The sequence below is a fragment of the Carassius carassius genome, chromosome 31, assembly GCF_963082965.1.
Source record: "Carassius carassius chromosome 31, fCarCar2.1, whole genome shotgun sequence".
NCBI lineage: Eukaryota > Metazoa > Chordata > Actinopteri > Cypriniformes > Cyprinidae > Carassius > Carassius carassius.
The window spans coordinates 2,586,105-2,864,611 of NC_081785.1; the positions used below are offsets into that span (position 1 = coordinate 2,586,105).

The 278,507-nt window shown below is 37.1% G+C and overlaps 5 protein-coding genes and 1 pseudogene across 13 annotated transcripts in view; 2 read left to right on the forward strand and 4 right to left on the reverse strand.

Moving 5' to 3' along the window:
* Window positions 1-24,672: 24,672 nt before the first annotated feature.
* LOC132111329 (antimicrobial peptide NK-lysin-like) lies at window positions 24,673-57,698 on the reverse strand. Of its 3 annotated transcripts, none has more exons than XM_059518534.1 (4): window positions 57,551-57,698; window positions 32,269-32,333; window positions 24,991-25,086; window positions 24,673-24,920 (listed from the first exon to the last, which is right to left on the reverse strand). In XM_059518534.1, exons 1-4 carry the CDS (start codon window positions 57,591-57,593, stop codon window positions 24,744-24,746), a joined length of 381 nt encoding a protein of 126 aa, XP_059374517.1. In that variant the 5' UTR covers window positions 57,594-57,698; the 3' UTR covers window positions 24,673-24,743. The 3 variants fall into 3 exon arrangements, with proteins under 3 accessions (XP_059374517.1, XP_059374515.1, XP_059374518.1); XM_059518532.1 differs by lacking the exon at window positions 57,551-57,698 and adding an exon at window positions 32,588-32,730; XM_059518535.1 differs by lacking the exons at window positions 24,673-24,920; window positions 24,991-25,086; window positions 32,269-32,333 and adding exons at window positions 56,289-56,706; window positions 56,775-56,870; window positions 57,224-57,288 and having other exon boundaries at window positions 57,551-57,687.
* Window positions 57,699-69,617: 11,919 nt separating this feature from the next.
* LOC132111997 (antimicrobial peptide NK-lysin-like) lies at window positions 69,618-70,729 on the reverse strand. 2 transcript variants are annotated; one of them, XM_059519597.1, is made up of 5 exons: window positions 70,599-70,729; window positions 70,432-70,496; window positions 70,071-70,181; window positions 69,831-69,988; window positions 69,618-69,707 (listed from the first exon to the last, which is right to left on the reverse strand). In XM_059519597.1, the coding sequence occupies exons 1-5, from the start codon at window positions 70,639-70,641 to the stop codon at window positions 69,647-69,649; spliced, it is 438 nt and encodes a 145-aa protein (XP_059375580.1). In that variant the 5' UTR covers window positions 70,642-70,729; the 3' UTR covers window positions 69,618-69,646. The 2 variants fall into 2 exon arrangements, with proteins under 2 accessions (XP_059375580.1, XP_059375581.1); XM_059519598.1 differs by having other exon boundaries at window positions 69,827-69,988.
* Window positions 70,730-76,511: 5,782 nt separating this feature from the next.
* LOC132111890 (serine/threonine-protein kinase pim-1-like) lies at window positions 76,512-81,516 on the reverse strand (annotated as a pseudogene).
* Window positions 81,517-86,152: 4,636 nt separating this feature from the next.
* On the reverse strand, window positions 86,153-101,055 carry LOC132111332 (ubiquitin thioesterase zranb1-B). 2 transcript variants are annotated; one of them, XM_059518539.1, is made up of 10 exons: window positions 100,557-101,055; window positions 96,934-97,857; window positions 95,267-95,454; window positions 95,027-95,180; window positions 92,065-92,136; window positions 91,375-91,573; window positions 90,341-90,461; window positions 89,631-89,760; window positions 88,605-88,834; window positions 86,153-86,986 (listed from the first exon to the last, which is right to left on the reverse strand). In XM_059518539.1, the coding sequence occupies exons 2-10, from the start codon at window positions 97,754-97,756 to the stop codon at window positions 86,768-86,770; spliced, it is 2,136 nt and encodes a 711-aa protein (XP_059374522.1). In that variant the 5' UTR covers window positions 97,757-97,857; window positions 100,557-101,055; the 3' UTR covers window positions 86,153-86,767. The 2 variants fall into 2 exon arrangements, with proteins under 2 accessions (XP_059374522.1, XP_059374521.1); XM_059518538.1 differs by having other exon boundaries at window positions 96,934-97,869; window positions 100,557-101,054.
* A 1,709-nt stretch (window positions 101,056-102,764) lies between these two features.
* LOC132111333 (A-kinase anchor protein 6-like) lies at window positions 102,765-219,982 on the forward strand. Of its 2 annotated transcripts, none has more exons than XM_059518540.1 (15): window positions 102,765-103,004; window positions 114,078-114,450; window positions 123,645-123,896; window positions 124,225-125,631; window positions 130,434-130,556; window positions 138,858-138,954; window positions 143,283-143,455; window positions 168,859-168,992; window positions 171,978-172,098; window positions 196,017-196,163; window positions 201,396-201,650; window positions 210,349-210,564; window positions 212,902-215,934; window positions 217,010-217,129; window positions 219,034-219,982. In XM_059518540.1, exons 2-15 carry the CDS (start codon window positions 114,121-114,123, stop codon window positions 219,073-219,075), a joined length of 6,450 nt encoding a protein of 2,149 aa, XP_059374523.1. In that variant the 5' UTR covers window positions 102,765-103,004; window positions 114,078-114,120; the 3' UTR covers window positions 219,076-219,982. The 2 variants fall into 2 exon arrangements, with proteins under 2 accessions (XP_059374523.1, XP_059374525.1); XM_059518542.1 differs by having other exon boundaries at window positions 168,862-168,992.
* A 13,871-nt stretch (window positions 219,983-233,853) lies between these two features.
* LOC132111334 (neuronal PAS domain-containing protein 3-like) overlaps window positions 233,854-278,507 on the forward strand; it is a 285,327-nt gene continuing 240,673 nt past the window's right edge. For 2 of the 4 annotated variants that reach the window (XM_059518543.1, XM_059518544.1), the window contains exon 1: window positions 233,854-234,874. In XM_059518543.1, the coding sequence (XP_059374526.1) occupies window positions 234,720-234,874 (155 nt within the window). In that variant the 5' untranslated portion in view covers window positions 233,854-234,719. Of the gene's footprint in view, window positions 234,875-236,560; window positions 236,721-278,507 lie in introns of those variants that run through there. The other 2 variants (XM_059518545.1, XM_059518546.1) reach the window with 2 other exon arrangements.

Here is a 278,507-nt window from a genome sequence, read left to right on the forward strand (position 1 = left end):
ACCCCCCTGTCCATGCAGCCATGCTTAGAGCGGGGAGAGCAGCAAAACAAACCCCCCTGGTGTACAGAACAGAACCATTATAAGCATATATAATTACAATTCACAATTGCGTGAGTTGTAAACAAAATGTGAGAGACTGCTTCCAATGAAGAGACTGTACAGAAAAAACAAAGTTAGATCAGATTACTGGTTCAGTTGGTGGAGTTGGGGTTGGAGGAGGGAGTTAATTGCAAGCAGCAAAGCGATGGAAGAGACACTGAAGAATGGGAATTTAAATAGACCGCAGGTGATAGGTGTCAAAACTGGATTGGTACACGTCAGGAACAGCTGACTGTCAGCTGATGCAAGTGTGACTAACGGGGCCTGACTGAACTAACGCGATGCTTGATATCTTCTAGAAGTATCTTCTCATTTCTGAAAAGAGAGGCAGTTTGCACCCCACCTAAAGCTGTGTAACTCTTACAACTAAACTATCCAATAATTGGCGTTAACTATACATTATACATCAATACTAAACAGTTTCATTTCATTTTTATTTTAAAAATACTTAAGAAAAATTGTCTAGTTTGTTAGTTGTGTGTTGGTTTACCATAAGATACCCCACACATTACAGTCATTACATTTCTTAAAAAGTTTCCCATCTATCATCACCTTCAGTGTCTTTCATTCTGTTATAAGAAAACACTTTACGTGCTTTATTTATGTCACAGAATGTTGCTTATCGGAGCTCATGAAGACAAAATTAGGAAAACAGTCTTTAATCCAACTACACAAGGAATACAGAGAAACAGGTTTGCAACTCATCCAAAACACAATGTTAGACAGGACCCTGAACTCAAGAAACATGGGAATATAAATCCTAACCCAAATGAAGACTATTAGGCTGATTAATAGAAAAGAGGGGAATTCCCAAGATTGGGAAACTAGGTCAAGCAAGGCAATGAAGACAAAAATCATACAATCCATAGAACATACAGTACATGTGAGAGTTTATTTATTTATTTTTGACAGACTAAAAAGAACTGACTCATTAGAATCATTTATAATTGAACTACATTGGATGTGCTATTGAAGAAGTATTTTGCAGGAAACCTGGGTATTTTTGTACAGAATTTGGAAAAATTCACACTTAAGGAACCATACGTCATTAGGTTTTCTTATTTTACTGTATAGTCATTTATCTTGAATAAAACCAAATCTGAATAAGAAACATTCTAGGTACCAACCACTGATATGTATATAAATTCTACTATTATACTATACTATTATAATACCACTTTAGATCAGTGATCCCAACCCTAGACACAATGTACTGGTATTGTACTGAATTCACCCAACCAGATATTCATTAAACAATCTTGTTTTGTGTTCTGTTGAAGAAAGTCTCGAATAAATGACATGATAGTGAGTGAATGATGATTTTCATCTGCTGGCTGTTTTCACACCTCTGCCACAACAACAGACATCTAAACAGCACTGTTTGACAAACAACCCACACACATACGCTGATACTACCCAGACCCCTTCACACGTCTCTTCTTGTAGATTTTTAGTTACTTTAAAGGCTTTAGCAATCAGTCATCATTTCCTTTGAACTAGTTTCTCAATAAATGTTTTTTTTCTCACACTTGGCCTGCAATGAGAAGAATCAATAAATATAACTTCTGCTTACTAATGGTCATGTTTTAAAACTGTTGTGTTTGAAAGGATGCAAAGTTACTCTGATGTTATTATATATCTGAACATATCAGTCACTGTGAGAAAGCCAAGGGAGGAGAATGGCTTGTGTGGTTGTGTTGATCTCAAGACTTCATTTTGTCTCATATCGTCAGCCTTTTTGCATCTTAAAAATAGTTAATTATACTTACCATAACTTATATTTTCTACATATATACTTTATAACAACTTCACATTAAGTGAAACTCTTCCCCATACACTCTGTTACAGATCAATGACATGGTGTCAAGAAACCAGTCACTGCAAGAAACAGAAAATTGACAAATAACAATTGTTAAAGGGGACCTATTATGCTCTTTTACAAAGACTTGATTTTGTTTTGGGGTGTACTAGATCAGGATGTTAGAAAAACACATTATTTTCACATATTTTACATTATTACAACACCTCTCTCTGCCCAGTCTGACATGAACAGCTTGAATAGTTCCTGCATCAAATGAAGGCCCGCCTTCTGAAATACAGAGTGTGCTGTGACACTGGGCCAGTGTTTGTTGTGATCGGCAGCACTTTGTGCCTGGTTGGGAAATTGCATTCCAATTAACATAGACCCCTGCTGCAGCTTTAATGTAAATATTTCAAAATCAAATCAATTTGAGCATGATTTAAACCGGGATGACTGTCATCACTCTGAGTTTGTCTGCCTTGGGAAAGCTAGCGTATCTCTGACATAGTGATAACACTAGTTGCCTTCTGCCTACTATCAAGCCTCTGCAATTGGTCCAGAAAGCAGCAGCAAGGGTTGTCTTCAATGAGCCAAAAAAAGTGCACGTTACTCCTCTCGTCATCAGGTTAAACTGGCTACCAGTAGCCGCTCGCATCAAATTCAAGGTACTGATGCTTGCCTGCAAGACGACCACTGGCATGGCACAACATACCTAAACTCACTGGTTAAATCTTATGTGCCCGATGACTTCCGGTTTAAGCATGGCGTGAGTAGACGCATGTGAGTGTAGCTCCCGACCTCTTTCGTTTATTTAGTCATTATTTCTTCGATATTTATTCACTACAATTGATTATCTGGCAGCTGATATTACTTGAAATAACGGTGGAGTAAAAATGACAAGTAGAAAGCAACCTCGCAATAAAACTGGCGACAAAGACGGTGAAGCTTCGAGCAAGTCCGAAGATATGGCGCCATCCCCTGAGGGCGTAACGGCTTTACCTGAAGATCTCGAAAGGCTCCGGTCAATGCTTCTTGCCGATATGACGCAAGTAGTTCACTGTCTTTTAAATACAGAACTGGCTGGTGCACGGTCACCTGTGAACGCGACATTGGAACAAGTTAAATCATATTACGAAGCTCATGACGAACGTCTTCGCGAGGTTGAAGATGGGCTAAATGACTACAGTGATAGGCTGGTCAATGTCGAGGCTTCAATGGATGCACTACTGAAAGAGAACGTATCACTGAAGGAAAAGCTGGACGACCTCGAAAATCGCTCACGGAGATCTAATATGAGAGTTGTGGGCATTCCCGAAAAGTTGGAAGGACAAGACCCGATTAAATTTATGACAGTTTTTTTTTGAGGAAGTACTGGGGAAAGAATTTTTCACAAGTCCTCTTGTTCTTTCTCGTGCCCATCGAGTCGGACCCAACCCAACCAACGATGCAAGGACCAATCAGACCAAACCAAGAGGGTTTCTGGTTCTTTTTCACTACTTCCAGGACAAGCATCGCATTCCTCAGATTCAGTAAGCAACAGTGAGAGTTGCGATTTCGCGGACGCCAGGTGTTTTTCCACGAGGATTTCAGCGCTGAGCTGGGGAAAAAGCGAGCGGCGTTCAAAGATGTGAAGTCTCGGCTCCACGAAAAGGGAGTCAGATTTGGTCTTTTGTACCCTGCAAGGCTCCGGGTTACTCACGAAGGGAAAACACACTTGTTCAGCACGCCAGAAGAAGCCAACGAGTTCTACCGTTCTAATTGGGGTGAAGAATAATGTACAAAGACATTCCTTTTTCCCCTTGGGTAAGGAGAAGAGGAGGGGAGGGAGAAAAAGAAAAAAGATTTTTTTTTCTCTCCATACGGTTTCATAGACTCTAATTAAAAAGATTCATACCGTAACTATGTACCAACCCGAGGTTGCGCTTGACTTATGGTTATAAATATCATAATTTCCTTTTTTTTTCTCTCTCTCTCTCTTTTTCCGGCCGGATAGCATAGAATTTGACACCCTTTTGAACCTAGTTTTATAATAAGGGGGCTGCACCTACATTGTATATGACTTCATTTGTTGGTTCGCATTCTTTGGAAGTTTTTCGTTATGTTTTATCTGCGATCATCCTCAGTTGGGGATTTAGATCTAGGAATAGTAATGTTTTTTTCTTTTCTTTTCTTTTCTTTTCCCCCCTTTTAGTTGGGGGTTGGGAGGGAGGGAGGGGCGGTTGGCAGGATTGTTTACCTCTGGTTTCTGTTATCTTATTTTTGTCATTTACAATTCATGGCTACAATTTGCTTTAGATCAAGAGCATGCATGCTTTTAATTTATGTATCATACAGTTAATATAGGTGATGAAAATGGAGGTCATCCTGTGAGACTTGTGACATGGAATGTCAGAGGTTTAAATGGTCCTGTTAAAAGAGCTAAGGTTTTCTCCCATCTTAAATCTTTCAAACCATATATATTGTTTTTACAAGAAAACACATTTAAGATTGGCTGATCACAATAGAATTCGTAAGATATGGGTTAGTCAAATTTTTCATTCCAAATATAATAGCAGATCTAGAGGTGTGGCAATTTTAATTAATAAAAGAATACAGTTTATACCTTCTGGCACAATCTGTGACCCTAATGGCCGTTACATTATTGTCTCTGGGTCTCTTTTTCAAGTCCCAGTGGTTTTAGTTAATATTTACGCTCCCAATTGGGACCATGTTCAGTTTGCAAATAGTCTCCTATCGATAATTCCCAAGCTTGATACACATCATTTGTTATTCGCTGGGGATTTAAATTGTGTTTTCGATCCTGAGCTGGATAGATCCAGCACTTGTAGTAATGTTTCTGATATGGCAATGGCCTTTTCTCTATTTATGAAGCAGAACGGTTGTGTAGATCCTTGGAGATTCTTAAACCCGTTGACTAGACAATTCTCCTTTTATTCCCATGTCCATCATTCATTTTCCAGACTAGATTATTTTTTTGTAGACAACTTGTTTATATCAATGGTTAAAAAAGTTGATTACTCATCTATAGTTGTATTCGATCATGCACCTGTGGTGCTGGACCTGCACTTCCCTTTGAACATCAGAGAACGACCAATCTGGGCATTTAATCCACTATTACTATCCAATGATAAGTTCTGTCACTTTGTCTCATCTAGTATAGATAATTTTCTGGAATACAATAAAACAGACACAGTGTCTTACTCATTGCTTTGGGAGACTTTAAAGGCTTACTTGAGGGGTCAAATAATTTCTTATACATCATATGCTAACAAAGAACGTAAGAAGGAACTGCAAACACTCTCACAATCCATATTAGAGTTAGACAGACAGTATTCTGTATCTCCCACGGCTGAATTACGTAAAAAAAAGAGTTGACTTGCAGACAAAGTTTAATTTTTTATCCACTTCTCACGCAGAACAATTAATAATGAGGACGCGTGGCCTTTACTATGAATATGGAGACAAATCAAGTCGGCTCTTGGCTCATCAGCTGAAACGTCAAACTGCCTCCCATCTTATTTCTCAGATTAAAGACTCAAATCAAACTTTAGTTAGCAACCCAAAAGAAATTAATACAATTTTCAAAAACGTTTGTTCCTCATTATATACTTCTGAATTCCCTTCAAATACAACGGAAATGGAAAATTTCTTAAACAATTTGGATATTCCTACTGTGCAATCAGATAGGGCAGTAGATTTAGATCGTGACCTCGAGATTGAAGAAATCAGTAGGGTCGTTATGGCAATGAAGAGTAGTAAGTCCCCAGACCTTGATGGGTATCCCATTGATTTTTATAAAAAATTTAATGAAAAACTTGCACCAATTCTTTTTGAGGTTCTTAAAGAATCCTTGGAGGCAGGCTCCTTGCCTCCAACTTTTTTGCAAGCATCTATTACACTCCTCCTTAAAAAGGATAAAGACTCTACCCAGTGTGAGTCGTATTGTCCTATATCTCTTTTAAACACCGACATTAAAATTTTAGCTAAAGTGTTGGCATTTCATTTAGAACATGTCCTTCCCTCGATAATCTCAGACGATCAAACAGGATTTATTAAAGGTCGCCAATCTTTCTCTAATATTCGTAGACTCGCTAACATAATGTATCTTTCTGATACTTCTCTGCACCCGGAGGTAGTTATCTCCTTGGATGCGGAGAAGGCGTTTAATCGAATTGAATGGCCATATTTGTTTGCAGTCTTAAAGTTTGGTTTTGGTAATATTTTTATGTCTTGGATCAAATTAATATATAATTCCCCTTCGGCATCAATTCGGACTAATTATTCTCGATCAGAATTTTTCCCATTAACGCGAGGGACCCGTCAGGAATGCCCATTGTCCCCACTTCTTTTTGACATTGTGATTGAACCTCTTTCAATAGCTTTGAAAACAGCCACAGCATTCCAGGGGGTTAGGAGGGGGGGGGTATTGAGCATCGTGTGTCTTTTATGCGCCGATGACCTTTTGCTTTACATTAAGTGACCCCGTATCTAGTTGTCCTTTAATTATATCATTATTAGGTCGGTTTGGTACCTTTTCGGGATACAAATTAAATTTCCAAAAAAGTGAATGTTTCCCCATTAATGATTTGGCATTACAAATTCAACAAGAATCATTACCCTTTCGTTTTTCTCCAAATGGCTTTAAATATCTTGGAATTCATATAACGTGCTCCTTTTCTTCTTTGTTTGAAGCCAATTATAAAACTCAGTTCAAAGAAGTAAAGGCTGAGTTAGAATGGTGGCGTAGTCTTCCTCTTACTTTAGCTGGAAGAATAAATTCAGTGAAAATGACAATTCTTCCCAAGTTCCTTTATTTGTTTCAGTCCCTACCAGTTTTCTTGCCCAAATCCTTTGTCCGTTCAATTAATCAAACTATTTCCTCTTTCATTTGGGAAAATAAGATCCCCAGAGTTAACAAACATATTCTTCAGAGGACCCGTGATACAGGTGGTTTAGGCCTCCCAAATTTCACTTATTATTACTGGGCATCAAATATTCAGAAAATATTATTTTGGCTTCATTGCCCAGAAACAAATTGGTGTTTAATTGAAGCACAAACATGTCACTCTTCCTCTCTCCCTGCTTTAGTGTACTTTTCCCTACCTTTGAAAGCTTCTCGATTCACATCAAATCCTGTAATACTTTCCACTCTTAAGATCTTTAATCAGTTTCGCTGCCACTATAAATTTACATCAGCATCAGTTTTGGGTCCTATTTACAAAAATCATTTATTCCCTCCCTCTAACAACAGACTCATCATTTAGACAGTGGGCAACTTCCGGGTTAATGTATATTAAAGATTTATATACTGAAGGTTTATTTAACAGTTTTGAGAACCTCTGCAGACAGTTTGACCTCCCAAAAAGCCATTTTTTTAGATTCCTTCAGATTCGCAATTTTGTAAAGAACAAATTTCCACCCTTCCCTGATTTCCCTCCTACCTCGCCCTTAGATAGTCTTAATCTCAATTTTACTAATAAAGAATTGATTTCCATATTATATTCCCAGCTCATGTCTTTGAAAGGGTACAATCTGGATAAAATTAAATCCAAATGGGAAGATGAACTGGGCATTATGTTACCTGAGGCTTTTTGGAGGGAGGCGCTTAAAAGGGTCCACTCATCATCATCCTCTTTTAGGTTAGGGCTCATACAATTTAAAGTGCTTCACAGGGTTCACTTGAGCAAGGAATGGTTAGCAAGAATATATCCCGGGTTAGATGCAGCCTGTGACAGATGCTCTTTCTCCCCAGCCAGTCTGACACATACATTTTGGTCTTGCTCCTCTCTAAACAATTACTGGGAATTGGTTTTTAAAACTATCAGTGAGGCCCTTGGGGTGATATTGCGACCTTGTTCCTCAATAGCTATTTTTGGATCAACTGAGTAGAAGGCCTTTCCAGACATTGAAACTATTATAGAAAAGGCCCTATCAGAGATGTCTGCATATTATCAGGAAAACCACCTCAAGGCAAATTCGAGTAAAACCCAACTTGGCAGCTTCCATCTCAATAACAAACAGGTAAAGAGAGAGCTGGAAATAATATGGGTTGAACTACAACTGGAAAACCATCCTTACCCAGTCTGCCTTGAGGTCACTTTAGATCGTACGCTGTCCTATAGAGAGCATATCATCAGACTGAAATCAAAGATCAGCACAAGATATAATAATCTTCTCAGTAAATTATCCAACAGTAAACGGGGAGCTGACCCAAACACAATTGGAGTATCAGCTCTGGGACTATGCTACTCCGTAGCAGAATACGCGTGCTCTACCTGGAGTACCGTATTTTCCGGACTATAAGTTGCACTTTTTTTTCATAGTTTGGCTGGTCCTGCGACTTATAGTCAGGTGCGACTTATTTATCAAAATTAATTTGACATGAACCGAGAGAAATGAACCAAGAGAAAACATTACCGTCTACAGCCGCCAGGGGGCGCTCTATGATGCTCAATGCTCCTGTAGGCTACCCCTGAGAACATAGAGCGCCCTCTCACGGCTGTAGAAGGTAATGTTTTCTCTTGGTTCTTGGTTCTAAATAAATGCAACTTATAGTCCAATGCGACTTATATATGTTTTTTTCCTCATCATGACGTATTTTTGGACTGATGCGACTTATACTCAGGTGTGACTTATAGTCCGAAAAATACGGTAGATCATGCTATGCACAAAAGATTGACACATCTCTCAATGAAACATGCCAGATGATCACTGGCTGTAAAAAACTACTCCCACACCCTGCCTACGTGCCTTGGCCAGAATAGCACCTCCATATATAAGAAGAACTGCTATCAGCAATGAGGAACGGACCACTGCAGAAACAGATGAAAGTCATCTGCTCTTCTCCCACCAAAATCGTCCAGAAAAAGCTTTATGAATACCACACAAGCCATAAGCGAATCCAAGAAAGCTTTTATTGAAACTCTTTGGCTTGATAGATAGAATGCTTTTTGTATGGGAGCAAGATCTTGGGAAGACAGAGGAATCATCCCTGTTGAGTGTCTAGCCAGCGGTAACAATCAACCATGGCCTATCTGGAAGACCCTCGATAGGCTATGAGTAAGAAGATGACTACAAACGCTACGTGCTTGGGGTCTCTCACCAACCAGAAAGTGCGAATGCGGTAGCGAGAAGAGCAGGGCATGCAACACCTCATGCAGTGCAGCCTAGTACTGCAATGCTTAGATCATGACCTACAGTAGCCTGAGCCCAGCTACCACACCATCACTGGAAAGATGTAATATAAGATCGTAGGACACAAAGAAGAAGATATGGTCATTATTTTAAAGTACTTATTTAACAAACTATTGTCATTATAGAGATCTTTACATCTTGAATGTTGAAAATGAACTGAACAGACTACAAATAAATGGACAATAATTAATGTTAAAACAAATGATTCAAGCATAAAACAAATGACTATATCCTAACACAGAATACAACAGTGTTTGGGGTAAAACAACATAAGTAATGCAAGTTACGTAATCAGATCACTTTAACTAGTAAAGGAAGGTTTGTGTGGACTGTGTAATGATGTTACTGCAGTTCTAGACTAAATGTGAAAATGTATTGATTCATATTAATCACAAAAACAAACAAAAAACTAAACAGATTCAGTATTCATCGATATTAATTGAATAATCAAAACTCAGAATATGACGCAAAATTGCAATTACACGTTAACAAAAATATCCTTTATGTATTTAATCCCATTTTATTAACCAATGTCTTTGCTGCTGATTTTTGAGGTTCCAGTTCAATACTAAGCAAATATGTCTTTAGATAAACTAACATTTGTGCTTCATTGTTTGTTTTATTGCTAAAGAGTGTTGAACCTTCTTCTCCTGCTTTCTACTGTACAGATGTGAATTTACTTTTCCTTCAGCCTGAGGCTTATTTATTTCACTTTTTGGTGTGGAAGGGTTTTTACATTTGCTAAAAATATAACTTTTTATTTTGAAAACAAAGAAGCAAGCCCCGGCCAGTAACGCAAAAGTTACATAACACATTACTTTCCATAAAACGTAACCAAGTAATGTAATTAGTTATGAGCATGCTGACAAGAAAGTTAACAAACATATTCTTCAGAGGACCCGTGATACAGGTGGTTTAGGCCTCCCAAATTTCACTTATTATTACTGGGCATCAAATATTCAGAAAATATTATTTTGGCTTCATTGCCCAGAAACAAATTGGTGTTTAATTGAAGCACAAACATGTCACTCTTCCTCTCTCCCTGCTTTAGTGTACTTTTCCCTACCTTTGAAAGCTTCTCGATTCACATCAAACCCTGTAGTACTTTCCACTCTTAAGATCTTTAATCAGTTTCGCTGCCACTATAAATTTACATCAGCATCAGTTTTGGGTCCTATTTACAAAAATCATTTATTCCCTCCCTCTAACAACAGACTCATCATTTAGACAGTGGGCAACTTCCGAGTTAATATATATTAAAGATTTATATACTGAAGGTTTATTTAACAGTTTTGAGAACCTCTGCAGACAGTTTGACCTCCCAAAAAGCCATTTTTTTAGATTCCTTCAGATTCGCAATTTTGTAAAGAACAAATTTCCACCCTTCTCTGATTTCCCTCCTACCTCGCCCTTAGATAGTCTTAATCTCAATTTTACTAATAAAGGATTGATTTCCATATTATATTCCCAGCTCATGTCTTTGAAAGGGTACAATCTGGATAAAATTAAATCCAAATGGGAAGATGAACTGGGCATTATGTTACCTGAGGCTTTTTGGAGGGAGGCGCTTAAAAGGGTCCACTCATCATCATCCTCTTTTAGGTTAGGGCTCATACAATTTAAAGTGCTTCACAGGGTTCACTTGAGCAAGGAATGGTTAGCAAGAATATATCCCGGGTTAGATGCAGCCTGTGACAGATGCTCTTTCTCCCCAGCCAGTCTGACACATACATTTTGGTCTTGCTCCTCTCTAAACAATTACTGGGAATTGGTTTTTAAAACTATCAGTGAGGCCCTTGGGGTGATATTGCGACCTTGTTCCTCAATAGCTATTTTTGGATCAACTGAGTAGAAGGCCTTTCCAGACATTGAAACTATTATAGAAAAGGCCCTATCAGAGATGTCTGCATATTATCAGGAAAACCACCTCAAGGCAAATTCGAGTAAAACCCAACTTGGCAGCTTCCATCTCAATAACAAACAGGTAAAGAGAGAGCTGGAAATAATATGGGTTGAACTACAACTGGAAAACCATCCTTACCCAGTCTACCTTGAGGTCACTTTAGATCGTACGCTGTCCTATAGAGAGCATATCATCAGACTGAAATCAAAGATCAGCACAAGATATAATAATCTTCTCAGTAAATTATCCAACAGTAAACGGGGAGCTGACCCAAACACAATTGGAGTATCAGCTCTGGGACTATGCTACTCCGTAGCAGAATACGCGTGCTCTACCTGGAGTACCGTATTTTCCAGACTATAAGTTGCACTTTTTTTTCATAGTTTGGCTGGTCCTGCGACTTATAGTCAGGTGCGACTTATTTATCAAAATTAATTTGACATGAACCGAGAGAAATGAACCAAGAGAAAACATTACCGTCTACAGCCGCCAGGGGGCGCTCTATGATGCTCAATGCTCCTGTAGGCTACCCCTGAGAACATAGAGCGCCCTCTCACGGCTGTAGAAGGTAATGTTTTCTCTTCGTTCTTGGTTCTAAATAAATGCAACTTATAGTCCAGTGCGACTTATATATGTTTTTTTCCTCATCATGATGTATTTTTGGACTGATGCGACTTATACTCAGGTGCGACTTATAGTCCGAAAAATACGGTAGATCATGCTATGCACAAAAGATTGACACATCTCTCAATGAAACATGCCAGATGATCACTGGCTGTAAAAAACTACTCCCACACCCTGCCTACGTGCCTTGGCCAGAATAGCACCTCCATATATAAGAAGAACTGCTATAATGTAATTAGTAATGTAATTAGTTATGAGCATGCTGACAAGAAAGATGTTGCGGAGCATCTTAGCAGATGATCTCTAACCAGCTTGAAGATGAAGCTTTCAGAAACTGAATGTCAGTGATCCTCAGAAGCCCATGGAGCTCTTTTTTATAGACCTCTGCATTAACCACAAGTGAGCATTTCTTTCCACCCACAATATATATCACATATTCTGATAAAACTCTCATATGCACTCTTCTAACTTTGTAGTTTATAACTTTAATGCTGCAGTGTTACCAATTAGAATTTTTACAAACCAAATTTGTCTGTACTAGTATGGAATTACATTTGTCATGCCTTGTGTTACTAAATATATAAATAATATTTGACCTTCGATCGTCTCAGTAAAGATGAGCTTTCAGTAGACAGAGACATGGAGCAGCATCATCTTCCTCCTCTGCTTGTCCTTCAAGGCAGCTTGAAGTAAGCTTGTGTTACTGAAGTAACCAATAACATCGATTCAAGTTTTTCATGTTACAGTGTGCTACAGTTTTTGTGGGTTATTATTGTCATTCAGTAACACAAGCTTACTTCAAGCTGCCTTGAAGGACAAGAGCTCATATTTACAGACTGAGACGATCGAAGGGCAAATATTATTTACATATTTAGTAATACAAATCACAATCACGAGAGCTTTCCAACATGCGCGCCACTTAGTGGCGTCTGTACTTCCCGGTCAGAGAGCACCTGTCCATCAAAAGTTCACTATCCAATCAGAGTAGATCACTGTTAACCCCGCCCCCATGAGAGGTTTGTGTCAAAACACCAAACGAAAAACTGCGAAACGTAAGTGAAATCTGTGGCAATGAATTCAGAATCCACGATTAGCAAAAACGAATCTTTGAAAAACATTAACAAAGAATGAAGAATATTTGAAGAGCCTGTTAAATTTGTGCGAATGAGTTAATTTTTTTCATTTTCATTGTGTTTTTCTTCTTTTGTAATGGCATATTTTTGATAGTTTCTGAAAAAGTTACCTTCAGTTTTATAAAGTTTTGTTCACTATTATTGAAACAAATGTAATTCCATATACTTGTAATATGAAATAAAACATATAAATCAAATATAAGTACAAACAATGTATTAAAGTTAACTCCTAGTTATGAAAGTCTCTGTACTGAAGAACTGCAACTACAATACTGTTCACTACACTACAGTTTTTTTGTTTTGTTAAGAAATTAATACTTTCATTTGTACACTTTTTGTACTGTAACTTCCTCTACAGTCAAAAATCTGGGTGTTATAATAGACAGCAACTTGTCTTTTGAAAACCATATTTCTCATGTTACAAAAACAGCATTCTTCCATCTTAGAAATATTGCCAAGCTACGAAACGTTACCTGTTTCTGATGCAGAAAAGCTAGTTCATGCATTCATGACCTTTAGACTGGACTATTGTAATTTTTTTTTTTACATCCTGTATGTGATCCTGAGGGTGCCATGTGTGAAAAAAGGGTGGATGTTTATATATATATATATATATATATATATATATATATATATATATATATATATATATATATATATATATATATATATATATATATAAAACATCCACCCTTATTTCACACATATATAAATCACAAAACACATTTCTTAATTTCTAGGAATGCAAATTTTTTTATAGTTATTGATATTTTTTAAATAGAATAATGAGACACATTAGGGTTAGAGTTATGTTTAGGGTCACATTTATTTTTGATCACAAGGCTTTGTTGTTGTTTATGTGACAATATCATGTTTAATGTTCTGTCATAAGGTTCTTCCAAAATGCAGTGGTACTACCATGGATGTGTATAATGCACTATAATAACTGCCATTAACTGTGCATTAAACAACAACGCTAAAAAAGTTATTTATTATAAGAACATATTTCTAAAATACTTCTGACTATTTATCAAGGTTATCCCATTAACAACCAGTCAGTAACTTATTAGTTGTGCATTTGTTGAAGTTATAATAAACTACACACAACAGTGATTTTAAATATACAGTATAGGATTCACACTTCACTGTTTTACTAGAGGTGTCAAACTCAGTTTCTGTTGTGCCACAGCCCTACAGAGTTTAGATTTGACCTTCATTAAAGGGATAGTTCACTCAAATATAAAAAATTATGTCATTAATAACTCTCCCTCATAACAGTGATCTACTCTTTGAAAACTACAGGTTTTTCACTAATGCATATGAATGAATTTCACTAATGTTGATATAAGTGTTAATTTCACTAGTGTTTCATAAAAGCTTTTCAATAATTATGGATCCTCATACTGTTCTATGTTTTTGATAGATTGAAAAGAACCAACTCATTAGAATTCTTCGTTCTGTAATCAGACTACACTGTTGGTGCTTTTGTGAGAGTGATTTTTTTATTTACCTTTAAATATTGTATTTTATTATGAAAATAAGCATATTTGTTGAGTCTGTTTCACAATAACAAAAAAGACATTGTAAAATATATCATGCATTGGGTCTGATGCCTCCTTGTGGAAAATAAATGACATTAAATTGCATTTTATGGTTATTGCCACTAGAGGGGCTTAAAGGATCTCTACGGAGATTTTATACAGAGCAAATCAACTGGAATATAGAAACACTCCAACTTGAAACTTTGATTTATAGACATTGATATATATTAAAACTATTATTTTTTACATTTTGTACATATACATACAAAAATGATAGTTCTTTCTGGTCCTCCAATCTGATTGGCTGAGAGCTTTTTTTCTTTTGATGGGAGGGGAGGGCCAGATAGCCCTTCAAATTAAAAATTTTCGGGACCCCACTTATCTCAGCATACACTTATCTACAGCAGCAACAGGGTTCAAGTATAGATCTCTGCAGGAAAGTAATGGGAGTTACCAGATCGGGGTGTTTTTAGACCATAATACCTGATTGGCAGACGTCATAGTGATGTTAGGTTTAGGGGTGGGGTTGGGTAAGGGGGATCATTTTGATTGCATGATGTAGAAACACACAGCAGTTTGAAAACACCCACAAGTTGATAAATGCCCACTTTTGCTCTGCAGAGACCTAAGTCTCACAGGAGCTGTGTCCCAAAGTTGAGTGTACGCACTTCGAAGGCCACGGACTTCGAAGACCGGTCTCCGAAGTGCACGAAGGGCCCTCCGAAGTGCGTGAGATGCTCCGCCTTCGCAGGATTTCCTAATTTTCCCACCTGGTGTTTCCGATTAGCGCTCACTGACGAGAGGACGATCCTGCCAGGCGAGGTGGAGCCAGAGCGGTTTTTGTTTTTATGTTACGTCAAAGTGGAGAAGACTCCGGCATAACCAAGACCGAGGCCAAGTTACACTGGTTTGCTGCGTCCTTTGTCGGATTACAACTTTAAATGCAGGTACTGGTTTGGAGCTTACTTGAATAATGTAACGTTAATGATACATATGAAAAACTACAAAATACACGAACACACATATCAGTTAAAATGCTTACTGATATCTTACAAAGGTGCGATTTTATGTAATTTATTGTCTTGACCATGGTGATCATATGTAGACCGGTTTGCAACCACTGATCTATAATATAGAATATATAGATATTATATATAGATAGTTATATAGATCAGTGTTTGCAACCCGTTTTTATTAAGCAGGTAAGCATGAAAATAAAACTGAAAAAAGTACATAGTATGAACATTGCTGTTTGATTTTAATATTCTGACAATAAATGTTGTTAGTTTAATCAGAGGTGGACTGTAAGGAAGTACATTAGTTAAGTTTACTCAAATATACAAATAAAAAGTACTATGTTTTGTTTAGATTTTCTCAGACAGCAGCACTACAAAAATATGGTATTTTACAACATGATGCATTGTTGTAGATTAAACTACCCAACAGTGTATTAGTAGGCAACTTTAAATTGAATAACATTGAACATATTTAGAAATTAAACAAATTATTTTTCAGAACAATACTGTACATACCTTTACTTTTACTCTCAATACCTAAGTATATTAGAGTATGCAAGATAATACTTCTACTTGAAGGATAGTTCAGCGAAAAATGACAATTCTGTGATCCTTTGCTCACCCATTTGTTCCAGATTTGTAATTTTCCTTTTTGGGTTAACTATCCCTTTAGCTAAGGTTTTAAACATAACTAGTAGATTTTAGCCCATATGGTTTTGGTAGTTACTAAAAGTAGTTTACTTAAGTATCTCAATATTTCTTCTACTAATTACATTGTCATGGAGCTAAACAATTTCTCTTTTCCTTCTTTCCCTAAATCAGACTAGACCCCTGTGCAGGATAGAGCTGAATGTGGCAGTGCTGGACAGGTGTTTAATGGTTTTGGCCCTGACAGTACTGCTGGATCTTCTGAGAAGTGAACGCCAACAGTGACGCATTCGCACTTCAAATGCGCCCTTCCAAGGTCCGAATTCTGACTTTGGGACAGCTTACGTTGTGACGCTGTGACGCAATTGCACTTCACATCCGCACTTTGGAGTCCACACACTCCAGTTTGGGACACCCTTCGTCGCGCTGCTGTGACGCATTCGCACTTCAAATGCGCACTTCCGAGTCCATGCACTTAAGTTTGGGACACAGCACTCGTTTCCCAAGCAAACAAGAACACCCCTTAAATCAGGGATGCCAAACTCAATTCATGGAGGGTCAGAGCCCTGCAGAGTCAAGATTCAACCCCAATCAAGCACACCTGATCCAACTAATCAAGTCCTTCAGGCTTATTTGAAAATTAGTATATGTTTTGGAGCAGGATTGGAAAAAAACTCAGCCCTCCATGAAAGTGGCGTGACATTCAGCCAAGTATGGTGACCCATACTCCGAATTCGTGCTCTGAATTTAACCCATCCAAAGTGCACACACACAGAGCAATGAACACACACCCAGAGCAGTGGGCAGCCATTTTATGGAATAAAATCACTGTCAAAAGTAATCATACGTAATTCAAAACATTTGTGTGTAATTTTAATATACTCGTGAGTAATTTAAAACTATTGTACGTAATTCAGTTTTTTGTCAGAGTTGGATTCCAAAATCTACGGCCACGACAGTTTACAGATACGGGATTTTGTGTGTTTTTTAGAGTACAACTCTAAAATGTACGACTGTGACAGTTTACAGACACGGCGCTTGTTTTCACAATAGCTCTGTTACACACGACATGCGAATTACGACTACGAAGTGCGGTGTGCGAAACGACTGTCAAAAATACGTCATCAAAGTCACAGGCATTACTATCCGAGGGAAGATGAATCGATTCAACGAAGTGCGCATGCGCCCCACCAAAGTTTTAAACCACTGGCGCCGAAATTGCGGATCAGCAGCCAATCGCTCACACACCTCGTCTCAGGTAAGTTAATTGTTATTATTTTTTTTTAATCTGACATGTTTAAGCAGGGGTCATCAAACTTGTTCCAGGCGGTCATGAGGTCGAAGCTAAACTCTGAAGGACACGGGCCCTCCAGGACCGAACTTGACGCCCCCTGTTTTTAAGGGTTAACGTTAGTTATAACTAATAACCGAGAGTAGCAATATTACAGCGATAGTATAGTAGGTAAGATAAGCTCTCAGAGTACATGTAACGTTAGGTGCTTAAAGAAGACAGTTGTTTAGGAGGTCATCGCTGCAGCCTGTAGCGCGATGATATAGGGTTACATAAAAGAATGAACAATTTTAAGTGTTGACTTCCTAACAGCCGTGTTACGTGCACTTTACGTTAATACACAGGTCATGCTATATAAGTGTTCACTGTTTAAGTATTGAAGTCATATTTCATTTATCACTAATAGTCTAGTCAATTTAGGAAAAAAAGGTTGAACAAATTGCAACAGAAGCAGACAGATTTTGTATCAATATGTACAAAACATTGGGTCTAGCCAGGTGAAAATGTCAAATTATGTTGACAAATAACAGTAAAATACTTAAAAAGTAAAGTAAAGTAAAAATCTGAGTGGAACCCATTTAGGCTACCCATGAGCATTAATACAGAGAGGCAGGAAGAAGTACTTTGGTTCCTACTTAGGCTGGTTCCTTTATTAATTTTTAAGAGATTATACTTGGGGCTGTTTCTGGGGGACGAGTCTGAGGCAAGAACATGAGACAATAGTAAGGAGAATGCAGAAGACAAAAGGTAGGCAAAATAAAAAGTAAATCCCCAGAAACACTCCCACGGACCCAACCCCAAACCCCTTCTCTGCATTAGTAATTAATTAAGGCTGGTTTCTAAAGTACTTCTTCCTGCCTCTCTGTATTAATGCTCATGGGTAGCCTAAATGGGTTCCATTCAGACCTTAATATTAAGTATTTTACTGTTATCAACAAGATTGAACAAGACATTTTCACCTGGCTATACCCAATGTTTAGATCTGTTGTGGTATTTATGCAAATTAGCACATACATTTATTTAAACCATTGATTTATCTCTATCAACATAATCACACACAATATTGTAGTAACAAGATGTTGTAATCTTTATTTGCTGGAAAATGACAATCAGTCAAGTTTGTGTTTTAAGCACATCTGACACATTCCTAAACCTGAAATGTAAAGCAGAACGTGCTCCACTGGCAGGTTATTGTAGAATATGTAAGCACACTGCCATATGCATAACTTATTTTTGCACTGTTAATCAATTTTACATTTTCACTTAGTGCAGGTTAATGTAAGGAAGATACTGTACTACAGATATTTAAGTCCTTTTAGTATGTACTCCACTTCTTCACTGCCTGACCATCATCTTGTTTATGCAGTTCAATGTTTTTATTATTTTTTATATCTAAAGCACCTTGTTCAGTAAGTATTTAGATGTTTTTCATATCTGTCACGGTCTAAGCATGATCTGTTTCTGTTGTTCTGATGAAGGAAGCTTGTGTTGGGGAAGATTCAGTGTCTGTTCAGGCACATGTGAATGTGCTACAAAGTGAGTTTCAGAAACACATTGACTGTCAGAGACCACACGACAGGAACATGCTCCTGGAGACGTTGAGAAAGCACGGAATGAATGTCAGTGGAGGATGTACTCAAAAAATACACATACTTCAGGACACCTGCTGGAGTGAGTATATTAAAAAAAAAACTTATCAACTGTAAAATATCTTGTTTCAAATCTTTTCAGGTAATATTTTATTCTTCTGTACCCTTTTAGCCCATCTGTTAAAAATTTAAAGCAATAGTTTTAGAAAACAATGTAAGATTTATCAGTGTATAAAAGAACATGAAATGCATGGTATATTGTGAAACTTATACATTAGCTTCTGATTGTATCTGCATTTCTGCAGTGTATGTAGCTACACCGTCTGAGCCAAAGAGAATGCAACAGAATCTGATGAATCTGAAAAGTGTTTTCTTTTTTTCTCTTTATTTTTATTATTATTATTATTATTGTTGTCATTATTCTTTTTATTTATTTTATGAAAGGGTACCCGGCTACACCTTTCCTACCATACACCTGATGGATACTGACTGTAAAATGTCAATCATAGGAGGAGAGCTCAGTGTGGTGACAGAAGATGGAATAGATGTGTGTCAGTGCACCAGCCTTGATGAAGCCTTCATAACAGCCTTGTGGATGTGTTTTGTGTTCAACATTGCATATCCACCACACCTGAGAAAGACACTGACTTTCCTTCAAAGGCACATTGTCAACATTAGAAGATGGAGACAAGCACTGTCAGTAACGTTACTCTGAATGATTTGCCTCTTGTATTAGATCCTCATGCCTTGACTGTACCATTGCCCAAAGTGCACTCGAATGACATTCACTCTTTTGAAGTTAATCCAACATGCTGGAGTGGTACATGCACATGAACCAAATAGCTTGCTCTTATTCTTTTTCTATTCTATCTGTTTTCTTTTTATTTATATTATTTAAAAGCCCTTGCTACGTGTACTGTGTTAAGCTAACTGAGACTTGTTATAGCTCTTATATATCATTGCTCTTTTTGTTGTTTTTGATTGCTTCCACTTTGTCCTCATTTGTAAATCGATTTGAATAAAAGCGTCTGATAAATGAATAAATGTAAATATTATTATAACCTGTGGTAGAGATGAGTGCCAGTCAACTTATTCCTGATTCCATTCTTTTAGAAACCATGCACAGGAAGCATATGTACTTCTGGTACTCAGTGAAGAGTCAGTAGTACAGTTGTATTATAATATAATGGAGAAGGGTCTGGCTGCAGACTTGCACTCTCAAACACTTGCGCTTCTTTTTTATTGGATATTTTATTCTACTTATTGGTTACTTCTTGTTTGAATCTCTCAACATTTGTTTTTCTCTTGTGTAGGGATGGTTGACTGGAAGTCTGTCAGTCCAGATGTGAGGAAGACATGCAGAGTGGAGCTGGAGCTCAGCAGATGTGTGATGGCTGTAGATACTGTGGTCTTGGAAAGAAGGGCATCTTCACAGCTGGATTCTGTTCTATGGACTGCTACTGCAGAATGAATGAATGAATGAGTGGTTTATCTATCCATCTATCTATCTATCTATCTATCTATCTATCTATCTATCTATCTATCTATCTATCTATCTATCTATCTATCTATCTATCTATTTACTTGAATTGGTGACTGAAACTGAAAGCTAAATAAATGTTTTAGTGGATAAAGCTGTGTCTGTTTGCTTAATTGGTTAATGTCACTTAAAACAAGGTTACTAAACTCTTCTGAGTAATTTTTAAATTTATTAGTTTTTATAAATTTTTACAAATTTTTCTTTATCAGGTAAAACCTAGTTTTCTAGTGTAACACTTTACAATAAAGTTTCATTTGTTGACTGATGTATTAACTATAATTAACTATGAGTAATGCATTTGATACAGTATTTATTAAACTTTGTTAGTTTATAAAAATACAGCTGTACGTTGTTTGTTCTTGTTAGTTCACTAATGTTAACAAATACAGCTGAATTTAAATGACTTTAACTTAAGAACAGCAAGAGCGACTAACCGTGTTAAGAGACGTTTGTATTCTCAAAAATAATTGTAATGTGTTTTTGATTATTGATAAACTAAGACCTAAACGTGCGGTGGTGATTAGGTCAGTAAGCCGTTTTGAAGGTACTTTCGAAAGTAATTTAAAATAATATTATTTACATCATTAACGCTGTTTTTACATTGGATATATTTCTATTGGTTTTATAGGATTATGTGTTTAATTTATCGCTTTCTATTAATCTATAGGCCAATAGCGATAAAGAGTATGACTCTTCGTTGAATCGATTCATCTTCCCTCGGATAGTAATGCCTGTGACCTTGATGACGTATTTTTGACAGTCGTTTTGCACACCGCACTTCGTAGTCGTAATTCGCATGTCGTGTGTGTAACAGAGCTATTGTGAAAACAAGCGCCGTGTCTGTAAACTGTCACAGTCGTACATTTTAGAGTTGTACTCTAAAAAAACACACAAAATCGCGTATCTGTAAACTGTCGTGGCCGTAGATTTTGGAATCCAACTCTGACAAAAAACTGAATTACGTACAATAGTTTTAAATTACGCACGAGTATATTAAAATTACACACAAATGTTTTGATTTACGTACGATTACTTTTGACAGTGATTTTATTCCATACCATTTATGCTGCGGCGCCCAGGGAGCAGTTGGGGGTTCGGTGCCTTGCTCAAGGGCACCTCAGTCATGGTATTGCCAGCCCGAAACTCAAACCCACAACCCTAGGGTTAGGAGTCAAACACTCCAACCACTAGGCCACAACTTCCCCACAATCTTTTTTTTTCTACACACCCCCCCCCCACCCCATTTAAATTGTGAGTTTACAAGATATTTGACCACTTTATTTTAATTTAAATTTTGTGTGAAATGACTCCGGGGAGCTGGATTTGAATAAGAAATATTTCTCTGTTCCAACTCTAGTTGTTTTGTGTCAGCTTTCTGGTGTATTTGGACTTGTCTGGAAACTCTTCTGTGACCTTAGTCGGCCTTCAAAGTCTCTTTAACGCCCTCATGGAGGCCCAGTGACCTTTGACCCATCTCAATCTTCAAGGTATTTTCTTTTCCTCCATTCAGGTTTAACTGCCAGTGTCTTGTCAGCTTGGATAGATAAATTATTTTATTGTGTATTTTGCTTTTGTATCCAGCCAGTGGTTTTATTGGTAAAAAAACCTGCACTGATAAAAGAATCATGGTCATGTCAAGTGTTGGTTTTTGTTTGTTCCCGTCTGTCTAATTTTCAGTTCTCATCAGCAGTTAATCTTCGTTCATTTAGATCACCTGTTCCTGGTTTTTAGTTCCTGCCCCTTGTTATCTGCCCTATTTGAGTTTGAGCCCATTATGTTCTCCTTGATTAATGTTATATTTGAATATGTGGTTTATGTTCATTTAGCTAATGTGAACGCAGTCATCGGACCCTGGTGCGCACAAGTGCGCACTTGTTCAGGAAGTAAAGTATCCCGTGCATTCGATATCATTGTTACCTCAACACACGAGAGAGCTGAGGTTGATTCCACACACTCCTAAAAGGTAAAAAAATAATTAAATAATTACAATGAATTATTATGCTGTGCATAATAGCACTAAAATAACAACAAAACAAAAAAATTACAACTATGCTCAGTCGCGTTGTGTTCTCCGTGCGTTTTCTGTGTGCGTTTGCAGTGACGTAAGGTGACGGGAACAACAGCAAACGAGTCCAGTGTAAAAGCCCTCTAAAACAGGGGTTCCCAACCTTTTTTTTGTGCCAGGGACCAGCATATTCATTAAAAAAATTCCAGGGACCAGTTGTCAATTTTAATGCCTCAATTTTAAGATGCATCGTTTGGAACATATCATCTGTAAAACAGTAACAGCCTATCATTTATTTGCATATAATGACTAATAACTAGGTGGCAACAAAGGCAACTTGTATGATTATACCAATCTTTTTCAACTTTAAGACCGGTTCACCAAATGTTTCCCTTTTCTCCCATACAATTAGGGCTACTTCAAAAGCAACTCACAGCACTCACTCACCAACAGGTGACAACGAAGGCTAATTGTATGAAAATAAGAGCCAGTTTCATCAGTCAGACAGTTTCAGAATACAATAGCAAACACAGTGATTTCAGACAGTAATTTTTAGAAGTATAAAATTAGATTAAGCTTTAACCTTTAACAAAAAATACCAGACCAGACCAATGAAAAGAAAACCATTTTAATGTGAGCATGAACTGCTAACTAATGTTACAATATTTGTAGCTGTGCACAAGACAAGCTGTTCTTCCTGGGCGTCCATAAAAAACATATAGGCATCCAAAACAATGCACACAAATTCCAGGATACAATAAACGAAATTTGAAATGGTCTGCTTCACAAATATGAACGAAAACCATCTCACAGTCTGATATCCATATCAGTGAGACCCCTGGGATTGCTTGGCAGCCACATAAACAAACATGATCACCTCATTTTCCCAGTGTTCCCAATTTAGCAATTTTGTTTCTAGATTTAGCAACTTTTCAGACTACACTAGCAACTTTTTTTCCAAAAAGCACCTAGCAACAAATTTAGCAATTTTTTACATTTATTTGGCAACTTTTAGCAACTTTTGGAAAGTGATTCTAATCAAAACAGCACACGTACAAGCTAGCTAAATAGACTGAGCGATTGATTCATAATTCCTTAAGATCCCTGTGGAAATAGCTGTAAAAACCGGAAGACAAAAGACAACGAGTGGGGGCGGGGCTAGCAAAAATTATTTGTTGAGTGCACCAGCAGTAACCTATGGCAGTAGCACGCACGCATTTCACATTTTTGGCAAAATAATTTAAACGCATTAAGTTCAGAGTACAATTGTTTGGTTAGCAAGTCACATTTTTTTTTTTTTTTAAAAGGACAAATTTATAATTTCCTACAGAAGTACCATTAGCACTTTAAAAAGGGCTAATGCATGCTAGTTCACTCACTGCTCACAAAACAGAAACAGACCGGTTAATATAGGCAGGGTAATGACTATCAAGTGAAGACTTTCCCTCTACGTTTACTGACAATTCAGACATGCTATTGTTTTCAGAGCATCTGATCAAAAATGGGAGAAATTACTAGTATGAATATGATGTCATTCAGTTTTTGACAAGTAACCAATTATATTGTTGTGAAAAGGGAAAATGTTTGTACAGTATATATTGCCAAATTATATTATGGTGTAGATTTCAGATTCACTCAGAACAATGAAAAAAGTTTTTTTTTTTAGTTTTCCCTGTCTAATTGTTTTTATTATTGTATAGCTACATGTTGTCACATCATAATCTCACAATAGCAGCATCTTGCAGTATCTCACATGAAGAGCTGATAGAGAAGCTCATTAGTGCAAAATGTACATTTCTGGATGTGTCACCACCAGCCATCTAAAAAAACTGATAATGATCGGTGTGACTCACTGGTCCTGTCATATTTTAAATCCCTCTTGTTATTCAAGACATTCTAAAAAAATTGTCAGGCAAATGGACAAATGCTTTAAAACATTTGTCTGTAAATACTGTTTGCTGTTTTTTTTTCATACTTGACTATAACCCATTATATTCTATTTATTCTTACTGTAAATTTGTTTTTTTTTAAATTTCAGAGATGAGTTATCTGTGGGCACAAGATATTAATGTGTGGTTCTGATGGACCAAGAAACGGACCAATAAAACACTAACTGAATCATCCTCTATTTGTAAAAGTATCATGTCACACAACATTAAAGTTTCTTTAACACATTTATTTTCAAATTGAATGCAGAATGCAGAAAAAAGTTGCAAAGTTGAGTGTACCATGCTTCTAATTTAGAACTGTGAAACGTTCCTTTACCCGGGCTTTTCAGAAACAAACAAACAAACAAACCAAAAAGCCTTATGCATTTTTTAAATTGATCAAATATGATTTTTAATCTTTTATAAGCTCATTAATTCCATGCCTGTTTTTTGCAAACACCAATGTTAACACAGATGGTTCCAGCGTCATCAGTAGTTGAAAGTTCTTCAACCAGAATGTCCGTGAACTGGTTCACTAACTTCCTACACATTGACTTTAGGAAGCCAATCTCATCACAGACCACCCCCAGCTTATTTTTTATGTCGTCCTGTTGGAATTTGAGTCATTATAGTCTCACATTAATTTCTTAAAGCTTATAAGAAAGTACTGATACTGACCGGAGTTGCTCCATTGGAGATCTGTTTTTTCAGTTTCTTCATCACCCACTTGCAAGCCCAGCACTTTCCAGGGAGTTGTTCTGTTTCTATCTCACCCTAATATATCAAGATATGGCAGTATTTTAGTATCACTAGTTTATATGACATTTAGAATCAAATTAGCAGTTCAAAATGGGCATGACTAGCTGGTTAAAAAACATTGTCTAGCTTATGCATCCTGCAAACACTCTTGAAGTTTCATTTTAGTATATGACAAAGATCTGGGCCCGTATTCATAAAGAATCTTAATGCAAAAAGTAGCTCCTAGTGACAAAATTCTAAGAAAATTCTTAGAAATGTGGGCGTTTACTCTTAAAATTAAAGAAAAAATCCTAGTAAAGAAAAAAGTAATTCAGAAAGCATCTTAACCCTTAAAAGAGGTCTTAAGGTCAAACTTGTTAGGAGCCCAGACGAGGACTTTTAAGAGGCTTAAGAGTTTCTTTAGCAGAGTAGAAAATGGCAGAAAGACGAAGAGGCAGAAGAAATGTTGCAGACAATGGATGACAGTGAGTTAATAAGATGCTATAGATTAGATCGTGCGGGGATCATGTTTGTGACTGATCTTATTAGAGACGTGCTAACATTCACACCTTGCAGGCTCAAAAACTGCATTTATGAATATAGCAGGCTTATAGGTGCGCACAAGCAGGGGGAATGAACCGTTAATAGTTTGTGCTATACGCTCCCATGTCTGCTTCTTGTCCCTTGCTGTGACACCCGGCCCAAATTTTCCTTTAAGAATGGCCTTGTGTTTATCCACTAACTGGGCTAACAGTAAACACTGTTCCTCTGTCCAGTTTGGCTTTCTCGCCCTTCTTGGTTTTGATTCCATGTTTGATACATTAAAACCAACATTCAAACCGCCACTTAAATAGGACAGCAATCACTGTAATTGGAAAGAGTGGAGCAATTTTTATCATTCTAAGCCAATCAAATACCTTATAGGAAATTAAAAGCATGGTAAATAAAAAAAGGATTTATATACACATTATACATTATAGATGTGTGTGTGTGTGAGAGTGTGTGTGTGTGTGTGTGAGAGACAGAGAACGGTCAAATAGGAAAAATTACGCATGTAAATTCAAAGTGAGAATTAGAATGGACCCTATACTTAAAATTAGTGTTGTCAAAAGACCCGGTACTTCGGTACCAAGTCGGTACTAAAAAAATTTAAATGTGACGGTACCAGGTTTCTTTAAGTACCGGTAGTACCGAGGTCCCGTTGAAACCCGGTTCAGCGCTATGATTTCCGCGAAGCAGAAAACGAGGACGGAATCTCAAAATCCAGTCATGAAAATAAAACTTACATTTTAATATGTAAGAATTTGTCAAAATTTGCATTAATTAATCAGATCAAATCTCCATATGGACCAGTATCTGTAAATGTTAAGCCACAAAAGTTGTTTGAAATATGAATCAGTGTTCTGCTGTTCTCTGTGTGAATTAATGAATGGCAGAGACGTGCTGGTTTGTTTACTACATAGACTGAAGCGCATGACGCTTGCATTAATTTCAGCATCTGAGCTTCAGAGTTCTCTCTCCATCAAGCGATCTGAACTTTTCAGTTCATCTCAATGTACGCACAGCGCACCTATTTTTGATGCTCGGAAAACTCTTTGTGAAGGCGCACGACTCACCGTCGCTTTACTGATAGTGCTGTTTCTCACACATGCAAAGAGAAAGAGAGCGAGAGTCTTACCACGCTGAATCGACACTCTATATGTAAACTATTCTTTGTTGTCTTCTCCTGTCAAAATAATGGGGTTCATTTAGAATTATTCATATTCATTTTCAAACAAGCAGACACACCGGTTTCGGCGGTAGTGGGCGGAGCTAATGCGCAAATGGCAATTTCATTGGCTGGCGCTGATCTCTTACAGTCCCTGTTTTGATTTCAGCAAATCAGTTTGACCGAACGCAGACAACGTGATGAATATTCATGAACCCAGCAGCTCATCAATTCATAGTTCATTGTATATACATTAGTATGATAGTAGAATTAGTAGTAGTCATAGGCGGAAATCGCGGGGGGGTCGGGGGGGGGTCCGGACCCCCCCTATCTGAGGGTTGTCTCCCTCTAAAATATAATTGAAATATGTGTATTGTAAATAATATAATGATATATAGTTAAACTAATTGTGTAAGTAGTAAAACAATACAAATGCAAACGGAGCAACAACAACAAAAAAAGTTTTAAACATCTCGAGTTCTCCCTGCTTTGCCTCACATTGCTTTGGTCCACTGCCTGCTCCCATTTTCATCTCACCTCACCACCGACATACACACAGTCTTGTACGTTAGATTAGATTAGCGTGGGTGCGCATTTAGATTTTCCCGTGTTCACTATGATTTAGTCGGTTTACTTCATTTAATATAGTCAATCTAATATAACATCACAATAAGAGTGCAGTTGTTCTCCCGATATTAGCATAACAAATGTGATTTAGATTTTTATAAAAATTGAATAAACAATAAGTTAATATTAAGTGCATTTTAGGCACCATATTGCCTGTTTTAGCTCTATTTCACCAACGAAAAAATGTGAAAACTAATCTACAGCAGTAACAGCACTAATTTTGAGAAACACACTGAGGAGGTGTTTCCTAACTGAATGAATCCACTTTTTGAACAAATCAGTCATTGACGTAATAAATAATTATTTTTTGTTTTTTCCCCTCTTTCACGTCTATACCGATCTCACTATACAGTTGTGTGAGGATGTATGTCTAAGAGTGTGTATGCCTTCATTTTGCTAGGCATGGCAAATGTTTTTATATACGCATGTTTTAATTATAACTGTGAAGCAACAACATTGCTATTAAATGTGCTATACAAATAAATAAAAGTTGAAGTTAAGTTCAAATTCCATTGTATTTTGGTGGCTTGATTTTGTAAACAACTTCAAAAACATTGCAAAAAAAAAATGTTTTGCAGAATGTTTTGGTCAATTTAGTCAGCTTTTTCATTGAACCAGAAAGAAACTTTGAGAAGAAGGATAATGGAACGTTCTCCATGCAATAGTAAGGCTTTCCTGTCTGTACACAAGTACAATCTTGCCTGTTTTATTGGTGTCCCCTTCAAAACTTGCTCGTGAGAAATGTTATGTTTATTGTCCCCCCCAACATTTAGATGAGATTTTCGCCCCTGGTAGTAGTATTATCTTTTAATAATAATTAATATGATCTATTACTATTTTTTTTTACAGAAACCCTCAATGACCAAAAATATCTTAAGCATCACCACCTTAAGTTCAGTTAAAATGACAAATATGCATTCATCCATCCATCCATCCATCTTCTACCGCTTATCCGGGGCCGGGTCGCGGGGGCAGCAGTCTAAGCAGAGAACCCCAGACTTCCCTCTCCCTAGACACTTCCTCCAGCTCTTCTGGGGGGACACCGAGGCGTTCCCAGGCCAGCCGGGAGACATAGTCTCTCCAGCGTGTCCTAGGTCTCCCCCGGGGTCTCCTCCCAGTGGGATGTGCCCGGAACACCTTCCCGGGAAGGCGTCCAGGAGGCATCCGGAACAGATGCCCGAGCCACCTCAGCTGACCCCTCTCGATGTGGAGGAGCAGCGGCTCTACTCTGAGCTCCTCCCGGGTGACTGAGCTTCTCACCCTATCTCTAAGGGATCGCCCAGCCACCCTGCGGAGAAAGCACATTTCGGCCGCCTGTATCCGGGATCTTGTCCTTTCGGTCATGACCCAAAGCTCATGACCATAGGTGAGAGTAGGAACGTAGATTGACCGGTAAATCGAGAGCTTCGCCTTGCGGCTCAGCTCTTTCTTCACCACGACAGACCGGTACATCGACCGCATTACTGCAGAAGCTGCACCGATCCGTCTGTCAATCTCCCGTTCCATCCTTCCCTCACTCGTGAACAAGACCCCAAGATACTTAAACTCCTCCACTTGAGGCAGGAACTCTCCACCAACCTGAAGTGGGCAAGCCACCCTTTTCCGACTGAGGACCATGGCCTCGGATTTGGAGGTGCTGATTCTCATCCCAGCCGCTTCACACTCGGCTGCAAACCGTCCCAGTGCATGCTGAAGGTCCTGGCCTGATGAGGCCAACACGACAACATCATCCGCAAAGAGCAGAGACGAAATCGTGTTGTCACCAAACCTGACCCCCTCCGGCCCCTGGCTGCGCCTAGAAATTCTGTTTTAGGCATTCATTACGCCTAAAAATAAATTTTTACATAAAGGCATTGTGCTAGAAATATTACTATTATTTAATAAAATGTATGTGATACTGCTACTACTGTTGAAAAAATGTATAAAACTTTATTTTTTAAAGCAATAAATCACAATATTTCTTCCATGTTTTAATTTTAATAGCAAATCCCCTTTATTTACCAAAAATAAAATGTTTAAATTTTATAAATTAAAAGACAAATTAAATTTGGGTGAAACTTGTTTACTGTTTTTCATAATTATATAACTTGTAGAAAAACTTTAAACACAATTGTAAATAAGTATAAAGAATGGCATTGGTTTTATTTTTAGTGCTAAAAAGTTATATATTTTTTAATTAGCATATTTTTGTGTTTTGCTTTGGTACCGAAATTGGTACTACTGAGAACCGTGGATTTTCACTGGTATCGGTACCGAATACTGAAATTTTTCAACACTACTTAAAATCACTCTTTTTGTCCTTCTTGGACAACCAACCAATCACAGTCTTCAAAAGATTGTGTCATACATAGCAACGGGGTAAACCCCGCCTCCTCACCTTACTCAGAGTTGCTCTTGTTGGTCAGAGGACCTTAGTGCTCTAGTCGGAGAGTAAGGATATAAAAGATCACTGATGTACTTGGGAATGAGGCTAGATAATGCTTTGTAAACAAACATCAACATTTTGAAATCCACCCTAAATTTGACCGAGAGCCAGTGTAAATTTCTCAGCGCTGGAGTAATGTGATCCCTTTTCCTTTTAATCGAAGTAACAGTCTGGCTGCAGCATTCTGAACAAGTTGTAATCGAGATAATGCATTTTGGGGCAAGCCACTGTACAGTTAATTACAATAATCTAACCTAGATGTAATAAATGAATTGATTACAATTTCCAAGTTAGAAGGGGAAAGCAAAGATTTAATTTTCGCAATTTGTCTCAGTTGGTAAAAACTGCTTTTTACAACGGCACTAATCTGCTTGTTGAAAAGAAGGGAGGAGTCAAAAATTACTCCAAGGTTCCTCACGGGGTCTTGTATGTTCGATGCTAACGGGCCTAGTTCGACAACTAGTCCAGGTTGACTGGACAAGGAGGATGGCACAATAAGATCACAAATATACCTTGGTGCACAGCCAGACAATGCCTTATAAACAAACAAAAGGATCTTAAAATCAACTCGAACCTTAATGGGAAGCCAGTGAAGGGATGCCAAAACAGGAGAAAAATGTTCCCTCTTTCTAGACCCAATCAAAAGTCTTGCAGCTGCATTTTGAACGATTTGTAATCGAGATTGAGGAAGACCACAATGAAAAGAGTTGCAATAATCTAATTGTGATGTTACAAAAGCATGAATTGCAAATTCTAAGTCTTTGCTTGAAAGAATATTCTTCAATTTTGCAATAGATCTTAAATGGAAATAGCTTCCTCTAATAACTGCACTAATTTGTTTATCAAAGAATAGTGAAGAGTCAAAGATCACTCCATGGTTTTTGATTTGTTTGCATACATTTGTTGAGAGCGGACCTAACTGTGCTTTCAGAGCAGGAGAGGAATCTGCCGGACAACCGAGAATTAAAACTTCTGTTTTATCCTCATTTAGCTGCAAAAAATTATTCATCATCCACCTCTTGATATCATCTACACATTCCAATAACACATTAAATGAAGCAGTGGTGTCAAGCCTTACTGGAAGGTAAAGCTGAGAATCATCTGCATAATAGTGAGATGAATGTTGTACTTCTGAAAAATGAGGGCCAGGGGCAGCATATAAAGGGAAAACAATAAAGGTCCCAAAATAGATCCCTGGGGCACACCAAATAAAACAGGCACAGATGACGAGGAACAATTTCCTAAATTTACAGAAAAAGTCCTCTTTTCTTGGTAGAAAGCAAACCACTTTAGAACAGTGCCCTTGACACTTACCATATATTCTAGTCATTCAAGAAGAATGTTGTGGTCAATGGTATCAAATGCAGCGCTCAGGTCTAACAAAACCAGCACAACACAAGAGCCTGAATCTAGAGCAAGCAATATACATTTGTAACCCTCAACAGAGCTGACTCAGTGCTATGTAATGATCTAAAGCCAGATTGGAACATGTCCAAAATATTAAAAGAATTCAAATAAAACTGGAGCTGTGAAAATAGTTACTGCACATTTCTGGATCAAGTTGAGGTTTTTTCAACATAGGTTGTACAATTGCGTGTTTAAAACTAGCTGGAACGACACCTTTGGCTAAAGAACTGTATATGATAGCAGTTACCATATGACTAATGGTAGAAAAAACATCCTTAAAAAGATGAGCTGGGATAATATCTAGCTTAGAACCAGAACACAGAGATTATATAAGCTAGCTGAGTAGGAGAGACAGGTTTAAAGTTAGACAGACAACTCAATAGGACAAGGCAATTGCAAGTGACATGGTTCAGATGGAACAATAGAGCTTCTAATATCATACATTTTTTTGAGTGAAATGTTTTAAAAAATCTTCACAAAGCTCAATAGAGTCAATCGTATCAAACAGTATCAAATGTATCTATAGACCGGGATCGATGCACAAGACAATAGTAATCACAAGTGATTAATCATCTGACAGTCATATTATTGTTTGGCCAAGGTAGTTGTAAATTCTACTATCACCTAAACAGATCATGTAGTTTTCATGTTTTCGATTAACAGTTACTGAATATTGATGTGTAAAATAATCGCATACAAAATAATCACAATTAATCGCATACAAAATAAGTTTTTGTTTGCATAAAAGATGTTTTGCATATATTTATTATGCATATATAAATACACATACAGTATATATTTGAAAATATTTACTTATATTGATATTTATAATATAAATGATATGAATAAATATTTCAAAAAAAAATTATATAAACAGTACACATGCAAATATTATGTACACAAAAACTTTTGGACGCGATTAATCATGAATAATTGTTTGACAGCACTAAAGTCCATGCAGTCAAATTAAAAAATAACTGAAAAATAACAGAATGCCATCTTAAAAATTCAAACAAATTGACCATGGTAAACAATGTTAAGGATGACTCACAGAGTTTTCTTCAAATTCATTTCCAATGGACGCTTCTTTGTGCATTTCCCAGTGAAGGGCACAAACTGTAAGAAAAAATGCATGATAAATGTAGCACATAATGTGGTCATTTAATATAATACATGAGTTTAGTTAAAGAGCGAGAATATGATATGTATACTTTAGGTACATTCAAGCTGGTTTTAGCATGACCAGCATTGCACATCAATGAACTTGAGCCGGTCCAAATATGTCTATGCAGTCTTTTCAAGCTAGTCATACAAAATTAAGATAAATAGGTGGATAAAGATAACCAACAACTGATCTGTGCTAGTCATACCTGAGGATATCAGCAGGGTGATCAGGATTCTCCGCAGCATCTTGTTTGGCAAAAGAGTCTGAACACAATGAGACCGAAAACTCTCCACTTGTTGGCTGAAGGTCTTTGATGACACTCTTACTAAAACCCCTCTATTTTTACAAGAAACCACAGACATTGTGAAACCACAGACATTGCACACAGGGGCATCATGCACTCATTATTTCTAAGGGGGCATGAGTTGGGGGGGGGGGGGGTTGTCATGTGACACACAGCAGCCACAACAGCACTTATATTGTATTTATTTTTTACTTTTTATTCGAAACATTCCCAAACGCATTAACTGAATTATAAATGCCTTGATTCCCACCTTTATAGATTATGTTGATCTAAAGTGGGCAATGGTAACCTAATAATGTAATCTATTATATATTCATAAACATGTGTGTTTACTTTTAATTAACATGGGTGTTACGCCATAACATATTTCTATGACATAATTCATATTTCTATTACTGAGTTCATATTTCATGTGAATTTAATGTTGAAAGTTAATGTAAATAAAAACATTGCATGTTAGGCTACTAAGTTAATCATAAACACTTTCGTTGGACAGAGCGCAAGAACATTTACATTATCAAATAGCATTTTCACTGACATTCTAGTTCAAGCACTCTCAAAAATTCCCATTAAAATTACTGAAGCTGTTCACACTATGAAATTAACATCTTACAGATTTGTACACACATTCGCACTTTGTTGCTTCTGGCGAGAGAATTCGCCAGAAAGAGGCATTCAGTCAAGTGAGCGAGTGAAGAAAATACCGGCATTTTAGCGATGACTCATATGAACACCTCTGATTGGCCATTGCATTCATAAGCTCAACAGCATTGTTTGTGATTGGTTATAATGCAGAGCTGTAAAAACGCTTCTGTCTCTGGCTCAGCGCCAGCCTGCGAACCCAGATTTGAATTAAGCAGTTGACGTGCTGAACGTTAATCACACCAGTGTGATTGTATATATATATATATATATATATATATATATATATATATATATATATATATATATATATATATATATATATATATTGGCTATTTATCATTTTGTCTTTAGGAGGCAACATTCAAAATCCACTTGGCTCAAAAATCTGACGGGGCACATGCACCCTCACTCTGAATGGGCATGACGCCTCTGATTGCACAGACCAGTTGCGTTTGAAATATTGCATTAGAAAAGGGTTGCCCTAATGCCACCCCATTGGGATTTATTTATGCCAGTGCAACTAGAAGCAACCTCAAAGAATAGATGAATGATCAATTGTTATTACCCACTCTTTTCTAATTGCCTCGACCTTCATGAAGAAAGAGTTTCTTTAACTTGTATATTGCAGGGTGTCTGATGGTTTTCACACTAAACCACACGTTGAGGTTTTCAGTATAGAATCAAGAACTGCTTCCTCATTTCTAATTCTCAAACTGTCATAATTTTAAAAGTACCTCATGAATTGATGTGACATTGTGAATCAGCAACAAACCCTGAGAGTACAGAGAGAAAATTCTACACCATATCTTCTCATTTCTGAAAAGAGAGGCAGTTTGCACCCCACCAAAAGCTTTGTAACTCTTACAACAAAGACAGATAGTCTAGTTTGTTAGTGTTGGTTTAACATAAAATACCCCACACATTACAGTCATTACATTGCTTAAAAAGTTGCCCCGTATCATCACATTTAGTATCTTTCATTCTGTAATCAGAAAACACTGCACATGCTTCATTTATGTCACAGAATGTTGCTTATCGGAGCTCATGAAGACAAAATTAGGGAAAAAGTATTTAATCCAACTACACAAGGAATACAGAGAAACAGGTTTGCAACTCATCCAAAACACAATGTTAGACAGGACCCTGAACTCAAGAAACATGGGAATATAAATCCTAACCCAAATGAAGACTATTAGGCTGATTAATAGAAAAGAGGGGAATTCCCAAGATTGGGAAACTAGGTCAAGCAAGGCAATGAAGACAAAAATCATACAATCCATAGAACATACAGTACATGTGAGAGTTTATTTATTTATTTTTGACAGACTAAAAAGAACTGACTCATTAGAATCATTTATAATTGAACTACATTGGATGTGCTATTGAAGAAGTATTTTGCAGGAAACCTGGGTATTTTTGAACAAAATTTGGAAAAATTCACACGTAAGGAACCATACGTTTTCTAGGTTTTCTTATTTTACTGTATAGTCATTTATCTTGAATAAAACCAAATCTGAATAAGATACATTCTAGGTTCCGACCACTGATATGTATATAAATTCTACTATTATTGAAGAAGTATTTTGCAGGAAACCTGGGTATTTTTGAACAAAATTTGGAAAAATTCACACGTAAGGAACCATACGTTTTCTAGGTTTTCTTATTTTACTGTATAGTCATTTATCTTGAATAAAACCAAATCTGAATAAGATACATTCTAGGTTCCGACCACTGATATGTATATAAATTCTACTATTATACTATACTATTATAATACCACTATAGATCAGTGATCCCAAACCTTGACACAATGTACTGCTATTGTACTGAATTCACCCAACCAGATATTCATTAAATAATCTTGTTTTGTGTTCTGTTGAAGAAAGTCTTGAATAAATGTCTTGAATGACATGATAGTGAGTGAATGATGATTTTCATCTGCTGGCTGTTTTCACACCTCTGCCACAACAACAGACATCTAAACAGCACTGTTTGACAAACAACCCACACACATACGCTGATACTACCCAGACCCCTTCACACGTCTCTTCTTGTAGATTTTTAGTTACTTTAAAGGCTTTAGCAATCAGTCATCATTTCCTTTGAACTAGTTTCTCAATAAATGTTTTTCCTCACACTTGGCCTGCAATAAGAATCAATAAATATGTATAGCTTCATCTTACTAATGGCCATGTTTTAAAACTGTTGTGTTTGAAAGGATGGAAAGATGCTCTGATGCTATTATATATCTGAACATATCAGTCACTGTGAGAAAGCCATGACAAGGGAGGAAATGGCTTGTGTGGTTGTGTTGATCTCAAGCCTTAATATTGTCTCAGATCATCAGCCCTTTTGCATCTTAAAAATAGTGAATTATACTTACCATAAATTATATTTTCTACATATCTGCTTAATAAAAACTTCTCATTAAGTGAAATTATTCCCTTATAAACTTTGTTACAGATCAATGATACATTGTCCAGAAACCAGTAACTGCAAGAAACACAGAAAATTGACAAATAAATTTTTGTTAAATTTTGTTAAAAGCAGTTTCCAAATACTGTCCTGCGTTTAGGGATCCTGCATTCACCACACACTGTAGATCTTGTGGCTCAAACTGTTGTTTCAGAGCCCAAAGATATGAATTCTTTTAGTGGAGGAGCAGCGTTGTCATAAATGATCTTATACATCAAACACAGATTGGTGTGAATTATCAGATTTTCAAAGCTGAGAAACTGGTATTTTACAAGAATATGACCGTGATGGAATCGTCTGCTTTTCTTATCATGAATCTTTAGAGAGCTTTTATATAATGACTCAAGTGGCTTGAGGGCAGTTTTAGTAGCCTGTGACCAACTTGTCATACAATATTGAAAATGAGGAACAATCATTGCATTTAGATAGGCCCCTGAGGCCTCGATTGTAAAGGAATTTCGAATGTATCTGAACTGTGCCATATTCAATTTTATTGTATTTGTTAACTTTTTTATATGCTTTTTAAAGCTTAAATTTGGTTAGGCTTATGACACCTAAATATTTGACCTGTTCTTGATTTGAAATGATTTGTCCATTGTATTTTAAAACGATTTGTGAAAAACAGAAACAGTCTTATCTAAATTTAGAGTGAGGCATGAGTTTTTCAGCCACAAAGAAACTTTCTTCATCTCTTTGGTCAGTTTGAGAGCGACTTCTTCCGCAGTTTTACCATGTGCATATAGCACCGTATCATCAGCATACATAATAATTTTACTCTTACACACAGTTGGTAGGTCATTTAGGTAAAGGGTAAAAAGCAACAGAATGGAACCTTGTGGCAATCCCATGCTACAAGGTCTTGATGGTGATTTTTTTTTATTGTCAACCGCAACCAGTGTTGGGGAGTAACTAGTTACATGTAACTTAATTACGTAATTTAATTACAAAATAAATGTAACTGTAATCAGTTACAGTTACTAAGAAAAAATGAGTAATTAAATTACAGTTACTTCTGAAAATTTTAAAGATTACAGTGGGGATTACATTTGAATATTTACACACATCCACATACAGATGTAATTGATTTCTTTCCCAAATTGAACTGACTATTCTGAGATGTACGGCCCTATAATTTCCGCGATGCAGAAACATAGTCTGGTTAGTAGATTCCAGTCATAAAAACGGGATTGCTATTGCCTAACACGGACGGAATATGCCACATTTTGGACAAATATATCAAAAGTACACTTGAATCAAAGCATATGCAAAGTTTTAATATTTGCTATAAATTCAGAGACAAAGGTTACTGTTGTTAAACCATGCCACAAATTTACATATTTATTTATTTAAAAATAAATACAAATGGTAATCAATTTGCAATAATAATAATTAAAAAAAAACATGGTTACTGTACTTTTACGTAATAAAAGCAGTTAATTTTTGTGAGGGAAAAACATGACTCATGTTCAGTATTAGGATTTTATATTGTAGTGATGCACTCAATTTGACATGTAGGCAATTTAGAAAGTATAGTTTTGTTAAATCTTGAGTGTTAAAGTCATGAGGTAGATGGATAGCAGGGCAAAATAAAGAGACTGAAAAGAAAAAAGAAATGAAGTGAAGGTGAAGTTCAGGAGAGAACTTTTAATTATTTTGCATGTCCCCAAACTAAAGATTTAAATCTTTTTTTATATCAGGTCCATACAAAAAATAGTGTTGTCCATGAATTTGTTTGTATGAGTTTGAGATTTCCCGGTCTGAAATTTTATCCCAGTCCGCCCCATGTGGAAATAAATGAAGCAGACATGCAGACATGTGTTCAAATTTGATCATCTTAATTCAAGTGATAAAGGATTGTAAAAGTCTGACAGTATTGAGCACTGCTGTAAGGTTAAACCTGAATGGTGTAAATGTTTGAAGATGATTAACAGTTGCAAATAAACATTTATTGGAGATTTTGAAAAGTAATCAAAAAGTAATCAAAAGTAATTAGTTACATTACTTTAATAAAGTAATTGAAAAAGTTACACTACTATTACATTTTAAATAGGGTAACTTGTAATCTGTAACCTATTACATTTCCAAAGTAACCTTCCCAACACTGACCGCAACACATTGTTGTCTGTCATTAAGGTAAGATTGAATCCATGTTATTGTATTTGTCAAGAGAAAAATCACCTACCACACCTCCACCATCAAGACTGGATTTGATGTCTTCTAGTAGGTAGCAGCACGCAGACTCTGTGGAGTATCTTTTCCTGAACCCAAACTGGCAAGGATGTAATGCATCAATGTGGTTGAGATGCTCTACTAGCTGTTCTGCCACCACCTTCTCAAAGATCTTGGAGATGGCTGGTAGAATCCTAATATTTCGATAGTTTGAGACACAGAGCTTGTCTCCTGAATTGAAAATCGGCTTGACTACTGCTTTTTTTAACGCCAAAGGAAAATTGTTTTCATTTATAGATTGATTCACAGATATTGTTAGTGGAGAAGTTAGAATAGTTTTGTGTTCTTTTAAAAGTGATGTATCAAGTCCGAATATATCCTTTGCTTTACTATTTTTAAAATTTGACATTATTTGGAAAATTTTGTCTTCATCACTATTTTCTGCAACCTAAAGTAAGACGCATTACCATCCCCATGATCATCTCTGCAGCAGTTCACTTCAGGGAAAGTCTCCGCCAGGTCTAATGCAGAATCCAAGAAATAATCATTATAGTGTTTAGCAAAAATAGAGCTCTCATTTTGAACAATTCCATTGATTTTGAGCTGTAGAAGCTCCTGATTTATTTTTTTCCTTCCCAATAGTTTGTCCATGCTTCTCCACAGATTTTTACAATTACCTTTTGCCTCTTTGATTAAGTTTAGGAAAAAATTTGCTTTTGCTTTGAAGCAGCATGGTAACTTTATTTCTAAGAGATTTATAAATGTAATAATCAGTGGTTCATTTAGTTTTAAGAGAAACCTTGAGAGCTTTATCTCTCAGTTTCATTGTATCCCAAAGGGATTCATTAAACCACGGGAGACTCTTTTTATTTGATTTTCTATGTTTGAGCTTTGTATGTTTATCAATTTTATTCTTTATAGCAGTTATAATATTTTTGCATTTATGTACACAGCTTTCTTTATCAATTTTGGAGGCCCAGTCAACTTCATTTATATCATTTTTAAGGTGTTCTTGATTTCTTTTAGGAATATGAGGAATTTTGCATTGTTCATTTGATTGTTCTTTGTTTATGTATCTTGATTTATTTAATTTCGTGGCTATTAGAACAAAATTATGATCGCATAGTCCAGTTATTAGGTTGTATGTTTTAACTATCCTGTCTGGTTTATTGTTGAATATTAAATCTATCAAAGTTTGAGACGTTTTTGTTATTCTAGTAGGCTTTTTAATAAATTGTGTCATTTGTATTGAGTTTGCAATTTCTTTTAGGTGTTTCCTCTTGCCTTTATCAAGCCAATTTAAGTTGAGGTCACCCATGAGCAATATTTCCTTTCATTCATATGTTTTTAGAATTTTTGTTAAACCAGTATAAAAATCACTTGTTGCATTTGGTGGTCTATATACACAAAGTACAATAAATGACATTTGAGGCAATTAGTTTGATTGTATCTGGATCTGGATCTTGATCTGGAATGTCTATTTGGTGACTGTCAATACCGTCTTTTACGTAAATCAAGACCCCGCCCCCTTTCCCCTGTCCCATCTGTATACTTTATATCCCGGAATCATAAATGCTGATACAGGAGTTGTAGCTGTAATCCAAGTCTCAGAAAAGACAAAGGTAATGTAGGTTTGATCCTAGCAGTAGATGTTCCAACTGTTCCGTTTTAGACATTACGCTACGTATGTTGATATGTCCTCCGAATATTCCTTTCGTCTTTGTCAATGGGTTCCCATAGGACCAACGCATGGTTTACGGTCTGAAATAGTTTCATCTGGCTTTGTTTTGAGACAACTATAGTCTGCATAGCGTTTAATTTACCACTTTCATTTGCTGGCTTAAACGCGTGTAGTGACAGACGGTTACCTTGTTGCAATGTGTTGATAAATGTAGATGCACGTGGGTGCGCATTGTTAGCAATGTTACCTGATATCATCTGCGCTGTATTGAAAGCATGCGGAGAGTGAGTCAGAGCGGTCTCCGCCACCTGCAGTGGTTGTTGTAGATCCATCGGCCCTGAATTCACTTGAATATCCCCGCATAAAAGTAGAATAATGCAGAGAAAAGTTGTACGACCCCGGTAGACTGTTGTTGGAGCCATACTCCGTGCCCTCGACTTGACGCCCATCATCAAGAACTTTGGAGAAGATGACATACTGGCTCCATGAGTCGAGGGGTGGCCTAGCTGTACTACTTACTTGTGAGATTGAACGTTCAATGGCAGCAGTCCAACTCCCACACATTTGCATAGTGATGATCGTCGTCAAGTAGAGCGATGCAATAAGCACATTTAACGCCTTGGCTTTGATTGGCTTTAATGGCCAAGATATCCAGGTTTTAGGGACAGATCTTAGATCGGCTGGTTTTTCAGATGTCTTTAGAAAAAGAAGAGCATCAGGACCTGCCAAGCTGCTACCTGCTGCCGCCATCTTTCTAATGGGGTTTACTGGGCTCTGACTAGGCCAGGCAAAGACTATTTTTTTTCTCCTTTATACACAGTGTGCTCAGTTTTGCTGTGTGTTTTAGTCATTGTCATGTTGGAAGTTAAACCTTCTTCCCGTTGACTACTTTCTGGCAATTTCATGATATTTTGCCCCATCCATTTTTCCTTCTATCTTGACAAGTGATCCAGTCCCTGCTGCACTAAATTTCTGCAGCTGCTTCAGAGTAGCTGTGGGGCCCTCTGGGTCCCCTCTCTGACTGGTTTCCTCCTGGCTCTTTCATCCAGTTAGGAGTGATGTCCTGATCCAGGGAGGGTCTGTGTTGCACCAAACACCTTCCACTTCTTGATAGACTTTACTGTGCTTTTAGTCACTGATAAAGCCTTTTAATCTTTTTGTATCCATCTCCTGATATAAAAGACAGACTGAAGGCAGGGGGTTAGTGGTTTGCAGGATCTTATTGAAACCGGTATGAATAAACAGTGGGAGAGTAGCAGGTGGATGGGGGATGAGAACTTGCGATCGGACTGTATTCTTGCCGGATGGGGTCACCAGAGTTGCCGGTTTGGGAGCACGCACCTCGGTGATGGTGAGTAATGGAGGTATTGGAGGGCCACGAGGACAGATCTGCAAACTGGGAAGGCCATGGTGGATCTGGAGACTTGGGGGGCCGTGGCAGAACTGGAGACTCGGGGGGCCGTGGCAGGTCTGGCTCGGAGGCCGCGGCTCCAACCACTGCCTGGAGCTCTACACCCCCCCCCCCCCCCCCAAAAAAAATACTTGGCAACATTTACAGGACTGGACTTGGGGCCTGTAGCTGATACTGGGCTTAACTGGGGTTCAAGAGTCCTCCCTGGGCTCAACTGGGAATCGGGAGCCCTCCCTGGGCATAACTGGGGTTCGGGAGCCTCTTCTGGGCATGACGGGAGATCGGGGTGCTCAGATGAGGAAGGGATGGACAGGGTGGAACCAGCGGAGGCACAGGGGATACAGGCCTTAGGGTTAGGGATGAGATCTGGAGGTTTCAGGGAAGGGCTGAGGTAAAAGATGGAGTGGGCTCTTTGTAGTATGTGGATGGAGCACCTACATGCTTCTGGATGGGAGGAGGATTAGGATCCTCCAAATCAATGAAAAACTTGGAACCAGTTAGATCGGAGGACATAAAATCTGCTACGGGTCTGCAACAGTCGTCAGCAGTCAAAAAGAGAAAAAGATCATAATTTAGTCCCATCCAGAAGTATGTATTAATCATGGAATCGCTCCAACTCAGAGGTATCAGGCTCAGGAACTCCTCCACATACTCTTCTGAAGACCTTTCCTCCTGCAGGATCTCACATGTAGTCTTCAGCCCAGCTCATCCTGTCTTTGGTCATTCGTTCTGTTTTAGGACAGATCTTCTGTAACAGACAGACTGAAGGCAGGGGGTTAGTGGTATGCAGGATTTTATTGAAACCGGTATGAATAAACAGTGGGAGAGTAGCAGGTGGATGGGGGATGAGAACTTGCGATCGGACTGTAATTTTGCCGGATTTATGATGAACATAGATTTATGTTTAATGAGTCTCCAGGTGCTCTCATGAGAACCAGACTGAACAACTTATTTGCACCCCTGTGTGTGTGTGTGTGTGTGTGTGTGTGTGTGTAGACCAGCACCATCATGAAATCATTAAGATGATTTTTATTTTGTCAGACTAATTTTCTGTGAACAAAAAGTATGCATCACAATAGTAATATAAAACTGTGATATTATGTTAACTTCTATGTTTATATTATGTTAACTATTATGTTAGCTAAATATCACAACTAAAGTGAAAACAATGTATATGACTCAATAATAGTTATTTTAATGTCATCAATACAATGATATGGTATTAGCAGTTGATTTGGCTAAATAATTGTTCATTTAATGCATCTGTTCAGCACTTTTAATTTTCTCAGATTATTAAGGGAGGATGTATTGGGGGGATTTTTAGTGCTAAATGACTGATGATGAGTGTGTGAATGTGTGAACAGTTGGTCTAGACACCTACATTCATGTTAGTGCATCTGTTCATCACTTGATTATTTTCTCAGATTATTAAGGGAGGATGTATTGAGGAATTTAGTGCTAAATGACTGATGATGAGTGTGTGAATGTGTGAACCGTTAGTTTAGACCCCTACATTCATGTTAGATGGCCTCTTGGCCTCATTAGATGGTGCCTTGCAGATAATCAGTCATGCTTAAGTTTGAGATTCATTATGCAAATGCTTGGCTGAAGAGATGTCTTTAATCTAGATTTAAACAGTGTTAGGTTAGGAAATTATCAGGAAGATGATTCCAGATGAGAAAATAATATCCCTCCTTTAGTGGACTTCGATATCCTAGGTTCTACTAAAAGAGTTTTGTGACCTTAAAGAACATGATGGATTAAAGGGCATAAGAAGATCAGTTAAATATACAGGAGCTAAACCATTTAGCGCCTTATAGGTAAGTAGCAATATTTTGAAATCAATGTGGAACTTGATGGGTAATCAGTGTAGAGATGATAAAATTGGGGTAATATTGTTTTTCCGACCTGGTAAGAACTCTAGCAGCTTCATTTTGGACTAACTGTAGCTTGTTTTTTGAAGATCCAATCATAATGCATATTCAACATGTCCATTTAAGGTGTCCAACTATGTCCTCCAGATGAGTTTCTAAGAATTTAATGAAAATCATTTTCTAGTAGTTTTGCACAGTGTTGATTACATGCATCCTATCTCTACATTCGCTACTGCACCTTTTCTTTCTCTCTGGGTCTCTGGAAGTGTCAGTCAGATGTCAACAAAACAGACTTAATTTGTGCTTTCTCTTTACAATCCACACTCAGCATCATGGCCTTGACTGAGACCAGGATTCATCCAGAAGACTCAGCAACTCAAGCTGCTCTATGTAACAATTTCTCTTTATCTTTGTTGGCGGTAGAGCTGTAATTGGGCCTTAAAAGTTAGGCCCGACAGGACCCAAGCCCGACAGGTTTCGGCCCGAGCCCGACAAGTACATTTTGATTGACAGCTTTTTAAAAGCCCGAACCCTTTACAGCCCGACATCACCTTTGGCAATAACGAAATTAAGATAAAGGCTACGCCGGATTTGCTTCGCACTAGCAGATGATATTTAATAAAAGAATAATGCCAACATTAGCGTAAATACTCTGTCCACATTATGCATTTAAGACTCAATGAATATTTAATTATCATTTGAAAAACCTTTACTCACAGAGATTAGGCTAGGTCTACATGTTTTTGTGGAGGAAAATGATTGAATCCTCTGTAGATGTCTTCAGCGTGTTCCTGCGCTCACTGATGGTGCGTCATTATTCACTCATTATTCTCAATATAAACATGGTCAAAATGGTTTTCCACACCTCAGACTTTGCTTTAGTTGCTGGTGCAACCTAAACGTAATCACCAGAGGCAAGCCTCCGTTACACCTACTCAGCATTCATTTTCGCATCTTTCTCGCGCTAATCGAAACACATTACATGACCACTCGTTTACCTCGCAAACCGGAGCCCAAGCCAGAGCCTGGCCCGAGCCCACGTAAGGCAAAGATTCGGGCAAATATCTTCAGCTCTAGTTGGCGGCACTGGTCTGCTCACTTGGAAATACTCAACCCACTCTCACCTATGGAATTATAATTTATTTGAATCTCATTTTTCAACTTTAACAGCTTCTATAAAACTCCAGGTTGTGGTAATTTACCACCCTCTTGGCAAATTCTAGCCATCTTCCTAGAGCAGTTAGATGGGCTGCTGTCTTCATTCCCAGAGGACGACAGTCCACTTTTAGTCTTTGGGGACTTCAACATCCATCTAGGCAAGCCTTATGCTACAGACTTCCATTTACTCCATGCTTCATTTGATCTCAAATGACTTACCACTACAAGCACACACAAATCAGGCAACCAATTTGACTTAATTTACACACGAAATTGTATTGCTGACAACATTTAGGTGAAACCCCTACATATCTCTGACAACTTCTTCATTACATTTAAACAACATTTTGCTACCTGTGTGCCACCAACCCCTATACCCTTTACTTTAAGATGATACCTACGCTCCCTTTCCCCCTCCCATCTTTCCTCCATAGTATCCTCCTCTCTTCCCTCACCAACCCATTTCTCATCTCTGAATGTGAATGCAGCAACTTTAACACTTTATGCTCTACTTTAACCTCTTGTCTAGACAATATTTGTCCTCTCTCTTCCAGGACAGCATGGGCTGCCCTCTCTTACCCCTGGTTATCCGATATTCTTTGTAAGCACCGGACCAAACTCAGGGCAGCAGAGAGAAAATGGCACAAATCAAAATATCTGTCTGTGGCGAGTGGGGCGGGGCCGAGGGACGTGGGAACAAGGAAGGGAGGCCGGCAATGATTGGGAAATCAGTGGCACCTGCGACCCACTGCCGGTCTCGAGTCCCACGTAGGAGATGGAAGGATAAAAAACTGGAGCGACGACAGTGAAGGACGAAAGAGGACAAGGCCTGGGCTTTTAGTTGTGTTGTGTTTTTTATTTGAGCGCACCAGTCGTCCGTGAGGGGCTGGTGCGCTGTTTTGTGTTTATTTTGATTATTAAAGTGTTATTTGATTGTCCGCCGGTTCCCGCCTCCTTCTTCCCGCCTCCTTCTTCCAGATGACTAGGAAGTCTTTAATTCATTACACTGTCAGATCTGAGTATGTATCAGTCTTTAATTTCATCTTTCTCTTCTGAAATCCATACTGCCAAATCTGTGCTTCAGACACATATAATCTCTTCAAAACATTCTCAACATACTCTCCTCTGTCCCCTTCCGCCACCTCTCACCACTTTCTTCACAGACAAAGCCAGAACAATCAGTAGTCAACCCCCCCCCCATCACAGGACTTTAAACCAACCAATCCACTGCTACAACTCCCAACCTTTTCTGTCCCCTCACTGAGGCAGAAGTATCAAAACTTCTCTCCAGTCATCCTGCAACATACCCTCTTGACCCAATACCCCCACACCTCCTCCAAGCAATCTCTCCTACACTTTTACCATCACTCAGACACATCTCCTCCGTGGGACTCGAGACCAGTGGGTCGAGCAGGTGTCGCTCATTTCCAATCACTCCACCGGCCTCGCTCCTGTTCCCACGTCTCTCGGCCCCACCCCACTTGTCACAGTTAATGATTGGAATCTTTTCTGGGAGCGTCCTAGGCTTTTTCGCGCTGATGGCCTGCACCCCAGCAGAGTCGGAGCGGAGCTGCTCTCTGACAACATCTCCAAGACACATCGCTCCATATGAATAAGCCAATTCTAAAAAAAACTATTATGATGACTTTTGTTATACACGCTCAAATGATAGAAGTACTTGCGCTGTCCAATCTGTTAAGACTGTGTCTGTTCCCCAAATAGTAAGGTCAAAATATAAATTTAATGTAGGATCTAGAAAAAATCTTATCATGATAAAATCAGAAAAGTATAAAGTAAATGAACAAAAACAATATTTTGTTAAGTTTTGTTAAGATTGGGCTCATAAATATTAGATCACTCACACCCAAAGCAGTTAAATGAAATGATCACAGATAATAGTTTTGATGTACTCTGCTTGACTGAAACCTGGCTAAAACCAAATGATTATATTGGTCTAAATGAGTCAACTCCACCAAACTACTGTTATAAGCATGAGTCCCATCACACTGGTCGTGGCGGTGATATTCTCAATGTTACCCAGAAAACAGGATACAGTTATAACTCATTCGAAATACTTCTGCTTAATGTTACGCTGTCAGGTATGCAAAAGAAATCTAATGTATCTCTTGCTCTGGCTACTGTGTATAGACCACCAGGGCCATATACAGAATTCTTAAAAGAATTTGCAGATTTCCTCTCAGACCTGGTTACAGTTGATAAAGCGCTAATCATGGGAGATTTTTATATTCACGTTGATAATACAAACGATGCATTAGGACTTGCGTTTACTGACCTAATAAACTTTTTTGGAGTCAAACAAAATGTCACCGGGCCCACTCATGAAAAATTTTATATTTATTAATACATTTGAACTATACTCCACAGCGGTGAATCCTAAAACAAGCTATAAGCGGCTCTGGCATAGCAATACCAGTGTTTCTTACAGGATTTTAGTTAAAACTATGGTGGTGTGTACTCGGTCCTTCTAGGGGGGTTCGGGGGCATGCCCCCCCGTGAGATTATTTTGTGCATTTTAATGTTAAATTCATTAATCTGGTGCACTTTGAGAGTTCAAAATTAAAAGCTCCAACCCATATTCAGTGTGCAAATTAAACAAAGAAAAATTCAAACCTCTTTTAGTTACAGTGTCTATTTACATTACACCTATACATAATAATAGTTATAATATTAATCCAATGTCAGTAATAGCCATATTTTGTAAAAACAAATGCACAAAAAAATAAAGGAAACTTTCTTAATTAGTTGTACCAATTTCTATACTTGAAAGAGATAAGCACATGATCTTTTATTTTGACGCAAACTGCATCAAGCTTTTATTTTGGCGGAAAACATGGTTTACAAACGCCTCCTATTAAATTTCTAGTGAATTGCGGTAATCATCAACTATGCAGATGTGGAAATAATCTACACTCATGACATGGCCTAAGTGTTTTGAAAGTAGTTATGCTTACCGCAGGCTCTACACTTTCTCATCTCTCTCCTGATCCTCCGTCCTCACTATCATCATCTGCCACAGGAGCTGATGAAGGTCAGAAAACATATATTTTGACGCAGTTTACAGTGTCTGCTTTAAGGGCCTGGTTCTATTTTTTCACGCTATTTATCTGCACATTCCTTGCGTTTCTTCTCCATCATTTTTTACAGATACACACTGACACTGCTGCCGCTCGCTCATTCGTTTAAAGTTGTGATTGGTCCAGCCCAGTGTCAATCAAGAAAAGAGCCAATGGGCCGCTGATCTACGTGTTTCATGGGCTGGTCTGTCAGAAAAAAAACTAACACTTACTTTGACCAATGCATTACACCGGCACAAACCCAGCGCCGCCAATTAAGCAAAACAAAACAAAACGAATGGGCCGCCGATGTACAAATTTTATGGGCCGTTTAAAAAAAAAAAAAAAAAAAAAAAAAAGTATGAGATATCGGCCCAAAAAGCACGTCGGCCCACCGGGCAAATGCCCAGTATGCCCAATGGCCATTCCAGCCATGACTCGTCGTTATCTTTAGGTCACATCCCAAAACCATTTAAGATGGCGGTTATTAAGCCTCTTATTAAGAAACCAAAACTAGATCCTAGTGAACTGGCAAATTATAGGCCTATTTCAAATCTTCCATTTATATCTAAAATATACATTTCAAGCCCCACCACAGCAAAGAAACTGCACTTGTTAAAATTACAAATGACCGGTTTCTTGCATCAGATCAAGTCTGCATCTCATTGCTAGTTTTACTTGATCTGAGTGCTGCATTCGACACAATAGATCATGACATACTCATAGATAAATTACAAAACTATACAGGTATTCAAGGGCAGGCTCTAATATGGTTTAGATCCTACCTGTCTGATCGCTACTATTTTGTTTATTTAAATGGGGAGTCATCTCATTTATCACCAGTAAAATATGGAGTGCCACAAGGATCCGTCCTAGGTCCCCTTCTATTTTCAAGATACATGTTGCCCCTTGGTAGTTTCCACTGTTATGCTGATGATTCTCAGCTATATATCTCAACGAGACCAGATGAAACTTCTAAATTATTTAAGCTAAAAGAGTGTGTTAAAAATTTAAAAGATTGGATGACCAATAATTTTCTCCTATTAAAAGACAGAGATATGACTTATTATACCAAAAAACTGTACACAGAATCTCTTGCATTACAATTTGCAACTAGACAGATTACTACTATAACTTCCTCTACATTCAGGGTGTTTTATTAGACTGCAACTTGCCTTTTGAAAATCATATTTCCCATGTTACAAAAACAGCATTCTTCCATCTTAGAAACATTGCCAAGCTACGAAACGTTACCTGTTTCTGATACAGAAAAGCTAGTTCATAGACTCTAGACTGGACTATTGTAAATCAAATATATTTATATATATATATATATATATATATATATATATATATATATATATATATATATATATATGTAAAAAAATAAATAAACCTTTTTGCTTGAAAATAATTCACAAACCACATTTCTTAATTTCTATGAATGCAAAAAAAAAAAAAAAAAATACAGTTATTGATATTTTCAAATGGAATATGTACAGGAATGTGGCTCATTATTCCGTCACGTTCATTTTTGATCACAATTCTTTGTTGTTGTTTATGAAATGCAATACAATAACTGCCATTAACTATGCATTAAACAACAATGCTAAAAAAGAATATTACCAAAATACTTCTGACAAAATAAGTCATTTTCAAAATTCAGTATAGGGTTCACACTACATTGTTTTTTAGGTGTCAAACTCGGTTTCTGTAGTGCCACAGCCTTGCAGAGTTTAGATTCAACCTTCATTAAATGTTTTCTTATTTGAAAACTAATTTACTAATAAGTTTCACTAATGCATATGAATGAATTTCATTAATGTTGATTAAATGTTCATTTCACTTGTGTTTGATAAAGACCTTACAATAATTATGGATCCTCATACTGTTCTATGTTTTTGATAGACTAAAAAGAACCAACTCATTAGAAAACTTCATCCTGTAATCAGACTACACCGTTGGTGCTTTTGCAGGAAACCAATTTATTATGGAATTCAGTAGAATTGAAAGAACCAAGCATTATTAGGTTTAGTTATTGTGTGTGTGTGTTTGTGTGTGTGTGTGTTTTAAACCATCATCCTCTCCTTGTTAGAGAGTTACAAAACATTGTTTCACAGCCAGGCACAAATGACCTGAATGACACTTTTTTTTTTTTGGTCCGGTGAGCTTATATCTAACCATTTTGATATAAATATATTATCTTTATATATCAGATTTTATACAGAGCAAATCAACTGGAATATGGAAACCCACTCCAATTTGAAACTTTGATTTATAATTTTTTATGCACTCCTATATATATATATATATATATATATATATATATATATATATATATATATATATATATATATATAATTCAAACTATTATTTTTACATTTTGTACATAGGTGACATACAAATATGATATAATAATTTGATATTTGTTTATTTTGTTTCACAAAAAAAAGAAGAAAAAAAAAGAAAGACATTGTAAAATATATCATGCATTGGGTCTGATGCCCCCTTGTGAAATTTTTTTTACATTAAATTGCATTTTATGGTTATTGCCACTAGAGGGGCTTAAAGGATCTCCGGAGATTTTATACAGAGCTAATCAACCGGAATATAGAAACACTTCAATTTGAAACTTGGATTTATAAATTTTTATGCACTCAGATTCAAACTATTATTTTTAAAATTTTGTACATACAAATATGATATAATAGTTCTTTCTGGTTGTCGAATCTGATTGGCTGAGAGCTTTTTCTCTATTGATGGGAGGGGAGGGCCAGATATCATATTACAATTTTTCGGGATCCCACTTCAAACGAAGGGGTTTGAGAATAATCTCAGCATACACTTATCTACAGCAGCAACAGGGTTTCCCAAGCAAACAAGAACACCCCTTAAATCAGATATGCCAAACTCAATTCATGGAGGGTCAGGGCCCCACAGAGTCTAGATTCAACCCTAATCAAACACACCTGATCCAACTAATCAAGTCCTTCAGTCATATTTGAAAACTGGTATGTGTATTGGAGCCAGTAACGTGCGGTGAAATCTTGTCATGGGTAGGCTGTGACCTATCAATGTGTGGAATATATGTTCATATATTCATTCAGTTAATTTAGCAACCCAAGTTCATATCAGGCATCATCAGATCGCTGCCTGCATTCAGCAAAGTCAGTCATGTGAGGCTAATGCACAATCAAATATAATAATCAAATTAATGGACACATCTATCTTATGACCTATACAACAAACAAATGTTTTGTGCGGGACACAGAGGAGGAGGCGGCGCGACAGCCTAGTCACTCCATCAAAATGCGCAAACGCGCACAGACAGCCACGGCGCGCACACACACACACACACACTTTTGGTCTGGTGACGGCGCACCAGGCTACAGTCAGAAAACATTGCGTCAGCAGTACAGCTTTAAAGTACAAAAACAGCTTATTCGCTCCTACAAACTGCTAGGCGCACACCCCGACACGCAAGTATACTAGATGCTAGTATTCGGGAAGCGCGCGGATTGAGTGAGAGCGAGTAGATCACGTGACATGAAGCAAGCTCGGTCTCTGCCTCAATGTTGATAATTCAAGACAGCATGAGAACTGACTGCGCATGCGCAAATCTACATAAACTACGTTCTATGGACCAAAGAGGCACCGCTCACCTCTGCCTCAATGGCCATGGCTTTTGAATTTCCTGCATGAAACAACGGTTTTTAGGAGCAAACAATGGCAAAATGAGTATATTATGTGTATTCCTGAAAATTTTTGTTACAAAAAATAATATTTGGAATAAAATTAATGCAATTAATAATGTGGTGAATTAATAAAGCTCTTGGAATTAATAAATGTAATGTCAACATTTCCTTTGGTGAGGCACTGCCTACCCTGCCTACCCTTACCGCACGTCCCTGATTGGAGCAGGATTGGAACAAAAATCTGCAGGGCTCCGCCCCTCCATGAACTGAGTTTGACATCCCTGCCTTAAATGCACGCATTTTTGGCATTTTAATGAAAACTAATAATTTGTTATATGTTCATTCAATTCAATTTTGTTTTCATATTTTATTGTCATGCTCTTCAAAGAAATCAATACCGTCAACTGACTGCGATAGTCCCACAACATATTTTCATGTGTCTCGATCATGGGAGATACATCCAGCTCCAGCTGCAGTACAACAGAACCCTTATGTCACAGCAGTCTCAGCAGCGTCAAACTGGAAGTGGGCGGAGCAAAAGTTATCCTACTAATAGTTTACAATTATAGCGCAACCTATTGTTTTGGTTCACTTTAAAGTTTTAAAGGGGTCATATGATGCTATTTAAAAATTTCCTTTCTCTTTGGAGTGTTACAAGCTCTTAGTGTTTAAAAAAGATCTGTAAAATTGCAAAGACTAAAATCTCAAATAAAAAGAGATAGTCAACCATTCCTACCTTAAACGGCTCATTCTAACATGCCCCCAGATATCTACATCACGACGTAGATCTATCTATCTATCTATGGGAGTTGTCTGTGTATGTATATGAGCGTGCTCTGCATTATTGCATTTAATTTAAATTTTGTGTGAAATGACTCCGGGGGAGCTGGATTTGAATAAGAAATATTTCTCTGTTCCAACTCTAGTTGTTTTGTGTCCGCTTTCTGGTGTCTTTGGACTTCTCTTCTGTGACCTTAGTTGGCCTTCAAGTCAAGTCAAGTCACCTTTATATATATAGCGCTTTAAACAAAATACATTGCGTCAAAGCAACTGAACAACATTCATTAGGAAAACAGTGTCTCAACAATGCAAAATGATAGTTAAAGGCAGTTCATCATTGAATTCAGGGATGTCATCTCTGTTCAGTTAAATAGTGTTTGTGCATTTATTCGCAATCAAGTCAACGATATCGCTGTAGATGAAGTGACCCCAACTAAGCAAGCCATAGGCGACAGCGGCAAGGAACCGAAACTCCATCGGTGACAGAATGGAGAAAAAAACCTTGGGAGAAACCAGGCTCAGTTGGGGGGCCAGTTCTCCTCTAACCAGACGAAACCAGTAGTTAAATTCCAGGCTGCAGCAAAGTCAGATTGTGCAGAAGAATCGTCTGTTTCCTGTGGTCTTGTCCTGGTGGTCCTCTGAGACAAGGTCTTTACAGGGGATCTGTATGTGGGGCTCTAGTTGTCCTGGTCTCCGCTGTCTTTCAGGGCAATAGAGGTCCTTTCTAGGTGCTGATCCACCATCTGGTCTGGATACGTACTGAATCCGGGTGACTGCAGTGACCCTCTGATCTGGATACAGACTGGATCTGGTGGCTACGGTGACCTCGGAATAAGAGAGAAACAGACAAATATTAGCGTAGATGCCATTCTTCTAATGATGTAGCAAGTACATAGGGTGTTATGGGAAGTGTTTCCAGTTTCGGTTTACCTAATTAATGCAGCTTAAAATTCCTTTTAACGGATTTGGATAATAAAAGCATATTAGTATGTTATGTGTAAGCCAGGTTAAAGAGATGGGTCTTTAATCTAGATTTAAACTGCAAGAGTTTGTCTGCCTCCTGAACAATGTTAAGTAGGTTATTCCAGAGTTTAGGCGCCAAATAGGAAAAGGATCTGCTGCCCGCAGTTGATTTTGATATTCTAGGTATTATCAAATTGCCTGAGTTTTGAGAACGTAGCGGACGTAGAGGATTATAATGTAAAAGGAGCTCATTCAAATACTGAGGTGCTAAACCATTCAGGGCTTTATAGGTAATAAGCAATATTTTAAAATCTATACGATGTTTGATAGGGAGCCAGTGCAGTGTTGACAGGACCGGGCTAATATGGTCATACTTCCTGGTTCTAGTAAGAACTCTTGCTGCTGCATTTTGGACTAGCTGTAGTTTGTTTACTAAGCGTGCAGAACAACCACCCAATAAAGCATTATAATAATCTAACCTTGAGGTCATAAATGCATGGATTAACATTTCTGCATTTGACATTGAGAGCATAGGCCGTAATTTAGATATATTTTTGAGATGGAAAAATGCAGTTTTACAAATGCTAGAAACGTGGCTTTCTAAGGAAAGATTGCGATCAAATAGCACACCTAGGTTCCTAACTGATGATGAAGAATTGACAGAGCAACCATCAAGTCTTAGACAGTGTTCTAGGTTTTTACAAGCAGAGTTTTTAGGTCCTATAATTAACACCTCTGTTTTTTCAGAATTTAGCAGTAAGAAATTACTCGTCATCCAGTTTTTTATATTGACTATGCATTCCATTAGTTTCAAAGTCCCTTCAAAGTCTCTTTAACGCCCTCATCGAGGCCCAGTGACCTTTGACCCATCTCAATCTTCAAGGTAATTTCTTTTCCCCTATTCAGGATTAATTGCCAGTGTCTTGTCAGCTCGGATAAATAATTTGTTATTTTATTGTGTATTTTGCTTTTGTATCCATCCAGTGATTTTTTTTTTTTTGGTAACAATCTGCGCTGATAAAAGAATGGCCATGTAAAGTTTTGGTTTTTGTTTGTTCCCGTCTGTCCTCACTTGGCTAATTTTCAGTTCTCATCAGCAGTTAATCTTCGTTCATTTAGATCACCTGTTCCTGGTTTTAAGTTCCTGCCCCTTGTTATCTGCCCTATTTGAGTTTGAGCCTGTTCTGTTCTCCTTGATTAAATGTTATATTTGAATGGTTAATGTGGTTTATGTCCATTAAAAGACTAATTTTTCCTACTCCTTCTTCATGTACTCTTTACTAAAATCATGACGGCATGACAGGTTGTAGGTTCAAACCACAAAACAGTGAACTTGACCCAAGAAACTCAAAGGAAATTTGACAGTACTTTCCCTTTACATTTACTGACAATTCAGACATGCTATTGTTTTCAGAACATCTGATCAAAAATGGAAGAAATTACTAGTATGAATATGATGTCATTCAGTTTTTGACAAGTAACCAATTATACAGGTGCTGGTCATATAATATGAATATCATCAAAAAGTTTATTTATTTCAATAATTCCATTAAAAAGGTGAAACTTGTATATTATATTCATTCATTACACACAGACTGATATATTTCAAATGTTTATTTCTTTTAATATTGATGATTATAACTGAGAACTAAGGAAAATCCCAAAATGCAGTATCTCAGAAAATTAGAATATTACTTAAGACCAATACAAAGAAAGGATTTTTAGAAATCTTGGCCAATTGTAAAGTAAGAAAATGAAAAGTATGAGCATGTACAGCCCTTAATACTTAGTTGGGGCTCCTTTTGTCTGAATTACTGCAGCAATGTGGCGTGGCATGGAGTCGATCAGTCTGTGCCACTGCTCAGGTGTTATGAGAGCCAAGGTTGCTCTGATAGTGTCCTTCAGCTCTTCTGCATTCTTGGGTCTGGCATATTGCATCTTCCTCTTCATAATAACCCATAGATTTTCTATAGGGTTAAGGTCAGGCGAGTTTGCTGACCAATTAAGAACAGGGATACCATGGTCCTTAAACCAGGGACTGGTAGTTTGGCACTGTGTGCAGGTGCCAAGTCCTGTTGGAAAATGAAATCTGCATCTCCATAAAGTTGGTCAGCAGCAGAAAGCATGAAGTACTCTAAAACTTCCTGGTATACGGCTGCGTTGACCTTGGACCTCAGAAAACACAGTGGACCAACACCAGCAGATGACATGGCACCGCAAACCATCACTGACTGTGGAAACTTTACACTGGACCTCAAGCAACGTGGATTGTGTGCCTCTCCTCTCTTCCTCCAGACTCTGGGACCCTGATTTCCAGAGGAAATGCAAAATTTACTTTCATCAGAGAACATAACTTTGGACCACTCAGCAGCAGCGAGACGCTTCTGACGCTGTCTGTTGTTCAAGAGTGGCTTGACACGAGGAATGCGACAGCTGAAACCCATGTCTTGCTTACGTCTGTGTGTAGTGGTTCTTGAAGCACTGACTCCAGCTGCAGTCCACTCTTTGTGAATCTCCCCCACAATTTTGAATGGGTTTTGTTTCACAATCCTCTCCAGGGTGCGGTTATCCCTATTGCTTGTACACACTTTTTTTCTACCACATCTTTCCTTCCCTTCGCCTCTCTATTAATGTGCTTGGATACAGAGCTCTGTGAACAGCCAGCCTCTTTTGCAATGACGTTTTGTGTCTTGCCCTCCTTGTGCAAGGTGTCAGTGGTCGCCTTTTGGACAACTGTCAAGTCAGCAGTCTTCCCCATGATTGTATAGCCTACAGAACAAGACTGAGAGACCATTTAAAGGCTTTGCAGGTGTTTTGAGTTAATTAGCTGATTAGAGTGTTGCACCAGGCTTCTTCAGTATTTAACCTTTTCACAATATTCTAATTTTCTGAGATAATGAATTTGGGGTTTTCCTTAGTTGTCAGTTATAATCATCAAAATTAAAAGAAGTAAACATTCGGAATATATCAGTCTGTGTGTAATGAATGAAGATAATATACAAGTTTCACTTTTTGAATGGAATTAGTGAAATCAACTTTTTGTTGATATTCTAATTATATGACCAGCACCTGTATTGTTGTGAAACAGGAAAGTGCTTGAACAGTATATATTGCCAAATTATATTAAGGGGTAGATTTCAAATTAACTCAGAACAATGAAAAAATGTTGACAATGGTTTCCCTGTCTATTATTATTATTATTATTATTGTATAGCTACATGTTGTCACATCATAATCTCACAGTAGCAGCATCTTGCAGTATCTCACATGAAAAGCTGTTCGAGAAGCTCATTAGTGCAAAATGTACATTTCTGGATGTGTCACCAGCCATCTAAACAAAACTGATAATGATCGGTGTGCTGACTGACAGGCTAAATTGCCAGGCAAATGGATAAATACTTTAAAACTTTTGTCAGTAAATACTGTCTAATTGTAGCATGTTTGCTGTCATTGTGTTTTTTATGTGTTTATACTTTTGATTGAAACCCATTTTATTCTATTTATTCTTTCTGCAGATTGTTTTTATTGCTGATCATTTGTGAAATTTCAGAAATTATGAGTTTGAAATGGGTACAAGATATTAATGTGTGGTGCTGATGGACCAAGAAACAGACCAATAAAACACTAATTGAATCCTCCTCTATTTGTAAAAGTATCATGTCACACAACATTAAAGTTTCTTTAACACATTTATTTTCAAATTGAAAGCAGAATGCAGAAAAAGAGTGTACCATGCTTCTAAATTAGAACTATGTTAGAAACATTCCATACCCGGGGTTACAAACTGGGTTTAGAACAATCATAACTCACAGGGGAAAGCCTTTCAGAAACAAAAAAAAACAAACAAACAAACAAACAAAAAAGCCTTATGCATACCTTTAATTGATCAAATATGATTTTTAAACTTTTATAAGCTCATTAACTCCATGCCTATTTCCTGCAAACACGAATGTTAGCACAGATGGTTCCGGCGTCATCAGTAGTTGAAAGTTCTTCAACCAGAATGTCCATGAACTGGTTCACTAACTTCCTACACATTGACTTTAGGAAGCCAATCTCATCACAGATCATCCCCAGCTTCTTTTTAATGTCGTCCTGTAGGAAATTAAGTCATTAGTCTCACATTAATTTATTAAAGCTTATAGAAATGTACTGATACTGACTGGAGTTGCTCCATTGGAGATCTGTTTTTTCAGTTTCTTCATCACCCACTTGCAAGCCCAGCACTTTCCAGGGAGTTGTTCTGTTTCTATCTCACCCTAATATATCAAAATATGGCAGTATTTTAGTATCAATGGTTTATATGACATTTAGAATCGAATTAGCAGTTCAAAATGGGCATGACTAGCTGTTTAAAAAACATTGTCTAGCTTATGCATCTTGCAAACAATCTTGAAATTTCATTTCAGTATATGAAAAAAATCTGACCTCTATAGATCGGGATCTATGCATAAGACGGTGATTAATCAGCTGAAAGCCATATTATTTTTTGGCCCATTACATAAATAGTTCTAAATTCTACCATCACGTAAACACATCATGTAGTTTTCCATTTTTCCAATAACAGTTTGGACAGTCATAACAGTCATAAACGATGTTAAGGATGACTCACAGAGCTTTCTTCAAATTCATTTCTAATGGAATCTTCTTTGTGCATTTCCCATTGAAGGGCACAAACTGTAAGAAAAAAATGAATGATAAATGTAGCACATACTACGAAATGTGGGAATTTAATCTAGTGCATGTGTTTAGGTAAAAAGTGAGAATATGATATGTATACTTTAGGTACATTCAAGCTGGTTTTAGCATGACCAACATTGCACATCAATGGACTTGAGCCGGTGCAAACCTGTCTATGCAGTCTTTTCCAGCTAGTCACACAAAATTAAGATAAATAGATGGATAAAGATAACCAACAACTGATCTGTGCTAATTTTACCTGAGGATATCAGCAGGGTGATCAGGACGATTCTCCGCAGCATCTTGTTTGGCAAAAGAGTCTGAACACAATGAGACTGAAAACTCTCCACTTGTTGGCTGAAGGTCTTTGAAGACACTCTTATTAAAATACTTCTATTTTACACAGGAAAACACAAACATTGTGAAGTGAGACCAGTAGTGCCCTCAACACATGATTTTTTCCATCTTATGTGTCATAAACTATAATACTTTGATTACACGTAATATATCTAAACAGTTAACACTAAATTCAGTGTCAACTACACTGCAGCTGCTTATTTCAAAACAGCATCATAATGGTATGGTAGCAAATGGCAGAAGCATAAATCACATATCATTTAAACTGGAAACTCAAAATACTCTGTAATGAAGATTTTGTTTGATATATTGCATTTGAAAATGATTGCCCTAATGCCACCCCATTGGGACTCATTTATGCCACTGCAACTAGAAGCAACCTCAAAGAATAAAGTCTTCTCTTGCTGGTTAATTTAGATGAAAGATAAATCGTTTTTACTCACTCTTTTCTAATTGCCTCAACTTTCAAGAAGAGAGAGTTACTTGCATATTGCAGGGCGTCTGATGGTTTTCACACTAAACCACATGTTGAGCTGTTCAGTATAGAATCAAGAACTGCTTCCTCATTTCTAATTCTCAAACTGTTATAATTTTAACAGTTCTTAATGAATTGAAGTGACATTGTGAAATGGAAATTCAGAAATGCTCCTTTTGAATCAGCAACAAACCCTGAGAGTACAGAGAGAAAATTCTACACCATATCCCATATCTTCTCATTTCTGAAAGGAGAGGCAGTTTGCACACAACCTAAAGCTGTGTAACTCTTAAAACTAAACTATCCAATAACTGGCGTTAACTATACATTTATACATCAATACTATACAAAGTTTCATTTCATTTTTATTAAAAAAATACTTAAGACAAATTGCCTAGTTTGTTACTTGTGTGTTGGTTTAACAAAAAATATCCCAAACATTACAGTCATTACATTGCTTAAAAAGTTGCCCATCTATCATCACTTTAGGGCCCTATAATACACCCGGCGCAATGCGGCGCAAGGCGTAGCGCAAGTGTGTTTGCTAGTTTCAGTCCAGCGTCACGTCATTTAATTATCAAATGCATTTGCGCTCATTTGTGCACCCATGGTCGTGCTGGTCTAAAAAAAGGGGTGTGTTCATCTTAAGGAGCTGAAAATAGACTGCGCCATAGACCAACTCAAACCTGGTCTAAAGTCTGTGGCAATGTTTTTTTTTTGTTATTTAAAAGGCGTGTTAGTACAGGCGGGTCCACAATGCGCATACATGCTGCTTATTAAACACAGGGACGCACAGCAGCACACAAACATGCCAAATGTTAAAAATTAAAGGATTGCAATGCATAAGAATTTTTGTAGGCTAATATATACATACATACATACAAACATACAGGTGCTGGTCATATAATTAGAATATCATCAAAAAGTTGATTTATTTCACTAATTCCATTCATAAAGTGAAACTTGTATATTATATTCATTCATTACACACAGACAAATGTATTTCAAATGTTCATTTCTTTTAATTTTGATGATTATTACTGACAACTAAGGAAAATCCCAAATTCAGTATCTCAGAAAATTTTAATATTACTTTTTTGAAGGATTTTTTGAAATCTTGGCCAACTAAAAAGTATCAAAATGAAAAGTATGAGCATGTACAGCCCTCAATACTTAGTTGGGGCTCCTTTTGTCTGAATTACTGCAGCAATGTGGCGGGGCATGGAGTTGATCAGTCTGTGGCACTGCTCAGGTGTTATGAGAGCTCAGGTTGCTCTGATAGTGGCCTTCAGCTCTTCTGCATTGTTGGGTCTGGCATATCGCATCTTCTTCTTCACAATACCCCATAGATTTTCTATAGGGTTAAGGTCAGGACCTTTTGTGTCTTGCCCTTCCTGTGCAAGGTGTCAATGGTTGTCTTTTTTTGACAACTGTCAAGTCAGCAGTCTTCCCCATGATTGTGTAGCCTACAGAACTAGACTGAGAGACCATTTAAAGGCTTTGCAGGTGTTTCGAGTTAATAATCTGATTAGAGTGTGGAACCAGATGTCTTCAATATTGAACCTTTTCACAATATTCTAATTTTCTGAGATAATGAATTTGGGATTTTCTTTAGTTGTCAGTTATAAACATCAAAATTAAAAGAAATAAACATTTGAAATATATCGGTCTGTGTGTAATGAATGAACATAATATACAAGTTTCACTTTTTGAATGGAATTGGTGAAATAAATCAACTTTTTGATGATATTCTAATTATATGACCAGCACCTGTAAATGTCTATATGTCATCGCATGTATCAGAATTAAGCTATCTATTTGCTCGAACACGAGCAGCTCCGTTTCATCTCGGAGACGCATTCTATCTTTGTGCTTGCCAAATTCTGCCATGTAAATAGCAAATCTGTCATGGCACGAGCTCAACTGGCTCTTAAAGGGAATGGAAGATGAGTCTCTGATTGGTTTATTGCACGTTACGCCCATTACTCATTAAGAGAACAGGGACAACCCATTTAGACCATGCCCCCAGGCGCACCAGCCGTTTTTCCATTGTTAAAATGGCAAAAGTGGATTTGGACATGCCTTGAGTGCACCTGCGCTGTGCGCTTTACACTTTGCATTTAGATCGTTAAAATAGGGCCCTTAGATTCTTTCATTCTGTAATCAGAAAACATGGGAATATAAATACTAAACCAAATGAAGACTATTAGGCTGATTAAAAGAGGTGAACTGAACACAATAACCACTTGCACACACGGGGAAACTAGGTCACGCAAGGCACCAAAGACAAAAATAATACAATCAATAGAACATACATGTGAGAGATTATTTATTTTTGACTGACTAAAAAGAACTGACTCAGAATCATTTTCATGTAATAGAATCATAGAATCATGTAATTGAACTACACTGGGTGTGCCATTGAAGAAGTATTTTGTACAGTATTTAGAAGAATTCACATGTAGGGAACCTAATTCCAGTTATATAATAATACCGAATCTGAATAAGATACATTCTAGGTTCCGACCACTGATATGTATATAAATTCTACTATTATACTATACTATTATAATACCACTATAGATCAGTGATTCCAACCCTAGACACAATGTACTGGTATTGTACTGAATTCACCCAACCAGATATTCATTAAACGATCTTGTTTTGTGTTCTGTAGAAAAAAGTCTTTAATGAAATGGTAGTGAGTGAATGACTTTATGTAAATTATACATCCTCATCTGCATGCAGTTTTCACACCTCACCTCACACCACAACTCAACAGCACTGTTTGACAAACATCCCACAGACGTGTACTGGTACTAAACTCCCCCATGTGACTCTTGGCTTTAGCCAATCAGTCATCATTTCCTTTGAACTAGTTTCTCAAAAGTTTTTCCCCCTCACACTTCGCCTGCAAGGAGAAGAATCAGTATAACTTCTACTAATGGTCGTGCTTTAAAACTGTTGTGTTTAAAAGGATGCAAAGTTACTCTGATGCTATTATATATCTGAACATATCAGTCACTGTGAGAACGCCTTGACAAGAGAGGAAATGGCTTGTGTGGTTGTGTTGATCTCAAGACTTCATTTCGTCTCAGATCGTCAGCCTTTTTGCATCTTAAGAAATAGTGAATTCTACTGACCATAACTTATATTTTCTACATATATACTTTATAACAACTTCACATTAAGTGAAATTCATCCCTCATATATCTGTTACTGATCAATAATGGTCATATAATTATATACATACAAAACAAATAATTATAAATAATAAAAATGATTAAAATGATGAGTTTTATTTAATGAATCACACTATATGCCACTATAAACCAAATCTCCAGGTGCTCTCATGAGAATCAGACTTAAAAAATGTATGTGCACCCCTGTGTGTGTGTGTGTGTATACAACACCATCATGAAATCATTAAGGGGCCCTTCACATATCGCGCCTAAAACGCGTAGAAAACGCTAGGTGCGCCGCTTTCTCTTTCTTTCCAAAGCGCTCGGGCAGAAGCGCTCCTGAGGCATCTGCCGTTGCTAAGCAACAATAACGCGCTGTCTCCATGAAGACGCGGAAATTTCAGCAAAGGATAAATGGATTTGCAGCACAAAAAATCGCTTTTAGTAGCTGTGCTACTAAATTTATTTCAAAATGGCAATCCATATACAGCTATGATCAGCTGTTCCTTCATCTTGGCTGAGCTTTCAACGTTGTTACAGGAAAGGATGAAGCTGAATGTTTAGTTCTTGTCACATGACCTGCGGTGCGTTTGCGGCATTCTGAAAAATTGAGATGTTTTTAACTCGATACGGTGCGGACGCGCCTGGAAAAAACGGGCAAGTCGCACCGCGTGCGCATCACGACCGCGTCGCTTCCATTGAAAATAACGAACTTGAATGTGCAAAAGACGCGATATGTGAACGGCCCCTAAGATTTTTATTTTGTCAGACTAATTTTCTGTGAACAAATAAAAGTATGCATGACAGTAGTAATATACAAGTACAATATTACGTTAACTTAAGCTAAAGATCACAACAAACCAATAACAACTAAAGTACAATAAAAACAATGCACATGACTCTGTGCATCAACAATGGCTTGATGGCAATTTTAATGGCACTATGAGTAAATAATTGTTCATTTAATGCATCTGTTCAGCACCTGATTATTTTCTCAGCTTATTAGGTGAGGATTGCGGGAGTTTTAGTGCTAAATTACTGTTGATGAGTGTGTGAATGTGTGAACAGTTGGTCTAGAAACCCACATTCATGTTAGATGACCTATTGGTCTCATTAGATGATGCTTTGTAGGTAATCAGTAATGCTTAAGTTTTTCTCACAACTTAGTACCTGTTGTAATATTATAAATGTCTTTATTGTCAGTGTTGATCAATTTAATGCATCCTTGCTGAATAAAGGTATTCATTTCTTTTTTTTAAGTTTATAACTACTATAACTGACAATTTTTTTTTCTTGCAAGCAACATTTAAATCTCAAATATTGCATCAGTATGTTATAGTAAATGTTTTACAAGGGATGTAATAGGGGCTTATAAAAGCACAAAATTATATTTTTCTCTCAGCAAAGGCATTTTAGTACAGATGGTTTGTGGCCCATCATCGGTCATCAGCTCATCAATCAGATTGTGCAGATACTTCTGAACAAAGTGCTTGCACTGAACTCTCAACAACCTGACTTTCTCACAGGTTTTGCTCAGCTTGGATTTGATTTCATCCTAGTTTAGGTTAAAATATGATTAATGCCAAATAAATTTCCACCACAGTCCAGTTCTTGCATGCAAGTATAAGTATACTTACTATACTTTTGATACAATCTTGGCAGGAAGTGTCACAGTGTCTGGGTTGTGTTCCCTGGGTTTCCAATAGGTGTCCTCAGTTCACACAGTGTTTATCATTTATCACTTCCTGTCTCCTTATTTGGTCACCTTCCTCCTTGTTTAGTTAATTGATTGTTCCCCACCTGTCTCCTGTTTCCCCATCATCCTTTTGTGTATTTATACCTGGTCTGTCTGAGTCTTAGTCACGGAGTCCTTGTTTAGTGTTAAACGTTAATTCATGTCCGTCAATGCCTTGTCTTGCCTTGCCTCGTTTATGTTATGTTTGGATTTACCGGTTTTGACCCTGCCTGGACTGTGTATTCTCTTTGGATTACCCCTTATTAAAGACATACTCGCAATTGGTTCTCTCTCCTGTGTTTTCCATAACACCGAACGTGACAGAAGGACTCCGTCACTGCAAGAGCCAGCGGTATGTCGGCTTATGTCTCCTCCCCAGCCACAGTGCGGGAGAGGAGTGGATTTGAAGGAACTCGCCTGGTGGTTTTCCGGGGAACCAGAGGAGGTCGCCGAGGAGGGAGTGGTCGAGAGGATACTCAGCACCGCTCTCAACCAGGGCCGCCCTTCGACCCGGGGCTCGTGTGGGATGGATTAGAGCCACCGTCTCACCATGGCGGACGGAGAGGAGAGAGGAAGCGCACGTCCGCCACAGTGGCGTCACTGCCCATGATGGCCGCTAGTCCAGCGCCACGAGGCAGGATGGACGCCAACACAGCACCACAACCCAAGGCGATCACGAGTCCAGCGCCACGGTGCAAGATGGCCGCCAGCTCAGCGCCAACGCCCAAGAGGGCCGCTGACTCATTCTTGGACTATTTCGCTACGCTGTCCAAAATCCTAGAGATTCCCAAGACGGTTGACGTCATGGCTGCTGAGCCAGCGCCACAGCACAAGATGGCCGCCAGCCCAGAGCCACAGCACAAGATGGCCGCCAGCCCAGAGCCACAGCACAAGATGGCCACCAGCCCAGAGCCACAGCACAAGATGGCCGCCAGCCCAGAGCCACAGCACAAGATGGCCGCCAGCCCAGCGCCACAGCACAAGATGGCCGCCAGTCCAGCGCCTCAGCACAAGATGGCCGCCAGCCCAGCGCCACAGCACAAGATGGCCGCCAGCCCAGCGCCACACCACAAGATGGCCGCCAGCCCAGCGCCACAGCACAAGATGGCCGCCAGCCCAGCGCCACAGCACAAGATGGCCACCAGCTTGCAACCACAGCACAAGATGGCCGACTCAACGCCTGAGTCTCCAGACAAGGTGTCACCGACTCGCCAAAATAGAGGGCGGAGGAGGAGGAGACAGGCGTCTACCGTTCCTCAAAGCCCAGAGGACGTTCCCGAGGCGGTGCCCGATGCTGTTCCGGAGACCGAGGCGGTGCCCGATGCTGTTCCGGAGACCGAGGCGGTGCCCGATGCTGTTCCGGAGACCGAGGCGGTGCCCGATGCTGTTCCGGAGGCCGAGGCGGTGCCCGATGCTGTTCCGGAGGCCGAGCCGGTGCCCGATGCTGTTCCGGAGGCCGAGGCGGTGCCCGATGCGGTTCCGGAGGCCGAGGCGGTGCCCGATGCTGTTCCGGAGGCCGAGGCGGTGCCCGATGCTGTTCCGGAGGCCGAGGCGGTGCCCGATGCTGTTCCGGAGGCCGAGGCGGTGCCCGATGCTGTTCCGGAGGCCGAGGCGGTGCCCGATGCCGAGGCGATGCCCGATGCTGTTCCGGAGGCCGAGGCGGTGCCCGATGCTGTTCCGGAGGCCGAGGCAGTGCCCGATGCCGAGGCGGGACCCGATGCTGTTCCGGAGGCCGAGGCGGGGCCCGATGCTGTTCCGGAGGCCGAGGCGGTGCCCGATGCTGTTCCGGAGGCCGAGGCGGGGCCCGATGCTGTTCCGGAGGCCGAGGCGGTGCCCGATGCGGTTCCGGAGACCGAGGCGGTGCCCGATGCCGAGGCGGTGCCCGATGCTGTTCCGGAGGCCGAGGCGGTGCCCGATGCTGTTCCGGAGGCCGAGGCGGTGCCCGATGCCGAGGTGGAGGCCATTCCCGATGCGGTGTCCGAGGCCGCTCCCGATGCGGTGCCCGAGGCCGCTCCCGAGGCCGTGACCGAGGCAGTGCCCGAGTCCGTTCCAGAGGCGGTGCCCGAAGCCGAGGCGTCTCAAGTCTCCACAGGCAGTCCAGAGTCGAGTCAGGTTCCAGTTGACCCTCCAGAGGCGAGTCAGGGGCCAGTGAACTCTCCAGAGTCGAGTCAGGTGCCAGTGACCTCTCCAGAATCAGGGCCAGTCACCGTTGAACTTTCAGAGTTAAGTCAAGTCACTGGGTGGTCTGCTGCTCCGCCCTGTTGGACTCCGGCATCGACAACAGGGGCGTGGTGGTCATCTGCTCCACCCTGGAGGACTCTGGCCTTGACCACAAGGGTGTGGTGGTCTTCCGCTCCGCCCTGGGGGGCTTCCGCTCTGACCACACGGACGTGGTGGTCTTCCGTTCCACCCTGGGGGGCGTTTGCCCTGACTACACGGTTGTGGTGGTCTTCCGCTCCGCCCTGGAGGACTCTGGCCTTGACCACAAGGGTGTGGTGGTCTTCTGCTCCGCCCTGGGGGGCTTCATGTTGGTTTTTTTTTTCTCCTTTTGTTTTTGTGTTAATGTCGGTCCCTGTTCCTTTCTGTTAGTCTGGCCCTCCGTCCCTCCCCCTGAGCCTCCACCTGTCCGCCTCCCTCCTGGTCTCTGTTTTGTGTCTGTCTTGGAGCGTCTGGGAGCCGCTCCTTAGTAAGGGGGTACTGTCACAGTGTCTGGGTTGTGTTCCCTGGGTTTTCACTAGGTGTCCTCAGTTCCCACAGTGTTTATCATTTATCACTTCCTGTCTCCTTATTTGGTCACCTTCCTCCTTGTTTAGTTAATTGATTGTTCCCCACCTGTCTCCTGTTTCCCCATCATCCTTTTGTGTATTTATACCTGGTCTGTCTGAGTCTTAGTCACGGAGTCCTTGTTTAGTGTTAAACGTTAATTCATGTCCGTCAATGCCTTGTCTTGCCTTGCCTTGCCTCGTTTATGTTATGTTTGGATTTACCGGTTTTGACCCTGCCTGGACTGTGTATTCTCTTTGGATTACCCCTTATTAAAGACATACTCGCAATTGGTTCTCTCTCCTGTGTTTTCCATAACACCGAACGTGACAGGAAGTGGATCATAATGACTATAAGCATTTCACTGAGCCTGCAGTTTTTTTGTCCCTTTAGATGTGAATGCTTCAGGACTTCCTTTTGTCTTTTAACACCTTTCCTTTTGAAGGCAGCCACATGCAGGTTCTCATTTCCGAACATGTTCACCCACCTCTAGTTCAAGAAATAATAGAGCATTACTTGCGTCATATTAGTTTTCGCGATTTGGATGGTTTAAATGCAGAGCACGAATTCCGAGTATGGTTCGCCATACTTGACTGTCCTGTATGTCACATCACTAAAGATCACAACTAAAGTACAATGAAAACAATGTATATGACTCTGATAATTGTTCATTTAATGCATCTGTTCAGCACTTGATTATTTTCTCAGAGTATTAGGGGAGAATTGGGGGAGTTTGTGAATGTGTGAACAGTTGGTTTAGAAACCCACATTCATGTTAGATGGCCTCTTGGCCTCATTAGATGGTATCTTGTAGTTAATCAGTCATGCTTAAGTTTGCTTAGTTTTCCTCCTGAAACTGTGTAGTGATCAGGTGAAATTGTGGTTGCATAGTTTTATCTGATACTTACTCAGCCTTACCTGGTATCTGGGGGAAAAAACCCTTTCAACATTTAACATTTTCTAGTTCAGGTCCCAGGGAGCAGTTTATAGGGTTGTTTAATTATCAGGATTGTACTGGTCAAGGTTTAAGGTTAGGCTGGTTAGAATGGTTTAGTTGGCCTCTGCTGGTTGTAGGTGTAAACTGTAAACTGGCTGGAAAGAGCATCTTCCTCCATAAACACTCATTGAAAATGAGATATGTAGGCCTACACCACTGTTCAAAAGTTTGGCGTCAGTAAAATTTCCAATGTGTTTGGAAAAAGTCTCTTCAACTCGCCAAGGCTGCATTTATTTGATTAATAATGCAATATAAACAGTACTATTGTCAAATCCAGTTTAAAATACCTGTTTTCTATTTGAATCTATTTTAAAATATAATGTATCCCTGTGATGCAAAGCTGAATTTTCAGCTTCATTACTCCAGTCTTCAGTGTCACATCATCCTTCAGAAATCATTCTACTGTTTTGCTGATTGAGAAACATTTCTTATTATTATCAATGTTGAATTAAACAGTTAATACTTTTAAGGGGACCATGATATATTTCCTTTCAGGTTTCTTTGATGAATTGAAAATTTTAAAACTGTATTTATTTGAAAAAGAAATATTTTGTAATATTATAAACGTCTTTATTGTAGGGGTGTGCACGGATAGTCGAAAATTCGAATATTCGTTCTGCTCTAATTATTCGATAAATAAAAATGATATTCGAATTTCGCAGAAAAAAAAAAAGTTCACAATAAAACCTAATTTGGTCACTTTCTGTGATTCTCCACGGCATATTTGAAGGTGTATGCAAGCAAAAAAGAATTAATGAATGAATAAGGTGCCATTCACATATTGCGCCTAATAACGCGTGGAAAAGGCTAGGCGCGCCGCTTTCTCCTTCTTTCCAAAGCGCTCGGGCAGAAGCAAAGGATTACTAAATTTATTTCAAAATGGCAATCCATATACAGCTATGATCAGCAGTTCCTTCATCTTGGCTGAGCTTTCAACGTTGTTACGGGAAAGGATGAAGCTGAATGTTTAGTTCTTGTCACATGACATGCGGTGCGCTTGTGGCATTCTGAAAGTTGAGATGTTTTTAACTCGAGGCAGGGCGGACGCGCCTGGAAAAAACAGGACCGCGTCCAACCGCGTGCGCATCGCGACCGCGTCACTTCCATTATGAGCGCGCATACCGCGCGCCTACATTGGAAATAACGAACTTGAGCATGCAAAAGACGTGATATGTGAACGGCCCCTAAGAACTGCGGTCTTCTACAGTACTTCAAATATGCCGTGGAGAATCACAGAAAGTGACCGAATTCAAGAACATTATTGTTGCGGCATCTCTCAAGCAACGAATAAACACCGCTAACTTAGAGAATGCAGTGAAAACTTCTCTACTCGCGTCTGCCCTAGACCCTCGGCACAAACATCTCAGGTTTCACGATGAAAACATGAGAGAAGTAAGAAAAAAAAACTTTTTTGAACATTATCAGAACATTTTCCTTGATGCGAGTGGTGCGGATGCAGCCGCTATGAAGAAGATGCAATGCCCACTCGTCTGAAAAGGCTGAGCCAGTTATCCAGCGATGATTACAGAGAGTCCAGCCGAGACGAGTGGGAACAGTTCTAGCTGGAGCCATGTATTCCACCAGATGAGGATCCCATTCAGTGGTGAAACGAAAACACGAAGCGCTTCACAAAACGTATTCGCTTAGCACACCGTTATTTGTGAGTCCCGCCAACGTCTGTGGCGTCAGAGCGCATTTTCTCCGCGGCCGGCCTTATTCTTAACAGACTAAGGAGCCGACTTTCCCCCGATCATGTTTACATGCCCGTATTTCTTAACAAGAACATTTGAAACAATAGAAAAAAAGAAAAAAAGATTTGCTGACAGTTTAAAAGTTAAGTGTAAGCTACATTCTGTACAATAGCCTAATTGCTGCAGGCTGCTGTTTTTTCTTTGTTCACTTTTTTTTTTTTGCTTTTAATCTGTACTTTTGTTTGTTTGCACGCATCGTTAAAGGTTTTCAGCTACAAAACACGATGTGTAATGTTCAAGCTTATTGTGTGTAAGCTTGTTCAAAATGACGAAAACAAATGTTGCTGAAAAATAATGTCTGACTCATTAAACTTAATTTAAATAAACGAATATTCGAATATTAGTTTTTTGTGAGCTCAAATATTCGAATGTGAATTGAATAAAGGTATTCATTTCTTTAAAAAAAGTTTATAACTAATATAACAGACTTTTTTTTTCTTGCAAGTAACATTTAAATCTCAAATATTGCATCAGTATGTTATAGTAAATGTTTTACAAGAGATTTTATAGGGGCTTATAAAAGCACAAAATGATATTTTTCTCTCAGCAAAGGCATACAAGAAGTGGCATCACCAAATCAGGCATGCACTTGAAATGGTGTGATAGTATATACTTGTGATAGGAACTCTGTCCTATACATAAAGCAGATATCTCGTGGTTAGCCACAAGAACCCTTCATTTATCTGCAACTACGTCCAAATCTCAAGCACATCTGTCATAATCACAGTGGACTGAATAATATTACTTATGATGTATTATCATGACTTATGATGATTTCGTTGCAATGCTCTTATCTAAAAAAAAAAAATTGCAGTTATTGTTGGAAACATGAGGTTTTATTTAGACCTCACTGACAAGCAATGGACTAGTATGAAATAGATCTGGTAAAAATTAATATTTATTTTATTTTTGCTGTTGTTGAAAATATATCCTCTCTGAATATTTGAATATCTTTTCATTTTGTTTAAATTTTTTAAACGTTTGATTTAACTTAAAAGAAAACACAGATAATTGATCATTTTATTCATATATTTTATTTTATTTTCACTGTAATGCATATACTGTAATGCTTTCACAGTAATCATTTATTCTCATTTACAAATTGTTATTAGCTTCATCATGTACAAATATGATCTCCTTTATGGGTGATTCTTGTCTGGAACAAACAAAACAAAAATGTTATTCAAAATCTCCCTATTGAAATAATAAATCACCATATTACTGTAGAAAAAAAGGACTTGGTTATAAACTTTTGGAGTGGATAATTCTGTGTACCTACTTGCAGACATGAATTTTAGTACAGATGGTTTGTGGCCCATCATCGGTCATCAGCTCATCAATCAGATTGTGCAGATACTTCTGAACAAAGTGCTTGCACTGAACTCTCAACAACCTGACTTTCTCACAGGTGTTGTACAGCTTGGTTTTGATTTCATCCTGAGGAAAATGATGGATTTAGTCAAAGTTGTTGTGAGATGCACGGTCAGTTCAATGTTGTGACATGAATCGTGACACTCACCGGCGTTGCATTAGACGGGATTTTTTTTTTGACCACCTTCATTATCAATTTGCATATTTTGCACTCAATAGATGACTGCTGTTCCATCCTTTCATCATCAGCCTGAAAAACCTTACAATATGAAACAAACATGTCAGGCACAAGTCAATGATCTGGCACCGCTTAAGGGTTTGTTAGGCTACATCAACCATATTATATCTGAAGACAGGAGAAATTACAACTCAAAATACCACACATACTACAATTATTACAACAAAACACAGCACTGAGCCTTTGTAATGAGGTTAGATGTGCATCAATCCTTTGCATATTGTCATTAATTTAAAGCATACACTTATTTATTAAAAACTATTGTCATTACAGAGATCTCTTCATCTTGGTCCTCAGCAGAGTCCAGCTCACGAATCTCCCAATGAACTGCACAGACTACAAATAAACAGTCAATTATTGATTCAAGCAGTAAACAGATAACTATATCCTAACACAGAATACAAGTCATTTTAGAACTTGAATGAGCGATTATTTTACCTGCATATATGAGCATGCTGGCAAGAAAGATGTTGCGGAGCATCTTAGCAGACGATCTCTAACCAGCTTGAAGATGAAGATTTCAGAACCTGAACTTCAGTGATCCTCAGAAGCCCACGGAGCTCTTTTTTTATAGACCTCTGCATTAACCACAAGTGAGCGTTTCTTTCCACCCAAAAACCACAGATGTACTGACCATGTTAAAAAAAAACATTCCGGGGAATTGTGACTCATATTCTGATAAAATTCTAATATTCACTACTCTAACTTTGTAACCCTTCAGAGCCTCTTTGCTTTGAAGATCAACAGGAAGTGTAAAAGACTGTCCCAGGCAAACCTGGTCAAAGGTGAAGAGGGGGTTCTCCCTGTACGCAGCGCTCAGATTCTCCCAACTCCAGCCAGGAACTAATGTAAAAACAGCACAGAAATGTTGGCACAGGAGACGATGTCTTCCCCAGTCCGTGCATGTACATGAATGCATCTCATCGTCCTTTCCAAAGTTCACCTTTTGTTTTTCCTATGAAGATTGACTCTGAACATTGAAGATGTTCTCTCCAGTAGATTTTATGTCACTCACATTGAAGAGCAGTGATCTTGGTGCTTTTTCATAATGTATTGAGCCATAATTCTTGGTCTGTATCCTGCATAACAAGGCACATTTGTGCTGTATTTGCGAGAGCCACTTGAGCATTTGATATGCAATTCAACATACCTGTATATGAAGGGAAAAAAGATTTTTAGTTAGTAAAGATAATGTTCAGTTTCCTAAGAATTAAATGAATCTCACAAAAACATGTCTAGGTCAAATTATAGCTAATATATTGCTAATATTCCTTTATAGCTAATATACAGTAGTAAATTATACTGATTGCTATACGTTATTCTAATAAATTATAAATTAGCACTCTCTCTATATATAAATAACAATATTGTTTCACAAAACAAAAGTTATCTTACACACACACACACACACACACACACACACACACGTTTGTTTTTGTGAAAAGTGGGGACATCCCATAGGCGTAATGGTTTTTATACTGTACAAACTGTATATTCTATCGGCCTTCACACCAACCCTACACCTAACCCTAACCCTCACAGGAATCTTTGTGCATTTTTACTTTCTCAAAAAAAAAACTCATTTTGTATGATTTATAAGCGTTTTGAAAAATAGGGACATGGGTTATGTCCTCATACGTCACCCTCTCCTTGTAATACCTGTGTCATACCCATGTCATTATACAGAGTTGTGTCCTGATATGTCACAAAAACAAACACACACACACACACACACACACACACACACACACATATATATATTAGTATACATAAAATGAAGCCTTAAGTACACATATATTAATATTTTAATTTATTACTGTGATTTAATACTTTTTAAATAATAATAATTAAAATCTGTAATATTTTATAATGTTTTCTAATGTCACTATCCCAAAGAAAACCTAAAAGGCTTCACTTTTATTTAGAAAAATATATTATTTTATTTCTTTTTTTTAGGTTTAGGTTAAAATATGATTAATGCCAAATAAATTTCCACCACAGTCCAGTTCTTAGTTTTGATACGATCTTGGCAGGAAGTGGCTCATATTGACTATAAGCATTTCACTGAGCCTGCAGTTTCTTTGTCCCTTTAGATGTGAATGCTTCAGGACTTCCTTTTGTCTTTTAACACCTTTCTTTTTTAAGGCAGCCACATGCAGGTTCTCATTTCCGAACATGTTCACCCACCTCTAGTTCAAGAAATAATAGAGCATTACTTGCGTGCGTCATATTAGTTTTCGCACTCTCAACATTACTGACAATTACAGAATAACACATTCACCTCTGCATGAACCAGCTATGTGCTGAAGAACCTTCTCAGCTTCTCATTGTCCTTTTTACTTACCCACTCCATCCATGGCTTCTCCTCTGATGATAAAGATGCTCACCCGTCAGATCTGACACTATCTGCTCATACAGCTTACAACTCGATATTCTAATAATTTCATAACATTACGGTTGAATCACTGATGTCACATGGAATATTTTAACAATGTCCCTACTACCTTTCTCGGCCTTGAATGTGGTAGTTGCGTTGGTGTCTATGCATGGTCAGAAAGCTCTCTGATTTCATCAAAAAATATCTTAATTTATGTTCCAAAGATGAACAAAGGTCTTACGAGTTTGAAGCAACATGAGTTTTGGGTGAAGTAACTCTTTAACCTCTCCTTCTGATTCAACTTCCCTTTAGAGGCTGATGTCACTGTTCCAGTTTTTTGTGCATCAATTTTAACTTGCACAAAGCCAAGCAAAACTGGTTTTGAATGTCGTTTCGTGTTGACTTTGGTTATGTGTAACAGCACCTCAATCAGGTGATGATGTTTACCTGTAGATTATGATGGTCTGCACCATAGGGGTTACCAGGATGTCATGTTGGGGGGGGGCAACATAAACAATTGACGCAAAATTAAGCATACACAATCTGTTTTAGTGCATATCTTTTTCTAAGCCAGGAACCCAGATAGGCACAGGGCCCCTATTAGACTATAGGGCAATCACATGAAAGTTAGTTAAACCAGGTCAACATTAATGATATGATGATGATATTATTATTGACAGATTCATATATATATATGCTACATGAGTAGACTACATTTACATTACATTTACATTTATTCATTTAGCTGACGCTTTTATCCAAAGCGACTTACAATTGCTATATATGTCAGAGGTCACACGCTTCTGGAGCAACTAGGGGTTAAGTGTCTTGCTCAGGGACAAACTGGCGTTTCACAGTGGATTCAAACCCGGGTCTCTCACATCACAGGCATGCGTCTTATCCACTGCGCTAACACCACCACACGTCTACACGAGTCCAGACTACACGAGTAGACTTTTTAAAATGAATATGAAGTCACGTTTGTATAGACAAAAGGTAAATGTGTTTCTTCTTCTAAGCTGTTCCAGACGTAGGTGCTACTTTTAGGGCTAAAATGCTTCATGAATTACTCTTAGTAAAACACATTAGGAGTCTAAAGTTATGAGTGACACGGATATTATTTTTAGGAGTCTCTCTTAAATTCGCCAGTTAGGAGCTACTTGTAGCCTCTTATAAGTTTCTTTGTGAATGCGGACACAGGTAAAAAATGTTGATATGGTCATTTGAACAGTATGAGAACAGTATTTGAATGTTATTCTCTGGTTGTAAGTGGTTTTGGATAAAAGTGTCTGCTAAATGAATAAATGTAAATGTAAACATGTAGGCCTAGATAAAAGGAAACATATTAGGCTACAGGGGGTCAGGAGACTTAGAGAGTTGAAATATAAGCTATTTTTGTGAAACTATAAGAATTGAAATTATGATATGATTAGCAGAGGCAACATAACTTTTTTATTATCAGTGGTGCTTGCCATAGGCAAATATTATTATTATTACTTTACGGGGGTATGGAGTCTGTATGGGTTTGTTCTCCAAAATATATGCTAGGGCTGGGTGATATAATAAAAAATCTAACAAATCTTTTTTTTTCTTTTCTTATAGAAATATCATGATTTTATCCTGATTATTAAGTTGTTTGAGCATCACAGCCAAACTAATTTCCCTATTATAAAGCCTTTTAAGGTAACAAAATATGAAAAAGTGTGTGAGATATTTAGGCCAAAGTGCATGGGTAAAGATAAAAATATTTGTCATTATTTTATCTTTGTTATTAAAAAATGAGAACTGTGTGGTGTAACTGTGAAACCAAACCGTTGCGGGTTCACAGTGACTTCCAGAGTATCCCCCCCCCCCCCCCACACTATCAAAGTTAATGTGTACCAGCAACTGTTTGGTTATCAGCTTCTTCAAAATATCTTCTTTTGTGTTCAGCACAAGAAAGAAGTTAATAAAGGTTTTGGACAACATGTGAGTGTATAAACAATGACAGAAAACTTTTTTTAGGGGTGACCTATCCCTTTAATTCACACGGCAGCATGAAGTCCTTTTAAGACCTATAGTACACACATCTGATATACAGACATGCATTTGTTTAATTCAGTTGTTTACTTTCATTTTAGACATATCCAACTAAGTCTATACATAAACCTTGTGTGTTTTGACAGAATTATCACAAAACATAACTTAGTAATCAGGCACAGTTTGAAGGGCTTTTTTGTTTTTGTGCTGCGCTTTGATTGTGCTCAGAAAAAGCGCACGTCAGAAAAGCACACAAATTAAACGTTTAAATAACCAGTAAGGATTTAAAGCAGATGCAAAAAAAAAAAACACAGAAAAAAAAGAATTGTGAATAAAGGTAGTGTCCTGCTGAGTTAACTCTGATGTTAATGTATGTCGCAGTAGATTAATTCCACTGGCCCAGAACTGCAGCCAGTGGCGGCTCCAGACAACTTTGATTTGTCAAGTGCCCCCTCAGGTTTCTGAGCCAAGTGGATTTTAAATGCAGCTTCCAAACGACAAAAATAGCAGAGTAATATTTTTTATATATTTGATACAATCACACCGGATTGCTTAGATCATTGTTTTGCATCATGAAGCGTTGTACGAACGCATCTGTCTATGGCTCTGGCTGGCCTGAGCCAGAGACAGATGCGTTCGTACAATGCTTCATGATAACCAATCAGAAACGATTCTGTTGCGCTTATGAATGCAATGGCCAATCGGAGACGTGCAGAAGAGTCATCACTGAAACGCGGTGTTTTGTTCACTTGCTTGCTGACTGAATAATTTAGCGAATTCTCTCATCAGAAACAACAAAAAGTGTTGCGTACGAATGTAAATAAAATATTCGTTTCATAATGTAAAGTGCTTCAGTGATTTTAATGGGAGTTTTTGCCTGAACTCTGGCTAAGACTAAATGAAAATGTTTTGATAATGTAAATGTTCTTTACTCTCTGTAAAATGAAAGTGTTAAATTAAGTAACTTACAATATAGTTATTAAAATTTACATTAAATACAAATTCAGTCGTATTAAAAATCATTTATGGCATGACATGATTACAGTGCTTTGCCAATCACCATTTATTAAGGTGCAAAACACATTCACTTGCACATATTTGAGAATCGAGATATTTCCTGATATATTAAGCATGTTTGGAATAAAAAATATATTAAGCATGTTAGCAATTAAAAAAAAAAAAAAGACAAGCAAAACATGGTCGTCAAATTGTCGAAAAAATTTTTGGTCCCTTTTTTTAATCAATTTTACTGGTATTTCACTGAATAATTATTTTTCTATACTCACTTATATAAATGAACTATTGTTTCCTGCACTCACTTCAAATTGGCAAGGCTTAAAAACTTGTGCAAATGATAAGCTTTCATGATGATAAGCAGCAGTGGCTCAACTGTCCTGTGTGTCTTTTTAGTCTGGCCTCAGCCAGTTGGTTGAGATCACCAGGGGCACTATGAAACTACAAGGGAAACATCATGAGCATTCATAATTTTAAGCATTTATTCATTAAATAAGCATTCATTCATTAAATTCATTAAGCATTACATTTAAGTGTAATGTTGTAAACAACCTTCATAGTCACAGGAAGAAGCAGGCGGGAACCACATTCCCGCATTCACAAAAAATATTATATTTATTTTATTATATTTTTATTTTTATATTATATTTATTTTAGAAATTATTATATTTTCCTCACAAATTTTCTTACAAAATTCCTTAGAAATGTTCTTACCAACTTCCTTATAATAAATAAACAAACCCAAATAAACAATTAATTATTATTTACAGATCCCCAAGCACGCAATACAGCCAGACTGCTTTAAGTCAATGAAAGGGCATGCAATACGATAAAGCCAAATTGGACTGATGGAAAGGCCACTCTTGTCAGTCCACCAGATGCAAAGATGACTGAAGACAACAGTGGCCATGACAGGAGCTGTTTTCTGAGGTTGTGTTTTACTCCGTGACCTGAAACAAAAAATAAATCGGCATTATTTGTCTAAATACTTCACTCTTGCAGAAAAATTATCTTAAGTTCATGGCGACTGATGATCAAACTAAACCAACAAAAAGCCTAACTAGTCTTAGACGCCGTACCTTAAACCAGTCGTGGAGATGCATCTTGTCCAGACTGAGTCTGTTCTGTGGATCAGGCTGCAGACAATCACAAATCATCTGGCAGCATTCTGTGAAGAGAAAAAGAAGAGAGATGTTTGATTATAAACGTATACTTTACACCTGCTCTCTTTGAAGCTATTTGTCCTTTTTTCATTGTTTGATGAAGATCTCACCTTTTGACAAGCCAGGTCTGGTCCAGAGGTTCACAGTGATCTTGTGTCGGTCGTAGGATGTAGGGCATTCCCCGCATAGCATTTCAAACAAGATGAACCCTAGTGTCCACACTGTGGTTGGCTTTGCTTTGTACCTGCCCTTCAAGTTGAATTCAGGTGGACAGTACGGTTTCGTGCCTGCAGGAAAGATCAATTATTAATTTAATCAATTATCACAGCACGTTGAGTGCATATAAGATGTGTATCTGTGAGATAATTAATAAAGCACTTCATAACACATACCACTAAAGGATTTGAAGGCAGATTTCTTCATGACTGCACCGCACCCAAAGTCAATTAATTTGACCTCCATGGTGTCCTGGTTCACCAAGATGTTCTCCAGTTTTATATCACGATGGAAGACACCACAATCACAGCAAGTTTTAGCGGCATCAATGATCTGCCACATAATATTTCTTGCAATCCCCTCGTCAAGTCTTTCTTCATCATCCACAAAAGTAAACAAATCCATGCAAGGCACTGGTCACTCCATGACTATCACGTAGTGATCTGTGTCATCCTCCCAGTCAAGCAGCTTGATGATCTGGGAAATGCTGGGGCCATTGTTGGCCATGAGCATCAGGCCAATCTTCATTGGCAGACGTTTGGGATGACCAGGCTAACAGAAAGAAAACATGATGCTTAGATGGAGGTGGTTTCCCAAATTATTCACAAATAATGCCTAGTAAAGCTCAATTGTAGACTGTGGTTAAAATTAATATAGGGTGTGATCAACTGGAAACAGTGAATAAGAGACAATGAAACAGAGAGTGCAGTCTACTCACCACACTGATATATGACATGTCTGGCGTCTTCTTTGAACATTTCACAGCCACCTAATCAACAAAACAAAGAACTAATAATTAGCACGTGCAGATAGTTGATATCACTCCAGTCATAAATCCTAAACAGATCAAATTGTGTACCTTAAGTCCATCCTCGCAGCGAGTCCCTTCATAAACACTGCCACATCCTCCTTCACCAAGCATGCGGCCGACAAACAAAGGGAAGTCGTGGCCTAGTGGTTAGAGAATCGGACTCACAATTGAAGGGTTGTGAGTTCGAGTCTCGGGCCGGCAGGAATTGTGGGTGGGGGGAGTGCATGTACAGTGCTCTCTCCACCCTCGGTACCGCTCCCCGGGCGCCGCAGAATAAATGGCTGCCCACTGCTCCGGGTGTGTGTTCACAGTGTGTGTGTGTGTGTTCACTGCTCTGTGTGTGTGCACTTCGGATGGATTAAATGCAGAGCACGAATTCTGAGTATGGGTCACCATACTTGGCTGAATGTCATGTCACTTTTTTTCACTTTCACAATTGAGGTAAATATGAAATACAATTTTAAATGTAAACTTGATTCTGTACAAAAGTATTAATAATAACATTTCCTAATTCTCATATATGTATTAATCGTTACTCGTGTTTCTGCTGTTCCTCAGCAGCAATGAGGTCTTCAGGAGCTGGATCTATAATATCAATTAAATAAATAAAAAAGAGTGAAATATTACATACTCAAATTATTCAGACAAGTAACGTTAAGTTAAGCATGCTGAGGTAAATGAAAAGTTTATATATTTAAAATACAGTTAGTTATGCAACATCACAGACGTTTTCACCATTACGACTGTTTAATAGAACAATAAACAGTTCAATAAGCAATTACAATAATATTGGGTCACTTACATTTTAGGCGGAACCACAGCGCACCTCACGTAAAACAGCCGATTCATTCCTGAATAATTCAATGTTCTGAATATCGAAGCATATGGGTAGCATTATTTAATTTGGAATGTAATATGCAAAAAAATGACAATGCAATATGTAAAATGACAATGCATTTCTGTATTTACATTTACATTTTCCAATACATTTGTGCAACGTTTGATGCAAAATGAAAATGAAAATTAAATTACATAATTTTAATTTGCCATTTCATACACCAGTTTTAATATGTAAAATGAATACAAATTTTAACGCTTTATAAGTTGCAAAATTAAAATGAATATGTATTAAAGAAATGATTAGATATGTCTAACATGTTCAAGCAAAAACTGTGGCAAAATGATCATTTAAATGCTATTTTTCTTAAATGTATTAACACTCACAGTCAAGACACTTACGATTGCATTTTCATTCAGTGTCCCGCAATGAATGTAGCAAAATTCAATGTGCACATTGAAAATGCATTCCGAGCCGATCACGTGTCCGCTCCCTCCCGCAACGTCAATCACTGCATGAACAAGGCGGGGCTTGCAGAAGGTCAAGAGACTCAAATCTCAAGAAGAGGATTCAAGTGAGAGAACATGGACAAGACAGTTGGCCCGTGTATTTTTTATCATTTCGGTTTATGGCTTCAATATTTCATTCGCACTTGTGGGCTGAGCTAAAACGCTGCTGTCATCTGATTGGTCGAATCACTCCAGCTTCAGCTCGTCGCACTGGACTATTAAGTCGAATTTATTCAGAACCAAGAGAAAACATTACCGTCTACAGCCACGAGATGGCGCTCTGGGGTAGGCTACAGGAGCACTGAGCAGCATAGAGCTGATTTTACTATTTTTATTTAGAAATGTAACTATATTAATTTTTAAAATTATTTATTAATGTCACACACACACACAGTGTGACTTAAAATATGAGAGTGGTAAATGTTACAGACATGGAACTGTTCAGTCTATTATTGATTTTTATTTCCACTTCACTTTTATCCAAAGAGAGAGAACTATTTGCACTGTATTTATCAGTGGGACAATATTCATACAATACTACAACCTAGAAATAATTTGCAGGTCGCAGCAGCACGAATTATGTGCCCACCATCATCTGATTCAAATATGCTAATTAACAGTGAGTGTAGTTTCAGACATTACAGTGCTTCACTCGCACTGACTCTTATTCTGCCCGAAAGAATGAAAAGACCGAGCTGAAGCTGGAGCGATTCGACCAATCAGATGAAAGCAGCGTTTCAGCTCCGCCCACAAGTGCAAATGAAATATTGAAGCCATAAACCGAAATGATAAAAAATACACGGGCCAACTGTCTTGTCCATGTTCTCTCACTTGAATCCTCTTCTTGAGATTTGAGTCTCTGACCTTCTGCAAGCCCCGCCTTGTTCAAGCAGTGATTGACATGGCGCGAGGAGGCGGAGACGTGATCAGCTCAGAATGCATTTTCAATGTGCACATTGAATTTTGCTACATTCATTGCGTGACACTGAATGAAAATGCAATCGTAAGTGTATTGCCTGTGAGTGTTAATGCATTTAAGAACAATAGCATTTAAATGATCATTTTGCCACAGTTTTTGCTTGAACATGTTATACATATCTAATCATTTCTGTAATACATTTTCATTTTAATTTTGCAACTTATAAAGCGTTACAATTAGTATTCATTTTACATATTAAAACTGGTGTATGAAATGGCAAATGAAAATTATGTTAAATTAATTTTCATTTTCATTTTGCACCAAACGTTGCACAAATGTATTGGAAAATGTAACTGTAAATACAGAAATGCATTGTCATTTTACATATTGCATTGTCGTTTTGAATATTACATGCCAAATTGAATAATGCTACCCATATGCTTCCATATCTGAACGAATCGGTTGAGTCAATGATTCAGTAGCTCATGCATAAACATCTGATAAATCAGCCGTTTGAATGAATCGCTTGAATGAACAACTCAGTGACTCACTCATTAAACACTCACTGCTGGCACCAACTGGCGGTTTAATTTAGTTAAAAAGTATAATTTCCAACATAATTTCTTGTTTGAATATTCCCCCCCAAAAATTGAAACAATTTCATAACATTATTCAATGCACTTGTATTTTTTTTCCAGCGGAACTTATTTAATTTGATAACGTAGAGATTACAATAATCATATTAGTATAATTGAATTTATTGATTAAATGTAAGAATTTGAAATGAAAGATGACATATTAATGAGGTTGGGGGGAAATGCTCTCCATGAGGTAAAAAATGCCCTTGGATTAAATATAAAAAACATGCAGATTTATATGTCACAGCTGATAGAAATCTGATAAGAATATTGTTTCAGAATAAACCATATTTCATGATCCGAATTGAGGCTAAAGAAAAAGGAGCCCCTACCAAGTATTGAGTATAGTAAATTAACATACCTTCCAGAAGGCCATTGGTGGGGTTTTGTTAAATATGAGCCAAAATCATCACAATTAAAAGAACCAAAGACTTTAACTACTTCAGTCTGTGTGCACTGAATTTATTTAATACACAAATTTCACATTTTGAGTTGAATTACTGAAATAAATTAACTTTTCCACGACATTTTAATTTATTGAGATGCACCTGTATGCAGTGGCGATTCCAGACAATTTTGATTGGGGGGGCAATGGGGGGTCCTGGTCATTTCAAGGGGGGTCTCATGAAAACCAACAAAAAATACAGTGGACACGGCTAATAACTGCATATTACTGCTACTAAACAACAAAAACAACACAGCATATCAACTACTTTGTTTTTTATTAATTAATCAATTGCAGTTTGCAAACAATATGCTCAAACTTTAAAGGGTTAGTTCATCCAAAAATGAAAATTATGTCATTAATGATGCACCCTCATGTCGATCCAAACCCGTAAGACCTCCGTTCATCTTCGGAATCAAGGGAGAAATCAATTGTATCACTTGATGCCTCATGGTGTTAATATCAGACAAGTACAAAACATTCATTTAATATTATTTTATATCCAAGTGCAGGCAAAAATATAATGTTGTCACAGATATTACTGATCTGAAAGACTGTATTAAGTGTCTTAATACTCAGGAAACCTCACAATATGAACAACATTTATGGATGCAGGACAACCCATTTTTTTAATTTGGTTGCATCAGGTGTCTTGTTTTAAGGCAATAATATTCATGACCTTGTGTCTGAAACAGAAGACATTACAGAATAAAAGTGATTTGAATTATTCAAAATATGTCAGATATGATCAGACATTTGTGTGGAGCTCTTACTTTACTCTCCTGACGTCTTTGTTTGGCTTTGGAATGCTTGTCTGTCTCTTCCTTGGTGACATATATATGTATTTTTCCCAATAATATTGAAAGGCATGCGATTGAAAGGAACAATCTTCACTTCCCACTTCAGCTGTTTTTCCACTGTCAGATCTGAAAATAAAAACAAAAATAAGGCATTTGAGTGGAGCTGTATAGTGAATAGTTGCCAAGGTGTTATGGGCCAGAAAATATCTAGGGTTGAGGTTAGTTCAGATCTCTAACTTTAAGCATAAGCAGCAGTTATAACTGCACGTATATTTTTGCCAAATGCACGATTGCTCTTCAAAACGATAAACTTTGTGTTCGTGTCAACCTCATACTATTGAAGACAGGCACTGAATCATTAAGAGACTCAATGGTTTCAATGCTTCCCATTATTTTATTCGGGTTCGAACTAAACTGTATAAAAATATGGACGTAGTGTCCGTGACGTCACCCGTAGACTACTGAAGAGAGTTTTTGACATGTCTATGGTTTTTGAAGCCTAAAGTGTGTAGAGCGGGCCGTCGCCATCTTGGCAGCGCGTCACCGCGCGACTCTCCCGGACAATCAAAAATGGGCAAAAAGCCGGGAGCTAGTTGCTGTAGCCACGCCCACCTAGCGCGACGGCAGTGTCAGCAGCGGCAATCTCCCTGTCACTCAAGTGGCCACGCCCTTAATTATGCAGAACTTTAAGTCTTAATATAATTTAAACGGATGAGTTCACCCCCTCACCCAAAAATTCACCCCCCTCACAGTTGTCATGAAGGGCAAAATGAGCTATTTAAACCAAAATCATTTTTTTAACCAGGCTGTAAACATGTTTTTTCCTGCTGTAAAGTTGGGCATTTTAACATGGGGAGTCTATGGGACTGACTCCCTTTTGCAGCCAGCCTCAAGCGGCCAGTCGATGAATTTCAGTTTTAGTCACTTCCTTATTGGCCTCACGAGAGAGAGCGGGAGGTTGGCGCTCGGGTTCGAATAATGAGCGGGGTTGCGACAAAATCTCGCGAGATCGTAACCCCGGCCATTCTTTGCATACAATGCACTCTCGCGATACTTTATTTGTGTAGGCTCTCTTATGGGGTCAAATCATTGAAAAAAGAAGCAGCTATTTAATAACCTTCTGGCTCAACATTTACAAAAAATATAAACTAATCTGCCAGAGTAAGGTCACGAAGAAGTGCGGAGGATGTAGGTCAGTGTGCCCTCTTCTCCAGAAGGTGGCGGAGACGACACACTTGCTCTATTAGTGCAGAAGAAGAAACAGACAGCAAACGACAATAGTGAGCCAGTGTATTTAACTTCCTTTCATTTATTGAGTTGTTTATATTTTATCTTTAATAAATGCATATGTATTTGTGGTTTAAAAAAATAATTATGCATATTTAGAGCTGCTGGACATCTCCATTGGAAGTGTTTGAAAGACAGTAAACAGAGAAGTTAGCTTGTAGTGATACCTTGTAAACCATCAAGGTACATTAGTATAAAAAAAGAGGATAAATTACATATGATTAATAATGACAACACGTAATTTGTATAATATTCACCTATTATTAAACATTGGTACTGGTATTAAAGAAAAATTAGATAAATTGGTTGTGTCAAATGGATTCATTAATATATATATATATATATATATATATATATATATATATATTGTATATAAAATACAAATTATAATAAATTCATAAGTCTGTAGGTGATGGAAATTATCAAAAACGGTAAAATTAATGTTTTTCATTTACAGGGTCAAAGTCAGAGTGGAGGTCAAGGACCTGGAGGAGGGAAGAAAGCTGTGTTTTATAAAGACTTTCTGCTGATGGAGGAGCAGTTCATCAGGAACCAGGAGCAGATGAAACCCCTGGAGGAGAAACAGGAGGTAAGCACATTCATTAGTGTGTATATAAATAATTTTTTATAATTATTATTGTTTTTATTTTGAACCAGAAGAGCCATGATTTGGCCCGAAGAGGAATTATAGAATTAAAAATATTTAATGAAAGACCAGGTCTCATTAGACCAGGTCAGTTAGTAAGTTTACCGTGTTTATTTCTGGTGTGTGCTTCACATTCTAATTGAGTCAAAGTGGACTCCCTTGCCACTTGTCACAAAGTCGTTGAGTTTCCTTTGTTTTAAAGTGCATATAATTGTGTTTAATAAAGGATGAAGGGCATTACTTTTTTGACTAAAAGTAGATGTTCCCTATGTGTATTTCCACTGACCTGTATTTTTTGGCCCATACAATGGAAGTCAGTGGGAACCAAAGCTGGTTGATTACCAACATTCTTCATTTCATGTTTTACCTTTTATTTTATGTTCCACCTAAGAAAAGAAAGTCATGCAAGTTTGGATTGAGATTAGGTTGAGAAATTATGTCATAATTAATTTTTTTTGGGTTGACATTCTTTAGTGCCTAAAACATGAACTCAACATGAACAAAGGCCATGAATGATTGTAATCAAATTTGTATATGCACTTCATTGTACTTAACAGATTCTATGTGTTTTTCTTCCAGGCCATTTGCAAAGAGGCCTGGAACGAAGATGGCTCTGAGGGAACGGAGAATGAAAGTTACTAATGAAGACTTCCCTGAAGAGCCTTCCCTGAATTCTCTGACGAATAAGACTTGAGATCTACCCGTCATTGGTTAGGATTTGGATTTCTATTTTGTGTTATGTTTCATATTTTCTACTGATGGAACTTAAATTTCGTTGGCCGAAAATTAATTATCATTTTGGGCCGAAATAGTTTTTGAGGGTTAAAATCATTGGCCGTACTATTATTGATGTTTAATAAGCGATTTTCCGATGGCGCATTTTGATGGTGTCATTGGTTTCTTGTTTCGTGCATACAACAAGGAAGCTACAACAGTTAAACATGTAATCTGTGTCGATGCAAGGCCTGATAATATAGATGTGTTTCAGCCTCGGAAAGATGTCAATAAAACACCTTTTAATCAATTGTCACATGACATTTACACCAGGAAAGTGATTTAATTTCCATAACTCTTTAGTTAGCTAGAAAAAAGGTAAATAATAATAAGAAATATCACATCTGAATAAATCCATCATGAAGAAAAGTTTTCATTACAGCCACAGTTAAAATGTTTACAGGGTTATTCTGTTTTACACTGTAAATAATTACCCCAGGGTTACTAGGTAAAGAAATTGTCAAATTTAGAGATTTCACACTGTAAATCATTAAAACCTGGATGAATGTTCGTATTTGCATATTTATGGATAATAACTTTGATATGTTGAAAACATTTCAACATAATTAACTATTAACTAAGGGATAGTTCACGAAAAAAATTAAAAATGAGGAAAAAAATTGGAAAACCTGAATATTTTGTGTAACAAAAGAAGATACTTTGAAGAATGTTGATAATTAAACAGCTGCTGGTTCACATTGACTTCCATAGATTTTTTTTTTCTTTTTCCATTGCTCAGTGGGGACCAGCAGCTATTTGGTTACCCACATACTTCATAATAACTTCATTAAACTTTGTACAAAGTGTACACTAGTTAATGAAGCATGCATGCATTAAACAGGTTCTGTGTTGCTAAACAACTCACCATGACTTGTAATGCTTTGGCATGCCTGTTTTGGTCTTTCAGTATAATCTTCTATGGTTAATGTGTAGTCTAAAACATTATACTTCATATAACAAACAGGGTACAGCAATGAATTTGCTATTGCATCATCCTTACATATAACAAATAGCTGCAATGAGTATTTCTCATATAGGCATGTGTAGTTTGTATGCAGGAAATCACACTTTTTGTTTTGTTTCGAAGTTTTATAATAGTTTCATAGTTGGACAATCAAAACACTTAGGTCTTCAATATCACCAAGTTTAGTCTCCGCCTTATATATCAAATATACCATAGTGTAGCAGAACCATCACATAATTTAAAAAAGGAAATAAAACATAAGTATGTGAGAAGGACCGGATAGAAAATGCCAGTTAACCGGTTATATTAGCACTGCAAAAACACTCCACAGATCTCTCGTAATATTCACTTTGGTCTACATCAAATCTTTTTCATCAAGGTTTGGAAACTGAGTGGAAAAATCTGTGGCCAGACATTTCACAAAAGACAACCGATACACACAAATACACAACTGAAAGAGTGAAGGGATCACATTGCAAGAAGAGCTGAAATAATGTTCCCTTTCAAAAACGGACACAGTAAACTGACACATGCCTCTTTTTTTTTTTGCAGCGCTCACTTTTGCAGTGCAGTTCAAAAATGGGATGACGAGATGACAATGTGAGTGGAAAAGCATTCATTTCTATGGCACACACACTATTTTCCAGATAAATACAGAAAATCTGTTAGAAATTGAGTTAAAATGTCCACTTGCGTTCTCCTCGTAACGATCAGGCGAGAAACAACTTTATTTAGAAAAACAATCGTGACAGTCACACGTGTGATTCCTAGATAATGCTCGTAGTCAAACGTGTAGTGAATTATGTTTTAGTAATCTCAGTCTAGAGTCACACTACACAAATAGAAATAGACATCTGTGTCGGTTCTGTTACAAACTGAACCGGACGTTTTAAAAAGGGTGCTTAAATTGCTGCGTTTTACTTATTGAAATAGCTTTTTCTTTCCTGTTCCTTCCTCCTATTTTTCTTAAATCACTACAAGCATTGCAGCAGCAAATTAAAAACAAAACAAACGAAAGCAAAGGACATACTATGTAAAGACAAATACAATCATAATTGCATTCCTTTATTTTGCAACAAACCCAAATTATTTGTCGTATTAGGGACAAAAATCAAAAGGAAAGCTCGGGTTTGTCATTCAGTCGGGGTTAGAGGTGTGTGTTTCCGTATGTTGGGGAACGCAAGAGCTCACTCATCTTCATCCTCCTCTTCCTCCTCTCCGTCAGACAGAGTCGGACAAGCGGCAAGCTGCCGGTAACCATCCAGCCACTTCTCCACCATTTGAGTGACAAGTGGGTGGTTCCGCCTCCTAGAGCTCTTCTGCATGGCCACCAAAACCCCGCCCTCAGTAACACAGCAGTCCATCCACTGCCTCAGCATCCGCTCCTGCTGCTCCTCCGTCCCCATCTGACGGACACACACAGAAACCATTCACAGAACAAGGTATATCAACAACAGCTCATAAACAGCTTCCAAAAAAAAAGTGTTCTTGTGACATTTTTTAAATTAGTTTTGGTTGTTCATTTTCATGACAGTGGTGTTTTGGGGGTGGTGACTGAAAAGGCAGACTTTTGAAAAAGTTTCAAAGTAGATGCGCATTAACGATCAGCCGATCTTGATCGGAGCACCCCTATTTCAAAGTGCAAGATTTGAAAAATAATTATTTATTCAGTCTACAGCGCCAACTACTGGCCTGGCATGCATAATACTGTTTTTAGTTGTTTTCAAGGATAGTTTTGATGATTTTTACATGAAAACATTTCAAAAATACAAAAGGAAAAACTTAAATTAAATCATTTGTACCCAAAAAAAAAGACAATATGTTGAACTTTTAGTATTGTCTAATACTAGAATGAATTGTTTGACATCAAAAAGTAGATAAGCCTCTTTTTTGCTGATTAGGCAAGACACTATAGGCAGTATCATTGTTTTTTCATGCACTGGTCAATTTTTGGGATTTTGGGCTATTTTGCTACATAACTAGTGAAAAAACATCCAGAATACACATTTAAGAGTTATTTTATTACACTTTATCCATTTGCCTCTGTAGATTTCAATTACAATCAGTGCTATTTTAGTTTCACTTAGGTACTATTATAGTTTTTATTAATATTCTGAATTACTCTTTATTTTTACATTTGAATTTTTACTAGTTTTGTTGTGCATTTTTGTAATTTTTTGTAGTTTTTTAAATGTGTCCATATCAATTTAGTTATTTAGTTATGTCAGTTTTAGTTATTTTAGTACGTCAATTTAAACTGAATTAAAATGAGAAATGTTGCCCAACTAGTTTCAACTTAATTATTTTATATTTTATTTATTATATTATTATTATTATATTTTTTTCAGTAAACATTTCAATTAATAGATTTTCTTTTTTATATGGTATTAGTTTAATTAACTATAATGAATATTTTCTCAAATGTTTTCTGAAATCTCTTACACACAGAAAACTTTACAGTTGATTTGTATCTATTTTCTGAAGATTTTTAAAGAAGGGTTTTGTATATATATATATATATATATATATATATATGGAATTTTTGTATATATATTCCAAAAATATTAGGAATATATATATTCCTAAAAACATGGTGCAAATGGTTTTTTTTTTTTTGGCTGTTGACAGTATTTTTTTATTTGACTATCAACAAAATTAAATAAGAATTTTGAACTTGGCTTCATCCAAGATTCAGATTTCTGTTTTATAAATGTTTACAAATTAGTGCATATTTCAAAACAATATTTTAGAAAACTTATACCGGTAATGCAAAACCGTTGTCTTAATGTATTGTGATTTAAGGAATTTTTTAAAATCCTATTCACCAGTAATGTTTGCTTTGAATAATAAAAAAACAGCTACAAAACAAACTAGCCTCCACAAAAAATAAAAAGCCAAAATCATTTTGTATATTTTTTCACACGAAAAGTTCAGACGTAGTGTAAGCATTAAACCCTCATATATATATATATATATATATTCATGCTCTACAGAGTGCATTGATGTCAGCAGAGCTGTTCTCACCTCTTGTGCTGACAGAAAGTGAATGTGCAACAGCTTTCGTTCGCTGTCAACCAGCGGCAGGAAAGTGACCGTGACATCATCGTCTGTGTTCAAGTTGGCGCCCGCGCCTCGATTATCGTAGCCATCGTTCTCCATGGCAACCAAGGCGGAAAAGTGTCCGCGCGTGTAACCCAAGGCGATAGGGCTCTTCCAGCAGAAACTCTGCTCCCATAACAGAGGGAGGTACACACCTACAAGATAACAGCCAAAGCAAACAGTAATTACAGAAACTCTGTGTGACTGACCCCAAAAACCAACAGCGTGTTTGAAGTCAGCAGAGTGTCGACAGAGATATATGGATTGTTTCTGCTGGCCGTTTCATCATTATAGTAGCAATAAACAGCCTGTCAGCCGCAGATATAATAGATCACATATTTCTTGGTCAACGTGGCCAAACAGCCCAGAGAATAATGCTATTGTGCATGCACTAATCATCACTGTGGAAACTGATCAAATGAATATAATTGCCAGATGTGTGCAGTGACAAGCTCTTTATAATTAGATCAACACATAGGCCAAGTCAATTATTCGAAAGAGATTTGGCCATTTGTTGACTTTTTAGATTTTGATTTTTGGTAGCTGACAACTGCACCTATTTTTGTGATTTACAGAAGTCTAAAACAGCCTTGTCAATGGATAATACATATTTTCTGTTTCTTTATATATATTTGAGTAAACCTTCCTTGTATAAAAACCTTATGTATAAATATATGAATATTTACACATACATACATACATATACATATATGCATACATATATATACACATACATTATATAGTTTATACAGTATATATATATCTATATATATATATATATATATATATATATATATATATATATATATAAACTTACAGACTTTTAAACAATATTGTTTATATCTATATCTATATAGACAGTGATCATAGCCCAATCTGTCCTTCTAGATGAGACACCAAATGAAATTTAAATATCTCCACACTAGCGTAGCACCTTTAAACACAGCTTACCCTGAAAGCGCGTGTATCCCAGCGTCTCTCCTCTGAAGCTCTTGTAATATTTCACACCGTACACTATGATAGGCCTCCGAAGGATGTGTGCCAAGACAAACACGTGTGTCTGCTCTAAACTCGCACCCGGCTGCAGGAAGAATACGATACAAGAATACAGAGACAGAGAGAGAGAGAGAGTAAGAGAGTAAAAGAACCGCAATAAAATGTTAAAACAACTGCTTTGTTTTTCGCGGGAAACCTCAATGTTGTGTTTCCCAAACTCATCTGAATATTTCATTAGGAAAAAATTTACAATTCAACATGAAACCGCATATGCAACTCATTTTACTGTCGTAATTTGAAATATTTTGACACATTGATATTCAATGATTCATTAAAAGCAGCCAAAAAAGGGAAATTGTTTAGAGCTGGGGTGAGTTGTCACATCTTGATGAAAGCTTTTGAAGATAAACATTTAGTTCCTTTCGAAAAACATGCCCTGATGAATCATTCACAGTAAGACAAATGTGTATTCTGAAAGTAAATATGGTCAATGTTGACTTTAAGCACAATGAAACTCAAAATCGAACAGTATGGGAGCAGTATGGAAACAATGAATGGAAACAATGTGGGATGTGTGTCTGAATGTGTGTTTCTGAATGAGTCAGCTGCAGGTATATCAGTCAGTAGGTGGTGAAATATTCATGTTTTCTCATCTGGTTGCTTACCTGACTAGCTAATGACAGTATAAAGGCCCAGTCCTCCTGCCACTGCTCCTCCCGCAGAGAGAAATGCAAACCAAAGCTCTGGGAATACCAGGACTCCCACTCTTTCCAGCGAGTGTAGAACCTGGAAAACACACACATTATATCTGTGATAAAATCCACAGATGCAATTACACCCATGTTAATCCCAACTGCAGATAAACAAGGATTACAACAAAGACTAGACTTGCTCAAGAAAACGTGTGCTGCAGGGTTTCTGCAGGTCTGAAAAAGGTTTTAAAAATGTCTTAATTCACCCTTCCTCTAATTAAGTCCTAAATATGTCTTATATCTGAGCAGAAAGCCTGCCATAAAATGCTGCTTGCACTGCAAAAAAAAAAAAAAAAATTCTGTTTTTCAAAACAGATATTTAAGTATCCTTAAATTAAGATACATTTGCTTGAGATGCAAATTAAACAAATCAAGTCTTATTTTCTTTGTTCTTGTTTGAATTATAAACTCACTTTATTTTGATGTCTTTTTGCTTCTCAAGTAAATGTATCTTCTTGATTGAAGTATCTTTACTTATGAAGAACATCACTTTTGTTCGCAGTGTGATCAGAAGGTGTAGTGAGCTTTTCAAGCCATTTGGTTTATTTTTGTAAAATGAATGAAAAATGAATGAGATCTTTTAGAAGTTGTATTTTCAAACTTTGAAGCGTTGCTAATACAAGAGATTTCTGGGTAGTTAACATGAACCAGGGTTATTACAGGTAACTAAAACCCTTAAAGCTTTTACTGTATGCAATAAAACAAGCTTCAACTGAGAAAAGAGGAAAAAAAAAAGCGCGAGAGACAGATAATTTTTTTCCAGGTATTTGCAAAGGAAACAATTGTCATTTTCATTTAGTTATAAGTTAATGTACTAAATGAAAATAATAATGAATATAAAAAAAATAAAACATGCAAAAACCTAATTACTAAAACTTGAACCTAAATTTGAATAAAAAAATAAACATGACATGATGTAAACCCAGCCTGTTAATGTCCAGTCTTACCAGTGAGAGGAGTCGTGTAAGCTGTCGTTGAGGCTTTTTCTCAGGACAGAGTCTTTGTCGTAAATTCCCCACGTGGCTTGTAGCACTGAATCTAGAAGGCAATCTCCAGCGGTTCGGTTCCACAGGGCATACAGCCGACTGTCCAGACGCGTACCCAGCTCCAGAGACCAGTTAATGATGGGAGACTCCTCTTCCAGCTCTGAACACCAAAATAAATCAGTTTCTCAATGCGTTTCTTTGCACATCCAGTGATAAATTCTGTTACTGCTAGCTGCACGCTGCTCTTCAGGGATGCAACCCAAATAGACCAGCTAAGGCATTTTCTAGATCAGTTTCTTCTCAACTGGAGGGTCGCGATCCAAAAACAGGCCACAAGTTTGTGCTGATACTAAATGCAAATAATAAAATTTAATTAACTGCATAATTGGGACAGCAAAATCAAATAATCAAATGAGCTGATTAATTTTTAAAAGGTATCCCATGTCTTTTGATGTTGATTTAAACACCTCCCATATCTTTTGATGTTGATTAAATACAGGTTTACTTGCAAACAAGGCCAACGTTGTGCTGGCCACAGTTTACAGTCAAAACATCTATGGTCCTGAAGTAAAACTAGTTGAGAAGCTCAATTGTGCTGCCCAGTATTTTCTGGTTTAAAGTACAAAATAAATGCTAAAAAAGTCACTTCACCTTTTTGTACATCTCGATCCAGGACCTCATCAAACAGTTTTTCTTGAACATTTGGGGGAAGGTCTTCAATATCTGCAAAAGAAAAACAAAAATGAAAATCTCTGCATTGAAAACCCTAAGGTCTGTTAAATGGGACATATTATGGATTTCTCTTCCACGTTTACAGAGTTTAAATTTCAAGGCATAGATCACGTCATATTTCAGGTTACTTTTTTTACAGAAATACATTTCACACCCTATTTATTTAATTGTTATTACTTTCTATTGTTATTATAGTTAAATAAAACCATAAAAAAGTTTTTTACTTGTAATAAACTAAACTTTAACGAAATAAATAAATAAAAATTATATATAGGTGCTAGCTAGGTGGTGCATTAGAAAAGGGGCTCATCTCCTGTTTCCAAAATGCATCACAAAGTGCTTGAAAAAGCTGTAAACGAATTCCACATTGCACAAGGTGCAAACAACCTTACGCCTGTTTCACACATACTTCGTCTGCAGTGCGTATGCGTAGCATATTTTTTTACGCACCCATGTTAACAGATTCCAGTTGCATTCCAGGAGCGTTGCGTCTGCAGCAGTGCAGCGATCGTTTACGTACCGAGTAGCAAACTGCAAACGCGTCCTGTGTAAAAGCACATCGAGTCCGTGCTGCACCACATGTTAGACTGTTAAAACTACAAAGTAATTCAGTCAAGAGCAATGAGTGATTTTCTATAATTTTCTTGGATTAACATTACAGCAGCCAGTAGCTAAATTAGGAGCGGTCACTTTAAGAGACAATGAACGCATCCAATATAATACACATCTCTGCGTGAGCCCTGAACACCAGAACACCGCGAGTACTGAATTGGGCTCTTCCACATCTTTTTGTTTGTTCAAACTGCGATTTGTATTTGTTCATTCAGGTGCAGGAGGGACTTCGAGGAGAACTTCGCAGAAGAGAGCTCGGTTCAGTGTCGCTGTCCGTGATACGCGGCTCTCTCTCCGCGTGCGCACCGAACTTAGTATAGTATTTTGCACCGAACTATTAGTATTTTGCTTAGTATAGACCCAGCTCCCAACCCAATTTTGAGAATAGATTAACGGCGATATTTTTTTTTATTGCCCGATAAGAGTCTCGCATTAACGCAGCACGTTAACGCGGATAACGGCCCACCACTAATATATATATACACTACAAATTATTTAATTTGAAGAGTTCTCATTTTGCTTAACATGATGTACAAAAATAACTAAAAACATTTATAAAAACTACTGGTAAATAAAAAAAAAGACAAAACTTGCAGAAAATATAAAACTAAAAATCTAAATATTGATAAAATTTTTTGTTTTATATTATGTTGTCTGTTACATTTTGTCAAGGTGTACTTCAATTCATATTTCATGATGTTTTATATTAAGACATTTCATGCGATATCCACATTACATTCTGGATAGGGCTGCGCCGATCGCGAACGGCCGATCGTTATCCGCATCAGCGCAAAGCTTCAGCGTTTATTTGTGCATCTTCTCAGTTAACAACGGCTCCATGTAGTAACAGCTGCTCTATGTGAAATCACACCTGAGGGAATTTACCGCTGATTAGAGAACCGGCTTTACTGACGAGATGCGCATTAACGATCGGCCGATCGTGATCGGAGCACCCCTAATTCTGGATGATAAAAATGAATGCATTTCATACCTTTTATGTATTAATGTTCATATTTCATAATACTTTTATTTATCTGTTATATCCCTTAATGATTCAGAACTAAATGACAGTGTTTTTGTTAACAAGAAACCTTGATTAACATTACAAATGGATTTCAAGGTAAATGTTTTATTCTATTTTATTTTATTTGAAAGATAAGATATTTATACACTCACCTTCAGGATTATTAGGAACACCATACTAATACTGTGTTTGACTTCCTTTGGCCTTCAGAACTGCTTTAATTCTACGTGGCATTGATTCAACAAGGTGCTGAAAGCATTCTTTAGAAATGTTGGCCCATATTGAAAGGATAGCATCTTGCAGTTGATGGAGATTTGTGGGATGCACATCCAGGGCAGGTAGGCCGTGGCATTTAAACGATGCCCAATTAGCACTAAGGGGCCTAAAGTGTGCAAAGAAAACATCCCCCACACCATTACACCACCAGCCTGTTCTGACTCTACCATCTGAATGTCTCAACAGAAATCAAGACTCATCAGACCAGGCTACATTTTTCCAGTCTTTAACTGTCCAATTTTGGTGAGCTCATGCAAATTGTAGCCTCTTTTTCCTATTTGTAGTGGATATGAGTGGTACCCGGTGGGGTCTTCTGCTGTTGTAGCCCATCCGCCTCCAGGTTGTGCGTGTTGTGGCTTCACAAATGCTTTGCTGCATACCTCGGTTGTAACAAGTGGTTATTTCAGTCAAAGTTGCTCTTCTATCAGCTTTAATCAGTTGGCCCATTCTCCTCTGACCTCTAGCATCAACAAGGCATTTTCTCCCACAGGACTGCCGCATACTGGATGTTTTTCCCTTTTCACACCATTCTTTGTAAACCCTAGAAATGGTTGTGCGTGAAAATCCCAGTAACTGAGCAGATTGTGAAATACTCAGACCGGCACGTCTGGCAACAAACAACCATGCCACGCTCAAAACTGCTTAAATCACCTTTCTTTCCCATTCTGACATTCAGTTTGGAGTTCAGGAGATCTTCAGGAGTCTTGACCAGGACCACACCCCTAAATGCATTGAAGCAACTGCCATGTGATTGGTTGATTAGTTAATTGCTTTAATGAGAAATTTAACAGGTGTTCCTAATAATCCTTTAGGTGAGTGTATCTTATCTATATTTAAACATACATATCTATATTTACCCTGGTTAAAATATGACAGTCGGATAGGTCTTTGTGGTTTGTGGCCACACATAAGATCCTGTGGCAGAAGGGAATTTTTTTGTCTTTAGAAATGAAAATGATGAGTGATCACCTGCTGGTAATGTGAAGGTGACGAGGTCAGTGAAGAAGTAACAGGGAAACTCTCCTTTACGTCTGTGAAGTGCTGCTGCCACCTCTCTGCGGATCTGTTCTGTTAACTCAGGACACACCAGAGCCGGTATACACTTCGCCGTCTGCTGAGACACCTGAAATACATTCACAAGCAGATGATAATTGAACAATATCACATAGTGAGACAAATTCTCTCCATTTATGGATGTAAAAGTTTGACCTCTGTGAGCAGCACAGCAAGCATGTCCTGTCTTTGGAAGCGGATGGCCAGATGCACCAAAGTAAAACCAGCGTCAAACGCAGATGGACGGTTGAGAATTCGCACCTCGTCCGCGGTCAGCTGACGTGCGATATCCCCGCCGGATGACTTGTACGCCTCCACAGCGGCCAGATCCCCCTCCACAACACCTGAAGAAATGATGCCTTACATGAGTGGGTTGACTTCCTCTCTTTCACAACTCTTTGAATTTGCAGTTTCAATTTCAGATTCAATGCCTATCAGACCTAGAGTAGCCATAGGTATTTCCTAGAAAACACTGACAATGCTCTAGAGATGAATGATTTCATACTCTGATGCAGGAAAGCAGATTGCTAACAGAAGTGTTCCCTAGTAGCAGAGCATGTGAGACTAAATCTGTCGGTTTGCATCCAAAACGGGTGCATGCAAACGTTCTCCCAGCGGCTTAGTGATGAAAATAAAGGTTTGAAACCAGCTGATATTAAAAGATTTAGCTTTGAATTTCACCTTTCACATCACAGTAAAACATGCCAATCAAATAGTGAGCCAAAGAGAGTAGATATTGTACAGAAGTCAAAAAATGATTTGTACTCAAGTAACACTTCATAACCCTTTACAGTAAGGTTAACAAACATTAACTTACAAAAGAAACAGTTAATCTTTTTTTTAATGCTAATTTCACTACTTTCAAATAGTGTATCTGTTAACATTAATGCATTAACATAGACAATCAAAGACTATGAAATGCTGTAGTGATGCATTGTTAGTTTTAATGTTAGCTAATGCATTAATGTTAAGAAATCAGATCTTGTTGTAAAGTGTTACCACAATGTCAATGCACTAGATATTTAAGAAATGTGTGCTATTTATTTTGATCTAAATGTAGGTATATGTGCACTACCATTCAAAAGTTTGGATGTTTAATTGCTTCTTGAGAGAAATGAATAGTTTATTCAGCCAGGACGTTAATGTTACAATAGATTTAAAAATAAATTATGTTCTTTTGAATTTTCTATTCATATAAGAATCCTGAATAAAAGGTATTATGGTTTCCTCAAAAATATTAAGCAGCAAAAAAATGTAACAATGAAAATAATAATAGGAAATCATCATATTAGAATAATTTCTGAGGGATCATGTGACACTGAAGACTGGAAAAATGATGCAGAAAATTCAGCTTTGCATCACAGGACTAAATTACATTTAAAAATATATTAAACTGAATAAATATTTGACAATATTACTGTTTTAACCATATTTCTGATCAAATAATCGTAGGCTTGGTGAGCAAAAAAGGGTTCTTTAAATAAAAAAACAAAACCATCTTACCAACCCCAAACTTTTGAACGGTCGTGCATGAAGCAAAACATTTCATATATAAAATGTAAAAGTATCTGAGCATGTTTTTAGTTAATGTGATGAACTACACTGTGCTACCAACTTCATACATCCACTAAAATTCAACAGAACACCAGCTGACGAAAAGACATTAAGGAAAAATGATGTGAAGTTAGTGAAGAGAAAAGCTCCTGCAGCATCTGAGTGCAGATACACTCAATCTAATGCAATGACATTTTCAAAATGCATTTTAAGTGTCTAAATACGTTTTGGGGAAACTGTATCTAACACTAATGGGGTTCATTTCTCACCAGCGCAGGCGTTCAGGAAAAGCCAGTCACTTCTCCGCATCCTATTCCGGATCTGTTTGAGTTTTTTAAAGTCCGCCTCCTGCTCGTTATCGCTGCCCACCGCTCCCGACGCCAGCTCGATCTTCACCTCCGCCTGCCCTTTACACATAGGTGGAGAGAGTTTCTTCTGTCTGCCCCTGCTCAACCCCCCTCCCCCCGCTGTCCTCAGCTTATCCCGCTCCTGCTCATTCACTATCGACGGGGACGTGGTGCTCTCCGGCTCCGAATCCTGCTGAGGCGCCTCGGGTGAACTGCTGGGTTTGGGGTGGTCACAAACCACACACCTCAGACTCTTTGGCCAGTTCTCATAGGTGCAAGCAGAGCATGGCCATCGCTGGGCGTGCATGTTGAGCCGATTCCGGTCATTATACTCCTCGCATGGGTCCGAGGTGATTGGGGAAGGTCTGGACCCCGAGTCCGATGTCTGTGGTGCTTCAGACGGACTGAGCGGGCCGTGTTGGGAGCCCTGCCGCCTCTGACTGAGGCACTGCGTGCAGCGGATTGCGCGGGGCCAGTTCAGATAGGTGCACATGTGGCAGGACCATTTGCTGCTGGTCTCTGGCAGCTCGTCGGCGATTCGGACCCGAGGCCGGGCGCTGGAGTCAGGGCAGATGAGCTGGGTGGTGCAGAGTTGCGGGTTGAGGCTGGAGCTGCTCTTAAAGGGTTCCTCTGTGATGATGGGTGCGTTGTGCCTTTGGGCCCGACACATGGTGCATTTGATGGCGGACGGCCAGTTCTCGTAGGTGCAGTACTCGCAGCTCCACTTCAAGCCCAAATCTGTCATCCTCGCTTACGCAAGGCACCGCAGCTGATGCCCCCCCCCCTCCCTCCAGCCGGCCGCTTCTTCGTTCTTCACCTGCTTTCACTCGCTCACGTTCACAGCGCCTCCAGTTTCTCCTGCAGTAGTCACAGACACGCAAAGTTTAGTTTGACAATAGAAATTATGTTGATATACAAGTCTCAGAGTGTAATTACTCTAAACTATTACCATTTTCCTTACAAATATATAAAAATAAATGTTATGTGTAAAATAAAACGTAAAAATGTTTTGTAAAGAAATTTACATTTTCAGCTTGGATCCATTAGATTGATCAAAAGTGACTTTTGACATTGTTACAAATTTTTTTTCTATTTTCACAAAAAATAGCATGTGATCAATATAATGGCACACACACATTGCATCAGGGTTTCCACAAAAATATTAAGCAACACAGCTGTTTTCAATGAAATAAGAGAAGTTTCTAGCACAGCAAATCAGCATATTAGAATGATATGGAATAAGGAATAAATTACATTTTAAAATATATTCACATAGAAAAGAGTCATTTTAAACTCTAATAATATTTCACAATAATTTGAATCTTTTTACTTTAATCGTACCGACCCCAAACTTCAACTTAAAACATTGATTGAATTTAAGAACACTATTTTGCTGGTCCCCATTTGCTAAAATGTTATTTAATCCACAGGTTTAAGAATGTTCCAAAGGCATCTTGTGCTTCAGTGGACCTTTTGTACAAAGTGGTTACATGGTCCATGCCACAAATTTGCTAACATTTGATTAGTGACCAAGAAATAGTGCAGAATATTTTTACATTTATCCTTTTCTTTGGTATAATTGTTGAAATCCCGAATTCCAGATTTTCAGTGTTGTCCTACTGTATTAGTTACTTTCAAATTAATACAACAATTTTTCTGAAGTAACACAAAAATATAGTATATGAATATAGTGATCTATTAAATACCATTGTAAATATAAAAAATATCATTAAATTACCATCTGATACCACTGTACTACAGTTTCCTTTTTTGGCTGACTTTGACTATTTAAAAGTTAAACTGATGACAGGATGCATAGGGTTGACAAAAAGAAACACAACTTTTAAATCAGCATAAATCATAATCTGTGAACGACCTTAATCTTTCCATTTGCTTCTGTGATATTAAAAGCACAATACATGAATTCTAAAAGGCTTTTTAAACCAGAAGTTGTTCAGTACTCGAAACGAAAGAGATGAAACCAGCTCACTGGGGCAAACGGTCACATCCTTTGCCCTACATTCCTACACTCTTATTTGGTTATTGGACTAGATTTTGGTCCAATTTGGTTCAACATTTGTTTAAAAAAAGAGACAATTTTTTTCACACTGGCCTAGATTTTCCTGACTGTGGTGGTAACCTAATAAAGTGATATTATGAAGACGGTAATAGTGGTACTGAATGATTTACACACACACACATATATATATATATATATATTTATTTATTTATACACACACATACACTGTTGTTCTAATGTTTGGGATCAGCAAGATTTTTACTGTTTTTTAAAGAAGTCTCTTCTGCTCTTAATGGCTGCATGTATTTGATAAAATAAATAAATAAAAAATATATTGTGAAATATTGCAATTTAGAATATTTGTTTTCTATTTCAATATACTTTAAAATACAATGTATTGCTGTGATGCAAAGCTGAATTTTCAGCATCATCATTACTCCAGTCTTCATGTCAATCATCATTCAATCATTCTAAAATGCTGATTTATTATCAATATTGGAAAAAGTTTTGCTGTTTAATATATATTTTTGGAACCTGTGATACTTTTTTCTTGATTCTTTGATGAAAAAAAAAGCTTTTATTCAACAGACATCTTTGGTAATACAACTGTTTCCAACACTGATAATAAATCAGCATATTAGAATGATTGAATGATGATTTCCGAATGACTAAAGACTGAAGTAATAATGATGCTGAAAATTCAGCTTTGCATCACAGCAATAAATTATATTTTAAAGTATGTGTATATGTGTGTGTATATGTGTGTGTGCGTTTGTGTGTGTGTGTGTGTGTGTGTGTGTGTTTGTATATACATACACATATACATACACCCACACATACTATACTACTATAGTTTTTATATTTCACATTTTATATCCAAAATTTACGGCAATACAGGTGTTTCCTTTTTTAAGTAGGTTAAATGTTTTGAAGGGTCATAATCTGTCAGATTAGACGAGGAGCTGTCAAGCTGCTGGACGAGCCTCTGACAACGCAAAAATGCCGTTTCGTTATCTCAGTAGGTTTTGACACATACCTCTTATTACACAACTGGAAACCTGGCTTTAACGGCGAGAGAAGTTTTTCTATAACGGGCGCTGGGAATGGAATGTGAGACGCATTTCCGCCGCTACAGTGTGTAAAGTTCAAATGTATACAGCTCAAATGTATCCAGCACAAACTCTGCGCTGACACACTGTAAACACTCTCGGCTCGCTTCGGAATTCAACACCAAGGTGTCGATTTTACCCGAACAACAACAACGCCATAAAAGAGCTCCAGATTGTATCTGCACCGTAAATAAATACATACAGTCACTTCAGCTCAAGACCGTGCACTGTCCATTGACATTTTCACTTCCTTAAAATAAAAATAAATATAAAATAAATACATAAATCTATATTTTCTAAAAAAAAATATATACGCAAGCATTTTAGGAAACTCAAAAAAAGGTGCATTAATTTGCCCTGTTGCATATACTGTTACAGTGATCCCCCTCCTCCCACAGAAATCTCAAGGCCCTTACCTGTCTTTGCCCTCCACACTTCAGTTTGCAAACACTAACGTTACTGCTCCCGAGTTCGCCCTTCTGCAAACCGAGCTTCTGTCGCTCTGGTCCTACCGAAACCCAATCCGATCGGGTCCAAATCCAGCTCAGCACCGACAATCTACCGCGACAGCAGCGCGATTCTGCGACCGAACTCCCATGTTATTTCTCTCCCTTCCTCTAAAACCCCAAGCCCCACCGCGATCTTCGGATCAAAGCGGGTTTTAGTGGGTTTTAAACACCGGAATTCCCATTTCTGTTGCCGATGTGACTGGCTCTAATGGCGGCGGCACAGGAGCGGGGGGTAAACCAAAATAAACCAACTCCGGAGATACTGGTAGGAGGGATATCACCTGGATCAGCGGGCACATATGATTGGCTCTCGCTCCGTAAACACCGTGGAATCCAATGAGGGCGCATTTCTTTCGTTAAAGAGTTTCACGACATACTTCCTTCACGAGCAATAACAACCGAGAAACCGTAGCTCTCGGTCCGCCATGTTGGCTCTAACAATATCAGGGACGGAATATTAGGTTTCACTCTGGAGTGGAGCCAAAATGGAGTGTGTTTCGTGTGTTCGGCTCCACAGCCAAGGCTAGGGGAATGATGTCATCGGTACAGAAAGATCTACCGCAGCATCATCTGCAGTGACATAAGGGCAGTTTTTCAATGAAAACAAAAATAAAAGAGTTGACATTGTAGCTCCAGGGCCGTTATATTGTTCTCTGTGTGTCAAAACAATATTTATTATTTATTATTTATTTATGCATTTAGCAGACGCTTTTATCCAAAGCGACTTACAGTGCATTCAGGCTATCAATTTTTACCTATCATGTGTTCCCGGGGAATCGAACCCCCAACCTTGAAAACACAACCGCTTGATAACACAATGCTCTACCAGTTGAACTACAATAAATGAAAGGCCCAGTGGGTGGTCTTAGCTGAAAAGTTACTTTCATTTATTAATTTCTGTAGTAGACTATTTTATTTTTTATTTCTTTAATTAATGTATTCGTGTTTTTGAAGTGAAGACTGCATTAGAAAAGAAATTAACTAATTTCAAAAGTTTAATTTCTTCGTACATTTTTAATATCTTCTGATTCTTTTTGTCCATAACATTTCTGTAGTGAACATTGAGTCCCTTATAATTTAGGGTTAGGTTAGTCATGATCAGTGAAAATACATCCTTTTGTCAGCTGATTGATTATCTTGTATCGATCGATTAATCAGAACAGATGAATTAATATTTTTAGCACAACTTTGTCGCCATCCAGTGGTTTCATAAACTAACGCTGACACACATTAGTTTGAGGATGCGCTTTAATTTTTCTGTGACGAATTTTGTATTCTGAACATTTTACTCCAAAATAAAAAGTCCATCCCAGAGTCAAAAGTAAACAAAATGTATATAATATATTTTTATTCTTATTACATTTATTATATATTATGTATAAACGTCGCTCTGACTGGCTGATTACACGGTAAGAGCGATAAAGCCCGCCCATAAAGTTTGTTTTTAATAGGTGAGTCTCGAAACAAGTAAATTTATGCTGCACCTGCCACCATCAATACTCACCTGTGCCGTGTTTAAATTGAAAATTAAATTAGTGTTTACCCAGGATTTAGTGTCTAATGATGTGAAAACTAATAATAATAATAATAATAATAATAGTACAAACGTTAATGGCAGTAAGCAATAATAATAATAATAATAATAATAAAAGCAAAATATTCTTGTTGTATTATTTCGGTTATTTTATTTAGTGTTGAAATGTCACATGTTATGCATACATTTGGTGATATTTTGGCTATAAAACAATAATATAAAACAACAAATAATATTAATAGCAATATTAAATATAATTTTCATATTTATTGTGTAAAGTGCCTTTAAATGTTCAAATATTGAATATAATCACGTGATACCAACCCTGTACCATGGTTTTGCCCAGTATTTTTTGTAAAGAGAGAGAGAGAGAGAGAGAGAGAGAAAAGTCTATTTTGAGAGAGATCAGAAGAAATAAGTGAGATTTTAATATTTTCAAAGAAACAATTCTATATATATATTTTAAATGACTTTGTTACAATATACTGTACAAAGTCTGTGTATGTTCCTGTAAAAGGACGTCCTTTTTTCTGATGTAGTGCATCTGCTTTCACAGTTCTGCTTCCTCTCTCATCTGTAGCCACACCCACCGGGGGCCCCACAGTGGGAGCACCACCCCTTCCAGCCAATGGCAGTGCAGCACGGCCACTCCATCACTCCTCAGTTTCCAAGGTAACTGGGCTGCTCTCCTGAAAGGCGCTACATCATCAGCATCCGTCCAGCGAGGACTGCTCGAGGCAGGCAGCCCTGCAGTGGATCGGCTAGCAGGCACCTCCCTCACACACCGCACTGGATGGAAAAATGGAGTAGATAGTGTTATGGTAAGTACCCGGCTTCTGTCTTCTGCCGCTATGGGCTGATGTCTTCTTATTTATAATATTAAAAGCAGGGGACATTTGAATATGGATATGATGCTAGAAAGAGGTTTTACTCCATCTGAAGGCAAACTGTGGAGAGAGACAGCATCGTTGAACTGGCTTGCATAGGAAAGACCTGACGCATGCACAAATAGTATTCACAAGGGGGGCAAAATATACAGCGAAGACTGGAGGGGGGTTGTTTTCTTTTAGCACTATTGGTATTTCTTTCTGTAAGGTCGGGAATGTGAGAGTGTCAGTGTTTATTCTCCACCCTCATTACACTCAAACATGGGCCAGTGTTTTCAGTTTAATAGCCCTTCATGTTTGTTTGTCTTAAGCACGTTTCTAGGTGAATGGCTTTACTGATGAATTTCCATGTTTATGGTGGTGCAGGTTGGGTGGAGGGGATGCAGGATGCAGGGTTTAACTGTGCATGTGGTCCGGCGGGCACGCCTGTGTCATTGCTTGGTCATGGTTCTCTCCCCTATAGATGATGCCTCGTCACCTTGTGCCCAAACACACCCTGCAAGGGTGGTGTTTCTGACAGATGCTCTGAGATATTAGAATGGATTTGCTTTCTTCTTGATAAGACCACATATGTGTGTCCTAAGGAGTGGTTATGCACCACAGGCTTAGAATTAGCATTCATGTTTAACTTGGTGGAAAGAGGAATTTAACTTTAAATGGAACAGCAAACATGCTATAGTATATCAAGTACTCTTAATTTAACAATATACATAAATATATATATAAAAATAAAATTGTATATATATATATATATATATATACTATTTTATGTCAGCTAGTTGCCAAAGCAACAATTCACAATTAAAACATTAATAAAAACTGTATTGACTATATATATAAAATAAAAAAACCGCAAAATGTACTTACATTTTATAAAATAATTGAACTAAAGCTAAAGATAAAAAAATATTCAAAATATTAATAAACTATATAAATATAAGCTGATTAAAATACTCTAATAATATCTCAAATTTAGTATGTCATCTATTTTAATATCTAATAGCATGTCAATAACACTAATAGAATGGACTGTTTTATTGTATTAAGCATTATCCATCTCTATTTAGTTTATTATCTATTACTATTTAGTTTATTATGTGTTCAGTATTTCAATAGTTATTTGCAAATATGTGTTTATAAATTATTTTACCCCAATGAAAGAATAACCAAATATAATAAAATGTTAATAATTAAGAATAATTTAGCTTCTTGCTAGCTTCTTAAAGCATTTAAGTAATTTCTGACCTTTAGATGATTGAAATGAAAATTTATATATATATATATATATATATATATATATATATATATATATATATATATATATATATATATATATATTATTATTATTATTATTTTCCAAAACAAAAGTTTATGTTGATCAAACCAATAATTTACCAGTCAGTTTTGATATAATAAATAATTCAACGTACTATATTTCCGGTTTATGTACTGTATATATGATTGTGTAGGTGTAGAATTGGTAGGTAGTATAGTACATTATATTTAAGTGGTTAAACAACTGAAAGGGAAAAATTACTTTAATAAATGCACAAGATATAATGGATTTGATTTTGTTGAAGTCTTGGCTTTTTATTATTTTCTCTGTGATCCACCTCTGTGATCCACCCCTCCCTCTCCCATGAGATCCCTGTTTTATTATGGTGATGAGGGTTTGTGCTTAAGCAGGGTTAGAAGGCAGGGGTTGGGTGGAGTGTGGACGCTTCTTTTCCACAGCATTGACCCGTTATATAGACCCAAAATATTCTGTGTAGCTGTCTGCTTTTGCAAGTCCTGAACACAAAAATGCTTTCTAAGCTTGCTAAGACGGGGGCCAGATGACACAGAATACTATTGTTGGGTGAGGTCTGTGATCTTGAGAGCTGAGGGTACAGCTAAGGCTTTTAGCAATGCATAACCATGCTGAATATGTTGTAGAGTTTAGTAAACTTGTGCAAGGTAGCATGCAGTGTCTGTAAACGCCCTGATACTGTAAAGTGTAAAATAAGCTTTTTAAGTGCTGAGCCCAAATGCAATTTATGCCTGATGTGAATTACACGGTTCGAATGCATTTGAAAGCTGTTGTAAATAATGATATATTATTGGCTTTTTCTATCTTGGTAATTTCCCATTTAGACACAGTGTGCAGTCAGTCTGTCTCTATATCATGTCTGCACACTTATGTCATCATTCAAACATAATGAGAGCAGCTGCCATCTATCATCACCACCCAGAGTGTGGCAGCAGCCGCTCGGGTAATTATTCTCTGTGAGCTTAGAAATATATATTTAATAATGCTTTAAAAAATGCGTGTTGAATTTCTCACTCTCAATGTTGTTAAATGTTTCAATAATAATAATGATGAATGAAAAACTGTACTGAATCCAAATCATCGATTTATTCTTCTCAATAATGCTGTGATATTAACAAGGTTTTATTTTATTTTAATATGTGTTTAAAGGAATAGTGAATACCTAAAAAATGAATATAGTTAAAGTACCAGATTGATAAGCAGTATCGGTAAGAGTATTAATACCATTAAAACCTTAACGATACTGTTACAGTTCCTCCAAAGAAGGCTATGAAGACAATCCCCAAGATATCTTTCATTGTAATCCACACGAATACAGGAAAGGAAATAACTCTGGGTAGCAATAACACAAAACAATAATCGACAGTTAACTGAACAGAAAGGAGACTTAAAATAGGGCAGGCTGATGAGGGGCAAACAGGTGATGGGAGTTACTTAGTCAGCTCTTTAGGTAACTAACAATGACTAAAGAGCTAACTAACTCAAGAGCTAAACTGAACAGGAACACAACCATATAAGGCAAAACAGGAACAGGCAGACGTAACACTAAAGTTCATACTCCTAACAGATACACATCCCCAGTTAATATCGAGAAATATTACTACAATTTAAAAAAATGATATAATTTAAAATGTATTTTATTCCTGTGATGCAAAGCTGAATTTTCAGCATCATTAGTCCAGTCTTCAGTGTCACATGATCCTTCAGAAATCATTCTTATATACTGATTTATTATCAATGGTGGAAACAGTTGTGCTGCGTAATATTATTTTGGAACCTGTGATATGTTTTTCAGGATTCTTTGATGAATAAAAAGGTAAAAATAACAACATTTATTCAAAATAGAAATCTAAATAGAAATCAAAATAGAAATTCACTCAACTGTTGCAGATTTCCTTATGTACCAGAGGGGAAGGTTTTTCAGACTCTGAGACTGGATGACATAATAACCTAATAAAAGTTATACAGTACACTAGCATTATAGTGCATAATATAAGTGCACAATATATAGTGTGTATTGTAGAATCTTGGTGGTAAAAGCAAGCACCACTCTTTTTAAATATAAAAATCTAGTCTACTTGTAATTCATGTAAACACATTTCATATAAACTGAAAAAATGTTGTGTAGTATTTATTTTGAAACAATTTTCACTCATTGCAGTACATTTCACAAATAATTACAAAGCGTCGTAAAGCAACACATTGAATTAAGTGTTTTTGATAGGTTAAATATGTGCTAAAGCAGGTTGATTGTGATGGTAAAGTGACTTTTAAATATTGTTTTCCCTTTGCGGGGTGCAGGAGGGTCATGTTGCCATGTCAGTATCATGTAATGAACTTGCAGTAGTAATACACTTTCTGAAAAAATGACCTCAACCTTTAACCTCATTGATGACTGAGGTTAAGGGTTAACAATGTATCGATCAGAAACAGGTCGAAACTGTCCCGTAGCAATGATGGACAGTTAAACAAAGCTTACAAAAAACATTCAGTAGAAATAGGCCCTCGACAGGACTCAATGTGCTTTGACATCATGTCAGATGTCATACAAAATAAAACATTATGGTCAATAGGTCTGTTACCATGGTAAAGAATGGTCTGGCTGTAAGATTGTTTGTTGAGTGAGTGCTTGAGCTACAAAGTCACATTAGTTATTTGCCAGTCAACATCGAGTAGGTAAGGTGAAATTAATATGCTGTATTTTGCCTGTGTTTTGAGCATCCTACAAGCCCACACTGCAATACTGTGGGAGTGTTTGGAGAAAATCTTTTGCTCTTTGGTTTTCTTATGCAGAAATGATGCACTTTAACCATAAGTTTCTCCTTACAAGTAGTCTACTTTTGTCACTTTGTCTTCACATACAGTAAGCATGATAAACAAGGACACATTTACATGTATATTCTAGAGTGAAAATAAAGCTTCTTTATGGAAATGTTAGCCTCACAGGCTCTCCATGACCCTCATATTTATAAATAAAAGCGTGTTTCTGCTGACTCATACATTGCTCTTGGCTCCTTTCAGAAAGTGGATCTGATTCAGTGTAACCCTGAACACATGTAGATGTGTCTTGACTGTGATTTCTTCTGTTATCTTAAGATTCTGGAGGCTTTTTGTCCCAGCAATACTCTTTTACAGTATTGAATATCAGGAAATGTCAAGGCTTTTTGATATATGCTACTAAACTTTTATTTAAAATACTTGATATTCAATCTTTCAACTCACATTTTAGTCTTATGCCTTATAGTTGTGTTTGCCAGAATTCATTATATAAAATTCAGAGCTAATATATTTGTATAGTTTAAGTTTACATGTATTATACTATTTTACATTTGATTTCTGAAGGAATTAGATTATTTATGAAATAATTTGGGCAGGAGAAATTCAACAAAAAATTACATCATTTAAAAAATATATTTTTAGTTTTATAGATTTTATATTTATATTTTATGTAAAAAATTTTTTTACAATTGTATACTTTGAATAAAGTAACTTGAAGAATAAATTAAGATTACTGACAGGAGAAATTGAACAATATATATATATATATATATATATATATATAATTATTTTATTTAATTATACATTATATATTAATCCTCTGTAAAACAATGACTTTAATGAATTATCTATTATCTATGAATAATAGACAAAAATTCCTCTTTCTCCAAAATGGAGGAAGTGGCAGATTTGTGAGGTCATTGCATCAGTATCATGAATTATTGAAGTCCATCTGATCCTTCACAGAAGCAACTGTCTCTGATCTGTGGACATACAGTTCATTGTTCCATTGGATGTGTAAAGCTGTGATTATATCGGTATCTGTGCAGATACTGGACCATTGTACCATGTGCTTCTGGCTGTGTTTTAGGAATTTATATATATATATATATATAATTTTAGGTAAATGTTTTAGAATCTTCTTTAAAATGCCAAATTATCGAATATTAGTTAATTAACATCTGATGCATGAGCACATGAATACAAATGCCTTTTGTCTCTAAGCAGGCAGAGGAAGAAGCAAAGACCAGATGTGAAAAGTATTTTAAATCCACAGCATTTATAAGTTTAATGGTGTCTGAGTGCAAGACTTATTTAGCTGATACATGTTTATACTAAATCTGTTGCTGAAAGCTTAAAAACCGAGCATACACTCTCTCGTCTGACCTCAGCATCTGGTGTTGGTCAAGGTCAGAAGAGAGAGAGTGGATGTGATACAGAGATGTTCTGCCAGAAACGCTGCTGCAGGTGTGCGGCTGTCAAGGGTAATGAACCGTGAGCTGGCAGCATTTCTTCTTCTCTATCATTCCTCCACCAGTCTCATTCATTACTATATAGGCTATTTGTGTTTGGCCAGTATGCAATGACCAGATGACCCTAGCATAGTGGTGGTTAACTTGCCAGAACATCCACACTTTCTTCAGTCAGTGTAAAATGTAGTTGACCTCTCAGTTCCTTCAAAGCAATATTTCACCCCAAAATGACAATTTGCTAAAAAAAAAGAATTACTCACCCTCAGGCTATTTGAAATGTATATGAGTAACATATTTGGAGTAATTTAGCATCAGTTGCTAATCAATGGATCCTCAGCAGTGAATGGGTGCTATCAGAATGAGAGTCCAAAAAGATGTTAAATACATCACAATATTCCACAAGTAATCCACACCACTCCAGTCCATCAGTTAAAGTCCTGTGAAGAGAAGAAACAAATCCATCAATAATGCATTTTTACTTTAAACTGTCACTTCAATACCAGTCCATAATACATAATAATAATGCTTCTTCCAGTTACATAGTCCATCCCCTGTTGCCCTCTTACATCGAAATACACTGACAAATTAGTTTGGAACCGTTTTGGACTGTTTTCTCTTGTAAATGTTGCTTGTCCCAGATGAGTCGTATTTTACCCGGAAGCAATGGTTTGAAGTTTAAAAACTTTTTTTTTTTATCCTACGAATATGCAGCTTTTGACTTCACAAGACATGAACTGATATTGGAGTGAAAGATATAACAAGGACATGTCAGAAAAGTCAAATGGCTTTGTGTGATTATGTACACCTGATTGAGTTTACAAGTCATTTTCAGGTGATCAACCCAGTGATTCTGTTTTACTGTTTTACTGTTTTTTTCTGACATGGTGGTGTCATATCTTTCAATTGGATGTTATAAGTTGCACTGAGTAAATACAGCTGGTTTAATAAATATAAACAAAAACTTTTCAGACTGCAAAGCAACAAAATGTGGCTATTTTAAAGGGGGTGATTCTTTTCTATACCCACTTGTGTCGTGGCAATTTGTAACAGCTTGACACATGAAGGAATAGTTCACCCAAAAATGAACAGTTTGTCATCATTTACTCACCCTAATGGATTTAATGTGATTTAAGACATTTGGGTTTGGAACAACAATTGTATTTTTATTGGGGTTGAACTGTCTTTTTGTTCTCCGTTTAATCTCATGGTTAGTTCTGTTGTGTTGCTCGGCTCGCTCTCATTAGCCTACAGATGGGGTGTCATGTGGAAACGTCCCCTCTATAACTCACATGATGCCAGTCATAGTGAATCACAGCCTGACTGGAAATAGGTTTTAAATGCAGTTAAAGGGTTTAATGTGGGGGTTATGGGATTACTAGAGCCGCACTCTGTAGACACTCAACTCGCCCACACTGCCATCATTCACTCCCAGTGCTGCTCTGTATGTCTCTATCGATTCTAGTTCATCCAGCATGAAATATACAGAGAAATGCCATCTCAGCTAGAGAGAGTTCACAGAGAGTTCTGACCCGCAGCCTCATTCTGATGCTAAATAAAGAACTTAGTCACCCTCTGCATAAAGACTGCTGAGAATATGCACAGTCACCTTCTGATGTTCGGTGACATTGGCTGTGATATTGCTGGAACATTCATAATATCATTATATTATAACATAATTATATATCCTTTAGTCATTAACTACTCTGCATAAAATATGGACTTCTACAAATGGTAAACAAAGTATTTAACATTTACCAGAGAGCTTACATCTATTAATACAAAGAAAAAACCTGTTTAGGCCTATAAATGTTTTAATGCAGTCTTCAGAAAAAAAGGTGCAATCGCTCTCACTTAGGCGGTACCTTTGTACCTTATTTAACCCTAAAAGGTACATATTGGTACCTTAAGGTACATATTAGCACCTAAATAGTATATATTTGGACATTTGAAAAGGTACTTACTGCCCCAGTCACAACTTTTGTATCTTTTTTTTTTCTTGCAGGTTTCTGGAGGTCTACACTTATATCAAATAAAATGAAGGAATCCGTTATGAATTGAATAATTCAGCCGTAGAATGGAAATAAATAAACCACTTTTTAAATGGACAAATTATTAGACAAATTTTAAATGATTAATTTAATTCACGTTTTTGAAGATAGTTAAACAAAGCAGTCTCTACTTCAGTTGCACTTGGGAGAGTGAGTAGCTTTAAAATTGATTCAAAAGCTGATTGGTTCCCCTCCTCAGGTGAACTGTTGAATGGCAAATATTTTAAATGTATTGACAAATGGATAATCAAAAGCATTTGCTTAAAAATAATTAAGAAAAGCAACTGGGAAAATATTATTATTATTATTTTAATGTCATTTGAAAATATTTATTAATTTGTAATTTTATTGTTTTAAAACTTGAATTAGGTGAACGGCTGTCTGTTTTTCATTTTAAAAATGATTTATTAATATTATGGTCAATTAAAGTTTTAACTGTGTATTAATTTGTCAATTTAAATAGTGATTTATTTCCATTTTTATGTCTGAATTATGAAATTGATAACTGAGTACTTCATTTTACTGAATTGCCACTCCTTGTCCCCCATTAACATTTTCATTAAATTGCAAAAATAATGTCTTTTTCAAAACAGGTTTCCCAAACATTTCTTACAGTCTAAAGTGCTGTCATAGAGTAATGCATATGATTTGTCAGGACATCTGTTTCAGTAATAGCCATCAGGTAGTCGTGATAATTGTAATTTTGGAATTTTATAAAAAAAAAAAAAACACAATGTAAAAACATATAAATATGCGTGCGCTATGTCACAATTCATCATAATGCATTGCACATAGTAGTTTATAAGTGCTATTCAGCATTGAAATGTTCACTGTAATTGAAGTGTGACTCTTTTTCTAAGATGCAGCTGGATTTGTGTGTTTCATTGTGATTCCTTTGGGAATCCAGCAGAGGCTGCTGCTCATTTGAGAGGATTTTGTGAAGTCAGCAGAACTGATGGCTGGTTTATAGAGTGCCTGGTATAATAAAAGATTAAAAAAATATAAAAAATAGAAAATTAGCCTGTGTTTTAATCACCCTCAAAGCAGGTGTATGTGACTTTCTTCTTTCAGACAAATCTACCAGAGTTGTATTAATAATTGTTCTCTTTATTCCAAGCCTTTCATCTGGAGTACGCGGGTGTCAACTGCTCAGAAGACGTGAAATAAAGTGCGCACATCCATAATAAAATGTCCCTCACACAGATACGTGGGGGGGGGGGGGGGGTTGGGGGTGAATAAGGGCCCCTTGTAGTGAATACATGCGGAGACAAAACAAAACGCTGTTCATGAATTAGAAGCACAAAACAGGGATTTGTAAAGAAAAATGTTGGAGGATTTCAAGACTGGTTTTCCTTTGCTAAATTAAGGAAACTTTGTTTTCTTTGCTACTGCATTTCTCAGAGGTGCTTGCATGATGCATACGTACTACATCATCCACCTGCATGTCTTGAGAAAAAAAGTGTTCTTGAGGGTGTACTGGATCAGTCTGCAAATAGATATAACACAGAGAATGCAAATGTTTCTTTGTGTGTGTATGTCATGTTTTGAATAAATTATGCATGCATGTGATATGTTAAACATCTGTAAGGCTCTGTATAATTCTGTGTGACACTTTCTTGTATGTTCCCCTGATGCAGATGTGTGCCATTGTATGTCATGTGTCACTGATGCATTTGCTAACAAACATATCTGAAATTATTCTGTCTGCCCTTTCATGTTGAATGTCAACTAATGAATCTGTTAGGATGGCTTCATCCATCCTTTAACAAATACATGCAGATGAGCTGTAAATGCCAGGAAGCCATATTAGCTGAATAATTCAAGGGCTTGCTGTGATGCTGTTGGTGGGATGGCATCACTGGGTGCTGAAGCAGCATATTAACCAGATGCTCAAACTGGATCTGATATTGATTTCCAATCGTTGACTTCCCTGTTGCAGTGGCCCAGATATTCAATGCTGTTTAATGCTGGAGATATGGCTTCATGATGAGCGTCAGTTATTCCAGTACAGAATCATCTTCCTTCCTGTTATTTGTGCAGGGTGGAAATGACCTCAGCTGCTGAGGTAATGAGGCTGTGTATGACTTTAGAAATGACCTCATGGTGCATTATTCATAGGCATTAAGCGTCTGTTAGAGTAGGGAATGCAATAATTACATTAGTAATGAGTTTGCATTGTGGCATTGACTTTAGCACAAGTAGACGCCACTGGCTTTTTCTTCAGCAAATGTGAATAAATGTTTTTGTATAGTACGTGTGTATTGTGTATGCAACATGGACACTATAATAAAGAGTGTTACCTGCCCTTGAGCAAGTGTCACAGTTGGTAAACCGTGATCTCTGGGTTTTGCACTTTGTGGGTGAAGTCTGTGTGTTACGCGTCAGCACTGATTAGTTTATGGGCGTCTCCGTTAATTGTAATCAGCAACAGCTGTCACTCATTACTCATCCCTATATATTGGCTTGTCTAGCATCTTGTGTTCGTGAGAGCGTTGTTTCATGTTTGTATTCGATGTCTGTGTTTCCCTGGAACCCCGTCCACTCTACGCAACCCATCACCAAGCAACACCACTTACCTTCGGCTCGCTTCCCCGCAGTTCCTGTGTCACCCTCTCCTGCTGCCAACTCACCTCCGTCTTCCGGATTCGTCATTCCTCACCACCATCTTGGACTGTGCATTCCTCCCAGCGTTATTTGTGTCTCAGTTTTGTATTGTCTCATTGTCTTCATTAAATCTCATTAATCTCGCACTTGCATCCTGCCACTCCTTCACCCAGTCGTTACAGCAAGGCACTGAACCCCCAACTGCTCACTGGGTGCCGCAGCATAAATGGCTGCCCATTCACGAATGGCTGTGTTCACGGTGTGTGTGTGCGCTTTGGATGGGTTAAAAAAGCAGAGCATGAATTCTGAGTATGGGTCTCCATACTTGACTGAATGTCACTTTCACTTCACTTCACTTTATGACGTTATCAGTGACTCCATCTTTTTAATGAAATGCTCTCTGCAATGCGAATATACTCTGGAGGATTTCAGAATTGTAAGCCCAGCATCTCAAATATGCATTTTGTAGAGTTTTTTTTTTTTTTTTTTTTAAGTCTGGTGATTTGGCATCCATGTCGCTAATACTATTTTCTTCAAAATAGTAAATAATTCCCTAAGATGAGAAATCTCTTTCTTTAAATGCTTTTCTAATGCTTCACCATGACAGCCAATTTACATGCTGTTGTCTTTGACAGTGACTACCATTAGATTTGTATCCCAAATTACCTCTGGCTATCTGATATCTAACTAAGTCTGGCTGCTCTTTTAGTATTAATGGGTGTTTTGCACTTTAACTAATTGGTTTTATAATTTATTTTTTTAAATCTCTCTTTTTTTTTGTCTCCTCTCTGAACAGCTAAACCAAAAGCCCCGTCCTCAGGATCACACTGTGTTTCACCATGAATGTTGCTGTATCACCGATGGCCAGTGAGGCTGGTTCCCCTATGATAACCTCTGTGACTCCCACCCTGGAACCCGGCCCTGATAAACATGATGATCCGTGTGGGCCCAGCGTTAGCGGAGATGGGCCGACTCAGAAACAAGATCCCTACCGCAGGTACCAAAAACCCCCTCCTCTCCACACAGGGGCCGACTGGAAGGTGGTTCTACATCTGCCAGAGATCGAGACCTGGCTGAGGACCACGACGGAGAGAGTCAGAGACCTCACACACTCTGTGCAGCAAGACAGCATTAATAGACATGTGGATGTGCACCTGGTACAACTCAAGGTAAGAGTACAGGAGTGTAGCATTAAAGTAACCGATATTTTGAATGATGCTGAATGTATCTTTGTCCATGGCTAGATGATTAGATTATTTAATATTCACTAAGCCCTCATTTATTTGGTCAAAAATACAGTATATATATATATATATATATATATATATATATAAATTATATATTTGTGGTGCAAAGCAGAATTTTTTGGAGTCTTCAGTGTCACATTGTCCTTCAGCAATCATTATAATAAGTTGTTTTCCTGCTCAAGAAACATTTCTTATTATTATCACTGTTGAAAACCGTTGTGCTGCTTAATATTTTAGTGGAATCAGTGTTAGATTTTATAAACCTAATATAATATAAATCTATTATAACAATCTGATAAAAAAATATATATATATGTAATTTATTAATTAATATGACTTTAAAAGCCATAATGGATCTTTGAGTTCTAGATTAGTTAGATATGATATGTATCAAGAGCTTTTAATTGATTCCTCTACTCGACTCAAACTCTATTTCTGCTAAGAGCACAGCATAGCTTGCTGGAGGATTTGTCAGGTTGCTGGTGCATTAATGGACATGTAAATATGTATTTATTTCCAAAATTGCATTAAGTTTGTCCAGATGTATTTCACACTGCGTGCAAAAATACTTCCTGGGTAATTTCTCATCTTATATTTCTCTTTTGAGAAATTTGAGAGGAAACGTTATATGTTGTTACAAGCTACTTTTTAAGATTTAGTGTTTTGATTTAACAATTATTTATTCAAATTTTTACTATTTTACTTTTTTTTTTACTTTCATCAACTCGTGAACCCCAGTTTGGGAAACCCTGGTCTGTTGCACTGTAGTAATGATGACTTGATATCAACACGTGTTTGATACAGTGATGCTGAGGTCATAATGAGAGTTTCAGTGTTAGTCTAACAGCTGCATGGATGAGTCCCTCTGCCCCACTTTCAGATTGAGAAACCATTACAGAACTCCGTCTGAAAGATGTTTCAGAAACATCGTTGTGTTCTCATTTCATTTTGTACATTTGTTGGTTTAATCAGAACAGTGTGCTCAGCAGACTTTAATTAGACGTTCACCCTCTCGATGTCTTTCACAAGGGAGAATCAGGCAGCCTGTGGTTCAGCTTCATCATCTTATAGCTCAGATAAACAGCTGCTCACATCATTATGAGAGCCACTCAATGAAACGGAGGATTGTTTTGAAACTGAGATCGAAATAAATATTGTAAGCTCAAAAAGCAACTTAGTTTAGTTTTAAATAAGTGAAAGTGAAGAGGAAACTGGCTGCGTCACTGTTCCCCTCGGTGAAGTCTGTGCATTCTGAATGTGTTACAGGAATCTCTTCTTTAACTGAATGTGTCTCCGCTGCTGGAACGTGACCTGATGGTCTTTGCTGTTAAAAACACACTGCAGTCTCTGGTGTCACGGCGGTTTACAGCCAGTCTGAGAAACTGCCTGTCCTGTTAATAAATCATATTTGAAGCTTTTAGTATAAGTGTGTGTGTGTGTGTGTGTGTGTGTGTCTCTGAAGGGCAGCTTTCTCTCATCGGTCAGATGGTATTGTCATTGCCACCACGGTTATGTCTTTTTAGTTGTGAAGTGAGGTTGTGCCATTAGGCTATTAACAATCAAATCATTTCAGTCTGATCTGAACAGTTTGAGTGCCACATTCTTTCAGATCTTGTTTTAGCAATCTGTCATAATGTAATAAGGCTTCTTAAAGAGACTGCTATTGTAGAACGAGGAAATATTGGACCCAATAAATGTGGCAAATGATGCAAATGATTAATAAAATATTATAATTAAATATGTGAGTTAACACCCACACAGACATCTATATATTTGTGAATATGTGTGTTTGTTTATATAAAATGTTTATATGTTTGTGTTTGTATGTGTGTGTGTATATTTAAAACACACACACACACACACACACACACACACACACACACACACACACACACACACGGTTTGGAAATTGGATGGATATCTTTAATTTAGAATTTGTATAATGATTTTTTACTACCTTTTTATAATTTGGCAATTATTTATAATAAGAAATGTAATTTAACTAAATAAAAAAAAATGATTTATTTAATAAACAAGAAATTATACATAATCATATATGAACCTAGTAAAAGTTTGCAAAAGTTTTTTCCGAAAGTACAAACCTTCAAGATTTATGAACAACCCTTAAGCTTAAAAGTAGTTTTCACCATTATATATGGTGTTCTTGAGGTTTGATGAAGGAAGAGAAGTCATGTCTATAATCTAATACAGCTGAAGATGTTTCATAGATTTTATAGTGAGTGTTGCACCTTCTTTTTTCAGTATGTTATTCAGATTTTTGCCTGCTTTTCTTTTGTTTGAGCATCGTTTTCTGCTTCTTTAATGGACCTTTATATATCATCTCTCTCTTGATGCTTTGTGTTGTTGTTGTGAAGAATTCTGTGTGTGTTTCTTGCTGAATCCAGGGTTATTGTGAGCGGCTGACTGAAAGCTTTGTGTTCAGTATCAGCAGACAATGAGTCAGTCGGGCAGCACACATCTGTTTCTCCGTGAGAGGCCACAGAGCACAGCACTGACTGATACTCTTACACTAGTGCGCCTCGTGACTCACTTCCAGGCTTCCTGTGAGCTCCATACTGACTGTGACATATAGGACCACTGATTCTTCATGTGTGTGGTGATTTTAGAACTGCCTGTCAATACTGAGCTTTCAGGATGTATTATGTTCCCTGAAAATGAATGTAAATGTCAACAATCATATACTTCCAGGAGGAATTTTGAGGCAATTACAGATGACAAAAACATCTTTCAGTCTCTCAGAAAGTCACATGTCTCTTCTTCCTCCTAAAATGAATCATTTAGCATCTTTTCAGGTTCAGTGGCAAGGTGCTCTTAACTATATATTGTCTTTGACTTTCAAGCATACAGCGCCATCTCGTGGAGAAGATCAGGACTAGTGTTCAAGAGTTTGGAGTCAGTAAGGCATTTCTAATGTTACAAAATATTCTAATTCAAATAGATGCTGTTCTAAATTACATTTTAAAATATATTCAAATAGAAAACAGTTATTTTTTGAAAGCATAAGATACTTGTCACAGTGAGGGTCTGTGACTAGACTCTAATGATGTAAAGGACTCTTACAAACATACACCTCCTGTTCTGCGCAAGTTACACTAATTAACACAGACATGTTTGTGTCACTGATCATGTGAATTATTTAGAGTTATTCCTGTCATCATTATGGCATTTCTTTCTCAGTTTAGCATTTAATGATTTTCATTAATGATTGTTGATTTACATTTATATTTATGCATTTTGCAGACGCTTTTATCCAAATCGACTTACAATGCATTGAGGCTATGCATTTTTTACCAGTATGTGTATTTATGTATTGTGTTGTGTTAAATTAAAACAACACCGGTCATCTTGTTAAATGTTTATTGTTGCCAAAAGTTAGTTTGTATTTAACTTGTAACCATTTTTTTTATTTTTTTATGTTAAAATTTTTTTGTATGTATCATTGTAAATGCCATTGGCACACTAGTGGGAAACCTTCATTTTTGAACTTCTGGGAATTAACACTCTGAACTTTTGAGTTCATCATCACTTAAATAATATACCTCCATCTGCCAATTCATTTAGAGCGGTGGTGCTTATACTGTTTAAAACATTTTTGGTCCCTTTTTCTGAACTTGACTCACCCAAGTCTCTCTTAAAATACTTTTTTCAAAAACATTAAAATAACATTAAAATTCAAAACTTTTGAACAGTAATGTACTGTATAACTCTAGTTTATAGTAATCATGAGCACCCATTTGTTTGTGCATGTCTGTTTATATATATATATATATATATATATATATATATATGTATGTGTGTGTGTGTGTGTGTTTTGTATGAAGTATCCTTAATATATGAAAATGCATGTCCAAGTGTTTTTCATGTAATTGTGTTTTACAAAAGTAGTAGGTTATATGTAAGGCTTGTATATAAGTGATTAGGCTTGTAATTTAAGTACATTGCTGTTACTGCATGGCAAACTGTTGACCAAAAGATGGCGTCACTAACATAGATTAATGAGAAAACGTGAGGTTCTCTGTCACTGGATGGATGGATGGATAGTACAGAACTGATTCTAAGTGGAATAGTCTGGTTTGCAGTAGCAGCTGTGTGTAGTATGTAGAGAGTTGACTCACTAATGGATGTCAGAGCGCCAAGAGTTTAGCACACAGCTGTGATGTCCACATTCCCCAAAGAGACCAGCCCTCAGAACAATGTCTGCAGACACACCCTTATTCCACAGATCAGATGTACAGTATGAGGATTCACACACACACACAGACACACACACTCACGCACACTTGCATTGGCACTAATTGCATGTAATAGCATTTTACCAGTTGTCAGGATGCCGGGTGTACTCACACTAATGTGATTTACACACACACACACACGCAGACATACCCATGTTTCTCACTTCTGTATTTTTACCCTGTTGAAACCAGATCAGTTCACGTGGGCATGTATTTGGAGTGATGTAATCTTAGTTCTCGTTCAGCCTCCTCTAATGTACAGTGGGTTGAATGGTCTGCGTGGTTTGCAGATATGCTAAAGACTTCACCTTTTGTGCCATTTGCATGTTGCAGTTGTTTTTATATCATTTCCATTGCAATGTCATAATAGAAAGCTCATTTACAAAGCTCTGCACTTTTTGCATGTTTCTTTATGGAATATTTGTCTAAAATGATTGATTTTCACCAGATTGCATTACTAACATTTTTAAATCTATTTGGTAGAATTAAAGTTTATAGATTCTGTTTGGGCCTGTGAGTAATTAAGGCAACTTTTTGGGGTTGGTAAGGTTTTTTAATCTTAAATAATCTTATGCTTACCAAGACTGTATTTATTTGATAGCATAATATTCTAAATATTATTACAATTATTACATATTATTATTATTACATACTTATATGTAATTATTACATACATATTATTACAAAACTGTTTTCTATTTGAATATATTTTGTGTCATTTATTCCTGTGATCAAAGTTGAATTTTCAGCATCATTACTATTTAGTGTCACATGATCCTTAAGAAATCAATGTAATAAGCTGATTTGATGTCTTATTATCAATGTTGAAAACAGTTGTGGTGCTTCATATGTTGATGAATAGAAAGTTTTGGAACATTATAAATCTATTTAGTGTAATTTTTATTAGGAACTTTTGAACAGTAGTGTATGATTAACACATACGTGCTTTTTCCAACGTACTACATCAAAAACCATGCTTTTTCCATGATGGCAATGTTTAAAACTTTTTTTTACAATATGTACCTTGTTACGTTTAATTATTTTTAAAATGAATGGTGTGTCAATGCTGCGTCAGAGCAGCATACTTCTTGTAGTTTTCCAAAGAATCTTTTGCATCTTCTGAGAGATTAATATTATTTTAATATTTACAGTATGTATTTAGTGTTTCAAATTCAGATAAAAATGCAAATGTATGTTTGTGATGCATTTGCTTAAAGGTTGCACATAAAGGTTTTATCATACTGTACAATTTAATGTACTAGCCTTGTTGATGTTAATATCAATGTGGAAGCCCCAATATGTGCGGTGACCTTAGTGTCTCCAGTTACGCCTCAAACCCCGATGTTACCCCCCTGCAGCAGCTGCCCTTGCTGGTGGGCCACACAAAGTGAGGGAGGGAGAGAGGTCAGGTCCCAAAATAGCCCCTTGGTTTGGTGAGACAGCCCCTCCTCCAGAGATAAAGACAGAATGGAAGAAACAGGCCAGTGAAGTGAGTGAGGAGGAGATACGGAGAGAGAGAACGATAGCATATCAGGCAGCACAAGCACTCAGAGCTGTCACATCTGACATCAGATCTGACACACATCAGCGCCGCATGCCCCGCAGAGCTCACTAAAGCAATCTCTGACTTCATTCTCCTTGATTCATCGTGTTTTACTTCAGCCAGCGAGCAGGTAAGAGGAGGGATCAACTGACATGCTCAATATATTTCTAACAGGAAGCCTCTGATGGGTTGACATTGTGAAGATTGTTTGAAATATTGTTAGGAAGTGAAGTCGAGTGGCTGAGTTTCTTTTATTAATAATTGAGTAGGCTGGCTTTGTGTTTGGTGTTGCTTATTGCACATTTTAGGGTGTGAACTGGTGTCTTTTTTATAGGAAAAGGTTAATGTATTATTTTGCATTTGTAAAAGGAAGAACTTTTATTGTGTTTGTATGCGTGTTCATGTGCTTGTGTCATCAGAGGTCACATGGTATTGAGAGGGCAGCTGTGGCGCGCTTACAACCTCAACTGGCCAGTGATAAAAAAAAAAAAATAAGTACAGAGAGGGACCATGCTAATACCAAGAATTTTTTGGTACTATGGTGTAATAATGGTACACTACTCGTCAAAAGTTTGGGGTCAGTAGTTAAAAAAAAAGAGGTTTGAAAGAAATCTGCATTTATTTGATCAAAAACACAATAAAACCATAATATTGTGAAATATTATTATAATTTGAACTGCTTTCTATTATTCCTGTGATCATAGCTGAATTTTCATCATCCTTTCAGTGTCACATGATCCTTCAGAATTCATTCTTAATATGCTGATTTGCTGCTTAAGAAACATTTATTATTAATGTTATTATAAGTGATAAAATTAGTTGTACTGCTTGATATTCTTATGGAATTGTATTAATTTCTTTGAAACATTGTGTACAAGAACTGGTCAGTATCATAAAATAAAGAGTGTGGGTGATCAGGGTCTTGTGTGACCCTGAAAGGTTTATTTTGTGACATTGACCTTGGAAAATGGAACATAAAATATTAATTTGAGTGGGGGAAAGCATACCACAGAGTGATATGAGAGACGTGAAACCTGCACAGCTATGTTAGAAACTGAGACAATTCAATATTTTTGAGGCCATTATAATGCAGCAGTTGACCAATGAGAATCAGTTTTAGTGTCATTTGAATCATTGAAAGGGTCAAACACAAACCCTGATATGTTTTTAAGTTTATAAATGCTTTATAAATGCTTAGTGTAACTGTAAATGTGTTGTTCATCGGCCATTTAATGCTTGAACTAAAATAGTTCTTCCACTATAGTATCTCATGAATTCAATATTTAAATCTTTTTTGATGTGATTCTTATCTTGACACTATCTTCAGAGAACCTTTGGTTTGGTTAAGCCATCATAACCTGTATTATAGTATGTGAGCTACAGTAGGTGATCTGTGACTCCTGTAACATGGTCAGCTTGCACGCTACTGTTTGTTTTTAAGAGAGCGAAGCAGGAGTGTATGGGACCTGCTGCATTTTGGCGGCATGTCTGACCTACATTTAGTGGTGCCGTGTTATTTTAGGGAGTGTGCGACACCGTATCAAAGATGCTGCTGGCTGCAACTCTGGTGGTGCTGTGTTGACCACAAGCTGCAGTTGTTTTGGCATGTCTGCCATGACCTATAAATGCTCCTGCACTCTCACCTTTCTCTTTATTCTCTCAGTGCTTTTTAGGTTCTGACATTTTCATGTTTTGGACATAATCCTGAAATAGTTTGTTTTTCAGAAAAAAAATATTATTTAGGGTTGTCAAAGATGCTGTTGTCACTTGGACTGATATTTTGAACTTAATGCGATTAAATACTGTTTATTTTATTTTATTTGTTAAGTGTAGTTTTTATGATGCAATTACAATAATATCAAATTGACAAAATGTTTGAAAAGAAAGTTTCAGTTTACTGTATGTCCTAGGAAACTATTTTGCCTCCTGAATTAAAAGTTTTTATAAATGACGATGTTTAAAGTTTGGATGAGATGAGACCACTGTCAGAATTTGCTAGCAGCTGAGCCTCCTGACTTGCACAGGGAGGGATCATAACATGATCCAATAAAGTGGACCCAAACTGTATTTGGACACTTAAGGTACACTTTAAAAATACTAATCTCATTGCATTACTTGGTGAGAAAAATGCAAATGTTATCTGACTTTACATACAATCCAAAACAATGAATGAAATTCAGACATTATTAAGTAAGTGTCCAAATATTTTGGGGGGGTCTCTTTAAATGTGCAGTTGCTACTGTATGTAGTGTATCTACCATATCATCTTATTCTGTTTTGTGATCTAATTTTCTGAAATTAGCTACTGCTTCTGAAACTAGCCATTTAATATCCGCCCCTAGGGCTGCTTGATTTATGATTTGTACCACAGTGACAGTGCAAAAAAGCCCCCTAGACCCAGTGACCCACAGTCGTAAATGTGCTCTTCGCTGCTGTGACTTTCACATCATATAAACCAGATAAACCAGAACTGGTTAGCAACTAAAATAATATTAGATATCCCAATAAGATCCCAGTGAAATCATTGAAAAATCTTAAAAATATCAAGAAGCACAACTGCACTGTGTGGTATATACCTACATTTTGAACAGTAGAGTATATGTCATGAAAGACATAATCAGAGGTAATTTACTGGGAAAACCACATGGCTCTTTGGTATATTCTGAGTTCTCCTCTGTATTATTCACGTCATGTGAAAATGACTCAAATGTCCATCCATTTTCTCTTACATGGATACATAACATGGTGATGTTGTTTCACTTGTACCTGGTTGAAGGTACAGTAGGTGCATGACAAGTAGTCTTCACTTGACTGATGTTTAGTTCCTTTTATCAAAACAAAACTAAATGATAAAACTGCAAAAAGTCCTGGAAACCTGAGCTGTTACCATAATAATGTTGTTTGGTGTGTATAATGAAGAAATATCCTGTTGAGTAATTCAATCTTTGCTTCAGTGAGCCCTGATTCTGGAAAAATATCTCTTCTTTCAGAAAACAAAGTACTTGTTACTCATGCCCTGTTCTTTTTGCTCTTTCTCATGAATTATAATACATATATCTGTTTGGTCTGAACATTAGACGTTTTCTATCTAAAAAGCCTTAGAGGGTGTTTCTTTAATATCCAGTGGGTTCTGGATTGATGATGGAAATAGGTATTTTAGCACAGGAGGAAGTTGGTGAGAAAGCCACATCCTCAGAAATTGTGTATTTCCAAAGAGCTGTATGAATCCAGTGCCATCATATGATGTGTAATTTCATGCATAAAATTGCAGATCACAATACTGTATATGTTGACTGTCTGTGCATTTGTCTGTCTGATAGGACATCTGTGAAGACATATCTGATCATGTCGAGCAGATCCACGCACTGTTGGAGACCGAGTTCTCCCTGAAGCTCCTGTCCTACTCAGTGAACATCATAGTGGACATTCGGAGCGTGCAGCTCCTCTGGCACCAGTTGCGAGTGTCCGTGTTGGTTCTGAAAGAGAGGCTTCTCCAAGGCCTCCAGGACTCCAACGGCAACTACACCCGCCAGACTGACATACTGCAAGCCTTCAGCCAGGATCACGACGAGGTCAGATACATCTCCACAACATCATCCAAATTAAGCCACCTAAGGCGGGTACATCCCTTGCTTAGGGTACATCCAATACTAATTTACAAGGACAGAAAGTTAGTTATGCAACGTTCTGCTGAGACTGTACCATAAACCCATTTGATATACACTTAACCAAAGACATTCAGCCTAGACAACTCTAGCACACATGCTTTTCTAGTAGACATTTGCAGTAAGGTGTACTTACGTAACTTAGTCGAGTTCTTTTAACATAGGATAGATTTGATTACATTTTTAAATTTGAGTTTGCGACTGAGCCTGTTTTTGTTATCTCGATCATCTTTAGACTCGGCTGGACGCTTTGACAGAAGTGGACGACTCTGGCCAACTGACCATTAAATGCAGTAAGGACTACTTCTCCTTGGACTGTGGCATCACTGCGTATGAGCTGAGCGACTACAGTCCCATTGATGACCCCGAAGGTCGAGGGCCACGCTCCCTTTATCCCGAGTTGGAACAAGACTTTCCAGAACTGCTTCAGAGTGTGGATCTCCTCAACATTGCAGCCTCCAGACAAAACCAGGTGTTGTCTCCACCTGCAGAAGAGTCTGTTACCCCCACCCAGGAACCTCAAGAGACAATCAGTGTCCCCACTAAAGAAGAAAGTGCAAAAGATTCAGCAATGCAGGGAGATTGTGGCTTTGGCCTTTCCAAACGCCCACTTCAAAGTGGCTTTAAGAGTGATGTGTCTCCCACACAGCCTTTGCCTAAAAAGCTTATGTATCTGGAAAGTGATGGGGGCACAAGGTGCACTAGGTCTTTGCCTCTCCAGTACCAAGGTGACTTGAGCAGAAGCACACCCTCCCTTCTGGATACACCAGATCGCTCAAAGTTCTGGCTGGAGCTGGAATCAGTTTATCCAGGCAATGGGAGTCAGTCCTTTGAGAGTCTCCATGCCATGAATGGAGGGATCTTGCAGATGAGTCTCAAGAGACCTTCTGTGTCCACTGAAGTTCCTCTGGAGAGACGCTCGGCAGAGGCTGTGCAGGGATTCCACAAGCAGAAGCACTTGACAAACTTAAAGACTATGCACTCTAAAGCCAAGCAGGCTTACAGTGACTCTTCCAGCCCTCCAGCATCTTCAGGGGAGGACATCTCAGACCCAGACCAGCGTGAAATGTCATCCAGCCCAGACAATCAAGCTCCCACCACAGGTTCTCTCTGGATCGTGAACCAGAATGCTTTGTGCATCTCCAATGCATCGGGGAGCTCCAAAGAACACTGGTATGGTTCGGATGAGTTCCTCGCTCTTCCTGCCCAGCTGAAAAAGACAGAGATGTTGGCATTGAAGCTGGAAAGCCTTGCTCAGGCTTTACCACAAATGGGCCTGGAAGAGTCGATTCAGGATGTGGATGACTGGGAGCTCACTGAGGTCAACCCTGATTGGGAGAGCAGCAGTGATCTCCTTTTGCTTCACCCTTATAAGAAGCCCTCCCGAGTCGGCCGCTTTTCACCTACTTCCTCGAGTGACGTGGCACCTTCATTGGATGACAGCATCGAGTCTGGCCCACTCAGTGACCTGTTGTCCGAGGACGAGGGGGCAAGAAGCACACCAGAATCCAGGGGTAGAAATATATCAACTGGCTGGCCTAATGCACCAAAGATGATGTTTCAGTGCACACCTTTGATACAGCAGCTACTAGCAGATATTCAGCACCAAGAGAACTACCATGATGTCTGGGCGAAAATAGAGGTAAGAGATTTCTGCTTTTTGGCACAGTATTCTTGAATGATGTATAGTATATGCTTTAAACCGTTCCATATATATACTGGATATTATGACATATGAACTGAATGCAGTATATACTGTTTACTGTTACTTATTCAGTACATGGCATACTGTACAGCAAACTGGATACTATTTTCAATAGTAGGTTAAACTGTTGACATTCTGTGATAAACATGTTTCATGTTATGTTACAGTTGGATTGTGGGTTACATTATACTGTCCAGTGTACTCTCCCTGTATACTGCACATTTTGGCAAATGTATCACTGTACTGTCCTAGTATGCATGTTATATATTGCAAAAATAGTAAGATAAGTGTGTTAGTTCCATAGCCAATCACTCAATAATCTAAATGAACAACCAAGTGTTAATGCTAACCCTCTGAACTTACATTCATCACAGTTCTACATTTCCGATTTAATTTCAAAGGGATATAATCATTAAGGAAGTCATTTGTATGCCTTAATCCTCATTCACATAGAGGCGGCAGCTAATATGTGTCACTACACTAAGCAGATATTAAAAACAGCTGATAACTAAAGGGGTAATGAACTAACAAGCCACCTTAGCCTTTTGCTAACATTCGAAGCTTAATTAACAGGATTGCACTTCTCGACAACCTCTCTTCAGTCCCAAGGCTGTAATTAAATGATTAGCTGTGTAATTTAGAACATGCAGTCATGTATATAAAGGACCCTGGTGCTTGAGGAAACCCAAACTTGTCAGACTAGTTCTACACTTTCTATGTGCAGAATAGCATACTACCATACTCTTACTATTGCTGAACTATATATTATGTAAACTATGCACAGTATGCAAATTTTATGAATGCATGGAAATACCCAGATGACTTAGTAAATTTGCTGAAATTAGCAGTATGCGTCAGAATTACTGCAGGGAATACTGTATCCTATAATGCAATGCATCTTTAAATATTGTGTGACACATTAACTTTTTAAGAAGAAATGTAAAAAATATATTAAATATACTAATTTGTATTTACATTTTATTAAATTAACAGATGGTTTTATTTAAAGCAATTAGGGAACAAGCAAGTTGTCATAATGTAGGACCCAGCTATCACACTAAAGTGAATGCCACTTAAATGCAACATCATGAGACAAATTAGTGAGGTCAGCACAATGTGACATTGTGGCACACTACTGTTTGAAATGTTCATCATGGAATGATGCATATTAATTAACTTATAAAGATCAAAGCATAAACATTTTTTATTTCCTGGCTGTTGACCATGAGATTAGTTCTACTCTTTGGTTTACTGTCTTAGAGACATAGTAGCATAATGTCGCCATCTGGTGGTCAAATGGAAATTAACACCATAAGAACACCAGAAACCTAAATTAATATAAATTAGTTTCTTTGTTTAAGAAAATGAGACAATATTGAATGCATGGAATCTTTTTTTTTCCTTTTTTTAAACAAGATAATTTAGATGCCGCTCATTTTTTTCAACTTTTGATGCTTTGGTAAAAAAAAGAAGTGCATAGTACCCAAAAAGACAATATAAATTAATCTATTAATTGAATAATTTGAAATCTGCCACAACTGTCTTAAAAAAAAGAAAATAAATTAAGTCAAATTATCTAAATATATTTGCACTGTTTCAAGAAGGTGTCCTATTAATAATTTATTAAAGGTTTGCATTAGTACTTGAACTGCTGTGGTTGGTTAAAATGTGCTTATACTGTGTGCGTTCAATATCTTGTGCTTTCATTCTATGGCCGGTTACATAAAATGCTTAGACTAGTCTTACAAGTTAGACATCTGTTTTATTCCTTTAAGATAAAAAAAAAACATTAAATTACATTAAAAAGTAGACTGGCTTACTGTTAGTTGGTCAAACTAGTTCTTAAAACACAGTCTTAGCACAGAGGCTAATTTCATGTAAATGGCCACTGATTTAGAATGATCAATAACATTATACACATTTCGGCCAGTGTCATGACTTTATATCGTCCACTGGAATTCTTTCAGTTCACACTAATTCATATTTTATCACCTGCACATTCAGTGTACTGTTTCATCCAAGCAGATCAATCCTTACAACACAGGAAGCACTTCTGAAGGCTACTTCTTAATACTCCTCATGTCTTATGAACAGTATCAACGGCAATCATGCCGATCCAATGGAGGTGAATAACTAGTGAAGGGAAGGATGCCCTCAAAAGTTTTCAGCTGTAATCCTTCCTTTGATTCCAGTGCAGGTGTGCATGTGTGCAGTAAGCTCACTGGAGCGGGTGGAGGTAGGCAGCCACATCCACCTGAGATGATGCGTGTCACAGGAGGAGGTGATTGATCACATTAGTATTCAGCTGCTGGAGATGACTTCATTCTCATGGCAACAGACAGCTGGCAGCTGAAGCCTCTTCTTGGGGCATCTCATGGGCCTAGTCATGTGTGACGCCACCAACTCATCTTCCCATTCTCCTTGTCTTTCTCTCTCTCTCTCTCTCTCTGTGTCTCTTCTGCCTCCCCACACCTTGACATTCGTTGCACATCTTTGTCTTTGCGTCTTTATTTTTGGTATTAAAAATAAGACTGTAAAAAAAAATTTTTTAATAATATATACACACATTTTATGCAACAGATATTTTTTCCCCCCAATAGAATTTGATTGGAGAGCTGCTGAATTATGATCATTTTTATTGTATCATAATATGCATTTATATTATTATATTTTTATATGCAAATTATTATATTAGGTATAAAAAATGATGCTTATCTTTAAGATCATATACATATATAATGTTTATTTATTTATTTTAGGCATATTAAAAAATGAAGTCCATTATAAAATGTGACATATTCATGACAAACCATGTAATTTATTTTTATTTTATTTATTATTATTATTAGGAGCTGTGGGATTGTTCTCTAAATATTCTCCTCATGCATTATATTGAAAAACAATGTTTGGAATGACATCAGGGTGATTAAATTATCAACAATAAAAAATCATTTTTGGGTGAACAATTCCTATTTAATGCATATAAACAGACATCGGGAACATGCTGATAAAAGCAGACATACAACATCAAGGTGATTAAATAATAAACAAATTGTAATTTTTGGGTGAGCAATTCTTGTATGTATTGAATATGGTGAAAGCTGGTTTCTGAGATTGTCCAATTCAAATATGAATTTGACTGCCCTCGTTCCCGTTAGCTCTCTCTCTCTCCTTCTCTCACTCTCTCTGTCTGTCTCTTTCTTGTTCTTTCTCTGGGGCATGGAGTCGCGTCTCATTTTCTCTTCCTCCCTCTGTAATACACTCACAAACAGGTCTTGCGACAAGCTCAGTTAATGCTGTGACCAGCGGCTACATATTCATCTGCTCTGAGAGCTTTATCACTGCACAAGATGAGAGTGAATTACACCGCGTCCCTGCCAGGGGAATCATTTAGTGGCAGTATCTATTGATTTCCATCGACTGCCATCATTTCACAGAATTCCTTTGGTCTATATGATGATGTACTAGATATGCGATAGTTTGAGGGCTTTCTTTCAACATAAAATTAATCAACCAGCTTTGGCCAGCTTGAACAAGACAGTCTGCCAGACCAGAACCAGGCCCAGCTGATCTGTTCAACAATACAGACAATAAACCAGAAGGAGATGCATTCAGGCCTTATTTTGACATCTGAAATGGCAGATCTGATTCCTCTCCAGCATTTAGCTTTAAAAGCACAGCCAGTCTCACCCACTTCAAAGCTTTTCTGCCAGTGAAGGCCAAGCAGTCGATAAAATTATGGGATTTTTAGCTGGCATCTGCGGAGAGGTCATTTATATCAATATCTTTGATTTTCGCCAACGTTAGATAATGAGCAGTAGGAGCTGCCTTAGAGAAAGGCCGAGATGTTCTCATTTTACATTCAGATGGATCATTAGAGACTTCATGAAATGGTATTTGATCTGTTTGGGCGTATGACATCGAAACATGAGAGGACCAGCATATTTGTCACTCTAATTAGAGCACAGATCCTCGTCATTCACCCTCTGGTTAACCACAGACTTGAAGGAATAGTTCACCTGAAAATGTCTTCATTTAACTCGCCTTCATTTCATCCTCTTTCTTCCATATGCAGAAGTATGTTCAAACTGCTCATGTGAGTGCTGTTGAGCACCAACGATAACATAATAGTACCATAAAGTATAAAAAAAGACTGGGGTTTGACTTCTGAAGTCTTATGAAACACATTTGAGAGCTGTGGCAGAGGTGGAAGGTTTTCAGTGAATAACAACAAAAATCTTGGCCGGTTCCTCACACAAAGCTAGCTATAGATACTAATATAGACTCCATTATTGGTTGTTTTATCCTTTTTTGAGGTATGAAACCCCCCTTCTACTTTTGTTGTATGGAGTCATTTAGACGTCTCCTGTAAAACTGTTCCTCCAGTATTTGTTTGAGCTACATTCAGTAGGTAGCTGTATAGTTTTTCTTTGGTCCAGTAGATGGCAGTATTTACACACCAGCACATTGAATTTCCTAACACTGCAACAGCAGTGGAGGCACATCAAGGGCAGCTTCTGTGTGACATTCCCTTAAGCATTGTGAGCTTTTGACAAATGCAATCCATCGCTCCCAAACTTTTATCATCAGTTTATCAAAACACTTGATTATTTTTTCTGAAGTCCTATTTGTTGTGGTGTAACACATGGTGGTTTTAATGTTTCGAGACTTTTGATGTCAAAGCAGTCACATTTGCTGTGTTTGGCATAGTTGATGTGTCGGTGTGTTTGTTCCTGCAGGGTTTTGTCAGCAAACTGGATGAGTTCATCTGCTGGCTGAGAGACGCTCTCGAAACCACAGACAACTGGACACCACCCAGAGCTGATATCCACAGCCTCAAACTCTACCTGGAAACTCACCTTGTGAGTAAACATCTGTCCGTCCTTATCCTTCAGTGTGGGAAAACTCACAAAGGTTAACAAATGAACACATGCTCAGAAGTGTTCCCCTTTAAGGTTCAAACTGCTTTGTTTTAATCTACTGAAATTTCATTTTTTCAATCTTAAAGGAGGATTTTTGCTCAGATGTTGCTCTTTCATAGTTTCATCATGTTTCTCAGTCATGTTTAATTTAAGTCTCTGACGTTTCCCATAAATTACTTAAGAGGAATCAAAATAGGCACAAAGTCAATTGTTTATGCACAAAAAGATTGTGTAAAATAAAAGCATATAGCAGCTCAAATCTTTTTCTTGAAATGTATTAATACATTTAAGTAAATTTACTTTTTAAAAAGAGTTGTACAGTAGAATTGTACAATTTACAGTAATAGATCATTTATTACTAATTTAATTACTGATCAATTACTATGTGTGTGTGTATAAAATATAAATCTTTCAGATTTTCATATTATCAAAAGTAAATTATAAATGTACATGTATAATTTAAAATTGTCCTATATTGTTATATATAATATTTAAATATTTTATATGTTACTGTAAATGTTCTCTATTCCAAATGGTTTTATATTATATTATATTATATTATATTATATTATATTATCTCTATCTGTGTAAACATGTATAATTAAAAAAATATATATCTGGTGTTTTATCATATTTAAATAAATCATTTACAGTAAATTATAAATTTCTTCTATTCCAAATTTAAAAACAATAATTTTATGAATATAAATACATACGATTATATTTAATATTATCAAAAGTATGATTCAATTGAACATGTATTATTTGGAAACGTGGATAATTTAAAAGCTTTATACATTATTATAGGTAACTTCTGAATGTACATGCATCTATTTCTAAATCTGCATAATTTAACACTGTATTATATAGATAAATATTGATATTGTATTTGCCCTCGACCACTAGTTGAGATCTGTTCTAAAATTTCTGAGTTTATTTTCAAGAGAAACATCTGAGAAGTTGGAGACATGAGCAAAGTTCTTCATTTGTCCTCCGTTAATTCTCACTGCTGTCTGGGAAAACTAATTGAAATATTAAAGAGATCTCATGTCTTTCCAATGGGAGTCCCTTAGTAGCCTGTATCAGAAGCATATCATGTTTAGCTCATGCACCAGTGAGATGTGTTTGTTTATCCATCTGTCTGTGTGACCGGCCGTCTCTCCTGAAGAAGGAAAATCACATTGTGATTTATAGTGAGGGGCTTCACTCATTTTTATTGATTCAGAGAGCGGGATCACATACTCGCTGTCTCTCATCCAGCTTTCAGGGGCTCTTAGGATGTGCTCACAGGTTTAATGTCTGGGCATGAAGTCAGGCTGGCAGGTGGGGAGTGTGTGTGTGTATGTGTGTTTGTGTTTCTGTCCGTGCACATATATGTGTGTGTCTGTAAACACGGATCTTTCCGGTACCCACCGGAGAGCCGTGAGGAGGAGGCTGGCTGTTGCAGGGTAGGAAGAGAAGGGGAGAGAGAGAAAAGGAGTGGGCTTTCTTTATAAGGCGTTGAGAGATTGTGAAATGAAACAGCTATTGATTGCACTGGGTGGTGGATCCAGTTCTCTGAATCACATTAAAGACACACACACACACACACACACACACAAACACACACCAGCCTCCATTGGCAAATGAGACACCGAAACAAGGGTCCCCAGTCACACAAATACTGAGCTGTGCTCCTGCTTTATAATATACACATAAACATTAAAGAGACTGTGTATATGTCAGTAAGTACATAAACCACACAGTTTTTTTTCTTTCTTTTTTTTTTACATCTGAGTGGACAGTGTTTAAAAAGGTCAATTGGAGTTTTATGGCCATGACTATTAGTCCATGTAACCTTAGAGTCATTTACATGCTGGTATGCTCCTATAAGTTAACAAAACTACTGAAACATTTAGTAAATGTATTTATTTTTGAATGTACAGTCTTTCATTTCCAGAAAAAGATGTGTATACAAAACTGTGTAGTCAAATGTTCTTCAGAAGTTTCTGTTTGCAATAACAAACCCTGTTTATTCGGTTTTGAATTTGCATGTTAATGTTATAATCTAGCTACATTAATTGTTTTAAAATGTAGTACTTCATAACTTTAATTTGCTTCTTAGACAGTTAAAAAAAAAACTGTGGTTGCAGCTTCAACAGCCGTTTTTCTCCATCTGAGAAATGTAATGTTAACCCCGCTGAACCAGCCCAAGGTTGTGTGCTGGTCTTGCATTTGCTCGTTTAAGATATTTGAGCTTGTTTTCCAGACTAAAGTGCTCAGTGCTCAAAACTCCTTTGAAACAATCAAACCATCACGTTAGGCTTTTTAAAGCTGTTTATTTCACTAGGGAAATGTCATAATATCAAATAAGTCTAAAAACATCCATGAACTTCTAAATGTACCAAAAATGGTTACCATCTGGGCATCTTTAGCATACAATACACAATGCTTTGAGTCATTCAAATCCAAATCTCACATACTATGTATTGCACATAGCATGTGATTTGTGAATTTGTCATAAATAAGCATTTGGCCTTATTTGTAAATAACACAAGTTGAATTTTTTTTTTTTTTTTTTTTTTTTACAGAAAATTAAATATAAACAGAAATAAAAATATAAACAGAAAAACAGAAAAACATTTTAGTGAGTATTATCAAATATAATAAATATCTAGTAAATATTTAAATGAATTTACATATATTTATTTCATTATATTACGTAATATTTTTTTAACCAAAATTGTTATATATATAATTAAAATTTAAATTATATTTATTTTTCTAGAATATAATTTTAATAGCTCACCTATAAAATAGAGCAATTCTGTCATTGTTTTTGCCTGACATTCTAATCATTAAAAAGATATTTTGAAGAATGTTGGCATTTTAAAATTCTTGTGTGTTTCACATAAGAGAGAAAGTCATGGAGGTTTGGAATGAATTGAAGGTGAGTAAATGATGACAGAATTCATTTTTAGGGTGAACTGTCCCTTTAATAACAAGCACAGCACTCATGATCCAGGAGAGATTGACAGGCCGTCCTCCTGTCTGCTCATCCCGGAATCCACAAATACCTTCAAACCACACCACAAACCCCAATCTGTCTCCAGACAGCTCCTCCTCGCACACCAGCCTTCCCTCCGTTCTCTCTCTCTCTCTGATTTGGGGATTAGGTCAGGGGGAGGATCATGGTCCACTTGTTGCTGTGGCACATCTATTGATCTCAAGTAAGCGATAACCTGTTTGCCCTCACATCTGATCCCAGCTCAGAGCGGGGTGGCAGCACTGCGTCCCGTCTGTCTACTCGCACACAAACACACGGAGACGCCTCACACTTCAAGAGCTAGCAGAACTAAGCACGTATCACCTCCAGTGTGAAGATGCAACACTAATTTGTACTGTAATGGCAAACAAAACACACACCTGCTTTCGGAATCAACTTAAAATGCAGATTTGGGCTTTGTGCAGTCAACATCTCTGGTTTCATTCATGAACACATTGGAATTTCTCTTCGAGGCTGGGTTTTGAAGGTAAAGGTGATGATGAAATGGATGTAAGAGTATTTGAATCTTGACGGGGATGTTTTTATGTTGTTTTTATTGTTGTTTTGCATCTCGTACACCCTTGTTTAATAAAACATGACATCTGGTGCCTTATTGCTTATGCTGAACCTTGAATTGGAGCTGCACGAATTGATATAAAGAGTCTCTTAATAAGATTGTGATATTGATATCGCCTCAGTTATAGTTGATGGTATTATTTCAGCTCGCTTTTTAATGCCGCGAATACAGTATTCGAGTGTCCTTGCCATGCGCACCAAAAATTACTAGAGCATTTTGTTGTAGCATAAATCAGTGATGGATATCTGTTTATTCTGCATTTTTACCCCTTCTGATTGTTTACTCAATTTAAAGGAGTTTAGCTCTGTAAAGGATATCAATTTTAGCCTGAATCCGAAGTCATGAATAAGCTCTCCTCAGTTTCTCTCGTGTCTGTCATGAGTGATAAATTGTCTCACCTGCTGATCCATCATCCGTCTCGTCCCGCTCAGACTTTCTGATGGCGCAGAGTTGAGTGAGAGAGAGAGAGTCTCGGCCCTCTCACTCCACTCTCAGACAGCCTCAGACACCAGACCATCCATTTCTGTGTTTCCTTAGTCACTCAACTTAGGGCTTGTCTACTTGGACGTGATTAGTGCTTTCTGATGCTATTTTTGCTGTTTGTTTAGTGTACCGTCGTCTTAACCCAATTAAAACAACTGTATCGCAAATATGTAAGGCCTCCTTGATCAACGTGATCAAAACTTTGCTAACAAACAGTTTTAAACAATCTTATACATGCCTTCTGTCGTCTGATTGATAGTTTGTACTTTTTTAGCAAGCAAAAGGCAATCATTATTTTTTTTTAATTGTAAATTATAATTGTAAAAATGTCCACAGCCTTCAGGTTGTGGTTCACAAGTCTTTTTGATAAGAAATTTTAGAAATAATTCAAGATGAACATTTACTGGAGCAATTTAGGATTACTTGATTGTCAATATATAGTTTTTTTTTTCTTCGAAAAATCACGTTAAAACATGAGTATCAAATATGATCCATGACGCTTTTGAGGAACATTTATTTGTTTGTCTCCCAATCATCACTGTATAGCATTGTATACAATGCATTATATTTGGACAAGAAAACCAGTCTTAGGTCGCTGAGGCATATTTGTAACAAGAGCCAAAAATACATTGTATGGGTCAAAATTATTGATTTTCCTTTTATGCCAAAAATCATTAGGATATTATTTAAAGATCATGTTCCATGAAGATATTTAGTAAATTTCCTAACGTAAATATATTAAAACGTAATTTTTGCAATATGCTTTGCTAATTTAGACAACTTTAAAGACGATTTTCTCAGTATTTTGAATTTTTTGCACCCTCAGATTATTATCCTAATAAACCATACACCAATGAAAAGCTTATTTATTCAGCTTTTAGATGATGTATAAATCTCAGTTTTGAAAAATTGACCCTTATGACTCAAACTAAGCATTTAAATATCATCTAAGACATATTATTAGTCTATAGTAGTCTATAATACTGTTGTGAAGATCTCATTGATTACAAGAATTGCATCGTACTTTCTGGCCATTTTTTTTATATCAGCAACTAAATTAAGTTGCATAGTTTTGCTGAATTTGAGCCTCTGATTAAAGCTCCAAGTTCTCCTATATCATACTACAGGAGCCATAAATGCCTGATGTATCAAATATAAAACTCAACAACAACAACAGCAGCAACATTTCATTCAAAATGTTGTCTAAAGGTTAAACAAAGTACAATAAATACATTAAATTATACAACACAGTGATGTATACAAAATTAATAATACTATAAAGACATAAACTAAAACTAATACATTGACTGAATTGACAATTAAGTTTAATTAAATTAGTAATTAGTAATTAAATTACTAAAAATGTAAGTAAAGTAAACTATAAAATAAACTATAACAATAAAATCTAATTCAAAATATTAACAAAAATTATAATAATAATATTTCAGTGATATTAAAATAAGACTGATGCTGCCAGAAACAGTTTTTGTAATTCTAAAATTAAAAACAAGGTCCCTATTGGGTCATTTTTGTAGAGTTCAAAAAAAGTCCAAAAAGTCAAGTCATGCATGTCAACAAACTGGAATTGCAATGTCAAACTCTTAACACTTTAATCCACACACTACGCTCAGGTTGTACACTACACATTTTGAAAAACATAGTCATCGAAATCCATTTCACTCTTACAGAAAACTGTGCTCAAGAGTATACAGTGCATAATGCAGAATTAGTACTAGTAGCATGCTTGTCTACGTGCATGAACAGACATTTGTGACAGCGGGATGAAACTGAAACTCTTCTCAGAACAGATCCCATGTATACAGGTGGTTGCATCTTTCTGTCAGGTTTGCTGTCAGACAGCTGAGGGTGAAAACGGCCGTGGCGGCTCCCGCTGCCCTCTGTGCCACTGGTCAGATCAGAACAGTCGGTAATGGCATGAAACAGGGCAGAGGGAGATCTGAGGAGATGAGAATTGAAGGTGAGGATGGCTTTAGGCGCCTCGACCGCGGGAACCCTGTGGGAGCGCGGCCCACCGCCCCCCTCGTTCCCACCCGTCAACCTCCACACATCTTCAAAAGCACATCCCTCACCGGCCCCCCTTCCTCACGGATGCAGGATAATGCCGTCTACTCTTTGATTACACTTAGCAATTGGAGAGCCCTCCATTCGAGAGCACTGGGTATTATCAAAAAGTTTTTTTTTTTCTCCCAACCGCTGCTGCACCCACTGGATGGCGAGAGTAGAGGGGAAAACAGTGTTTGGTGGGGGTTTAGAGAGAAAAAAAGTGAAATAGAGACATCAGAGTAAATGGACAGTCTGTTGGGAGACGTACAGATGACTGAGAGTAGGAAAGCACCCGACGGATAGATCCTTTGAGCTGCTGAGCGCCACGCAGTGAATTGTGGGTGTAAGACAGAAATAGAGAGATGGGAACGCGGTTGCGTAGTCCCGAGGTCATTTTCTGGAGGGCACAACTGTGGGAGATACGGCTTCAGGTTTATAACAGCATTTGAATATTAGTTTATGCCGCAGATGATGAATTAGAGAGACAGCTGTCGTTTGTTAATAATTCAGCTGCACGGATGGCAGGATAGACTTGGACAAATACAGAGAGATGGGCTTCATTCCTCTGAGGATGTATGAATAATGCTCGTTTGAGATCAAGGAGTGTGTGAAGGGTGTTTAAAGGTTGCGTGTCGACAGCGCAGCGGGAGATTATATACATTCTAGCTGAAGCACTTAATGTGAATTATGAGTGTTTGTTTTAATGGGATGGAACCGGACGACATGTTAAAGAAAACTGATTTCATGTGTCCCGTTAGGAGTCCTGTATAGGAAAGAAACATGAGATCTCCTTCATATCTCTGTTGTTTCTCCTAGGTTGCATTGAGATTAACTGGAGAGAACAAATTGAGACTTTTGCTCAAGTTTTCCCGAAAAGATCTCAACAGTGTCATATTATGATCTGATCAGTATGAACTATTTCTCCTAAAAAAATCTCTCCCAGTAGAATGATCTGAACTGCTATACACATTCACATCTATGCAGTAATATTGTGAAAATGTTATAACAGTTTGAAACAACTATTTAAAATATTTGAAAATGTAATTTATTCCTGTAATGCAAAGCTGAATTTTCAGCACCATTACTCCAGTCTTCAGCGTCATGTGATCCCTCAGAAATCATTCTAAACGGCAACCTGTGAGCAATCAAATATTCATTAAACTGATTTAATGTGTCTCAATTCTCCTTGGTTGCATTGAGATTAATTGGAGAGCAAATGAGACTTTTGCTCAGGTTTCTTGAAGACATCTCAACAATATCGGCAAATAAAGTTTCCTGATTCTCAGTATTTAAAGAGATCTCAATACTAGTATTAATTTGTGAACAGATCAGCATGAACTCAAATATTTATCCTTATGTTCTCTAACGATTAAATGATCTAAGCTGCTATCTATAGCTATCAACATGCATTTTATAGCTCTATATTACTGTATGTCACCTATTAACTATTGATTTGTTTTCATCTTAATTTTTCCAAGCAAATTGAAGGAGAAAATCTGTGACTAAGTTGATTCTTAAATAAAACAAATATTAAATCTAAAATCTTATTTAATGTGATAGCTGTCTAACTGTCTATCTAGAGAATAAATTTCATTTTATTTCTGTTTTATTACTTGTCTTTTTCTTCTATGTTTTTTTATTCCTGATATTTAAAAAAATCCTGTTTTATTGAATATTTTATTGTTTAGCCTACAGCTTGCTGTTTTGTTATCTAAGGAGTCTAAATGACTGATCTTGAGGGTAAAATGTGCTTAATTTTCATGAAAGCAGGATTGTTAATATTACTAAAATAGCCTCGTTTTCTAAAATATAACTTTTTTTTCCTATTAATTTTGTTGCAAATTTAATCCTGGATGTGTCTTCCTTTATGAGATTCACCCATTAGCTCTCTTGATCTATGAAAACAGAGCCCTTGAACAATAAAATCCTCCTTTAAAGATGAGCCATGACGTTTTTTTGTGTGCATTTGTGTAGAGATGTTCTAATGGAAGATAAGAGGGAAATCTGAAGAGGACAGAAAGTGTGAAGGGGGAGAACAAAAAGAACTTTTCCCTTGCACTCACATGTTATTTTTGTGTTCATATGCATGTAGAGTTTCAAACTCAACGTGGACAGTCACAGTGCTCTGAAAGACAGTCTCCTGGAGGAAGGACGGCAGCTCCTGGAACTCATCACCTCCCACAAATCAGGTACGGTTCTGCAGAGGCACACATTTATTATTAATGTTTGTATTAACATAGTGACCTTCAGAATTTATAAATCCTCAAGTAACTGATCCTGAAGCGCCGAGCGCATGCCTTTTCACATACATTACGAATGGCGCACGGCCTGCTGAATTGAGTTCTGGGATAAAGCGCAGAGATAGATGCGGCAGCCCGGCCAAGCGCTTCCAAAGCCGTATATGAAGAGAGCGGGAATTAAGAACAGCAGGTTGAGGAGGCCATTGCAGGCTCTCGTTCCTCTACAATATCGGTGATTATTCATCTGAAGAATCTCACCGAGTGCTCGGCAAATGCACAAATCCTCACAGCTGACCTCGCTGCTCGTATGTCTCGTCTCCGCTGGGTAAAGCCAGCTACCATTAAATATGCAGATGGCTCTCAGAGGCAGGAGCGCTCCCTTATAATGCCCCGACAGCCCTGTCCTGCAGGGCCGCAGCGTGACGACAACTCCCTGCCAACTATACAAACACAAACATGCACACTCGCACCTTTATTATAACCCATCCTTCTGTGGGGAGCTTCTTAAAGGAGCCTCTTACAGTATGTATTTTTTTCTTCTTTGGAATAATGATACATGCTCTGGAATAATGCGAGTCGTTAGGACCAGAAAATGTGTATTAAGTAAATAGTGGACACTTTGATTTTAAAAAGGAAATATTCTACACTTTTTTACCATATTCTGTAGTTTGAATACACTACTGTTCAAAGGTTTGGGGTCTGTATGATTTGTTAATGTTTTTAAAGGATGTCTCGGTCTTAGAATCATCAAGACTGCATTTGATCAAAAATAAGTAAAAACAGTCAAATAAAAATGTTCTATATATTTGATATTTTTCTACTTCGGAAATCATTCTAATGCTGATTTGGTGCTCTAAGGTTTTTTTTTTTTTTGATCATCATCGGTGTTAAACTGCTGCTTAATATTTTTTTGGAAATCATTTCTTTTTTTAATAAAGTGCAAACTGAAATAAAAAAAATTAGTAGTAAAAAAATGTTATCAATTGAATTATCAAAAATACAGAAATCTATTTGAATATTTTGTAAAAATGTCATATATTCCTGTGATGCAAAGTTGAATTTTCTGCATCATTACTCCAGTCTTCAGTGTCACATGATCCTTCAGAAATCATTATAATATGCTGATTTGCCAATTTAAAAAAAAACAGTTCGTATTAGTAATTATGTTGAAAAGTTTTTTTTTAATAAAAACATGATTTTTTTCTATATTCTTAATGAATGGAAAGTTCAAAAGAACAACATTTAAAAAATGTTTTAAAAATAAAAAACCATTTATGAAGAAATAACTGGATGCTCTTTAATACAATACATGCAACATAATAATGCATAAGACAATTCAAATAATAGTATGCACTAACAGTATATACTGCACATTCTGAATAGCTACTTTTCCAGGCATATATGTGCACCTTGCTAATGTCAGCCAATGGGCAGAACACCCACTTAAGCCCTACAGTGTGATGCTCCTGCCGTCCAGCCGTCCCGTCCCACACACACACGTACCCCTACAGTTGTTTTTAATGAGCCTTTAATGTGCTGTGATTTAACCATTTATCACGACTCACCCTTAATGATCCAACAGACGCATTTCACTTTCTTCTTTCCCTCTTAAACTCAAACACATCACTTATAATAATGCTCATGGCATTATCATAATCACCACCATCATCATCTAAATCATTAAAACCAACCTCTGGTAAAAAATAAAATATTGAACAAGTTAAATGATAATATCTTCCTCTACGCTCGCTAATCAACAGATGGGAAAAAAACAAGGCGTTTGATTTTCTCTCTTCTTCATGGACCCAAGCTGGACCGCATGTGTGTTTTTGCATCTGATGAGGACTCGAGCATTCGGTTAATCCCTCTGTATTATGGGATGCTTCTATATTCAAAACCCATCATGTGTCCGCTGCGTCTCAACCGGCCACAATCAGCATCTCTGTCTGCAAATCCTATTTGTTCAAAGTAATTAAAAAGCATAAAGTAGGATAAATAAGCTCGAGGCAGAAGTGGGGCTTCTGGAGTGTGACCCCACATTGTGCCTGGATCAGGCCTCTCGTGGCAGCCGAATGTGTTCTGTGATGGAAGCTGTGGCGTGTACTTATTAAGTCATTTTAAGGCACAACAGGGAGTTAATTAATGAATAATGAATTAATAGTTTACATTTTCTTCAGTACTAATATATATATATATATATATATATATATATATATATTCACACAGTACAGACCAAAAGTTTGGAAACATTACTATTTTTAATGTTTTTGAAAGAAGTTTCTTCTGCTCATCAAGCCTGCATTTATTTGATCAAAAATACAGAAAAAATTTACTATTGTGATATATTATTACAATTTTTAATTGTTTTTACATTTATTATACTTTAAATCATCATTTATTTCTGTGATGCAAAGCTGAATTTTTAGGATCGTTATCACATGATCCTTTAGAAATCATTCTAATATGATGATTCATTATCAAAGTTGGAAACAGTTCTGCTGCTTAATATTTTTTCAGAACATGTGATACTTTTTTTAGAATACTTTGATGAATAAAAAGTAAAAAAAAAAAAAATATATATATACATATATATATATATATATATATATATATATATATATATATATATATATGTATATATATATTTTTTTTTTTTTTACTATATATATATATATATATTTTGTAATAACAATATACACTACTGATCAGTAATTTGGGGTCAGTAATTTTTTTTTTTCTTTTTTTTTTTTTAAATAAAATCAATACTTTTATTCAGCAAGGATGTGTTAAATTGATAAAAAGTGATAGTAAAGAAAATATATTATTAGAATATATATTATTAGAATTTTTTTTTTAATTTTGAATAAATGCAGTTCTTTTTAACCTTTTATTCATCAAATATATTAGACAGCAGAACTGTTTCCAACACTCATAATAAATCAGAATATTAGAATGATTTCTAAATGATCATGTGATAGACTGGATGTTACATGTGACACTGAAGGCTGGAGTAATGATGCTGAAAATTCAGCTAAGCATCACAGGAATAAATTATTATTTTTAAAGTATATTCAAATAGAAAACTATTATTTTAAATTGTAATAATATTTCACAATATTAATGTTTTTTTTCTGTATTTTTGATCAAATAAATGCAGGCTTGATGAGCAGAAGAAACTTCTTTCAAAAACATTAAAAATAGTAATGTTTCCAAACTTTTGGTCTGTACTGTATATATATATATATATATATATATATATATATATATATATATATATCACATTGCGGGATATGCTTTTCCATGCAGTCTACTGTACTTTGGTCATAAAAATAACTGCATAAAGAAAATTTGCATACTTTGCACAATATATATACTACTTTTCTTTCAGAAATGGTAAGTAGCATGAACATACATAATGTGTACGGCGTAATAAAGTGTATGTAATGAGGATCTGTGTTTATTTACATGCTGTTTACTGGTTTTCATGCTTGTAATGTATATTACAAATGCTTTTATCTATTTTACTGCTGTTTGTATACTTTTTATTTGAATTTAGTGGATGCCTAAACAAAGTAACTAGTACATCTGGTTTTAATAACAGGCCTTTTTTCAGGTTTAAACCTAGAATTTTTGGGATTACAGACATTTAAACACTGTTACTGTTATGTATGCATTAGTATTACACAGTTTATTTTTACCATCATCGATGATCATTTAGTATCACTAGTTTTTTATTAATATTTTCAATTAATTTTTTTTTTTTGTAATTTCCATTTCCATTTCAAATTTAGTTTATTAATTTTGTAGTTTTTTTTATATGTATATATAGTTTTTAATATATATTTATTTATTTTAGTTTTAGTTATTTTAGTGCTTCAAGAAATGCTGCCAACTAGCTGAAATATAAAGTTTAAGTTTGTAATATTTTTTTCAGTCAACATTTATTCTATTTCAAGCAATGAAAATGAATATACACAATATGTAAAATGTATAATCAAGATTTTAGTTTATTTGCATATTATCTACTAGTTTTCATGGTACTATTTATTACTGATGCTTTTTTATGTTTAGTGCCATTTCTTTTAGTTAATAGTTTTCATTTGTGTTTAGCTGATGCTTAAATAAAGTAAGTAGTAAATTTTGTTAAAGGAACAGGTCTTTGGTTAAGTTCACAGTCACCTCTTTTTCAGGTTTTTGGATTACAGAACTTGAACCGCTACGTCGCTTCATTTGTGCCGTGTGTTAGTGTTACCGTGTGTCTTTCTGTGTGCACACAGGACTGTGGGACATGCTCCACATGATATCTCACCAGTGGCAAGAGCTGCAGAGACAGATCCGCCGTCAGCACAACTGGATGCTGCGCACGCTGGACGCCATCAAAACCCACATCCTGTCCAGCGAGAGGGACGAGGAGGAGCGGGAAATACACAGTCATCCCGGCAGCCCCAAGGTACAGTGACACATTGAGCCTGTTAGTGCCCTGAATGGTTCCATCTGTCCGCGTCTCTTAGTTCCTCTCTGGTAGCCCACGGACATGCTCTGCTCGATTAGCAAAATAAACAAACAGGGCGGAGGAGCGCCGCAGATTTCCATAAAAAACGCCTCCAGGAAAGGCTCTTCAGTGAGACATTCCTCTCAGGGAGGAAACGGGCAGGGGACATGCCACTGACATGATGCGAATGAGAATTTTCTGTCCGTAAATGAGCATGAGACATTTGATAGGTAACACACACACACGCATTCAATTATGCTTTGGAGGCAATGCGCTCAATTTATACTTCGCACTTAATGTGTAATTGCAGACATAGTTATTTGGGAGACCAATTTCTCATTGTTTAATTGTCAATTGTGATTGGGTAATTGCGCTCCAATTAGGTGGCGTGTTTGTATGCCGGGCCTTGAGAGCGAGGCCTGGCAGCAACCGCGAGGCGTGTTTGTGCTTCTGCGACAACAGCAGCTTTAGGAACAGCAGGATCTCAGATGGATTTCCCCTGGGAGCCTCAGCATCGCCAGAGCGCAATCTCCTTTCTCCTCTCCTCCGTAATCTCTTCTGCTTCATCTGCAGAACACAGGAATGCCAGGGCCTCTCTCAGTCGCCTGATATTTTTCTCTCTTGCTATCTTTCTTCAGTCTTTTCCCCTGCTCCTATAGCTTCTCAAACATTCTGTTGTCATGTTTGGAATAGCATACTAACGTACTACTCTTACCTTTTTAGCAGTATGTAACATGCATAAAATACCCAGATAAACTGCATTTACCAAAATGTGCAGAATGAACCAGAAAAATTGGGTTAAATGCACAAAATAATATTTAGCAGTGTTCAAAATATTATAGCAATGTACTGCAGAACTACCTGCTGCTTTTGTAAAAATCTAAAATATAAAGAATTGAGGTCCTATTAGGTAATGCTAGTTAATGCATTAATTATCGCAATCTAATTTTTAAAATGTGAATCTTTATTAATCTTGTTAACATTAGCTAATAAAAATACAGCTGTTCATTGTAACAAATTTTTATTTTAATAATGTGTTGAAATTAACAATATCTAAGATTAATAAATGCTTTAGAAGTATTTCTCATTTTTAGTTCATTTTAACAAAATTAGTTAACTAATGTTAACTTATTGTAGCTTTATTGTTGCAAAAAAAATTAAAATGTAACATTTTACTTACTATTTTCTGCTTGCTACATACTGCAGAAAGATATTTATTGTGAAGTACCTTTTTAGACTGAAAAATAGAAACAATAATACAGTTTGTGACATTTAGTGCATTTATGCAACATTTTCACAATAGCTCACTACGTCAGTGAGTAGTGAAAAGTTAACATTGTTTGAAGCAACTGCATGCCATATCTGTAATTATCATGATTATCGTAATTATCATCTATATTTATTTATCATAAATATCATATATCATACCATATTTTTCGGACTATAAGTCGCACCTGAGTATAAGTTGCATTTGTCCAAAAATACGTCATGATGAAAAAAAAAAAAAAAAAAAAAACATATACTGTATAAGTCGCACTGGACTATAAGTCGCATTTATTTAGAACCAAGAACCAAGAGAAAACATTACCGTCTACAGCCGCAAGAGGGCGCTCTATGTTTTCAGTGGTAGGCTACAGGATCACTGAGCAGCATAGAGCGCCCTCTGGCGGCTGTAGACAGTAATGTTATCTCTTGGTTCATTTCTCCTGGTTCATGTCAAATTAATTTTGATAAATAAGTCGTACCTGACTATAAGTCGCAGCACCAGCCAAACTATGAAAAAAAGTGTGACTTATAGTCCGGAAAATACGGTAATTGTAATTGCGATTTAAATATGTTTAATTGTCAAGTCCTATTTAGTAGTTCATTACATGCATACAGAACACTTGCATACCACATATTACTTTCTTTCAGAAACAGTAGGTGGTATGCAGTGTTTCCCTTACATTGATTTATTCGTGGTGGCCGGCCACAATATCAGCAGTGATTAGATAGATTTTCCAAAATGCTTTCACTTCGTTTAATAAGCATGAGCTCAGCATGTTTCAAACTCAAAATGCGGCGCATGTGTATTTATATAAACGTATATTTGAAGGAAGCTTACTGTCTTTAGAAAAGTCTTGATGTCATTTTCATTCAGTATTTCCTATCTAGCTTTTCCTAAACACAGAAGTAAGTCTATGGGTAAGACTTCCGTTTCATTAGTCGCTTTAGGTAAATTATGAGGAGAATAACAACGTGCAGTTAACGGTAAAATGGTTTGCACTACAAACCAGTGTGCTCTTAATTAAGATAATACATTAAAATAATATTATAAGACACACCAACTTTAAATATCAAGCAGGAAAACAAACTGTTTTGTTAGCTGGACAGAATGTACACAGGTGAGACTGGAAGCCAGATCCATATAGAATTTACAAATTGCCGAGTCCATTTTTATGACAAAAAAAGGTGGATAATGCCTGATAAAGCAGCGTTTATGAGCACAACGCTGCTTTGTGTGCTGCTGTTCCCAGAGAAACCACTATTTCTGCTGCTTCTAAAGCGCCTCCTGCTGGCGGAGAATGATTGTGCATTTTCAATAAGCCCATTTTCTGTTTTATATATAGCCTTTACTTTTCCCGGGGGAAGTGCCAGCACACATAGAGTGTAAGTCTGTGGGAAACACTGGTGTGGTATTCTGAACATAACTAAAGTGAACAAAGACCTACTTATTTCCAGTTTGTGGGCACCGACAAATAATCAGAGTGCTTTTAAATTGTTTTGTTGTAATTAGAAATCACCACAATCAGTGTGATCAGTCAGCGTTGACAGCCATTAGCCGGTTGGTTACAACAAATTAAGAGAGAGAGGGGTGAGTGATTCATTATCTGAGAGCTGTTAATGATGATCGGATGCATCGACTAATTAGACAGGCCAGAGGATAGCGGGAAGGTCACACAAGGAGCCACAAATCTCTCTCTGTCGAGGGCAGGGGTTGTTGATATTGGTCTATGTGGTACCTTGAGCCTGTTTCACACCGTATGTGTGGTGTAGGAGTTACTGGTGTTGATTTCAGCATGGCTAACATGCAGTTTATTTGATACTGTCTATTATGGAATTTTTGCATACACTACCACTTGTTTGGGGTAAGTAAGATTATTATTATTTTTTTAAAGAAATAAATGCTTTTAAGCAAAGATGCATTCAATTGATCAAAAGTGACATAAGTTTGTAATGTTACAATATTTTTTTTACATTTTTTTTTTTCAAATTAGGGGTGGGAATCTTTAGTCACCTTACTATCCGATCCGATTCCAAGAACGATTCTTGATCTACTTTTTTCCCTTTATTAATTAATTAGTTTACTGACCCAATTCATAAATATAAATAAAAATAATTGTAATATTTATGTAATAATATAAAATATTATATATTTATTCTACGATCCTAAAAATTTTATTTTAGCCAGAATAATTTGTATAAAGTATGCTATTTTTCTTTTGTGAGTGCAATGTCTATAAAATGATTTTTAAAATCAATATCCAGTCATCACAAATGTTGATAGAAAGGTCAAGAAAATTGTCATGGAAATGTATTGATTAGAATATATTGCTTTGTAGACATTGTTGAAAATTATCCATAATATTCTTTCAAGCCTAAACCTTAATGTAAACTAAAGTTTACATTTATAAATCTGCATTTTCTTTTCCTATACTAACAAATTATAATTGCATTAGATGATAAAGTTTCTCTCTTTAACTTTACCGAAGGGTACAGTGTGCTTTGATGCAGGTCAAATACTCAAACAAATGCTTTAAAAATCCTGTCTCGGGTCACCACATGGCCCATAGATTCATCTTAATGGAGGTTCAGGGAATTCATATCACTTTCAGACCCACGTTTCACTGACTAAACAATATTTGGAAAGTGCTGTCAAGGCGCTCTTTTCAATGACAAGCCCCCCTCTTTGCTATTAATTCCTAATGCTTCTCCACAACAGGTGTCGTTTGCAGTCATTAATTTGCTTTGGTTAAAAAACGGCCCTCAAATGAGCAATGCACGCCGTCAGAGGAGTAATATATACCGCCTCGCCCAGACACTAAGTCTGTCCCTAGAATGCCATTAAGGTGTGTACAGAGCAGGCCGCGTCTCTCTTGACAGCCATAACGGTTTGTTATTATAGCTGCAAACATATGCTCGCACCTACGTCTTGCCGTCGCATTGTGCCATCTGAATTATTTTCTAAAGACCATAAAGTTTTAACATGGCTGGATGCTGGTCAAATGGCAATCCTGAGGGAATCCTGTCTAGTTTAGTTATTCGCCTCTAATTAAACTGTAGGGGTAACATCACACAGACTAAAGGCGGAAGGGAGGCAATCATTAACAGCATGAAGCACCAACAATCCACTCTCAATAACATGGTTCTTAGACGAGAAAATTGTCACGCTTAAATCCGCCTGCTAGATGGAGACTTTCTTTTGTATCTGCACCACCGTATACCGCAGTGAGGTACATGTGACTTTGTGTAAATCGGTTAAATGTCACAAGACACGAGGAGAGGATAGACGGGAGGCGGATTTCATATGTCCTACATATGTGCAGGGATTCATGGGTAATATTTGATATGTTGACCAGGTGTACGTGGTGAAGAGTTCATTTGTGGTGTCACATCCACTGTGGGATTTCTCTGATCTCATGTCAGGCTGTGACACGCGTTCGGTCTTTTCTTAGGGAGATTTATCCAGCTATAGAAAGGGATTCTGTACATTCGCTGCCTTACTATTACTCGTTCTTATTTGGGAATGAAATATGTGAGCTCTAAACCCTGCTTTACCAGTATAGACACCTGGCATTCGGTTATTTCGATTATACAGACTGTCAAAGAGCAGTGGGATTGTGAATATAAATAAAAGCAGTGATGGTCTTGTTGTTAAATAACAGTGTGAAATGGCTTTTTTTGTTCATTGTAGTGCACAGCTAACTCTTTTAGAACATTTAAGCTGTGCTTTTAAGATTTTTTTAATTAATTTTTTTATACTTGAGTCAACTATAAAAACAAAATGAGACCCTTTTATATGGACTAAAAAGTGCAAAAGACTTGGCCAGGGATTTTACATTCATTGTACCAGGCTACAAAAGTGGACTCGGATTTCTTATTAATCTGTTTTACTTGTGGTACTTGTCAACCCATTTTTTTATTTTATTTTATTTTATTTTATTTTATTTTATTTTATTTACATATTGTGAATATGTTTTATTTTAATTTTTTGTGTTTTTTTGTAAGGCTTCGCAAATACATTGCATATATATATTTGTATTTTTAGATTTTAAAAATATATTTTAGCTTTCCCTTTTAGCTTTTTTTTTTTTTTTATTTTTTTTTTAAGTAAACTAATTCATTAGAGAACATTTATAATTCACATTGAAGCATTGAAAGACATTTAAACCCCCAAGCCCTCATTTACACTTAAAAAACGAAGGAAGATCTTTGTGAGTCTGTTTTTGGATAGTTTTAATAGTATGTTCCTCCTCTGGCTTGCTTTGTGTTCACAATGCACATTTGAAGCAGACTGAATTGACAGACTCTTGAGCTGATCTAAATTCGGTTTACTTTAAAGGGGTTTGAGTTCATTTGGAGTCTTGCGAAGCTCTCTCAGACACCTTAAACGAACCAAGTGTGAAAACAGCCTGAAAGTCCCTGCCCCTGATTAGACCATGTTATTTCTCACTAGCCAGTCTAATCCTGTAACTAAGCTTGTAAAAGTCGCCTTGGGGTTAACAACCGAGCTGCACTGCTCTAACATTTGCTTATATATTTTTAGGTCAGAATATCCACACACATCCCTTTTACCAGTTTATCGACTTATTGGGGACCTCCTCCACGGCCTGAAGAGTTTGCAGTATCTGCGTCCCTCTCGCAGTGGATGGGCAGAGTGCAGTCCCTGCCAGATGTCTGTGGCATATTCCTCCACTGTCATATGTATGTATGTATGTATAAGGCAGGCAGGACTCTTATCGGAGACTCCTTAGAGACAGCTTGTCTGCCCCGAGGCGGTTATTTCACCCCTTGCTCTTCGCTGAGCGCGGCACGCTGAGGAGGAGGAGGCGAGGGAGGGCCTGGGTTCTGTTCGCTGGCATATGTTAAAAGCAGCCATTCCACTCTACGCCACCCAGCCATGCATATGGAGCAGTCTTAGGTATATCAAAGTCACCATGCTTAAAAACTGACCCCGGGGTTATTGCTGGTGAAAAAGAAATTACAGGAGGTGGCTTGCGAAGTTTTGGAGGAGAGCGGCCCGAACACCTCTGTGTTATAAGCGCAGACTTTAAATGTAGGGTTCACTTCAAATGTGATGCTAGTTTGCAAACCAGGAATTTAAATTGGACTTCATAAGGTTTGATGTATATTTAGCCACAGTGTGACAGAGTTATGAGTTTGACATGCTGTAAAATGATTTTTTTTAGGGTGTAAGGGTAGTTTAGGTCTAGAAGTCTTGTTTAGTTTTTTGTCTTATAATATAACATAACATAATAATATAATAACAATCTGAGACTCGTGAGAGCTTGTTTAACAGAACTTCTTTTAATTCTGTAATACTTAATATTCATCCAACCCCTTCAGAAAAAAAAAATGAAATGAAAAATAATCAAGGACCCAAATAGGTAGTCATTTATTCCAGGTCTCTCTGCTTATATTAGCATGCAAGAGCATTCGAGCCGTAATTCATAAAGTGACTTAAAATTGACATACAGTACCTCTTTAAGTGTTTTTTTCTCTCTCTTTCTTTTGCCAGCGGCACTTTGACAATTGAAATGAATGTTTTATGAAAAAATTAATAGCGCCTGGTTTTTGCAGACAGTTTCAAATATTTAATCACACAAACGATATGAATTAATATGCAGACAAGGTTTAATTCATATTAATTTTTTCTTCCAAATGAGATGTATGAGCAACGTGTTTTGCAATGAATATTGGTAGCGTGACTTGAATAAGTGGCTGTGTGAAATGTGCACCTCATAACTGCCTTTGTTGCTGTTTGTCTTCTACGTCCATCTTTTCCTGTCTTTTTACAGTCGTCCTAATTTCAGAATTCATTAGTAGATGCACTGGAATCTTGTAATTTCTATTTTTATGGAGGATGCATGGAGACGTGAGGATTTTTCAATCAGCCTTATACATGTATGAAGTCGAAAACCTCATGCCCATACTGAAACACTCCTCTAGTCTGACTTAATTTGGTTTCTTTTTTCAGTCCTTGTCCTTTGGCTATATATCGTGCCTGAAAAAGTCTGGAATATAAACCAGATTGTATTATTTTTTCATTTGTATTCTGCATTCGGCACTTGGCAATCGGATCAAAGATTACCCAACTTGCTTGCAAAATGAAGCATCAAGGATCACTTTGGGCTATAATTATTGGAATCGGGCAGTTTTTTCTGAAGAAGGCACAGTGCAGAGGGATGGGACGCGCTGTCTTTTCCTGAGCAATCTGGACGGCACGACTCTAGATGTTTAGTCATCTCTGTTAATTAGAATTAGATTAAGACTGATCTGATAAATGTGCTGTGATATTTTGATGTCGCTCTTGAAATGCATTTTTCCTCTTAAAAAAATAAAGGTTTCAGTAGGGAGTTCTCAGTTATGCCTACTGTAAAAAATCTGAAATTTGATGATGATTTGAATTTGAATAAAAAATATGGTAGCAACATTTTAGGTTTTACAGATTTAACCTAAATTTAAAGTAAAGACCCGTATATCATAAATTGAAATAATATTAATATTAACCTATGGAACTACTGATATCGGTTATGTACCTTGAAGAGTTCGTTCATCCAAAAATGTAAATTCTGTCATTAATTACTCACCCTCATGGCGTTCCAAACCTGTAAGATCTTCGTTTATCTTCGGAACACAAATTAAGATATTTTTAGAGCTTTCTGATCCTGCACATATGTTGGTTTTGTGTCATGCGGTCACACATGGTAACAGATGTGACACTAAAATAATGCAATAAACATTCATTTAACAACATTAGATGTAACATAAAATGTACATATCACATGTGCATAAGTGATTAAAAAAAAGTGATGTGTCACGCAGGGAATTCTGGAATGTCAATCTACATTACTTGTTCTTTTTTTCCACTTCCAAAAAGTTAAATATAACAGTTTTATACTGTAAAATTACAGTAGCTCTATTACAAATTTTCACTGTATAGAGTTAGGACCAATTAACAGGTTTTTAACATAGCATTTTAACTTTTATTATTAAAATTATAATCATTTTATAGAACCAAATTTGGTTCCCAGAAGAATCTTTTTAGAACCTTTAAGAAATTTTTTAATTTAATTTCCGCTTGTGCAATAGAACAAGTGGTTGTTAAATGTTCTTCATGGAATCATCAATGCCAATAAAGAACCTTTATTTTTTTTAAAAGAGTGTACTTGGAACATCTTAGAGACTAGAGACTTGGAACATCATTTGTCATTCACCTGGTGAAAAATTTACGTTATTCATTTCTGTGCAACAAATGGTGCAGGACGGGATACTTGGTTATATTAAATATTTAGGGCCCTATTTTAACAATCTAAACACAAAGTGTAAAGCACACGGCACAGGTGCACTCAGGGCATGTCCAAATCCACTTTTGCTATTTTAACAACGGAAAAACGGTCCGTGTGTCCGGGCGCATTTTTGGAATGGGTTGTCCCTATTCTCTTAATGAGTATTGGGCGTAACGTTCAATACACCAATCAGAGTGTCATCTCCCATTCCCTTTAAGAGCGAGATGTGCTCGCACGGATTGCTATTTACATGGCGGAATTTGTTTGCGGAAAAGCTGAACACTTCTCAAGTGAAGAAACCAATCTGTTCGTGCGCGAAGTTAAAGTGCGCGAGCAGATCATTGACGGGACAAGAAGGAATCCACCAAAGCTCTGCGCGATGAGTCAGTTAATATATATATGTGTGTGTATTGGCATGATTGTTTAATTAATTCGCCAATATCATTCATCATTATAATTAGTAATAGTCTGAATTGCGAAAAAATTTGAACAGCGCCGGACTGAAACTAGCAAACACACACTAGCAAAAACACATTGCGCCAGGCGTATTATAGGGCCCCTAGAATGACTAATTACTAATTATAAGAATATACTGTAATAATTCATTTGTCACTTTGTACAGATTTCTACTTGTTTTTAATTGTCTAGTTTGCTCACAGTCAGATCTCTATGGGACTGTGAGTCTCACTGTATCTAAAACGAGCTTGATTTGGATTTGCAGACATCGACTTAGGAATATGTTGGAAAAATGGACAATTGCATGGCTATTTATTCTCAGTTCTATCATTTTCTCTCTCTCTCACTCTCTCTCTCTCTCTCTCTCTCTCTCTATCTCTCTCAGAAGTGAGCACTTAGCCTTCAGTCACTGCAGAATAATTGTCAATGAATATTTAACAAGCTTTCAGTAGGACGGATAGACATCTGAGAGGCATCAACGCACTTGCTGTATCATTAATATTGGAAATGCTATAGACACACTGTAGTCAGTGGACCAGAGTGCATTCTGGATTAGCAACTGAAAATGATACAAATGTGAATAAACCAACTCCACCACAAACCCAGCATCTGCCGCTTCCTGCAGCTCTGCAGAAAACAAGTTGGATTTGTTTTTCGTAATTTGAACAGAGTGAACCTCAGAAGAGCAGAAGAGTCAAGAACATGTCCAGGCCACATTTCATCCTAAAACTAAAAGATAAGGAAAGTGATGGTTGTATCCTTTACACAAAATGTAATTTATTTTCTTTCAATTTTGAGATGAAAAGGCTTTGAAATATAAGTAAATTCCTAAATATAAATATACATTTATTTTCTTTTGTTTTTTGGATGTTAATAGTCCTAAAAGTATGGTCTTAAAAATAAGCAATTTTAATGATTAGGATATTTGTTTATATTTCTATATTTTTAAATATTTTGTTTTTAATTCCAAAACTAAAAAGAAAGCCTCATTTCCTCATCAAAAAAATATTTTATTTATTCTTTTGATTTTTGGGGTGAAAATGATCCTAAATATTTAGATGTGCCAAATAATATTTATTTTCATTTCATTATTTTTTGCATTTTAAGTGATTTTTTTTATTTAGGTCTGAAATGGTATTATAAATATGAGTGAAATGTTTATACAAAAAATGTAATCTAGGTCCATTTTCACCCCAGAATAAAATCAAAATAAGCTTCATTTTTTTTTTAATGCAAAATATAATTTGTGAGCTGGACATATTTTTTTTAAGATCACCCCACAGAGATTTGATGACTTTAATATTAGATTTTCATTTCTCAATGATGCATTCAAAACCCTGTTTTTATTTGACATTTTCTGTCTTTCTCTCTGTCTCAGTCAGTAATGCTTATGGCCGATCTGGTAAACATAAACCTGTCAGCCATGCACTGAAATACGGTGTGGCAAAATTTCCTTATCACCAGCGCACATTTAAGCATGCCTCTCAGGTGAGATGCACAAAAACACATCCCATCATTTTCTCAGAGTCCTCGATGAATGTCAGAAAAACTTCATGTTCTCCACTCTCTCCCTCCCCTGTCTTGAAGTGATATAAAATTCTAATGTCTGCCCTCTGGATCTCTTTCTCCTGAAATCTGGCCAAAGCAGTGAAGGAATGCGAGCTCGCTGACATGCATGAGAAGGGAAACAGGAAGATGAGGTGCAGGCAGGAATCCTCACTCATGAAATATATTCCAGCGATGGGGATAAAAGAAAGAAGACATAAAATGCAAGAGCTTTACTTCGGTGTTTGTATGTATATTTTATAGTTGTAGCACACAGCTACAAGCACTTTGTTCTGTGCATTTGGATGCATTGATGAGCCATAATGATTCCCCTCAGCTTTTACGACTGGCTGTGACAGATGCTCAGGCTTGTAAAATGTTATATTATCCAGAATGAGGATTGGTGCTTATAGACTTTAAAAATAAAGGTTCTTCAATGGTTCTTTGGTTCAGCATAGAACCTTCTATTTATCAAGAACCATTTTCACTCCCTTTTAGATCAGAAATGATCTTGGCGTCACTCTAAAGAGCCAAAAAAATCTGAGTTGAAAAAGTACAAAGAACATAGTTTTTTTTTTCTCTAGGTCTTTTATATTTTATACTGCTTTGCTTCATAGTGAATTGATCGTTTCAATAATGTTTAGATTTTCTACTGGAAACAACTCTTCTGATTAAAATGGGCTTTTTTTGCTGTATTGCTTCTGTTGAGATTGTTTCAGCACAAAAACTTGCCATTGAAAAATGTGATGTCGCAAACAGGGACACATATAAATCTTCATCATTTTTGACCTTAGGTCAAAAGTGTCACATTCGGACTGAAACATACTGCTTCTTCTTGATGTGTAATGCAGGTTTCATGCGGCCTTGGTTCAAAACGGTCCATGAGTTAAAGACTGACAGATTGATTGAAAAGTGTGTGTTTACACTTGTACTGTATGCTTAAAGTTTCAAGTATCAAAATGCAAAGGTTTGAGGTTTCATTAAGGCTTAAAATCCTAAAAAAAAAAAAAAAATCGATTTAGTCGTCTTATTACTTTTGATAGTTTTGCACAATTTTGAGAATCACTTTTGTCAATTATAATTATAAAACACAATTATTAAACACTTTTTGTTTTTCACAAAAATTTTCACAAAATTTACATGTTATCTCCTTTGACCTGCATTTTTAATTCTGCCTGGGAATGTTTTTGCCATTCCCAATCATTATTTTGCACTTTTTATTAATAAAAAATTTGGTATTCCCATTAAGTAGACCACGAAAGAGAAAATAGTCACTTTTTTGTGATGCTGGAAATGCAAATGCATTGCATTGTGGGGTACAGTTTTGCATGCTTGCATTAAAATCATTGCATACTTTCCGCACTGATCTCGAGCAAATACAGTTTGTGAAGTATTTTTGTGGCCATGTGCTGTTTCTAGGATATCATAAATTTGTTTTCTGCATCATATTACTTTTATATTTGAGATGAATCAGGGCACTAGTTGTTGGATGTGATGAACAAAACATGACGGGAGCACACTGACCGCTAGAAAATAAAATTTACTTCAGATCTTTTATTAAACAAAAGGTTTTTTTTAAATGATGCTCAAAATTGTGCAATACAATCCAGAGTAACAATGACATAAGGTCAAAATTATGTTTCAAAAGTGTTGAATGCATTAAATTTTGTTCGTTTATATAAAACTGCCTCACAGATAATAACTGGGACATTTTCACTCATCAGAAATGCAAGCTTATCATTTCCAAGTCGGATCCTATTCCGTTGTTTCCTCTTTCTTTTCCGAACCAGATGAAATCCATTACTGCATTGTGGCAGTTACAAATGCTGGGCTTTCTCCAAACACAGAGTGGCTTGTCTGCAGGATTACTTTTGATTTATGCTCCAGCTGTGATATTGTAACTCTGTGCTATAGTGTCCTTGGACATAAATGTAAGTAAACACCGGGAAGGGCTTGGTGAAGGCCTGTGCATCAGAGCTGCTCCGTACCTTTATTTTAAACCGTGCTGCGGTGCAGGCTGTCCCCCGGGAATTCTGTTGCTGATGTGTGTGTCGGAATTCTGTGATCTTCCAGAGCCGAGGTTTCCAGGTTTCTCCCTCTGTTTCACAGCCGATAAGATGTAATAAGGCAGTGAATCACTAGGAGCAGGTTTGAATATGAGTATGTTTTTCATTTTTAATAAATTCTTTACATTTTGATGATAAAATGATAGTTAGGTGAAGACTATATGTGTGTATAAAAGTGGTGCTAGAAATTGTGCATTTCAGAATCAAACTCTGTCCACATTTGATCAGGAATCATAATCAATACTAGCATCAGGGATTTGTTTGAATCTGCAATATTAAGCGATTTAGTGATTCTTATGTAGATAGTTATTTTAGTGTACTTCTTGTCTCCCCTTTCCAATCAGACAGATGATTTTGTAATTGCTCTGCCCGGCAGGTTGCATGTACACTAGCTGGGCTGATAAACACATATCACATGTGACAGTGTGCCCGTGTGATAGAGAGAGATCTCCTGTGGAGTGAGTCAGGGTGCTGCAGACTGGGAGCTCATTTCTGGGCTTTGATTACAGGTTTTTGCAGGAACTTACAGAATATAAGTGCAAGTCGTGTGCAAGATTTTTGTGCAAGTTATGAAATTGTTTTCAGGATTGTTTGTTAAAAAGAAAGTTAATTATTCATATTTTGGACCATTCTAAATTTATTTACTGTCATAAATTTTACATGAGCTTGGATTACTAGCTCGATGCATAGTGTATGCTTATTCTTTTTTTTATAGTGTGAGAAATAGTATGCAGTCAGTGAGTTATGCACAGCTGTGATTATTTTTTGATGAAATAATAGTGATGTTTTTGTTCTTCAGAAAGGAAATGGAGTATTAAAATACAAATTCAGGAAAAAATACAAAATATTCCATGCTTTGTAGTAGGTTATCTAGGGTTTGGCACTCCAATTCATTGCCATTCATGATAGTCTCACTAGTTGTCTGGTTCCACAGTCACTTTTCTGTCTTTGTAACTCTTTTACAGTCTCTTTCTTTCCTCTTTTCCTCTGTTGTCAGCTTTCTACATCTGTTTATGCATACAGCATCCACCAAATGCATGCATACAGCATCCACAAAAACACTTTCTATCTATCACACAGTTGACTTTAAATTGCAACCAAAACATTGATTACTGCTAATTTCCCCCCAACTTGTTAGCATTTTCATGCTACCCATGAAGTAAACAGGTGAGCATGTCTAATCTGTCTTGTTTTCATATTTCATATAGGAGAGTTGTGGTCCGAAAGCTAATTTGATTCTTTGTTAGAACAATAGAAATATTAAGATTTTGTCATTGGTTAACTGTATTTGTATTATTTTATAAAATACTATATATATATATATATATATATATATATATATAATTTATTGTTTTATTGTATTTATAGCTAATTTTCTCATTTTTATTTAGTTTGTTGATGCACTACATAACTAAAACTTAAATAAAAATGTATGAAAACTATAAAGACATATTTTAAAAAATAAAATTTAATGGACAAAAAAACAAAAAAAATATATAATGAAAACAGAAGATATAAAAAAAGTTATTGAAAATATTAATAAAACATTGTATCTCAATTATATTAAAATAACCAAGTATTCAAGCATGAATATTATTAAATAAAAAATTATAAGTCATATAGGTTTGAAACAACATAATTTCTAGGCAAATTATTCCTTGCATCTTTTGAAATCATAGATCATGTCAAATCATTTTTGTTCAAACATCAAAACTCTCACTTGTCCTGATGATTTGATCCTATTACCCATAAGTCCCGGCGTCCTTGTACTGCATTAGCAGACACTGCTAAAGACTTGAGGTGTCAGGGCACCATTATAAAATATATATATATATATAGTTTTTATGAACCTCTTCAACAAATCATATTTGATTTCATGCATAATTAGTTTGTCCATCAGCAGCCGAGGGGACCCTGTAGCGGCAGTATCTGCAATATCTTTGAGCTCTGATGACAGAGGCTTCGGGACAACAGCCAAAATGCATTAGAACAGTAGCACGGTTCCGCCCCATCGCTCCGGATGAACTAGAACTCATTTCATGTGACTGGTGTTTGTAACTACGCTCTTTTTACCTCGCGCGCAGCGGGACGAACATCTCAACACTCACTGGCAGCCTCCAGTATTTGATAGACACTCTACCCTTCGTATTAAACTGGAAGATTTAATTATATTTTGAAATAATATTTTAATTAAATATTAAGGTAAGCGAAAATGGATTTCAAAATAAATACATCAAACATCAAAAAAGTGAAGGCTCTTTTTTTCTGCTTGGCGAGCAGTAAAGGAAAGAAGCCTTATTCAAGTCTCTGAGAGATTCGATCTAATTTAATTCTCTCTCCTCGCTAAATAAACAGTTCTCCAACCTTTTTTTCATCTGGGGGGAGAAGAGATGATTGGGGTAATCAATATTTCTAGCATTTTAATTAAAACCGTTAGTGGAATAAATCCATTTAATTATCAGTTAATGAAATACAAGGTCATCTACCTGACAGCAACTTTGAAGTTGGCTTACTGGTTGGAAAGAGAAGGCTGGTGAGGTGTCAGAGTCATTTAGCAGCTGCCAGAACTCAACCTCAGATTCTCCCCACTGTATTAACCCCTCTGTGTCCGTCAGCACGCTGCTTGACTCGTACCTTCTGCTCCACCCTCATGAAAAACAATGAAAATCGGGGTTAGCAGAGCATGCCGGGTTTACTGGTGCACGGTGGACATGTCCGTGGTGTGTGTGTGTGTGTGTGTGCAATCAAGCAAGTAATCAAATACAAAATAAAAGTTTGTGTTTACATAATATAATACACACACATACATGTATATTTAAGAAAAATGTCATATTTATATATAAAATATTTTTTTTATGGCTGCCCCCGAATAGTCGACTAACCATTAGTCGACCAGAAGAGGCTCGGTCGACCAACATTTTATTAGTCGCTTATTCGCAGAAAAGATAAATAAATAAATATCCACAGGTGAAGTCATGCAGTCTGTGACTAACATATCATAACTGCTGGTGTATGTGGTTTTATAGGCTAGTTACATCGGGGAGGACATCCAAACGCTCGCCTATCATTCATCGACCTCAAATATGGCTTATCATCTGAAAAATATTAGCAACTTAACATGGCCACTCAAATGAATGTTAACCCAGATAAATGTGCACTGTTTAAGTGTGTGTGAGGAGTGTGGAAGCTGAACAGTAGTGTTTCACTGCAGGACAGATGAAGGCACAGGTATGCTCCCTTGCTCTTAAAATACTGAAAACTGATAAGAATACAGATAAGAATAATAAATCTTTCGAATCTGTAAAGACTCTACGTCTATTTGTGTGCACTCACAATAACACGTTTGCACTTTTGTAAAATAATGAAAGCAAAGAGGATGCGCTTTCTGCTGTCTGTCTCTGTGAACTTGAGCACGAAACTTAAGTTTATTTTAGCCTTACAGACATTAAAAATATATCTAGCGAAATGTGTACTTTCAAATGAACCAAATCAAATGGAAAACAAATATTCTCAGATTATGCAATCCGCGTGAGACATGCACACAGGCGCATCACTTCTGCAGAGATGACGAGTCAGTGTCACCGACTCCATCTCTTAAACCAAAAACAAAGAAAGCACTAGTTTATCAATTAATTATTAAAATGTTAATATATCCTCCTTACTGTTTTTCACTGACACATTCATAATCATTACATCTGCTGAAGCGCTGTGGCAAGCTTTCTGCCTGTACTTGAGCGCTAATTAGGCTAAGTAGGCAATTATAGGCTTGGTATTATGTTTTAGAAATAAATACAAAATAATAAAACTTTTCATATTTTATGTCAATATAATACTTGTTAATATCGGTATATGGATATATAGATTCTTTGGTATTTTTAGGAAGACTTTGTGGTTACTACTGTTAATTTTATGATAGTATAATTTGAGTAACGTGTAATTCTCTCTTTGAAAGTCAGAAATTTCCATCTATATCCCAAAAAAAAACGGCATCACTCAGGAAGATGTACATAGTTGATAGTATGCAGTGATAAACATAAGAGAAAGTTTCTACATTCCATGATGTTAATAAACAGTCCTCTCTGTTGATACAGTAGTTAAAGACTTCCAGAACAAATGTGTATATAGCATCATTTAACCTCTGAAATTTGGATTACAGGAAACGTCTTTGTTGAAAATCACTTGATAAGCTAACGATTCTCGATTGTGGTCATTTGGGGCACAATCGGCAATAAAACACTTTTATTTCTGCAAGTCAGAGACGTAAAGTAGACACTGAGCTGTAGCATGTTGTATGTCTGTCGAGCTGTAGCTTTAAAGGAGTGTGAATCGGTCACTGTGTGTGTGTGTGTGTGTGTGTGTATGTTTGGATGCAGAAGCTTTTAGCGTGTGGAGGCGGCACTGGGATTTGTGTGATGGAGTTTATTTCAGACCCAGTTCTCTGGGGCCGGAGGAACAATAGTCTCTCAGCAGTCCTTCCTTCACCATCTGGAACAAATACAACATATAATAAATAGAGATACAATGGGGCAGAGAAATGGAATTTAACTTGGCCCGCAGCACTTACCTGAAATGTGCATATAATGGTGTGGGGCATTTGTCATAACGAATGCTTTCTGGAGTTTTTGTCCTACTGTTAATGAAATAGTAAACTTGGCTCTGTACATTACGCTCAGCTTTATGCATCGATCTCTGCAATTGCTTTCTTTGTCTTATTACTAAAATCAATTTCCTTCTGTGATTGCCAAGAAGAGCATTTAAAAGCACTTACTTCATGTGATATTTTCTGACTCCGTTACCCGACTCTGTGGCTTTTATTGTTCGCGACAGTCGTTCCAACAACAAATGCCCTGCACATATGTCGTTATTGGAAAATGGCTGGCGAGTATTAGAATCAGTCTGCCAAGGACACTCAGTCGTACAGATGACAGATGTATTAAGACATTCTCAATCCCATTCTGATCAAAGTCTAATTGTTGGGTACTGACTTAATGGTGACGTTTGGAGTTGATTTTAACCACTGTGGCACAATGTGAAGCACAACATGTTCCTGGATCAACATGCCTTTTTGTTCATGGAACAACATTATGATCCAATCATAGTCTCATAGTCTATCATCAAGGTCCAGATCTAACTTTCTGCCAAAACTACCAATAGCTGGGTTTCCATCACCCTGCTTTTATGCACATTTTAAAATATCGCACCGGAATCGAGTGATGGAAATGCTGCATTTCGAATAAAAATGCGTTAATTCGCAAAAACGTTTTTACGCTCGCTTGAGGTGGTTTTTGACTTGTGCGAAAAAGGATTAATGCAAATAATGGGAGATGGAAGTGCATTTTGCAGAAGAATAAATAAAAAATACCTCCAAGCGCATCAAAAAAGTAATGTGACTTTGCGCTATGGACGGTAAATCCTGACAACCAGCAGAACGATCTCATTGTTATATGGTTATTTTGAAATGCCAGAGCAAAGTCAAAGTAGTCATCAAAGTATTTCTGTTTAATTGCCTCATTTAACTGTTAAACGACTGCGTTCCCAAACAACAGCATCCACCTCCATTGTGTTTCGTCTGCTCATTCTGAGGTGCAAGTAGGAAAATTATTATATTCAGTAGCTTCTCCTACTTTTCTTAGTGATGCATATTGCCAGTTTATCAGGAAGTGACAATTTTGTTCTCTTTGACTAGTTGGATGGAAATGCTGCTTGTTTTTGTGCAATATACCAATTTTGCGCATACAGTAAATTAAATTCGCAACTTTGGATGGAAACCCGCCTATTGACTGTTTATTAGGAAAACATACTGGCCATTTTTATTAACCCCAGACTGTACTGATAATAACAAACCTAGTGCCATCAGCAAACAAATGATGTTACATCTGTTTTATAATTTGAAAAATCAATGTGAAATATTAATGGTTTATGTTTTTGAAAATTTTCTTTAAAAAAATGCCATTTGATTTTCATAAGTAAGATGGCTAATGTAGTATATAAAATATATTTTGTTATTATTTTATAATATATTTGAATAACATATTTATTTTTTCAAATTTATATTTTTATAGTATGTACCTTTCTAAAATGTACACTTTTTATAGCATATTTCTTTTTTATAGTATTTATCCGTTTTACAATTTTAGCTGAAACTATGTAAAAAAAGATTAATAATTCCTGATTGTTAAATACATCATTTTTTGAACTGTAAGGAATTATCTGTGTATTATCTGTGCAATAAATTATTTGTCATACATTTACATACACTTATAGAATACTGTATGGAAACGAACATGTCAAACATAAAGGATATATATATATATATATATATATATATATATATATATATATATATATATATATATATATATATAATATTTTTAAAAGAAGTATATTATGCTAACCAAGGCTCTGTTTATTTAAAAAACAACAGTAATATGAAATATTATTGCAATATTTTCCAGCAGTATGCCAGTTACCAGGCCTGCAGGCAGTGGTTCTGATGACTGATGTGTCTTTGTGCTTTAATACACGGACACAGTGTTTGACTTCAGTCTGTTCAGCTCAGAGAGGGCAGCAGAGCTCAGTCTATACTCTAGATATCAGTCTGATCTACTGGTGGTTTATAGTTTCATTTGACCACAATCCACTTTGACAAACAATTTGCTTTCATCTCGAACTCTCACCAAAAAAATAACGAAAAAGAAAAAATTTCTGCTTCCCAAACCTCAAAAGAAACCATGTCAAGGTAGCCGCGATACGGTCTCATTTCGATTCCAAATGAAGATCAGATTTTTTTGTATGTTACTTAATTATTTCCTAATTAGTTTGCATGTTAATTAAGATGGTGGCTAATGTTAATTACCTGTATTGATGGATTCTCATGTAACACCTGCCTGAAGCGCTTGGCTCAGTTTTCAAAATATCTTCATCTAAGCCGGTTGATGCATGCCGTCTCGCTTTGTTGAAAAGCGGCAAGGAATTGAAGTCAGGGGATTTTTGAAGCAGGTCGCACTGAAGTAGTCAAACCAAATGCTCACTGTTTTCTTCTCTTCTGCTTTCATCCGAGAGCTGCATTTGCAGAAAGGATTGGCATTTTATGATTAAAGTCATGTTTGTGAGCATGTGTAATCTGTGATGCTCAGTCTGTTAGATGGGTCATTCCACGAAACGGCTGCCTTTTCCAACTCTGATTAATGTGTTAAAGTATAAATAATTCAATTTGAATTCAAATGTACAGATTTTTAATACATGTTTGCATACCCTGAAATGTATTTGAACACAAATAAACTCTTGAGTCACAATCAAGTACTGTATATATAATAAACGAATATATATAAAACAATATAGAACAAATAATAGATTAATGAAACCAAAGACTGCCCATCAGAATGACCTAAAATGAATGATATCTCATGTTTATCCACTATAGAGACATCAGAGCCAGCAGCTAATGTCAGAAGATCTGGCTAAGGTGAGGCTGCTCTCGGTAGGTTCATAAGTGCTGAACAACCGCTGATGCCCTGGAGCTCATCTCAGAAAGTGTCAAAGCCAATTTTCAAATAGAAGCTATCTTTATTGACTGCATAATGAAGTATTTTCTTGGCTTAAAAACTCTTAAAACTACATTTGTCACACAAAAACAGTATTATTTTTACATTTTAGTGGATTTGGGCGTTCACCATGACACTGGCTGTGAGAAATATGGGAAGCAGAGTGATACAGACGGTGAAAGGGTGTTCCTGTAGCGATACCAGTACATACCAGTACATCTCACAGTTCTCAGCCAATCAGATTGGAGAACCAGAATTAACTGTTGTATATATATATATATGAACACACAAGTAAAAAAGACGAAAAAAATTATTGAAAATAAAATTTAATTTTCATTTTTTACTTAAATTAATAGTGATATAAAAAGAAATCAGTTAAACACATGATCATTTAAATAATAAAATACACTGGCTTGGCATCCATTTAAGATTTAATAGAGAGAAATTCAGTCAATAGTAGCTCATTTACAATGACTTTTAATAGCAGTAAATATATGCCTTTTGTTTTCATTTTTAACGCTTATTAGTTTTATAATGTTTAATATATCCAATAAAATGTATGCCTGTTATATCTTTTAATATATTTTACATCTTTTAAAATCTTTTAATAAATGATCTCTTGCCACTTATTTAAAATGTTGCTACATAATGCAAAGAGATTTTGCTGATAAAAAATGGCTACAATAACGCACATACTGTACAGAGGGACACAAAAATGTTTCTGTATAATGACCCAGATGTTTCCCTTCACCCATCCATGATGGCAGAATCAACTTTGACATTCTTGACACACACCTGGTGTGATTGCTTGGCATGCATGACAAAGCTAAAGCAAAGCAAGACCATATTAAAGCATAGATGGTCTCTATTAGATTGAAAATGATCACCCGATCAATACGACCCCCTGCCTGACTAATCCATAACATGAACATTGTTTCAGACCCCCGCGCCTTTTCCTGCCTGTGTCTCGGGGTGCTTAGACTTCATGGAAGCAAGGATCAGCGATTAAATGCCACCTTTCAGCAACAACATTAAATAAGAAGTAGCAATTTGGCTTCTAGCAATTGCTAATTTCACGCCCTGATAAATGTTGCAGGAGCTAAAGCTTTCAAAGATGTTTCTTAAAGGGGCGGCAGCATATGCAGGTAAAGGCCTGATGCGTTTTGCGGGGACAAAAGCTCACTTCCATGTCAAGGTCAAAAGAGTTGTTTTGCTTTAAGCTAAATGTAAGTCATCCCTTATTACCAATTAAAAATTTATTCTGACCTCATCAATTAAATTTAGAGTGAGGGCTTTTTAAAAAATAGATCATTAAAATGCTGTCTTAAAAAATGATGGTGCATTAGAAGATATTTGACATTTAACAGAGACAGTACACAGTGCCGTTCACACATACAGAGATTTAATGCTACCAGAAATCATTCATTTTCAGCAGCTTGAGCAACACTGACATCTGGCATGTCTAGCGGGGCGAACAGAGGAGACGGTCCACTCATACAAAGATGAAGGAGTGAAGTGGAAATGGAATGAAATGAATGGAAGGTCCGCCTTCCAGGTAAAAGAGCCAGTCGCCTTTGTTAGAGGCATCACCTTTTTTTGTGCTAGTTTTAGGGTAATTCCAGTTAAAGTATCTGTTTGGTTTGTTGCTGATTTCAGATATGAAATGCAACCTTGAAAAAACTTTTTTCCTCTCCATTTGAGTATTGGAGCTGTATTTGAATGACACACAACAGCGACCACCCACTTTTCCAGCTCTCTTGATCTCAGAAGTATTTTTCCCATTTATTTTCTCCTTTGGCATTTCAAAATATTCTTCAATAAGAGTTCTAAGCCACTGAACTAAACCAACATGTTCTAATATATATATAGTATATATATAGTACCTGATGAGTAATGATGTTGAAAATTCAGCTTAACCATCACAGAAATAAATGTTTGAAATAAATTCAAAAATAAAAGAGTTGATTGATTGTTTTGTATTTTTGATTAAATAAATGCAGTCTTATTGAACATAAAAGTCTTCTTTTTTAAAACGATACAGGTCTTACTGACCCCAAACTTTTAAGTATATAAAAAAACTTACTTTTTGGTAAAATATTCAGAAATATAAAATGCACTCAGGCATGATTATTTGCATTGCTTCATGGTGGTGAGAAATCTGCAGACCACTTTTGTCTCTATTTCTGTGTAACGACTTTAGTGCACCAGGAGTTTGACTTTTAAACATTTTTTTTTTAACTTGCTTCCACAGAGGAATACAACATGACTTAACAGCCTCAATTTCTCTCAGATTCTCAAAGGAGAAAATGAATGGGATTTTACTTACCTTAAAGGTAGTTTGTATCTAGAAGAGTGTAACTTCAGGAATCTTAATTTAATTATGCAACACATTTTGCATGTTGCCAAGTGCTCTTTTGATAAAGCCCAACCAATTCATCTTGCACCTACAGTGGCATTTGTTCTGGTGACAGTATAGATAGTCATAGAAATATGACCCGATGTGTTTTAGTGCATACATAATCCAATTTATTTGACCAAGCAGTCAAACAACTGCAAATGAATGTGGTCGTTAGCTGCAATAGACAGATAAGCGTGAACAAATGAGAGCAACTTCTGTCTGACAACACTGTAATAATCGTCATTATTTTGAGCTACACATATATAGTTACGTGATTCATGTGGGAAGACCCCACCACACATTAAATCTAGCCTTTATGACTAGTGATTTGAAAGTAATAGTTTCCAAATGAGTTTCATGCCTCCTACAGCTCCTCAGAGGCCCGCTCTCCTGAAAAATAATCTCCTCTCGTAACTTTTCCGAGGAGTAAGATGCAGAGAAGAAGCCAGCCATCAGGAATAGAAGAACATTGTTTTTCCTGCTTGTGAAGGTGAAAACACTCGAAATAAATACATTGACAATTGGAATTGGGTGTTCTTTTCTTTTCTTTTTTACACAGTACGACAGCTTTTTCCAGATGCGTGTGGAGTTTTGTAAATTTATGAGCTGCTTTGATAGAACCCTCGGCCATTTACAGCTGCCGTCTCGACCCCACACAACTCCCGACTGAATTTATCTTCCGAGCATGCCTGCGTGTGCGCTGCTCGCCTCCGATGCTGCCTCTGTACATCAGGACAGACCTGATGGGAGACATTTCAAACAGGCCGATGTATGTTCTGGTTGTTTTGAACACCGGTCGCTGGGGGGGCCGGGGTGGCGGGAGACTTCCCACCGTTTTCAATCTCGCCACAGCGCTCCTTGCATTCAGAGCAGACGATAAAGAAATGAGCGACCCCTGTGTTTAGTCACATAGCTTAAATGTCGAATTTAGGAGGTATCCATTGGCCCCTGTCCAGCAGTTCACCTGTTTTTTTTTTTCTTGTACTGCACGCTAGAGTCACATTTTTCTCTTCATTCCCCAGCTGTTTTCAATGAAACTCTGTCCTGTTTGCACTGCTGCCACATGAATCGTCTTCCCATCCGTCTCTCCCTCTCTCTATCCTTTTTCATTGCACATGAAGCAACAGAAGAGCGTGACTCAATTCTGTTTGGATTATATTTGATCCCGATGAATTTCACCCTCCTGTTCGATGTGAAACACATGTGCCTCAAAGCTCAAGGACGATCATGTCTGTGATTGTTTTCCTCCAGTGCATGTTTTTTAATCACAATCTGCAGATTTTTAGCAGTCCTGTTTAGCTTACGAAGGAAAATCAGTCAGGTCTGTTCACGCTTTGTCTGACAGACCTTTAATATTTTACGGTTTATTATTTTTTTTTGTTCTCATTATTATATCTCTTTGGTATTAGGCAGTTAAAAAGAGAGCTTTTTTAGTGGTGTTTGCCATGGCTGTTGTTCTATTGGAAAAATTAATTAAACAAAGCTTTGGTTTTAAGTAAGGGGCTTACATGTGTTTTTCTTTGGTTGACATTGTCTGCCTTGAGATTTTGTAAGCTTAGCCTTTATCTAAGACAGTGAATGCATCGTGGGAATGGGCTCTGTGTACATTATGAAACGATGAGACAAACGCTCATCAATAGCCTGTTGATGAATGTCGGTTTATGTGATTGATATTGATGTTTTTCGTATTCACCCATGGGAGCCGCATCTTGCAGCAGCTCAGATGCATATGCCTTTATAGATTTCAAATGCATTTCAGCTCTGTGTTTTTAATACAGATGGGTAATTCTGCGAGATCAATGCAAATGCATTTTACCCACAACCAGCCATTCAAGCCACAAGAGAGGAGAATCTCTATCATGACAGTGTCCTCGGCTCAAAACCGAAGTGGCGTGCTGGGCCGAGCCATCCTTGGGTTCAAGGTGGCTTGGAGAAATTGCTTTTGTCGGAGGTGGGCATTGGTTATTATTGTGTGTGTAAGCTCCGGTGGGATTGAGTAATTAGGATCCTGACGTGGTGTCGGGCGAACCAGCCAAGTGAATCAAAAATGAAGGCAAATGAAAGCAAATTCCTCCGAGGAGGGAGAGGAGAATTTTGTGCGCTCGCGCCGCTAATTTTCTAGAGCTCCTAGTTAGGTTCATTTCATTCCTCCCTAATGAGCAAAGCGCCCGAGTCCCAGCATTTGATGCCTGCGCAATAAATGGAATGAAAAAGCGACACATCTTTCTGTTGATTTTCTTGTTTATTATCAAGGGTAGCTTTGATTGAGACGCAGTTTACATTCATGGAATCGTCTGACCTTTCCAGAGGCATCTGCCAAGCAGGCGCCGGGCGCTCGGTGGAGAATGTGAAGCCAGCGCGCTTCATAAAGTGTTGAGAAATGAGCAAAAAATCAAAGCCGTCTGTTGGAGATTTTATTGGCTTGCTCATTCATCGCCTCATATTTTGCACAATAACTGATCTCCGTCAAGCCAATGTAGCCAATTTTCTCAAGCACAGAGTAGAAATACATATTTTTTCCATTTGATTTGAAAAGCATGTACAAGTGCTTCCTAATCACTGCTGAAAACCAACACACTATTTTCTGAAATGGAACGATGCCAGTTTCAAGCGCCACTCTTTATTGCTGCTGTATTGATTCAGCTAAATGCTAGAAGTCTGAATTAGTTTAATAGCTTTGCAAGTTCTTATAGTTTATTGTTTTTTAATAGTTCTTGGAGTTGGATCAATGACACTGTGGTAATTGAGGTTGTTGAGATCATATCTATTCTGATTCTTTCTCTCTGTTTGTTTTTGGTGTCAGCAGGTGGAGGTCCAGCAGAGCCATCGAGAGGCACAGAAAGATGTTCTGGATCAGATGAGAGTGAAACTTAAAAGTCAACAGTACCGCTCCAACAGCAGAAGCGTCGACTTCACCCTGATGTCCAAGTCTAACAGGTACGATGAGAAATGTGACTGCAGCAAACCTGATGAGCAGCTTCATTTGGAAACCCATTTTTGGTCATATTGGAGGGCAGCATCACATCTGTCCATTATAGGGAATGCAATCCAAGAATGCACAGTGAATAATTCAGTGAAAAATGGGCAAAGTGAAAGACATGTTGATCATAAATACATTAAGTACTGAAAAGAATCAATAAAATGTATATTAATACTAGAGTGTCATTCATCACTGGGAGCAGGTAAAAATGTAGTCTAATGCTTCAGTATTTTGACCTTCAAATTTAGTGAATATTTCATCATGACATTAATTTAATGTCTTCCATGTGCTTGGTATGAAATGCCTTATTTGTATGATACGTGGAGTTGTTGTGTAGAGCATTTCTAATCCTTCACTTAAGGGCTTCCATACGAATTATGATGCCGACTTAGAAAGCCAATAATTTCCTGGAGGATATTTTATATTTTGTATCTTGCTGTTTGATCAATACTGTTGATCAAGGGACTTGAAGTAACCTTTCTATAAAGCTACTTAATGGTTCCGCATGTGATTAGTTACAGACTTGAATGATCTTTTTTTATTTTCCTAAAATAACTAATCCTATTTTTTGGTGGTCCATTAGTTCTCTATCCTCCCCTCTCTCTCTCCTGGCCCAGTGAAGTCCTGAATGTTAACCATAGAGTCCGGATCAGACTCCTTGGCTTGGCTTTGAATCAAACATCGTTTTAATCCTTTTAAGCTTCTCGTCGTAATGATTTATTTTGCAGTAAAAAAAAACCCCATAATGATCCTTTGAATTTTAATGATGAGCTGCCTGCTCAAGGATTCATTGTTTTGACTCTTTGGCCCTTACCTTTTTCATGGAATTATGTCTTAAGGGAGGCGCTGTCGAATTCGATGGCCTCCGGTGCCTCTCTCCAGCTTGCCGGCCTCATCAAGGGCTGACGCCCACCACCGTGGCTCCCAGCATCCCCTCACACCTGATGGAAACGGGACGCCTGCCATTCAGGAATCAAAAGCCCTCTCCAGGAGAGAAGAGATGAGGGAAACACAACAGGCAGCGGTGAAAAGGAGATGTTAAGTCCCCGCATTAGGCACCAGGGATTAGCACCATAAATTAAAGAGCTCTTTCTATAAAACTGTCACTTCGAATGAGATGTGAGGGGTGTCAATACAGCAAGCCAACCTTTCCCCGGTGAGGCTCAGGGTGAACAGTGATGAATTAGACCACCTTCCCTCCTCTTGGAAAGGTGGCGCGGTGCTGAGTGGGGGGCACGGTGACATTAAACGGATTTGAAAAGAAATAAAGATGGAGAGGCATCAATTTCTGTCTCACAGGAGTGTCAGTGCAACGCTGACTTGGAGGAGCCTGTGTCAACTGGCTAACGGCTAATGTTTGTCGACAAACCCACTCCATGTGCGAGATCTGATGAACAGGTGGATGAATCTCACAAAACCTTTCAAGTTTCAGAAAAGCATAGAAAGGTATAAGAAATATTTTTTTGTTTAAACAGAACATAAAGTGCCTTAATGAGTTTTCTTCTCTGTGTTGACATATTTTTAGTTTGAAGTAGAATTTTAACTGAAATTAATATTGTAAATGTATAAATAATTTAGGCATGTTGAACTTTTTTTTTTTTAACCAGATTTAAACCAGCCATCAAACCATGATTTGTTACCTGTCATTCAGAGGAATTATCAAATTATTATTATTATTATCATTATTACTGTGGAAAAACAACAGACAAATGATATTGTGAATTGACTTATTGAATTATATAAAAGCATGTACAATTGGTCTGCTCACAAACCAAAGCGAGCAGGAGAAAATGATGCTGACAGAACAATATCCCCTGATGCACGTTTGCTAAATGGATCTTAAATTTTTTTCTCCTACTTGTTTTTCGTTATTCGTCGTTAATGTTGTTTGGATGCCCCGAGAGCTTGTTTTACAAGCATTTAGATTTATGTTAGCGAGGGGAAAAACGAGTACAGAAAACAATACGGTATGCAAGAATACAGAAAGATGCTGTTTAACTCACAAACAGCATATTGAGTTTTAATATCAGTCGAAGAAACGCAGTGCCTGAGGGAGTCTTCACACTTCCGCTGCACACGTCTGGCTGGTTCTAATTTGCTGTCTTTGCCGTTTTGTTCTGATCAATGTCTTGCGTACAAACACGGCTCAAATGTTCACGTACTCCCCAATGTCGTTTTGTTTAATCAGCGCCTGCTTGGAAATGCTAATTCGCAGCTCTATCCTTGTTGAAATTTCCTACGTGCTAGCATTCAATAGCGCATTCCAGTTTCTTTTGTGTCTGCACTGAATTGAAATAAAAAGGGAAGGTTGATTTTTCTCTTGCATCCTTTTTTGATCGTTATTTGTGTAATCTCATTCATAGTTTTTCTTCTTCAGGGACAACAGGACCACTTGAGAAAGCGAGATGGTGCTAGTTTGACATAACTGTCAAAGCGTTTAAAAGCAGTGCGAATTCCAAACAATTTTCCAACTAATGTTTCTAAACATGCGCCCCTCCTGCTGAGATGCAAATCTAAGCAAAGCTCAGACGCTAATATGTTTGTTTGTGGGCGTGTGGTGATGTTCTGTTATGAGTGTGCAGCTATAGTGTAAATGTATGCACATAAAATCATCCCAGTGCTGTTAAAAATATTGAATGGGCTTCACCGTTGAGCTGACGGAAGCATTGAGCAAGAGGGAGGTGAAGTCATGTTTAATTAAGACGTACTGCCTCACGAGCAGTCACTCAGAGCGCATGTTAAAGATCCCCCGTGCTTGCCGACTCTTTTCACTCTTCACATACCCATGTCGCACTGCCCGCTAACAGGCTAGTGTAATTACCTCCGCTTGTCAAATATTCACTCGGCAAAATATGTCCGTACACCGTCTCTCCAGACCTCACCTGAGCTGGAGAAGCTGTGAACTTCTTTCTGCCTGTCTCATTTTTCTTTTTTTCCTTCAGCCTGTCAGAGTTTGAGACGGAGTACCAGGAGCTCTGGGATTGGCTGATGGACATGGAATCCATAGTGACGGACAGCCATGATCTGATGATGTCAGAGGAACAGCAGCATCACCTGTATAAGGTAAATGGGGTTTTGTGCATTTAAAGTTGCCAACTACATTTGACTCTGACTTAATACGTGCTAGCATATTGGATCTGTGATAGACATGCACAACAGGAAGTTGCTATAGAAAAGGCAACAAATTAAAGGAATAGTTTCATTTCAGAATTGATTATAGACCCTTTCTTCAATGCAGCACAAAAGAAGATATTTTGCTATTTTTCGTAATAGGAACCAGGGCTTTCAAGCTCCAAAAATGACAAATATTATGAAAGTACACTCTAAAATATATTTTTGAGGTTGTAAATAAGAAAAAGTCATACTTACAAAGAAAATGTAATTTCAATTTCATGTTTAATTCAGTGCTACTTGACATTTCTTTGTGATGAAAAATGAGTGAAAAAGGTTTCTATACCAGTTTTTTTTCCAGTGTTGTATGTAGTCCATAAAAGTAAGGACTGCAAAGTCTTCTGATTGCTTAGAAACAGAAAAACTAAAAAAAGTTAAACCTCAGCTAAAGCTCACATCAAAATATGTTGAATGACAACTATATCTCTTTAATTATTCAATTTAATTTCTTATTAAGTTGATGTTTGTAATTTTGAATATGGGGAAACACAAATGTACTTCTTGACTGTGTTAGGGAAAGTTTCTTTTAAAAGTAATGCATTACAATAACGTGTTACTCCATAAAAAAGTAACTAATTGCGTTAATTAGATACTTTTTATGGAAAGTAATCTATTATGTTACCATTGCATTCCTTTTTTGTCAGCTTATTTGTTATTTAATAAAAAAAATAAAAATAAAAACCTGTAAAGGCTGTAAAGTATTTTATGAGAAAGATTACTGTATGCTGGGCAAAACTGTTCAGCAGAAGAAAGTAAGTCATAGAATTAGAACATCATGATTGTGAGTAAATGAGGAAAGAATTTTAATTTGTGGGTGAACTATTCCTAAATTTAGTGGAAATGTCAAATAGGATGTGGTGTCTCAGTGGTTAAACATCTGGGTTGGTAATCCAAAGGTTGTAGGTTTACCACTAGAAATTGCAATTCATGACCTGATCACCATTGTGCTCTTGGGAAAGACTCTTACACTGTGTCCTAGCATACCTAGCTGCAAAAGTTACAAATAACAGCTTGAAATTATATTCAAAATATGATCCAGGTAAATTTGGAAACTCTTAAAATAATCTTATTTTATGCTAGTATTAAATCCAGTGGTTTCATCATGACGAGTTGCATCATTCATAAATTTCAGTACAGTTGTATACTGAAGTCTCTGAATATGGTAACAAGCACAATTTATGCATTATAAGAAAGACTGTGTCAAGCAAAATAAAAATTGTATTTGTGTTAAAAAAAAATAAAGAAAATCATACAGGTTTTGTTAGTACTGTACAAGAATGTCATGAGATGTTCGGCAGTTTTTAGTTATTAATGGTGTGATTGGCTGAAATTGTACACATTGTTTGCCATTCAGTGTAGACAGACTGCTTCATCCTGTTCAGTTTGCTCCAGGGAGACTGTCCCTGTACTGTTAGCCACTTTAAATAAGAAATTGTCTTTTAAATCATTTATAATTGTATTTTTTTCTTTCTTATCTTAAACTGGAAGCATATAATGCAGAATGTTAAATTATAGATTTATCAGTAATATTTCAAATGAGCCTTGACTTTTGATTCTCTTAAAACAATTTAGCGAAACCATGTCTGAATATTACAATACTGCGAGCCGGCGATTAGATTGTCTTCCATTTCAATCTCTGTCCTGCTGTCACACGTTCTACAGCCAGACTCACTCAGTCATTTGAATACATTTCAGTAAAAGTTCATTTCAGAGAAACGTGAAAGGGAAAGAGAAGGAGTGCAAAACAGAGATAGTACCTCACCCTGTTTACAGTCCATGAATTTTTATTAGTCCCAGATAAAGTGGCATGTTATTGTGTTAGGTCAATATGTTTGTTCATGATTAAAACAAACTGATTTTGCTCCTCCGTATTGATTGCATTCACACCTGCCCTAATAAATATGTACTGGGTCTCCATGTTGGTTATCAGCTTTTATTGTGGGGTTCTCCTGTGGCGCATTATCAGGCCTCTATGTGGGATTGATTGGGAGAGGGGTACACGTGTAGACTGAGCCGGGGCCAGGAATGGGGGAGTTTATCGTAAGAAGGGAGGCAGAAAGCCAGATTTGCCGGGAGGCAGAGACCGTAAATCAGACTCATTTAGGCTTCTTTACCGGACTGATCCCGACACTTGTCATCCTCCAATTGCTCAGAGCATATGGCATATTTCAAAAGAGCAGATTGTGAATCATAAAGAAATGAAATTAATAACCACACCACCCCCAACAACCCCCCCCCCCCCCCAGGCTTCAGACTGGAAACAACGCCTAATGACGAGAGCAATAACGGCATGCCGGCGGCCCCCTCTTCCTCCTCCCCCTTCCTCTCCCCTCAAAACCTGCGGAGGTCATGTTCAAGGTCAGAACTAATCTTCCCGCTCATTGGGCACACTGACCCCACCATTAGTCATATCTTACAGTAAGAGAGAACTGAGGAAAGATCAGCCAGATTTCTGCTCTTTCTTTTTGCTGTGTGTATTATGTAGTTTCTGTATACATAAAATGTGTATGACCTATTACATCTCTCAAAATGTGCAGTATACACTCAAATCACACTGCATGGAGTACTGTATCCCATAATTCAATACACTTGACTTGATTTTTTATTTTCATTCTGAGAAATTAAGTTACGTTTTAAAAACTAAGATGTTTTATGTTGCTAGCATGCAATGTGTAATTTCTGAGTAAAAAAAATGATTATTTTTTTATTAATACATGATTTATCAGTGAGACTTCAGACTCCATAAGGCAAAGTGGATGGATTTCATGGAAAATTTGCATAAAATTGTATATTTATTTATTTATTTATTATATATTTAAGTTATATAAGTTATTTCATGCATTGTTATGTTTTAGAAATATATGTATACACGGTCCTAAATAACCATGTTAACTAAATGAAAAATTAGTTTTATTAATTTATATTATAATTTAGATTTTTTTTGTATATTATTAAAGTTGATTTATTATATTTATTAGTTTTATTATAATTGATAATCTATAATTGATACTGAAGTGATCAAATCTCTATAGCAATACTGCAGTATTCATGTCTGTACATAACCTTTGAGATATTTATATCAGATATGACCGACTGTCACAAGAAATCCCAATTCTCCATGTTGCCTGTTCCCTTTCTTAAAACAACCATTGATGTGTTTTTAGCACTTTCAACCAATTAACCTGTATGAATGAGTTGTGTGAACGGGTGAATGTGAGGCAATTTGTAAAGTGCTTTGGATGGCCATGGGTCTGTTGAAAGCGCTATATAAATGCAGTCCATTTACCATTTACCATGTAGTTTCTCATCTTTTGTTTGCTGCATGTCAGTCAGACATTAGCTTGTTAACTGCTTATGCGCTGGAAGTGTCAGTGTGTGTGTATACAGCACCTTTAGCGCACACTGACATGCTGAATAGATCTTGGTCTAATCTAACATGCTCTAATGCGCTTGCTGATCAAAGCTCATCTCATCCAAACCTTCCATGTTCTCATGTGCTGCTGCTGCCCTGCAGATGTGCTCCTTTCTCACTGGCTTGTTTGTTCAAGCTGTACCTTTGAGTGCTGAGGTTTACGAGGCATTGTTATCTGTCTTTATGCATGTGAAATCAAAAGATCTGATCGTCTCGCTTTTCCAGATGCAGTCTTAAAGGTTTTTTTTTTCATGTGAACTGTTTGTAGGATCTGTCAGAGCATGTAAAATGCAACTTAATTTGCTCTTAGGATTCTCAACTTTTCAACGGATCATGTGTGCTTTAATGGCTCAAATTTTGTAATAAATTAAATGTTATGTATTTATTTGCATGTATTTTCATAAAATACATTTATAATATAGGTTTTTTATGTTAATGAATTGCATTATGTTGTTACTGTTAGGACCATGATAACAACATAATGGAATAACCATATTTGGATAAATACAGTGATATACCATGTTTATATACATAATATATTATGGATTTATTACAATGTTATTTATCTATTATAACTAATATTATAATAAATATATTATGTATTTATTATAATGTTAGTTATATATTTATTATCAATAATATTATAATAAATACAGGTGTGCATATATTATAATTTTATTTAATTAAATATATATTACTTTATGTAAAAAAATAGATATATAAAAAGATATATTCAAAAATATATATACAAAAAGTTTTTTGCATATAAAAAATAAAGCGTATTTTGAATTTTAATGACAATTAAGCAATATAATTTTTAATTACATTATAATTTTTTCTTATTCCGTTTTGATCCAGACATGTTCTTAACAGGTTTTGTGAGATTCACTCAAATGCAGGTGGGTTTCTGTTGTTAGGAGGGTCAGGAATTCTTCTCGATTTATGTTATTTGCTTTGTGATAAAGTGCAGGGATGTTTGTTGATGTGTTGCTCTGTGTCAGGAGAGTGAAGGCAGTAGAGCAGGCATCTGTGTGTGTGTGTGTGTGTGTGTGTGTGTGTGGAGCGACAGAGGCGGTGTGTGAGTGTGACACATTGCTGCTTTATAGAGCCGGAGCAGGTGGTATTTAATGGGAATCACAGCATCACAGCGCCTTCTCCTGTGTGTCTCTCCCTCATCCCTCCCTCTCTTGCTTTTACACTTTCTCCTTTGTCTCTCTCTGTCTTTAATTTTCTCTCTCACATACTCCAGAGCTCTCTTCCATAACCTAGAGAGCTAACCTACATGGTCAGCTGCCGTCCAAGGCATGATTTATTTCCATGCTTCCCAAATGGTTTTGCTTCAGAACTCTGATTTTAGATTGAGCAGGGGGGACTTTAAATCAATGGAATTTATTTTTAGTAATGATATTTATAAATATTTTGAGTTTTCTTTTATTTTTATGTTTTCAGTTTTCAAATTCATTTTTGTAATTTTGTTATGTGCTTAATTCATTTTTAAAACATTTCTATATAGATTTTTATTTTTTATTTTAGTAATTTTAGTGCTTCAGTTTGAACTTAGTTGCTACAGATGAGATTTTTTATCTTTTATTTCAGTTACTGATAATGGTTTATTTTTGTTTGTATTTGTTTTAGTTCAGTCAGGACCATTCTGTTTGATTAAGATTATTGTAGAGGTCCTGAACATTATTTCTGCGGCAGGCTTTACTCTGAAGGGTTCGGATTCTGAGCTGTCCACAGGCAAACCCCGAAGCCTATAGCAATTACAATAATTTTTTTATATGCTGCAGATATAAAATTCCATGCAAAAGTGATACAGATCTGTAAATGAGACTGTACAAGACTTAGCAACGATTAGCTGATAGATAACTTCTGTGGACAAGACTTTAAGTGATCATGTGGCTGTATAAGGAGGAGTTGGGGATGGAGAAGGGTAAGAGCATATCTGTGTGTCAGACTAAGGCAATTGTGAGTACGGATTAACTTCTATATCTCATTTAATTCTAGTGGGAGCAGTTACAATCAGCTTAGCGTCAGCTGATGTTTGCTGTCACACCGTGGTCTGCCTGAACTTCATTTGAGCTTCAGTCAAATATGCTTTTTTGGAAGTGTGCATGTTTGCAGTGCACTTCTTAGAAATGATGTATAAATAGGCAGCTCACTTAGGTTTTAGAACACAGCTCAGCTCCCACACAAATACACCAAAGAAATAACTATTAATAATAACTATATAATGACTATTCCAAAGACTTCAACAAGTGATGGTGTGTGCTGAATATGGTGGTGATACTGTTGGTTGCACCTGCATGCGTCATTACCCACAGACGTACACATAACAGCATTTTCACACAGCGCTGTATACATGCGCAGTAGCCTCAGTAAGTATGTGCTAATGTAGGTAATCACTAATGGACATTTGCTAAATTTGATTGCATTGTGCTCGTTTTTCTTGTGCTCTTGCATTTCAGCTGTGCTCTGGTTTCTGTTGTAGGCTGGTATGTTTTCTATTGGGTAAATAAATCCCCCTCCTCTTCCTCTCTCTCTCTCTGATAGCGACTCTATCTGAAAAGCTTCTGAATAGATTCATATATAGAGTTTGGAAAACACTGTTGCAGAGTGCATGAATATACAAAAGTTTGGGCTCAGTAAGATTTTATTTTAGATTTTTTAAAAGAAATGAACACTTGTGTTGAGCAAGGATGCATACAGTTGATCAAAAGTGACTAAAGAGATTTATAATGTTACCAAATGTTTATATTTCAAATAAATGCTGTTCTTTTGAACATTCTATTCATAAAAAAATGAAGCAAAATCTGAAGCAGCACAACTGTTTTCAACATTGATAATAAGCAGAAAATCAGCATATTAGAATGATATCTGTAAGATCATGTGGCACTGAAGACTGGAGTACTGATGCTGAAAATTCAGCTTTGCATCATACGAATGAAATATGAAAAATATTCAAATAAAGACTGTTATATTAAACTGTAATATTTAACAATATTACTGTTTTACTGTACTTTTGTAAAAAAAAAAATAAATAAATAAATAAATAGAATAGAATACATGCAACGGTTTGCACAGTTTTGGCAGGTGAAAAAGTGACCGTTTATTAAGGAGGAAAAAAATCCCAGGCCTGAGAAAGAGAGAGAGAAAGTGCTCAGGCTGGAGGCCAAGCTTGAGATGTTGGCAGACAGCTAGTATATTTGAGCAGGAGTTTAGCTGGAGATGAGTGGAGTCACTGATGTTTAGTTATCAGTGTATTGATAAGTGAGAGCTGGCTGACCCAGCACACGCTTCACTAGCTCACTCTGATCTCCTCTCACCTTCTCATTCAATATCAATCGCTCTCACATCCAGCCAGAGCCAGTGTGTGTGTGTGTGTGACGGTGCCAGGATCTCAACACAGAGGGCCCAGTGTTGAAGCTCTCTCTCTTTTTCTCCCTCTCTCTGTCCTTCCCTCTTTCACAATCTACAACCTTTTGTTTCTTTTTTCTTTCTCTTATTTTTCCTGGTTTCCTTTCCTTTTTTTATTTTATTTCCTACGGCTTACTGTTTTCACTCCTTACTTCCTTCTTATTCTTTCTTCACCCTGCTTCACCCTTCCTTCCTTCCTTCCTATAAATCTTTCATTTTGTCCTTTTTTCCTTCCTTCCCTCTTTCTTTCCTTGTTTCCTTTCATCCTTATCCCTTTATTTTCATTTCCTTCCTTGTTTCTCTGGCTTATTTCATCCATTTTCCTTCTTTGCAATTTCAGATTTTTCATCCAATGTTCCATTTCTATTATTCCATCCATCCTTCCTTCCTTCCTTCCTTCCTTCCTTCCTTCCTTCCTCCCTTTTATTCTTTTTGTCCTATTTTCTCTTCCTTTCTTTTTCTTTTTATGCTACATATCTTTTTTCTTCCATCTTTTCTTCCATCCATCCTTAATTTATTATTCTTTCTTTTTTGCCCTATTTCACATTTCTTGCATTTCCTTCTTTTTTCTTTTTCCTTCCTCGTTATTTGTCTTGCTCTCTTCAATAGATTTTTCCTCCCTTTATATTTATTCGTTTTTTCAATGTTCACTCTTTTTCTTTCTTTCTTTCTTTCTTTCTTTCTTTCTTTCTTTCTTTCTTTCTTTCTGTCTGTCTGTCTGTCTGTCTGTCTGTCTGTCTTTCTGTCTGTCTGTCTGTCTGTCTGTCCGTCTGTCCGTCTGTCTCTCTCTCTCTCTTTCTCTCTCCCTGTGTGTGTATGTCTATGTGCCAGATGGCTGCTCATGATGTGAACGAACATTAAAAAAGCGAGAGACATTCCACAGGGGAGAGATGCAACAAGCCTGCTAGAGATCAGGCTCTGGCCCTGGTCAAAGAGCTGCTGGGAGACCACCCCTCCCTCTCTGACAATCAACACTAGACTAGAACAAAGCCTGCCACTCCCTTCTCCGGATCTATTAGAGCGACTCATTCTGACCAGATTAATGCGCAACATGATGACTCGATGCAGAGCCGCAAGACGCCTGTGAAAAGGGAAATGTGGTTTGTCAGGAGAGACAGCCATACAGTCCTCACACCCAATGAATTATTGAAAGGAGGGGTAGAGGAGGAGGAGGAGACACCTGGAGAAAGAAAGGGAGAAACGGAGGGATGACAGGAGGTGTTAGAACAGCTGAAGAGACACATGAGAGAGACAGCAAGTGAGGGCGAAATAGACAGGGACAGACAGGGAAAAAGAGAATGCGAGAGGAGGACAGACACTACACAAGCCGTCTGAAGGAGTCAGTTTCTCCAGCGTCACTTTACCAGGGTTGTGTAATAAATAATGTGCCAGTCCTGTGGCTCTCACCCTTTACAAGGTCTCACGTTTCTCGGCTCCTCAGATATAAGCTGTACTGTGTTTGTTTGTGTTTTTCTCTGATATGTGAAATGAGAGAAAGATACCAGTTAATGGAGCGGCCGGTGATCTATTATTCTTTAAAAATCCTGGCTGACCGGGATGTACATTTTCCATTATGCTCTATTTTTATCTATTTGTAAATATTGTAAAACTTGTTATTTTTTAATAAGACATTGATATCACAAGTGATTTGTAGCTAGTTTTTGACACTGCAGTGCTATAATAATTCCATGAATTATTCCTCTGGTCTAGGCTTGGAATGTTTCATTTTTCCCACCCACATCTTCACTCATTTCTCTTTCCTAGTCTGTTTTTACACAGAAGATTTTTGTTTTCCATTCTCTTCTATTTCATTATTTACTATTGAAATATACTTAAATATTCATATTTTAATTTGTATATTTTATTCTTATTTAAATGTATATTAATAATGGTTTGTAATATACACTGCAGTCAAAAGTTTCTGCAAAATAGTTACTATTTTTTAAATTTTAATTATAAGAAGTTCACCATGGCTTTATTTATTTGATCAAAATACACTCAATTTTGTTTAGAAAAGAAACAGTTATATTGTGAAATGCTGTATTATTCTTATTTTTTTTTTAAATTCTTTAATGAATAGAAAGTAAAAACTGTAAAATTAAAAAAAAAAACTATGTATCTCATATGGACTGTGTTTATTCTACTACGTTGCCTTTTTTGCAGCTTATATGGAAGAAAGTGTCAAGATTCTGCTAGCTAAAAAAACAACAACAACTCAGTATATATATTGAGTGAGTCATCAATGAATACACAAATGTAGAATTCTGTCTGAACTGTCTCTTTAACTCAGGTCAGAGAAGTGCTCAGTGCAGATCTCTGTTCATTGTTCCCAGCTTGCGTCTTTAAACTCCTCTCAGATGGATTACATATTCATGAATATTCAGGTTTGTTGTGTTTTGTGACTGGCTGGCATGTGATGTGGGCTAGTTGTGTCCCCCTACGGTGTCTCTCAATGTCTCTTCTCAGATGCTTCCTCATGTGGCATGCTCAAAGGGAATTATGGGAGAGCGTGTGGTGTTTTGTGAGCAGGTTTGTTGTCTCCGTGTGTGTTAGTTGTTATGGTGGTGCTGGCTGGGGACTGTGGCTCTTTCAGCGGGACGCGGACTAATTACAACACTAATGCAGGACACCCCATTGATACACTCTCAACACGGCCACACACACACACACACACACACACACACACACACACACACACACACACACACACACACACACACACACACCTGCTTTATCTGCCTGTCTCAAAAACGTCATTATTTAGACATGTTCACACACCACATAGTTAACATTTAGACTTAAAATTACTATATGGAAGTTTTTTTTTTTTTGCTTACTTTTTAGTGTTTATAGAATACGTTCGAATACGGGAGATATAGAATAAATCTCACCTGATATGTCTGATTTTGGCAATATATTTTATGCAGAAAGTAAACCACATCTGTTTAGGTCTGTCCTGTCTATCTTTTGCAATTCATGAACACAAAAAAAAAGTGAAATAAGGAGCTGGAGCAGCCGATAGACAGCAATGTTATTGCCAGCATTTGTATGAAAACTGGCAGGCTTGAAGTCAACCAGCTGGTTAAATATATGTTTGATTCCCAAAGATGTGCTTCTCTGAAAGAGAAGAGGCTTCTTAAATCAACTCTGGGCTGAACACAAGCCCCAAATGACTCAATGCATGTAGATGCTCACACCACTAGATGGCAATACAGCATCCAGAGCCCATTAAGAACAGAGAAGTTTATGAAAATTAAACACACACTTTCATGCACTCACATTTACTCACAAACACTCTCAAACACGGTCCTGCTTGAGTTTGTTTCCTGTATATAGATGAGGAGAAGTGTTCTTGTGTTCAAAATATATTCAAATTGTGCTTTGTCAATTTCCCTCAGAAAATAGCCACATTTGTAAGTGTTTCGCTAAATAAATGCTGCATTAGTTTTGGGCGGTGCTGTTGTGGAGAGAGAGGGATCAGACCCTTGAGATGGTGCGAGGAGATGAATATTTTGTTGTCAGCAGTTCGGATGGAGTCCTGTTGTACCCCATGCATTATTCACTAATACAAATATGCCATATCATTTACAAGCATGTGTGCCGGGACGAAATTCACAGCTGGGAATTAGTTCTGAGATTAATTAACAAAGCCAAGCTCCTCGTTTTCTGTCTCTTTCTCGTCCTTGCGCTCAATGTGATTCAAATGATACGACTCAGATAATGAGTTCTGCTTCTGATTGTCTGTATACAGTGAAGTCATTTAATCAACATGAAAAAGAAAAATTAGCTCACTGTAGAATATTCTTTATTATTATTATTGCTGTGGACATCCATAAATATTAGTTAAAATGCATAGATCTGAGGTCAGAGGTTATACTGTAGTCTGATTAAAATGCGTTTCCCTTACAGAAATCCACTAGTGTTTGTAATTAGATGGTAAATGGATTTATTTGAATTATTCTTTTATTAATGTATCTTGATATTTACAGGCTACTGTACCATGGTATATGTTATGGAAAAAAAACTCTCAGTATATTAAAATTACATACATACAAGTACAATACATATATATATATATATATATATTTGTGTATGAACATGCTTAGAAATCATGTGTAATGTAATATCATGATAATGTGTGGTTGTGGACAAATACTATGGTATTATCATGTTCTCTGTGTGTGTATTTCTATATAAATAAAACTGGGAAGATGTCCAGAAACATGGTATTACCATGGTATTGTCCCAAAACATGCATTATTAAATTTATGCATTTAGCAGACGCTTTTATCCAAAACGACTTAGTGCATTCAGGCTATCAATTTTTACCTATCATGTGTTCCCAGGGAATCGAACCCCCAACCTTGTGCTTGTTAACGCAATGCTCTACCACTTGAGCTACAGGAACACTATAATTATCATGATACATAAGTAAAAACATGGTGTTACCATTATGATATATGTTACAAAAAATAAAAAGCAAAGCTAAACTTTATCTTACCTTGGTCACATGTCCAAAAACTATGGTAATACCTTGGTACTTACATGGTAGTGGATGGGAGACTTTTTGAGTTAGTTTCAAACCAGTTCTCCAGTATTTGTAAGCATGTGTCTATTTGTTCATGTGTGTCTGTTTGCAGGCTGGAGTTCTTCTGCAACACACTGAAATCTCCCAGTGGCTTATGTCCTTATGTCTGTCACACACACACACACACACACACACACACACACACACACACACACACACACACACACGCAGATACACGCTCACACTCATCCGTGCTCTCTTGAAGACCATTTTCCAGTAGCTAGGCAGTAGGAAAGCAGTATTAGCATTTTTGCCTTGAAGAACGCACTGTGGGGCTTTGGGAAAGTTTACTCATAAGAGTTGAAAGCAGAGAGGGGCAGGACGGGGGTGGTGCTCTAATTGTGGGCAAATAGTCCCGAGGCATTAAGACTATGGGAGACTAGATGAGAGGGGCAAGGGAGCGAGCGTGAGTATGCAGTGATGCAGTGTTTGAAAATACACTAAAGTATGTCTTTATGTGCGTTTGACTGTTCCCTTTCGATAGAAGGCATATAATGGCATTTTAATGCAGTGATGTAATGCCGGAGTTGTTCTCCGTACTGGACGTTTGGCAGAGCGTGGTGTTGTTGTCTTTCTTCCCTGTTGTTTTGCTGGCGTTGCTCCAGGATGCTGGATGGACCTCCACAGCAACGGACAACTCTTCAGAAAAAAAACAACCCTCTCTGTTTCCACTTTATGTGCTCGTCTCTTACTGCGGCTTGGCTGGGTTTGTGTGTTTTTCTCCCTCAGTGAGCTCTCAGCGAGAGGAACGCACACACAAACATGCCTAAATATGTTTACAGACTGTAATACACAACCACATAGATGACATGCTCAGAGACATGCTTTATACATTTGTTGTGTTCATCTTCTGCACTCCTTAAGACAAAACGGCAAGAGCCTTCTGCCTTTAACCTCTAATCTGATTGGCTGGATTTACACAATTTCTGTCAATCAATCAGTGTCAATGTGGAATATATATGAAAAGTTTGGGGTCAGTAAGTTTTTTGAAAATTAATACTTTAATTAATACTAAGAAATAATACATATTCAGCAAGGATTCATAAATTAATCAAAAGGGACAGTAAATGCATTTATAATGTTACAAAAGATTTCTGTTTCAAATGCTGTGAACTTGGAACTTTCTATTGATTAAAGAATCCTGAAAGAAAATGATGGTTTCCACAAAAATATGAAGCAGCACAACTGTTTTCAACATAATGTTTCTCAAGCATCAGATCAGCATATTAGAATGATTTTTAAAGGATCTGTGACACTAAAGATTGGAGTAATGATGCTGACAATCCAGCTTTATATATATATATATATATATATATATATATATATATATATATATATATATATATATATAGGCAGATATATAAATTGGTTATTTTAATAATATTTCATAATATTACTGTTTAATTTTTGACCAAATAAATGCAATCTTGTGAGCATAAAATAGCTTACAGACCCCAAACGTTTTAATGGTACTGTTTATACATCCCAGGATCCATCCATAAAGAATACTATTCTATTTTAGACATGTTATTTGTGTACATCATCTTGAATTGTTGTTAAAGGAGCAGATTAATATACAATTTATGTCTTAGTAGTTTAAAAAACATCTGTTAATATCAGTCTAACATTTGTCAGGTAACATTTTAAGAACATATTGCAGATAAGCCAACATTCTAACCAAGAATGATAACTATAAAGATAGGAATAACGATGACTATATTAGCATCCACACCAACTGCACAATAATGTTCTGTTTGTTATAAGCTTGTAGTGCATTTCTGACGTCTGCTGCTTTAAATGCCAGATTCTAATTGACAGCCAATCAGAATCCATCCTCTTTAATGCAGGACAGACTCTGATTGGCTGTCAATGTTTTATCGCTCATCAGTTCAAAAATGATTCCAACGATATTGTTCCTCTGTGTTATTGTCACAGTTGTGGTGTGGACTACAATTTTATATTTAGAATGATTTTTAAAATTCTATCTTTATCATTATAGTTATCATCCTTGGTGCTTGGCAGGTCTTAATTGTTACATAGTCCACATAAACGCACATACACAATGAATAGACATACATGTGATATCAGGAACAAATCCTTCAACGCTTGACCTCTGGCAGATGACCCGAGATTGAGAGTACAAGACCGCCCTCAAAAGGGGTCAGGAAGGAGTCTTGAAGCCTTAGTGATCTGCAGTGGTGAAGCTCAGAGAAAATCTGTCTTGACTTGTGTGTGTGTGTGATGTTCTCTGGCTTCAGCATTGTGGAAAGCCTTAGGGGATTCCTGCCTCACCTGCTGTTTGGAGAGAGTCTCAAGAAACAGTTGTACAGTCCCCTGAGGAATGGAGAGATGGGGCATTAAACGAGTGTACTCTGTCCATCATTACAGCTCGTGATCTTGCCCTCATGTTCTGCGCTATCTGCTATATATGACATATTTTTCTATATATATTATATTATATTATATTATATTTTGAAAAGAAATGTAATTCTTAGGCTGTATCAGAGCATGAGTGTAGGTTATTGTAGTCTGTTCTACATGTTCTACTAAATCACTTCCTGTATATGAATATATTCCTGCAGCAGCTCTTTAGAACTATTTTAATTTTTGTGTTTTCTGCCAGTCTTAACCTGTTCATTCACACACCTGTACACATGGGATGGTGTCTTATTACCCTGTATTTTCCCAGATCCTCTCCCCCAGCCCTTCCCAGAACCCACCGTGCTAAACCCACCCTGGACTTCCTTGAGTACTGAGCGTCCAACTCTGCACAATTAATGTGAGAGGACTACAGTGTGTGCGTCCTGCGCTGTACCATTCATCATTAGGCTTTTACACTGACCTTGACACCCACTTCATTAGAATAAAGATTGTCTAGCATTTAGGCTACATTGTTCCTCCTCGTCCAGACCCCATGCAAATTCCCGCTCGGACTCAGGGTCTGTCAGAGGTCATCTGCATTAAACGATTGCCGCTATTCTCCAACTGCTTCTTTCATTCGGCTCAACTGAAACGCTTCTTCCTGCTCAGAATGGGACCCTGCCAGAGCTGCTGCCCGACACACAGATTTTAACTCCTCGCTCCCACGACTGCAGCCCTGTGCTAGCTGTAATACAGGACACGGGGTGATCCTCCTAGAAAGCAGTTTTCATTCAAAACTTGCTGCTGTGAAGATGTTTGCTTGTTGTAGGTCATTGTCAGGACTTTGGGGTTTCTTGGTGGACATTTGGTGGCGGCCTACTAGCCCAAGTCTCTATGATATTCCAGTGTCTACGTATATATGGTTGAGTCTCTTTTTACTAATGAGATGAGATCTTTATATCTCAGTTATTATCTCAAAGAGCGCTGAACTCTAGTAAGATTTTCACTTAGTAGAATATTACTGTATGTCGGATATTATCTCATTTTGTGTCTGTTTTGTTTTGAAACATCTGAGATGATACTCAAACTGTCTGAAGAATAGTGAGTGGTACTTTTCTATGCAGCACTCACTAGCAAGATTTTTGGGTGTTGCGGCTCATTGCTAGGGATTTGGTTGTTGCCTGTTAGCTCAACTTTCTATGATATTTTGGTCTCTATATATGATTGGGACATGACTGAGATCATCTTTATATCTCAATTGTTTCCCCTAGAAAGCAATAGGCTTAAATAAACTTTAGACTCTTACTTTGTCAACTTTTGACTCATTTAATCTCTGTATGTCTCCCAATATATTTTAAGAGAAACTTCTGAGATACTTGAATATTCTGGAGAAAAGTGAGTTGTGCTTTTCCATTCAACTCTTGCTGTGAAGATGTTTGGTTGTCATGGATCATTGCCAGGGTGTCGCTGTATTGCTGCTAGCTATATGTAATTGAGTCCTTCCTTCAGTATTGGTCTATGGGATTTTTTCAGTAATGGGACCACCTTCTCAGTTGTTTTTCCTAGACTGAAGATTAAATGGAGAGCTAATGGACTTTTTGGAAGTTTTCTACTTTTTAGATTTTGGTCCTTAGAAAACCACCCCAGTAATCGCTTTAAAAGATTTAAGCAAGATCTTAATAGTCAACAGTTGTCTAATTTTTCTTTATATTTCCCCAAGAATTTTAGCAGAGATGTCTGAGATTAAGTTGAAATTTAAGAGTTTTTTAATTCCATTTCCAGAGATTTGAAAGAGCAACCTCTGTTTGTTCTTTTTGGTGCTTTTATTTTCTTGTTCTGTCTCACAGTGGAGAACTGCAGCATTTGTTGTAGAGATGATTTACTTTTTCATGAGCTGTTGAGCCAAAGCTCTCTCTCTCTCTCTCTCTCTCTCTCTCTCTCTCTCTCTCTCTCTCCATCTCTCTCTCTCTTTCTTAGTCCCTGGTTTTTGATCCAAATATATCTCCATTATTACCACATCAGTCAAAAGCAGACTTTTAAAAAAAATCCAGAATGAAAAGGCTCATTCTGCACTACAGATATAATTGGAATTAAATTATTAATGAGAGATACTTAAAAAAGATTGTCTTATGATTCGCTATTAGTGAATTTGCTATTCATTTTAATATTTGTCATTTGATTTATATGGGGATAATGCAATATAGGCCCCAATTAACAATGCATGGCCTGTGTAATATGATTTTCAGTTAATGCAAATGGAATAAGCTAGAAGAAAGCAAGCGATTCGATTTCTCAAATGTAATTTTCTCGGCCAGTTCTGCCAATTTTAAATGACATTGCACATTTTAATTTTCCCTCTCTTTTTTGAAGGTTGCAAATTTATACCCATTGAGCTGAACAGCCATTAATTTACATGGAAAATTACTTGCGAAGTTGGAATATCTGTCACGTTCACACCTATTTACTTTTATAAGCTCTGCCGATGGAGCAGGGTTTCTAACTAACTTCTGTTTGTAGATCTCGCACCATCAATTGAATTGTTCAAAAGTCATAAATTACTCACTCACTTGTTGTTTCCAAACCCATATAATTTTTTCCCCTACTTGAAACATTAAAGGAGATGTTTTGCATAATTTATGAGTGTTTTTCCTGTACACACAGCTTTCCATACATTAAAAGTGAACAGTAATTTTAAATTCCAAAGCATGATAAAAACCCTAAAATGGAAGATTATCAGTCAATGATGACTCAGTCTGTTTCTAACATAAAACTTTAATTTGGTTTCATAAGTTGAAGAATATAAAGTATACAGAGTCATACAGATTTTTATGGTAAATATATGATTTCAGTTCAAATCTTCCACTTTCATTGCATGCAAAACCGTGGCTTGGACATTCTGCAAAATGTCTCCTTTTCGAAAGATTTTGAGTGTGAATAAATGATGACAGGACTTTGATTTTTGGGGGATCTTACCCTTTAAGTCCCCGGAGCTCTCTAAGCAGTAAGTTTCCTGTGCTGTGAGCACAGTAGCTCTATGAATTCTGGCACCATCACTTTAGATTACAGCCAGGCTGAGCAGAGCTGAACAGATCTTAGGACTCTCTTGGCTCTTAAAGCCCAAAGTTCTTGGCTGATTGCATTGTTTCCTATGTTTGTCTAGAGAAGAAAAATGCCATGCTCAGAGTAGAGAGGGATGGGGTGTGAGTATCTTTCCATGAGAACTCCTCCTCCCTGAACTCACAGCTGAGCTCCAGACCCCGGGCCCCGGATAAATAGTGGCTTTGTTCGCCGTTCAATGGCATTAGGCATGGGCTTCCTATGGGGGTCACTACCAATCCTTGTGAGGGGACAGAAGAGGAGGCTGAAAAAGAACAACACATAAAAACCATGAACTCCCAGCTGATCAGAGGTAGAAAAAGACTTTGGCGTTATTAGTAAGTTAACGGAAAAGAAATGTCCAGGCCATGTTTCACCCTAAAATGAAATAGAAAATTATTTTTAAAGAAATTTATAATATGTTATATTATATATATGAGAAATATGATATAAAAAATATTTTTAAAGAAATGTATATGATACTATATATATATGAGATATATAATATTAAGCATGTATTAATGGTTTTTATATTTTATAATATATTAATTATTTTATTGATATAATTTTTTATTGTGTAAAATTATTTTAAATACTCCTATTATATATTATGTCATATATATATATATATATATATATATATATATATATATATATATATATATATATATATATATATATATATATGCTGAAATATAGGCTATATAGGCTCAGATGTGAGCCTGAAATATGACCTGGAATTTTCTTTATGAGATTCATCCAAACAAAACATAATCACTCAATTAGAGATCCATAAGGAGAGTCCATAAAGGCTTGTTGAGAGCTCTTTCTGTAAATCTTCAGGGCTAAAGGCCTGGCTGCTCTGTCTTAGCATTTGTACACATCAGTTAGACTGACCAGGCTTTTCTTTTTTCAATGGATCTTTTGAATCCCTCATTATCACTGTAGAAACTTGCGTAATGCATCGTCTTTAGCTCGAAGGGGAGAGAGAGCGAATATTCTAAACTGTTTTATGCTCCATATTGTTTTGCAGATTGCATGCTGTTATGATGGTAAGAAAGAGAGTCCCATGGGCTGACATCTATGTGGTATTGTGACAAAAAAAAAATTCTAATGCTCTACCTTTTCTTGTCATCATGAACGATGGCATTGTCTGTGCAATTTGTTGCCACTCGATGCATTTTGACAATGTGAAGTGCATTTGGTGAAGGAACCTCCTGCCAGCTGAGGTCTGGAAAGACTGGTGGAAACTCTCCTGGGTCCCTCGCTGACCCCATCGTGACTGCCCACCTTGTTCTTAACCAGAGAGAAGAGAGCCGGGCGGAAAAAATAAAAGTGCTTGACTCAATACAAGCCTTCTATACCAGCTGTAAAATGGCTTATTCTTCTAGTCGCCATGGTGACAATTAACTGTGTTTCAAGGACTTTTGTTCCCGGATGGTATTGAACAGATTTCCCCCTACTTTTTTTCATCGCAAAGTGATTTTTCACGAAGGAGGAAAAGCAGCATCTATTTTGCATAAGCAGTAAGGAATCACATCCAAATGGAGGCTGCACGTTTTCTCTTCCTTTTAAAGTAAATATGTAGCTTTTTACTTCCTGGTCTTTCAAGCCCGGCGCTCACACATCTTTGAGAGCTTGGCTGGCGCTCCTCAGTTGTGCTGGATTTCCATCAATGGGCCTCTTCTGCGCGGTCTTCCTCCCCTCTCCACTGCTTCCTCTGCGCCTCCCTCCCCGAGCAGCCGTCTAGAGCGAATTACAGACATCAAGGATGCTGGCAAGATATGAAAAGGCCTCAAACTGATTAAGTAATTATCAGTTTTCCCAGCTTCATTCAGCTCTGTATCACGAAAGCATATCAAATTCCATATTTTGTACCTCTGTGTCAATTTGTAACTCATCAGCTTCCAGTGTAGGTTTTTATGTGGCTGATGCATATTCAGTTTTTTCTCTAATGGATATCTTTCCTTCGTGCTAAACATCTAATACGGCAGCTTCGGCGGATAATCGCAGAAGCCCAGAATTGACTTTTTTTTTCTCGCCCTTCGCGGATTCATTTCAGGGCAAAAGAAAGATGTTATTACTTCCTTTTTGATTTAGGGACGGTTCAGAATCCGTCATCGAGATGAAGTCCCATCGGGAGGCCGAGGGTGTCTTGTGAATTCTCATTTTTGCCGGAGCCTGGCTTCTGACGTGTGAACATTAGCATAAAATGATTTGAATACGCCCCGTCTCTGCCTCAGTTCATGGAGTCTTACTTCTGTTGTCTCAACAAGTTACGGAGCCTGAACAAACTTTTAATTTAATGGATAAGATGAATCTGCGACATCGCATTAAGTGTGTTCATGTGTGACTGCATTTTGCTGACATTTCCAGAATCACGTTCATTAATATGTGAAATAAATTAAACTTACAAGGGCCTGTTGATATTTCATCTATTTTGCCGCCATCTTTGCTCACACTATTGCTGTTATTAACTATTGCAGTTATTAAGCTGCCTGTTTTCACCGTGTGATCTCGAGAGGTGTCCTGACATGGTGTTTAAGACTAGTGATGTGAACAAACCCCTTACCATACAGTAGGTACTCGACTTCAGTTCTTAACTCTTCCTAAACCAATTGTCTCAAATTCTACAACTTGTTTAGGAGAGATGTGCCTTTTTTTCTTATTTGAAATAATTTGACGGATTTTCAGTTGGTGGATGATCAAATGCTTTCAGGACAATTTTCACAAGTTTTTGTTTAATGTTCAGACCCGTTTTAATTCATTTAGAAACTTTGGAATATTTGGTGTATATTTTGGCACTTTTTGTTATTTTTTTGTTAACTAAAATTAGATATCATTTTTATTAGGAGTACAATTGATTAAAATGAATGAATACAAAATACTGATGCAATTGTAAAGATATTTTATCAAAAGATAAAAACTATGACTAAAAACTATATATATATATATATATATATATATATATATATATATATATATATATATATATATATATATATATATATATTTGTGTGTGTATAATATATAAACTTAATGTCAAAATATGAACAAACTATGTACAAACCAGATTCCAAAAAAGTTGGGACACTATACAAGTTGTGAGTAAAAAAAGGAATGGAATAATTTACAAATCTCATAAACATTTATTTTATTCAAAATAGAATATAGATAACATATCAAATGTTGAAAGTGAGACATTTTGAAATGTCATGCCAAATATTGGCTCATTTTGGATTTCATGAGAGCAACACATTCAAAAAAAATTGGGACAGGTAGCAATAAAAGGCCGGAAAAGTTAAATGTACATATAAGAAACAGCCGGAGGACCAATTTGCAACTTATTAGGTCAATTTGCAACATGATTGGGTATAAAAAGAGGCTCTCAGAGTGGCAGTGTCTCTCAGAAGTCAAGAAGGGCAGAGGATCACCAATTCCCCCAATGCTGCAGCGAAAATTAGTGGAGGAATATCAGAAAGGAGTTTCTCAGAGAAAAATTGCAAAGAGTTTGAAGTTATCATCATCTACAGTGCATAATATCACCCAAAGATTCAGAGAATCTGGAACAATCTCTGTGCGTAAGGGTCAAGGCCGGAAAACCATAATGGATGCCCGTGATCTTCGGGCCCTTAGATGGCACTGCATCACATACAGGAATGCTACTGTAATGGAAATCACAACGTGTGCTCATGAATACTTCCAGAAAACATTGTCGGTGAATACAGTTCACCGTGCCATTCGCCGTTGCCGGCTAAAACTCTATAGGTCAAAAAAGAAGTCACATCTGAACATGATCCAGAAGCACAGGTGTTTTCTCTGGGCCAAGGCTCATTTAAAATGGACTGTGGCAAAGTGGTTGGACAGTTCTGTGGTCAGACGAATCAAAATTTGAAGTTCTTTTTGAAAAACTAGGACGCCATGTCATCCGGACTAAAGAGGACAAGGACAACCCAAGTTGTTATCAGCGCTCCGTTCAGAAGCCTGCATCTCTGATGGTTTGGGGTTGCATGAGTGCATGTGGCATGGGCAGCTTACACATCTGGAAAGGCTCCATCAATGCTGAAAGTTATATCCAAGTTCTAGAACAACATATGCTCCCATCCAGATGTCGTCTCTTTCAGGGAAGACCTTGCATTTTCCAACATGACAATGCCAGACCACATACTGCATCAATTACAACATCATGGCTGCGTAGAAGAAGGATCGGGGTACTGAAATGGCCAGCCTGCAGTCCAGATCTTTCACCCATAGAAAACATTTGGCGCATCATAAAGAGGAAGATGCGACAAATAAGACAGTTGAGCAACTAGAAGCCTGTATTAGACAAGAATGGGACAACATTCCTATTCCTAAACTTGAGCAACTTGTCTCCTCAGTCCCCAAACGTTTGCAGAGGGGATGCACACACTGGTAAACATGGCCTTGTCCCAACTTTTTCGAGATATGTTGATGTCATGAAATTTAAGATCAACTTATTTTTTTCTTAAAATTATAAATTTTCTCAGTTTTAACATTTGATATGTCATCTATGTTGTATTCTGAATAAAATATTGAAATTTGAAACTTCCACATCACCGCATTCTGTTTTTATTCACAATTTTTTCACAACTTTATTGGAATCGGGTTTGTACAGTAGTTACCATAATGTTTATAAACTTTAAAGTGGATTGTCTGTTTGGTATGATTTAATAGTTTTCTTTAGAAAAAATTTAGTTATTGTAGTAAATTTGAGAAATATTTTGGTCAAAATACAAAAACTATGAACAAAACAAAAACAGGCTTTAAATTTAGTCAATAAGTCATGTTCACATTCGTCATTAACATAATTTTAGTCAGTTTTACTGTAAATAATATTATAAAAATTGTATACAAAACAGTAATAGTTTATATGTGACCCTGGAGCACAAAACCAGTCTTAAGTGGCTGGGGTATACTTTTAGCAATAGTCAAAAAAAACATTGTATGGGTCAAAATGATCGATTTTTCTCTTATGCCAAAAATCATTAGGTTAAAGCTCATATTCCATGAAGATATTTTGTTAATTTACTAACGTAAATATATAAAAACATAATTTTTGATTGGTAATATGAATTGCTTAGAATTCATTTGAACAACTTTAAAGGTGATTTTCTCACTATATATTTTTTTTTTGGACCCTCAGATTCCAGATTTTCAAATAGTTGTATCTCGGGCAAATATTGTCCGATCCTAACAAACCATAAATCAATGGAAAGCTTATTTATTCAGCTTTCAGATGATGTATAAATCTCAATTTAAAAAAATTTACTCTTAAAACTGGTTTTGTGGTCCAGGGTCACATACAGTATATATATACAAATCAACCAAAAATTATAAAATATGTTGTTAGACATTGAAGTGGATGGCTTGTTTTTGGTATGAATTTAACATTTTCATTAAAAAAAATGATTTTTTTTTTTTTAGCATTACTATAATGAAGTTTGTAAGTTGTGTCCTTTTGTGCACTGATAACCTGCTTTTAAAAACAAACTTTCATCAGTTTTTGTGCTCACCAGGGTTAACGGAGCAATGCCAGAATCATGTATTTCTGTCAAACCTCCACCTCGGTGGCATTCTTTGGCCCTAGAATATGTTTTTCTTTCACCGTCAATTAGAAAGTTGACTATAAAGTTTTCAGGCCCGAGCTCCTTGGGTTAAGAATGCAAATCACCCTATCAAGGTTGCAACGGTGAAAGTGACTCAAGGGCCAAAAGTCAGCCATGCACGTAGCTAAGGTTAGCATGATGCTTCAACTTCTCATCGCTCCGGCATTCTAATTACTCAGGCTATCTTTCCCTCCATCTGCATTTTCCATCAATAACCTGCCATTTCTTAAAATCAATATTTGCTGTCAACAAACAAATTGTGTAATCCCCTTTGCTTTAAAGAGGAGCGGCTTTAGTTTGCCGGCCACTATTAAAAACTTAAAGGGTTGAATGATTTAAAAGGATGTGTGATACCATCTCCATCAAAACAAACGACAGTGAAAAATGAACACTGGCCAGATGACAGCGAGGAATGGGGGGAAAACCGCACATTTAAATATTTAAATGTGCATCCGCCATAATGATAAATGACAACCGAAAACTAGAATCAAGCAGCTATTGATGCAGAAAATGAAATTGGGGGGTGGGGGGTGGCAGAGAGAGGAAGAGAGAAATTAACTGAAAAAGGTGTTGAATAGCATCACTTTCATCTTTTACTGTCTGTTAGTCCAGCATTCAAACAGAAATGTCACAATTCTGCTCAACCAGTGTGCAAAGCGTGGAGTGACCTAATACAGTCTGTTATCCCATTAGACATGAGCTGAAGGGCAGATAATTATCATACATGACCACTGAGGTGACATATGAGAAATTGCAAGATTTAGAAGAAAAGAAATTGACATAAAAAAACATGCACCATGTTTTTGATGGGAGATATTATAAAATTTCAACTAAATATTTATACACTGTTGTTATTTTTTTTAAAGGAATTTATACTTCAAAGTGCTAATTAATACTTTTTTCAGCAATGATGCATTAAATGGATAAAAAAAAACAGTGACAGTAAAGACATTTATAAGGTTACAAAAGATTTTAATTTCCAATAAATGCTTTCTATTTATCAAAGAATCCTTTAATCATAAAATATATAAAAAATCATGGTTCAATATCAAGATATAAAAAATATCATGGTTTTCAACATTGAGAAGACATGTTTCGAAATGAATGTTTGTGAAATTAGAATGATTTATGAAGGATCATGTGTCATTAAATTAAAACAGAAATAGTTATTTTAAAAATTCATATTTTTGATCAAATACAAAATATGCAGGACTTTTCTAAAAGGATTGTGATTTAGTTGTACTTAAAAGCATTCTTACAGTGCTGCTTGTGCTTTTCTCACGCTCTGACTGCTGTTTTGTTTCTGAAGGGGAACAGTGTTGAGATGTCCATGTGGCTTCCTAAGAAGACACAGCTTCTGGGCTGGTCTGAATCTCTGAAGAGGAGCGGCACTGAGCTTCCTGCTGACTTTGACCAGCGGCTGACGGCCCTCAGGAGCAAATGGGATCAACTCGAGGTTGGTCTCTCTCTGTTCAGCCTTCTAAATGAACATGACATGTTTTTTCGAATGCAACAAAGGAGTTATGAAACTTTAGAGTCTTGTTTGGGAAAATCGCTATTAAGAACCCAGAGCGTCACGTCAGTCAGGGGTCCCTTTGTGGAAAGAAAGTGCTTCCTCAAACACAGGTGAGTGTCACACCTTGAGACTGATCTCTCCTTGATCCTGAGCACCCCACTGAGATGAGAGGAAGCGGGTGGGTTGGGAAGATTTGGAGGAGAAAAGAGGATGAGAATGCAAGAAAAAGTTGGGAAAACATTGTGAGAATTAAAATGCAGCGTAAATACATCTTAAAACACTTTTGTTTGAAAGCGTCCTTTGCTTCAAATTGATATATGTCAAAGCTACCCTGTTTTACTAAGGCTTTTTAGTGCTCTTTTGAACTACTATGAAAAATTTCTCTCTTATGTTTCTGCTTAGTTACGTTAGCGTTTCTTCTATTTTAAGCCATGCACTTGTATAAACTACTTCCTTACTGGATATAATCCAACTCATTCAGCACGTTAATCCAAAGAGGCTTGCATGCATACACTGGGGGAAAAAATGATCTAAAAACTAAATTGTTAGTAAATGTAAACTATTATAAAGACATTTTAAGCAACACATTGAATTGATTTGAATTGAATGTAACATTTTGAAGTAGCAAGACTGAAATAGTATTTTCTCCAATAATGTTTCTGTTGAAGAGATTGGGAGTGAGAAAGATTTTTGTAAGAAATGTCTTAAAGAATAAATGACTATATTCAGTGAGGATAAATTACATTTGGATCATTCAATGTTAAATCAACCAAATTTCAAAAACCTTTCCAGCTCAGTTTTTTTTTATTTTGCTAATATTTTTTTTTCTGAAGAAAGATGAACATGTATAGTGATGAAAGCCAAAATCCTAAATGTCATGGATGAATATTTACTGAGTAATCCACAATTTTATAGAGGGGGGGTCAAAAAGGTCATTTTCATCTGAGATTCAGAGCCAAATTACAGGGGGATAAAAATGACTTCAGGAAGATGGCAGCATCATAATGTTGTGTTTTTCACAGAGATTGGTAGGTCTGTTAGTAAAATCTGTTGACTTTAGCAATATTTGTTGCATTATGTGCCAATGGTAACCATTCACAAATGGGGAAAGAGCACTTTTCAAGTTTTTCTCCATAGTTTGCATGCCTGTAACTCAAGAAATATTAGAGATATCTTAATGCCCTTTCAGATATTTGGTTTTAAAAATATTTTAAGTTTCCTTGTTATTGTGTAATTATACATTTAATTACTGAGTTATATTAATTAACTACATGTACTTACTATATGGTAAGGGTTAGGATTAGGGTTTGGCTTAGGGTTACTTGCATGTAATTATGCATAAATAATTGTTTTTATAATAGTAATTATATGTAACATGTGTAACAAGGATACACTAAAATAAAGCGTTACCCAACTTTGCTTTTGGCATCTTAATTTAGGGCAAGTTATTTACATTTTCGTTGGCTCAAGTTAAAAATATAAATGTGAATCATTACCCTACATCCTTCTTTTAACTGGATGAATGAAACATTTTGTCAGTGCTTTATCAAAACAATATGCATAGAACATTTCTGTGTGAGTGCTAAAAATGCACTGAAATGGACAAGTTGAAAAGCTCATCAAAGAATACAAACAAATAATCATGGTGCTCACAATCTTACAATTTTTACTATATATTTTTTTTTTTCAAATAATTACCGCCATTGGGGAATATCAGAGTCTTCTTTCAAAAACATTACTAAAATCTTTATACCACGAGCTCTAAATGACTCGTAGTAAAACTGATTAACCTCCTTAACTAGCTTAGACCATCTAATGATCATAAATAACCAGCTTCTTCATCAGAATCTACTTTTAGCAGCATTTTCCAGCAAGACAATCACAAGTTTTACTACTTCTAGTTTCACAGCTCTTCACAGTGGTATGATGCTAAATAATTTATCTTCACTAATAAAGAGTAAACACATACACCCACGTGGATATGCATCTGCAGTGCTCCTCAAGATTAGCATAACAGCCTTTGATCTGAAACATGAATTTATACGGAGAGTTTCGAAGTGTCAAACAACTCACTTCTTCCCTCCCGGTCGCAATCAAGCATTAATTAGAATTATCCAGAAAAGGAATATTCACCGGCGCTTGGCCACGGCAAACTTTCTGACTGGCGTGAGTGTGTGCGGTGAGTGGCGTTTCGTTAGGGCACGTGCGACAGGAATAAGGCGTCAGCGGTGCGTTGAGTTCAGTCTGAGCGCCGCTGCTCCCTGCACCGCGCATTATGCTGTCTCAATTGCATATTAAACAAGCCTATCAAGTCAGCCATTGGCATCTGCTGTGCTGACACAAATTGTGAATTAAATGAAATTGATGTCCCCTGTCGTATATATTTATGAAGACAGACCATTCTCTGAAGTATACTGCTTATGAAGAATTTATGATTGCAAACTGTTCCCGAACAAAATAAAGTGGCAATAAATTCCTGTTTTTGTGCCGCGTGACCCTCCAAGGGCATTGACTGCACTTCCCACCGAGACATTTGTTACTCAGAGAAAACAATGGCTATATCTGGATTCCACTGATGCCCGTCAAATCATCTGTATTCAGATGAGTGGTAAGGACAGAGACATAGAAAGAGAAAGGGATAAACAGCGACAGTAGAGAGATTCTGCTCTCTGTCCATGAAACTGGACTTTTGTGGGTTGATTGAATTGAATAGGTTGTGTTACACACTTTTGTAACAACTTTATTTTCCATCATCTCTATGACTCGCTGAATTGAACAGACTGTTTTTGTTACTGCATCTATATACTTTTATATGTAAATCGCTATTTGTATTATGATGTCATTCATTAGGGCTCTTTCCAAGGGTATGGAATAAGTATGTCTACTTATTCCATCGTTTTCCTAATTTGTTTCCCAAGTTTGACATTTGTTTTATTTATGTCTGTTGAAGCAATTCAGTAAGCAGTTTAAATAAGCATGAAAAAATCCTGGTTTTCCATTATATTAGAATATTGTCTAAAGCAGTAAAGTCAACATAAAACAGCATTTGCTATCCATTTTACCCATTCCAAAAAATTATGTATTTTAAAGTTAAGCAAGACATTTAACAGACAAAATGTACACTAATTTAAGATTATCATTATTATTATTATTTCCCATTATTATTATGAGTCCCATTCTCACCAAGTCTGCATTTATTTGATCAAACATATAATATTGTGGCTATTACTAACACTAACTGTTTTCTGTTTTAATATATTAAAATGTAATTTATTCCTGTGATGACAAATTACTCCAGTCTTTAGTATCACATGAAATCCTTCAGAAATGACCGCTCAATAAACATTTCTTATTATTATCAGTTTTGTAAACCTTTGTGTGCTTCATATTTTTTGCTATTGAAACTATCATACTTTTTTTCAGGATTCTATGAATAACATTTATTTAAAATAGTTGTCTTTTGTAACATTATAAATGTGTTTATTGTCACTTTTGATTGGTCTTGAGCATCCTTGCTGAATAAAAGTAATTTCTTTCTAACAAAAAAATAAAATGCAAACTGAGCAGTATATGCGGGGTGTGATTTTATCCACCAGGAGCTAATTGAATGGTATAAAGTGACTCTGTAAAAATAAAGACCAGCAAAACAAAAACAACACATTTTCATACTCTATGACCTCTAATGTCTCATAAAATCACTATGAGGTCTGATTTTGCCCAGCAGAAAACCTCAATATTTGTTTTCAGCCATTTTCACATTAAAGCTAAAATGTCCTCTGTCACTGAATCTAGCCCTTCGTTTTCTTTGCTATTAACACTGTGCTGACAAGGGAGGAACACAGATGTGTTAATAAAGAGAAGCTCTGGCTGGATGTGTGTGGCCAAACCCTGAGAACTTAATTGATGCCACATGCTGAAATAGCCACTTTGTTTGCAGTGTCATAATCACATCTGTTTCCATTCCAGCTTCTCAACACACGGATCACATAAAGGAAAGAACAATTACAGCAGCCACTGTGTGTATTAATTGGATAATGGTGTGTATTGTGTTTGCAATTGCCATCTCAGTATACAAGGTTCAACCTGTCTCTAAAAAGCGCATTTGCCAGGCAGGTGGAAATACACACAAAGAAACAGTGGCGCACAAACACACACACTCGTGCAGAGGCAGACTGCAGCTCAGCATGGTTCTCGCTTCTCTTGCTGTCACTCGGGGAAAATTGTTCAGCAGAGCCCATTTCGGAAATCATCTGTGTGTTTTTTGCGACTGATTGTTTGCTATTCAACAAACATTTGAATGTTGCTCTAAAATGCCACTTTGTGCGATGAGATTTTAACCCCTTCAGTCTCATCAGATGAAACAGCCTGTTATCAGACACTTCAGGCGTACAGCAGCCGGGTGGAAATGGCAATCATCACCACATCTCACTTCTTAATTAAACACAAATAATAGGGGTTAATCGCTGTTCACGTGTAAAGCAGTCTCATACATTTCAGTAAGCCTTGTGCACGAATGCATTTTGTCTTTAATTTGTTTGTATGTTTTGTGGGTCAACATTTCCTGGATGAATATTCATCAAAGTTTAAATGTGTTTGTGAAAAGACCATAAAATCATGGACCTCAAAGCCATGAATATGTAAATGTGACAGTGATTTCTATAAAAGCGGTTAATAGTTGTAAGCACTCTAACATTACTACTAACATTTTATTATTTACTAACATTTTATTTAATTGTATTTTTTATTTTTTAATGTTTTTATTCCTTTTTTGTGTTGTTTTATTGTATTTCATATTTTTTATTTGTATTGTTAAAAAAAAAAGTATATAATTTTTATTATTTCATTGTTTTAGGCTTTTTATATTTTTTTTATATATTTTTGTAACATGTAATATTTCAATAATCTTTATTATATTATATATTATATTATTGTTATTGTTTTATTAATTTTTTTGGTATCATACAGTTTGTATATGTATATAAGAACTTAATTTTTTTTTACAAGACCCCTATAAGATTTAGTCTGAATCTATACTATTTTAATCAAAATGCCATTTTCATGACAGTTGGTGTTACTATAGTAAAACTATGGTGAATTGGGATAACCAGTCATGTTTGTTTTTTGTTTGTCTTTATGGACTCTTGTGTGACATCACTGTTTGTGTCCAATCAGAAAATCCTGGCGGAGCATGTGGAGCCCAGTGTGGGCCAGCAGAGTCAGCGTGAACTTCTGTCTCCAGACACCAGTAGAATGGTGACCCAGCTGGAGAGCCGGATAAAGGAGTTAAAGAGCTGGCTGAGAGACACTGAGCTCTTCATCTTCAATCTGAATCTCAGACCAGACGCACAACAATGTGAGAGCGGTACTCAAGATGCTGATGACCCACAACACGACCCGCAGGCCACCAAACAGCTGCAGCACTTCAAGGTGGGTATGAAGAGCTGTGTCTCTATCTAGAGCTTTCTATCTAGAGTTTGTCATCTTAGCAAATACAATGGACTGCTGGCCTGTTTTACTACAGGTTCGGATCATCAGGAGTAACCTGGTGTTAAAACTGCCATTACTGCTCCACTAGTCATCAAATGGATTTGCAAAACTGATAACTGTTCTCAGACAGGTTTCCTGGTGTGGTAAGCCAAACATACAAACTGTCACCACTGTGGCCTCGAGCAACACACCAGGCTTTTCTCTGGATTTTAGCTCAAATAATGAGACTTTGAATCAGTTCACTAAGAAAATTTGAAAACAAAACAAATATGTGTGCATATTAATTATACTATCTTTAAATTAAGTTACACATGTTGTTATTATATTACATTTACATTTACAGCCTACATGGAATCTGGACCTGCAAAAAGCTTTACTGTTTTTAAATCCGATCGATTTCAGCCATTGAAAAACTCGTATTGGTCAACCACAAATGATCAGCAGCTAGCATAACACCTGTAAGCCTGCAGCTGTTCATTAACCATCATAAACTGTTGTAACACTTTTAGACTTTGCAGTGTAATACATGCTTAAACTAGAGTACATGACCGCATCATGTCAGGCAGTGTTTAGGATGTACACAGAAATGAAACTGCTTAGTCAAACTGCAGAGCGATCTCTAAAAAAAAACCTGCTTCATTTGAGCCGTGCTCCTTTAATAAATGCAGGGCAAAAAGCACACATCAAATCCCCTGACTGAAAATCTATATGAAATAATTATATGAGTTAAAATCCTGAGAAACAGCTTGGAGTATTAATCAAGACGTGTCAAAACACAGGTAGCGAGGCTGATTACATCCACCTGCTGAGTGACAAACAGAAGTGAGGAAAAGCTTTAAATATACACAGGGCTAAATGATCAGGAGGGGAAATAAGGCTGGCTTTCTCTTTTGATCAAAAGACACGCAGCCCAAAAGGCTCCCATTGATTTCTCAGGGGAAGTCTGGAGAAAATAATAATACGATGATTGTAAATATTTGTAAGTATGATTTATATGGACTGCCATTGCACTAAAAAGGAAGAATGAAAAATTAAAAAAAAGATAAAAATAATAATAATTATAATTATTATTATTATTATTATAAACCAGTACATGTCAGAAAGGGTCAGAGGTTTGAGATTGCCCCAGAATCTCGGCGTTTAGCAGTTTGGATCAATTCAATCCAGATTATTGAACCTCAGTTTATTCATGTTCTGTCTTGTGTCCATGTTCGGCTCGAGCTTCTGGAATGTGTGTCTGTTCAGTGTAGATCCCTGATGCCAATAAAAGACTAAAATATGTGTAAAAGGAGAGATAGTGAGACACTTATGAGTTATGAGAAACAGGTATGGTCACCCTTTAAAATGTCATCATAAAAATGTCCATCTTCCACTGAATAAAAAGCATTAAGTTCTTTACTTGCTAGGGGGTAGTGGAGACGTTTAAAATTAGACTCTATTGGATCTTAACCTTCTCTGGTCAGACGGTTCAGAGTGGTTGGCTGCCAATTTCACTTCTTTCATTAATAACTGTCTTCCCTTTAATAGTGTGCCTTCATGATATTAAAACCCCAGGGTTGGATATTTGCTGTCAGGGAGAAGAGAGATGATGGGAACCGTATGCCAGCTTCGGTCATTAGTTAACAATTGTTTTACCTACAGAAACTGTTGTATCCTGAGCTGGAAATCTGCAGATTTGTTATATCTATAAATAGAAGCTCTGTTTCAAAACCTAGTGAGCTTCCTACCTAGATGGCGTTTAAGGCCAGAATGTTATGCTTTCTTATATCGGATTTATTGTAAATAAGGTGTGCTTTTTACTACTGTTCAAAAAAGAAGATATCAGTACTTTTATTCAGCAAAAATGCATTACATTTATCAAAAGTGTCAGTAAAGATATTTATAATTTTACTAAAGATCTCTATTTCAAGCATATAACAATGAAGGATCATGTGACACTGAAGACTGGAGTAATGATGCTGAAAATTCAGCTTTGAATCACAGAAATAAATTACATATTAAACTATGTTTTAATAGAGAACAGTTATTTTAAATTATAATAATATTGAACGATATTTAGGTATTTATTATAAACTATTATCTCACTTGCATCCACAAATTTGAACAAATTTTCCTAAAGAACTATTCTTATCCATCCTTTCACTGCGAATAGTTCCTTAGGGAAATTCATTCAATATGGTGAGTGCAAGTGAGAGAAATGTGTATAATAAATATACTAATTTAAATATCTAAAAGTAATGAAAATTGATTCAATTAAAATGTTGTTAAAAATGGATTGTGCCATAGTTATTGTATACTCGAAGTAGAAAAAGTCACTATACCCGTACTAAACCACCGTCTTCGTCTCAGCTATTGTCGTCTGTTTTAGAGATCGCTGTGTCATTTCAAGCAGCACTGGGAGCCTTTTCAAAAACACCTCCAATTCCAAACCACATTCCTATTAAAGGAATTTCACAGGAGAATTAGACTAAATGAAAGCCAGACCGAATATCTGCAGCAGCGTTTGAGTCCATCTCCACATCTATCGCCGGCACCTTTGATCAGCTCGTCGCAGCGTGGGGCCCCGGGGCCTCATCCTCCGGGTCCCGTCCAGCTGATTGAATGTGACGGCGCAGATATAATATCAATACTTTCTCCATGATTTGAAATAAGGAACTCCTGTTTTTTGGCAGGTGCTAACCGCATTAAGTCAGTTTTGGGACGGGTGTGCGAGAACGGCAAATGCAGAGTTAGCGTCTCATCAGCGAGTAATGGGGAGCAGACAGGTGACAGGCCTGTTCATTACACACAATCGACTGGCCGCACACACACACTTGCATGCATAGAGTCGTATTTTTCATTATACGTCCATGCCGCTTGCTTTCATTTACAGGCACTAATGAGAAAATGTCCCCATTGATGGCAGCGTTATCACTTTGCTGCCATTTGTTTGCTTTAGCGTGGTAAAGATGACGTCTGCGTTCGTAACACATTAGTCTCATTTTGAAACACTGTCAGTTTTCTATCTTAAAGGAGGAAAATAATTAAAAATAAGCATTCTTTAACAACAAGCTTTGTGGAAGGTCACTGACAGCACGACTCAAACCAGTGCATTTCAGACTTGGTTAATTTAGATGTATTTGAAATAACGAACACGTCAAGTAGAATGCAAAACAGGATCCTTCATCGTGATCTTTTTTTCCTGTATTATATGACTAGCATCAGCCTGCTGACATCGAATTTCAGTTGGTTAGGTTTGCTTTTATTGTCTATCTGCTCACTGCGGTACAATTTCTCTCTATTAGCATGTCGCGGGAACGAAGCATCGACTGACAGCCGTTGATGAAACTCGAGCCAGTCGAGCCGAGGGGACGTGTCTGGGAACAAATGGCCAACATGAATTCGTTATACTCATTTGCGATAACAAGTGCTTGTGGTTTTAATTGACTTAATCAACAAATAGAATTAATCAGAGATTTCTAATGAATGGTAATTGATTGAATATCCACTGGGTCACTGTCAGAGATTTGGGGCTCCGCTCCTCAATCTGGCCGAGATTAATTGAAAATGTTAAAATTGCAGTGGCTGTAAAGAGCGAGATGAAGTGTGCGCTCGTTTTCCCGGCGGAGAACGGGAAACAAATACCCCCAAAAACAAAAGAGCAGAGTCTGTCGTCTGGCTTTTTTCAATCCTCCGGAAAGCGCGTCAGCACCGGTGCATGCGTCATTTAAACTCTTCTCATGCTTAAGTCGCACCCAAAAAAAATGTCAGAATATCATAAGGCTTAGGTTTTAATGAAATTAGGTGTAAGGGAGAGATGGGGAATTGGAGTTTAAAGGCTTTAGGCTGCATCTGGAAGGAGGCACGGTCTGCTCTCATTTTGTGCTGAATAAAGAGATAAGCAGTTTTTTGGAGGAACACACTTGGGAGGTCTGTGTAATACACATGCATCTTCACGGCTCGGCTCTCCGCCTCAGGTGTGATTACAGACTCTGATAGCAAGAGACCTGTAGATTAATACTGTACACCAGATGGATTTAGCCACGCGATAACAGCCAGGGGAGTGAGACGAGAGAATAGTCGCACTGCCGTTCTGGAGATTGTGTTAGCACCTAAGAACGATGCCAGGCGGCTGATCCTCTGATAGCTTTATTAAAAAACACCTGATAGATGATGGGTCTGCAATCTCGTATGTTCTAACAGTGGATGGACAGCTGAAGGGTAGCTTTTTATGTTTTGTTTCACAAAATACTCCCCAGGGGCCATTTTATTGCCCAGTTCTGAAGCACAGTGTGAAGTTGTTTTGTGTAGCCAGACCTGCACACTGACGGCAGAAGGTCTGGAACCCATGGCAGCTTTCTTTGGCCAAGGCTCGCCCATGAGGCCTTTTGATGGACATGTTAAACAACCAATCACAATTCGTCTCATTTAGCATCACGTTTCAGGGTGTGGAAATGGCGCCACAATAACAGACCGGTGTGTAAAACTCTCGGACGAATTAAGGAACATTCCAGTTTTTTTTTTTTAAATAGGCTCATTTTCCAACTCCCTTAGAGTTAAACAGTTGAGTTTTACCATTTTCGAATCCATTCAACTGATCTCAGGGTCTGGCAGAAGCACTTTTAGCTTAGCTTAGCATGGATCATTGAATCTGATTAGTCCTTTAGCATCTTGCTCAAAAATGACCAAAGAGTTTCTATATTTTTCCTCTGCGAACTTTAGATATTTTACATGCTTTTGAGAATCAAGCGTTTAGTTGATCCTGATAAGTGCTCATCGTCACAGTTGTAAACACAACTGCTTTCTTCTTTTGTGAGGGGGTTTGGCGGCATGGCATCTTTGTTTCTAGGCGAAACGTCAAAGAACACGACACACACGACTCCCGGAAATCCTTTATAATTCAACCAATCTGATGATGACTTCAAAACACCTGAAGTGTTTCCACTTTTGTGTGCCGTATACATCAGACGTTCAGCCAACAGTCAGCATTAGCTTCTTCTGCTTTTCTTAGTGATGTATAATTCCAGTTTATCAGGAAGTGACGATTTTGTTCACCTTGACACATTGGATTGAAAAGGTGCTTGTTCACAAATGTTTTGTGCGATATTCCAATTTTGCGCATAAGATAAATTCACAACTTTGGATGGAAACCCGGCTATTGTTAGTTTCAGTTTATTTAGTTTTTATTAAATGTAATCTTTATACTTTCTAAGCCGCCAGAGTTCATGTGTTGATTTGTATTATTAATTACATTTCTTTTTCAAATTTAGTTTTATTGATGTCTAGAGACATTTTTATTTGTAATGTAGGTTGGTTGTAAAAAATTTAAATATATCATGCATCAAAATCTACTGTCTATAATTATTAATTATACGCAGTGTTGGGGGTAATGCATTACAAGTAACGCGAGTTACGTAATCAGATTACTTTTTTCAAGTAACTAGTAAAGTAACGCATTACTTTTTAATTTACAAGAAAATATCTGAGTTACTTTTTCAAAAAAGTAACGCCATTTACTTTGTATTCCCATTTTTTGACTGACAAGCCTCCTGTTCCCATATTGGGAGAAATCGGAAGTATGGAGGCGTTGTGTGCGCTGTGTGAACATGTTACTGTAGTTCTAGACTAAATGTGAATGTGCATTAATTCATCCCACTCACAAAAAAACAAAAAACAAAACAGATTTAGTATTCATCAAAATTAATCAAAACAGTGAAATGCAAACTCAGAATATGACGCAAACCTGCTATAACTTAATATATTAAATAACACAAAATGTATCTATTCCCATTTTATTAACAGTGTCTTTGCTGCTGAACTTTAATGATCCAGTTCAACCATACTAATAATTAAAAAATGACTTAGTTAGATAAACTAACAATTGTGCTTCATTGTTTTTTTTTTATTGCTGAAGAGTGTTGAACCTACTTCTCCTGTGTTCTACTGTACAGACGTGAATTTACTTTTCCTTCAGCCTGAGGTTTATTCATTACACTTTTTGGTGTGAAAGGGCTTTTACATTTGCTATAAATAGAACTTCTTATATTAAAAACAATCAAGCCCTGCTCATATTTAAAAAGTAACGTGAAAGTAACGCAAAAGTAATGTAACACATTACTTTCCATATAAAGTAACTAAGTAACGTATTTAGTTACTTTTTTAGGGAGTAACGCAATATTGTAAGGCATTACTTTTAAAAGTAACTTTCCCCAACACTGATTAAATGTTATGTTAGTTAATTACATTCTGATTTATTTTGGTTACTTTGGCATGGAAATATATTTTCAATTAGTAATTGTTTTTCCAAATCATTCAGTATCCATTTTAGTTTTTGTTAATGATAATAATGCTGATATGAAAAAGCAATTCTTCTGCAAGGTCTGTAGTTTATAGGTCTAATTGTTGGTTATTTGAAATTGCTTACTGCATTTATTATAGTATTTACAGTCTCTGTTGTGCATTGGCTTTGAATGCAAATGTGAATTCCGAGGTTTGAGTCAGAAACGGGAATATTTGACTATAGTAAGTGTCTGGAGTTTTAAACTGTTTTAATGTGGGAAGCAGTTCAGGTCATTGGTTTTTGAGAGAATTTGATGAGAAACTTTGCATTTGTATGAAGATGTCTGCACATGACATGAATGAGGCACCAGGGCCCACTGCCTCCCACCCCCATTTTTATTTTTTTCAGTTTTTTGTGCATATATTGTAACCTGATACTAGAGGCTGAACGACATCTACAAGTCTAACTTTGACTGAAATTAGCTATTTTGCCATAAAATATTTGCATTTGTCTTTAAGGGTAACAGTACAGAGGCCACTACATTTCCAAGACACTGTATGCCATTAAAAAATAGTGCCCATTTGAAGGCCAGTTTTCCATCACCTCACACGTTTCTATCTGTCAAAGTTTTAACTTTTGTGCATGATAACTCTATCAGCATGTCCGCTCCTCGGCCTTCTCTCCAGCATGCTGCCATTGCATTTTACAGTCTCATTACCTGTTTAAAAGACACGGGAGAGGGAAATATGCTAAAACAGAGGAGCGAAGCACTCCAGGAAAAATAAAATCCAATTTAAATGTAATGGTGAAATGTAATGGTGTTTAATATTTATTGAAAAATGTACAGAAAATGTAAGGCAGTGCTTTTCGGGGCTGGCGGGATTTGCATAAATTGTTGTCTGAATGTTTTCGTCCCATAATGCACATGGAGTAGCACCGTCTCTTCGCAGAGCTGTCGCTGCATTTTTAAAGGGGGTTTTGGTTCAGGTTACAGAGTATCAGAATACCTTCAGCACCTCCAAAATGTGTGTATGTGGTCTTTCTTTGGGACAGTCTGTGATTTACACGCTTCTGACATGCTGAATTGTTGTGGAGACCTCATCAAGCGCACCGGAGTCTCTTTCTCTCTCAATGTGATTCCATCTCTCTCTTTCTCTTCATTCACTATGTTCATTCACGGAAACTCTGAGTGGCTCTGAGGTGCAGTGAGTTCACATGCATGGATAGCAATAAACCCTGTGTTGCAGTTGTGGCAAATGATGGAGAATAGTTCATTGAAAGTCATTTTTATAGACTGTACTATATTTTTTGTAGCTCAGCTTTTTTGTGTGGCAACAGGTGTTGTGTTGTTATTCTCACTATTTTTGTTACTTTGTATTGTATATTAGACCTTATAATAAGTCTTATGTAACTGTTTTTAAATGTGTCTCTTTCCATTTTTAAAGTAACTCTGAAAGTCTGATTCATTTTAGTGATTTGTTTCATTTTAGTCTATTTGTTTGATTGTTTTTTATAAAAGTTAGTAATGTTCCTAGAAGTCCCAGAGCAGCATTCTGCATTCTCTTTTTTAAGTATTCAGTAATAGTAAAATATTTTTTTAAGTGAATATCTGCATCATTAGTTTCAAACAGAATTGAAAATTTTTTTTTATATATATATATATATATACATTTTATAAATAAATCATAAAAAATTCATTTTAGCAAATTGTTTAATTTGTGTCAATGAACCGGCTATAAAAAAAAATATTATTCACTGATTCATTTGAGTCAATTAATCGAATCAAGTTTTCCGAGAAGTCCCTGCACAGCATTAATTTGATAATTTTGTAGCAAAACTTACTTTTATATAACTTTTATCTTACTTTTTATCCCTTTTTTGTATTCATCTCTAGCACTGTTTTAGATTTATTATTTAGGCTTTTAAATACAGCATTTTATCAATGTTTCAATTTCTATCAATTAGAGTATTTCTTAGTCTTATTTTTTGAACAGCATTTGATGAATGGTTTTTTTTTTTGGTATTTATTTCTATCAGTAAGTTCTTTGTTTCATTTATTAATTTTTTTGTAATACAGCTATTAATCAATGTTTTTTTTAATGTTCATTTCTGTCATTCAGGGAGTTTAGTTTTATAATTTGGGTTTGTTCTAACTTGACTTTAGTTTTAACCTCTTTAAATTATTAGTAGCTTGGCAATCTGCAGTTTCAAAGTTATGCTTTTAGAGGTAAGTCAGAGTAAAACTTTCATTCATAAAAAATTAATAAAATAAAAATCTCTGGCATTAACATATGAACCCTGATGACAGGGATGTTGAACCCTGTTTACTAACACAGTCTATGAGTGCATGAGAGGACTGACCTGCTCCTGTCTCTGCAGGCTCTGTGTATGGAGGTTCGGGGCAGACGGAAGGGCATTTCCTCCGTGCTGAGGCTCTGTCAGAGGCTGCTGGATGGGCCTGAACATCAGAGCTCAGAGGCAGAGCGCCAGTCGCTGCAGCTGCTGCAGGTCAACCTGGAGAGACGTTGGGAGGCCATCGTCATGCAGGTCCTTCAGTGGCAGACCAGACTGAAACGCTCGCTGGGCAGAGACCAGGTCACATATACTTTACACTACAGTTACAAGTAAACAAGATAACATACTGTACGTTGTGAATATAAACAGGGTGGTGCATGCACAGGTAGTGCTGTCCACACTATGGGCGGTTTAGTTGTGTTTGTGGTGGAGTGGCATACTAGCATACTGTTTACAGCACTCTGTGTACTGTATTCTTTTTTAAGTAGTTGTGTGCTCTGTTTGCATTATTTAGCACCTAATTCACTAAAGGAATTATGCAAATTGATGCAAACAAGCTCAAAAAATACTATTTGCATGATGCAATTTCCCATCTTGCAAATATACACAAACACCTATTTTAATTAAACAAATAGTTTACCTCCTATTTTCCATAATGCTAAAAAAGTTACAATCTATAAGTAAATTGTGAAATTCAAATGTAACAGTGCTATACAAGCGCTGATAGTGTAAAGGGGAATAACTGTTTAGTGAATTCACCCCAGTTTGTGAACAGTATGCAATGATTTCTAAATTGCCTAAAATGTCCCTTTTTTGTTGTTTTTTGTTTTTTGTTTACATACTTACTGAAGGTAATGATTGAAAAGTAGTATGCTACGCTGTTGACACCTAGACCTTACAATGTTGGATGTTTAATGCAGCAAGTGTGGATCTATCAATTCCTTGATGCAGTTTTTTTTTTTTTTGCAGTATTTTGTATAAAAAATTATTTATTTTTAACAACCAATTTAATTATGTCAGCAAGGAGATGCTGTTCCTAATGTACCCATTATAATTCTAAATATAAATGTGCTTATACATATTTGAACCCATTGAATAGGCATTTCAAAGATCTCCTTGTATGTTTCTCTGCTCAAAGGAAGCTGTCCAGGACAATTTGTAAAGCAGAACTACTCTAGTTCCAATAATAAAGTGCAGCACCGCTGTAACCGTGCAATAAGAATGATATATAAGGCAGGGAAAGTGGCCACATATTATTCTTGCATACACATATTAAGAGAACAGTGTCTAGATGCGCTCCCCAGATACTCATTGTACTGTGAACTCAATCGATTACAGGTGCTGCCAGAAATAACTGACTGTTCTCAATGTATATTGAGTAACCCATAGCAATGAAATAACATGATCCTGTGTCCCCATCCTGCACTGAAAGGGAGGAAGTAGTCTCTTAAAGGACATAACATGTGCACATACTGTGTTCAATGCAATATAAAAAGACTTCCTATCCTGAAAACGGAACCCTTAACTAGTTTCTAATTGTATGTGTGGGACCGTTACAGTGCGTGTTAAATGGCGGAGCGGGGCCAAGGGGTAGACTTTGCCTTTTGTCATGTAGATGTTGTGCATTCCTGCATGGTAGCAGCAAGGCTTTGGGGAGGCTGCATGCTTCACGCAGAAAAGTCCAGCAACCTGTTTGTGAGCGTCCACTCTCTTACACAGAGAAGAAAAATTACTGGCCCCTTGCTCAGCATGACCTTGTGGGGCTGAAGTGCAATTTCACTTTTCGGTGCAGAAGAAAGGAAAAGAAAAATAATAGGAAGAGTTTGTTTTTGTGAATTCAGTACACTTTGTGAGATGATGAAATAGCTGACTGTTGAATGCTTCAGGAGGCCTTGCTCACAACAAGTCTGTTGTACAAACAAATCTTGTAGGATGATTTTTTTTCTTTTCTTTTCTTTTCTTTTTTTTAATATCATGAATTCTGTGTGAAGGTCAACGAAAGACAATGTTTTTTAAGTTAACTTTCACTTGCTCTTTAGGGAGTTGTAAACTAGTGAAAGAGTGAGTGTTACAAGGGGAAAAAAGGTTTCAAAAGAGCTGTCACTGACACTGTCGAGTTATTACATGATTTCACTTTAAAGTTGAAATAGAGTAGCAGACACTGTGCCCGCAATTCAGTCAAAAATTTAAGGCCATGCTAGCAAGTCTTGTTTAACCTTCCACAAAATGGTAAAATGACTTTTTTAATGGCATAGCTAAAGGTTATAATTAGTCTATCTGATTAAAACGTTATGTGCTGCAGTAGGGGTACAAATGTTAGCTGAGGCAGCTAACTAAAATTATTTTTATTTGATTAGCAGAAAGAGAATAAACAGAAATCTAATAAAAATTTATTTTATGGGATATATGACATACAAAGCAAGTGTTAGATTTGCCAGTTTATTAGAGTAATGAGATAAAGAGGATCGTATAAATAAACCCTTCCTGCTTGAACAAGAAGCAAAGCAATTTGTGTTATTATGCCCTATGCTGAATGCCCATATCTAAGCAAAAAGTGTATTTGACATAGATTAACTTAATTAAAAGTCCAACCAAGTATTTATATGCCTCTGAAGTATTTTCTTCTCTCCATTACAGGTCCCTGAAAATCTCATTGAGTCTTCTCTCATGGACCTCCATGTCCAGACGGAAGACTCTTGGGAGTGGGATGAGATGGACATGACCATCTGTGATCTGGATACACAGGACTGTGAAGATGAGCAAAACCCTGGATCTAAGTCCCATCTTGATTCCCCAAAGGAGCATTTAAGTCTCACCGACTCATGCACAAATGACACACGGTGCAAAGCAGCCTTGAGCTCAGCAGAATTAAATGCCTCTTCTTCTCGTGTTTATCAGGTCTACAGTCTGCCGTATGTTGAACTCTACCAACAACCCCAGTATAATCACAAATCATCCTCAACCAAATGCCAGCAGTCAGTGTTGAAGCGCCAAAGCATGGATTCCTCCTTCTCCTCAGCTGAATCCTTACCTGACATCCTGGGAGACCTGTTGAAGGGGAAGCAGGGGCTACTATCGGATTCAGCCAGGAGATCCGAGAGTGAAAGTGGGATAGTGAGTGAAGGGGACATGGAGACCACAGGTAACTCTGAGGGCTGCCTGCTGTTCCAGAATGATGATCCGAAAGTTTGTGCTACTTTCACCCTTCCTACCAGAGAAGATTCACTTAATGGAGACAGAGTCTCTGATGAAGACATAGACAGAGTTTTGGAGCGTGCCAACAAGTGTGCAGAATATGGTGACAGTCTTACCATTGGGCAGAGAGACCAGCAATGGCATATCATGAGAAAGAAGAAAGAGGATAGTGGAGAAAGCAAGAGGAAACACCACAAGGAGCCAGCGAAGATTCATGCCAACAGCTTTGGGCTAAGCCAAGAGGCTAATGACAAATATCTCAACATGAGCGGAAACGAAGAGAGGGTGACTTCACACCAAAAGCTTGAAAAGGCATTTGCACAGCTCTCCCAGGGGTCTTCCCTTGACTCTCTTTTCGCAGTAGGAGAGTTATTCCCATCGAGCAAAGAGGCACTGACTCGTAGCACATCCCTGGAAAGTTGGCTTACTCCATGTAAGAGCGCAGAAGATGTGGGAAGTAAGGAAAGTCTGAGGGACAATGAATCGACTGTGGAGTCCACGGGGGAACTCAGCAGAAGAACTCTGGAACTTCTAAAACGCCTTGAGAACATCCAAAGCCCTCTTGCAGTGAAGATGACACGTAGCGTCTCTGACGTAACGCTCCAAAGCAGCTCACAGTGGCGTGGGTCATGCTCTGCTGGAGCTCCCTCCTCCATTAACGAGAGCTCGGCAGCCTCGCTGACAGAATTGAGCAGCACTGAGGACTCGTCTGTGGCATCCGAGGACCTAGCTGTGCAAATGAACCGTTGCGTGGCTGCTGAGTCCAACGCATCCTTCCGTAAACAAACCGACGAGACAGACGCAAGCATCAGTATGGTCGTCAACGTTTCCTGCACTTCAGCCTGTACTGACGATGAGGATGACAGTGATCTTCTCTCCAGCTCCACTCTGACGCTTACCGAAGAAGAGCTCTGTATTAAAGACGACGACTCTAGTGTAACCTCAGAGGAGGAGTATATTGAAGGTTCCCTTGCTCTTGGGCTGGATGATATAAAGGGTGAATTTCAAAGCTGGATGAAGCCTAGATCTCAGAATAAAGAGAAAAATGAGGCAGATCTAGTGGATGAACTGCAGTGTGGCACCATGTCTAAAGACATCCTGTCACCCGTTAAGACCGCCAACGATCGTAACTTTCTCAGCCGGTCTGCGCTGAAACTCTTAGAAACCAACACTAATGCTAAAAACGAGAACCTCAAGCAATGGGAGGTGGATGGCAACCGAAAGGACGCTACCAGGAGCTATATCACCCGCTTTGTGGATGACATGGAGAACGGCAATGTCGAAAGGACTCACATCGAAGGGAAAGATGAAGACGACGAGCTGCTGAGGGAAGAGGGAAGTCTGCTAACCAAGAAAGGGGAATCATTTAAAAACTGTTATGAGACGGATGGCATCAAAAGTGATATGGTGGCTGCCACCTCACCATCCTCATGCGAACAGTTGAGCTTGAGTTCCCTGGAAGGGCAACTGAAAGGCAAGCTGCCATGTCACAATTCCCACCTTCCCTCCCCATCCATATCTCCCATAGAAGAGTGTTCAGGCTTAGCTGCACACACTCACAGCAGAGAGAAGCAACTCGCCACATTATTTAATGACGTCCACGAGAACCATCAAGAAAGCTCTTCAAATAGCTGCAACCACCCTGCTTTCATTTCTGTAGAGCCCAAGAGTGACAGTGTCCATGACTTTGTGATGGAGATCATTGACATGACATCTGTGGCCTTGAAGACCAAAGAGGCACAAGCAGAGCAGCCTACGGAGGTTTGTAGCCCAACGTCTGTATCTCAGATCAGAGAGAAGGTCCTCGAGCACTCCCATCAGCTTATCCATTTGCGCAAGGGCGACTTCTACTCTTATCTGTCACTGTCCTCACACGATAGCGACTGCGGAGAGGTCAGCACATATGCAGAGGACAAGAGCAGCACCCCGATACTTTCGAGTACGCCAGATCTCCATGACGAAGAACTGCTCTTTGAAGCCTGCTCAGAGGAAGTGTACCTGGGCCCTCCTCTCTGTTACAGCATGTCCATTAGCAAACGGCCCACTAGACGTGCCACCAAAGTAATAGAGCCGGCCAGTCTCCCAAGCCCAGCACCTTCATCGGGCTGCGATGAATACCAAAAAGCACATGGTATTTCTCAAGGAAGAGTAGCTGGTAGCCAGCCAGAGTGCCATAATGAGGCGCCTTATCTTAATCCTTTACCACGTGAAACCCCAATAGATACTGTTGAATGTTTTGCAGATACTAAAATGCTTGAATCCAATATTTCCCCTGTAATGACTAAGATAAGAGTCTCTTGCTCCACTACAAATCCTTTAAAAGAGGATGGCCTTTATATTAATCCTAAAATTAACTGTCCGCTGATAAGGAAGACTGATAGCGATGAAAGGGCTCTTGCTTCACAGTTGATGAAACAGAAGAATGTCGGGAAGGGGCACTGCTCTCTACAGGAAGCCAAGTCGACTCATAAACAGGTGTGTTTCAACATTACACTGTGCTCTATCTGCTTGTAATGAGAGCGGTGTGCGTTTCTGCTGAATTCATCTCATTGACTAAATATTTAAGAGGGGATTTTTATTCATTCTCTCACCCCTCCCCGCCACTTTCCCCCTGAAGTGCTAATGGAAGAAGGATTTGCCGGCATAGATATAAAATTTTAAGGTCTACAGAACAGAATAATCATAATCAGTCAGATTATATTATGATTCATAAGCAAGGATGCGGCGAGGATCATTACTTAATTTCATGACTGAATTAGCATGTATTTGTGTTCTTTTTAAGTAGTTTTCTATTTCATATGCAAACTTCTCCCTGCTTGCTTTCAACTCTGTCTGCAAATCCTACATTTGACCTTATATCAGGCAAATTAAGTTTTCCCAGCTAATCATTGAGACTTAAAACACTGAATAAATTTTACTTAAGTCATCGATTGAATTTCAGTGTTTGTACACATTTGGATATATTGATTTCATTAAAAGAGCTGGATGGTTTCATGTGAAAACAGAAAGGGAACTATTATAACTAACCACCCTCCCCCAACTCAGTCTAGTCATGATTCTTTCTGAAATTTTTCAGTTTCAATTCACTGTACTTTATTGGTATATATATCACATTTTTGAAGAATTTCCAGCATACATGAGTATAGTGCCAAATACATAATGCAACAACAGTGCAAATGTATACAGGTGAAACTTTTTTTTATAGGTGATAATTTTTTCATGTTAAAATATGCAATAATTTAATATGCAAAGACAGCTATTTTTTTAGAACATTTTAGGAAATTAAGAATTTTTTGGTTGACATTTCTATAAACACTTTTCCAGTGGAAAAAGTTTTTGTGAAACTTATCTGCAAACAATCATAATTCTTTCTATTTTGTTTACTAACTTTATTGGCGAAGAAATACAAACCTTAATAAAATTCTAAGAACATTTTAATAATTTATTTTAACTTAATTAAAAATGTACTTAAATGTAAAAAGTAAAGGTGATGTAAACTAACAAAAAAAAAATTAAGAATTTAACATTTCTCTTGTTCTCTCTCTTCAAGCTGGCAAGGTCAGAGAGCAGCGGTGGTGTTGCGGAGGGCTGCAGGGCTCAGATCAGCAGTCCGCAGACAGATAGCTCATCTGCAGGAAGGAGTAGAGTCAGCAGCAGGCCTCAGGTCAAGGTAGGTGCTATAGGACTCGCTTCAACACACACAACCTCTCCCTCCTGGGAACTTCTACCGCACTGCTGAAAAACTGCTGAAAAACAGCCGCGGGGTCTTTTCGAAGTCAATCGTTACATTGCAAACAAAGCCCATTTTCCAGTGCACTCCATAATGCATGTTAGCATGATTTATTAATTAGTGCATTAAAATTAGTGTTTTGTGCTTTTCCATTGTTTGTTGGTTGTGAAATTCTGCTTGATAAAAACTCAATGGCTCATTTCTCGATGACGCAAATGCCTGGTCTAGACTGACAGTGTTATGGTTTAAATTATAGGCCACTGTACTTTCTACATGATGACTCCTTTACCAGTAAATTGGTTTGAAAAGCATTCATTACATAACGTGGTCCATACATCCAATGGGGTAAGCTTTGGAATTGTTTTCCCATTTTTCTCGGTCTTTCTCTCTTAACGTCTCTTTCTCGGTCGCTGCTGTGGCCTCATCATAACAGGGCTGAAATAATGAACCTGTGTCAGTCGCCAATCATTTCTCTTGATGAAAAGCATATACAGCAGATGGATAACTCAAACAGAGTTGCTTTCTTAATCTCTAATAAATTTCCTGACTGCAACAATAAGACACGTTGTAATCTGACAGAATTAACATGGCAAACACACAAACTTGAGCTAGTACTGGGCAAAATTTGTTTTTAGGAATTGGCTACATTTCAGTTCATGAGCATAAATTTAGAAGAAAATGTGAGTTTTGGTGAGTAGCCACCACATACAAAAATGATGAAATGATAACAGTTATATGATACAAAGGGAAGGTCATCTTGAAGACTGTTAGTAGTTGGTGAGTCGGACACATTACAGCAAGCGCCCGAGGCTTCAGGGACATGGTGAACAGCAGAGAGAGCCAACTATCTGTCTCTACAGACACTATCATGTCAGCCCTGCGGTCATTGTGGGTTCAGCTCACACTGCACAGTCAAATGCACTGCAGTGTCACACGACACAGAGAAGACCTGAGCCAAACTAACAAACATACTAATCAAAGGCAATGCTGTATTGCACATATAATATCTTGGTGAATTTAAATGGAATTGTCCACAGGATGTTGAATTGCAATAATATTATAATGATCATATACATTATATAATCATTATTAGAGCTGGGCAAGTTAACGTGTTATTATTGCATAAACGCATTAATTAACGCCAACATTTATTTTATCATTTATTTTTTTATTATTATGAAAGTCCATTGCTCACGGGCTCTGAATAAACATACAGACAAATCATGGGTCACAGGAGGGGATGCTCCTGATCAAATTATTTATGCTAAGCATCAACATTCACAAACCACTGTTATTTTAAACAGAAAAGAATGCAACAAGCTTGTAAGGCTTGTAATAAGTTGTAAATAGGAAGTTTCTGATAGCATGTGAAGGCACCAGAGGAGGGCTCTCGCTCAACACAGTAGAGAGAATCATTTTGTTAACTTTGTTGTTTATTATTTTGAGTCGTATAGGACGCGGTAACACACGATCCTCTCACAATATATTTCTTTACAGATCTATCGCTTTTGCTGCTCAGAAATATTCACGCAATCATGATGATATATGATGTATGTCATTATATAGGTTAAATATATCAATGATTAATATTAATATGAGAGAGAGAGAATTTTATATATATATATATATATATATATATTAATGCATTTAGCAGAAATTATAATTATATATATAATTATATATATATATATAAATTATTGTATATGCAAAGGAATATAAATTATGTGGTGGATTTAGGTTATGTTGCTGTTTACAAGAAATAATTGGAAATTATATAAAAAAAATTATGTGTGTGTGTACTGCAGTTTTAACTAACTATGTGAATCTGTGTGTTTTTCTTGTAGAGATTCTCTGGAAGTCTCGCCACACCTGTGTGTAAACGCTGACTGATCTAGTAGAGGCTCTCTGTGGTCTGACGCACCACCTCTGGTGGTGATGTGGGGGTCTGGAACGGACAACTAAGTGGATATTATTGCATGGGCCATTAGTCTGGCACTTTAGAGATCGAAGTCCTTCATCCTCTGTTCCCGTATCCTCTTCCTCCTGGCTGCTTTACTATTTACCTGTGACCTTTGCCCTCCTGGTGACCTCCACTTCAAGCTCCACACTTGACTGAGCTACCTCACCAGTCTTGCACCATCCTGACCCCATCTGACACTGAAAGTACACCACCAAAGTACACATAAGCCTCTTCTGTAATAGACCTGATCAGCCAGCTAGCAACATGTAAGCAGGTTCAGTTGTTTCATGTCTAAACATTGAGGCATGTTATTTGAGGGCTGCCCCATCAGTCAGTAATGTGGTCCTAACCAGCCTCCAATGAGACGTGACGCTGTGGTCTCCACACTGTGAGATCACTCACGTGGAGGTTATCAAACAGGCATCACGTTCCTCTCTAGCTGACTGATGTAGCGCCACAGTTTCTATGCAACATGACGGTTGTGTGGCATGTGATCTATGGCAGTTTGATGAGATTTTGTTTTACTCCCTGATAAACAAAGAAATGTATAAACATTTTGTGCCTTGCAGTTACTACATTTTGTTAAACACTGCTTCACCCCCCTCGTGTGTCCTGTGATAGGTGAGAAAGCAGATGTGTGGCAAAGCAGAGAATGACGAATGGGCATCTGTAAATATGTAAACTGTACGTTCAAACCCTGGTATATAATGATGTCATATTACTTCATAGTCGTGTTACTGTTTGCGTCACGTGACGTGGATAAATAGTTACTGTTAGACTGCATGGTGAACTATGTACAAGAAAACTTCCATAAATAAACATCATTTAATGAACTCATTGAACACTGCATTCTTTTCACATGGGGAAGTCGTGGCCTAATGGTTAGAGAGTGAGACTCGCAATCGAAGGGTTGTGAGTTCGAGTCTCGGGCTGGCAGGAATTGTAGGTGGGGGGAGTGCATGTACAGTGCTCTCTCCACCCTCAATACCACGACTTAGGTGCCCTTGAGCAAGGCATCGAACCCCCAACTTCTCCCCGGGCGCCACAGCATATATGGCTGCCCACTGCCCTGGGTGTGTGTTCACAGTGTGTGTGTGTGTGTTCACTGCTCTGTGTGTGTGCACTTCGGATGGGTTAAATGCAGAGCACGAATTCTGAGTATGGGTCACCATACTTGGCTGGATGTTATGTCACGTCACTAATAAGTGAGACTGGGGCTAGTGACTGGGTCACAGTTTTTAGAGCAGGGAATATTTCTTTCTACTATCTATTTTAAAGTGTAATTTATTGCTGTGATGCAAAGCTGAATTTTCAGCATCATTACTCTCTTCTACTCTCTTCTCATCATTGCAGTCTTCAGTGTCACATGATCCTTCAGAAGTCATTCTAATATGCTGAATTGTTTTTTTTTGACATTATAAATGTCCTTTCTATCACTTTTGATCAAATTAATGTGGCCTGAATGAATAAATGTATTCATTACTTTCCCAAAAATTTCTTTCCCAACCTTCTGAACAGTTTGTGATATACTGATATATGCACATCAAACATGCACCTACACAGAAATCTCAAAACTTTTTCACCATAGCAACATACTATAGATAACGGGTCATATGCAGCAGCTTTAAGCTGTGCCTGAACTTCAGCTGGTTATTTTTGTGGCTAATATGCTGTTTACAGGAAGTCCTGATGACTCTGAAGATTGTGTGATGGGCCCCTCAGAGATTCAGATATACAGTGCCTTTGGAACCTCTGGGACTCTTCCACAGCCAATCAAGTACTCTCCTGATTGCGCCGCCGTGGCCTGATGATAAGCTCTCTGCCATAATCGCCCATCGGCTCCTGCAGGATTGCATGTTTGTTGATGATGAGTGCACGCTTGCACCGGAACAAAATCAGTCAGCAGGAATGAAAAACACATGGAGGACGAGAAAGCAATGTGTGTCTGGTTCTTATTGAAATGGGAGAACAGTTTGTTAGTGTATCTCACTAAACCCGTCACACTACAACCCAAAATCAAACGCTTTTATGATAATTAAAGTAATAGTTCATCCAAAAATGTAAAATTGCTTATATTGTACTCACCCTCAGGCCATCCTGAGCTTGTTTCTTCATCAGAATAGATTTGGATAAATTTAACATTCCATCACTTGCCCACCAATGGATCCTCTGCAGTGAATGGGTGCCATCAGAATGAGTCCAAACAGCTGATAAAAACATCAAAATAATCCACAAGCATTATTATGAATTATGGACTGGTATTTTGGTCAGAAGTTATGGATTAGAGTACAAATTTTTAAAATGATGGATTTAAACTTAAATACGCAGCTTTTTGATTCACTAGACCGATGGAATGGAGTTGTGTGGATTATTGTGATGTTTTTATCAGCTGTTTGGACTCTCATTCCGATGGCACCCATTCACTGCAGAGGATCTACTGGTGAGCAAGTGATGGAATGCTACATTTTTCCAAATCTATCTTAGATGACCTGAGGGTCAAAAAATTTTAAGCAAATTTGAAACTATTGCTGTAAGCACATTTCTCTGGTAAACAGCAATCTTTTGTGTTCACGTTCACTTTTATTTTTATCCAAAGTTCATACCCACCCCCCCCCCCATCAGAACGAAATAGTTGCAATTATGCAATAACACAAACAGCACAGATGCAATGAAAACCAAACGTTATAAAATTGTCTTATCAATTTAATCTACAGTAGCAATAATGATTCCCAGTGTTGGTCAAGAGTGAAGGCTTCAGATCCATATTACATTTGAGCGGGAAAGTCACGTTAATATTTAAAATAATTTTTTTGCCATTGGATGATGGCATTGATAAATTAGGATGGAAATGAATTCTTACACTGTCTTCAAAACACTGCATGGTGAACAAATTATTCCCCTTTTGCAATTAACAGGACATTTTTGTATGAAATGGAAATGGCTTTAAAGGTAGTAAAGGTCATGTGTATCGAACCATGGTGGCTTTGCAATTACAGCCAGTCAGAATGTTGATTTGGAGGCTTTGCCCAGGCATAGATGGAAAAATTAATAAGTTGAAGTCTCTTTGTTGAAAAGATCGCTGTTGATTATATGACATTATGTGACAAAGAAGACAAGTTGTGGGTGATTTTTTCCACATGAGTTTAAATGGGATAAAATAACTTGAGAACGACCTTCAAATGTCAGAAATGCCTTTTTAGTTTGTTTGACATGAACTGAAAACTTTACGCTGTTTAACTGTTTTCACTAGTTGATCATATCTGCATGAAACATGCCTTTTTTTTTCTTCATTGGTAAAGATGCACCAGCCTGTACTGATGTCAGATACACTCATTTAAATTCAATCAATTATCTTTGCTATCTTTTCACTTTAAAGGATGCATCAATGCAAACATGCATGGGTTTCATTAGAGCGCTGGACCACTGGCTCGACGGTGTAAGAAAGTTTGATGTGAAGGCACGATATTAAATGTGGCATGTCACCATAACACAGAGTTCTATATCTTGACAGGATGTCTATACATCACTAGCTTTTATGTTTCAAAGTAATGATAGGCCTGTGAAAGAATTGGAAAAAGCATCATGGCTGTCCAGCTCAAGCTGAGAGGATACTAGTCAGATCTGTGCTGCCAAGAAGCATTTATGGTGAATGAAATGACCTTGTATGTAGTACATTATGGAATGGTTGTTGGTGCCAGACGGGCTGGTCTGAGTATTTCAAAAACTGTTGATCTACTGGGATTTTCATGCACAACCGTCTCTAGGGTTTACAGAGAATGGTCAGAAAAAGAGACAATATCTAGTGAGCGGCAGTTTTGTGGATGAAAAAGCCTTGTTGATGTCAGAGGTCAAAGGAGCATGGGCAGACTGGTTAGAGGTGATAGAAAGGCAGCATTAACTCAAATAACCATTCGTTACAACCAAGGTATGCAGAATACCATCTCTGAATAAACAAGACATCGAACCCTGAAGCAGATGGGCTACAGCAGCAGAAGACCACACCGGGTGCCGCTCCCGTCAGCTGAGAACAGGTAACGGAGGCTACAATTTGCACAGGCTCACATAAAATTGGACAATAGAAGATGGGAAAAACATTGCCTGGTCTTATGAGTCTCGATTTCTGCTGCCACAGTCTACCTGAGAATTGTTGCTGATCATGTCCATCCCTTTATTACAACCCGAATTCCGGAAAAGTTGGGACGTTTTTTAAATTTTTAATAAAATGAAAACTAAAGGAATTTCAAATCACATGAGCCAATATTTTATTCACAATAGAACATAGATAACGTAGCAAATGTTTAAACTGAGAAATTTTACACTTTTATCCACTTAATTAGCTCATTTAAAATTTAATGCCTGCTACAGGTCTCAAAAAAGTTGGCACGGGGGCAACAAATGGCTAAAAAAGCAAGCAGTTTTGAAAAGATTCAGCTGGGAGAACATCTAGTGATTAATTAAGTTAATTGATATCAGGTCTGTAACATGACTAGCTATAAAAGCTTTGTCTTAGAGAAGCAGAGTCTCTCAGAAGTAAAGATGGGCAGAGGCTCTCCAATCTGTGAAAGACTGCATAAAAAAATTGTGGAAAACTTTAAAAACAATGTTCCTCAACGTCAAATTGCAAAGGCTTTGCAAATCTCATCATCTACAGTGCATAACATCATCAAAAGATTCAGAGAAATTGGAGAAATCTCTGTGCGTAAGGGACAAGGCAGGAGACCTTTATTGGATGCCCGTGGTCTTCGGGCTCTCAGACGACACTGCATCACTCATCGGCATGATTGTGTCAATGACATTACTAAATGGGCCCAGGAATACTTTCAGAAACCACTGTCGGTAAACACAATCCGCCGTGCCATCAGCAGATGCCAACTAAAGCTCTATCATGCAAAAAGGAAGCCATATGTGAACATGGTCCAGAAGCGCCGTCATGTCCTGTGGGCCAAGGCTCATTTAAAATGGACTATTTTAAAGTGGAATAGTGTTTTATGGTCAGACGAGTCCAAATTTGACATTCTTGTTGGAAATCACGGACGCCGTGTCCTCCGGGCTAAAGAGGAGGGAGACCTTCCAGCATGTTATCAGCGTTCAGAAAAAAGTTATCAGCCTTCAAAAAAAAGCATCTCTGATGGTATGGGGGTGCATAAGTGCATACGGTATGGGGAGGTTTCATTTTTTGGAAGGCTCTGTGAATGCTGAAAGGGATATAAAGGTTTTAGAGCAACATATGCTTCCCTCCAAACAACGTCTATTTCAGGGAAGGCCTTGTTTATTTCAGCAGGACAATGCAAAACCACATACTGCAGCTATAACAACAGCATGGCTTCGTCGTAGAAGAGTCCGGGTGCTAACCTGGCCTGCCTGCAGTCCAGATCTTTCACCTATAGAGAACATTTGGCGCATCATTAAACGAAAAATACGTCAAAGACGACCACGAACTCTTCAGCAGCTGGAAATCTATATAAGGCAAGAATGGGACCAAATTCCAACAGCAAAACTCCAGCAACTCATAGCCTCAATGCCCAGACGTCTTCAAACTGTTTTGAAAAGAAAAGGAGATGCTACACCATGGTAAACATGCCCCGTCCCAACTATTTTGAGACCTGTAGCAGAAATCAAAATTGAAATGAGTTCATTTTGTGCATAAAATTGTAAACTTTCTCAGTTTAAACATTTGCTATGTTATCTATGTTCTATTGTGAATAAAATATTGGCTCATGTGATTTGAAAGTCTTTTAGTTTTCATTTTATTAAAATTTAAAAAACATCCCAACTTTTCCGGAATTCGGGTTGTACTACAGTGTACACCTTCTGATGGCTACTTCCAGCAGGATAATGCATCATGTCACAAAGCTCAGATCATCTCAGACTGGTTTCTTGAACATGACAATGAGTTCACTTTACTCAAATGGTCTCTACAGTCACCAGATCTCAACCCAATAGAGCAGCTTTGGGATGTGGTGGAACGGGAGATTTGCATCATGGAAGTCTTATTTCAGAAATACATAATAAATATGTTCAAAAATGTTCCAGACATTGTGACATTTAATTAGGCTGATTAGGACGCAAATGCCATTTTGCCTCTTTTACATCAGCATTCCAGACGATCTAAAACAAAAAAAGCTCTTCTCCAGCAGCAGTGTTATGAGCTAAATGTGGCCCTGGTGTGGTTTGTAATGTATCACAGGTTTGGGGGATAAGATATCTCACAGACAGCAGCAGTAACAGGTTCGGAGAGGGTGTGAGAATCGGCAGATGACACAGGTGCCGCTCCCATTAAAACACTCCACAATGTGCTGAGTGTGTTCATGTTATTTGTAGGTTGAGTGATTGGTTTTCAAAAGAGTCATCAAAGCATATAAGAAAACAATCCAATATGAAATCACACGGTGGGTTAAAAGGCCACGTGAATGGAGAATAAACAAAATCCATGATGTCATTTTCTTTTGGCCTATCCAATCAATCATTTCCATGCTTATTTCCCCTCCCCAGCTTTGTGTGTAATATCCCACAGAAGTTCATTGCTCATTCTCTCTTGATCTGCGATTCTCTTCTGCAAACACTCAGGCAATCTTTCAAAATTCATTACAGGTTTGGAGAAGTGTAAGAGAGGCCGTTGCCGTGACCTTTAACCTTTGCTTTTTTAATGCAATCTACTTCATCCATCAGTGTTGGGGAGGAAGAGTCTGGTAGAATTCATCTCTGACAAGTTCAGGAAGTATTACATTTCTGTTGCATTTGCATCCACCCACATACGTATAATGACACAACATACACACATACAGCAGACAATATCACTGCACAAACCATGATGAATAAAGCTAGGAAATATATTAAATTAAACTGAAAACGAATTATCATAACATTAAAGGGATATTTTTTTATTGTTTACTCTTCCAAACGGGCATGAACACTATATGAGATCTTATGGTGTTTGGCATGCATGTCAAGCTAATAAATACTAAAATATGTGGGTCAAATCGACCCCTAACACAACAGACAAAACAAGGTAAATTAGAAGTGATATATAATGTATATAATATATGTATTAACTTATTATTTATTTTATTAATTATTCATTTATTTTTCATATATTTTTCATGTTTAGTCTCTGACAAGCTACAAGAGGTTTTGTATTTGCAAAATAAGAGTGTTTTGTGTTTTTTTTTTTTTTTTTTTTGGCAAATTGCATGTAAAACCAATGTGGGTCTTATGACACAAAACACAAAAGTTGTACCCAGGGTTAAGTTTGGCACTTACTTTTAGAAGCACTAATTATGATATAAACTTACTACATTTTTATGATAATCCATTTCATATCGCGTGAACACAGCTTGTAAGGTTATTTTTTAAACACTGTATGCCCACATTTTCACATATATGTGGAACTGGAAGGTTTTTGTGAACCGTCCTGACCATTCATTCTCTAACACACTCAAATTAAAATCTAAATAAAACATCTTGGCTAAAGAACAATGCCATTTAAATGAACATTCTGAGACAAAAACAAGTTAAGCTCTATTGACATTGTCTGTGACGTACTGTTGATATGCATGGAAAATTATTTTGAATCACCAAAAATAAACAAAACAATGATTAAATTTACAATAGTGCATTTACTATGGAAGTCTATGGTGCAAAACACAGCACTGGAATACATGTTTAAATATACTGTACAGCAATGAAAGACAGATTTAAACTGTCTTTAAGGAAGATTCTTCCTTATACTTTAATTGTTAGTACATCACTGTAAACATCATATTTGTTTGTTTTACAAACTGATTTGCAATTTAATTTCTGTCACAGATGTTGATGATCGATTTTGAACCTAAAACCTGCATTTCAGCAACTACCAAGCCAACAGGGAATGTTTTCAGAACGTTTCATTACATATCTTCTGAAAGAGTACTGAATGTCTGGATCAAAACACAGTGAAGAAGAAGCAGAAGCAAGAATATGCGCATGTAAAATAATGTGATCATCAAGCATTGAACAGCATATAAATCCAAACTGCCTAACGTTACCGAATGAAATTTCAACCCAGGAAGTGGTTTAGGGGGGTGTTGATGAATGAGATCTACTCCAGCTATGTTTTGATCATCATTCTGTATCTGATCCGGATGTAGATCTTTTTGCTTTTTGTTAAAAATGTTGTTTTATGAACTTAGATAAAACAAGTTGATAATAATAATGATAAATAATAATAATAATAATAATGCAGGAAGCTAGAATAGAATTTTTTTTCTTTCTTTCTTTCTTTTTTTGACATACTGCATGTTCAGATATTAAAACAACAAATATATAATGGGGCCATGAAAATTTTGTGAAAATTAACTTTCAAATATATAATTCCAATAATGTTTACAAATTGATAAACATTTAACATTGCCTTAATGTTTTCTCTAATATTGACATGACCAAAGGAAAAAAAACTGGATGTTTTGAAAATTCTGAGGACATAATGTTTTCATAACTTAATGGGTTATGTGGCACATTAAAATAGCTAATCAGAGGTACTTTAATTAAGAGACGTCATCAGTAATCACCTCTGTAAGAAAGTAGCAGTCATATTCATCGTGTATTGTTATCTTTCATTTAAGGAGGGAGAGAGAAAAAATGGAATTCACAGTTACAACTCCAATTATCCTCTTGTGATAGGAGCTGTGCTGATGACCTCATGATTGACAGAATTATCACATAATGGAGCACACACTCATTTCACCGCATAAAGTGTTTAACACGCCACGTCCTGATAAGCTCAAACCACCAGCAACCAGTCATACAACCTCCAAACTCCTCCACGAAAATACCCTTGACTTCATTTAACACAGACCTTGTGCTGATTGTTATCGCAGGAGTCACAAGAGAGGATGATATTCAGGAACCGGGAGGAGAGACGTGGGCTAGTTTGAGGCCCGGCCACCGTTTGTTCAGCCAGCAGGAGAGAGATTTCTCTTTTGCGTGAGATGGAGAGAGTTGGGACAAATAGTGGGACCGACGGCCCCAATCACAGTTTATCCTACTTCACATTAAGCTGACTTGTCAACATGTGGTTCGGAGAAGAATGGCATTGACTGAGTCCTCGTCTCTGAGAGCGAAGCCCACCGCTGGCTTCCAATATAATCCACTGACCCTCAGTGAGCAAATCATGAGCTGCTGAAAGCTCGCGTCAGATCAGCCTTGAGTATTGTCTGCAGGAAATGGATTTATGGGGTGGGTTTGTTGTCACTTGTGTCTTATGAGACAAAGCACAAGGGATGAAAACCGAGACAAGAAAGCAACAGTAAAATCATATATTGTCTGTCTGTCTGTCTGTCTGTCTATCTATCTATCTATCTATCTATCTATCTATCTATCTATCTATCTATCTATCTATCCATCCATCCATCCATCCATCCATCCATCCATCCATCCATCCATCCATCCATCCATCCATCCATCCATCCATCCATCCATCCCAACCCTGAGAAGTACACTAGAATCCTTGAGTAATTTATTCCACAAATTAAAATGTCCAATTTTTAACAGGTCTTCTAATTTCTGTAAATTATTTTAAACGTATTATTCTAAAACGCTAATAATTTTTAATTAATGAGGAAAAACATTAGGGAACCGTTTTGATCGCACTTTTAACTGGAAAATCACTCATTACCTCATCTTTTAAATGGATTTTTGAAAATGACCTTTCATGCAGTGTGTAACACAGCTCTAAGTGAATGAAAACATCCTGCAAAGTTATACATCTGAAAGTGCTCCGTGTATAAAGTTATTTTCCCTCAAAAGAAAGAGTCGACTCTGAATCATTGAAATTAGTCGTTTTTAAAACGAACGCAAGCCCTTTAATGTTGACGTCAACATGAAACATTAGCATCTTGTCTGCTCACTTGTTGCGCACACACACCCGGGAAAACTTGAAAACTTAGTTTGAATGAAAATGCAAATTCATTCTTCTTTGCCACTAGGTGCCATTTTTCCAGCTATAAAAACAGCGGTTCCCCTGGTAACGCTGTACACAAAGCAGCACTGCTCACAAACACTGCTTTATCAGGCATTACAGGCAAGATAAAAAGCAAATGACCAATTGGACCAATCATGCAGATTAGCGTCACGCAAAGGAGGGGTTTGGAAAAATTAATCGTTGAGCTAATCATTTAGGAGTCATTGAGCAAGTAAGGTAAAAATAAATGAGTATTATAAGACAGTGAAAGTGTTTTTTGACCTTGCATACATGTCAACCAGTTGTTGGGGACTCCCAAAACCAAAATATGAACCTTTCATAATCCATAATAGGGGCACTTTAATATAAAGTTGTTTCTCCTACAAAACAAGCAGTCGAAATGAAGAGTAAATTCAAATCCCATCATCTTCTCAGATTTTCCATTGAGAAAAAAAGATGAGGATTCTCACACTTTACTGCTTCTGAACAGGATGTCATGTGACCAATCACAGATTGTTTTGTATTCACTTAACATTTAGAGGCGAGTTTATCTAAAACTGATGATTTCAACAAAACTAGAACAGTGTGTAAAACCCAAACTCAAAAGATGGCATGTGAGTCACAAAAAACACAAAAATTTGAGAGGATTATGTGTAGTTCTTATAAATGAAACTGAGAGCTCTAAAAGAGCAACTTCCGAACAACAACATTTCCTCTGGCTTTAAAACTTTGCATATCTTCATAATAAGTGTACTTCTCTTATAACCTCGCTTGTCTTTTAACAACACTGTGTTCCTAGCTGAGCAGTATAATATTGATTACCAAAGCCTTCCACGTTGCGCTGGGATGTGGGAGGCTCACCCTGCCCCGGATCTGTCTCATGTAGTTTAGCAGAGAACTGTGGACAAATAAATGCAATACAGACCACTGCAAATACCCAGGGAGGTAAACAGAAGCCAGCGTTAATCTAATTGTATTAGGAGCTGCAGTGTCGGTTTAAAGCTTCCAGTGCAATCTATTTGATTCCATCACTGAGAAACAGCCCTGAAGAGAAGCCCCTTCACTGTCTTGTTTGTTAAGGCTGTTTTATTAGAGAGCTTTTCCATTTACTGTCCCAGCTGAAGCACTGAGTGCATCTTTATTGCTATTTAATCATGTCTGGTGATAATCTGAGGGAGACAGAGAATAAAATGTTCTCTCTTTAAGACTGTACACAACAGAGAGATTATGGGCACCTGCGCGGTGCGTGCGCCACATTCCTTCCCGCAGGCCAGAAAATCACACGAGATCTCTTTAATAGCTCAGAAATTGCTGATAGACAGCTATGAGATAAACAAAGGAATTGAGATGGTCTTCAGATGTTTCTCCTGAGCAACCCTAAATCTCACATCTCCTCTGGAGTTTTAGAAGAGATCTTCAGATTTGCCAAGAAATCAAATTATGAACTCAAACATTTCTAATGAAATGCTCTGATCAGATTTTCATATTCATTTTATAGCTCTTTACTCTTATTTCAGCAATTGTCTCATTTGAGTCTGTTTTAATTGAGAGCAATGGAGATCCTTTGGCAAAAAACGTAGAAATCGAATGTCTTTTCTAGAGTTTGAGAAGAGATTTCAACTGAGATCTTAATTTGTGCTCAGATTTGGCAAGAAATCAAAATAAATGTAAAAACTGATTTTTTCAAAAGTTGTAAATAAAACAAAGATTATTTTAGTAGCCTACATTTTACAAGAAAATACTGTCAGTTTTCTAATTTGCAATGTCATGTTTAATTTCTGTATGTTACTTGACACTTCTTTTTTTAATTGTTATTCTTACAAAGAAATTCTTAAATTGTGTTTAGATTTGCCAATAAATCAAAGTAAACATGTAAGTAATCATGTAAACAATTAGTTTTCGAAGTTGTAAATATACATTTTTGGAGAACATTATATATACAGTACAGACCAAAAGTTTGGACAAACCTTCTCATTCAAAGAGTTTTCTTTATTTTCATGACTATGAAAATTGTAAAGTCACACTGAAGGCATCAAGGGCTATTTGACCAAGAAGGAGAGTGATAGGGTGCTGCGCCAGATGACCTGGCCTCCACAGTCACCGGACCTAAACCCAATCGAGATGGTTTAGGGGTAAGCTGGACCGCAGACAGAAGGCAAAAGGGCCAACAAGTGCTAAGCATCTCTCGGGGAACTCCTTCAAGACTGTTGGAAGACCATTTCAGGTGACTACCTCTTGAAGCTCATCAAGAGAATGCCAAGAGTGTACAAAGCAGTAATCAAAGCAAAAGGTGGCTACTTTGAAGAACCTACAATATGACATTTTCAGTTGTTTCACACTTTTTTGTTATGTATATAATTCCATATATAATTCCACATGTGTTAATTCATAGTTTTGATGCCTTCCGTGTGAATCTACAATTTTCTACAAACTACAATTTTCTACAATCTACAAACTCTTTGAATGAGAAGGTGTGTCCAAACTTTTGGTCTGTACTATATATATATATATATATATATATATATATATAGTTTTTATTTACAACTTTCATGTTTAATTCAGTGTATTACTTTCATGTTTATTTGCATTTATTAGCAATTTCTGAGTGAAATTTGTTTCTACAGTACTTTTATTCAGTGTAATTTCTGTCTGTTTTGATTCCTTCTGATGAAACATCTGAGACAAAGCTGATACATCAGTGAAGCATATCATAACATTTTTTCTTTTGACGTATCACTTGAAATTCTGTACAAATGCATCACATGTAAATATGTTTACTGGCAATTACAAATCTGCTGGTGACTTACAGATATCCGATGGTTTGGTTTCAAGGACTTCCTGCTGATTTCAAAGGTTGGTTTATGCGCACACTGAGATCATTAATAAGCTGCAAATGTTTGATAAACTGTCATAAAGTATTTTCATACAGTGTGAACAGATAGTCGTCTTTGGTTTAGGAAAGGACAAGTGAGTTACAGATTCATGAGTGTTGATGTGGACGCGGCTCAATATTTGCATTTTGGAATATTTTATTGGTTAATACTCAATCACTTTCACAACGACAGTTCAAGAACAGAAGAGTCGATGAGGAGCAACTTACAAACAACACGCGCACACCATCGCACAATTAAATCAGCAGAACATTCTGCCTTTCTCTCAGTCTTAATTTCATTTCTTCATCTGTACTTGCATCTGTTCTTGTGTAAAGTGCATACTTTTCTTCAGACAAACATGAAACTGAGGAGACACTCAAAACTCAGTCAACATCATTTTGTTTGGACAGAATGATTTCTCATGAGCAAACTTTTCTCCATTTGTGTGTAAACCAAGCCATCTTTCTCCTCAAGATATACATGCTGCAAGATTATAGCCTTCTATTTTTCTGTAAACATCACTATAGAATAGCACCATATTTAATTTCTGACAGCAATAGGAATGAGGCAGTGAGGGTTAAAAGTGCAGTGTGTTTAATTACACAGTTGTTTAACAACATATGATTGTTCAGGTGACTAAACGTCTTTCTAAAGAAACACAAGGAAAAGATTAAATCAGTGGACAAAAACTCCATAAAACACTTTTGAAAGTGAGTTGTGAAAATTACATGAACTAGGACATTTATTGTGTGTGCCGTTGTAAAGACTGTAAATCTGTTCCTCACAGCCTTGTTTTCATCTGCATTAAATTCAATATTTAATCTATGGAGACTTTTTAAAAAAAAGACGTTTATTCAAGTGTACTTCTTTTAAACAAATATGAAGGGTACACTTTCAGTATATTTTTAATGTACTTCTCAGAAATACATTTTATACTTCATAGTTGTAAACTAGTTGTGTACTCAAAGATTACTACTGGTACACTTCATAAATTAAACAGTAGGGCATTTTAGTCCAAAGTAGCATTGAAATAGTACACTTAATAGTATACCACATTGATATTAGTATACTCACTACAATAAATTGTAAATTGTAAACTGGTAAATTGTAACTAGTTAGTTTGCCATGCTGATATTATGTCTATTATGTTGTATACCGCACCACAGGAATCTATACATATTTGTACAAAGATCTGAAAAACAAAAAAACTTTCTAAAACCATTGCATAATAAGACAACAGCATGAAATTTCATATATAGTTGGAATTAATAAGCACCTATAAATCTGTGCAAACAGCACAACTTTAACTTTTTTTTATTGTGTATAGTGTATATATATAAGTATTGTAACACTTAAGACATATTTTAAAAATATATAAATATTACTGCATTAGATACATATTAAGATACATATCAAGTTCAATAATGTAAAAATACATAATATATATCTGTTCCAATTCTACACCTATTCACGTTTCTGAGCCATTTTTGCTGAACATGTTTTTTTTATGTATTAAGTGTATATATTAAAACCCAAACTTCTTTTTATGAAACGCGTTACTAGAATGTATTATGCACGTATGTTATTTCATTATATAGTTTTTTTAGTTTTCAATAATACTTTTTGATTTCTAATCATATATTGTTTATTATCTCCTCCAGTTCAGTGAGTATGACTACCCTTACAGTAGCATGTATCATTCTCAGCTGTGAATCTTCTAGTTAGTCCTCATCATCCGGCTCCTAAAGTGTTAACTGCTGCGGTAAGTCGCCGCGCGTTCCCGTGCGAGCGCCCCATTGGCTGCGCGGCGGCAGCGCGCGCTGTTAATCAGCTGCAAGAGCGACTGAGTTCATCTTCTCGCACGAGCTATAAGGATGGCATTGCCACACACAGCAGGGCAACACAACACATCAGGAGCATGCACACAGCAAACATCCCATCAGCTTCAGACATTGATCCTGGCACCTGACCTCTGCAGCATCAGCACCAGAAGAAGAAGCTGATCGTTCCTTCTCTCAGAAACTGAAAGCAGTAGCACATCATCATCACAACAGTAGGAGGCGAGCAGATCACATCATACACTGGACTTTCATCGCGTACATACTTAGATCTGTTTCCTAAACCACACTGGGAATGGACAGCTGTCTCTGAACTTAATCAGCAAAACTTTTTCAGGACACACTGGACTGATAAAAAGTTATGTGCTCGTTTATTTATACGCACACATTCCTTTACACTAGACGTAAAGTGTAAAGCATTTTCTTTTCTTTTATGGCTATTTAATGCCTGTAGCTGAATATCCAAAAAGAAAAGGCATGTTATTTACGCGTTTTACAGTTAAAATAATGTTAGGATACTTTGATTTAAGATTTTAGGAGTTAGCGCGTCACTTCATGGTAAGCTTTCAAAACCGACAATTATTAGTCAAAATTGTCTCACAAGCAGTCAGATGGACAGTTAGACCATTGATATATTGGAGGATATGGTTAAATAATACGATTTTTAAGGAAGTATACATAATCTCGGATCCGTCAGGAAATCTTGGAGAGCTTGAAACTTTTCCGCGTAAAAGCGCACAGGACGCGCAAAGAGGCGGCAGTCTGCGAGCACCATCATCACCAACCCAGGAAACAAGACGTAGAATGGTTGATAAGCTTGTTTCCATCACTAATGGGATTGTGCTGCTGTGATTTGTCGGACCGGAGGGAAGGTTGATCCACACACACTCGTTTGGTGCAGCATCGCGGTGCGCGCTCGGGGATGATCAGGATCTTCCCGGATTTCAGTGTTCAGGTGACGGCGGCGGCGGCTGCAGGTGCGGGAGCCGGTGGAGGAATGCCGGCTGCGTCAAGAGTCCCGGGAGCTACTAACGGAAACCCGCAAAACCTCCAAGGCTTGACGTCTTACCAACAAAGGTACGCTGATAGACGCAAAACATGTTTGTTTGTATTTTTCTTCACGTTTACGTGACATTCATACTATTCATGTCATATGTGTTGCGTCCATTCACATTCACCGTTGACAGGTCTATATATATATAAGCAAAACCGAATTTTCTTGGAGGTTGCTGAAGGTATACATTTAGATTCCTAACATCTCAGTTTAAATGAGTTCCAGGTTTTGCTTCATTTATCAAACACAAAACGCCACACGATATGAAGCCAACCGTTTATTGAAGCTGTAAAGTTTTACTATGTGTCAAATTCCACAACACACACACACAAATTGTGTAGAAAAGTCATATCGTGATTTATAGTCGATATAAATGTTTTGCATTCAAATTTTCCAAACAAATAAGCACCTTTTACATCATACTAAGTATTCAAAGTAATCGTGATTATTATAAAACTGGTATCAACTATATATATATATATATATATATATATATATATATATATATAAAATAGCAGTAAAGTTTTAATCTCCAAAACCAAGAAAACACCAAAAAATCACATGGTGTGTGACAGATTTACACAAATAGAAAATAAGTATTCATAAAGTTTGTAAAATTGCTAAACAGACTTAGTATTTTTGATTACAATTTTTTTTTCACAAATTCAAACAATCATTTTCATCATCTACTAAAGCTTGACTGGCAATAATGGATGTAGAAGTTCTTGTTGTTGGTATATCAGCAGAATCGTGCACAAATGCTTACACATAGTGTCAGATTCAATTAAACAGTCTATTTAGAGCACAACACATGGAACAGGACATTAAATGGGGTGGCTGTCAGCTCGTGACCTTGACAGGTCACAGGTTCTATAATGCACATCACAGAACAGGCCTTTATTTATGTCAACACAGATTCATTTAGAGAGAGAAAAAAAATTATATATATATTTATATATATATATATTTATATATATATATATATATATATATATATATATATATATATATATATATATATATATATATATAGATTGTGCATTAGTGCAAAAAAATACTTTAACCATGTACATCTCTCTGCATTTATCTGTATATCTTACAAATGGACATTGCATATGATATATCTTGTATGATAAAATATTATGCATATATAGATTTATCTTTTTCACTCTTAGTGCTTTGACACAGTAGCCTACCTGTTTCAAAACAATTTAGTCTCAGATTAAGCTTCAAATTGGCATGCGAGCTCATTTTGACAGCTGTCGACATGCTTATAGAAAATATGAATGCAAACATCCGCATGCAAACGATCAAAAGGTGTCATGAAGAGATTTCTTCAGTCCTTTCGTTGATGGATCAGAAACAACCTGTATATTCCCCATAAACTCAAAACTATTTCCAACTACAACTGAGTGGCGTTGTTGCGCCGGCAGGAGAGGGAGATGAGAAGGAGAGAGAGGCAGGAAAAAAGCTGAAAAAATGCGGACAAACATACTGAGGAGAAGCGGCTGTGTTCGAGGGGCACATCGTGATGTAAAAGCCCCTCTCGTGCACTGATTCCTGGCTTCGTTTCCCCCGCGAGGACAGCCGCCGGATCGCACGAGCGTTCCCGGATTTCCTCTCACTTTATTGGCATGCCTTTGGATCTCAGCGTCGGCTGGTCTCGCTCCCGTCTGAACGCGTCTTAACGCACGGAGACACGGGCACGAGCGCTCCGGTCGTACAACCGATGGCGTTGCTTAAATTCTCCCGGTTCCGCTGTCAGCTGCTCGTCGCGTGAAATTCGGAGGAAAAAAGTGTAATTAATAATTGCAGGAAGATGGCGCCCACCAAGCCCAGCATTCAGCAAGACCCTTCCAGAAGAGAACGGTAAACGCTCGGTTTGTTGTGTGTCTGTGGAAACGCGTGCGCTGACGGGCATTTTGGACCGAGACGTGAAACTTTGCCCTTTCCGTGGGAGTGTGTGTGTGAGGGGTTGGGTAACAGGTATACACGCTGACAGAAGCAGTGAGTGTGTGTGTTTTTGCTGTGTGTGTGTTGGTTTTGGTAGACAGAGGACATGACCGTTGAATGTATTCAGCGTGTGTCGCGCTGCTGGCAGGTTTCGCGCGAAATTTGTGAACATTCGAACGCGACCATGTAGCAGCTTTGTATCCGCTCGGCGTTTGTTTTCCCGGCATTAGGCCAATCTGAGTAAAACACACTGTTTACTGCTGTGAAATAATGTGCACCAGGCTGCTGTTTGAGGAAATTTCAGTGTAGATCGATGTGGATTTGAGTCCTGTATTGGATCAGAAACTCTTGATGGGGATTGTAATTTGAACAGTAAATAAATTTGGAAATGACAGTTGATCACAAGACTAGTTCTATACAGTAGTCAGGTGTATGTTAAAGGATGTTCTAAGTAGCTGCAATGCTTTTCATTTGGATTGGTGTTTAACACATACGTTACAGGTGCATGATTGCTATTATGATTAGTTTGATCTGTCTATCTATCTATCTATCTATCTATCTATCTATATATATATCTAATATATATATATATATATATATATATATAGATAGATAGATAGATAGATAGATAGATATTTTATATAGTAGGTTGCATGCCTAAAAGATGAGTAGTAGAGATTTGCTGGTGCTTTTTACGCTTGTGACAGGTGGTGTACTAAATTCATTTGTCAGATCAATAGATCTGAAATTGTAATGCAAGGCTGTTTTAATATGGGCATAAAGCAGTTGTTTGAGAAAGTAATGTATGAGATCAGAAACGCTCGAGGATGAAGAAAACATGACACTAAATTCATCTAGTTATTAAACTGATGTCATAATTAGTTCATTTATAGATAAGAAATTGTGATCTAAGTCTATGTTGTACATGAATCAGGTGAACGTTTAAATGCTGTTGCTTTATTACTATTTTCTATGAATATTACGTTTATCTGCATTTTTACTCTTAGATGACAGGTGGTAGTGCACTGTTTTCTGCAATTAGGAAATTATTTGATCTGTAGATCTGAAACAGCGGTAAGACTATTTTAATATGAATAAAGCATCAAGTGGCTGTTTGATGACTATTAAATGTATTTATTAGAAAGTGTAGATAGATTTAATGTGCATATTTCTTTCATTTTAGGATTAGTTTTGTTGAGCTGAAATTTTAATATGACTATATTTTAGGTGGGTGTTGTTGTACTGGTATTTTGAGTATCGCATATGCATCAGATTTTAGTCAACAGGTGTTGCATTGAGTTAATCTGCAGTTATGAAATGTCTAATGATCTGAAATTGCAACAAGGTTGTATCTTATTTACAAAAATTTATGTGTTTTCTTTTTTATTGAAACCTTTTATTGACTATTCATCAGTCTTTTCTGTTAAGATGACAAGTGGCTGTCGGATTGCGTTTAGTGTATCGCTGGTTCTTCGTACATAAACTTATACGAACAATAGGTATTTTAGGCTTATTTTTCTGTTTAGCTTTCAGGAGTATTAAATTAGGCAGCACTGATTCACGCTGCAGTGTGTGTGTCTCCGTGCGGCGTGCAGCTTGTTGAACTAATGTTAAACTGTATGCAATAATTCTGCAGTGTATGTACAAAATATCAGTCGCAGAGCCAGTGACATTTAACAATGTAAACACAGCGCGATTCATATACTGTAACGTGCAACTCCACAAGATTGTGTGCCTGACCGGACTGTGAATGGTTATCATTAGCAGGTTTGACAAAACTCTCATCAAGCTCGATTATTTTATAATTCCCACTCAGAACGTGCAGATTACAGTAATGCACCTACGTCTAAATAGGCCACGACATTAGAATTATATTCCACCCCCTGCCAGTCATAACAGCAGGAAATGTTTATGCTAAGTCAGTCTGCAGCAATCTTTCTGGCAGGAGCGTATTTGAGTGCCATTCCGAGCATATCGCAGAGATAGGAATCTTGAAGATGGAATTAATTTTGAGGGGGAAACTTCATAGCCAGTGCATGAGTGCTTCCTTTATCACCTGTTTCCGACCGACATTCTGAAGGGGCTAAATTGCACTCTGTGATTCGTTATGTGGCTCCACTTAAGAGTTGAACCAAATAACACCGGGGCTGGATTTCTCAAGGAAGGTTTGGGAGTTTATTTTTTAATGCAGTGCTGTTTACCACTGCTGTAGGGAGTGTTTGCTGGGAAGGGGGAGATTGTGCTCTTGGGCGAAGCAACTCTGAAGGAGTTGGACACTAATTCACAGAGAGAGAGAAAGAGAGATTGGTTGGCGTGAATTTATACACAACACTAAACACAAAGTTGGCTTTGTGTTGAAGAAAGCAATGCCTCCCTCCCTCACTGTGAGCAAACAAAAGTGCTAAATTGTTCCATTTCCTCTCCTACGGTGCAGCAGTGGATCCATAGATTGAGAGCGGTGCTGTGGCATTGTGAAATGCTTGGGGTTTATTTGGTGTTGCATTATAAAGTATCGTCTCTCTAATGGCTTGCATATCAACCGGTCCATTAACAAGACACCATACGTGATGCATGTCGCTTCCGTTTCAGGTTAAAAATGAATGTATATGGGAAAGTGTACATTTTTTTTTTTTTTTTTGCCGTCGATTGTTTTAAATAGGCCTGTGGTGAGGCAGATTTATTCCATGTAGTTTCTAAATTAATATAGGCTCATAAAAGCTGCATGCATAATGATTATAATACAATTAACAAAAAATTGGACTATAGCTTGTCACGCTGCAACTTCTTGCAAGTATTTCATTTCAGCTACCCATGATGTAGGCCTAAATGATGAAAATTGGCCTGTTTGTTATTATAATCACATTCAGTCATGTTGCTATTCATTGTACTAATCCTTTGATGTGAAATTATGAATATCAGCATCTAGCTAAACACTCAGGAGTGTCAGTGTGCTGTGCTTGTGATTATTATTATTTTTTATTCCCAATCACCAAGTATTAGGTATGCGTATGTTTATGGTCAAAACAAAGCATCGATGTTCTTTGAATGCTGGAGAGGCAGACAGCCCAAACTGAGCTATACCATCACACAAAGGACGCAGCAATTCTACCCTTTGATTCCCAGGCGTCGAATGCGGCATAGAAGGGAGGCAAATAATCAATTCTGATGTGTATTTATCAAAATTAAGAGGGATTTCCAGCCCCCATCTGTGGCTGCTGCTCTGCGTGTTGTGCGCGGTGATTACCACGGTTCTCACCAGCCGCCACTCGTCTCAGTTATTGTGAAGGTCAAAGCAGAGAGACAGACATAAAGAAGATGCATCCAGCAAAGGTAATCGCACATGCATCACTGCACGGCTCATGGTGTGAGAGCCTTTGAGATGTATACATATCTACATCTGAGCTGAGTTGTGTGATTGTTCTTTTAGTTTGGGTTTTTGTGGACATATCAGTGAATCGGTTGCAGGTGAATCAGTGCACTGAATCACTGAATGACCTTTTTCATTTTTGCCTTTGTGTGTATATATACTGGAGTTAACATGATATATGAGTCTTATTTTTATTGAATTTACTTTAAGAATGTAAAGATTTTAAGATTATGGTAACCCTTATTATTGTCCATTTATAAAAGTCTGCTTTAGAAATTTGATTAGAGACTAAATTACACTTTTTATTCCAGTGAAAGTCAATTTCCACCATTTTTGTCTAAGAAAATATTTAAAAAAGATATGTTGATCTGTGACAGTGTGACCCAAAAGGGGTGTGTATTGTCGCACTTTATAAGGGTAAGTTGTCACAATGGAACCTGCCATTAAACTGCTTTTTCGACACGACACTGACAAGCTACACAGTGATTCATTGCTGATAATGAATGCAATATTGTGTAGCTTGTCAGCTCTGTGTAGTAAATGCTACTCTATCTGAAAGCACGTGCTGGAGATTTACTACTAATCACAGAACCGGCTTAACTGACGAGATATGCATGATAAACGCATGCGATTTATCGTGCAGCCCTAATTCTTACCTATACTCACTGTATATGATGATAATAAAATTCTCAAAATTATTCTAATGTAAAGGGATAGTTCATCCAAAAATGAAAATTCTTTCATTTACTAACCCTCATGTTGTTCTAAACCAGTATGAATTTATTTCTTCTGTTCAACACAAAAAAGAGAAAAAAACAGTTACTGGTAGCCATTGACTTCCATGGTATAGAAAAAATAATATGGAAATTAATGGCTACCAGCAACTGTTTGGTTACCAACATTCTTCAAAATAACTTTTGTGTTAAAAAGAAAAAAATTAATTCATACAGGTTTGGAACAACAAGAGTGTAAATAAATGACAGATTTTTCATTTTTGGATGAACTATACCTTTAAGACAGTTTGAAACCAGTATACAAAATCACTGTAACTGGATGTTTGATTGTGACAACTAGCCCGGTTTCACCTGTACTGATAGCTGACTTCTCAATATATTTCAGAGGACTCTAGGCAGTACATGCGTGCCTTTTTATGCCAGAGAGAAGAGATCAGAAGTGTTGCTTCTGAATGTCACCGGTTTTGTTATGGTTTGTGGCTGCAGTAAAACCTGAGCTCCCCTTCTATGCGTTTAATGTCCACAGTTGTTTTAAGACCTTCATTTAGTATCTGGCTCTAAAGACAGATGTTCTGCCCGCTGACTCCCATCTGCTTCTTTGGTTTGGCTGTGCGGCGATCATCTAATGCTAGCAGCAAGCGTTGCCCTTTACTTGCCCCCTCTAGTGTTCCAGCAGCACTTCTGAGCCCAAACAAACTCCACAGCGCTTCCAGAATACATGTGTAATCCTTCTCTATATGCATTGGCAAAGAAAATGGATTTAAATGCAATGAATACTTGGATATGGGTTTGGATTTACACACACCGAACAATGGCTTTATCATTTTGATTTAAAGAAAACTACATTGAAAACTTTGGATTCAAGACCGTTTTTCCATAGCTGTATTTACTGTAGGACTGGAAATTCAGAACAGAAGCAAATTACCACTCAAATACAGTTAGGCTACTAGTGTTTTTCCTGAATACTGCAATATAAAGCAAATCTCAACTGCTTGATTGTTTGTATCACTGCAAAATGTAAACTATATTATCACCCACATAGTATACTCACAAAAGCAATATATACCTATCATATAGCAAATCTCAACTGCATGACTGCCTATATTGTCACACACATATATATATATATATATATATATATATATATATATTAGGGGTGTAACGTTACGTGTATTTGTACCGGACCGTTTCGGTACAGGGCTTTCGGTACGGCGCACGTGTGTACCGAATGACCGAATGCAATATTTTGTATGCAGAACATAGGTACATTTTCGTGTTTCCAAACGAACATATTAAGTGGCGGAAGTCTCCGCGTTCAGCGCAAATCCCGCCCTGCAGCTGATTCTAAGGCCGGTGACACACTGGCTGCGTGGCGTGAGCGTGCGTTTCTGCTGCGTGTCAGTTGCATGACGGCTGCCTCGTGTTTTCTGTGTCTTTACACACCAGAATCGTGCCTGACGCGGCGATGGCACGCTGCTGCTACTGTAGGTGACATAGAGGGAGGCCGCCGACAGACCAGGATCTTGTCTTCACGACAACAATATCTATACTTCATGTTGAGCATAAATATAAAGCCTAGTGATAAAGGACACCGTCAACAGTATTGACGGCAAAATAGACTATGTTTGACAGGTGCAATATGCCAGTGTGTCACCAGTCTAAGGTTTTCAAAAGGCATCACACGAGTATGAACATCACTACAACTAGGAAAAAAACGATTGTAATTCAAACGCAGCTCCCGTCGGCATTTAAACAGACCTTTGCTCTTAATTCCGATCGGTCCAACGCAATAACGAAATCTGAGCAGGTCTCAAAACTGAAACTGTTGATGCTGCATTTTACACTTTGGAAAAGTTATATATATATTTTAAATATGAGCAGGCCTAGAAGCTGGGATTGGTAATGCTGCACTGTAATCATAGTTATTTATTTATATTTTCCATTATATTTTATTATATGATATTGGTTTGAGACAGAGTATTTTATTTAGTGGAGAACTTTGCAGCAGTATTTTATTTCTTATTCTTTTTTTATTTTATATATATATATTTTATTAAAAAGTATTTTAAAAAAAGTGTAAACAAATTGTTAAAAAAAGTTTATAGTAATAAACAACCTGCAGTTTAATGTTTGCATTTCTTTCCCTTACTGTACCGAAAATGAACCGAACCGTGACTTTAAAACCGAGGTACGTACCGAACTGTACCGTTTTTGCGTACCGTTACACCCCTAATATATATATATATATATATATATATATATATATAATATATATATATATATATATATATATATATATATATATATATATATATAAAATATATTTTTCCTGAGTTTTGCATGCAAAATTTCAATTGATTATTCCTGTTAGGCAGAAGAGCCTCTAGAAGACACCGCTCACATGACTCAAAATGGACCGCCCTTGCGCCTCACTGTAATACCCGCTGCACAGCCTGATAAATTAATTTCATGGCGCATATGCTCGGTAGCCCACCTGCCACTTTAATAAGTGAAAGTCATAGCTGTGATTTGGCTGTAAATGGAGGTAAGCCCCCATCACCTCGCCTCACAAAAGAGCTACATCACGCTGAGGTATTTTCTCTATAGCATTCCTTACGCATGTCGTCACCTAAAGAAGCCCCCTTTGTGGGGATTTACTGACTGCTTTTGTGCCAGTGTTTTCCCAGGCTTATCACCGGGTACACTCATCTAAAGCAGCACCGCAGGACGCTGTGTCAGCCACTCACTTCTCTTGCCACATCCTGTGCTTTGACGTACCAAAGGCAAACTTTTTGAATCGATAATATATTTGTCCTTGTGTGGCATGTAACGGAGTAACAAGCTAAAATTAGCTCACAGTCCTGACAAATGAAGGCTTTTCCAGCAGCAGACTGTGGGAAAAGGTCAGATTGCTTATTGATACTGTATAGCACAATAGCCATCAGCTAAAGTAAACACACGCAAACTCTCAGAGCTTTTGCAAGAGTAAAGAGTATTTTGAGGGACACATGGCATATTTGTGTTTTATTTAACCGTATTTTAGAGGGCAGGAAAATCATCAAATGGATAGTTCAGAGTCTCATTGGATTTTTATTGGATGAGCTGCATTTGAAAGCACTGTTAAATGCAATGTGTCTACACACTATATTATATTTGCTTGACAATTTAAACAGCCTACAGTTAGATTAATGTGGACAATTTACATTTAACTCTAAATCTGTGCGTCTATCCGTCTGTCCATCCATTCAGAAATAACTCTAAATTCACATGAAACCATGAGTATTTTCCATCAGTTTTATTAAAGCAGCTGTAAACAACCAATCATTTTCATTGACTCCTAATGAATTACAAACTAAGCTCAGGGGTTCACATTTGAAAGATTGGTTTTGGCAAGGCCGATAGAAATTCAATTTTGCTTATGAAGAAGCGAGCCGTGTTTAGGACGTAACCGTGTCATCTTGAGAACTCTCCTTCGCCTTTCAGACAGAACTCAGAGAGCAGAAATGTATAGGACAACTTTCGACGGAACAGAAAACTACTTTCCAGAAAGTGTACTTGAAATAGTTGAGGTTTTGTGAGGTCACATCCATTTTTCCCACTCTCTCTCCCATGTTATTTCATGGCTGCGTGGCTCTCCTCTTTTTAATTCTTTTCATCTCATTGTAGCCCCCCGTGTTTGAAAGTCTAGGTCAATAAGGATGGGCACATTGCGAATTTCATGATCTGTGTAGTGGAACAAATTGAAAGCAAAGCCTATATCAATCACACTGAAGGCAGGGTTAATTGTTCCTGCTTCACAAGAACTGTGGACAGATAAAGGCATAATGAAACACTTATGCCTCTGATGTGGGCACTCCTCAGGAAAAATGACAGAAAACAAAACAAATGTTTACTCATATAGTAATTACTTTGGTGCAAAAGTCAAAGAACGAGAAACACACTTTGATGTGCATGTCCTTGAAATAGCCTGGTTTATTCCACCTGCATTCTGTGCCCTTCAACTTTCATTATGTTATGATTTTTCCTGCATGGCATTGTGGGTAATATTTAATGACTTAAATATTATTCTGTACCTCACAATGAACTGTGGAACAGCTTCAGAATACTTGAAATATAGTGCACAAAAAGTTTTGGTGCTTTATAATGTTTTTGTGCCTTTCGAGGAGCTCAACAATTACACAGACTAGTATACACGGGATCAGATGTGGATCGGTCTTGTCTGACCGATACCCAATCTGCAGAAAATGCCAGGATAGGAGCCGATACCGATCCCGAGTTGTGGTCTTGGTTTGCTTGCATCATGGATGGCTTTCTTGGAATCGTTTACTTGCATATTAAATCCATAAAGAAATGGTAAACTGTAAAAATAATCCCATCCTATGTCCTGGCTTCTTTGTTGTTTTCATATTCCAAAAAAAAAAAATCATGATCTTTTTTGGTTATATTTTTCTTTGATAAACTTGTGTGTCCTTAAAAAGGCCTGATTTATTCCATGCATTTTGTGTTCTTCAGCTTTTATTTTGTGATTTTGCTGCATGGCATTGTGGGTAATCTCGCGTTCAAACCAGAGAATGTGGATTTGAGCACGAAAACTGCACAAAATAGCAGATACATGCGGAATTGTAGCATAGACTTAAGTTGAGGATATAAGCCCTGTTGGATCATGGATTGCTTTCTTGGAATTGTTTACTTGCATATTCATTGCATAAACCCCAGAATGAAATGGTAAACTGCTGAAATTTGTAATAAAACAAATTGGAAACGTGTGCATGCATACTTAAGTGCGCTCGGGTTGAGTTGTGCATGCACACAGCTTGCGCGCATACTCACACACACGTATGTATATTATATATATGTTCTCAGTATTTAGTTAATTGTACTCTAAAGTCCATGACAGCTATCACAACACAGTGGGTAATTCTGAAAATTAATGAGAATGATAATTCTTAAAAGACTGTTCCAGACTTTGCCCAAACTCATTAACTAAATCTCTCATTTAAATACATTCTAAAGACTTTTGGAGAAAAAAGAGAGGTGGGGGGGGGGGGGGGGGCATTATTTCTATGTAAGCATTAACCCGATTTGAAAATGCTGAGATGCAGAATTTTATGGAAGACTGGAAGTCTATCAGTCAACTGGAATCCTGCGCTAACCACATCTATCTGCTATAATACCGGAAGATAAACCTGGTCACATGGTGAAGGAAAACAATCCATTTCCTCAGCCGGTTTATTTGTCTGGGGTATATGTTTAGTTTAGAGTTGTTGATCTTAGTTTACTGTAAATCCTCTGTGACCCTCACATGTAAGCGGATCTCTTCCTTTGGCATTAAACCACAGCCAAATTCAATTTTGTGATATTTATTCAGTTAAGCTGCAAGTTAAATGTTTTTTCCTTTGTTTATGTAGGTAAAACTGTTCACATGACCACATAGTAAACTATCTTTGTTTTATGAACAACTTCAAAATAATTTTTAACTGTGTAGTAAAATATGCTAATGTAATGTGGAGTTGGGAATCGTTTCCTTTGGTTCTTGATTTGGAGAAATGTGTCTTAGCCTTAGCCTAAGTTTTCAGATTTCAAAAATACTTGATCTGACTGCTAAAATCATGTGGAAACATGCATGTGTTAAAGGGATAATTCACACAAAAATGAAAATTGTCATGATTTACTCAACTTCATGTTGGTCCAAACCTTCTGTAGATGGGAAAAGGAGCTGTTTAGCAGCGGTTTTCCATAACTATATACTGTAAGTGAACAGTAGTCCATACGACTTCTGCCTTATATTTTAACTCTTCTGAGGCCATTGAACGTGATTAATATTATTCTTCAATCTGTCCATCACACAAAGCTATCATATAATTTTGAATATATCTCTGTGTTCAACAGTTTTATGTTTTGTTTATGGAGCTTGAGAGTCTCAATCAACATTCACTTTCATGGTATTAACATAAAACATAAAACACTAGGTGTTCCAAATGAAAGGATTATAATAAAATTATAGTAAAAATGAATTTTATATTTTGTATTTTAATGTTTTGAAGTGGATAGTTCATCTGAGAAATCAAACCCCTGGAGCCCCAAAAAGCATTGTGTGAAGATGACAGGAAGTGCTGTATTGGCAGTTAAGTTGGTGTAAATGTTGGACTTGCCCAGCCTGTGGTCAGTCTTTCGCTCAAGTCTTTGAGCGGGTGAGCGACTGAGAGAAGGAAGGAGAGAGAGAGAGAGAGAGAGAGAGAGAGGATGGAAAGTGTGCTCCAGGCCAGGACTGAGGGAGTCTCTGGCTCAGCGTGTGCGCTGAGATCTTCCTCTGAACTCTCTCTCTGCTGTCAGATGTGTGTCTTTCCCAGCAGTCTTGATTAACCCCTTCAGTGCCCACTCAAACCCGTCTGAGAAATCCCAAGAGTGTGCACCTCCCGAATCACTGCGGTGCTCAAATTTTTTTTAATAAACTCAAATTAGCTGTCTGTTGAACGTGTGTGTGTGTAGAGGAACTTAGTTGTGTACAAAGATTATGGTTATTATTATTATTTTTTTTTGTAATTTACACAATGGCTCTCTGTCTGTTTTATTGTATTTTATTTTAGTTTTATTTCCATTTCCTTTTATTTTTTATAAGTGTACTTATAAAGTTAACCAAGGGTTCCTGCACCAAATAATTTTTACATGACATTTTACATTTACATGTATTCCACATGTTTTATGACTACTTTAAAATCAACATGACATGAAAAGTGACCAAATAAGAATGTTGTCCTCCATTTTATTGTGCACAGTGTCATATTACAAAGAAAACAATGCTTCATAAACTTTCATAATATGACAGTTGTTGAATTTAATATATTATATAATATATTATATTTTCATATATTTCATTTATTATTATTTTTAATAATATTATTATTTTAGCTGCTGCTGCAGTTTTTTTGCATCAGCTGATTTTTATATAATTGTATATTTTTTCATATTTCACTCTGTTATTTATAGGTTAAGTATTTAGTCTAACTGATTTTTATAAAATTTTGTAATTTGTCTAAATTGTTCTTGAATTTATCTTAGAAAATGTTTATAGTTTTATAGTTTTTTGTTGCATCACCTGATTTATGTCATATTTTTTTCATGTTTACATATTTCTTGAATTTATTATTCTTAGAAAATTGAAATAGTTGATTAAATTAGTTAAAACTTCTTTCTTTTTGCGTCAGCTGATTTGTCATAATTTTGTAACTTTTGTTTTGTTTTTGTTTTCGCATCAGATATATTTTTTACATGTTTATTATTATGTTTGTGTATTTCTTGTATTTATTTTGTGTTTGAATATTGAAATAATCAGATTATTATTTTTTTGTTTAATTATGTTATTCTCGTATTTATTTATCTAAAATGGTTTGAGTAATGTATTGTGACTGCCACAATTACTTTTTTGCATCAGCCGAACTTCGGGAATAAAGCCCGCAGACATGTGACAGAGCGCAGAGAGATTCGTCACGAGCAAATGGTGAAGGGTTAAAAGAAATCAGTGGGGTACGGAGCTGTGTGTCAATATTTGGACAGTTACTGTGTAGCGCAGCAGATGAACGCAGCATCTGCTGTGTGCGGGAGGGTTTCTGGATGAGTGTGAACGGAGAGGGAGGTGGGTTATTGTGAAGCTGGCACACCGTATGCACCCAGACACATTCCACAGGAAGTCCAGCTATTCATCATAAATATTTTAGCAATATCATACCCCAACCATGCCCCAGTCATTTTGCCAAGCGAGGGGAAAACATTTAGCTTTCTCTCTCTCCCGCTCTCTGATGCCTTGAAAATTATTTTTCATGCTGCAAATGTCAGTGTATTTATTTTTCCATGAGCTGCATCATTAGATATAACAAGAATAATCTTAAAAATCTCACATCAGCAATGTATAATCTGACGCTTCACTTCGAAGCCGAACTGTTTAACATATCAAGGCGATGCTGTCAGAGAGTGTTTCTCTATGCTTGTTTACTATGAAATTGGCAAAATTGTCAGGAATGGAAACAGAACATTTTTGTTAAGTTGTGATGCTCATTAAAATGGATCTTCTCTCTCCCCCATGGCCTTCTGCTCATGATAATGTTCTGCCGAGACTGTTTCCAGACACTTAAAGCATTTTGTATTCCTCCGTCTCACTTTGTCTCGGTTTAACCCTCACACGTGCATATATTGTCCTTCCCTCTGATGTGAATCCGTTAATGAGTTCTCTGACAAATACAGTAATGGCCTTTCACTTGCGCATTTGGTGTGCTGTCTGTTGGAATTACATCCCGCTCTTCTGAAAGAAAATGGCTTGTATCCTCAAAGGTACAAGAGGGTCAACGGCACCACAAACGCTTTGCTGTGTAAGAGCTCCAAAGACATCTTTGTGGGAATTCCTTACTAAGACTATAAATGAAACGGATCATTGAAAACAGTATTTTCTTTGCTTGTTTGAAATGGAGTTTGATGTATTATGCCGACGTACTGTACTCCCTCCCTAGTGCACCTAGAACATTTATTGATTTAAAGGATCTTCCACATAACTCCCATCTAGGTTTCAACGTACTTTGACCTCCACGCTTTAATTTTTAAAAGGAAGTAAAAAACAAACAAACAAAAAAAACATTAGCCAGTTTCACAGAACATTCTTAAAGGAATCGTTCACCCAAAAATATAAATGTACTCATCTTCACACCATCCACCTCTGCAGTGAATGGGTGCCGTCAGAATGAGAGTAATCCACATGATTCCAGTCCATCAAATAACATCTGGTTTGGACTTTTTATTTTTTGTTTATTTTTATTTTTTTATAAGTTTTCACTTATAAAAAGTGTTTAATCTGTGGATATTTCAAGACGACTTTTTCTTTGAAGGAAGCAATTTTGGGAGATGGTCCTCCATGCAGAACACAAGATCCAGGGGTGTGGTTGGATCCAGATCCAACTCCTCCCACCTAACATATACCTAAACTACCCATTTCCACCCCTGATCCCTAAACCCACCCATCTCCACCCCCTAGATGGGGATCCAACCGGGCCCACTGGATCCAGTGTTCTGCAGTGAGGGGCTACTGAATTGTGGTTTAAATGGTTTGAAGTTAAAAACAGCTTGATGGATTTTTTTCTTACAAACACACAGCTTTTCTCTTCACAAGACATTAACTGATGGACTGGAGTCTTGTGGATTACTTGTGGATTGTGATTTTTTTTTTTTCTAGCTTTGTACTCTCATTCTGACGACGCCCATTCACTGCAGAGGATCCATTGATGAGCAAGTGATGTAATGCTACATTTCTCAAAATCTGTTTCCATAAAGAAACAAATTCATCTACATCTTGGATAGTCTGAGGACAAATTTTCAGCCAATTTAAATTTTTGGCCGGTCTATTACTTTAAGAATAAAATTCTTCTTAAGTGCAATTTTCTTTTTATTTTAGAGTAGAATGAATTTCAATTCCACTAATGTAATCGGTTTTTGCACTTGCAAAAATAGCTGAAAAGGTTTAATCTAGGGATAGTGAAATGGTGCTTGTAAAAAACATAATTTACAGCCGTTGTTGCAAAAAAAAAAAAAATATATATATTTTCTAAGTGAGCTGATGGAGAAAAATATAAAAGTGCAAAAGTATAGAATATGTCTCCTTTGATATTCTCAGATGTTGCATTTCAGACAGCGTCTTTTTTACTGTAAAAGCCAAAAGCGTTCCCACACATGAATGCTCTTTGCAGGTATTGAGAAGCCCACAGCAGGTCCGAGACGTCTGTTCTCTGTAGGCCGCTGCTGAAGGAGCTTAGCTGCAGTTTTGTTCTCTGGCTCTGGGCAGCATCTGAACAGCTTCCCTGTATCTCTCTCCAGCAGTCGGAGAGTACACAGAGACGTCACCGGTGATGAATGGGGCACCTTGTCAGTTAAAATGAAAATTCTTAGCCAGATGATAGCTTCATATTAATGCCTGTTTTATAGATTGGAGCAAGTTGTCCGAACAAGATGAATGTTGGTGATGAGAGTAGAGATATAAAATAAAACCGCTCCTGTACCTTCACCAAGAGCACGGGCCTTTGGGCGTGGCTTGTAACATAGTACAGCGGTACATGCTCTTTCCTGTCTGTATAGAGCCTAACAGGAAGTAAAACCCTATTAGTGTTCTCAATAGTGGTATTGATTTTTAGCAGGAGCCTTTCAAGGCGCACTTTGAGCTCTGAGGTTGTTAAATTATTGTGTATCAATTTTCATGCCGGTATCAAATTTTCATGTTGCAATTAATTGCTAATGCTTTTATCACTGTATACGGTATTATCAAGATATTGAAATTTAGTTTGGTTTAATAACTATAATCATAACAAAAATAACTTTGCAATAAAGCAATACAGAAAAATATATAAAGTTTTACACAGATTAAAGTGCAAAATAACTGTAAAGACCAATAGGAATCACTTTACAATAAGATCTCATTAGTTAACATTAGTTAATGCATTAGCATTCACAATGAGCAATAGCTACATTTGCTTGAAAGTTATTAATCTTTGTTAAAAAAATACAAGTCTTAGTTCATGTTAGCTCATTAAATGACACAGTTGTATCTTTCGATTTTAACAACGTGTTATTAAATATTGGAATACCTAAGATTAATGAATGTTCAGAAGAATTTTTCATTGTTAACTAATGAATGAACTAATGTTAACTAATGAAGCACTAATGTAAAGTGTGAATGAACAATAAAGAATCAAAACACTTTCAGACGATATCTAGGGCATGTTTTTGTCCAGATTAAAATTTAAGATTGAAAATAAATAGCCTATTAAGTCTAAATATCTAAGTATTTGGGGCTGTGATGGACACCACAGCAAATCCACAAATCTGAATGACTATTTAAATATGTCCTGGAAAGTACAGCAGCTGCTTTATTTCTGGGGTTTCCTGGGTATTGGCTTCATTTTATGCAGTTTAGGACCATCTGTTTTCATTCAGCACGTCTCTCAAGTGTTCACCAATGTGCTTCTCATGCGTGCTTGTTAACATCAGAGCACACACGGGTATTTCAAGCAGCGTACAGCGGTGTTGTGCACTTGTAATGGGAAAAGTATTCTTAAAATGCAGTCCAAATTCGGAATAATTTGTAATATATAATTATTCACGGTATTTAGAAGTGCCCACGATAACAATATTGTACATATTCTTTACCGTGATATTTCGCATTACCGAATATCGGGACATGTCTAACCACGTCAATGTGATTTCAATGTTTAATAGCCAAATTTCCAGTAAAATCGACAATATCCGTGTTCAAATGGAAACAGAAATTTCAGCTTAAGAGCTCAACATTGAATGTGCAAAACTATAAAGCACTGCACAATTAGGGCTGCACAATATTGGGAAAAAATGACATTGCGATATTTTATTTTTCTGCGATATATATTGCGATATGAAATCTAATCAAATTTTTTCTTAAAAACAAAAATGGGGTGAGCACACTCACATTCTCATTTTAAATGATTTAAACATCAGAGTATTATTTAAATTAGAGTAAATTATTTGTTTGTAACTTTAGGACATGGTTTGAATTGTTAACATATTAAATAACATGAACTTACCACGAGCAATACTTTTGTTACTATATTTATTAATCTTTGTTTATCTTAGTTTATAAAAACACAGCTGTTCATTGTTTGGTAATGTTACTTCACAGTGCATTAACTATGTTAACAAATACTATACAACTTTTGATTTCAAAAATTGAGGCCTAATGTACGGCACGCGTTGTGTAATTATCTTGGCAGTTTAAAATATCGCACAAGATTTGACAACACAGAAAACATTTCATCACTGGATAGTTTTTTTTTTTCTCGATACCATCATGTCAATTGATTTTGATTAATATGTGCGAGGGAGAGAGAGCAAGATAGCGCTCGTGTTGTTTGAAGACGGTGAAGGTGAGCGTGCGGCCGGGGCTCTCTCGCTCGCTCTCTCTCTTTCTCTGCTCGTTCTTATATGTGCCCTGTTAAACTGACAGGACTTAAATACACATGCAAATAATAAACCTTCACTCTTGATGGTTAAGCTGTGCAATTAATCCGCGAATCACATTCGTCAAGGGCCGGGGAGTAGCTGGCCCCGTACAGTTAATAAATAACGGATCAACTATGACAGCCTACATCGCACATCCTGCTCCACATCGTGGATTCGTAACTCGCGTTATCGATGCTTAAACGACACATCGTGCAGCCCTGCTGCAAATAATGTACATTTTCTTTTATTTTATTTCCTTCATTGCTCTTTATTTTATATGGATCCAAGATGAGGCATCATATTTTGGTGTCTGCATCAAATAAAATTTAGAGTTTTACAAAAAATTTACAAAAGTGATTTTATATACATTGAAATCATATTAAATGCAAGTAAATTGTTGTACTGATTCGAATAACTTTTGTGAAAATATGAGTTAAATAATGTTCTGTTGTCATTCAGCGTGGCATATACATTACTATCCTATGGATAGTATACATTACTATCCATATGCATTTACTATCCTTTAAAATATAATTAATTTCTGTGATGCAATCAGCCATTACTCTAATAAAGTGTCACATGATCCTTCAGAAATCATTCTAATATCCTGATGATTTATTATAATTATCAATGTTGGCAACAGTTGTGCAGCCAAATATTTTTTTGGAAACTGCAATACTTTTTTCAGGATTCTTTGATTGATAAAAAGTTAAAAAGAACAGCATCTATTCAAAATATAAATCTTTCTAACAATATAAATCTATGCTATCACTTCTTAACTATTTAACACATCCTTGTTGAATAAAAGTTGTAATTTCTTTCAGAAAAAGAAAGAATAAAAACTTACTGATCCCAAACTTTTGAACGTTAGTGTAATGTTAGAAAATATTTATATTTTATATAAATGCTCTTCTATTTAACTTTTTTCATCAAAGAATCCAGAGTAGTATCACAGATTCCAAAAAAATATTAAGCAGCATATCAGTTTCCAGCACTGATAATAAATTATCATATAGAATGATTTCTGAAGGATCATGTGACACTAAAGACTGGAGTAATGATGCTGAAAATTCCGATTTGATCAAAGGAATAAATTATATATTAATGTGTATTAAATTAGAAAAACATTATTTTACATTATAATAATATTTCACAATATATTTTTTTTCCTGTATTTTTGATCAAACAAATGCAGCTTTGATGAGCATAAGAAACTCCTGTAAAAACATTAAAGTGTGTGTGTGTGTCTGTGTGTCTTTCATGAGCAGCAAATCAGCATATTAGAATGATTTCTAAGGATCATGTGACAAAAAATCTGCTGGGTCATCACAGGAATAAATTATATTTTAGAATATATTAAATGTTTACTTTTTTAGATTTTATTTTTTTTAATTATACTTATTCTATATTTTGATCAAATAAATACAGCCTTCATTTTATATAAAAATGAATATTATCTTTTTCAGATTACAGCTTTTTAAAGCTTTAATGCTATAGGATGAGTAGTTTGTTACCTCACAAATACAAGAATACATCTTTTTTTTACAGTTTTGTATCTTTTGTTTCTTGTTTTCCTATACTGTACTTCTTGCCTCAGATCAAAATTTCAGATGTTGTGATTCATCTCGGAGCAGGTTTTGATTGGTGGCTTTGAACTCTTTATTGAAGAATTTTTTAAAATCCCAATGGAAAAAAGGACTGGGAAAAACAGTTCCTGGAATCAAGAGCGCTGAAAATCGAGGCGGTCACAGTTGCACTGTACAGGCAATGGATGTTTCCTGACCGTCATTTAACGCAGCATTGTGTGTCAGCGAGCAAGTCCTATTACATGCAGCTGTTTCATCAGCATCTATTGCCGTTAGAAGCCCATCTCCCTCCTTTTCTGGCACACTCTCGCTCTCTCTCTTTTTGTGCTCTTTCTGGGTGTTTCTCTGGTTTGGCTGTGGCTGAAAGCTTTAAGTGTTGTTCTCTCTGAGGTCTGTCCCTGACTGGCTCACGCTCAAAGCTTTAGCGATCTGTTCAGACACATTCCATTCACACAAGCCCAGTGTTCTGTCAAAGCAATGATATTGATTCAGAAAAAAGAGAAAAATCTCTCTCGTTTTCCTCCCTCTAATTTGAATGTTTACATCTCATTTTAATACTCATGTCTAGTTTGAAATGAAATCCATCCATCCATCCATCCTTCCTCTCCCCAAACAAATTGGTAATTACGTGGTCATGACATGAAATGGACCTGCAGTGAGCAGACACATGAAAGAGGCGATGGAACGTGAGCCGAGGCCTCGGACACGACCACAGCGAGAGGTCTTTGAGAGAAAAAGAGACGGCTTGAATGTAGAGAGGATGGGCTCAGAGCAGAGAGCATGCAAATTAGAGACAGAGAGGATTTCAAGCTTTGGCTGGTTGCTAGTGGCCATGAGCTGATGTGTTTCAGCATCACGCAACAGAAAGCTTTACATTCAGCTTAAGTGTTTGAAGGAAACATTGCTCAAGTTCCACTCTAGTCTGGTCTGGCTTTATCTTTTCAGATCTGAAAATTCATATTTTTTGTATTAATGTGTATATATAAAACTTTTAAATGTGTTGTTCATATATAGTTTAGTTATTATTTAATTATTACTTCTATTTTCACTTGTTTTTTCAACATGAATATAGCTAGAATGGCGCTGAATTATAAATTATATATATTTATGTATGCAGTATGTATAGTATGAACAAAAATGTTCATACTATGAATGTTAAAATGAATGAAAAATAAACAGGTCACCATGTTTTTCTATTTTAGTTTATAATTCTTTTTTTGATTGGATGTTGGTGATATCAGTATTGAGAGTGTGAGTGATGGCTGGCATGACTAAAGATTTTTTTTTTTTAGCAAATAAAATATACACAAAACGTTTTTTTTGCACAGTATTTATCAAAATCACTAAAATGATATAATTTCACCATTTCAATAATTCTATCAGTAGAACTGCTATAATACCAAAATGATTGTCTGCTTAATTTTTACTTAATGACTAATTTAACCCCTTTTTTAACTTTTATGTTTACATTATTGTACTGCAAAATTTATTATTGGAAAATAATATTTCACTCTTTTTTTACGTAAAAATGTTTTTGCCATTTTTTTTTTTTTTTTTTTTTTGGTAACGAATTATGACATTTACAAGCAATTCCTGAATGAAAATTGTTTCTGCACCATTTTTGTGTGTGTGTGTGTGTGTGTCTATGATATTGGTATAATATTGGTACACAACATATTTTTCACTGATTCTATCGATGCTTTCTCTGTGGCAGGTTTCAAAAGTTACTAAACTGTACGATATTGTACTCTATTTTAAAGTGTTCTGATGTATTATTTCACTTTAAGTATAAATTCACCCAGTGACACTGCTTTGTTTTGTTTAAAACAGTCAGATGAAATGATATGGCTTTATAATATTATAATATTTGTAATATTGTTTTCATTTTGGATATCAGTTGTCAGCTATAATAGATAAAGTTATTGGTCAACTTGCCTTTAATCATTCCACACTACTTTTAATATTGAGGTTATGAATCTACAATGACTTGAAGTGATCTTGACATTAATGAATATTCTCTGCTTTTGTATCATATGAAAACAGAATAAGTTTTTCTGGACCAAAGGCCTGGAGGTTTGGAGCAGTTCTCTGAGGGTTTGCTGCTCACTGCTCATGTTAATGATGCTTGCACTGACTGAAAAGTGATGCCAAAGGGGTTTTAGGCCTTTGTGGAGTCTAATTATTGTTATCTGGAGCTGATTTTTAACCAAACTACCAGAAGAAGAGAAGAGAGCAAAGTTCCCGATGGAAATCTGTCAAATGACAGCAACTTTCAGTGAAATTATGGGATGTATGTAAACTTTTGAGCACATAATCTCATGATAAACAGACGTTCTGATCTCTAAGAGCACGTGTGTGCAAACCCATGAGTGATTTCAACTGATGACGTCACTTCCACCTAACCTTTAGCATAACTGCAGTCTCATTGTCATCAGCTCTCGTTCCCCACTTGGAACACAAGCGATATCGTCTCCGTCTCACCACTGTAATCTGCTCTGCACATCAGCAACAGAATGAATTGATCCAATCAAAGCAGTTCATCAGTGATGTCACACGATCGATCGCTGTTTTCACCAGCTGAGTCTCATCTTGGTTCGCCGTGTCTCTGGACTGCCTTTTCCGTCTGTCTGTCTGTCATCTACTTCATGCTCACTGCTTTATTTCGTCTGTCTTCCTCTAAAGACCTCCTTTTTCTCCAAACCACTCTGAGTCTGTCTGACCTCTCATCTTCCCGCAGCCAGTCCATTTGTATTTATTATTTTAGCTTAGGAGGGACGTCTCATTGAAATATGGTGTCTGCAGGTCTTTCATGTTGCCCCGGCCCGTGTTTTATCTAAGTAATGTGCTTTGTGTCTTTTGCTTTTCTCTGCTTTTCTTTCATGCTGCATTAGATTGAACAAGGACAGCCAATGAAAAAACACATCCAGTGTTCCTGCACATTTACATTTCTCTTTTATCATTCACAAATTCAGACATGATTTTAGTAGAAAATGCAACAAGAAAATATTTATCTATCTATTATATATATATCATCTATATTGTTTTTTCATCTTTTTAAAAAAACAAAACCCTTAATGATCAGATGACATTTATTATAAATCTTTTTTTTTTTTTTATCAAATTTTGAATTGAATTAGAAAATAATCAAATCAGATGTTTTCACAAAGCTGTAGGTATGTGATTTCACTCGGTGTGAATGATATTTTTAAGTAGATTTTGTAATATTGGCCATTGTTTTCATTTTGGCTATCAATAATCAGCCATTATTATAAAAAATTATTGTCTATCAATCAAAATGAATTTTTGGTGCAAAATACATTTTTGGTGATTTCTTTCATTTTGGCTGTCAATACAAATTGTTATAATAAATGCATCTATCGACCTAAATGAATTTTTGGTGTATTGCTTAATATATTTTGGTATTTTGGTCAAACCATTATAAAAGAAAAAACTACTTTTGTTTTTATACTCTAGGCTATTAACAAGAAAAAATAAGTCCTAAAATTATCAGCTTCCAATATCGGCCTAGATATGATACCGATAATAGTCTGAAAGAGCTTCAGTGTTGATTGACACTGATAATGATGCATCCTAATACACAGAATGTACACACATAGTATGTTGTATCCACCTCATTTCTTCCTCTCCTTCTTATGGAGGATCTTGCGCAGTTTCTTCCTGCTGTCCACAGACCCATGAGATCTGGAGCAGAGGGGAAGCTGTCAGCATGTCTGATGCCTGTCAGAGACAGAGGCCGAGCAATGGATGCTCTTCTCTCATCCATCTGGCCTGCTGTATGTATATAGGTCAAAGACAATGGAGCGTAGAGAGAGAGAACTCGGCCACTGATAAAGTGTAGTGGAAAATTAAATGTTAGCATTTTGTGGTATCATAGAAAATGACAAATGACATGTGGTAATGGTTTTAAGCCGATAGCAACGCCTGCTTCCCAGCAACATTAATTCAAGCAGGCAAGTCCAGGATGCGGCTGGCGTTCTGTTAGGTGTGACCTGCGCTGGAGGTTCCATAATAGACCGAGTTAGAAGATAAAGCAGCAAACTTTAGGAGGAATAGAACAGATAACATTTCTGTTTATTTACATTTAAATAACTTTTTTCCCCCAGCACTTCTCTTGGGCTTTAGAGTTTATTCTGTATGTTTTTCTTATTTTTTCCCCCTCACGTTTTGTATTTATTTTCAAGAATACATGTTGCATAGTAAGGAATGACATTGTGCTGGTGAAGCTGGCAGTAGCTGGTGCTCATTGCAGGTAATTCTGGCCAAGAACCGCCACTTAGACAGGAAGCAACCGTCTGACCAAGTCTAGCCGCAGTATGCCTGGGTGGTATGACTGTACATACAGTGTGACGCAAAAAATATGTCAGAGGGAACTGATTCTGCTATACTGAATCTGTGGTGTGACTTTAACTCCTAAACCAAGCAGACAACTGTATTTTGCCCTGCAAACTGTCGCAGATGGGTGATTTCAGTGATTTCAGATTTCAGATTTTTTTTGTAACTGTAGGTTGTTGAAGATTCCCACATACATGCATATTGCCTGAAATGTCATGTTTAGTCATATTCATAAAACTTTACATGTTTGTATCTGGTTTCTTTTGTTATATAATGTTATGTAAGACTGTTTTTTCACTGAAGCCAGATGAATTTTCATTCATTTATAATAAATAATCCTATCTTTTGACACCTGCTATAAAAACTCAAATATTTAAAATAAATAAATCAACAATAATCAAACAACTACCATTTCAAAACTACCTTTATTTATATATATATATATAATTTTTTTTTTTTAATTAGGGATGTTCATTTTGGTTATTTTTCCTCTCATTAACCGATTTATCGTGTTTTGCTAATATAATCGGCCGATAGGAGCCTGTTGCCGATATATCATTATCAGCGAATATGGCACCGATATTCCGCCGATATGAAATGTTTTTTTTAAAGAACATATAATGCAGATAAAATGCTTGAAATTGTGTAATTACTTGGTTTGTCCAGCAGAGCGTGCTCCATTGTTTGCTACTGGCGACCTGGATGTAATGCTTTAAAGCTTAATTCCATGGAAAACCATTTAAACTTGAACGGCCATATCTCCGTAAAGGCATGGTGAATCTGAGATATATTGGTGGAGAGTTACACCAGTCAACACTTTTACTTCATTAAGGAGGTCTCTTGTTCAGGCAGCATTCAAGCGTTTTTATTCGACTGTACGTGCCCTGCGAAGTGCACTCCACATGAAATTCCGCCATGATTCCAGTTCCAATGGAACATACGTGTTACATTCAAAGGGAATTAAAGTGCACAAGACGTGAATTTATTATGTATTTATTTACAGCGGTAGGGTAGAGCGGGGCACAAAGTAATACTTTTTGACTTTCTCAGTTTGTGTAAATCCACATGGGGTTCAGAATATTTTTTATCCACAGTAATTTTACACTTGACCAGCACAAATATGTCGCTTTGTTTCATAATTACAGTATGTATGTTTTTCTTTTTTGCCGCATCTGCGCAGTCTAAATGTTCTGCAAAACCAGTCAAAGATGAAAATCAATAGTAGATTTAATTTAAAGTCCAACAGTTTATTACTAATATTGGAAATAAACGAGCACGTTAAATACAAAGTATTCAAAACAAGTAAGTTCATATAGCCTATTTAGAGTAAAGTTGAATTGAACTGATGCATCAGTCATACAGCGCGCCTGACGGTACGCCCGAGCTCAAAGCACCGCCACATAAACAAGAATGAGATGATTTCTAACATAACTGTGGCATTAAATTCTGTTAGTGAGGGCTCGTTAAAAATATTGCACATATAGGCTGTTCAAATTACTTGTTAAAGTGCAATGAAATACCTTATATCTGCTGACGATGTACGTCTGTTTGTGGATAGAGACTCATTCACCGGCTGCAAGCTTTAATCCTCATTTGCATGTGCGCGCGTGCGTGCGTGTGTGTGTGTGTGTGTGTGTTTGTGTGTGTGAAATGCTGTGCTGAAGTGAAATAGCTGGCCAGTTTGTTGATAGCCGAATTATGATAGGCCATTTAATAAAAAAATAAAAAATAATAATAATAATTATTATTATTATTTAATACATTAATAGGAGAATGAGCCTTATATAGTCTGACTATCGACAGAGACATCTGCTATTGTCGATATCTCTGACCATCGTCGATACACGATACTATCATCTATCGGCACAACCCTAATACATATATATGTATATATAGAGATAGATAGATTTAGAATAAATATAACTATATTGTACATTTTTGACATACTGATAACGGTCTTAAACAGACGTTTTCACATATTAAGATTCAGTGGCATGTACTTTAGTCATTTTAGCAAATCCAGTGCTTAGTTTCTGATAAATAATTACTTATTGTATATAACCTGTGCAAAAACAGCCAATCAGGTTGGAGCTTGCTGTTTTTCAAGACAGCTGTATGCATCCAATGTTCTGTTAACGGTTTGCAGGTGTATCGTCTGAAGGGGAAATTAAGCTCTGTTATTATTTCACTTTCTGCAAGTTCATGAAAAAGGTTTCATGATAAAGTAAACCTCTCTATAATTCACTGCAGGAGAGCAGCACAAGTGCGTGTCAGCTAGTACGCTAGGTTTGGTGAAGGTTCCTGGCATCTCAGAAATCAGCTCAGTAAGAGCAGCAGGTTTATCAATTTGAGCTGGCCAACTGCACAGCTAAATGTATGTGAAAGTTAACAAATCCCTAAGGTAAATTGAGCCAGATTTCAGCTGTCTGTGTGAGACTACTGAGGTGCGACATGCTGGATTGAACCTAATGCCTGAGGCTAGTGCAATCAAACCGACAGTTTGAAGACTCTCCAGTTCCCAGCTGGGGAGAATCTCAACCGCACAGCAAATGACTCACCTCAGAACTGGGGGAGGAAGACGCGGTGACATTGTTTTTTATCCACTATTAAAGCACTCCGTCAGTGGTAGCATTTATATTTTCTAAAATTAGAATTAGGGCCATTGCAGCATCCCAGTTCACATGGTATCAGTAGTATTTTGTTTGTATTAATACATCCCAAATTTTTTCTTCTAATATTGCTAAGCATTTAATAATATTGACAGTTACACAAATGTAAAATTTAATTTGAGTAGTATACTATTTTAAGTAAGTGTATCAATAAAAAAAAAAAAACTTTAAACCAGACCTGACATGGCCCCTCCACAGTGTTCATTGCTCCTTACTCCCTGAGCAGGGGAAATCTGTTGGAACACTTTGGAACATTCATTCACGGATTTGCGCTGCGCAATGTCTTCACACATTGACAAGTGTGACATCATGTACCTCGGCAAATAAATACAATTTAAATTCACATCTCGCACACTTCAATGCACTTTGAATGGAACATATATATTCACTTCGAACTGGAATCATGGTGGAATATCCTGTGATGTCCACTTCACAGGGCACTTACTGTACGTTCTAATAGAACAAACGTCTGAAGCAATAAGAGAGACATACAAAAAGTGCGTGAGGCCTGGAATTGAGAACCTCTGTCTTAGAGGATTTTAGAGCAATTATCATCTGGGTCAGGATAGCACATCAGCTGTGTGACCAGTTAAACCACGTGAACACCAGCTTAGTCAGGTTGGTTGACCACCAGTGGTGTCAGTTTTTTGTTATTATTATTCTGTTGTTCTTAACTATGAATCAATGAAGTGTAAAATCTGACATATTAGTAGAAGTATGCTAACTGAGAAGCAGTTACTTTTTAGTGCCCAGTTTGCATCATCCAGTATGTTGTCGTTTGTATTTTATAACCAGGTTTAACTAGATTAGTCTAAAATGTTTTATCAGCATACTGTAGTGCATTCATATGAGCTATCAGATTATGCATTTAACAAGTGCATAATCCCATTTGTTGATCTTTGTGATATCACAAATCCCGGGAAATATCCATTGTAGTCCAAACGAGTGGTTCGTTGTAGTTTTTGAAAAGTGATTTCTGTTAAATAAAATATTTCCTTTTTAATTGGAATTTGAGCTTTGTAACTTTGCAGATCTTTTTTATGCTCAAACAGCAACATTACAGGCTAACTGAAGTTGAAAAAGAAAAAAAGCATAATAGCACCCCTTTAAAATAAAATATATTTATTTTAGTTGCGTTCAGTTCTTTTACATGAAATCTAGTTTAATGTGAAGAGCACATTTGAGTTTTGGTGTTGATGAAGAGGTGCTAGAGCCTTCCTTATTGGGCTTATTGCGCACATATGATAAAAAAGGTTAGGAGACACAATTATAGACTCATCATGAGCAAAGCAGCAGAACTCTCTCAGCAGGAACTCTCTCAGTCTGTCCGTAATGTGTGTCTGAGAGAGTAACGTGTGTCCTCCCCTGTGGTTGACTTGTGTGGTGATGCATTTGTTAGGGACATGAAACGACAGCAATGACAAGCAGATTTCCTCTCTGTGCGTCTCTGCCAAGCGCGGGCTGGTGTGTTCCTTCCTGAGTGACTGTGTAAAGTATTGACAACAGCTGAATAAATAAACATAAGCTGGGACTTAACTCCCGGCCGCTTGGACGGACAGAGAAACAAACGTGCCGCTCTACGGTAACAGCCCCCTCCCTGCATTTCTCGCTGTAATGGTGCATTTACAGACAGCACAAACAAGGGCTCTCTTATCCCCAACCTCAGCACAGGATATTTATCTTAGCCTCTAAATAAATTGATTAGAAAGCAGGAGAGAGGAGACTCGTCCATCAGGCGGATGTTTCAGGGGGAACTGCATTAGGGTGCCGGCTAGAGGACATCGCTCTGACCGACCCTCCCCCTCCTTCCCGATATCCGTTCCTCCTCCGCCATCATGCTGATCTCAATGTAACATAGCTCCAGTGTTTCTCCGGACACCTGCCTGCCTCTTTTTCGCATATGTACACAATATACTTAATGGGTCATCAGTTCTGGCAGAAAGAGATGATTTTCAGAGGGGTGGGGTTTGGAAAAGTGGGTTTTCGGGGGCTCTCGTTAGCTGGTCTCTTTTCAGATAATTCAGAGACAAAAGGGGCTGATTTATGCCCGCATTCTCCACCAAGTAGGCAGCACACATTTCCAATTTTTATTTTGACACAAACGCTTCTCTCATCTCTCGTGAAACGTTTCATCCCTCTTGGGAGGATGTAGCTTGTTGCCAGAGTTTGAAAAAGTTACCCTTTTTTGTTTTTCAAACTACCCAACTTCTATTTTGTGGTTTATATTTAATGCCAATGTATTTTTCAGCTTTTGTCTCCTCATATTGAAATGCTTTCCATATGTTTCTGTGATTTTACTTTTTTCCCTCAGAATTTGATCTCTAAGCACAATTATTTCCATTTAGCTTCAATTAGTGAGTTTATTTTAGGTTAAATACCTCTAGACTACTTGAGCTTGTAGTAATGTCTTAAAGTTGCTGGCTGACAATTCATTCAGACTAAAGGAATTCAATATCTCTGTTTAGGACTCTCTCTCTCTCTCCTCTCCTCTTCTCCGGTCTGTTCTGGAACGCAGGGCAAAGGAAGGTATTTATAGACTGTATTTCAAACCTGAAATACACTGGAACAGTGTTATGAGATTTTCTCTCCAAGCACAAACATTTTTTCAACCATCTTTGGTTGTGGTCACTCAGCTGTTTGACATCTTGTACTGTAAGCACACAAGGCAACAGTGTTTGTTTGTAGGAAAATGTTCTAAGTAATGTAGCAGGTTTAACCGTGTCTGTCCTGTGGTCGTTCAGGATCCACTTAGTTAAAGTGACCTAGTGCACGTTCAGCAGGAAAACCTCACACGATGGCCGACACGTTTTCAAATGTGATTTTCCTCCCGAGTCACATTGCTCACGCTTTCCCTCGTAGGATTTGATTGGAGCTGAAATCTAATTTATCATAATTCAAACATGATTCAAAGCACATGTCTTTTAGTATTCTAAGCCATTTGTTTCATTCAAATATTTGCTTTGCTGGAGTTAATCCTACATCCAGTAAATCACATTTCAAAGCTCTGCAGCATTTCAGATGAATGGCATGATGGATGTAGACTGGACGACGTGTGTGTGTTTTGATCAGCGATGGGCGCTTTAACCAGGTGTCAGAACGTTTTTAAACAGTGAGCTTGTTTATTCTGATTTACGTTACATTCAAACAATCGCATATAAATTTTGGAAATTGAGTGATTTACGAGACTAGCTAAATATTTGCAAGAATCAGGAACATGTGGCATTTGAAATGTGCCAGCACATCGAGTTTGTAGGCTTTTGACAGGCCTGAAATATTTTCGGTGTCATTTAACTTGTTTGCTAATGCTATTTTCTCCGATTTGTAACCTAAATGTCTGATCTCATCAGATGTCAGATTAGCATGCAGTTTAGTTTCCCAAGTTTTATTGGCGAAATGATGTTAGCTAAATATTTGGCCTAGCTGTCAGCTTTCAGCATAGAAAAACCTGTAAGCAGCATTTGTTCAATGAATGGATATACTACTGAGGAAGCTGTGAAAGACGAGCGTTTAAACTGCGACGGCGGAGCAGGATCCTGCTATAGTAGAACAAAGGACTTTGTTGCTTTCCCTCTCCGTTCTAACAGCATCCTGCACACTGCTTCTCTGTAACTCCAGAGCGAAGGCATTCCTGCTCTGTCATGGGAAAGTGTTCGTGGAGGAAAGAAGGGCTCTTCCACTCCAAACCTCCTTTTGTCTGAGGTCCCTTAATTGGGCCCCTCTTTGAAAACCAAGGTGCTAAAAGAGAGACTTGAAATGTATTTTTCCCCATCAATTAAACAAAATGAACAATATGTTCTCAGAGAAACAAAATCTCCTCGCCGTCTTGTACACCTGAAAAAAAAGCTTGTCTTTTTACGCGCGCACACACAGAGGCTGTGGGAATTTTCTTGTCTCCCCTAGCACCGGAGATATTGGTGCCCGTGTAAGAGGGGCCTGTATTTACAAGGCTTAGTGTTGTCAGAGCGGCTGTGGACGGTGGAGATAACCTGACTATTACAAGCTTTGTGTCTGTGCTCAGAGATGGCAGTCAGCTGCCTCTTATTAGGCCTATTTAATTAGACTCATTTCAATAGAATTAATTAGCGCAGTGCCAGAAGATTTATAAAGGAAGGTGATTGAAGTCGTGTGTTTTTTTCTCGCCTCTATAAAAAGCATTGTTTCATAATTTAATTTCAGAAGTACTTTAATAAGATCTTGGATCTTTAAGCTGTGCAGAAAAGCTGTCTGAATAATTTTTGGAAACCATTATAAAGGTTTTGCACTTGCATTGTTCTTGTAATTGCAACGCATGCTGGTATAAGTGTCACAAGTTTTTCATTTCAAGTAAAATCTAGGGTTTTTTATTGGAACTTTTATATACAAAGGCTCATTTTTACAATCCAGTAAAAAGAAAAAGTGAGACTAGTATTACGGTTTGGATGATCATTACTGCTTAAAGATTTGTGGTGGAATTTTATGAGATTTCTTGTTAAAAAAAAAAACTAAACAAAAAATGGTTTGTGAGAAGAAATCTTTATTCTTTTGCAGAGCATTTTAAAGTCATTAAATTAAAATAGACCGGTTGTTTTTTTTTATTTTATTTTTTTATAAATTATATAATCAATACCTCATGGGCAGAGAAAAATAACATTAATCAGTAATATCTCAGCACACTTTTCACAGTCCAAACACATTTGTATGAGTATTTTATCCGTTTTTTAATACTAATAGTTCACGTCATGTTCAATGCACTATGAATGCTATTTGTTGGGTATCTTCTCTACAGGAATATTCTTGGTTCAATACATGTTAAATTCATGTTTTAAACAGTTTATTGTACAGTTAGTTAATTGCCGCTCTGAACTAATGTACTGTTACATTACTGCACAAGACAAGCTTGCTCAAAACATACAGATCTCTCACACACAGAAACATTCAAGAGTTCAGAAATTGTCAGCGTTTCCTGTGATTTATCAGCTTAAAAACAGAACTCCGAGCGGAGTGATGACTGAATGCTTGGAGTGCGGAGGGGAAATTGTTTCCGTTCCACTCCACTCACATACTCTGTTACAGGATAACTTACAACACTGTTGTTATGATGACAAAGATGCCACAAAAGTAGTTAAAAAAACATCTGTTTATGTTCAAGCTGCTATTTTGCCAGAATCAAGTTAATTATCCCTCCACAAAAATGCCAGTATAGTCAATCTTGTAACACAAATAATACATGCTTTAACAAAACATGACCTTTACATTTAGTCCTGTAACCTCTCAGGACACTGGCAGCATCTTTTCATCATACTCATAACCTTTTTAAAAATGAAACCGAGTTGAAATCATATTCCGTTGTAATTTGTATGCATCACATGCTGTCAAATGAGCTAAAAGCATACTAAACCCAGATCGTTCCTGAATTGTGGAATGCCAAGCACATCTTCAGAGGGTAAAGTTGTTTTTTAAAAGCGTTTGTTGTTCCTTTAAACGCGGTTTCTCAAGCGGTTGTGTTTTGTTGCAGTATCAGTCTGACTTTATAACGGTAGCGACAGCAAACATGCTAAAGAAACACGTCCTCTGTGCTTCATTCTACAAATGTCAGTGCTGCCAAACAACAAGAGTCCCCTCTCTGTCCTGGACATGTGTGTGTGCATGGGATAAACTCCTGATTTTTTTTTTTCATCTGATTTGGCAGTACAAGGCCATCCTGCGCTCTGTCAGATATAAATGTTGCTCTTTGATATACACAGGAGTCTAAAAGATGCTGGTATTTGCGACTATAAAATTTCTCATCACAGCACGCCAGCTTTATGTGTGATATGTACATCTCCAGAACATTTGATATGGAGATAAGTGGAGGAATTTGAAGAGATTTACATATTCCGCTGTTGCTCCTCCGCTCTATGTGGTAGGTACATTTTTAATCTGTACAGAGGAAAAATTAATTTGCTATCCCAGAAAGGGGGAGAAGTACCAGAGGGATGCTTACAGTTTCATTAGTCGTGTTTTGTCAAAATAGAACCAACTGGCAGAACTCGAGAGAGACCGAGTGAGGGAAAATAATGGAAAAAATACAGGCACCAAATATTCTGTGAACAGGAAGTTTATAGTTTGTGAGCAGGAAACCAGTGGTGAACGTGCCAGTCAGAGTATGGGGAACACTGTGATGTGAGACTGCTCACACCGTGTCTACAGGCCTGTGACCAGCTGCACATCAACACAGAATGGTTACTAACTGGATTACTAGGTTGTGTTAGAAGAGTTACTGGTAGTCAACCTGAGGGGTTTCAATATAAAAACCAATGAAATGAAAAAAACAATGGTGCTTTATTTAAATTGTAGTAGATTTGCATGTATCTACTGATATTAAGTGAACATTTTTATGCAATATTTACTAATTGTGCCCTATTGGTAGATACATTTTGTAACTTCTGTCAATTTGCCAAATTACATAATAAATGGCCAAATATCAGTTCATTTACTGGCCCAGTGCTAGATATTAGAGCTGCAACTAACGATTATTTTTTCTGTCGACTAATCTAACGATTATTTTTTTCCGATTAGTCGACTACTCTAACGATTATTTTTATTACAATAAATAATCTAATGTTCTTTTTTTGATTAGCTAATGAATCCTTTTGGATAACTTTACAAAAAAATATAAGTACAACTTCTAATATAATATTTCAACCTTTATTCATTTTCAACCAATGTGGTTGAAGTTTTTACAGTATACAAAAATAAAGAGGCAAAGAAAATTATTTTACTATGGTAAATATGAGTTTACGATAGCGTTTAAAATTAAACCACAGTAGCCACAAATTTACAGTTGTCTGAGACGTCATGAAATGTTCTTTAGCATCACAAACCATAAAATGTAGTCAGGGTTCTGCTATGGTTTAGCATAGTTTCCAGAGATCTGGAGCTGATTCTCGGTAGCTTGGTGGTCTGTGATTGTTGTCTCGTGGTGCGCTGTCTTTTAAGGGGCCGTTCACATATCGCGTCTTTTGCGCGCTCAAGTTCGTTATTTCCAATGTAGGCACGCGGTATGCATGCTCATAATAGAAGTGACGCGGTCGCGACGCGCATGCAAAAACAGGCGCGTCTTTACCGCATCGAGTTAAAAACATCTCAACTTTTCAGAATGCCGCAAGCGCACCGCGGGTCATGTGACAAGAACTAACTAATCAGTTTCATCTTTTCCCGTAACAACGTTGAAAGCTCAGCTAAGATGAAGGAACTGCTGATCATAGCTGTATGTTGATTGCCATTTTGAAATAAATTTAGTAGCAGAGCTACTGCAAGCCATTTTTGGTGCCGCAAATCCATTTATCCTTTGCTGAAATTTCCGATTCTTCATGGAGAGAGCACGTCATGGTTGCTTAGCAACGGCAGACATCCCAGGGGCGCAACTGCCCGAGCGCTTTGGAAAGAAGGAGAAAGCGGCGCGACTAGCGTTTTCCACACGTTTTTAGGCGCGATATGTGAACGGCCCCTAACGCGTGTTCGAAACCCGCACAAACACAGACATACTTTATTTTATCCTTACTTCAGCCGCTACGGGTGATCATACCAATAACTTGTAATCTTTACAAGAATATCAGAATCATGCAATGAGCAAGTCTGCGTTTATTAAACACTTCATAATATCAGATCAGTTTGTACTTTTAGAATCGCCGAATCTGCTGCGCTCGTTCCATCACATCTGCAGCAGAGACCTGAACCAGGAAGATGGTCACCAGATCACACGGTAACCAGTTAAACCGTAACACCGGAGAGCGCCAGGATGTTTTCCTCTTAGGTGCTCGTGCATCATAGTTGTGCTGCCGTTAGGGCTGCACGATGTGTCGTTTAAGCATCGATATTGCAATGTACGAATCCACGATAGTCACATCGCAGGATGTGCGATGTAGGCTGTCGTAGTTGATCCGTTATTCATTAACTGTACGGGCCAGCTACTCCCCTGCCCTTGACGAATGTGATTCGCGGATTAATTGCACAGCTTAACCATCATAGAGTGAAAGTTTATAATTGACAGGACTGAAAACCACATGCAAGTTTAACAGGGCAGAGAGAGAGGGAGCGCGAGACAGACCGAGAGAGCGCGTGAGAGAGACAGACAGAGAGAGAGAGAGAGAGAGAGAGAGAGCGAGAGAGACAGAGAGAGAGAGAGCGAGAGAGACAGAGAGAGAGAGAGCGAGAGAGACAGAGAGAGAGAGAGAGAGAGAGAGAGAGTGCGCGCGCGAGAGAGACAGACAGAGAGAGAGAGACAGAGAGAGGGAGTGCGCGCGAGAAAGACAGACAGACAGAGAGAGAGAGAGAGAGAGCGCGCGCGCGAGAGAGACAGAGAGAGAGAGAGCGCGCGCGAGAGAGACAGACAGAGAGTACATTAGAAGTACCATCAATGTTTATAGAAATGTATATGGATTTATTTTGCATGTATTTTTTTTTTCTTATGAATATATATGTATTTTTGTTTTGTTTGTTTCTATTCTGCTATGTACAATGCTTTGGCAATATGTACCTTTGTATGTCATGCCAATAAAGCAATATGAATTGAATTGAGTGAGAGAGAGAGAGAGACCGAGAGAGAGCGAGCCGTTTTCAAACAACACGAGCGCTGTCTTGCTCTCTCTCCCTCGCGCATATTAATCAATTGACACGATGGTGTCGATTTTTAAATCATTTAAAATGAGAATGTAAGTGTGCTCACCCCATTTTTGTTTGTAAGAAAAAATATCGCAATATATATCGCAGAAAAATAAAATATCGCAATGTCATTTTTTCCCAATATCGTGCAGCCCTAGCTGCCGTGGTACACCTTATCGGTTTTTAAGCCTCCGTTACACCTACTCAGCATCCATTTTCACATCTTTCTCGTGCTAATCGAAACGCATCACAAGACTTCTTGTTTACCTCGCAAACCAGAGTGCAAGCCCGAGCCCGACACGAGCCCGCGTAAGGTGATATAAATTAAGCCTGAACCCGACTGAACCCGTCGGGTCCCGTCGGGTCCTGGCGGGTTCGGGCAAAGATCTTAAGCTCTACCCAGTATGCCATTACGCGAGATGTAAACAGTGTGATAGGTCGACGCATTTCACGCACGTCGACGTATTTTTGTAGTCGACGTAATCGATGACGTCGACGAGTCGTTGCAGCACTACTAGATATAACCAAATATTTGTGAAAAATATTATTTAGTAGGCAGAAACAACCAGAGACCAGGCTCCTTTGGCTATTATAAAAAAAATAATCTAAATAAATCAAAAACCACTCCAGCTGATCCAGTCAGTGAGTGAACTGATTCAGACTGATAACTCATGAGTTTGAACTGATTTTTGAATCTTTTTGACTGATTAACTAAAAAGAACCTAAGAAGAAGAATCATGAGTATCATGAAGTAATGAGTCATATGAAGGCATCTCAACAGAACATATTTATATGGATAGAATAAAACGAACAAATAAATCAAATATTTATAACTTCAAAGTAATAGAAAATAATTTCTATATCAATAAAATATATTATTATAAAAGAAAAAAAGACAAGTAAATAAATATTTTTTAAAAAGTATTTTTTTTTTTTTTTTTGTGGCGTTATATTTGAATGTTCTTCAAGAACAGGCAGGAACAGAGTTTCAGGAACTATGAAGTGTCATGAAAATTTTCCAGTTGCTGTATTAAAAAAAAAAAAGAAATGGTTCTGAATGAGAATGTTTGAGAAGCCTGGTCTCATTGTACCCGTCCAGTGTAGACATGATGTCAGATTTCTGGAAACGCTGCAGCTCCTGCACCATCTCTCATCTCTCATCTCTCTCTCTCTCACTCTGTCGTGTTCCTGCTTTCAGGCGTAACTCTGCCTGGAGAATTTTAGATGTGAATCGCATCAATATCCTCTTGGTGAGTTTGATTAATTATATAAGGCACCATTCAGGGATGTGTTCCCGCAACCTGTTTAACTCGGAGGGAAATCGCCAAGCAGACAGATGGAGGGAGTGATGGAGGGGAAGTGCAAGGCGTTCTTGCCAAACCTCTGCTGAGGGGGAAACAATTTAGAGTATTAGCAACTGCCTGATAAAAGGTTAACAATAGTGTGAGTTTTCCTTCTCTTCTCTCGGAGCCGTGCGGGACCACAGGGAGGAATCCAGCAGCACCGCCTGACAATCACCTGCTTTAATGTATTCATATATGGAGGCAAGGGAAGTGCTCGTGTGCCGCTTTACTGAAGTGCTCCATGAGAACGCACTGAGTTTGTTTCTGGGGAGTTTAATAAAATGTTAAAAAGAGATGAATAACAAAGTAAAGAGCAAAATGAACGTTTTCTTAAAAGTCTTTTGTGCTTCTGCGGCGCGTGTTTGCTGAAGAAACGCTCGCTGGCAGTGCATCAAATGGCAGCTTTTTAAATTAACTGCAGCGTTTTGGAGTGGTCTCTTGGTCACTGGTAAAAAAATGTTGGTTGTTTTTAAAGAAAACATGAAATTGGTGCATTATTGTTTGTTTTCATAATCTTTAATCAAAAAAGTAATTACCGCTCCTCTGAAACAGCTTTTATTTTCTGCTGACATAACCAAAAATGCTGAGGCGTGTAACGCAATATTAAGCTTTATTTTGAAAAGTGAGTGTTTCATGCATGTGCAAAAGTCAAAACCACAATGCTCGGGGTTGTCAGGGTGTTTTACATCAAATAAAGGATCTTTAATGACATTGATGATTCCATGAAGAACCTGAATGGTTCTTTACACTAAGAAAATAAAGTTATTTATAAGAACTGACCAGTGAGCATGGAAAAAACCAAAAAGTTTTTTTTTTTTTTGGCTTCACTGCAAACCCGCTTTTAACATTTAACATCCATGGAACCTTTCCATTGCACAAAAGGTTTTTATAGTGGAATCTGGCTCTTTAAATTGTTCTTCACACTAAGAAAGAAAATCTACAGAAAACTGTTCTCTTAATGGATCTTTGGTGAACTAGGGGTTTGTGATTATATATATAAAAAAAAGATATTTCTATATTTTGGGGATTTTTCGATAATTTTCGATGATTGAACAATATTTAGCTGAATGTGTTTTTGTGCTGGTACCTTGGCTGGTTATGGCCTGTCATTGGTAAATAAATATAAAACTAAACCCGTCTTAATGATTGATTCATTGAATGATTCATTCAAAATGAACTATTTTCATTGAGAAACAGAAAAAAAAACGGACAATATTGTATCGAATGTAACTCACTCAATATTATCATGTTTGTTGAATTTTTGTATAAAATCAGGGCAATATTTGTGATCGTGTGCATGTGCTCATATTCGGGAAAACTGTTGAAATATAATAAAAAAACCACCATATTTTTTGCTTTAATATCTTGAACTATAGGGGCATATTTTAATAGCCTTCATCATGCAGTGAATGCTTTTGGACGTGTTTTATTTCTTTTTTCCTTTTTCTCATATATTCTCTTACATTTCAGCTTGCATATCATTAAAACAATAATTATAATTTTATCGTAGATTATATATATTACACACCCCTATACCAAAATGGTTCTTCTATGGAATAACTGTGAAAACACACTTTTGGCCAGCTTGTGCAGATGTCTAGCCTGTTTGAGTGGCATTGAGATGGAGCATGTCCGACCTTTCCATCTGGCTCCCAAACCCCATTCCCCCTCCCCCTCGAATTCGTACAACTGGTGCCGGCCCCTGCTAATGCTGAAACTGAGGCCTCGGGGCTGGGCTCTCACCGGGGTCCTGTGGTGGAGCTTCCCTGACAGACTGCAAAGTACCTGCGAGCGGTTTGCTCACTCAAAGAGGCCGACCCCATGATTGCCTCTGAGTAAAGTGAATCTGCCGGGCAGATTTGGGAGTTTAGTAGAGTAGATCTGTACTCCAGTCTCAGAGCTGAGGAAAGAAATAAAAAAGGTGGTGTAGTAGGTTAGAGAGTTTTTCATCTCTACTGTAGGCTTCGTAAAGCTAATGTGGCCCTTTGCATATAGCTTTCAGTCAGTTGTCAGGTTTTTATCAGATTCTACTTTGTGGGATTCTTCATGGTGAAGAGTGTTCAAAAGCCCTCAGACGCTGAGACGAGCAACAGGAAAACACTTGTGTGAGGCCGTCAGCTGATTGGCTGACAGTTCAAAGCATCACTTATTCCACCTAGTGAGACTTTAGAGAGAGAAGCTTCCTGTGCATGAGAGGAGAGATTATACTATATTATATAATTATATTAATTGTATTGTTATTTATAAATTATATATAATTATATTAATATAATTTAGAAAATAAAATAATTAATATTATACATTATCAACATTTATATAGTATGTAGTTTTGGATGTATTTATATTTATACATGAACCCCCTATATCCAATGATAATTAACAAAATGAACTGTTGTGTAACTCATTGTAATGTTCATTGTAACATTCACATCTTGTGTGCTTTATACTTTTTATATATTGATGTATAAGTTAGGGTGACCATATGCACCGTTCATACGGGACACGTTCCAGCCAGGATTTTAATATTGCCTAAAATATCCAGGTTTTGGCTATTTGCACTGTGCAGGTTGATCGTTGTGTAACATTCATGAGCGCTATAAAGAGCAGAGCTGACGGCTCCTTATGCTTTCGAATCTCTTTCACATGTTTAGGGATGGCACGATAACCGGTTTTATTGATAACCGTGATAAAATGTGCTGAAGGTTAGTAATATCGTTTAAAAATGAATTATCATTAAAACCGTGTTTGATTATCGCAGTTTTAATAACTCACTATTAAATCATGTCCAGCCAGCAACAGTCTGACGCAAGCGCAGCGCACAATGTTTTTTTTGTTTTTTTTCGAGAAGGAATGGCGAAAGTCAGTGACTTTTCTATGCTTTTCTATGCTTCTACACTTTTCATTGTAAGGAAGGAAATGCCACAGAATTTAAACTTTCTTTAAATTAAGTGCATAGAGTTGCTTGTTTTATTAGTTGTTTGTTGATTATTAAATATAAAACTTGCTGAAATGTTTTCAGTGTGAGCATCAACTATTTTTGAACACTTTCATCTCGTTTCAACAAAACCGTGATAATATTGATAATCGTGATAATTTTAGTCACTATAATCGTGATATTAAATTTTCATACCGTCCCATCCCTACACATGTTCGTTCGTTTGACTTGAAGCATTGAGGCGCACTTTGTTTTTTTTTGGATTTGTGCACAGCGACGCTTCAAGTCAATCGAACAAACAAACACGTGCGCATATTTGCATCGCTTTGATCGTTCCCTCTAGATCTCACATTCTCACATGCAGCCCCACGATTGGTCGATTATGTACAATACCTGCATGTTATTGGTCAAACTGCTCTGGATGTTTTAGGCATTATTAAAATCCTGGCTGGGACGTGTCCTGTATGAACGGCGCATATGGTCACCCTAGCATAAGTATATGTGACGAGTGGGGCGGGGCCGAGAGCCGTGGGAATGGAGCGAGGCCGGTGGAGTGATTGGAAATGAGCGACACCTGGGACACTCACCGGTCTCGAGTCCCACGGAGGAGATTGGAAGGATACAAAAGAGGAGCGACGACAGTGAAGGACAAGAGAGCACCAGGCATGGGTTTTATTTTGTTTTTGTTTGTGCGCGACAGTCGTCTGCGAGGGGCTGTCGCGCTGTTTTGTGTTTATTTTATTATTAAAGAGTTGTTTGATTATCCGCCGGTTCCCGCCTCATTCTTCCTGATGATTGTGAAGTTTGTATATTATTACAGTATAATTTGCCAGTTATACCCATTATAATAGAAGTTATTTACATATACAGTAGAATCTTACAGTGGTAATTCAGCCAGTTAGAAACAGGGTGGAAAATTCTCATGTAAATCTAAATTAGGACTCTTTTTGTTGCAAGAAACAATTGTACTTAAGGAAATAGTCTTGAAGTCTTTAATTAGTCTTTTCCTGAAGTAGAGCATTTAAACCTTCTGTGTGGTGGTTCCCAGCCTGTGTGCCTCTCTCTAAGTCACTGTTTATGGTGTGTTGTGAGAACAGTGCCAGTATTGAATGAGGTTCTCTTCTTTTCAAGTAGGTGACACTGGTTCTGCTAGCTGGGCCGGTTCTTGACCTCTCAGTTGCTACTGGAAGACTGTTCTCTAGCTTGATGTCGGGCCGCTGCCGACCCGTCCTTGCCAAGTGCTGTTTGCTGTCTCTCTTTCCTTCCCCTTTTTCCCAATCTATTCCTCCTCCTCCTCTTGCACACCCCCAAACTCATTTATCTCTCATCCGCAACATCTGCCCTCAGTGTGTGCGCTCATGGAGGAAGCCGTTTAGTTTAGCAAGCAACACAAATGTGATTTATTTCCCAAACATCAGAAATGTTTTACAGGAAATTAACAGAGCAGCGCTTTATCAGTTTAAAATCAAAATTTTAAAGTCATGGAAATTAACTACAATCGAAAAAGGTCATGAACATTTGTATAAGGAATATATTAAGATCTTTGTGAAGGAAGAATCACTCACATCATGTAAGTTAATTTGTAAATTTGACTTTCACCTGAAAAACATAAGCAGAATAATGTGTGAATGGCGTTTGTTAAAGTAAATTGAGTGAATTTTGATATCATGTTGTCTTTAATACAATAATCTGCGACCTATTTATTTATTTGCCAGCTGAATTGTAAAGGAAATAGACCAGCAGGAATCATCGTTCTGTACAGTCGGTATCAAGCAGCACAGTAGTCTTACAGAAATAGACTAACGGCGGTGCATATGTTGATATGGAGTAAAACGGCCCCTGACCTTCTTCTCTTACTTTAAATGAGGTTAAAGCACAGAGAACAAATAAAAATGTGAAGTCAGACCTTATTCACCCACTCAGTGAGATGCTAGATCCTACACACTGCATTTAATCTGTCAGGGTCTGTGGGTGTCCTGACTGAATATTGCATGCTGGGTAATTGCGGGCAGGCAATGCAAACATCTCTCTCAAGCGGCTGATGCGGAAGACCCTCAGACTGCTGGCATTCGTCATCTGAATCATGAGTTCAGTCCACTTTACACCAACATTCCATAATACTGTAAAACAGCTCCACACGTCTGAGGCCAGATGTCTTTCTCAATAACGCCATCTTTTAAATGTTAGCATGAACAGAAATAATAGCAATATGATAAGACCACCCTCCCTCCTTGATGAGATCTTGTGATAAGCCATTAGCTGAAGATATCGACCAGGTTTACAGGTATTTATGCGTCTATTGACAATCTTTCAATGTGAAATAGCAGCGAGTGTGTTTACATGCACAGTGTCACACTGATTAGGCTTAATTAGCCAACAACATGTAAGGTCTCAGACCTGAATCATACACTATGCCAACACAGATGCTTCTAGCTACAGAAGTCCAATTTCACATTCTGTAGCACTCTGAAATGTGTCTGTGCAGTTTAAACAACGCTGCATGGAAGTTAAGCTTTTGTGTCTGCGTTTGAGTACTTGTGTAAAGCTTTAAACTCTACTTTGTGGTTCTAGCTTTAAACTGTTATTTCACTTAGGAAAGGAAATAGGCAATAGTTAAGCGAAGCCTGAGCCTCTTTTAACTACTTTTTTTTTTTTTTTTTTTTTTTACCCATTTCACTTTGCATGTTAATCTGTTTACTGACAATCTGTAAACTTATTTAATATGTGCCAATTAAATCACTGCACGCTGTGTTAGGGATGCACCAATATAAACATTCTGGCTAATGTTATTTTCATACTATTGGAAATATTAAAATATTCAATATAAAATTAATGCTTTAATGAATTTAGGCATCACAGCATATAATGTTCAGTGTAAAATATGGATAACTATTGATTTTGAGAGTAGTTTTTTTTTTTTATGGAAACTATTTTGGTAAAAAAAAAAATGTATTTGTTAATGCATTCAATATGACATTATATTTATTTATGTATTATTTTCACACTATGGCCAATATTAAAATATTCATACCGTTTGTCTAAAAATATAAATAAAACAATAACCTAAAATAAATAATTGTATTAATATTAACTTAATGCTTATTTAGGCATCAAATCATTATAATATGAAATATGAATAACTATTGATTTTGAGAGGAATAGTTAATCAAGTTCAGTAGTTTTTTTTCAGCTTATTTTGTCAGATATTTCATATATATTAACATTGGCTGATATTATTTTTACACTATGGCAAGTATTAAAATGTGTATACAATTTCTAGATCTAGAAATAAAAATAAAATGCAAAAAACTAAATTCAGTAATTTTACTTAAATTTAATTCTTTAAGGCATTACAATGTTCAAAATGAAATATTGATAACACTTGATTTTGAGGTGAATAGTTAATAAAGTTGAGTAGTAGTTTTTTGATGTGAACATTTTCTGAGCTGATTTTGTATTAACTGTTTTGTATATGTTCGCACATCAGCAATTTTTGTCTACTCCTAATCTGTGGAATATTACAATTTAGTCTGATTACAGACACCTTGTACAGTATATGCTGTTAACACTTTTTGCAGCATTTTGTGATGCATGAAACAATAATACGCCCTTGAAAGAACAAAATAAAGTTTTTTGCTAAATTTGCTCGGAGACGGGCATGAGGATGTATTGCAATAACAACATGTAGAAGCAGGATCCACATACTGTAAACGTGACATATTATTTACCACTGTTATTGTGCTGATTTTGTGATTCTGCAGGGAAAATGTATTAAATCAAAAGAGAATTTCTGTCTAGTTAAAGCTACCATGGCTGCATTGTGACATTGTGTTCAAGACCCTTTTATTTCCCAGGGTTTAATTTTACTGTTAGTTCTTGGAAGGAAACAGCGGAAAGCTGCGTTTTATACAATTATTTTCCCTTGATTTAATGGTAGCGGGTGACATGTTTACCTCTGGTGTAATCTATATTCTTACGTCCCGTACTCAGAGCTCTGCAGCCGCGGGTCAACCACTTGAACTCGCTGCACCCAAATTCATCATGATGGGGAGTGGAACAGGCTTGACCCCTGACCCCTCCGTTTTTGA

Coding starts and splice junctions, on each gene's coding strand:
- LOC132111329 (XM_059518534.1), bottom strand. CDS start 57,593: ATGCTGCGGAGAATCGTCCTGATCACCCTGCTGATATCCTCAG. Junction 25,087..32,268: donor ATGAATTTGAAGAAAACTCT/GTGAGTCATCCT, acceptor TTGATATATTAG/GGTGAGATAGAAACAGAACA. Junction 24,921..24,990: donor TCTCCAATGGAGCAACTCCG/GTCAGTATCAGT, acceptor AAATTCCAACAG/GACGACATAAAAAATAAGCT.
- LOC132111333 (XM_059518540.1), top strand. CDS start 114,121: ATGAATGTTGCTGTATCACCGATGGCCAGTGAGGCTGGTTCCCCTATG. Junction 125,632..130,433: donor ATGTCTGGGCGAAAATAGAG/GTAAGAGATTTC, acceptor TTGTTCCTGCAG/GGTTTTGTCAGCAAACTGGA. Junction 201,651..210,348: donor AACAGCTGCAGCACTTCAAG/GTGGGTATGAAG, acceptor CTGTCTCTGCAG/GCTCTGTGTATGGAGGTTCG.
- LOC132111332 (XM_059518539.1), bottom strand. CDS start 97,756: ATGACAGATTTGGGCTTGAAGTGGAGCTGCGAGTACTGCACCTACGAG. Junction 95,455..96,933: donor TTTCCTGAACGCCTGCGCTG/GTGAGAAATGAA, acceptor TCATTTCTTCAG/GTGTTGTGGAGGGGGATCTG. Junction 92,137..95,026: donor CACCTTCACATTACCAGCAG/GTGATCACTCAT, acceptor TTTCTTTTGCAG/ATATTGAAGACCTTCCCCCA.
- LOC132111997 (XM_059519597.1), bottom strand. CDS start 70,641: ATGCTCCGCAACATCTTTCTTGCCAGCATGCTCATATATGCAG. Junction 70,497..70,598: donor CAGCATGCTCATATATGCAG/GTAAAATAATCG, acceptor GTTTATTTGTAG/TCTGTGCAGTTCATTGGGAG. Junction 69,989..70,070: donor TCCCGTCTAATGCAACGCCG/GTGAGTGTCACG, acceptor CATTTTCCTCAG/GATGAAATCAAAACCAAGCT.